This window comes from Thermobia domestica, chromosome 8 (genome assembly GCF_964235325.1).
Source record: "Thermobia domestica chromosome 8, izTheDome1.hap1.1, whole genome shotgun sequence".
Taxonomy (NCBI): Eukaryota; Metazoa; Arthropoda; class Insecta; order Zygentoma; family Lepismatidae; genus Thermobia; species Thermobia domestica.
The window spans coordinates 63,359,463-63,571,228 of record NC_137461.1 but is presented as its reverse complement, the minus strand read 5'-3'; the positions used below and the strand labels follow the sequence as shown (position 1 = coordinate 63,571,228).

The 211,766-nt window shown below is 36.5% G+C and overlaps 1 protein-coding gene across 2 annotated transcripts; it reads right to left on the bottom strand.

Annotated features, from left to right (window-relative positions):
- Positions 1-32,883: 32,883 nt before the first annotated feature.
- Positions 32,884-201,244, bottom strand: LOC145692961 (calpain-5-like). 2 transcript variants are annotated; one of them, XM_081768555.1, is made up of 16 exons: positions 201,115-201,244; positions 168,425-168,520; positions 161,321-161,470; positions 134,190-134,318; positions 131,982-132,211; positions 125,242-125,416; positions 121,512-121,610; positions 98,191-98,285; positions 92,067-92,141; positions 86,941-87,060; positions 75,630-75,825; positions 68,992-69,111; positions 63,231-63,439; positions 48,010-48,170; positions 36,332-36,468; positions 32,884-33,133 (listed from the first exon to the last, which is right to left on the bottom strand). In XM_081768555.1, the coding sequence occupies exons 2-16, from the start codon at positions 168,428-168,430 to the stop codon at positions 32,975-32,977; spliced, it is 2,061 nt and encodes a 686-aa protein (XP_081624681.1). In that variant the 5' UTR covers positions 168,431-168,520; positions 201,115-201,244; the 3' UTR covers positions 32,884-32,974. The 2 variants fall into 2 exon arrangements, with proteins under 2 accessions (XP_081624681.1, XP_081624682.1); XM_081768556.1 differs by lacking the exon at positions 134,190-134,318.
- Positions 201,245-211,766: the final 10,522 nt, after the last annotated feature.

Genomic DNA, 211,766 nt, shown 5'->3' with positions numbered 1-211,766 from the left:
TTGAGTCTCTTTTAATAAAAGTAAATATATTTGTAACGTCTACAATTCTGCCACCCAGGTAAACACATTTACAATAATTATGCATTGAGATAATATAAATTACCTTTATACTATCCCAATATAATTATGGTAGCGATGTGTGTAGTGTAGTAAGTAGTGTCTTGGTCGATCCTAACCCTCGTGAACAAGTGAATATACATGTAACATCTTGTCACGGCTGCGCCCATAGCTTTTCGGATTCTGTTTCAACCCACTTTCTTATTCTTTTAATTCAGCAAATCATTCATCATCATCACTTATGTTTGTCAATCTCTCTATGAGCCTAAAATCTAAAGTTGCGAGACGTTTAAACTAAATCTTCAATTCATTTCACTTTCAATTCTAAACTCATTTACTTCTTATTCTTTTAACTCCTCCCTTGATTCAAAATTTTATGTAACTATTATATAGACGTTCAGAGCACAAGAAAATTAAGTACAATTACCAAAATTGTTAGGAAAAGAGACGTAAAGTTTATACGGTCAGCTTAAGTACATGGGATAAGTTAAGTTCCTGTACGGTACGCTATAGTACGTGGAAAAGTACGTTTCATACCGCACACTTAAGTAGTGTACATGGATTTTTTTTTTTACATTAAAAGAGCTAATTACAGTATCTAAACATAACCTTTTAATTTCTGAAAGGAGCTTCAGATAGAGATCTTAAAGATGAAATATATTTTAATTAACCAAAAGTGGTTTAATAATTACCTTGTGCACTGAACGCGTCTTATCTCTTCTTTTCTCTTTTTTTCTTTTCTTCAGTGTTCTGTGCAAAGTTGCAGGTAAATGCTTCTCCTTCTGTTTTCTTCCTTACAATATTGGAGATGGATAATAATCGATCCAGGATGACCTTCAAATATTACGACACGTAACATAAAAAGAAGTGTATTGCAATGTATGGGATGCTTCTGAACGCTCTTACAAACACGTTATACGTTCTTCTCAGTTCCTTGAATAGACACGTAATTTATTCACGCAAACATAAAGAGACGAGAAATATAGAAATGAAATCGACGTTTTTCTGTCTCATTACCACGGAAAAAACTGTTTAACATGAATTTTAAAACATAATTAGTACCTTCATCAAACTGAAGTTTTGTCATGTTACGTTGAATAAAAGTGTGTCCTAAAGTGGGAGAGGGAGTTAAAAATCTCATAAGCACCTCAACTTGGGATGATGAAATGACATATAAAACTACTCATAAAAAAATAAGCGGACACGTGCCTCAACGTTTTCCTAAATTAAACTTTTATAGGGAAAGAGCAATTTCAATCATCTTTTCTCCACATTCAAATAGACGTTGTCTGTCTTATGTCTTATCATTACGGGAAAGTGAATGAACCGTTTGAAGTGATTTAAAAAAAAAAAAAAAAAAAATAGTTGGCACTGCTCTCGAGCCAGGATTTTAACATGTCGGTTTCATTAAAATATAAACTCTAAGAGAATAGGAGGGGGTTCAAAACACATGCCAATAATATAGTGTTTCAGGAGCCTCTTATGGTAGGTAGATGAAACTCGGTATATACCTGCATAAACTCATTATTTAAAATAACTGATCATGTTGTCCAGTGTTTTCCAAAAATTCCACTTCTAATGGGGTTTAAGAGGCAATCTAGAAAAATATTTCAATTTCTTGATTTTTTTCATTAAATGGCCGAAGTAAGGAGAGAGAGAGAGAGAGAGAGAGAGAGAGAGAGAGACAGACAGACAGACAGACAGACAGAGAGTTTGCATTTGGGTCGACTTGGGTTTTTGTAATTTCACTTTGATTGTCTGATAGAATTTCGGGCTACATCAAGATGTAATTATCCAACAATATAGGGTATAATAAACATGCCCGGACAAACTTCAGGAATGGATTCCGTATAGTGGGACAAGAAAAGAAGTTCATATAACCATATGTCCGGAAATGCATGGTTACGGAGCTTCAACCATTACTCACCTGACACTGGAAGGGGTATTTGCGAATCTGGCAGTCACATTCTCTCCACTACTATTCTCTAGTGATACTCAGAAAACAACGAGTGGTACATTAGTGGAAAGAATATAGACCATAGATTCCAACTAAGTCACATTTGTACCCATTACGCTGAGCTGTAAAACAAGCAGAAAAAAATCAAAATCATGAACAAAGATATATACTTTTATTTCTTTATCGTGACCATTATATCAATGGTACAGCGAAAAAAGCAAATTCATGAATTTGTATTAGAACTTATTTATGGTCTTTAAGCACCTACGGCTCAGGCTGAGATAAATGAAGACCAAGGATGTGGAGCGGGAGCTTATGTAAAGTACCATTCACATGGTTGGACTAAGGAAAACGAGTGGAAAACTTGGTCAGAATGGAGCAGGGTTTGTGCCCCAGCTTGACTTATTAATGCCGCTTAGCAGGTACCGGTACATACATTAAACATACCACAATCGGCTGGGCATAGCAAACTCATGGATGCAATGACACTGTCAAGCATAACCAGAAATCATTTTGGAAAGGAAATAGGGAAATTTTGAACGCAAGATGTTCTGCTGTAATGTATGAAAAACAACATGACTGCTACAAAAGTACTAGTTGAAAATTCACAGCGCACTGTGCTTAAGTTAAATACAACTTAAAACATGGCATCTGTCAAACGACATGAGAACTGTAGACGCGATATCCGGACTAAGAAACTGTTGGGACAGAAAACTCTCTTAGCTATTAGGGCCGCAAAATTGCTGTAATCACATCGACATCGCAAAGGGAGGCGATACTTTTTTTTAGATTTGTTTTGAGGCGCCACATACTATATGGGGATGAGTGTTGTTAAATACTTCTATTTCCTCTTCCTGAGCTTCTTTCTCGAGAACCATCTGTCAGACTTATCAAGCCAAGGGCAGTCAATTCTACGAATCGAGTCTGGGGAGTTGCTTCCCTAGGATATTTATTTGAACGAGTTTTCCTACTTATACATCAAGTAATTTCATGATTATTATATCCGTATTTCTTGAATGCAATCACGAATTTGTACGACCTCTGCGATGACGATAGACCATCTGTGGAACGTCGTCATGGAGGTTTACCACTAGTTCTCGCCGGCACTTATGCTCATTCCATGAAGGTGCAGAAGCGCAAGGACTATGCTGAGAGACAACGAAGAGCTTCAGAACGCTTGACAACTTCCACTACGTCAGCTACTTCTAATAGGCCTCGGTCAAGATCTACACAGAGAGCCAAAATAGTTACTCCGATAGGGTCAAAAACTCGCCTCCTGCTAAGAAACATGATATCGATAACGTTTCAGATTCATCCGACATCGAAGCCGATGTTTCACCAATTTCACGCCGATCATCAACATATATCATCCTGTTTTCTCATCAATTCTTTTTTTTTTTTTTTTTTTTTTTGCTTCAGAATGTTGATGCTAAGTTCATCAACGAAACATTCATCATTCTTCAACTTCGTAAGTAACTGTGAAGCACCCCATTCACCGAAATTGTCAAAACACGCAATAGTTTCATCTTCAAATCAACTGATGTTGACTTCTTAACTACTGTTTGTAATAAAACCTCATTTGAGATATTTGGCAAAATTCCACACTTACCTCCTTAAACACAACTCGCCGTAAACAATGCCTTTACCCAAATGCTCTCCGAAGTTATATGTAGTCACCCAAGGAGTCGATCCAAAGTATTCTGATGTAGAAATGTTCGAGGAATTGCAAGATTAGGGGCATATTATTGGCAAAGTTATTCGCATCCGTAATAAAACTGGTCCTATTTACATGGCGTGAACACATCTCAAAATAAGATCTACCTTCTACTTATTCATGACATATTTATTTACAAGGGCCCGGCCACGTAAGTTTCTAGTGGACAACATCGTGCTCGTGAGTTTTCTCGGGGTACTCCCGTTTCCTCCCACTTTCTCATTCCACCAATTCTTCCATCATCATTCAGTTGCTTTAATCATCGTTTCCCTTAGCATAACAGGCATAATCGTGGGACGTTAAATTCAAATACGTATTTCATTTTTTTCATTTACAAGCGCAAACATCACGTTGAACCTTCTTGTTCATCTACAGCATTGCAATTGCGATGCGACAAATGCCAGGCATATAACAGTCACGCGACAACACATGGGTATTGCTCTGGACCCCATTTAACTGGTCTTTATCCTAATATTATACTCCCACCTCAATGTTCCATGTGCACAGAGCGGAACCCTGTCTAAATTATAAGTGTAAACGCAAACCATCACCTGACAAAGCACATCCAGAATTAGTAGTTCCATTACGGACTCAGTCTGCCTCTACCAATACAGAGACTTCCAGTGACCCAGTTACCGCCAATAAGTTGTTAGCATTTATCGCACTAACACTACAGAGCATTTATTCGTTTCATCGTACACATATCCTTCTTCAACTCACTCTCGTCGCTAAAACCACTAAAGTGACTTTTAATGTACCTCTCTACGCCACGTATTCAAACAATTACGTTCATTTTCATACTATTTCACTCGAAACTGTCTGACTCTTGCTCATCATGGATTTGGGTTTTTGTTTCTGAATATCCGTTCACTTCACAAGAATAAAGTTCTATTTCAAGCACTATTAGAAGAACATAACATATCACTGCATTTTTTCTGAAGAAAACTTTTCTCACTAAGTCCATACAGTGCAGAATTCTAAATTATACGCTGCTTCGACATAATAACCTGTTACCTATGTCACGACTGAACGGCGGGGTGTAAGGAGCATCCCTTGTGACTACTCAAATGCCAACCTCACTTCCTCGCAGTGCACCCTGGAAACTGCTTTCATTGCAATGCAGGCTAAAGGGGTCTGGCGACTGGTGATACCAGGATAAGCATGTCATAATGGCGGCGTTCTGTAAGTGGCGCTCCCATCGCCCAGTTCTTCGGAACTGCAGTCAGCCACTGGTCCTCCAGGCTGGGGGTTGAGTAGGGCTGATCACTCTGCCTGTAAAACTCATAAATCACTAGTAGCAACGTAAGCCTCGGATGAAGCCGGCTGTATTTTTGGATTGCATAGCACTGCTCTGTCCTGATATGACTCTGGATTGTCTGGATGATGCTCGGATCTGGGATCATGCGACGGCGGAGTGAAACGTGTGCGCACCCAGCGGGACCGGATGGAGTGATGCGCTGAAAGGGAACGCTGGGAGTCTGCAACACAGGGATCTCCAATGGAACATAAATCTTTCCCCTAACACGGTGGAACGTGGGTCTTCTCAAGAGTACCTATTAGTCGGCGGTGCAAGTGGCTCTGGCCCCTTGTCAAGCCTGACTTGGGGTGACGACTTAGCTTGCTGACAAGGGTCATGCAGATAGGACCTTCCAGCCTCTCGTTGGCCGCTATGGAACTCAGACGTAGAAGTGGAGAAGATTTTGGGCTTAATTTGATTATGGCTTTGCATCACCCTGCTTCGACTGCAGCTCCTGACCAAACCAAAATAGGTGAGAATAAACCATCCCTCGTTATCTGATCATTAAAGATAAAAGTGCATAGATAGCTGGTTCTTTAGTAAAGCTCTCGCTGTTTGTTTTGTATCGCCAACTCTGTCACATCGCCACGGGCTCCTTCCCGGATGGCCATATTAAAAAATTAGGTAATGGTACTTTACTTGTCCATACCGTCAGTGACAAAGAGTCGCGGCTGCTGCTGAAATGTGAGTCCATAGGCACTGTTCCTGTCCTGGTTGAAACCCATAATCAGCTCAATTCTAGCAAGGTTGTGATTACCTGCCGCTACTTGCAGGATGTGCCAGTTAATGAAATCTGTGCAGAGCTTCGCGATTCCTATGTTACAGGTATTAAACTGATTCACGTGAAGAATGAGCAATAAGAGGTGACACATTCATATATCGTAACGTTCGACCTGCCCACCTTACCTACTGCTTTGAAGGTTGGCTACCTCCAGTTGAAAGTCAGACCGTACATTCCTTTGCCGCTCCGCTGCTTTAACTGTCAACGCTTTCGCCATTCTGTGTCTTCTTGTAATGGGACAGCCACTTGTGGGAACTGTGGTTGCCCTCCTCATGGTCCTGCTCCATGCACGATGGATCCGAAATGTGTCAACTGTATTGTTGTCCATCCTGCTTGGTCTAAAGATTTCCCCAAATTCAGGGAGGAGAAAGTGACCAAAGAAATTATCGTGACCGAGATCTTTGCAGCGCAGGCCCGCCGTAGAGCTGCGCTGAAGTCATCTTTTAGTACCAGTTTCTCTTCCTTGGTGAAATCTATGACCTCTGTGGGAACTCAGACAACAGATGCATCCACGCAGACCGGCTCTGATCCGGCTTTGCTGGCTGTTGCACTTGTGATGCCATCTCAACCTCTCGTGCGGGTCCATCGACTGCTGCTGCCTCTACTGTTTCTGCACCTCGGTCGCCCGCCAGGGCTACAGCCTCGCAGTCCTCTAGTAAAGCTACTTCTGTTCGCTCTCTCCGCGATCAGTTTCTTAAGTTCTCTACTCCTGGCACACCTAGCAAGCCTCCGAAGAAAGAGCGAAAGAAAAAGATGGTGACCCCAGCTTCTCAGTCAGCATCCTCTGACCACACTGGCAAGTTTAAGTCATACCGTAAGCCCTCTTCGAGCCCTCCCGATGCAAAGATTAAGCAGAAACCACACAGTCCCTCTGCAAGTGGTGTCTCGTCTATGGGGAAGATGGAGGATGACGACTTAGATGCATTTCAGCTTGTGCCTGGTCGTAAAGGGAAGCAAGGATCGAAATTGTTTGTTGTCGATTCTGCTTAACTTATGGGCTTATTCCAGTGGAATCTCAAAGGATATTCCTCTCACCATGCGAAACTTCGTCAGCTCCTGTCAATGTTGGATCCCGTGATCTTCTGTCTCCAAGAGACTCACTTCACGCCTACCACCACCTGTTTAGTCTCCAGATATACGCTGTATCGTAACGACAAGATCACGGCTATTGGAGTGTCTGACTGCTACCATTCTTCTATGCTGCATGTTACGAGTCCTCTTCAGATCGTTGCTGTCCGTATCTTTCTGCACCAGCCTATCACCATCTGCTGCGCGTACATCCTCCGCACCGATGCCTTTACTGCAGCCAATCTGGAACACGTCTTTCACCAGCTTCCTGCCCCTATTGTCTTCGTGGGTGACTCCAACTCTTACATACCGTCTGGGGATCTTGTCGGACTGAACCTCGTGGTCGCGAGATTGTTGCTTTTCTTGCCCAGACGAACATGATTTTGTTGAACGATGGTAGTCCTACGCACTTCACTACTGCTACTGGGACCTTTTCTCATCTGGATTTGTTCTTCTGCAGCCCAGCCCTTGGAGCTCAACTTCAATGGCATGTCCATCCAGATCTCTGTAGCAGGGATCATTTTCCACTGGTACTTACTGGGCTTCAGCTCCTTCCAGCTGCACCGTCGACAAGATTCAATCTGCGCCTAGTTGACTAGGCACGGTTCTCTGCCAGCTTTGACTTCACCCCAGACCTCATCAGTCTGTCGAGGAACAGTGTGCGGCTTTTCAGCGGAGTATCTTGTTGGCAGGCCATACGGCCATTCCCGTCCACCATGACCTTCGTCGCAAGCGCGTCGTTTCTTGGTGGTCTGCAGAGATTGACCAGGCTATCCGTGCAAGTCGACGAGCCTTGCGTGCTTTTCGTAGTGCTCCTAGTGATGCTAAGTTGGAGTAGTTTCGCCGCCTCCGTGCCCGACCTAAGTATGTCGTCAAACAGGTCAAACGACGCAGCTGGCGCGTGTATGTCTTCACTTTCTGCCCAGAGTTCAGTCTCCGAAGTATGGTCTAAGGTTCGTCGTCTACAAGGGCATTCTCCTTCTAGTAGGATTCCTGCTTTGGTTATCAATGGACACCTGTTCACCGACCAAGATCTTATAGTGTCTGAATTGGGTCAACATTTTGCTGATGTTTCCAGCTCTGTGCCTTATTCAGCTTCCTTCTTGCCCATCAAGCATCGTGACGAGCGTACGCCTGCTCTGCTCTGCTAACATCGAGAGCTATAATACCCTGTTTACTGCTGCGGAGTTATTTACTGTTTTACGCTCCATGGAGGACCCTGCACCAGGTCCGGATCATATACCTCATGCCATGCTTCGACATTTCCCGCCTAAAGGTAACCGCCATCTTCTAGATCTCTTCAACCAACTCTGGCTGCGGGACAGTTTTCCTGCTACTTGGCGTGAGGCTTACATTATCCCGATTCTAAAACCTGGCAAGCTTGCTACGTCTTCAGCAGACTACCGACCCATTGCCCTTACTAGCTGTCTCTGCAAAGTTCTGGAGAACATGATCAACAACCGTCTCGTTTGGTTCCTTGAGCATAATGGTTTTCTTTCCAACTTCCAGTGTGGCTTCCGGCGTTATCGCTCCACGACAGATCACCTTGTTCATCTGGAGACTGCAATCCAGGACGCCTTTTGCCACCGTGATCATCTTGAGGCCATCTTCTTTGATGTGGAGAAGGCTTATGGCACTACTTGGCGCCATGGGATCCTGCGCCAACTGCATACTTGGGACCTCCGTGGCTATTTGGCTACTTTTCTCCAGAACTTTTTTCGCGACCGTTACTTCCGAGTGAAGATTGGATCTACCCTTTCTGCGCCGTTTCTACAGGAGAATGGAGTTCCGGAAGGCAGTGTGCTCAGTGTAACGTTGTTTGCTGTGGCTGTGAACAATGTACTACACGAACTTACACCCTTTGTTCGTGGTTTGCTCTACGTGGATGACTTCACGATATAGTGTCGGTCCCATGATCTTCGCACCATTGCACGCCAGTTACAACTGACGCTCAACCACCTACATCAGTGGTCCCATCGCTCTGGCCTCAAGTTCTCCTCTGCCAAGACCAACTGTGTGCACTTCTGTCGTCTCCGAAACTGTGCTTTTGATCCAGATCTTTCCTTGGGACCTGATCGCCTCCAGTATGTTGAGTGTATTCGTTTCCTAGGCCTCCAATTTGATCGCCGTCTTACTTGGAATCAGCATGTTCGCGCCTTGAAGTACAGCTGTCTTTGCTCCATGAACATATTGCGTCTACTTTCTCATACCACCTGGAGTGCTGACCGTGTCGTGTTACTTCGTCGTTAAAGAAGTCTAATTCGATCGAAGATTGACTACGGCTGTGTGGCTTATAGTTCTGCTCGTCGCAACGTACTACGCCACCTGGACATCGTCCATCATCTGGGTCTGCGAATTGCCACTGGGGCATTTCGTACGAGCCCAATCCTTATCCTGTATGTCGAAGCTCACGAGCCGTCTCTGTTGCAAGTCCTGCAGCTATGTCCTTCATCTGAAGGCCAGTCCTGATCATCCCTCTGGTTTTACGTTGGAAACTGGTCTTCGCCTTCAATGTTATCAGGCACAGCCTACAGTCACCAGGCCTTTTGGAATCCGTGCCTTGGAACTTCTGGCAGATCTTGCTGTCGAGCTACCTCCACTTGCTGTTTGGGTTTCCTGCCACTTCCACCCTTGCAACTCCTTCAACCGGCGATCAACTTCTCTTTGGCGCAGTTCAAGAAGGCAACTACCAGTGACCAGGAATTTCTCTCTCTCATGGCCTCCTATCCGGGCTTCCGCTTCATCTTCACCGATGGCTCCAAGCAGGATGACTCTATTGGCTGTGCTTTTGTTCTGGAAGATCACCGTTCCCGAGTTAAGCTTCATCCCTTCTGCACCGTCTACACCGTAGAATTGGTAGCCATTTTGGAAGCTCTTCAGCATGTTCCTCGCCGCCAGCTTCGCGCTATTGTGATCTGCTCCGATTCCAGCAATCCTTCATAGCGTTGCCGATGACACGTCTCCGCATCCACTTGTCCAGCAAGTACTACTTCATTGCCATGGACTTGTTACTGAGAGCTATGATCTTCGGTTTTGTTGAGTGCCAGGTCATGTTTTCATCCCTGGAAATGAGCTTGCCGACACTGCTGCAAAGGAGGCTGCTCCTCATGGTCGACGTTGCCGCCTTCCTGTCCCCAGCACTGATGTTCGTCTCGTCTTTTCTCGTCTTCTGCATCAACGCTGGCAGTCATCATGGGATCAGCAGATGCTGTGCTGTGAAGCCCCGTCTTGGAGTCTGGTCGTCGAGCTCCCATTCTTCCCGATTGGAAGAGAGGACTTTGGCTCCTCTTCGAATTGGTCATAGTCATTTGACACACGGACACCTTCTGCAGAGAAATCCTGCTCCTGACTGTCGCCTCTGTGGTCAACGTTTGACTATTCGTAATCTTCTTGTGGACTGCGTGCCTCGTGCGCCTGTGCGTGTTCAGTTTGGCCTGCCCTCTGACCTCCGATCTCTGCTCAGGGATTATTCTGGCATTGTCTTGAAGGTGTTCCGCTTTCTGCGACATCAGCAAGTTTTATCAGCCATTTGACTTTTCTGTGTGTTTCCGTAACTGTGCAGTGTTTTGTTCTGTCACCGTTTTTATCATTTCTTGCATTATTTATTATTTTATCTTGTGCTTTTCTTTTTTTGCACTCAGCCTGGTGCCCTGAGTGACTGTTTTAGTGTTTTCCTTATGACCTTCAATCCTACGGACAGTCTGGTTTTTAGCTGTGTGTGTTTGCGTTTCTTCGCGTTTACTGCGTGTCCTCTCACCTAGTGATAGGTGCTAAAAGACCTCCGTCGTCGGTGCACCCACTCCACCCTTTTCAATTCAATTCAATTCAATTACGACTGAACGGGCAGAGATGCCACAGATTTTCATCATAATCTAATATTCAGATAACATGCCTGCCCTGCACTGCACCGTAAAAAAATAAAACACCATTGAAACACTTCTAGTACAGATGTTGAGGGGAAAATTGATGAAATAGTGTTTATAAACTGTGTTCGTGTGTCCAAACGCGTTCATTCTCCTAAAACGGGAGCTCCTCCGTGGCTAAGCGGTTAGCGTACGCGCCTTTGGCGTGGGAGACCCGGGTTCGATTCCTGGCGGGAGCTCATGTGGTTCGGATTCCACGTTAATCAGTAGGTCCACGTCTCATATAGCCTCGCTGCTGAAAGGGACGCTAAACTAAAATTAACTCAACTCTCCTAAAACGGTATCTAGTATGACATATTTAAAACACTTCTCGTAAAACAGTTCGAAAATAAAGTGATGACATGCATTTTGCACAGTTTGTATATACATCTGGGACATACTTGGACAACACAGTATCTACGAGGGCTGAATATGAGTCATCTAGAGGTGTTCAAAGAGTGTAGGTAATTTGTGCAGTGTTTTATGTGTGTAAAAGTAGTTTCTGTATTTTTTGCAGTGTGCCCAGTAGAATACGCCATCGATACTTTATATTTAAATCTATTGCTATTACTCTCACTACCATCTACTGTCAGACCCGCACTTACATACTATTCAATTTTTTCCTCTCATATCTTCAATACTTTTAACTATTTTATCATCCTTGTCGACATTAATGTTTATAATCGGCATCAACACACTCAATACTTAATACTGAAGCGTAAATTGAGAATCAATATCTTGATCGTAGGTTCTCAGTCTATCTAAATCTTCAGCTGATTTTTCACAGAATATTGCGAGGGATAGAGAGAAACGTGAATTAAAGAGAATATGAAACTGACAATTGAATGATAAAAAGGTTTTAATTTCATTAGTTGCTCTTATATCGTGTATAAAGTCTATGCTTGAGATAGGAAGCAAGGAACCTAAAACTATCAGAAAACGTTAATATGAAAAGGCACTTACATTGTGATTCTTGTGGTAGCTGAAGTAAAACCTTGTAGGCTCCGCCTCCTCTGTAGCTTATGTAACTTTTAGGCGAATGGCAAGTCTAGAACTGAAGTATAGACTTGAAGTGTTTGTTGAGTGAACGCAGGTGGTCCTTTTATATAAAACTGCGGAATGCAATCCTCATGGCTTTCATATTTCCTGGTCTGGAAGTTAAATGCGTACGTCTGATAGAATAAAATAAGTTTTGGGCTTATTTCAATAAAGCGGACTAGATCCTGGAAACAACCCTGAATTAATCCATTCAATTCAGACACAGGCACGTAGCCAAGGGGGGTCCGGGGGTCCGGACTCCCCCCTTGGAGACCAGAAATGAAAAAAATAGGGAATGATGAAACAAAATGAAATGAGAAAAAGAAGGATCAGCGTTAAAAATAAACTACAGGAAGCTCTTGGTTACTCTTTCTTATCAGGAAATTTGTATTACTTGCAATACATGGTTGCGAGGTGAGCGATATATCCTGGAAGAGTCAGGGAATTTGAAATTTATAGAAAAGTTGTGGAATTCTCAGAATTTCTGCTACTAGTCAGGGAGATTTCAAGCTTCCGAAAGCATAGTGCCGTTGTGTAACAGCGTGGACGTTTTTTATCATAATTTTTCGTCATCGCATCCTTGCAGTATCAAACATGTTATTTCAAAAACAATTTTCTACTGCTCCTTTAACCTGTCATTTGAAACAGACAATAGTTGGCGGAATAATATAAACAAAAATTTATGTGGAAAGAAAGTTCTATTAACATTTGGTTCAACAGAAAAAGGAACGCAGACATTGCAGAATATTTTACAAGACATTATTGAGTATGTACTTTTTATAATAGTGAATATGTACTTTTTATAATAGTTCGGGTCATAATGTAAAGAAAATTGTTATATTTGAATAAACAGAGGAAGGATGTAAATATTGTATAATCTTTTTCAATACTTTTTTTAAAATTATTTTACTCGAGATTTCTTCATAGTTTATTAAAGTATTTACCAACTTATCCTCAAAAACCAATATAAGTTGATAGTAAAGTAGTTTAGATTGATCGAGCTCCTGGGCCTTCAGAATTTCATGTAATCCCCCCTTCCGTTACGAAAACCTGGCTAAACGAACCAATATATGTTCCAGTAAAATTGTTTAGAATGATCGATCCCCTGATGTGATGATCACAGTATTTCATATCACGGACCCCCTCCTTCACGAAATCCTGGCTACGTGCCTGTCAGACAGTTAATATTTTGTACTCAAGCCAACCCTGAATTGTTTACATAGATTTTTACCAGGGGCGACTTTAGGATTTTAATTTTGGATAGGTCCGCTCCCTCGCTTATGGATACATATACACATTTGATTGTTTAATGACAAAAGGAAATTGCTTTTACAGTAGTGGTTGATGCTACTTGTTAAATAATTATCTACCATTAATATAAATAGTGGAAAATATATTTACTCTTTATTCTATCTTTTAGCATTTATATATTTTTCAAAATTTTTGGGTAGCCCGTGCCTACCAGGGCTACCCACTAAAGCCGCCACTGATTTTTACAAAAGTTTAAATATTTACAATAATTTCGGGGTTTAAAAATTTGGTATACTACAATATATTTCTGAAAGTTTGTAGTAAACTCATGATACACCGATTACACAGGGCCGCATGGGTTCTGTTGTTTTTATAATTTTGGTTGTTTTATATGTATTTGAACATGTTGAAACCGAAACTGGCACCAGTTTTCTCATATCACGTAAGAATTTCTTACAATTCACGATTTATATATGTTGATTGCGGTATGCATGTTTAAGCGTAATTCAACTGATTGACGCTAGATGTCACTAGTACGTGATGAAATTATCCAGGCGGTAATGAAAATGAATTTGTTTTAAATGTAAGGAAGTTTAACTTAATGAAATTAAGTAAAATTTTTCTGCTTGAATTTTTAAAATATTTCTATATCAAATCTTGTTATCTCATTTCAAATAAATTTCATATTTAATTATCGCAAATCTTAGATGTGCTTCAATAGTATGAAATGTTAATATCTTACGCTAGTCCTCTTTTGTAGTTCGTTGAATACTGTGTTGGCATGGCATCTCGTGGTTGTAAGAATAGACCAGATTTATTTTGTTACATCTGTGGTGAATTTTTTTACACACAAACAGAAACAGAAAATTACAGATTTTGTAAGAAGGGCATATTTCACATACTTCCGTATGGAACTTGGAGATCAAGATAAATCATGGACTCTACACAATCTGTGTAGATCTTGTGTGGAATCGTTACGAATGTGGAGCACTGGAAAGCGGTCATTTATGCCATTCGCAGTACCGGTACCAATGTTGTGGAGAGAACCCAAAAACCACAGCGATGAGTGCTACTTCTGTTCCTGTAAAATTGTAGGACACAATACTCGAAATAAGACAAAGATAGTGTATCCCAATATTCCTTCTGCAATGAGACCTGTGCTGCACGGCCTAGACTTGCCTCTTCCGACACTTCCATCAAGTTTTGAGTCCGTAAGTGATCCTAGTTCGTACAGTGATTCAGTGGAAAATAGTGAAATATAAGATGAAGTTTACAACCTCCCTAGCGGATCTCGTGGCCCTATACCACTCACTTAACGCCAGCTCAATGATCTAGTTAGAGACATAAATCTGTCTAAAGAATCTGCTGAACTTCTTGGTTCGAGACTTAATGAAAATAACTTGCTGGCCTGTGGAACATTTTCCTGGTACAGATATCGGGAAAAAGAATTTGTGCAGTATTTCTCAAAAGAAGGTTCTGTCGTGTTTTATTTGTGATGTGTCAGGTTTGTTGATCAAGTTAAATTTCCCTTGCCTTTCTAGTGATTGGAGATTATTCATTGACTCGGATAAAACAAGTTTAAAATTTGTTCTGTTATATAATGGAAATAAGTTCCCCTCAGTTCCTATTGCTCATTCTGTGTCACTGAAAGAAACATACGACAATGTGCAATTTATTCTTAATAAAATTAAATACGAGGTACATGGTTGGGTGGTGTGTGGAGATTTGAAGATTTTGAGCACTGTACTTGGGCAACAAGGTGGGTATACAAAAATACCATGTTACATCTGCGAGTGGAATAGTAGGGCACGAAATGACCACTGGGGAAGGAAACAGTGGCCATTATGGAAAACACTGAATGCGGGATCAAAAAACATCATTCAACAAAATTTAGTCAGTCCTGAGAAAGTTATACTTCCTCTCCTTCACATAAAATTAGGATTGATGAAACAATTTGTTAAGGCACTCGACAAGGAAGGCGAATATTTCAAGTTCATATGCAACAAATTTCCTTCACTTTCATGTGCTAAAGTGAAAGAAGGCGTCTTCGTTGGCCCAAACAATAGGAAGTTAATGAAGGATAAAAACTTCGAGGCAACAATGACTAATGCTGAAGGGATGATTGGATAGCATTTAAAAGCGTGGTGGTGAACTTCCTGGGGAACCACAAAAGTGCTGATTACGGAGAAGTTGTTGAGAATATGTTAGTTAAATTTCAAGAAGTGGGTTGCAACATGAATCTCAAGTTGAATCTCTTCTTGATTACTTTCCACCAAATCTCGGAGAATAAGTGAGTAACAAGGCGAACGGTTCCAACAAGACATGAGGGATATGGAGAAAAGGTATCACGCACTTTGGAGTGTTAGCATGATGGCTGACTTCTGTCGCACATTGCACACAGAAACTTCAGAAGAAAATCACAAGAAAATTAGGAAACCTTATAAGAGAAAGCGTGCTGAAAGATGTGAAAAATAAGTATGTTATTTGACTGTGTTGATTTCCATTTTACAACGTAGACCTATATATGTATGTATATATTTCCACATTATATGTATATATGTAGTACTCTGAATATGTAGAGAATCTTATATTCTTTTCTTTGTCTGTCTGCATTCACATTAAAGAAAACATGTTCAGTTATTTAGCATAATAAGCTCTTTAGTCTGATAGAAGATAAGAAATAAGGTATAATAAAGCAGTATTGAATACAGAAGAAGGCCCAAATTTTGACATTGATTTGTAAGAAAACCTTAGGTGACAGGGAAAAACGATTTCATTATTCGTAATCAGCTAGGAACAAAGAATTAAGTTCACCTATTAATCAAAAAACAACACGAACTTTTTTTCAATTTGCAGCCCTGTGTTATTGTCTGCGTTCTGGCTCTCTCCCCAGTTTTCACCTTCTAGATCAGCCACTGTCAAATTCAGTGAATTTGAAATTAGATCGTTATTTTATGATAATATTATTTGCGCTAGTTTCTTACATGTATAGATATAACAAATTTCTTGTACTGTAACTTAGTTACATTGGCAGGTGTAATAAACATCCTCAATAAAATTTAGAATGGGATTATTGTATATTTACTACCGTACTGAGTATTGTAATGCATATTTACATCTTTACTGCATATTTGAATGCATATTTTTGCGATTGCAATTTTTAGTTCATGTGCATATCGATCCGAGGTCTAATATAAGTACCAGTCACAGATACACAAGATTTATAGCACTGAAAAGTGTAGGATTGTTGAAAGACAAAATGAAGAAAGAAAAGGAAGAAAGACTATTCATTTTTATTTTGTTGTGTAATAACTTAACGCGTGTTGCATAAGTAAAGTAAACAGATAAATAATTTGGAGCTGTTTAACCTATTTCTTTTGTCCTGTACGATATACTTAAGTTCTATATAGACGAAAAAAAGAAAAATGTTATTCGCTTCACAAAGTACGGTAGCTAAGTGAGGAAATACAAATTTCATTTCAAGGTTATATTTACCGGTGACAGTTTAATCAATAGTGGCAGCACCTAAATGTGAGAAGAAAAATTTAATGGTTTTTGAGACTCAACCTTTTCGTTGTTAGGTGCTGCCATTTCAAACACTTGACCTTGACAGCTTGCATACACGAAAGGTTATGTATCTGTCAAGTTTCCAAGAAACAGATTAATCTCTTCGCTTTTCGATTAATTGTCAAATATCGCTAGAAAATGTCAAATATCAAATTTGGCAATGTACAAACAGCACACATGTTAAATTCTTGACATTTTCTTAGTCTTGTGATTAATTGTAGCTAGATGAAACTGTCTGGCTGCAATATTTTACCATATTTTCCTATATTTTCTTCAATATTAATGGGAATTCTGTCAGTGGGTTAAGACTATTCTGGAGGGTCATCTATAAAATAAAGACCGTTTAGCTATACAAAATGAAAAACACAATATTTATTGAAAAAAATCAAATCTGTAACATACCTGAAACTTCCTTCACTTCTCTACATAATCATCACCTTCATTTAAATATTTGTCGTATTTGTTCAAGAACTTAAAAATTTCATGTTATACTCTTCTATAACCATTCCATTAAGCCAGGTGATCACTACATTCTCCAACTGTTCAACACTCCCAAAACGTTTATCGCCCAGAAACTCTTTCAGCTTAGGGAAAAGGTGGAAATCGCTAGGAGCAACGTCCGGACTATGGAGTGGATGTTCAAAAAATTCCCATCTGAATTGATCCAGCAATTCTTGAGTTGCAGCAGCAGTGTGAGGGCGAGTATTGTCGTGAAGAAGGACAATTCCTTCAGAAAGCATTCCTCGCTTCTTGTTTTGGTTGGCTCCCCTTAGTTTTCTTAGAGTCTCACAATAACGATTTGAATTGATCGTAATGTCTTTTAACCAGATTAACCAAAAGCTGAAATTTCCTTTCCTTTCACATTGCCTTTTCAGTGTTTTTTTGTTTTGTTTTCAGCAATTGCATGTGATACTAACAAAATACACATGCTGCGCTGAAATACCAGTTGTGTTGCCAATACACAACAATGTCAATTTCATTAGTTCGCCGTTAAAGAAGCGTTTAGTGGTTGGCTATCCGTAAAGGTATGAACAATTCTTTCTCCAGCAATATTGATGCCGAGCTACTCCCCTAACAGCACAATTACATAGCAGGCATGTGCCTATCATGTTCCCTCAGGTACGTGGGAATGTGTCCAGTATGTGCCTTATGTACCACTGAGAGAGAAATCACATGGATGGCAAGTGATAGTCACAGTCTATGTCCGCCCCTAGGCATATGCCTGACATGTACCTGGAGAACGTGCCTAGCATGTTCTAGATATGTTCCCCATGCCGTAAGCGTCAATGAATCACAAAATTACTCCCCAAAAATATATTATATTGCCTATATGCGTAACGTGTTTACATTAAGATAAGTCTAAAAAGCACTTTAAAGGAGTAAAAAAAATGTACCCCAGGGTGGGCGCCAACTGCCAACCTTTGGATTAATAACCGCGTGCTCTACTGACTTGGCCACGGAGGCGATGAAGAGAACGTTGCTTGTAAAGGGATAAATATTTGAGGTCTTTTGAATTTAGCTAATCAGAGTGCTCCTTACCCGCGTATATTCTACGATAGCCGTTTGGGATAAGATAAAATCTGCTCGCCATGTAATTTTATAACAAAATGACGAGTGTCTATTTACTTTATTTTATGGTTCTTCCATATTCACTTTCAAATGATCGGCGACAGTTGTCATCTAATAAAGTTGATGCGTTTGTTGCTTCTAATCTACAATCGCTTAGAAAAAGAAGCAAAAAATGCATCAAATGTGTGAGATGAATTTAGAATACCTAAATGGCGCACGCCTAGCACATCTTGCGCTGTTTGGGTATCTGAAATACTATGTACACTCATGTCCAAAATGATTGTCGTATATCCATAACTGTCTTCTTGTATGAATATAATTTGATAAATATTTTGCAGGGTACTTTTAATACTGATGCTATGTGTATAATCGGAAAATGTATATTTGTTGTAAATTTTAAAGGACAAGAATTATAAATACGAAAATGAGAAAGAGTAAAAGAAAATGCTGCTAAATGGATAAGAAAGTTTTATTTTCGTTTTATTGTTCTTATTTACTGCTGTTTTGACATGAAATTTGCCACATACATGTTTTTGCCGATTATACACATACTAACATTATAAGAAATACCAGGCGGATTCGTTATCAAATTATATTCCTACAACAACATATTTATAGACATGCGACAATAATTTTGGACATGAGTGTACTTCAAGGATGTACCTAGAACATGACAGATATATGTCTCAAGTAGCAATATAAAAACAAATTACTCTTAGAGTGTGAAACTGAGCCAGGTATATAAATGCTATATTTGTGGTACATAGTTGCAAATATCAATTAGATGTAACAAGTTTCTAAAACTGTAGGTAACTGAAGTACACCCATGTCCAAAGGTTACGGGTTGGGTCGCGTCGGGTCAACTCGGGTCGAGTTGTCGGGTCAGGCTACTCGGGTCGGGTCATTCGGGTCAGCTCGGGTCGGGTCCGTCGGGTCGGGTCACTCGGGTCTGTTCACTTTGATCAACTGAGTTTAGGTTGAGCTTAAACTCGGCTGGAGTCGAAAGCTGATGTTTTTCACTAGCTGCCTAATTAAAAAAAAGCAATTTTCAATTGATTTTATAGAAACCATAAATCTATTTTGAACACTTGCAGCTAGTGTTTTTATGGTAAATGCTTATTTTTCTACTTGTGTGTACTTTAATTTTTAAATGTGGAAGATTGATTTTACCAATCGACTGTAATATTAATATCTACTCCAATATGGAGTCTTGATTTAGAACAAAACTAGAAATTGTTTAAGCAAGGCCAAAAGAAAGATTGGATATGGACGACCAAGCCAAACAGAGCCGCGGTGGCTCAGTGGTAGAGAATTCATCTCTGGTGCATGGTGTCCATGGTTCGATCCCAGCTTGTGCTAAGTGGGCTTTGTGGTGGAGAAACGCTGTGTAGTGGGTTTTCTCGGGGTTCTCCTGTTTTCTCCCAATTTCTTCATTCCACCATTTCATTAATTTCTCATGGTCACCATATCTCTTAGTCTCGATGCAGAATCGAGGGACCTTAAACTGAATATTTAATTTCATTTCACCAAGCCCAAGAATATCGATACAAGAACAAGATACAGATTGGATATGCAAGTCGAAGTGCATAGTAATCTTGCTCTTGAAATTGTTTTGGTGATCACCAAGTAGCGATTAGCATATTTTCTTGCTTTCCGTATAGTATGAAAGACCATAATCAAAATCACACTTGGTCTTCATTTCTACCGATGAGGCGAGCATTTTTGGTTCTTGTATAGCATGAAAGACCACAAAGACTACGAAATGCAGGACCAAGACTTGTCTGTGCAAGACAAAGAATAAGACGTAGTATTGATGTCCAAGTCCCAGGGTGCGAATTGTTTGAATTTCATTTGTTGGGCTGAAAGTGATGAAATAAAATTAGTACTTTGTAATTAATTATCATACTGTATTTTTAAATTTTAAATTACAAAATTCGTATTATGTATCTTCTTACTTGCAACTATATATACTGTAAAATACGTTTTAATTACCGAGAAAGAAAAATCAAAGTGGCGCGGGTCCCGGAATCATAAGAACCTATTTTGGAATGAAAGTTGAAGGGTTGGAAAAAAATCACAGGTGTTCTCCCGTTTCTTCAACCCTTATCATTGTAGTTAAACGATTTTCTTCTGCTTCCGCGAAGAGACTCTTGCTACTGCCTTCCGAGAAGACCCCCTGTCTTCCGAGCAGGTGAGAACACTGACCTTGAAGAAAAGACTTTGGTACACGTGGTCCGGGTTTAATTCCCAATGGGTGTGCATTTTGGCGTTCATCCAGTGTCGTGACCATAGTGCTCTCAAACAGGTCGAGTCGGGACAACTCGGGTCGGGTCAATCGGGTCAACTCGGGGTCGGGTTATTCGGGTCGGGTTGTCGGGTCGGTCAATCGGGTCGGATCACGGGTCGAGTCTTCGGGTCGGGTCGGGTCGGTCTTCAATCCGACCTGACCCGTTGAGAGCACTAATCCAGAGAGAAAGTATTTACAAAATTTCTAAAATTAAAAGAAGGAAAAGGGAAGAAAGAAAAATGAGATTTTACAAGTATTATGTATTAAAAGAAATAATTACAGTATATTTGTATATTTTTTATATTTATTCTTAATACCTATAGTTTTGATTATCAAATAGAGTCAAATACGAGTAAAATTAAGTTACTGTTTGTGTAAAGTACAGTGGCCTAGGATCAATATTTCTTTCGTTAGCAGTACACATGTCATGTAAGCTAAGCAAGAGCCGCTTCTTTTTGGCTCCCAGCGTAAGCATACAGGAGCTTATAATTTCACGCTAGCTCAGTGATCGCCAAACCGTCAATCGCGGGATGTTAGTAGCTTGCGGGGACAATTTCGGTGGATCGCGTTAACGCTCCGGTTGCCTAACTTTGATTCCTCCACTGAGTTGACGCTAACGACAGGGGACTGACGACAACAACTGTTTGTCTCTCCCGCGCAACACCTATTATCAGCCTCATCTCACAGTTGATTGTATACCTAGGTACGCGTGGGGTTGTACTCGTACACATTCCACCTTATGCAGAGTCGTTTTGACGTATAATTAGCATCATACTAAAAGTCTGATTACTGGAGGAAACAAATGTTAGTCGAACTCTTTAGTATGGTACTAATCACGCGTCAGGACGACTGTGCATAAGGCCCATTATGTTTTTCGTCTGTATATTAGACATTTGCTAACTGAGATAGTTCGATTTCTTATTTACTAGAAATGTAAGTTTATACGCAATAAACAAAAGGATTTTTTTTTTTTAAGTTAATACTTGTTTTGGTTCGTAGCTCACAGTAGGATTTCAAAACGGTGCGGTAGCTTACAAGCTTAATAAATTTGGCGACCTTCGGCTGTATCTTTGTTTGTAATGTGATAGTTTACTTTTCGGGAACTACTGTTTCGATCTAAACCAAATTTGGTAAGCAAGTAGCCCATCATCTAAGGAATAAAAGTCGCTATATTTGGTGGCCACGATCGTATAAGAACAGACTTGGCTCGGCTCGAGTTGTATGTGGTAAATTATATCTCGGTATCTACTTGCCAGATCTGAATTAAATTTGCTGGGCAAGAAGCCTGTCGTCTGAGGTATTAGATCGCTATATATATGGTGACTGAACTCGACTAGATAAAGTGTGTTCTTGACTTGTATGTGGTACTTTAACCATCGGTAACTACTGGTCGGATCTGAACGAAATCGTCTAAGCAATAAAAATGACTATTTTACGACTGAACTAAGTCAGAAACAGGCTCAGTTCAGCTCGGCTCGAGTTGTATACGGTCTTTATTTCTTGGTAACTACTAGCCGAATCTAAACCAAATTTGCTGAGCAAGCAACATATTATGTAAAGGATAAAGATCACCATTTGGTGGCTTAGCTCGGTCAGGAATAGACTCTGCTTGGCTCGGCTCGACCACAGGTTGAGAATTTACAAAATATATTTTACTATTTTTTGATAAAAGTTCTTGTTTAGGTATAGGTAGTAATCAACTAATAAAATAAAAAGTTTTCTTTTGTTAATATGCACAATCCCACTGACATTTGGATAATTTGTTTTATATAAATTTATTGGTAGACTACATTTCGTACAACATCCTATGTAGTATCAGAGCTCCATCGTGGCTAAGCGGTTAGCGTACGCGCCTTTGGCACGGGAGACCCGGGTTCCATTCCCGGCGGGAGCTCAAGTGGTTCGGAGTCCACGTTAATCAGTAAGTCAACGTCTCATATAGTCTCGCTGCTGAACGGGACGTTAAACTCAAAATCAACTCAACAACTATGTAGTATCATCTAATGTGCCTGTAGGGGATAGAATAAATAGATAAAAAGAGTATATCAGTGTGGCAAACTGTAAATAAGAATATAAAATAGATTTTTAAGAATGACGATTTTATTATCGTGAGAGCAATAGATAAAAAGTTACAAAATGATGTTACTTAAGCAGTTCAAACAAGATGAATGGTAAGAAATAGATATCTCTCCTTTTTTTAAAAAAAAAAAAAATCTCGTAAAAGAAGAAAAATATTACATAATGTAAAGGTTTAATTTAAAAGCCTAATAGCACAAAAACAAACATCCACACGAAACGGCTAGAGATACAAACATAGAATAAGAATAAGAGACACCAGTAGTATACCATACTTGCGGGCCTCCCATTCCAGTCCATTGTTCCTTCGGGGCAAGATTACACTTCGAAATCGTAGTTCATGATAATATCATTTATGTACTATGAAAATATGAATGTATGGTGTACTGAAGCTAACTCCCTCTAGAAATATGTATTTATTGCGACAAATTTAATTTTATTTCATTTTATATTGATTTTTCCGACTGGAGAATAAATAAGTAAATATGCAAGTTTGAAAATCACGTAATGAGATATGTCATAGTCGGAGAATAGAAGAGAGTTAAATGCTGGTAAAGGTCCAAACAGGGCTTGCTATCAAGAAAGAATAAAACAAATTTTATGAGCGGTGAGAGATAATAAAATTGCACAATAAAACATATGAAGATTTGAGAACTAAAGCGGACCATCTCCATTGTTATTAGAACAGAAAATAAAAAGGAAAAATTCCGCTTCACATAGAGATTATATAATCTCGGGATTTTATAGGTATGTAGAGATTATATTTGATTGGATTGAAGTTTAGTATCCCGATTCAGCGCCGAGTGTATAAAAGGCGTGAGTTTACAGCATAATGTGGATCCGAATCACAAAGCTCCCATCGCGATTCAAACCCGTATTTCTCGCATCAAAGTCGCATATGTCCACGCATATAGCAACGAGGGGGCTCAATAGAGATAATATATTGATCAGAAATTTTGCTAGAAACATAAAGTTCTACAGGTGATAGATATAACACACCAGCAAAATATTATCTCCTCAACTTTGGCCGCGGTTGAACATGACCCAATATAGCTCCCAAGCCGTCATTTCAATAAATATACAAACCTTCTTTACTATCTTCTTCCTAGTAAGTAAGACATTACACGCAGCTATAAAATATTCATTTCCGAGCTCTCCTACTTCAAGAGCAGTGGGTTCTCCGTCACTTGGAGAAAAAATCCCGGAAAGTCATATATTACATTACAATTTGAAGTAACTTAACAAAAATATTATTTTCTGCTTTATCAACATCGTCGATACAAAATTTTGAGTATCTTTATTTGATTTGATTTTTATTTGCTCATGTTAATTTTGAATTAGGAAAATAATTTCCATATTGAAATATAGAATTCTCAGTACATATTCATTTAGAAATTTGTGGCTCAGTGGTAGAACGTTCACCTCTGGTGCTTGGGGTCCCGGGTTCGATCCCAGCCCCCGCCAAGTGCACTTTGTGGTGGTGCCCCCGCCGTGTGCGTGTGTTTTCTCGGGGTTCTCCCGTTTCCTCCCACTTTCTTCATTCCACCATTTCATTCATTACTCATCATCACCGTCTCCTTTAGCCTAACCGGTATGTTATTGGTAAGATACATAGTGTTTCCACTACAGTACTAGGGATATTTACTGGTTGTCTTCATAGTCATCCTTGAAGAACTTTGAATTCATCATCTTTCTTGCAACTTGATGTTCAAATTTTTGACGAACTCGTGCAATGGCGTTAGATTGTACTTGGTAGAGCTTTTGTATAGAATTTCCTTCTCTGTTGGTTAGCTTAAGCCAAAACGTTCATATTTTGTAACTGCTGTGTGCTGGTTTTTGAAGAGTGGTGACCCGTAGACCATGTTGACTCTTATGATGGTTTTATATATTTTTGTTCTAATGTTCGTTTCTGTGTTTGAGTTTTTAGGTATCAATTTGAAATAGTTTATATTATTTTGATTGTCTTTTTCTTGGGGGTTTTTAATGTGCTCTTTTAAGTTGAGTCTGTAATCGAGTGTGACTTTTTGATTTGATGAATGTGTTGTCTATCTTGACAGTCCTGTGTAGGCTGCTACGTGGCATTTTAGCAGTAGGATATATTAGTAAAAATTGTGTCTTATTGGTAGGGCCTATTCATTTTCAGTTGCCATGCTTTGCACCAGTCTGCGAATTCTCTAGCCTGGTTTTCAAGTTGCTTTATTATGTCGTTGATGATGCGTGATGATATCCAATACGCAGTGTCGTCTGCGTATAGAGCAAGTTTAGTTTGTTTAGTCTGTGGAATATCATTCACGTATATAAGATACAGTAGTGGGGCTAGTATGGATCCTTTGGTACCCCTCGTAGGATACGTATTGGGTTGGAGAGCGAATCATTGAATTTGATCCTCGTTTCTCTCTCTTCTAGAAAGAAATATATCCATCTGATGTATGTGGTGGGCAGGTTCATGCTGGTGAGTTAGTATATGATACCGTCGTGCCAAATGGTGTCAAAAGCGCTGGATAAGTCAAACAAATAGTTCATCTAGTCTTTTGCGTTTTTTAATTTCTATTTGGGCATCATTAACGATTCTTATAAGTTGTTGCACAGTATTGAATCTGGCTTGATGCCTGTTAAGTTGATTACTATCTATCATGTAGTTTTGAATTCTGTTACTTACGATTTTTTTCATTAGCTTGGACAGTGTTACTCTTAGCTTAATCTGTCTGTAATTTTTGGATAGGTTGTTTGGTTTCCCCGCTTTTGGGATGAGAATGGTGTGTGCCTGTTTCCATTGTTTTGGTATGTATTCCGTTTTGAGACTTGCATTGAATAGTTCTATTATTTTCTGTAAAAGGAGATATGAGGCTCTTTTAATGTGTATTGCTGTTATGGTGTCTGGGCCGGGGACTAAGCATCTTTTATTTTTGATGGTTGTTTCTGAATCTTCCAGTGTTATTTCTTTGAGTAAGATATCGTGGTTGCCTGGGTGAATATCTTTCCTGTCTGTTCCAATGAGATTTTGGTGGTGGTGGATTATATTTTTCACCTTTCTTGTGTATTCTTCTATTTTCCTTTGCAAACTTTTTGGTCATTATATTTTCAAATAGTTGTAATTTGTCTGCCTCCGTTGGTGCCTCTAGGTTATTAATTTTATGCGGTAATATTTGTTGAGGTTTAGCCAGGGGTAAAAGTGGATCTGAAACGGTAGAAAGACATATGGCATCACACCTATCTTTGCCCGTTATATATTTTTAAGAAGTGGAGGGCCGCCATAGATATTTTCTGGAAACGGGGAAACGGCGTATTCTCACTTTTACCCCTGGGTTTACCTTGATTTTTTTTTTTTTTTTTTTTTTAAGTTTTTCTAGAATTTGTCTGGGTTTCTTTGATTGTACAATTTTGCGCTTATAGAGTATTCAGTTTGTGTTCCCTCTGTCGGATTATTTAATCTTTTATTTCATTCTTTAGATTGTTAATTGAGTATTTAGTGTATTGCTCATTGAGTGTGTAGTGCTGATTGCTCTATAGCTATCCTATGTAGCTCTCTTTATTCCTTTTATTTTTGAATGATACTGGTAGGTAGTCTATCTTCGTTTGTGTTAATTTCAGTTGTAGGTATGTGCAGTCTTGCTGCACTTTGGATGGCTTCAGTCATTTTCTGGTTAGCGTCCTCTTTGTTTCCGGTTCATTTGTTATGGTGATATAACTTATCATGTCGTCTATGGTGGCTCTGTATGCTTCCCAGTTAGTTTTGTGAAGCTGGTGGACTACCTTGCTGTTGTGTTCTTCGTAATGGTTTTTCTGCAATTGTGAAGGGTATAATTGCATGGTCGGATTCTAGGGCGAAGTCTGGTTTCTCGCATTTGATCTTTGTGTTCATTGTAGATGAGGCTAGAATTTTGCCCGGCTTTGTGTCTTTCTGTCCGGAGTTCCTACCCTTCCTGGTCGATCCCTCTATTTTGGTTGGGAGCCAGGGGCTTATGGGGAGATATTCAATGAGTTTTTTTTCGTTGGTACTTATTATGGGTTTTCCCATGATGTGGTGCTGATTATTGATGTCAAATGCTACAATAATACTTTAAAATTTTAATGAGAAGTATGGGAAAGGCGTTTTAGACGTTAAGCTGAGGGAAGGGGGGTCATAGAGAGTTGCATGGTAGAAAAGGTTTCAGTGTGAATGTATACGGCGATAGCGTTGGTCATCCTTCATTTCTTCAGGTAGGGGGTATATGGTAAACTTTATATTCTTCTTCACTAGTATTGCTGTTCCTCCACCTGCTTTCTTGTCTTTCTTCCTGTCCCTTCTGATTCCGGTATGTTTTGTGCATTTCTTTTGTTTAGCATTGTTTCGTTTAAAATTATGATTTGAATATTGTCGTCGTTTATGCATATTTTGAGCTCTTCGACTTTCTGTCTGATTCCCTCTATGTTTATATTAATATAAGGCGCAATTTGTTTGTTTCCTTCCCACTTCTATTATTGTTCTTTGTCGTCTGAATTGTTTCCATTACATGCTCCTTTGATGTTCGGGTGTTGTGATCTCGTCTTCCTTGTTTTCTCATATTTGTTTTTTTCCTATGTAAAGAATTCCCTCGTTTGATTTCATGACATTGATTTTTTCTTTAAAAATTTCCTCCGTTGTAATGCGTAATGTTCCTATGAGGTTTCTGGAATTTTCTTTGTGTAGTAGTGTCAATGTGCTATTGACCTATGTGAGAATGTCATCTTTCACACAGTTCAGTGTGAAATTTTGCTCCAAGCTGATTTACTGCTTTTGATTCTGTAAGGGGGGGGGGGTATTTTGGTGTGTGCTCTTGCTCCTCGTCTATGTTTCTTTGTCCAGATGGCTATTCCAGAATAACCTAAACAGTCAGTTAAATATTGTCCTAAATTGGTTAAACAGAACTACAGAACTATTTAAAACATAATTCACACAGTAAATATCCAAATGATGACAAAGTGAGTAAAATAGCTTTTAAAGTCATGTATTTTTCAGAAATTTGTCTTTTACAGATTCCATATGTCACTATACTTTTACGCCTGAACTCGTTGTATATGTATATCTCTACAAATTACTCATAACAGTCTTATCTCCATAGCAACTATAAAGGACAAAATACACTCGTTGTCAACGCAGGCTAGTCTGAAACGCAGGCTATAATTTCGCTAGTTTTATAATTCATTTGATCTTTTAGCATTTATTAATCAATTGTTATTAATTACATACTTCAACTTCAGCCAAACAGGAGTCGAGAGAGGGCATTGAAATATAGCTTAATTACACTAGTTAACAAAGGTTTTGTTACATAAAAGGAAATACCTGTTCTTAAAGGAACTTTTTGCGCTGAATTCGAATATGCACTCGGTTTTTCTCCATCACGTACGATTTTCCCGTAACATAGGGATTTTTGGGAAATTCCCTCAAAAATTTCCCTTTTCGTTTATTTTACACCCCAAGATCTTGTCCCCTTGCATATACTAACATAGAAATTATACCTAAGTATACTTTGATTCATATTTAACAAACCCTCCAAGTTTCGTAATAATCGCTTTATTCTTTCTAGAGAAATAAATATGTTTGTATGTATACTGTGTGTACTGTTTATTGCACCTTATAGTAATGCTTTCAGATCTCTTAAGTTGAGGTAAAACGTTTTGCTTTATTACCACAAACACATATATAAAATATAATACTATATAATTTACAAGTGTGACAATTTACAATAAACAATAATACAAATGTACCAAAAGGTCATGAAAAGACAATCAAAACTATCACAATATATGAAATTTCCATTGGGTTACAAAAACGTACACTACTTCCTTCTTTTGTAAGAAATGTTGCATTCTCTAACAAGACCCCAACAATAGTCCCCCATCATTGAAGGATCCCATCGTCCCTGGTACCTTTTCTCCATTGCCATTATATCTCGGTGGAATTTTTCCCCCTGTTCGTCGCTGAGAGCACCTAGGTTAGCAGGAAAGAAGCTGAGGTGTGAGTGCAAAAAGTGGATTTTTAAAGACATCCTACAACCCAACTCTTTGTATTTCTGTATCAAGTCCTGTACGATTTCTGTGTAACTCTCAGCTTTGTTATTGCCCAGAAAGTTGCGCACAACACACTTAAATGCTGTCCAGGCAGCTAGCTCAGCACTGTTTAACTTGCTGTCAAAGCTATCATCAAGCATTAATTTCCTAATTTGGGGACCAATAAACACTCCCGCTGAAATCTTAGCATCACTCAGGTTAGGGAACTTATCTCGCAAATACTTGAAACCTTCACCAGATGTGTCCATGGCTTTGACAAAGTTTTTCATAAGTCCTAACTTGATATGAAGTGGCGGTAGTAATATCTTATTAGGATCTACCAAAGTATCTAGCGTATTTGACGTTGCATTCTCCAGGTACGTAATTCACTCTAGGTTCCCATTCCTTCACTTCATAATGTTTGTCATCAGCTCGGCTATCCCATAAACATAAAAAACATTGGTACTTCGTGTAACCGCTCTGCAGTCCTAATAAAATACCAACTACCTTGAGATCACAACATATTTGCCAACAATGGTCCTTGTAATTTATAAGATTTAGCAAAGTTGACATGGTGTCATAGGATTCCTTAATCTTCACTGAGTGCGCAAGTGGTATAGAAGGTTTTTTTATTTCCATTATGTAAAAGGACAGCTTTAAGGCTGACCTTTGACGCGTCGATAAATAACCTCCATTCTTCTGGAACGTAAGGAATTCCTAGCTCCGCCATCAACCCATTTATATCCGTACATACGCACACATTATCTTGCATTGAGAAATAACTTGAAAATTGAACATGCCTTTTCCTGTACACTGATATGTTCGTTTCTGCATCCAATAAGTTCCACTGCTGGAGCCTTGTATATATATGGAGAATTGTATATATATGGAGAACTTGGAGAATTGTATATATATGTATTAAGATATACATATACTGTACGTTTAAAAAAAATATACATTGGAAGTACATTCTATTTTTATACACGTTTCTAATTTACAAAGAGCAATACAAGTGTGTTGTTGACTATTGTAAATATTCATTTTTATGTCTGTCTTTGTAGTAATAAAGCAAATCGTTTTTACCCCAACTCAGGAGATCTGAAAGCATCACTATCAGGTGCAATAAACAGTGCACACAGTATACATACAAATATATTTATTTCTCTAGAAAGAACAAAGCGATTTTTACGAAACTTTTAGGGTTTATTAAATATAAATCAAGGTATACTTAGGTATAATTTCTATGTTACTATATGTAAGGGGACAGGAGCTAGGGGAATAAAATATCTGAAAAAGGGAAATTTTTGAGGGAATTTCCCGAAAATCCCTCTGTTACGGGAAAACTGTACGTGATGGAGAGAAACCGAGTGCATATTCGAATTCAGCGCAAAAAGTTCCTTTAAGATCAGGTGATTTTTCTCATGTAACAAACAAAAAGTTTAAATTTGTTAACTAGTGTTATAGGATTTTAAATTGGAAATCAGAAATGCAATATTTACTTACTTTTGTCCTGTTGCGCTTTCCTAATCGGGATAGAGAAGGCAACTTAATAAATTTGTGAAGGAAGTAGAAGAACTGGAGAAGGGCATAGAACTCGAATTGGAAATAGAAGAGGAAGGGGTGCGAGATATAAAAATAAGCAGGCTTGGAGACGAGTTGATCACAGAATAGTTCCAGAAGTGTGCATCAGGGAATTTGTGACATAGAAGGAACCATGTTGATCGATCAACATAGAGAAACTTCATAGAAAATATTGAGAAGAGGAACATGTGTATTAGTAGTGACAGAAGGAAGGCAGGAAAAGATATTGAAGAATTTTACAAGCAATTGAAGACCTACAGATATAGCAGTGTTTCCCAACCGGTGTGCCGCGGCACACTAGTGTGCCGTGAATGGGTCGCTGGTGTGCCGCGAGGAATCGAAACAAAATTATTAATTTTATAGCAATCAAAATACAAAACGTAGGGAAAAATGTATATTTGTATTTCACATTACTATGAACCTCTACTATGAATCTCCAATTTTAAGTTTCATACCAGGTTACTGTTCTGTACATTTATAATGTTGAAAAAAAATGGTTATCATTGTTATGACCATTATTGCTTCTTTATTATTGCAGACTATTTCGTAACTTGAAAATTTAAAATATCATTCAATCCTTTCGACAAATTACCTTCATTTGTGTTTTAAATGTAAAAGAGATTTGTTTGTTCGTTCGTTATTTAGTGATCTTCCTTCTTAGTAAAAAGTTGGATACAGTTTTTAAAAAGAAAGCGTATTTTTAAAAACCTGAGTTCAATATTTCATTGCAATTCTTTTCTATTTTTAAATTGGAATGAAAAATAAGCATAATAATTTACCACGGGGAAAAACCAGTGATTGAGCTTTCTTCTCTGTAAGAAGGAGATCAATTATCACGGAAAAATACCACTGTGTTTTATATTTACAAATAATAATATCTATAAGTGTGCCGCGAGAATCCAAGTAACACCTGTAGTGTGCCGCGAGAATCCAAGTAACACCTGTAGTGTGCCGCAAGTTGAAAAAGGTTGGGAAACGCTGAGATATAGGGAAGCTGAGGATGGAAAAGATAAGAAGAAAGGACCAGAATAGTAAGAAGAAGAAGGGGGATAAGAAAGAAGATGGAGGGGAAGAAAAGAAACCATGGTGGAGAATAGAAAGTATGGGGAAAACTCTGAGATAATTAAGAGAGCACTAAAGAAAACAGAGAACATTTGAACGTACAGGAAAGGAAGTAAAAGACTACTGAATGTGTTACGCATGAGGAAGAAGAAGAAAGAAGGGAAGAAGGAAAGACGAGAGGAGCTGATGGAAAGAAGAGGAGTGGTTTACAAGATAAGGTATAGTGAATGTAATAGTTGTTATGTTGGTGAAACGGGAAAAAAACTAAAAGAACGGTTAAAACATCACAAAGATGGCGTAAGATTAGAAAGAGAAAGAAATGCCATTTTTAAGCACGTGAAGAACACGGGACATAATATTAATTGATGCGAGATTGAAATGTTAGGACGGGAGCAAAGGACGTTAATAAAGCAAAAAGAGGTCAGATTTATTGTAAAAGAGCAGGACTACGTTATGAAGTAGAATGCAGGCAAGTTATTGGCAAAAAATTGTAGCTTAGTTTTCTAATGGACCTGGGAGGGAAAGGAATTTGTGGTGTTTAGTTTCATTTTTGTCAACTTTTGTTATGATTGGCTGAATCCGTTTTGATCAGTCAATCAGCGTTCATATTCATTTTCCGTGATCTTGTTCTATTTAGATGCAACTCTTTCTTCTGTTTTTACAGTATCTGATAAAGCCAACATGTTCAATTAGTTGGCGAAACTGTTGCATAGCTATTATTTTTTTTAAAAGAAACGTTGCTCTACTTAGTTATTTGTATTTCTAGTTTACGCGAACTGAAGTTTGAAAGTGCTGCTGCTACACATGCTGTGGAACAATGGCTGACCAACTTCCACTTCTTTTCTTACAAAATGCAGTTCTGTAATGGGCGACTTTATGGAAAAATAAATTTCCTTCTATATAAGGGACAATAATTGTTGAACAACTTTCGAGTATATAATACCAGCAAATGCATTTATACGAACATATTCTTAATATAAAGTTTGGACCATAAGTCGATTGACACATTTAATTATAAACGTAACGAAATTTAAATCCTTTATAAAAATAACTTATTACAACGTATTGTTCATAAACCACGTATCGTTACGGACAATAGTATACCATAACACAGGGGCGCATGGTGGCTCAGTGGTAGAGTACTTACCTCTTGTGCGTGGGATCCCTGGTTCGATACCCGCCCAAGTAAGTATGTGCTGGATAACATCGTGTCCGTGGGTTTTCTCGTGGTGCTCTCGTTTTCTCCCTAATTCTCATTCCACCAAATTCTTCCGTCATCATTCACTTGCCTTAATCATCTGCATCCTTTAACCTAAAGGGCATAATCGTTGGACGCTAAGCTAAAATATCTCATTTACGAACCCAGGGGTGCCCACAAGGGGGGGCTATGACGCAAACTGCGTCATTGAAATATTTGGGGGGGGGGTTAAAAATCTATATAAATATGTTTGAGGAGGTGTAAAAATTAATCGAAAATATTTTTTTTTCATGGAAGAACACCTACGGATGGACAATTGAGGGGAGGTGCGTCATGGACATGAGGGGGGGTGGGCACCACAACATAACATATTGTTTACGTTAATCTGCTAGTGCATAGACAAATGAGAATTAAATAACTGCATAGTCAACCAACTTATGGCCTATTATCAAGAGAAAAAAAATCAACATAAAATTTGGAAGATTTTATTTGACAAATTAACAGATTTGACACGTGTTATCGAACATATGCAGCTTCAAGTATTTACTCACAATGGAATGTCACACAGCTAAGAGATCATTATCAGAATAAAAATCTAGTTCCAATGTGCCCATTTCTTTTCCTAGATCAATCATACACGTTTCTATTTGCTTGTTTACAAGTGCAAGAAGAGTTCCACTACCCATAGTTTCAGTGTAATTATGTGACTTCGCCTGTACCTGATATATGGAAAAGAAATATTTATAAAAATATTGAAATAAAAACAAAATAGACAAGATCTTTTACAAGTATCGTGTTTAAAGAAGAAAATATATTTATTTCTATATTTCTTTTTCTAATACATACGTAGTTCAGATTATCAAAAAGAATCCAATGAAGTTCATCTAACACTTGTTCTTTTTCTTTCTTTTTTTCTTTTATTAGAAGGGATGAATTTCATTCGGTCATAACGTCTGTAAAAATTGTCCAATTTTAATGCGGTTTGTTGTAAAGAAGGATGTTATAAAATAGAGAATCTGCCCATACAACAAAATCGTGAAGCCATACGCCACAGGTTCGCCACACCTATTCTGTCCACTCCGCGCTACTAAGATCGCAATGTTTCGGACCAACCATCATGGTGGACACGAGAGTAGCCAATCAGACGTGTCAGCTCAGACGATGCTCGGTTGTCTTTGGCTACATTGATTTCAGATGATGAAGATACGCATGAGCAGATCCTCTATTTTATAACATCCTTGGTTAGGAAGGATGAAAATTTTATGTATATACAAATATACGGAATTCGTATGTTTACTACGAAAATCTGTACGGAGCATACATTATCCATATGCTACATACGTATTGCCCTTTGCCCGCTTAGATGTTACACCATGCCGCTGTAGGATGTCTGACATCTAACAGTTTTCCGTATGTTACATACGTATATGTATGCTACTCATATCAGCTATAGTCTATGTTATATAAACTGTATGTGAGGTCCTTACCGCATATATACATTTCTTTGTTTCGTAAGGAAACTAAGTATAGATGGAACACTTGTACGGAAAGTGTTATAAAACATGTTTCAGTTATACTTTTGCTGAAGGATGTTACATAGTCGTACGTTAAGGGAAAAAACTACAAGATGTAAGCATGTAACCTACGTTTTTACGTACACCATTACTTTTTTCTCTCTCTGTACAGACGGAATAGCATTCACGGATTTCGCCGGAGGCTGCAGGAATGTATGGATGCCCAGCTGGAGATGTGGCGATGATGGCGGCGATGTATGTATGGATGATGGTACAAAATGTTAAGTCTCAATAGAGAACTTAACATTTATTTCACCGCAATTTATAACAGCCCTGTACTGAACTTCTGTAGAGTGAAAACAAATCTCAGATATCTATTTTAGTTTATGAGTTATTTTGCCTTGGATCTGAAGCAATCGTCCGGAGAAGGAAAATTAATGATACTAAGGTCTTTTTATCCATTAAAAAAAGCAACAAATATAATGAGGAAGTAAAAATGATATTCATGTTCATATTAGGATTAGTAGTATTCATGTGTAGACAGTGCAGGTTTAGCTAGTAAACCATTAATCGATTGCAGGGAACTGTTTTTCTCCATTTATTATTATTATTATTATTATTATTATTATTATTATTATTATTATTATTATTATTATTATTATTATTATTTCTTTTTTTTACTCTATAGCCTGCAACGTTAAAACCGGAAGTGGTTGATTTATCCTACTTCTGCTTTTGATAAAAAGGTTAGAGGGGAAATGGAATATGTTTTTGAGATGCTAAATCGATTGCAGAAAACAGCTTGTCGCTATTTGTCATCATTTTTACTCTATAATGATCAAAGTTAAAACCGGAAATGGTTGATTTCTGCTACTTCTGATTTCAGTAGAGAGATTAGAGTGAAGATGAAGTGCACTCTCAGGACGCTTAATTGATTACAGAAAACTACTACTAACTATTTATTATGGTTTTTATTCAATAGCGATCTACGTTGAAACCGGAAGTGGTTGATTTTTGACTCCTCCGGTTTGAATAAATGGTTAAGACAGAAGACAGTACCCATTCTTAGAATGCTAAATCGTTTTCAAAAATTAGTTTCTCGGTATTATTGTTTTTGCTGTATGTAAATCGATATTGAAACTACAAGTTCTAATGGATTTCTACACTTCTGGTTTTAGTAGAGGCTTAAGGATGGGTAGGTAGCGTAATGTAGGAACGTTTACTCGATTCTAGAAAACGACATTTCTCTATCAATTACCATCTTTGCTCTATAGCGATCAACGTTAAAACCAGAAATGTTTAATTTCTATCACTTCCGGTTTGAACACTGACTCGAAAAACGAACTTGGTTCCTACGTTTCAACGCTTTACAGTTTGACGTAATTTGGTGATGATCAGGAGAGCCCGAAGAAAATTTTCTAGAACGGGTCGTCTCCATGGTTCCTGTATTACGTCTGGTATTTAATATAACTAGTTTGCTATGTTAAGTAGTATACATTTTCGTGAGTCAGGAGGACGGGCCCCACCCAGTCCCCACCTTCGGGCGCCCATGTTGATGATTGATTTGTTCTTGAGATGTTTTGACTCTCAGTCGGACGAACAGGGTAAATATATGAGGAACTTTAGGTATACCGAAGTCTTTAAAAACATGTATATTACGATAAAAGGTTGATAAACTGTGTCCAAGGTACGCAATAGCATTTTGTCTGTTGTTCAACGTAATTATGAAATGTCTGTGATATGGTAAGTACACATTAACAGGGCAACCTTTCAGTACGTAAAATTAGTTTTCCACCCTTACCACACTTCCCAGGCTAACTTCCGCTTCTCGAACTACAAGGCTACAAACAAGAAATCTTCTCGTTGCTGTGATTGCTACAGCAAATATACAAATTTGGCAATGACGCAATAAGACGTTCTGCGCAAGTTTCTTGTCAAAATCTATTTCCTTAAATATAGATGAAGATTTAAGTAAAATATGAAACATAACATGAAAAACGGCCAAATAATGTCCCTATTTCATAATGAAATCGTTACTTTAAAACATTTCACACATACAAATAAACATTTTACAAAACTGAGGACAGATCTAGTAAGTTCTAACAGCAAGTGTCTAATTGCTGAGCTTATTGTAAAATTAATAGTTTCTTCTTCTTCTTCTTTTTTAAAAACCTTTTTCGATCCTAGACTACTTAACCAAAGAATTAGTATCTTGTGCTATAGCTGAAACATAATTCTATTTTATGGTGCAATATTTATAACATGTAACGTTTCATTATGCAGTAGTTAAGAGAATAAATTAAAATTTGTACTGACTTCCAGGTGGTGATCCACTTTAAATAGTGAATTTTCCCTTCAATAGAAGCACATTAAAATCAATGATATTGTTACAAGCTGACGTACCTTAATTTTGATTTTGTTATCCTCTTTGTTTCTAAAGAAAATAAATGGTTCATTCCAAACTGGATCCGATGATGGTAAAGCAGGTGTAGTTAGTACTGTTTGACCATCACAATTTATCACTACATATATATCATAATCTAGAAAAAGAAATTGAGAGAAGAAACTTTAAGATAAGCACATTAAAAAAAAAAGAAATGGAGAAAGAAAGAAGTACACTAGACTCTCGCTAATCCGGCCATTCCTGGCACATATTAGCGGAAATGCCGGATTATTGAGTGTCTGATATATTTTTGATTTATTTATTTATCTTGTTTTTTATTTATTTTGAAAACGTAGGGGATATAGTGTACTGTACTTTATTAAATCGAAGGATATAACTTTAAAAATAGAGGATATACTTTATTAAATCCAAATATACATTAATTTTCACAGAAAACTTTCTCCTTAAGTAGTATCTATGAAACATGTCCCTAATTTTTAACTGTCGCAATAATGATACGCGACGGTGGCATGCTTTATCACTGGAACCGAACTGTAAAGAATGCTACATCCATCCATGTATGTGACAGTTTCGATACTGGAGTACCGGGTTTCCGAGGAAACCCCTGCCTCGCATGTGAAGTAAAAAGCATATGACGTGGTAGGCATATGATGTTGAAAACAGAGAGGCAACTGTCGCAGCCTCGAACAGTATATGTGATAGACAGTTAGTCATATCTGTTATTTGCAAGAAGGAGGAACGAGATTGGCTGGTTTAAGTTCTCTGAGGTTTATGATTGGCTGTCACCTCGTCCTATCGGTGGTGTCCAGAGTGGGCCTCGTAAGGGTGTGGTCCTGTATAGTGGGTTTCCTGCGGTTAGTCCTGAAGATCGTCTAGTATTTCGCAGAATATTATAAGTTAACTGAATATATCAGGAGCTGTCTTCAATTTCGAATACGTACAGTATATAAAGCATTGTTTAACTAAGCATTGTTGCGCATGCGCACGATAATTCATTGTGCGCGTCTTTTTGGTTGGATGTGCGCCGGATTACTAAGAGGCCGGACTACTGACGGTCGGATTAGCGAGAGTCTAGCATATGCATTGTATTTCAATTAGTCAAAAATTTACATTGCATAGTAGTGCATTGCACAAGTGTATACTGCAAGATCTAACTGTAAGCTCCAACTTTTTTTTAAAAGCAAATGCGGAACAGAATACATTTTAGTAATATTACAAAAATTAAGTAAAACGTATTATGAAAGGATTGAGTTTTTTTATAGTAAGACTAATAATTGCTCTAAACTTGATATACTACAATACATCTGAGCCCAAAATAAATTGCATATGTACTGCAGTTCAATATTTTCGTATTTATATACTTGGCTTCCTTCTTTACTTAAAAGTTGAGTGATTGTAAGTGGAGATGATAGGAAGGATTAGTAACTGGATGGAACAGGTGACGAATTTTTTGAACTGTGACTGGGAAGCAGTCAGACCCAGTGGCCTGGGCAGATTCATGACCCGAAGTGACTTGGAGACGACAAAATATCGTCGTACACATTGGACTGTGTGTGAGGCTGCTAATGTAGTTATAGCAAATATAATTCTCTTTTCTCTTTGTCTTCACAATGAATTTATAATTTCCTTTCCCGCTTGTTATGCGTGTCCTTGTGTGTCAAAGCATTGCACTGAAAGATAACTACAAGGTTTAACAGAGTATAAACGCGTCAGTATCACAGAAAAGATAAGCTACACGTTCTTTTTTTATCTAAGCCAATCAGTGTTTTGTTCAATCGTTTTATATTTTCTATGTTCAAAACCACTGTATTAGTTTTCAGTAAGGAATCTGAAATTATATTTGAAATATTCAAGAAATGGTACTTTGGCTAAGACATATTGCACCAGAAATCGAACAAATGAGTGATCAAGCCCAAGTAGTGGACATTATTAATCGACTATGACATTTTGCAGTAATGCTTCAGAATAGATATTTTGGTTGCTTTCGGATCTTTAAATCCACAGATATATCTGGTTCTCCGGATCTGTCCGGATCGGACTAGGTGTGGGAAGTGATACCCAGACTCGGATGACTCGAGAATAAGTCGTAAGCCAAGTGACGCAAGTTACTGGTGACTCGTGACCCGTTCCATCACTGATAGAAAGCATTCTCCGTATAAAAACGTTCCTGTAAAACATTACGAAATAGCATGTCGAGGAACAAATGAACAAGGCAGAATGCTATATACGCATCACCTAGATAGTGGCCGTTACAAATTTGTTGTGACAATGGACGAAGCATTAATGTACTTAAGTGACTGGTGAAAAGTTCGAGCCATCGCCTATAGAAATGTAAATGTAAAATAAGATATATCAGGGCTGTCCAAATGGCGGCCCGCCAAACCATTTTCTGCGGCCCACAAAGCTTTCATGATTTACGATTGTTATAACTGATAATATTTTAATTTATATTCATTCATTCTTTTAATGTTTCCACTCTTCTTTCGGAATAAGGCATCCATTTAGCGCTTCTATACAACAAAAAGGCTCGGGCATCCACGGCAACACTGGAGTCGGTAGTGTAATCGTTGCTGAAAGGTACGATTACTTCAATGAACAAATATATATTTGATCTAGCTTTTTAAATCAGACCCTTTCTTCCTCGAACTTTGCCTAGAAGCCATAGCGAGTTAGAAATATACGACTTCTTGTGATAAACTCAATTTAGCATACTTTGCAAGTTTCAATCGTCTGACGTTAGATTTTGAAAAGGAAGCATTTAATTTTTCTGAGTTCTGTAGAGACATCGAGAGTATCACGAATGGATTTAATGCGAGATTCTCAGATTTTGACAAACTAAAAAACGACATTGCATTATTTATTAATCCATTGACAATAGGCATCGAAGAACATCCTCCAAACTTACAGCTCGAACTTCGTGACCTACAGGCTGACCTATTTTTTCTGACAAGAACAAAGAAAGGAGTAGATTTTTCAGACTACTTTCTAACAAACGTTTCCCTAACTTTTGTGAGTTGTGTCGGAAAATAGTGTCAATGTTTGGTAATACTTATCTGTGTGAAAGTGCATTTTCCACCATGAAAATTGTAAAGAATCGCTCCAGAAGTTGCCTTGGAGATTCTTCTCTTTTACATCTTCTGCGGGTTACATCTTATACAACAAGAGGAATGGATGTATATACCCCAGCCCTTGTAAACGCTGCTAGTCACCCTCATTAGTCACATTGAATAGGTATGTAATATTTCAAATATATATTTTTTAAATATTTTTCTTCTGTAGTGTAATAATACATAATAATAATAACTTTATTTTAAGCAAAAATACAGCACTATGTTAAAATCATTATATAATCATTTTAAACAGACCAGAAATTATATAACGTAAAATGACTATTAGAGCAGGTTAAAGCCTTTGTCAGAAGATTAATATATTAAAATTATAAGGTTCAAACTGATATATAAAACAAAAAATAAAAGAAAGCTGTCAGTCTCAAAATATACGATTGAAAGAACTATGCAAATTAAAGTCTCATTTAACTACCATTTAAAATAATGAAACAACTTTACTTAAAATTTGACCTTGACATGCAAAAATCTCTTTCACTTATTGTCATATTTTAACGTAAAAGACTGGTTCTTTGAATAAAAGATTATAACATAAATATACACTGATATACACAATAACAATAAAATAAAGATAAGCAGCTAGAACCCTTGTCATAAAGTTAAAACAGTTTAATTTTGTAAGAAATGCTCTGATATTTATCCTAACATTTGTTCATTTTAAGTTGTAAGATATTGTCATCCTTCTTAGTATTTCACGTTTTAAGTTTAATGCAACCAATGTCGATTGATTCCTAACACTATAAGTCAGCACTCTTATTCCTATATTTTCTAAGCAATATTCGCTACTATATTTATTTTCCAACACCATTTGAATAAATAATTTATCAGTAACTTTCCTTCTTTCCGATAGTTCTTGAAGCTCCCAAAATGTTAACTAATATCCATATTCATGTGCATAGTAATATTTTTTTCATTTTATAACACAGTAGCCTTACGAAACATTTCTGTACAGCTTCGATTTTGTTAACAAGTATGTTGGATAGACTATTCCAGACAACTGAACCAAATTCCAATTTAGATCTAACAAGTGTCTCATACAAGTATACATACGAACTACCATTTATAAAATCAGGCCATTGATAAAATATAAAACCTACAGTATTTTTTTTCTTGCTGATTGCACAACGTCATTTATGTGATTGGCAAATTTAATTGTCTGTCATACAAAATACCCAGATCTTTAATTTGCTTAACTTTGTCTATTGTTACTCCATTGATTTTATACTTGCTAACAAAATATTGAGTTTCATTAGTGAATATCATATGTTTAGTTTTCTCAGAGTTGATCATTAATAAATTATTTTCACACGAATGATTTACTGTATCTAAATCTTTCTGCAGCAGATAATTATCATACTCGTTATTAACTACTCTAAAAAGCTTTATGTCATCTGCGTATAAAAGTATTTTTGAGTATTCGACTTTTGCTGGTAAATCATTGATAAATAGAGAAGAAAAGAAGTGGCCCCAGGGGAGATCCCTGAGGTATCCCCTTCCCTATTTGACTTTGACTAGATTTTACACTCCCTATCTTTACTTTAAAAGTTCTATTTGATAAGTAACTTTCAAACCAAATAATATATGTCAATGATAGGCCAATGTTTGATAACTTACTTAGAAGTAATTTGTGATCAATGGAATCAAAAGCCTTTGACATATCGATATATATATACGAGGGCTATCCAGAAAGTAGATTACATTTCCGTCTGTGTCCGCTAGGGGCGGGGCTAGCGCGGCCATCTTGGGGTCAGAGCGTTGCGCAGCTCAGTCGGCATCTAGCCGTGCTAGTGAGAGGTTCGTGCTGTGCTCCGTTAAGATACTGTGACGGTTTGAAATGTCTGCGTTAATTGAAAATTCCGCGAGCTGCGAGGTGCGTGCAGTAATAAGGTTTCTGACAGCAAAAAACTGTAAACCGATAGAAATCTATCGGCAGCTGTGTGAAGTGTATGGGGACAACATTATCACTGAAGGTGGAGTGCGACAGTGGGTCATAAGATTTAAAAATGGCCGAACCAATGTTCACGACGAAGATCGAAGTGGGAGACCCAGCAAAGTGACTGCCGAACTTGTCGAAAAAGTCGATGTTAAAGTCCGTGAAAATCGAAAGTTCACAATAACGGAACTTTCTTTGAGTTTTCCACAAATTTCGCGAAGTTTGTTGCACGAAATCATCAGCGAAAAGCTTGGTTACCACAAGTTTTGTGCAAGATGGATTCCAAAAATCTTGACAGAGGACCACAAAAATCAGCGAATGGCTGCAGCGTTGCACTTTTTGGACGCCTACAATAAGGATGGTGACTCTTTACTCGATCGCATCGTTACTGGTGACGAAACATGGGTGAAACACGTGAACTGTGAAACGAAATTGCAATCAATGCAGTGGGGCCACACAGGTTCTCCCCAAAAACCCAAGAAATGCATGCAAACAATGTCGGCAAGGAAGATGATGGCGACTGTTTTTTGGGACAGAAAAGGTGTGATTTTGGTGGACTTCCTGGAAAGAGGCACTACAATAAACGCTCAAAGGTATTGCCAAACTCTGCAAAACCTCAGAAGAGCAATTCAAAACAAGCGCAGAGGAATGTTGAGCTCTAAGATCTTGTTGATTCACGACAACGCCCGGCCCCACACGGCAAATGTCACGCGTGAAGTTCTTGAATCTTTTCAGTGGGAGTTGTTTCCTCATCCGCCGTACAGTCCCGACCTGGCACCGAGCGACTTCTACCTATTCCCAGCAATGAAGAAGTGGCTGGCTATGCAGCGTTTTGATGACGACGAACAGCTGCAAGAAGAGGTAACGAAGTGGTTGAAGTCGCAGGCGGCCGAATTTTTCGACGAAGGAATTTCCAAGCTCGTACATCGCTACGATAAATGCCTTAATTTGAATGGTGACTATGTCGAAAAGTAGTATTTGTGTGTGGCTTTCATCTGTATATAATAAAATTTGTTTCCTATACTTTGTTGATTTTTTATTCCAAAACGTAATCTACTTTCTGGATAGCCCTCGTATAACATCTACCTGTAGATTACTTTTTAGTGCAAAGTATGTATAATCAGTAAAATGGATAAGATTTGTTGCAATTGATCTACCTTTATAGAAACCATGTTGCATATCACTTAATATATTCTTTACATTAAAATATAAATGTTTGTGCACAATTATTTCAAAAAATCTTAGAGAAAACACTTACTAAACTTATAGGCCTATAATTTTTAAAGTCATTTTGATCACCATGTTTGTATATTGGCACTACGTATGACTGCTTCCATTTTGAAGGAAATATTCCAGTCTTTAACGACGCGTTATATATGTTTACTAAATTTGACGCTACTTCATTGCTACAGCCTTTAATTACATAACATGGAACGTTATCAGGTCCAGGTGTAGTACTCCCTTTAATTTTACTAATTGTTTCAATTACATCTTTTTGCGTAATGGATGGAATACAAATCGACATATAATTTTCATTATTTTCTGTCAGTTTCGTAACCTTACATTTTTTACTTTGGTTGGAGTCAAAATTAAAAGAATTATAAAATACGAATTTAAAACATTCTGCTATGTCAGTAATAATAATAATAATAATAATAATAATAATAATAATAATAATAATAATAATAATAATAATAATAATAATAATAATAATAATAATAATAATAACTATTATATTATTATTATTATTATTATTATTATTATTATTATTATTATTATTATTATTATTATTATTATCTGCGGCCCTCCACCTTACTAGCAAAGACGGTTATGGCCCTCAGACTCATTATAATTGGACACCACTGATATATCTGGTGTGTCAATGCAAAGAAAGCTTCGCTCTGCCCGATGGTCTAGTGGCTAGTTTGTGCACTTTTAGTGCACGAAATTCCGGGTTCAATTTCCGGTAGGAGAGCCCTGAAGTTTGCACGTATTAAAATGATTCCGATTCCACTTTAAAATATAGATCCACTTCTCATATAGCCTCGGTCCTGAAAAGAGACGCTAAACTCTAATTCAAGTAAAAGACGTTTCTTAAAAGGTTTCATAGCTATTACTGGCTTTGCTACAGAGAAAACTCAAGATTCGTAAAACGAATAAAAGTCATATGAATGCTGCTTATTACCAAGAATGCCTTATTGTTATATCTTATTAGCGTATACCCAGTTTACACAGACCAAATACACCAATGTATGAAAACTCATCCTGTGGAATTGTACCAGAACAACGCTTCGAGTCACAGCCTTAAAGATGTTGAACTTCTACCAACGCTTAGCAACTGCAACTGCTATCGAAATTATTTAGCCCAAGAATATTCCCGTTAAAAGTCCAGATGCTAATCCCAGGGATTACTGTGCTTTTGGATTTCTCAAACCGCACGGTAAATGACCTCTGAATAACTTACACGTCATCTTCTTGTTCACCTCAACCATAGGTTGGTGGGCAACATGGAAATTTTAAAATTTCTCTCTCGCTTGGGAGAGCTGTTTTATACTTTGATAAGGTCTCCTCTTCGTAACTGCATCTAGATATTCGATCCTTGGTCTTCCTTTTCCTGGTTTTCCTTCTGTCTTTCCCTCTATCAACACGGTGATCCAATTGGAGTGCCGAATAAGATGGCCAATTATGCTGTTTCTTCTTTTTCCTATTATCTTCATGATCTGTCGTCCTTCCTTAGCTTCCTTTAGTACGTCTTCATTCCTTTTCCTTTCGGTCCATGCCATGCGCAGCATTCTGCGCCAACACCACATTTCAAATGCTTCCAGCTTGGATATTTCAGCTTTTCTCAATGTCCACGTCTCTGATCCATAAAGCGCCACGCTCCATACCAGGGTCTTAATAAATCGTTTACGAACGTCCAACGACACATTTCTTGATGTTAGTAGTCCTCATTTTCTATTGAATGCTTGTTTTGCCTGCGCTATTCTGGGACATATCTTTTTCACTTCTTCCGTCCGAGGAGCATACAGTACACGATTCAAACCAGTTAAAACCAAAATATGAGACCACAAACAATAATATAATCACTGAAGCACGAAAATAAGGGACAAAGCACAGTGTCGAAGCAGGTTCGCCCAACTGAAAAATCATAACACAGCACCAAAACTGAAATGATGCATGCTCTTGGGTTGACAATTGATTTAGCAGGCTCACGTTTCTGATGCACATAATATTATTTCATCTCACACATTATTGATAGTCAATTTTTCAGTGTTGCGGTTGATAAGGCGCTCCACAGGACGTTGGTAATGTATGTACTATTCTACATACGAGATTCATGTAGGAATTCATATAGGTCTATCTTCAAATGTTGGCAACACTGTACATAATGACTTCACAGGTATGGTTCTAATCATAATTAGATTTTCTACATGTTATAATTTGTGTTCCGTGCCATTTAACAAAACTTCATTTTGTACTCCGTTAGCAACACTGCATTACATATGATGTTATTGAGTATGTCTGTGGGTACAATGTTTGCTTACTATACTGTTGTGTAAATGTCATTTTGATTACTTTAATCATTTTGAAGTTCTTTCTGTGTCAGTGTATTTTTTTCAATGCTATCTTCATATGATTGTAGATCGTTCTTTCCTCTGTATCTCCTGTGTTTCTGGGTGTCGGCCCGTAAAACTTCGGATTTCTCACTTTTCTTCACTCCTCTATCGATTGCACATTGTTTGATTGGGCGATGCTACTATCAATATAAGATGTTCCCTTGTTAGTATTGGTTCCCTTGTTCCCCTTTTTCTCCTGAATCCAAACTGGTCTTCCGATAGCCGTTTTTCGATATTCTCTTCTATTCGTTGTGCGATAATTTTGCACCGTATTTTTGATACATGGGAAAGCAAACTTATCGTTCTGTGTTCTTCGCATATCCGTGCGCCTTTTCTTTTCGGGATAGAGAGTAATATGCTTTTCTCGGAGACTCTTGGTATTTTTCCCGAGCTGTACATTTCATTAATAAGATTAAATAGTTTCTTCTTTGTTGCAATTCCGAGGTTCTTAATCACTTCCGTTGATATTTGGTTTATTCCTGGAGCTTTACCGTGTTGCATTTTCTCCAAAGCATTGACAAATTCGCACTGTAAAATTTATGGTCCTAATTCATTTTATTCGACGTCTTCTTCCTTCTCTATCGCTTCTTCGTTCACTCTGTCTCCATTGTATAGAGTTCTTCTATGTATTCCTTCCATCTTCTTGTTATCTGCTCCTCTTCTATTAGCGTTGTTCCGTCCTTGTCTATGATAATGTCTGTGCATTTCTTTCTCTCACCGAACTGTTTTCTAACCTTACTATATACCGTTTCTATATTGCCTTTGACTACATTTTCCTCAATTTCTTTGCACAAGTTGTTTATCCAGTTTTCTCTGGCCTTCTTTACTTCTCTGTTGATGTGATTCCTGCACCTTCTGTATTCCTCTAATTTGTCTGTTATCTTGAACTGTCTTCTTTTCTGCATCATTTCCAATATTTGTGCTGTTATCTAGGGTTTATATGAGGTTCTCAATTCTCTTCCTATGTGCTCGTCAGCTGCTTTTGTAATTCATGCTTTCATGGCTTCCCATTTTGAAATGATGTCATCATCCGCTAAAGCTAATTTAGATGTCTCTTTGTCTGTCGCATTTGCGAATTCCCTTTTCGTGTTTTCGTCTCTTCTGAGCTTGATTGTGTTCCATCTTTTGTTTGGTGCTACCACTCTTTTCTTCTTTAGTCGAAGTTCGCTCTTCATCAAAACTAAATTGTGGTCTGAGTCAACGTCTGCATCTGGGTAACTCTTACTGTTTTTCATTTGATTTCTAAATGCTTGTCGGACCAGTATATAGTCTATTTGGTATCTTTCTTTGTCTACTGGTCTTGTCCATGTGTGTCTTCTTAGTAGTTGTTCAAAGAGCGTATTTAAAATGGGTTAATGAGCGTATTCGAAATGGGAAACTTGCACGTAGGAATGGATTAATATACCCCTTGTACTGCTATAGCTGTGAAAATTGTGTAGCAATGAAATCTACTGCAATAAAAGTTGTGAGTGGAGCAGTGATCTATACACCAAGTGTTATACATCAAGCCTGATCGATGGTGGCAGGAAAGTATGAGGGGCATAATGAAACTCGTGAGCAAGATGTTTTCACAATCGTAATCTTTAGTTGAAGTGAAACCAAGTATGTCATCTCAATCTACAGACCTTTCTTTCTTTCTTTCCAGACGTTGACGCTGTTTGTTGCTAGCACGTGACCACAGGCAGGATTTCCAAACTGGCAGGCAGCGATGTTGCGTTTCGACAGCGTATTGTGGTTGAATTCCTTGTTAAAGAGGACCAATCTTCTTCTGAAATTCACCACAGACTGCAGCATGCCTATGGAGATGTGTGCATGGGTGTCAGCAGTGTTAAGAGGTGGGCGAAACATTTTAAGGATGGAAAGACGAGTATCGAAGATGAGTCTCGCAGCGGGCGCCCTCGAACTGCCTCCGCGGAATGCAACAAGGTAAGGGTTGATGAGCTGATTAGGGGGGGATAGGCGTGTCACTGTGAATGAAATCGCTGCAAAACTTGGTGTTGGACATAGTGTGGTGCAAGAAATGATTCACAGCTTAGGTTATCGGAAGGTTTGGGCCGTTGGGTCCCACGTTTATTAACCGAGGACCACAAAGTCAGAGACTAACCATTGCCCAAACTTTATCAGAGATTCCGACATGAAAGTGATGACTTTTCACGAGTATTGTGACTAGAGATGGAAGCTGGTTCCATCATTATGAACCTGAAACAAAACGACGGAGTATGGGATGGCACCACATGAATTCACCACCGAAGAGAAAGCGAAGAAAGTGCAATCGGTAGGGAAACTTAAGGGGAGCGTCTTCTGGGATGCAAAGGTTGCATTCTGGTTGACTTTCTTGAACCTGGACAAACCATAAATTCTGCTCGCTACACTCAAACACTTTGTAGCTCCGTCGTGTCTTGCGTGATAAACGTCCTGAAAAGTAGATCATCCTTCAACGGGATAATGCGCGTTCGCATACTACACGTGCCACTATGGAGCAGATCAAGAGATCTGGGTGGGAAACACTTCCACATCTTTCCTACAGCCCGACATGGCACCCTCCGACTACCATCTTTTCTGTTTTGTGAAGGAACAGATACGAGGTCATCGCTACGAGACATTGGATGATATTCAGCAAGCAGTGCGTCAGTGTCTACGGGTAACTGGAAAGGAATTCTATCGCAAGGGAACTTGCAGAACGATGGAAAAATACGTGCAAAAAACGTAGACTATGCGGAAAAGTGAAAGAAAGGTCTGTAGATTGATATGATATATTTGGTTTCACTTACAAATAAAGATTACGGTTGTGAAAAATGTTGCTCACGACTTTCAGTATGCCCCTCGTATATCTTAGGTAAGCAGCAACCTCAATTTACTCTTATAGAAACGATCCTCCTTTATATAGCGATTTGCTCCCATTGCGCATTTTATAGTTACAGGAAAAACAGGATGCTTGTTAATGCATAAAATATACTTTTAGTTTATTGAACGTATTATATTTCGTTACAGTTAGAGCTTACCGTTTGACTCTGGTTTGCCTTTCACCTTTGCTCTTGCATTTTTAAGGGTTTGTAGCTGCTCACCCTTCTTGATTATAAGCAAAGTAACTACTTTCTTATTCTGCTCGCAACAAAATAGTTGTCTGGAGAAAGGTATAACTGGGTACTCAGTATTAAGCTCCCTGTAAATAAGTGCAAACAAATTATATACATATAAATGTTTGGAAAAACTCATTAAAAAAATAGCGGTAGGAACACTAGAAATCCACAAATTTAGTCCAAAAATTGTGCAAAAAACGTTGTGAATGTAGATGTGTTTTCAATATGGCATTCGCAAGACATACCAAACACGTTAAAAAGTATGTTTTAAAAAAGCACTTAAGAATAATGTTACCACTCGAAGCGCCATATGAGAGCCACTTCTGATAAATTGTTGGTCGTACAGATATTGAATGTTTGCTTGAAGTATGGGTTACACGCTTGCTACATATGATGGAACTAGGGAATGGTCATTAGCCGTTGTACTATATCCCACACGTGTTCGATTACATCTAGAGATTTAGAAAGATAGGGTGAAGGCATACACCCAATAGAACAAGTTCGGTTGCACTTGTGGTATGGTACATGCATACATCATCCTGCTGAAAGATGGTCTCTCGCAGAACATGTACATAATGTCGTAGTATAGGATTCACGGTGCCACAAATGTATGACATATTAGTGAACATAACAGAGAGGAATGAAATATGTAGTTTATTGGTTCCTTACCGACATTGGTTCTATATGGCATTTGTGAGTATACACTGGATTTTTATAGCTCACCTGCAAGTCAAATACCGGTCAATGTGTCCGATAGAGAAGCAGTTAATACCATTGGATTCTATGCTGTCTATCCCTACATTCATGCGATGAGTAGGTGTCAAGGGTAATGGTAGAAGAGGAAAGCAGGATTGTACACCTACATCTAACAATAGATTGTTTACTACTCGTTGTTCTCATATGATGGCTCTGCTGCTACTAGAAGTTGTTCTATCAGTGAGGGTGGTCCGAACAATCTCATTTCCAAATGCTCCTCGATTCATCGTGGGACCACTAGAGAGAACGTTTACTGTGGAAACTCTTTGCTTTCGATGGTTTACTAACGTTTCACGAATCACGCGAATGGCAATTCTACAGAGCAACCACTCGACCTCACTTCGAACCACACTCGAGCTCACTTAATTTCACAAAATGTGTTCGCTAGTATATACAGACTGTAATCCACACAACAGTTTCGCACAAACAATCAAACTGTCGCGTTGTCCGACAACCTTTAAACTATTAGCAACATCCGTTCTACACGGTACAGATATGATCAACCTGCCGTCTCTAGAGTGCAGACATATATATTCTGTTGTGCGATTTTTCTCTTATCAAACTATGTACCAAGGTATATTTGGCGTTCCTACAGTAAATATTATTCTACATGGTTTAAGGTTACTGAAGTTGGATCAACTGTACCATATGCAAAAAGCACATTAACTAGATATATCTGACATTTCACAAATTCGAGATATTCTGCAGGTCGTCACATTTTTCACAAGTTTATTTTTAATTACTCATGTATTTTTAGGAATCAATTTTTGTTGTGCTTAGCATAGATGAACATTGCATTAACACTTTATCACCGTAGGCTTGCATCCCTTGCAGTTTGGCTTCTTGCAACGCTGTCTTGTCTTCATAACAAGAAGCCAGCTGCTCATCACACCTTTCTACATGATTTCTCAGTTTACCTCATGTTTCTTGTGGTCACTGAAATTAGTGGTACTACTATCGGGAATCGAGCCGGGACCAAGCAGACACGACCCAAACACCTAATCACTAAACTACGGAGACCCCGAATGAATTTACCTCTTCACATATTATTTAAAAAACAAATGAACAGTCCACCCTTGGCAATCAGTGTACGAAATAGATTTTATTGCAGTGGGAGGCAAGTGAAGTGAACCAATGTACACATGTACCCCAAAGTAGTGACTACTAGGTATTTATTAGAAAAAAATATGGAATGTAAGGAATGATCCTGTCCCCAGGGCTTCTCCTCCTGTCCTGCACCTTCCAGCATTTAAAGTTATTATATATATATATTTTCGCTATTGCCAAACAGAGTAAACAATTTGTGAGTGCATTATCGTTATTTTATAAAAATCATCAGTAACATTTATCATTATCAACACCATCTAAAAATATTATTTATTACTGCACTACTGATGAATGTCGCAGAAAAGCAACATACCATATTATCGTACTATCTCGAGAAACGTTTCACCCAAAATGGGTACCATTGCTACCACATAATTTTACATCACTCATAAGTGTAAAATATTTTGTATATTATAAGCACTTATATATACAACAAAAGATTCTACTGAGCAGCAGGAACATGTTGTTTTGTTGCCGCAAAACACTCATGTTAACAGAATTAGACAAAATAGTGAAAAGATGGCAAACTATGCAAAGATGAAGTGAGTATTACGTCGAAAATTCGTTCAAATTGGCATCTGCGGCCACCGCCACACACTGACTCGAAGCATGTACTAGTAGTATGTCGGAAATTTGTGGCAGTCTGTTCCCAAGCCTTGGGCCTGTTACACAGTATAGGTTAAAATCGTGCATCATCAAAAGCTCTCATAGTTTACATTATTTTTTATTTACGTATTTATATTCTCTTAATTAATTAATTAACTTTTGATTGGAGTTTAGCATCCTTTTGAGCAGTGAGTTTGTATGAGATATAGACCTTTAACTCTTCTGATTTCTGAAAAGGCCAAATTGTTGGCACTCGGTTATGTGGTGTGAGGGTGGCGGAAGTGGTAAGTGTGTTGGGCACGTCGTGAGGGACAGTGACGAAGGTGATGACGGAGACGGACTCCAAAACTCATGGTGAAACCACATCGACAAAGAGGAACAGTGGTCGGAAGAAAACAGTCACAAATCCCGCTGAATATTAAAACGAATTGTCCTTCAAAACCGTTGTGCGACTGCGGTGCATGTAACGGAGGGACTCAAGTAGCCCGTCCCACAGCCTGCGTTGACAATCACAGTCCGCTGTGAGTTACATGACGTGGACATACTGGGTGGGATTTCACAGGCGAAACTACTGACAAGGAACGATAACGTCTTAACACAACACCATTGCTGCTCGAATTTGCAACATAAGCCGGTAATGACTCGAAAAGTGCGATATGATGGCATGACTTATCGTTTATCTTATTTCAAAATGACGGACTGGGTGTGTGTGGTACACCCAAAGAAGCTTATGATCTGTATTGTCTCCGTTAACATTTAATTTAATTAGTGCTAAGTTCATGTAGTGCCAAAGCAAGGAACATTTGCAGAAACATAGATTTGAAGAAGAAATAAATAAAATTACAATAAAATTCCAGTTCATTTCAAAGAGAAGAGAAAAATAATTACTCATAAATTAACAGGTCAAAATATAAAGATAATGTAGGCTTTCAAAGAGAAACTTGACGCTTTCAATAGTACGTTTCCCCCAAAGCAATGTGGAGAAACTTAGCGAGAAGAAAACTCTAAACCTGAAGACACCACAAATAGAGATGCTGGTCTTTTTCAGAACTGCAATGGAGAATAACCAGAAGACACAGAAAGCTTTATAGAACTAAAGTCAAGGAGAACAAAGAAGAGAGAAGCAAACCAAAATGAGGGTCAAGCACTGCCAGAGAGAAGTGCTAAGAAGCAGAGCGAAGAGGGACAGAAGCCACAGGAGAACTGGCCCTTATGAGACCCAGACCCGGAAGAAAGACGAAGAGATGGTACTAACAGCAAACAGAAGCCAAAATCCCTAACATTTATCTGTATAATAAAAGGGGTACCACTTGGAAAAGAATTAGAACCAATCAAGACTGACTTCTGCAAATAGAACATTGTATTCTCGAACATCATAAGAATACGTATAATCAGAAGCTTCATTACTCCTACTACTACGGCTCTTCAGGACAAACCAAGAGAAATCCCATTTTCTCATAACATACGGAATACGTATCAGGGTTGTGCATGATAGTGTCGAAGAATTAAAAGTGCAGACAGGGCCAGATCTATGTTGGAATTGCTACCAATATGGGTACCGGAGCATTTTTCCAATGTCCCTTTCAAATCAAAAAAAATGAGCTTTAGGTCGGTGATACTACTAATATTGCAACTTGTTTCTGGCCTGCCCACTTGGAAGCTGAGCTTTTTCTTTCTTACAAAGTTGTAGATCACTTGATACCTACTACTGTTTTTCAGGGTTACTAATAATTCCGGCCAAAGCACGATTCTGGTTAAAAAGGGTGAGACATTGCCTCTGGAAGGCCACTTTTAATTTTTACTTTTGCCTACTGAGCTCTAAGGAAGGATTGGTGTTTATTGCCGTTGCCGGGTATCATTTTATACATCAACCTCCCGTTTGCTGAGCTATTTGTTATAGTGGCCTGTTATACCAAGGAAGCAAGCTGTTATGGTGCTTGCTACTACCTTAGGCTAGTTACAATTATATTCACTATAGTACCCTCCTTAAATAACTAACTTGAAGAGAAGACTTTACTGCCAAGCTGCACATATTCAACTTGGACCAATTGAAATTATATATACACATCTTGCCTTAAGTTTGACATATCGTTCGGTTGTTGTATATTTGAGCCTATTTGAATATTTATATTATTTCACAGCTGGCTGCATTCATCCTGTGCGTAATTGGAATTTTATCTACAGTACTTGCCTTGTGAAGAGGAAGCTTGCCTTGGGTTTTATATAGTCATTCGACTGAGACCTACTTCACAACTTGCCTTAAGTTTGACATAGTCGTTCGGTTGTTGTATATTGGAGCCTATTTAAATATTTATATTATTTCACAGGTTGCTTTTGTTTGACGTTATTACTCGGCTGGATAATGCATAGTTTGGAGATCTCTTTACAGGCTTTCAATATGACCCCCTCCTTGGCAATGACGGAATTCCAAATTTCGGGTAGCTTCTGTATTCCATCAAGAACGTTATCTTTGTGAAGCTGTCGAATGGTTCGAGTAACGGTTGCAAACAGCTCTTCCAGACATGGAAACTGACGTCCACGTATATATTGTTTCAACTTTGAGAACCGATCGTAGTCTGGTGGACTCATATCCGAACTGTAGGGAGCATGAGATAACATCTCCCAACCGTATTTGCAAAGCTTTTGACGCATATCATTAGCGGTGTGAGGGGCAGCGTTGTCGCGGAGAATCAATGGACTCGCCCTGAGCAACTACGATCAGATTTTGTGCATTTTCTTCAGTTTCAGCAGGAGCTCATAATAGTGCGTTTCTGTGACATTTCTTCTACATGGAACTCTGTCCGTTATGATACTGACTTGGTGACCGTAAGCAAAAATCATCATTTGCTTAATCTTTGATTGAGATCGGCGACACCTTTTTTTGGTCTCGGAGAAGATGGAGCTCTCCACTTCTTGAATTGTGATTTTAGCTCCGGCTCAAAGTCTCTGATCGACGTTTCATCAATAGCAATAATGCGACGCAGAAAGTCCTCACCTTTAATGTTAAATCTTTGTTTCAGCAACGTAGCATTGTCCAGACGTGTCTGCTTCAGTCAAGAAGTGACGGACCCATGGGACAAATTTTTCTCTTTTGTATACTTGTCAGAATTCGGTATACTGACGAATATGGAATCCGTATGAAGTTAGACAGTTCCTCACATGTCACACAGCGATCTTGTTGAAGTCAATCTGCCACAAGTTGCACACTTTTTTCATCGGTTGATAATTTCAGCCATCCTGGTCTTGCATGATCCTTATGCTCACATAACCACTATGGAAGCGAATAGCCCAACGAGAAACTGTACCATCGTCCACTGTTGTCTCACCACAAACTTCACGTAAGGCACTGTAAATTTCTATGGGGTTTCCGCCATGTAAAGTGTCAGTTTTTATGTACGATCTCTGTTCTTCAATAGACACGTTACCCAAGATACCTGCCGCCTTTATTTCCAACACCTGTCATTACCGCACTGTGTTTACTAGAGAGTGCAGAAGCACAAGTCCTCCTGCCTCAAGACCTCAGCTTCAATTGACGAAATGTTTACCTTGATTTCATCATCTACACCCCAGTGTTGCCATAGTGTGCATTATTTATGAAATGACCATCGTAAATGTTGAATAATTAACATTAATTAAAAATATACATATCGCCCAAGTTTCTTAACTAATCTTTATATTGAAACCAAGTTTGTAGCTAGGATTGGCCACGGGATTAAGCTCCACTTCATCACCTTCAGCCCGCCTGAAAATTTCACTTCTTTGTTGATATATATATATATACGATATGTTTGCTTCAATGGCATTTTCGGTAATAAATGTAGATAGAAGCACAAAAGTTAATTACATAAGAAATATGTTAGAAAGAATTATCAAAATTTGTAACCAAAATGTAGAAGAGAATGTTGAAATCTTTAAAGAACAGCTGTATGAGAATGGTTATAGTAAAAGGGATATCGTTAAAGCATCTGTGGTCTCTGGGAAAGGTAAAAGTGGGGAGGACAATGAAGGGGTATGGAAAGGTATTGTAGAGTTAGGAGAAGATACTGAGATTTTAAAAAAGATGTTAAGAAAGCAAGAAGTCAAGGTGTATAGAAAAGGAAGCAGAACTTTGTTGGACATGGTCAAAAGCAAAAGGAGGAAAAGGGAAAAGGAGAGCAGAAAGGTGTCATTTATTGTATAAATTGTAAGGATTGTGATATGAAATAGATTGGGGAGACGGGTAAATTATTGAAAGAAAAAATTAAACAACTTAAAAATGATGTCAAATATGGCAGAGAAACTAACGCAATCTTTAAACACGCAAAAGAAAAAGGACATGATGTGAACTGTGAAGAAGTTATTGTGCTGGAACGGAAAAAAAGGTTATGGCCGAGAAAGTGGAAAGAGGCCTGGTGGATAGAAAAGGAAGGGCATGTAAACTTAATGAATTGGACGAAAGGTATCAGCATTAATAAAGAATGGAGGAATATTATTGATAAATACAGAAAAATGTATGTGAATTGATGTATTCAAGGAGGGAGAAGGGGTTGTTTGCTCCTTGTAGTTTCTATCTGGTAGAATGTTATGTTTTCCCATTGGTCAGTTCAGATAGATTTCCACGCTTCTGATTGGCTGTTTGAGCGGGCCAATGAGAGAGCAGATAGGGTTATAAATTGTGTATATATGCTGGAGTAGGTTTTTGTATCACTCACAACATACTGACTCTAACGTTCGTGCGCACTCCACGGATAAAACGTTGTAAGCTGATCTACGCGTAATAATACATTAGCACACTAACTAAACGTGTCATTGGAAGGACTGTGGTAGGATAAGCATCGTTTGCATCACCAGGTTCCAAATAACATAAGACGTTCCCGGTCTTTTGAAAAGACCCGACACAGAACAAGACTTAGCGGCAGTTCTGTTCTTTTCAGAACTTAACTGTCAGTATTTTTGGCCCTTCTAAGAGCCACTTGACCTGAAAACCCGGTGTCAGCACCTTTAGCTGCCACCTCCTCTGGCCCTTCTAAGAGCCACAAGGTTAAATTACCCTCCTCGACACTGTTGACAGTTGACGCACCTAAAGAAATGGCTATAACTATTTGCTTGTCAGGTCCTCTTGAGTCTCCGAGCTCTGAGTAGGAACTCTCGTATGTACGGGCTTCACCGACAGCCGGGAAGCAAGTAGGGATAGCCAGTCCCAAAGAGACTGCTCCTTAGTTAGGCCTCCTTACAAACACACGCATTCACAGCCAACATATAATCCAGGCTCTGTCCATAAGAGCTGTAGAAAAGTCGGGGATAACAGCAAATCTCTTCAGAACCTGTTAGAGAGTGATCAATTAATGAAAAAATCGAAGGTAACACTTCCGCAACCGGGGCCTTCATTGTGAAATTGAATATTCAAAATGGCGCCCCCGCGCAAGTAACAAATTATATTTGAACTGAAATATCTTCTCACAGAAATAAGTTAGATACTTCGTTTTTGTGCCAAATTAAAGATAATTGATAGTTGAAGTAAGAAAACTGGATATATTGTTTACATGTTGCCGCCATATTAAAAAATAAAGTAATTGGGGCAAAAATTAGTTTTTCTCGTTTCTCTTTTTTCATTTCATGACAAATAACTATGAAGTTATTAAAAATATGAAAACGCAGTCCAAACTAATGAAAGGAGTATAATCTTAGAGCTTTCTATCGTTACCAATATCTTTAGTAGATCTTAAAAAATGACGGAGCTATTTAAATTTAAGTGGCGCAGGTTGTAGTGTTTCTGGACTGTCTAATAAATTACCGGAAAAACATTCACTACGCGCAAAACTTTCAAAGCTATTACTTTTCAACAAATTAAAATAGTCCATTCATTTTATCGATAAATTAAAGGTAATAGGTTGCTGTGTAGTAGGAAATGAAATAGTAATGTTACTGTATTTGTCAAATATTATTATTAACATGTTTGTTCATATAATATGTAGCTAATGTAATTATTATATTGTTTTATTTTGCAGACTTTGATGTCATGAGAATTTACTTTAATTTGATGGTAATATCATGTGTGCTTGTGAGAGCTCACTCAGCATTAATTCACTCAGCAGTAATTTTCAAGCAGTAATTCAGTCAGATACATTTCAAAGACGATAAGCTTTGCTTTTGTGCAAAGGTAGTCTTTTAAGACATATTGAATTTCAATTTTGTTTTCCAAAAAAGCCCAAAATCTCTCCATTTGCACCGGTAGGAATGTGTACATGACAGATTAGTTAGTAGTATAGGTGAGGCGGTTACCCTTTGCTGTCTTTCCACACTTTTGACCTATGTGATTAGATAGTCACATAAAATCCCTGCGGGTGCGTGTTTGAACATTGCTGAAGCTCCTGAAGAATACATCAAACAGATCAGCAAATCAACTAAACCTTTCACTTGAGTTTTACGAAGTTGAATCATAACATCAGTAATAATTGCAGTATTCATTGATGAATATCCTTCGAAAACGTACTCAGACGGTCCCAACAACTTTTGCAAGGTAAACAAAGTAGACGACTTTATTTGCTTGACGAAACAGTGGAAGTTTTCGTCTGTGAATGGTCTTCGACAACGGAGTTGTTTTGTACAAAAATCGTTCGTTTCGGAATGCCACATAAGCTTCATGGCTACGTGTCACGTAGTTCAAGATTTCTTCTGCATTAGAATCTGGTACAACTTCATGCGACGTGAAATGGTACAACTTCCCAGGACTGTGAACTTTGTACGGGATTTCCCTGCGCTCCATAAAATTCTACCATTCTGTTAACAGAGTTACGAATTTCATCAAGTACATTACCGAGAAACTCATGGTATGTTTGTGATATACCAAGAATCTGACTGAAGATTTGGCATGTCGAAAGAACTTCGTGGTACTACAGTTCCCACTCCGCAATATAATTCTTTCTGCGCGTCTGGCCCATAATTCCTTCCGATGATTTCTTCGATCTATTTATAATCTGTTCAAGTATCATATCAGCACCAACTGTGCTAAATTCATTGTTCGTTCTTTTGACTACGAAGTGGCCATTCATGAACTGAGCTTTTATTTCCGGGTGTTGAGTCTCCAAATTTCTAATTTGTTCAAGATAGAGGGACGCGCACCACACGAAATTGATTCGATTGAATGCCATGAATATCGGAAGCAACTGCTGTACAATATACAGATGCAGCGGCCAGTATCCTTCTTGGTCAGCTCTTATAAGGCTTTTCAACAGAAATAAAAGATGTAAAAACTGTTCAAGGCAGCGGCCCTGCTCTGAGATTGAGCTGAGTTTCTCTGAAAAGTTCTGCAAAGCTTCGATATTTCATCTGAATTTATGACCAACTGCATGAACTGGTAAGAGCACGCTAAGCTTGTCTTTCTTTCATAATAGTCATAGTGTCAACGAACTGCTGGATAACAGACGTATAATATTCACTTTCTTCTTCCAGGAAAGCCTTCCCTTTAGCATAAATACATCTGCAATCATAAACATACCTTTCACTGCCCTAACGTAGATAGTTCCTTTTAGAATACTCAAGGTTACTTTGCACCCAAAAGAATTTTATGAAAAGAGACTCCAAACCACTACCAGAAATGCACTTTCCTGTGCAGACAAGAAGGTCATGTGGAATGATCCTAGCATGAGGACCATGTTTGAAAATTCATTGCTTCTAAGTTGAATTTCGGCAGCAATACTACAGGCATTGAAGATTGGTTTAAGTGTATAATTAGGCTCTGGAAGTTTTTTCATTGCTGTGTATACACTATTATATTCCGTTACTGGACACGGCAGTACTGGAAGAAAGCCAACTTGTTTCTTGGAAACATCTGAATCCGTTATTATCGCATTCACAGTACTTCGCGTTAGAGTGGATTCTTTAATTTCTAGCTCGTATGCAGCATGCATTATGTCTTGAGTAAACTCTTTCTGACGCAGATTATCGATGTCCAAATCATACAGTTCAGGAGAAATTGTCAGCGTGTTTTGAATCGATATAGGTTTACCTTCCTTTATTATTTCTTCAATTGCTGAGATGGAAGCAAGAATCGAAGATCTTGGACTGGAGGTCTTGCTAATACCGACTTCGACAATTTTGGTTTCGATGGGAATTTTGTTGGCACTTCCCGGAAAAGCACCATGACTGTATCGTGGCTATCACGGATTCCTGACAGAGTAGCGTCTTCACGGTCGAAATTGTCCATAGTTCCTACCGTGAAACTATCACCCTGAGAGTGGCTTGAAAAAGACAAGGTGGAGGAACAGGTCTTTAGTGTATATTGTGCAAGGTTGCTTCGTGCTTGCATCTTTATAGCCAACTGACACACTTAATTTATTCATAGTTGAGATCAGTTGTCTGATTTTGTATTTCTCATAAATTGAATGTCACCATCAAATGCATGAGGGTTGCTTTCCTACTACAATATATATTATAGAATAAAATCTGGAAGATTGACTTCAATAATTCTGAAAATTTAGATTTTGTTGGTCGGAAAATTCTTCAAGATCATTTTCACTGTCTTCGTCAGTGATATGTAGATCTTCGCTTGTGCCCCAGATATGATGTTCAGCTTGACAACTCGTAGTACTTCTGCTAGGAAATCCAAAAGAGGTTGAGGAATTCTAGTTGTTGGCCAGGACTTATGAAGTTGCTGACTGTCCCCAAATTCTCCTTCAATACCGAAATTTGTGTGAAGGAGAGCCGTTCGTACTTCTTTCGCTGCACTCGTAAGTATGTTAATCGATCTCAGTTTGTCAGCTACATCTTCGGAACTAAATAGTGAGTTGAAACCTAGAATCGGTTTATTTCTTTTCGAAGGCTTCGAAAACCTTACTTTTTTTTCCAAAGTTTAACTTCGTTGTTATTAAAAGTCAGTTCACTGTTTCCATTAATGAAGTCTCGAATTTCCGACATTGGATACATGATTATTCAATGGATACATAATTTTATTTCTGACAGAACCACAAGGATTAAACTCAGCGATCAATACTCCAACAATCTCTCCATCCAACGAGGCGTTCCACAAGCATCAACAATAGCACCTCTAATTTACCTCTTATATGTCAATGGCACCCCCATCAATCCGAAGTTTAAAACACATCTTGGGCTCTTCGCAGACGACACCGCCTATTGGACCTCCACGTTACTTACGCGCAATGTACTTATCCGATTACGGAAACAAATAGCTGAATTTGCAAAATGCTGTCTTAAATGGAAATTGGAACTCAATCCACGGAAAACACAACTCATTCTGTTTATTCCACCTCGAAGACGTCTACATTCCGTTAAGGACACTCGCAATAAAATCAAAATCCAAAATCAAGGGATTCCAATCACGACAACAGCAAGATATCTTGGAGTGCTTCTTGATAAACGATTCACTCTTAACGCCCACATACAAGATGTTAGAAAAGAGGTATTCACACCATTCTAGCCCTCGTTGAATAGGTATAAATCCCTCGTTGAACCTTAAAAACAAGATATATCTCTACAAAATGATCATTCGCCCCACGCACCTTCATGGCCATCCTCTATATTCTAGACATAACATAGCTGATGTGTCGAGAGCGGAGCGCTTCTGGATTAGGAAAATCACCAACAATTTTCAAGATAATGTAAAGCCATACCACGAACAATTTCGACTACTACCAATTAAAGATGTAATCATCCAACTCAACAGAAGATACAGAGACAGAAGTTTGCAAAAACAGTTCTTCAACGACAACTTCACCAACCAAGAAAGAACTCCAACGAATCCACCCAAACCACCCTACAATCTATCCTAACAATGTAAAAAAAGCCATAAAATCATAACCCTCCAATCTACCAAGGCATGTTCTCCCACCATCCTTACATAACTAAATTAACCCACAATTAACCTATTTCACACATATCATCACTGTGCACCAACATGATAACATCCATATCAGACTCTTTCATTTCAGTATAGGACGACAAGTACAGATCCACTTCACAAGACCAGGTTCGGCTACGCACACCATCGGTAACACACACAATTACTAAAACACAGGTCTAGCGATTTGTTCATTTCTCTTCCGCTACACAAAACGTTTCTTACACTGAATAACATAGCACCATATGCTAGATGCCCATCTCTGCCTGTTGGCAGAGTAAAGTTATTATTCTTGTCTTGTCTTGTCTTGTATCACTCAGTGTACGTCTGATGAGAATCTTGGCTAGAAGATCGAAACGTCACGTGTAAATGTGTTTTTATTATATAAGTGCAGTCTTATTCAGCAGTGTATTTATTTTTCTGGTAATAAATCATAAAGAATAAAATATATTGTATTGCAAGTGGTAACACAATAAAACAAAACTGCCACGTATTACTTTAGCTGTATATGAATTCCTCTACAAGAGCGAGCGTTATCAAATATATCACAAAATAAAAACCTTCAATAAAATATATCAATATATTAATTAACGCAAAAATAGATTGAACAATTGTGTACATAGGGAAATGTATGAAAAAGGGAATTTTTAAATAGGGTATTGTGTAAAAACATGCGATTATCTGTTCGCTCATTCTAAATACAAACATTTTGAGCAAAAAATCTTAATTGGGCAATAATCGGCCACAAGTTTTATAAGATACATGATCTACAAAGAAAATATTAAAAAAATATGGAGTACTTTACTTACTTACTTTGGAAAGTGCTACTCCTGATCTAAGTCAGAATCGTTTGTTTACGAATCTGTTATTTTCACCAAAACTCTCTTTGAGTTACTCAAAACAGACTGAAGATCTCTGTAACTGTCTTCAATATCCTCCATATGTCTTATCTTTTTTCTTCAATTTTCAACACTAATTTTGCTAAATGCACCACTTCATAGAGATACCATTTTTTGGTTGGGGTTTGCTTTCCAAATTTTGGGATGCTATTGTCCGTTTCAATTGTGACCACAACATTTTGATTTGGTTAAGTATGCAACTATATGAAGGTAATCTTAATACAACATATCCATATGATGCCGCAAGTTCGTCTATTACATACCGTTTTCTTCTTTCGTTTGCACTCAATTGTTCATTAATAATTTGGAAAAGTACAGATATTATCGCGACTGGACTAGGTATGGTGATATTGTGGATTCACATATAATTGAGAATAGTTTCTTTTCTTCACGAAGAATTAGGCTTCGGATTAATTATACGACTATGGCAGGGGTGCCCACAAGGGGGGGGCTATGACGCAAACTGCGTCATTGAAATATTTGGGGTTAAAAATCTATATAAATATGTTTGAGGAGGTGTAAAAATTAATCGAAAATATTTATTTTTCATGGAAGAACACCTACGGATAGACAATTGAGTTGGGTGCGTCATGGATATGAGGGGGGTGGGCACCACTGAGTATGCTAAGGGGCATTATCCAAAACTATAACTGATGTCTTCTCTAAGCGTTTTAGCATGGAGTTTTCAAACTAATACTCGAAAATTTCAGTGTTTATTGTCTTATGATAGTCGGCACGAGCATTAGACATCTTCGTGTTATTTATAAATAAAGCATCATCCACAAACCAAATCGGCCACCACAGTACATAATAACGATCCTTTCCTCTTTTTCGTCTGAAGTTATAACTGTGGAATTGTGAGAGTCGTCGGACCAATTTTTCATTTCGCATCTGTTGCAATCATACCACGTTTCCTTTAGGTACATGTCGTAGTATTCTCCGGAAGAGTAAGTTTTAATTTTTTATGTCACAATATTCCGCGGAACGGTGAGCTTTAATTTCTTACAGATAATGGGTATCTCCAAGCAATAACTTCATTGGACTCACATTTCGTGCTTTTGCTAGACATTGATTTATACGTGATACACGATGTAACGTTATGATGGAATAAGAAAATTCATAGTTAGTTCTAGATGTCTTCTCACACATAATTTGAGACAGCGTTCTTGTAGTAGGTGATACTCCTTTCTTAAGCACTCATATCACGTACGTCGCAGGAAATCACGAGTAAAATAACCTATTTTGTCAAACGGCAACTGCTTTCTGCTCATTTGTCGTTTTGTTAAAGTTCAATAAACACGAGGATCTAGAATTTTAACATATCGTATTTTTATTACAGTGTGTCCAATCTGTAGCGTCTGGTGTTAGTTTGATAATATTTCTGCTGGGAAAAATTTCACAGTTTCGAACAACTTCAGCAAAAACTTTTATACAGTCCTGGTCATAGAAAGATGAACCTAGATCCTTATGAATTCCCTTTATGTCTGGTTAATTTTCCCTGGATTGTTGTAGACAGGGGTGGAAATTGAAAACAATATCACTGAAGTCATAATGTAATCTTTTCCTCTACGTGTAAATCAAATATATCTGCCATAGAGGAAAATACTGCAGTTAAGTCGCAAATTTAATATATGATTTATCTAGAACTATTAAAACAACCGACATAGAAGTAGAGGCAACATCATAAGTACAAATAGACTACAATGATAAACATTCTGTTTCACGTGATTTGTTTCTTGTTTCACTGCAATGGTTTATACGTTGCAAGAGAGAATAGCCAATTAGCTTTTGAATAATGAAAGGATATAAATAGATATGCTTATTGCCATTTACAAGTAAAAGGGAACAGAGAGGAAGTAATTATGAAAACACATTAAGGTTCTACAATTTATAGGTCTATAAATACATTAAATATCCTATATGAAAAAGTAATACTATACCTCAGATTGTTGTAAGAAAATTTTGTAATAACTCTTAAGTAAAAATTCCCCAAATGTCTTGGATCACGTAATGTGGGAATTATTAAGTAAGTCCCTCTCTTCAAAATACCTTCGTGATAAATGTGTCTCTTAGCACGGTATTCCGATGTGGTTACTAGTGGCATTTCTTCCCAAAGGTGGTGAAGACGATGCTCTATGTTTGATGCTACCTGTTGGGACATAATAGTATAAGCATTAAATACTAGTCACATCATACAGTTATATCTTTACTATTTGCATTATTTCTCAGAAGGGGTTAAGACGATATTCTCATTGTTTTCTGTTAAACATTACGTAAGTGTAAACATTAAACACTAAACATGTCAGAAGTTTATAATAGAGTAAATAAAGAATGACAGAAATATTTTCTTAGTAATTAAAAAATAGGCTGATATTCTTAATTGTTCTTTATATTTTTTAGGTAAAGATATAAGATAGCTATAAGATCTAGAAACTGAATTTCCTTTAATTTCCACAATTTAGGTACACTAGCATTGAATAACTTCGAAAAATTTAAAAATACATGTTTTATTCCTCACTTGTTATTGTATTAATGTATTTTGTTAGCCCACAATTTTCCAGCTAAATACATATTTCTTGAGATTCTGAGAGACAAGTTTGAGATTTCGATATATTATTGTGCTCTGGTTTTAACCTGACTGAAACTGTCTTAAAACGTCTGTTTAAAATGTTTTGCTTTAATCAATGCAGGCCCATGGCTACAAATTTTAACAATTTCGTTTCTGGCCTTACGCAAAATCCGACTTGTTTTCAGTTAAATGTATTTTTAAAACATGTATAGCAGGTAGCTAAAACATAGGCATGTGAAATACATGGCAAATATATTTTCAAACATTTTGTTTAAGGTGAATACAATATATATTGGCATTATTGAGTAGGATTGCTACAATATTACTTCAAATAAGTGGCATTTTATTTTTATTAAAAAAACATAAAAACATAATGTGGGAAAGGAGCAAAACTTGTTTATTATTGTTGTCATTGATGACGCTGCTACAGAGTTTGCTATTTGTCGTTAATTCATGATATTCCTTCATGTGTTACCGTAAGAAACGACCTTAGAGTCCGCACCAATGCTCCACAAACCGATAAATACATTAAATCCAAAACAAAATATATTGCATACTCTAACCGGTGCCCATGTACGTTATTGTAAAATATCTACGATGTTCACACAGATCCCGCCGAAACTACTTCAAAGTAAGTGGCACCAATATTTAAGTATTTCCTGTCAACATTTTTGTCCCTTTACTTAATGAATTTTACACCCTCGAAGTAATATAGAAATGGATTAAAGAAGAAATGTTTGATTTAAAAGAATCACACAAAACATTTTTTCTATTCTCATTGGGCGCGTTTTTTCTTTAGGCAGATTTCCACGTCTTCTTTTTCTTATTGCCATTGCTTAATAATTGTTGTAACCAACCAGGTATCGGGTCGCTGTTCGGGTTGTCATTTATTTGTAATCGCCCAGTGTCGCTGTTTGTGGTTCCTTGTCCTACCAATAAGTATTCTCCTGAGACCTGGACTTACCTGGGTAGGACGTTGACGGACCTCTCCAAGACGGGGTTACAAAATTGTTTCCAAATCGCTCGTCGGTTTCAATGATGAGAACAACATTGAGCGCCGAGAGATTCGGATGTCTCGTCATGAAAACCTCACGGACGATCAGACGGTTATCCTGACCATAACGCACACAAACATCATTCGCACACACAACGAAAACACAGTAGGTTAAATAACACTATACTTATTTATTAGAATACTATTAAAAAGAAGAACGAAGAGAAATGATCACAACATTTAACACTATATATATATCGCACTTTACTTTTCATTATATTGTAGCCCTTTATCACTTTCATATATATATAGAAAATTATAATTGAGATTTCACTATAAATGCTTTTCTTACACCATTGACGCACTTGGGGGATTAGCACTAGGGGAAAAGTTGCCGGGATAATACCACAACTAGTAATCTAGTTGCTGCTCCAAACAGTCTTGAAGAGTTGAGATGAGTCTTCAGCAAAATAACACAGTCTCCAAAGTGGAATGCTAATGTTGGAGGGCGCGTTCGTAACTTATACGCACAAGGTATGTGAACCTGGGACTTCACTAGTTGGGGCTAGCAGTAAGAAAACGTCCTTCACCGGCTAATAGCTTGTGCCCCTTAACAGAAAGTCATACTTGATTCCCGATGCGACGTGCGTGGTTACGGCGTTCAAACCTAGAGTCAAACTCTTCGAGCGCAAAGGTTCGAGATACGAGCTGCAATGGTTCACTGAAGAATGTTGGCAGTTCATTCTAAAAACCACTCAGTTAAATCACCTATATGCACATGCAAACAGAATACGAAAAAGAATTTATGTTAATTTTAGTCCACTGGCCACGACGCACCAGACATTGCGATAACTCAGGCGTGAGAAAGAACAGATAACAAACCGGAAAAGCGATGTAGCTCGTGCCATTCGGTCGCTTGGACACCTGTTCTACTCTGATCTGCTCTAATCTACTGCAATATTTCCATAAACGATTAAAGAAAGCACTTAATTCAGTTTCAAATAACAGTAGAATATAGACTGTACATATTAATAAGTCAAGGAGAAAAACTGAAAAGGTTCGTCGCTCACTGAAACGTTCTCACCAGAAAGCAGTTTTAAAAATATATATGAAAAAACGATAAAAGACTTCTTTGTCCAGTTGCGTGGGAAGGAAGCAATTCCCACCGAAGAAAGAACTTATTATGTCGCAGAATAAAGTATAAATCGAAAAAATAATCACTGTCTTTACGAAATATACAGAGCGTCCACAAAAAATAATTCTTTAACTTGGTGGCGGTTATAATGTATGAGTTGTTTAATTTCTTTCTGCTCCTTAATTATCTTCCGCAATATTCTTCTCATCTTTATCCGCAAATTGGACACACATTTTTCTCGTCGCCCTGTTCCTCTTGCTAGGTATCTTTCGGCTAGTTAAATCGTTTTGAAGTGGAAGTTGGTCCATTAGGTAGAATCATTGATATAATTTCCTGAACTTCTTGACTGATGATTGTGCAGTTGGACCCTTATAGAGTTGGAATATCAACGGAATTCGTCGAAGACTGTGAGGGTTGAAATTTGTCTGAATCCACTTTGGAGAGTATATAGTTCGGAAGTTCTGACAAATCCAATAATCTAAAATTGTAGTCTTTCGGGTTCTCGTCAAAGTTTTCCTGTGCGAACTCAATTAAACTGTCAAGTTGAAATAAATCAGCAATGGTTTTATGAATCAAGGCGAATGATAGGTATTGTCTGAATCCTGGCTATTATTAAAGGCTTCTTCAATGTTCTGCATTGACTTCTTTTGTGAGTGTTTTAGAAGATGTCACTGACTGTGAGGGTACCTTTGGAGATGTCGCTGACAATAAAGGACACGCCACAGCAAAATGTTGTAGCTTACTACGTCGAAAGCAAGTCTTGTTCCAGATCGGACATATTTCTCGGACATGCTTCAAGTTATATTTCAAACATGAGATCAGTTATTTACTAGGCCTACTTTTTTTAAGAATTGTTATCACCAGAGATTGGACACCTCGCAAAGTAAAATTTCTTCGTTTGCTTTTATCACCATTCATGTCCCAGAATAACATTAGTCTGGGACACTTAGAGTTACTGGTTGGAAGATTCCATAGCTGTTGCTATCTAAATAACTTTCTGAAGAGTCAGATCCTTAGTTGTCAAAAGCGTACGTTTGGTGACTTCATGTGTGATTCTGATAATTGTTTGTTCTCTGATATTGTTCTCCAAATAGTACGAATGTGCAGAGTAGAAAGCCTGTTTCCGCAATTCCAACACAAAACTATTCATCGATTGATGTTCTTTTTGTTTCCATATATGTGAAATTGACATCGCTGGGTGATATACATAATTTGTAGTTGCTGCGTAATGTTCCTCCATAAGTAGTACCTGTTGCTTATACGTTTTGGATTAAGGAAATTCCGGTCAACACATATCAAGCATCTGTTCCTACGCTTCTTCATCAACTATACCAACAATTATTGATACCTCCATGGTTGCTGGCATTTGTGATGCCATTAGAAGGTGTTCAAAACTCACAATGTAAGATTGGATGCGGACTTAAATTACATTAAACGGTTGAAAAACATTGAGATGTGTCATGCTGAGAACGTAACACTCTTGCTAATCTGCGTCAGTTGATATTATTTTAAAAAGAATGACAGATTATAAAAAAACAAAATAGAGTACTTCAAGATTCACTCTACAATGTTATTAACATTATAGATGAATGAAAAAAGAGACAAAGGTGTGTAGGCTATATTATCCGAACAGATATCTGTTAATTACTGTTACTAATAGTACACGACATACTGATATTATCTAATAAAAGCATTGTCCACACCATCGCTCAACAAACCGATGAATACATTAAATCTTGACAAAAATATATTTCATACTCTAACCGGTTACATATATGATATTGTAAAATCTCTACAATGTTTGCACAGACTACTCGTCGTCCGAATTCCTGCGATTGCATTAACAAAGTACTCCGAATCCTACTTACAAGCAAAGGGTACGATATCAGAACTCGAGTTGCACAATAAGAGTTATATATCCTTAAAGAGCATCAAATAGTTAGTTAATTGCTAAATTATTAGCTGCAGTCTTCCAATAGCGAAAAAGTAATGGAACTTCAAAGGAACATTGGGGCCAATGACAAACACAAGAAAGCGATTCTCCCGTCTCTCGTATGTATTTGGGGATTTGAGATAGCGATTCGAATGACATCTTCAAGTCACACACTTGATATGGAGAGTAGAAAAGATCGAAAGATCCAAACAAAAGCAGTTTCTACAATGTGCTCATCTTACAAGGGCCACTGACTCGCTGTGATAATACAATTCAGTGGTAAGGGAGTCGAAGCAGTACTGAATGGGTGTCTGGAATGCTTCCGGTTCGTTATGCAGGTATCCTGCAATCTACCATGTTGCGGAACAGGGGAGCACAGAACTGAAACAGCGTAAACGAGTGGAGACTCAAGAACTTTTTACTGTGCCAAATGTTCGTATCCTGGGGTTGTGTCAGTGACGAATTTCACAAAGTTCTTGGAAGGATGGGAAAGGTACATCTCCAGGGTTGCACTAGTCCTGTGCATCCAGCCGGGATCAGTTTCTTCGTAAATGTGACATTGGCAGGAACAAGTTTGTCGGAAAGCTCGTTGCCTTTGTTAGTTGTTGTAAGATGTGCACATTGTGCGAACTGTTTTTGTTTGGATCATTCGATCTTTCCTATTTTCCACATCAACTGTGTGGCTTGAACATGTCATTCGAATCGCTATCTCACTTTCCCACATATTGAATACATAAAAAAACGGAAGAAACGCTTTCTTTCTTGTGTTTGCCACAGGCCCCTGTTATCTTTGATGTCCCATCACTTTTCCCTATTGGTGGATTGCAGCTAATAACTTGGTAATTAACTAACTACTTGGCGCTCTTTAAGGATATATAACTCTTATTACCCAACTCGAGCTCTGATATCGTACCCTTTGCTTGTTAGGATTGTAAATGGTAATATGTGACCAAACAACAAAATATGAATATAAGAAAAAGAAAATTGTTCTTACAAAAAAGAAATAAGTTTAATATTATTTTAAAATATTTCTTGTGTGGCACTATACATTATTACTTGTGTATCCATACCTTCAATATGGAGAATCCAACTGGATTATTATGCACACCAAGAAAATGATTATCAAACTCGTTCCATTGAATTAACTGGATCACGAACTTGTCGTATTCCTCGTCAATATTAAATATAAACTGAAAGGGAAGAATCATTTTTATATTAGCATTTTACAGAATATGCAACACTAACAGAAAGGAATACAGTCGAAACCGTTCATAGCGGCTTCGCTTTTAACAACATATTAGATATAACGACAAAATCTAAAAGTCCCGTCTAAATCCTAAATAAATATTTTATTTGAAAAGTCGCTGAATGCGACATCGCTTGTTACAACGTATCGTATAAACCGACTTATTTTTTTTTTTAATCTCATATTCGGATAAATGTATCGGCTATAACATCCAAAGTTGATTTATGTTTGTTTACATTATTGCTTATTCTTTCCTCACTTATTATACGTTTTTAATTTTGCTGTCATGTTAGACTATTGCTGTACATACTGTATAAACATTAGAAGAAAATATCTCCTTCAGATCCACTCCACAAATACCGTATTCAGTGGCGTATTTAAGGGGTGCTTCCGGGCTTAAGCTCACTCCCCCCGAAATTTTATTTACTATTTTAAAGTAAATGATATATCTTGCAGAATTTTCACAGTTCCAGGAATAAAGTTAGCAAAGTCCCTCCCGAATCAAAATCGTAAATGCGCCACTGACTGTATTGTAAATATTTACTGTATTTCAGTTAAATTTCTTAAACTTTCCACTTTATTCTGTTCATTAACCACCTTATTCTGTTGTAAGTGTGCAGCCTAAAAGTTACAGATAAGATTTTTTTAAAGCAAAAGAACAAAACCCCAGTTTGTGTCACTATTGGCTATAACGACTGTAAATTAGCTGTTCCTTCGGAGTCGTTATAACCAGTTTTGACTACTTCAACAGTCTGTCATCCTTATCTAACTAATTATTGACTTTTCTTAGAATCAGATCTGGACTGTCCATAACTGTTGTATCGAAAGAGAAAAATAATCTGAAAGTTTAATGACTATTAAGCGTCATACAAAAGAAAGTAATAAAAGTTAAAACAAGAAAGTTTCGCTTTACAATGTAAAATTATGATAGCCTTTCAAATGATCAATCTTGAAACAGGAAGTGATAGAGGTGAAACGGTAAAGACGTAACTTACTGTTGGAACACCTAATTCTACCTCTCCGTCCATCCGGTGGTTTTTCTATTGACAGCGGTCAATGCAGGACCGGTAAGCCTTCATACACTCTATAAGGGCGTTTCATGTGAAAGCGGAACATTGTGGGTAATGGGAGCAGCTTCCGAATTGATTGGGGATGCTAGGAATTTTCTCTCTGACGAAAGTGTGTCCCTTTGAAGAAGAAACTTTTAATCTTTTTTTGTTTTGTTTTTCGCATGTTTATGAAGGTAGAAACAGCGAACAACTTTTATTTTGTGTAGTCAAACTAAACAGCATTTTAATTTGATGTAAAATAGTTTACCAAACAACTCGCTTCTCAACCTTCTTGTAGTCGTTAGAAACGCACAGTTTTATTTCTTGAAATATCTTACTATTCATGTAGAAACGAAATTATTTTTGCCATGGCAGGAGCAGCAGTCGCGGACAGACGACTAGGAGTGGTCCTCCAGCTTGGGGGTTTGGGTAAGGCTAACAACCTCATCCTGTAAAAAAGGCACTTGTTCAGAAATATTCACAGAAGCCTCGGACAAGGACTGATAACTTGGCACGACCTCAACAAAAGAAAATAGACATGAAATTTGGAACATGGAATATTAGAAGTCTTTATAGGGCAGGCGCGTTAAAATCCGTAACGAGTGAGTTAGAGAAATACAGGATGGACCTAGTAGGAGTTCAGGAAGTTAGGTAGGAAGGAAATGGATCTGTGAATTCCGGAAATTTTACGTTCTTTTACGGGGAAGGAAATAAAAATCACCAGTTAGGAACAGGAATTTTCGTTCACAAACGAGTATTACCAGCAATTAAACGGGTTGAATTTGTTACTGACAGACTTTCTTTTATTACTCTTAAGGGACGGTGATATGATATTATTGTTTTGAATGTACATGCCCCAACTGAAGATAAGGATGACGATATAAAAGACAGCTTTTACGAAGAAGTGGAACGGATATTTGACAAACTCCCGCGATACCATATGAAAATTCTATTAGGGGATTTCAATGCTAAGGTAGGACGAAAGGATATTTTCAAACCGATTATAGGGAACGAAAGTCTGCATAAGGAAAGGAATGACAACGGTGTTAGACTCGTGAACTTTGCAACATCCAAAAACCTAATCCTGAAGAGTACAAAATGCTCACATCGCGACGTTCATAAATACACTTGGACATCACCAGACGGAAAACACATAATCAAATTGATCACGTTTTAGTAGATAGAAGAAGGGAATCTAGCATAATTGATGTCCGGTCGTTTAGAGGGGCTGATTGTGACACTGATCACTACCTGGTAACAACGATAATACGAGAGAGATTATCGTTGAATAAAGGTAATATTCTATATCCGAAAACAGAGAGATTTAATTTAAAGAAATAAGAAGAGAGCCAGGTAAAAGAGGAATAACAGATTGAAGTTTCGAATAGATTCTCAGTTTTAGAAGATTCGGAGTGCATTAGTGTTCAGCATACTTGGATTGAAATTAGAGATAGCATTAAAATTTCAGCAAAAGAAAAATTGGGACATCCGGAAATACGTAGGATACATGGTTCGATCAGGAATGCATTAAACTAGCAGAGAAGAGAAAACAGGCAAAATTATGCTGGCTACAAAATCCGAATGAATAACTACACAAAATTTCGCAGATATAAGGCGTACGACTCGGTTAGGAGAGAAATATTATACATCGTTCTTACAGAACTTGGAATACCGAGAAAGCTAATTAGATTAATTAAGATATGTTTAAATGAATCCCAAAGTAAAGTCCGGGTAGGAAAATTTTTGTCCACTAGCTTTCACGTCGAAAATGGCCTAAAACAAGGAGATGCTTGTCGCCATTATTATTTAACTTTGTTCTGGAATACGCTATAAGGGAAATCAAAGATAGCAACCAGGGCCTAGAGTTGAACGGTATTCACCAGGTTATGGCATATGCTGATGATGTAAATTTAATAGGGGATGATAGGAGAACAATAGAAAGAAATGCAGAGATCTTACTAAACGCTTGCAGGGACATGGGTTTAGAAGTAAATGCAGAGAAAACTAAATACATGGAAGTGCGTCGGGACCGTAATACGGCAAATTGTGGATGCGTTAAAATATTAAATAATACTTTTGATGAAGTGGATAATTTGAAATATCTAGGATCAATATTAAGAGACGAAAATTATATTCACGAAGAAATTAAATGTCGACTAAAAGCAGGGAATTCGTGTTACTATTCGGTTCAAAATCTCTTGTCGTCGCGAATTCTGTCGAGAAATTTGAAACTTAAAATATACAAAATGATAATCATGCCTGTTGTTCTGTATGGTTGCGAAACATGGTCGCTTACTCTGAGGGAAGAACATAGACTGAAAGTATTTGAGAACAAGATCCTTAGACGAATATTCGGACCCAAGAGGAACGAGAATGGGGAATGGCGGAAACTTCATAACGAGGAACTACATAATTTATACGGTTTACCCAACATTGTTAGGGTCGTCAAGTCTAGGAGGCTAAGGTGGGCAGGTCATGTAGCTAGAATGGAAGAAAGTAGAAACGCTTTCAAAGTCTTGACTGGAGGACCAATCGGAAAACGACTATTAAGAAGACCTAGGCGCAGATGGGAGGACACTATTAAGATGGATCTCGCAATCTCGCAGAGATAGGAATACAAAGTAGAAACTGGATCCAATTGGCTAAGGATAGAAGTCAGTGGAGAGCTTTTGTGAATGCGCCATTGAACCTCCGGGTTCCATAGGCCATAGAGTTAGTTAGTTAGTTAGTTAGTTAGGAGCAATCTAAAGAGGTTAGAAAGTATGTAAAGTTCACCCAGGGGCGGATCCAGGATCAACTTCTGGGGGAAGCGGTGGGTTGTTATAATGCTACTTGTAAGGGCTTCAAACTCTGGGATGGATTTTATTTATATATATAAAACAAGAAAGTTTCCTCCTCTGGGGTGGGGGCGATTGCCCCCTTGGATCCGCCCCTGAGTTCACCAAATGTTTAGGTCTACAATTCCTGGAAAAGCATGCTTGTATGCGGTGTCAATGTTGCAATATTCATTCAAATAGGTGATGGACTAGTTTAACCTATATCTATTTGTAAACGAAGAGAATAATAATAATTGCTCGTATTACAACATGCAGGGTGGAACATTTATCTTAATACACTCCTGCAACTTAAACTAGTAGACAAAAAAGGTAAATTTTATTTATATTATGCTAATGTCAGCAAGGGAACATTATTTGTCATATTCAGCAACACCGCAAGGTTAACAGTGTTGCCAACTCAATAAAGTTGTATTTTTTTTCAAATGGCACATCAGGTTATTACCCAATCCAATTCTACATATGAGGCGTTGGATGGCAAAGTGCCGTAAGTCATTTTTGAGATATTTTGAGATATTGAGACTTACGCCACTTTGCCGTGCAGGGTCACCGTGAATTCCAATTTACGACATTCTTTATGCTTCCATCTCTTGGCCTATTTTTAACTCTAAGATATGCAACTTTGCCATCCAACAGGTTATGGTTTCAAGGGGACCATACATGGAAACTGCTTAATGTCATTTTTGAAAAAAGAATGAGTTTCGCCACTTTGCCATCCAACGCCTCATACAGAACAAAACTTACAATACTACACTTGTCGTGCAGTGATGCAAACGAAGGACGGTACAGTACCACAAACATCGATAAGCAGCCAAATTTTCGAGGGTTCTGCAACAGTAATAACGCAAGTGATGCCGACGGGGTACTGCACATTGAAAGTATCTTAATGTCGAATATTACGTCATCGCCATATAGTCGCCATCGCCAACAGTGATATTACGTCATATAGTACGCCATATGACGTACTTTAAACAGAAATAAAGTTACAAGGAATTGAAAATTAGATTTTCGGAAAAATGTTTATGTCAGAATAGGCTTTCTAAAGGCAAGTGGTGGCAAAGATTTTTTGAATATATAAATTTATATAAATGTACATAAATGTATTAAGTACATCTCTTAATAATAAAATCTAATGAATGACCTGAAATTTGGTCCTTATGAAGACTCATGATGAGATCTTTGTGCTTATCACAAAATTATTCAGCAGCCAAATTTCCATATTCAACTTAATGCCCTACATCATGTTGCTGGAAATAAATACGTTGTGTTTCATACTTTTTTTTAACAGTATGTGTTCTAGGATGTATGTCGACGAAAGACGCGTGCTGTACCAAAGAGATCCAGTTAAGAATTGCCATAGCCAAAGAAGCATTCAAAAGAAAAGGTCACTCTTAACTAGCAGCCTTAAGTCTCTTCATCCCGGCGAAATTAAAATACCGCTAATTTTACAGTAATTATGTGGTATCTTCAAATAGATAAAAGATAATTGAAATATGGAACAAGAGCGCCCTAGACAATATTATTTTGCATGAGGTACCGTTACCACAAGTCACCTAGTGGTTTTCCGTTTTCAGCCGTTTAGAAACGCGAAAATAAATGCCGATTTTCAAAATGGCTCGAACTCGAAAGCAGATAAGTGAGTCGTGATAACGGTTTCTCATGTAAAATAATATTGTCTAGTGCGCTCTTGTTCCATATTTCGGTTATCTTTTATCTATTTGAAGATATCACATAATTACCGTAAAATTAGCGGTATTTTAATTTCGTCGGGATGAAGACTCTTAATATTGGACTAAGGAAGAAATTGATCAAGTGCTATATCTATATGGAGTATTGGACTTCATGGTTCAGAGACTTGGACATTAAGGAAGTTAGAGGAAAAATATTCAGAAAGCTTCGAAATGTGGTGTTGGAAGAAGATGAAGAAGAAGATAAAATGGACAGAAAGGGTAACAAATGAAGATGTTCTAAAACGGATAGGAGAGAAGAGGACGCTTCTAGCCACCATCCTTCCGAAGAAATTGTCTTATTCATACCGCCATAGAAGAAAAGAAGAAAGAAAAGCGAGGAATAGGGAGAACACAAGTGATCGATTATTTCTTAAATAGAAGAAAATAGTAGGAGTTAAAAGAGGAAGCTGAAAATCGAGAAGCATGGAAGAAACATTTCCAGGCCCAAACTGAAAATTTAGAAGAAAAAAAGAAAACCCTCATTAGTTCCAGGACCTGCTAAAAGGCAGAATACTTATTATTATTATTATTATTATTATTATTATTATTATTATTATTATTATTATTATTATTATTAATAATAATAATAATAATAATAATAATAATAATAATAATATTATTATTATTATTAATAATAATAATAATAATAATAATAATAATAATAATAATAATAATAATAATAATAATAATAATAATGTTGCCACCAGTAGAAATCAAGAAGTTTAAAAATGACACTAATTATTGTTATTTTCTAATAAATGAATTAATCACTAATATGGTTTTTGTATGTTAGATATTTTGTTATTAATATTTTTTTATTATAAATTCTCTGATGTTTAAAATCCAAACCTGAGGATTCCTGAAAAATGAATCTTGATGAGTATGATCACCACCAGCTCTGTCTTCAGGAGTGTATGGTTCTTCTGCTAATGTCCACTTCCCTTCAGCTTTATTTTCATGCCACTTTCTGATAAAGATCCCCGAAGGGAACACGCGGCATATAATTAACTGTTTAAAGTGAGCGAGGAAATCTTCAACATGTAACCTAAAATTATATAATAATATTAATGAAATGTTTATTGTATATATATATATATAGGGGAGACCGGGGTATTCACGAACACTTAAGCTTTGATTATAAATAACTCTTTTTGTTTTTAGTGATAAAATTAAGATTTCTTGTGTATAGAAAGCTTGGAGTTTTTCCTGTTTACTGAAATGCAGAGGAAAGTCAAAAGTAACATTTTGCAACAAACAGTGAGATGTTTTAAATCATTTCTTGATGAAAAAAACGGAATGCATTAAAATACATTAAAAAGTATACCGTAATCTAGTATTTAAATCTTTAACAAGAATTTTAATTACAATCATAACTCTAATTACAAACATAATTCAAGTTAATGAGAAACATGACTAGACTTCATCGTTTTTAAACTATTACAAATGAAAGCTAATAAGTAATAGGCTAAACAAAATGTACTTTTACGAAACCAAATTTAGAAATAACGGTGCATTACATAAAATATTCATTAAAATGAAAACATTAATTAGTATCGTAGAAATCACAGATATACCCATTAATATTTCCCAAGGACAGTATTCTTTATTAGTCCAATGTTCAAATGCAGTTAATAGGCTGAACAAAATTGGCTGACTGCTAATGGACGCTACTAGGCTAAATAAATTTGTAAAACACTCTGTGAATCACACGGAGAAAAAAATTGCAGCCTGTGAAGAAGAATCACATACCTATAGGGTATACTGAAATATCGACATTTTTGGGGGTCGCTGAGATGAACGGTGACACTTCCGATGCCATGGGCCACAACATGGGGAGGGATATATATATATATATATATATATATATATATATATATATATATATATATTGTGGGCCACGACATAGGAAGTGTCACCGTTCATTTTACAAACCCCAAAAAATGTGGATTCGGCACTAATACGGGTAATTTTCGATCATTTTTAAATATCTCTTCCTCTCCTCTCCCAAGTTGGGGGTTGAATTTGAATTTAAACGGGATCGAAAGTATCACTGTTCATCTAAGCGACCCAGAACTATAAATTCGACAGTGATATTGTCCATTTTCGATCATTTTTATATCTTTTTCTCCCCTTCCCCAAGTGGCGGGGCTGATTTTGGATTTAAACCGGATCGGAAATGTTATTGTTCATCTGAATGATCCCGTAAACTATGGATTAGACACTAATATTGGGCATTTTCTATCATTATTATATACAGCTCCTTCTCCCTTCCTCCGTGCTTTGGCACACGGCATCAGAATTGTCACTGTTAATCTCAACTACTCCTAAAACTATGGATTCGACACTAACATTAGTCATTTTCGATCATTTTTAAATGTTTATTTCCCTCCCCTACGACGTATCCTTCCTCTCCCAACTATCAGGGCTGAACTTGTATTGAAACAGCATCAGAAGTGTCACTGTTTCCACGTCGACCCCGGAAACTATGGATTCAACACTAATATCGGTCATTTTTATTTTAAAATTTCTCTCCTCCTCACCCTCCCTATGTTTCATAGTAAATTGAAAAATGTTTCACTAATGTAATCCCTGCCCCTAAACTCATGTATGTTGAAAAATTTGATTGAGATCGGTCGGGTGGTTCAAGAGTGATGAAGTCACAAAGGCAGTCATTTTTTTACATATATATCTCCCCCTCCCCCTCCCCTAGATTAGCTCGTCAAGGTGAAACAATAAAAAAACACCCAAGGTCCGACCCTCATATATGTTGAAAATTTGATCGAGATTGGTTGGGTGGTTCAAAAGTTATTGGGTTTTATTATTTTTATTTATACGTCCTCCTCCCCTAGGATCTACCATTAAAGCAAAATTACAAAAATGTTTCCAGATCCGAACTTTATGTATCTTGAAAATTTGCTTGAGATCGGTCAAATATTTCAAGAGTTATTAAGTTACAAAAATAGTAACTTCCAGTCTTATATAAATTAATTTTTATACAGGGTGTTTCAAAACAACAACGACAACGTTTGGGAAGTGATTCCTAACAACAAGATATGACGAAAAGTATAGACCAACCTGGGTCCACAAATGCTTTCTTTCGGAGTTATAGGCTGCCGAAAACATGAAAAAAAAATGAAGTTTAAAGGTCCATAGCTCCTAAACTATGGGATCTACCTTAGTCGGGTCAAGACTTCACTTAAGAACTAGTATGTGTCCTATCCAAATATCCATGTTTCAGAATCCTGCTATACTTCCGCAAAAAATTTTGTAGAGGTACTTCAAATTATATGTCTGTAGCCTAACTGCCTCCATAAAAATTGTTGCGTGAGGACCGTAGATTCCGAAACATGTATTTTGGATAGTGCACATACTAGTTCCTAAGTGAAGTCTTGGCCCGACAACGGTAGGTCCCATAGTAATGGAGCTATGGACCTTTAAACTTCATTTTTTCATGTTTTCGGAAGGCTATAACTCCGGAAGGAAGCATTTGTGCACCCAAGTTGGTCTATACTTTTCGTCTTATCTTTGTATTAGGAATCACCTGCCAAACGTTGTCGTTGTTGTTTTGAAACACCCTGTATATCTCCTCCTCCCCTACGTTGCTCTGCTAAATTTAAATCATAAAAACGATCCCGGGCCTGAAGCTCATCTACGTTTGATCAAGATCGGTCAAGTGGTTCAGGAGTTATTAAGTTTTATTTATTTTTATACTACCTTCCCTTCCCCCAGTCCTCATTTCTACCATCAAAGTGAATAGCCTAAAACCAGCCCAGTCTCGAACCTCATCCATGTTACAAATGTGATCTACATCGGTCGGGCGATTCAGGAGATTTAGAGTCACAAACATAGTGATTTTCAATTTTATATAGGGTCTATATAGATTAGCATTGAAAGATGCCCTCTAAAACTAAACTCCCGAGGCGAGCCTTCACACCTTTCCAACAATGTGTGCAATCTCCAGCAATAATAGCTTCGCTCCCTGAGCAGCATAGCCCGTAAACCTGTCTAACGAGCTGTGAGGCTCAGATGGAAGGGACTCCGAGTGTTTTCAACTTATTATTTTGTTACCGAAAAAACCGAAATGTTGAAGTATTGACTTCATTTTATGAGAAACCAAAGATAAAGAAAAATATATGATAGAAAATAGGATAGACCCGGCCTCAGAGCCTCATAGTACGCTTCGCCACTGTGAATGTGTGATTACTACATAGCAAACCAATCAGTATTATTGCTGTTTTCACACTGAAGTCCGCTATTTTTTCAAAGGAAACTCAAAAATTATCCGCACATTCGTCATAACTCTCTTTATATTGTATGCATAAACCTTCTACTCTTGTGTGTAGAATCAGGCCCGTATCCACGGGGGACCGTCCCTTAAATTTTTACTGGCCACTTTAAAATTTTCACGGTAGGGTTGCAAATGAACTATAATATGGTTAGATCGGCCCCTCTACATTTTTGTTCTGGCTACGGGCCTGGGGGGAAGGACATAACCACTCCGCTCGCAGTGTGCACCAAGAAAAAACAGGGCAGCGCTCCAATTTCTGTGGTCTGAAGTTTTAGGGGCTTAAATTCATCGGAAGCTATCAAAACTGGTGGATAATTCGATCGACAGAATCATGACTAACCTACAGAGTATACGCTATCTCATCGATGGTTGCTCGCTGGTTTGACATTACTACCTCTCGCTCAGGCTTGCTGAATCAGTTCGTCGGTGGTGTAGGTTGACTGATACTTTGCGTCCACGCTTGCCCGACCATTTTTTACATTTCTCTATTCACTCGTACACTTTTTTTTATACAGAAGAGAGCTGTCACTGAATTGTGTTGAATATTACTGTCCCGCAATGTAACGTAGGATAAAAGATACGAGGCCAGAGGGCAGTGTGCAACATATAAACAGTGATGGTGGAAGTACAGATAATTTTTCACCTGACCTAGTATATTTTAGGTAACTTCCCGTTGTCCCTATGACACTGGGTGGAAGCCCCAATGAAAAAGCATTTTAAAAAAAATCTTTTTTGTTTATATTGAGGTGTGGTGTACAAAATCGAATAGGATTAACAAGTTCGTAATCACTGTTCTCACAGAATATCGAAAGAAAATTCTAGATAGCCTATCATCAGTTAATTACAAGACGGGTAATAAAACCTATTGAGTTTTTATATCCAAGAAGTTAACCGAACCGCGGAATTCTCTGCTTTGTTTGACGATTAAGATTAGAGAAAAGTAAAGTTCCTCGACTAGGGCCCCCAGATTTTCAGACTAAAAATCGGAACACCCTGTAAAATTTATGGATGTCCCTCGTGGCTATATGGTTAGCGTACACGTCTTTTACACCAGAAGCTCATGGGGTTTGGATACACGTTCAGCTATAGATCCACGTTATCATTATAACCTCGGCGGAAACGCTAAATTCAACTCAACAACAATCTATAAAATTTACAGTAATAGTATCAGAATTAATTCAAGATCAACACTCACAAAACGTGATTGTCAGAGAGTAGATTATAATTACTAGTTGAATATAGGTGACTAAAACCTAGACATTTTGAGCTTTGAACAATTGAGGGATGTAAACCCGGAACATCTGGGAGGGATGTAAAGCCAGGACGCCCATGATACTTCCTTACAATACTCTTTATATGGATTATTATCTATACACTAGCAGCCGAAAACACAGAAAAAACACTTATTGTATCGGGAATGAAATTTCCGGCGTACACATTATCCAAATGGCTACTAATTCACATTAATGTATTTTATATACAACTAAACATTAAAAGTACATGCTAGAGTACACAAAATATAAATAAGTCTTTTAAAACAGCATTTAGAATAAGAAAGTATCAATGATTCTTTTTATACGAGGAGCGGTCAAAAAGTTCCCCGTATGCTATTGTAGGTTTGGCATTTGTGATGCAATCTTATGCAGTCCAGTCCTTAGACCGTCTAATAATGAATTTGACAAGAGTGAACAGTCCATAACAGTCAGTGTACGAGTGTTGTAACTGAACGGAGAAGTGTGTGTGGTGATAAGTTGACACAACTTCACAGATCGAGCAACGCCCAAACATCAAGTACAAGCGTAAATGGGGGAAAAGTTGTTTCAGAGACTTTGCACTTTAACCGAAACATGGGTCTCTGAGACCCAGTGGTAAATTTTAAAACATAGTGGTGGCAACCATGGTTGCTCGTGAAGGTTTAAATTTATTTGGCTCTTCTATTAAAAAGACCTTAAATACATTTCAAAGTAAATATAATACGAAATTGACTTATGGGTCTCTGAGACCTTGTGTTTCTCTTAACGTTTCTGAAACTCATGTTTCGGTTCGCACCATTGGATGTTTGGCTTTTCCCAAAACTAACAATAAAACTTTTCCGTTTCGCCACCGTAGAAGAGACCAAAACGAACGCGATGCCTGAACTTCTGAAGATACCAAGAGAAGACTTTCGTCGTTTCCATCAATCACAGGATTGATAAAACAAGTGTGTGTGTGTTCCGAATGCGCCTCCTATGGTAGTGAAGGGCTATAACAAAAGTTCGGGAATTTTTTGACTTCCCGTCGTATGTTGGAATGTATTGATTGTTGTAACGTATATCGGGCTGCAATTTGTTGGAATGTATTTTGGGTGATTATTGATGTTAACAAAATTAGACTGCTGATGCATATAAATCGACGAATCACGTATAGAATCAGAAAACTATTTCAATCTTGTATACTTCATTCTTTTCTATTTTCATATACAGTAAAATACTATAGTAAAATTTTGTTATGCTGAAATAAGTCAATTCTCAGGGACTCGTTTGCTGTAATAGTCGCTGCGTGTTCTACTTGACTCCAACATGAATTTACAGACAAAAAAGTATGAAATGTATAATTAGTCAACGAAAGCATTTAAGTATAGCAAAATGAAATGTATAGTCTCTCAATATTTTATTCATTTACTCATTATCAACTATTTATTCTAAATAAAGGCGTTTTAAAACATTCGTAAAGCAAAATGTTACGTTAAAATTAGTATACACATAATTAAAATAAATCATTAATAATTTCAGTTAATTTTTAATATTTTGAGAGAATCTATTTGGCTACGACTTAGTTCATATCTGTATTTCTTGCATCGGAAAATGTATGAAACTTATGTAATGACATAACGTTAGTTGGTTACTTTCAAATCACTATCCTGCTCGACTTTTCATGTATGAAAAATGACCTGCAGGGAAGCAAACTGAACCACGACTGATTTTGATATACAGTAGAGCGTCGATTATCCGAACGTCGGTCAACCGAACGACCGCTTAACCGAACTGTGTACTCGCTCGCACCTGTTACTCTCCCACCCTACCGTCCATCATCCCCCTCATTCCCAAACCAAGTTTCCCACAGTAGTCGCCGCACTGAGCCACCGCTGGCGGAACATTGCTTCTAATGGGGCCTTCATAAGGCGCTGCTGACCGGCTAAGCCGCCAGTCGCTGTGTTTCAACAATCAGCACACTTCTATCGGTTTGGCACTGGCTGTAGAAGTACAGTCCAGTACAGTGCAGTACAGTACAGTACAGTACAGTTCGATTATCCGAACAAACCAGTTTTCCGAACACCCATGTCCCCCAATTACTTCGGATAATCGACGCTCTATTGTATTTTATTTTATTAGACCTCGAGGAACATAAATCTAAAGGACTTTCGTTCTCGAAACTCGAGATACCAGAACATAAATGTGACCAGAGAAATTATCTGGACAACACCTGATTTTGATTAGCTCCTTCGTGGCTAAGTGGTTAGCGTACGCGCCTTTGGCGTGGGAGACCCGGGTTCGATTCCCGGCGGGAGCTCATGTGGTTCGGATTCCACGTTAATTAGTAGGTCCACGTTTCATATTTCTCGCTGCTGAACGGGACGTTAAACTCAAAATCAACTCAACTCAACCTGATTTTGATATATTTTGTAAATTGGAAATCGAGAACAAATCTGAAGGAGTTTTGACGATCCGACTTTCGAAATTCGAGATAACCGAACATAAAAGTGACGTCAAAATTCCTTTAAATTCATGTTCTTCGAGGTTTAATTTACAAAATACATCGAAATCTGGTGTGATCCAATTTGCTTTCCTGCAGCAAAAAGGTATCTACCAAATTATTTGGATAACAAAATACTTTAATAAAAATATGTTTGTGTTATAAAACAGATTAATTTTAAACACAGGGTATTTCAAAACAACACCGACAACGTTTGGGAGGTAAATCTTGACACCAAAATAAGATAAAAAGTATAGACCAACCTGGTTGCACAAATGCTTCCTTTCGGAGTTATAGGCTGCCGAAAACATGAAAGAATGGACTTTAAAGGTCCATAGTTCCAAAACTATGGGACCTACCGTAGTCGGGTCATGACTTCACTTAGGAACTAGTATGTGCCCTATCCAAATATCCAAGTTTCAGAATCCTGCAGTACTTCGGCAACAATTTTTAAAGAGGTAGTTGGTGAGTACTTCAAGTTATATGCCCATAGCCAAACTCCCTCTATAAATATTGCTCCTTGAGTACCTTAGTACTTTAATATCTTAGTACTAACTTTTTAAATATAATTTTGCAGAAACTCTTTGCATCAAATAACAATTAATGCACAAGTTTGGCTATGTAAACAATCAAACAGTTCTGTATTTTCTTATTTGGTTATTTAGATAAAGTATCAAATTTCTTTTATTTCTTTTCCTTCTTTCAACCTAATGTTCAGTAAGGTAACCCAGTTATTATTTTTTTAAATCTTTAAGGCCTCTTGTACTTTGTTAATTGTTGGGATTTTCCTACGGTCTCAGAGCTACAGAGATTGATTTACTTCTTTATATTGTGTCCCTTCACTGGTTTCTTCCCAATGACTATAGTTACCATAACGCATGTGTTGCTGTGTGTTAAGGGACTTCAAAACTCAAATTAAAGTACCACTAATTTTATCACTTTTCTGTAATCAAACTGAAAAATATTCGAAAAATTGCTTTGCAGGAACAGTAGTGTGCATGAGAGAGTTATCTAACTGCTTTCGTTAAGCAGAAATTTGTGGAATTCGCATTAACGAAAGCAGTCAGCCGACTCGTGATAACTGCCTCATGCACACTGCTGTTCCTACAAAGCAATTTTTCGAGTTCTTTTTCAGTTTGATTACGGAAAAACGGCAATATTTAACGGTACTTTAATTTGGTTCCTCCGAAACCTGGTCCTTAAGAGTCAGGCATTGATTCATCTGGCTTCCTGCGTACGGATTTGTGGTCGTAAAAAACACAAATCGCTGACCAACCTGCGTGCGACATTTTGGCTGCAGCAGACACGTTACCACTAAGCGTGCCGACGGAGGAAAAAGTGTAAAGTCGTTTGCGGGCCGCTGTCGACACTGGCGCGAGGCCCGCTGTTTGGGCACTCTTGGCTGTTGTAGGCCCGCTCTCTGCCCGCCAGCGGATTATCAATGGAGAACTCTGGTAGCGTGCTGACTACAAAGATTTTTTTGACAGGCAATTAGTGGAACAGTAAATCTGATAAATTAAACCATGATTATTCTTTTGTTTACAGTCACCGAATTTTGGCCATGCTCGCCAATACAAACTGAAATTGACGTTTAAAATCCTTTCTCAAATAGTTGATGGGAAAACGACAGTCTGAAAAGCCCGTATTCCGACGGATTGCTGCTGCTTTTTTTCTCTCCGAAGAAAGCGTTTGCAACGAGCAAATTTTGAATGCATAGAATAGTGTTGTTCCTAGTGGTCCTGATTGTGGAAAATGTGCTTTCAGGGGGAAAATGTACTGACTGTTACAAGTTTTTCACATTAGGCCCACAGACGTGTTAATTGAATTATTCTTAACGGACATTATTAGCTGCTTACTTGTTATTTTTAGGTCGCTTTCAAGCATTTGTAAGTCATTTCCAGACACTTTCCCTCTATATGGCTCTTAAATCGTACTGAGAATTGTAGAAATGTACTGCGCATGTACCGAGTGCAACATTACTGGTGGGAATCCGCCATGATTTTCACTGCATTGCTACACACCTTTTCTGCTGTTTGCCGACTGTTCGAAAAGGCTACTTACCAGCGGCGGCACCGGCGCATTTTATACGCCTTTCTGGCTGTTTGCCGACTGCTCGAAAGAACATCTTTTCGATGTCGGCTTCCCGATTCTCCCACAAGCGGCATCCGACCTCTTGCCGCTGTCGATAAGTGGCCCTTTGCTGACTGGAAATCAACCCCTCAGGAAGGCAAAATTTTCACCACCTTTTACAGTAGCTTTGCCTAAGTCTGCTTCCATGCTATGATTTCTTGGCAAGGGCACAATTGCTACTTCTGAAAGTATATAATACCGGTACTTGCATGTCCCATTCAATTTCTTCTTTTTTGGCTTAGAGTGCTGCAAAAAAGCAAAAAGGAAGACATTTTATACTGGGACACAAAAATGCAAGTATTATACTTCAAGAACTTGCAAGGGTGCTCCTTGTCGAGAAATCATAGCATGGGGGAAGACTTAGGCAAGACTAGTGTAAAAGGTGATGAAAATTTTGCCTTCCTGAAGGGTTGATTTCCAGTCGGCAAAGGGCCACTTTTAGACGGCGGTAAGAGGTCGGGTGCTGCCTGTGGGAGAATCGGAAAGCCGACAAGGAAAAGAGGTCATTTCGAACAGTCGGCAAACAGTCGGAAATATATAAAATGCGCCAGCGCCGCAGCTGGAAAGTAGCCTTTCCGAGCAGTCGGCAAACAGCAGAAAAGGTGCATAAAATGCGCGGCGCTGCCGTAGAATAGTTGCCTTGCCGAACAGTCGGCAAACAGTCGTAAAGGCGCAGTAAATGTGGGTGCCGCCGTCGAAAAGAGGCCTTGCCGAACAGTCGGCAAACAGCCGTAAAGGCCCAGTAAATGCGCCGGCGCCGCCGTCGAAAAGAGGCCAGCATAAGGGGTCGGCAGAGAGTCGGAAAGAGACCTTTCCGACTGTTTTGCTGACTCTGACGGTCGGCAACAGTCGGCAAAGGGCATTTTTTTCTTTTACGATTTTCGACCGCAACTTTGAACAAGTAGATCGTCGTGCCGCCGCGGACGGGTGCCGGCTGCCTACCGGCGGCCTGCCACCGTCGACGGGGGCAATCTTTCTTGCCGACCGCGACTTCCTGATGGGGTTGTAAGTACCACACGCTTTTGTGTACAAACAATGTCATATTCTGCTGTTTGTAAACATCAGCACATGTATTAAGTCGAAGTACTACACACCACGTGGGATTACTACAAGGACCAGATGACTGATATGACCACCAGCACCTCCTGCAAGTCACATGGCAAAAGCAACTTCACCGCCGCCAGGACGCCTACATGTTGGATAGCAACCAGCGAACAGGTACCTGTCTTCTGGTCTCACTCCTCTTACTTGTCTGGAGCACGAGGAGAACGAATCATCAAAGCCACTAGTCTGCTGCGGGATTCTTGGCTATTCCTTTCCTCTTGGCTTAGCCGGCTTCGGGGCTCTGTGACTGTTGTCTCCTCACTGCTTGCTGCGGAGCATTGGGGATTTTTACGCCGTTCTGCTTAGCTTGCTTCGGGGCTCTGTAGACAACAGCACGGTCTTGGGCTACCTAATTTCTATCTCACAACAGAGAAAAGTGTACTAAAGTATTTCTGTAAATTCTGTTGTTATTGGAGGATTTTTATAAATAAACCGGTAGTGAGAGTCGATTTCGGACTCTGATTTCATCAACCGAGCTCTACCTACTCCTGCACTAGCAGAAATGTTACAATATATATTCCGTTTTTTTTTTCCTCTCATTAATTCTTTGTTCTTATACTTTTATTTTCCAAGTTTCTTACACTACGAAAAAGAAAGGGGAAAATGTTTGAATATATGAAAGACTCTTATGTCGGCCACTTAAGTATTTAGTCGCCACATAAGAGGATAGTGGAGTCGTCACAATTTTTCTTTAATAGAATAAATTCTGTCAGTATTATAAATTTTATTTGGAAAGGAATTTCTTTTTATAACTTCGGCGCACTAAATTATCATCAGTGTTCGCAAATTAATAATACCACTCACCTAGTAAGTTTAAATATTAATACGCGAACGAACGTTGTTATTAACTTATAGAAAATTATTTAACTTGATACCTTAAACAAAATAATGTGTGGAATAACTCACCAAAATTCACCCCTGTCTTGTATTAAATATCCAAACTGTGTTTTTGATGAAATTGACAAGCGTCCCCAATCTGGGAATCTCCCTGAGTCTCGTATTAATTTGTCAATGTCACTGATTGTACTGCAAATATAAAATATTTAAAATAATACAATTATTATTATTATTAATAAAGAAATCATCATCAGGTGTTTGTTATTGTTTTGACTACTTGGCATATTACTTTACCTGTTGCTTTCTAAATTTAAAACTTCCTTCCAAAGTCTAGAGATGCCAGTTTTTGTAAAGAAAAAAATAGCTGACGTTCGCTGCGCTCATTCGTTTACTTCAAATGTATATTTGTTAATACTTTCTAAGGAAACAAAAAAAATGTTAATAGACGCTACGGAGAAGAGTTTGTAGTTATATTTGTTACAGATTCAGTGTTCCTGTTGGAAGACCAGTGAAACAATGTATTTTTGGCCGAGAATCAGAAACACGCTCCCTTCCCCCTCAACATCACATTTGTTATGCCATGGATCCTTTTCTACCAGTGTTCAAGAAAAATGACTGTTTCCAATGTATTTATGCATAAATATCACACAACTACAAGAAATAAGTTATTAGCAACCCTAAAATATGCTACATTCAAGTACGAATATATTCGTAAATTCGTATTTTTTTACTTGCCCTTTTATGCGGATATATCCGTATCTGAAAGACAAGAGGATAATTTGTTATGGTCATAGTTTGTTTTATACGATCCATATCCAGTGATTGTTGCTGAAAATTACCTGCTGTTCTGAATCAGGTGATTTATCACAAACTCTCCTCTGCTGCATTTAAAAATGTTATTTTTATAATGTTCTTAGAGACAAAACCAAAAGGAATCTTTTTCAGTATTCAGTACAGCTATAAACACATTGCATAAAAATTGTAAACATTAGCACAGAAATTGGCGTCTCTTAGGCTAGTTTTAGACGGAAGCATTTATGGTAGCATTTCTCGTAGCAAAAATCGTATCATCGATATCCTACGGTGTAAAGTTGCAAATGCCATAGCATTTTACCATGCCATGGCATATCCTATGGCATTTCTTGTCGATAGAACCTGCTCTATTTCGTAGCATTTTCCCCAGCATTTCTGGTCCGATTGCAGCGCCGTGGTAAAGAAGCGAAAGATTTTGTGCCAAATATCCATGCTCTCTGTTTTGTGTGGGAAATTGAATTGTAGTAAAGAAAAATGAGTTGGAATAGGGATGCTATTATAATGCTGATTAAAAAATATAAGGAGCATCCTTGTTTGTACAAAGTTAAAAGTCTTTTGTATCATAATAAGCATATGCGACAAAGGACTTTAGAAGTAATAGCGGCTGAAATCTCTGTTTTTAGTTTCGGAGTCATAATTGCGCTCTTATCGAATGATTTGTTTGCTACGTCACGACAAGATGCTACCGTATAAAAGCACCATATACTTTTGATGCCATAGAATATTATACGAGATTTTTGGCAGCACATCTGCTACGATAAATTCTCCCGTCTAAAACTAGCCTTAAGTGAATACGTGAAAATAGGCATTCTAATTTTCTTCATGAGAGAAATCCTTGTTTGTACATGTGTAAATTTTATGTTACTATCCATACATTTGAGACAAATGTTGTACTCTTACTATAGCCTAGTTTTTGATTAATTCGAATTATATTCGTAACCTGTTCGAGGATACATTTGAATACAAGTGTGCTCGGAAGCAATAAGGAAGTAACTATGTATTAAGTTTAAGCGCCACGGGAAAGAAGTTGAGTAACAACTTTATTTCTTGTACAGTACAAGGAAATTTAAATTTCTAACAAGTGAATATAACAATAGCAGATCCAGTAGGGTATGCTGATTTTCTTTTTGAAGGAACAGAGCGTTCAAGCTCCAAAGTTCATATCGTTTGGGGTATTTGTACGTATATTTTTAGATGAAAGTGGTCTACTGCCACATTTCATCCGTCACTTGTGACGAGCTGCGGTCGTTTGGCCCAAGTTTTGGACCGGCATCGTTAGATGTGTCCTGCCCGTACTTTTTCAATGGTGGACAATTATTACTCGTGCACGTGGTGCACCGTCAAGGTGTGTCCCTCAATCTTGATTCGCAAATGCGATGTAACCCTTATTCTCTAAAGGAGTGAGATACGCCCACTTCGCGGAAAGGCCGAAGTCCTGAGTGCCTTCTGGAGGTGACCTTGCTAGCGAAGGCCTTCCATGCTCTGCAGGCATAGTGCCCGAGCGTTGTAAGGCAAGCTCACCTCCCGCCCATACTCGCCGCGCCGTTTCCCAGATTTCTGGAATAAGCTCACACAGACTATTGAATCCCACTGTATGACCACTGCCCGGCAGTCCTAATCAGTTTCGGTGCCCAGGCATGTGCGAGAGGCTTGTTCATTCCCGGCTTTGTCTACTTCTATCGTTCAATAGTCACTGTCTTCCGTGTAGAGGTACTGCAATTGATACTACTTGTCCTTTCTGACAGCTCGTTGCGCGCACGTGGTGCTCAATGCTGTGTTGCTAGCTTTGCGTCGGGTATTGAAACACGAAGTTATTCACTGCAAGTAAACTCAGTTTTATAAAATTAAATGACATAAAAAAGAACTAAAGAGAATGTTCTCATTAACAGCAGGTCCACTACTCAAGTTGATATACGACTAAAAAATGTCCATTTGTTTATATTCAAACTGGCAAAGTGTGGAGAAGGTGGAATGTTTACCATTGCAGAGTGGGAGAAATGAGCCACTATAATTAGCTGAACATGTCGTTGCCATAGAAAAAGTTCTTCTTGCCTGATTGTTATGTCCACGTGCCTGAAAAAAGAAAAAGCATCTGTCACAATGAACAAGTTGTATCACATGGGCTGTACCCCGTACACATCGAGATACTCGCACATCTCATCCGAATTCACTCGTACGTGTAAAGTTACCATTAGAGTTTGATGCCAGTCCCTTATCTTGAAGAGTTTCCACGGTTCTACTGGGATCGAAAACCTTTACCCAGATACTTGGCTTCGGCACCTTTTCCTAGTCACCGTTCAGTCCCTCTCCAAACAATAAACTGGCATTCCCCTCCCGGTAGGATCGTCCTAGCAATACGGGACTTCCTGTTATTATGGTATAGGTATACCGTATAGTCAATGACTGATGTAGATTCTCTATCTTTCAAGACAGTACCCCTGGTAGGCTTGTCCAACCAATACGAAACTTCGTCTCTTTTACGTGTTGAGGTATCACGAACACGTTGAGATACTCAGTATCTCCTCCCGGACCCAATAGTCACCGTTAGAAGTAAGACAATGGCCACGGCTGTCCCACAGTAGAGCATAAACCCAGTATTTATATTAATATGGTAAATGTTTATTTTTTTCATTATATTTTATTCAAGGGGAGTTGGTTAAAATCCGGAAGCCCTCTCTCTGCATTCTCCATTGAGTAGTCTTCCTATTTTAATCACCCTAACATTTTAAAAAGAGATCCACACGAATTCTCCACTTATGAGCGCACACAAATATGTATCACAAAGTAAATCTGACACAAAAATGTATGCTAAAAACTATCATGCGGTTCAGTGTTTTCTAGAAACATTATATCTTGATGCCTTATTTTATAACCAGTTACCGAGTAGCTTGTAGCATTTAGTATTTAATTCTGTTTGCACAACAGGTGAAAGTTTCTCCAAATTGTTGCATCTACGGTGTAGAACAGGTTATAAAATTCGCTTAAAATTTTCTGTGGTTAAAGTACACTGAGAAAAAATCGTATGTGGCGTGAGTAAAAACGTATGTTACATGTGTAAATCCTGTAGTTCTTAGAATTAACCTACAGCAAACGTATAACTGAAAACGCATGTTTTATAATACTTTCCGTATAGGTGTTCCATTTATATTATACATACTTTCCATATGAAACAATATAGGCGGTCAGGATCTCACATACAAATGGTCGTATATAACATATAGCTGAGGAATGTAACATATGTATATGCATGCGATATATGGGAAACTGTTAGATTATTGATTGATTGAATTTTTGAGTTTAACGTCCATTTCAGCAGCGAGGCTATATGAGACGGGACCTACTGATTAACGTGGAATCCGAACCACATGAGCCTCCACCAGGAATCGAGCCCGGGTCTCCCACGCCAAAGACGCGTACGCTAACCGCTTAGCCACGGAGGAGCTCAAACTGTTAGATGTCAGACATCCTGCAACCGCATGATGTAACATCTAAGGTCCAGTGCGTATGTAGCATATGGATAACGTATGCTCCACACTGATTTGTGTAGTCAGCAAGAGGATTCTGTATATGTGTACAATATACCGCTGTCCGGATAACTGATTTTTCTCAGTGTACACAGATATTTATTTCCTTCATTTAATTCTGCAAAATCTCAAGTTGTGATACAAAAATAACTAGGAACATATCACAAGGTGAAAAATATGCTGCTCATTGCTAAGACTATCGTCGATTTTTGTTTCTAGCTAAGCACACTAGGTAACACTTCCAATATTTTGTTTGCCTAATGCTGAATAGTAGCTACTCAATGGCGTATGCAAGAGGGTGTTTTGGGGTTCTAACCTTCCCCGTTTAGCAAGACATTATGGAAAAACTGGATATTTACTACAATATTTGTAAAAAAAAAATTGTTCTAAAAGGATATGAGATTGAGTGTGCTTCAACCTTCCTCACTCCGCCTTGGAAATTCTCCGTACACCACAGTATTCACTATTTTATTGTATTTTGACAAATACAAACCTTATATGGTTAGTGAATATAATTAACCTAGTTAATACAAAAGAGTAGAAGGGTAATGTTTTGCACAACAGGCTATGAAGCAATAATGAGTTAGGAGTGGAATATCTACCAAAGTTGGGAATAGTTTAATTTGAATTTGTAATGGCCATGGATTTTCTCAGAGTATTCTATTTCTCTTACTATTACTACATTCCACAAATTCTTTCACAGTTTGGATTTGTTATCCGCATTCTTTAGCCCGTACGGCAGAATAGTGCACGTGAATAGGTAGATTTAATTTCATTTTGCATATTCAGTATGTACCATTACCTTTTAAGAGCCAAAGTTTTTTTTTTTTTTTTGTAATAAATTAAAATGCAATGTACCTTACATCGTCCCCTTCAGAATGTGACACCTCTACAAAAGGATCTCGCATCTTCAACATATGCAAATTGGGCCTGCTACAAAATTAAGGCGAAAAAAATTAATTTCATAAATTCACAATTACTTAAAATTAACTAGCTTTGTAAAATTCATTAATATTTCAAAAACAAAGGAAATTATTACTGTATTCCCTGAAAAATTAAAATGTATCATACTCGACATTTTCGCCTTAGCAACGAACTAAAGTGATTCAGTGGAACAAGAATAACAGATTGCTTGATAATAACCTGATAGGTATTTAATGGTCGTTCTCTTGATAAGCTATTTGTAATATATTCTAGAACATTTTTTAAATTTAACAGGTAATATTGTTATTATTTAACTAGTGACACAGCATATTATTATTATTATAGACTTCCGGTGTGAATTTTTACTACCTATGAACATGGACACTTCTTTGATTATAGCATAAAGGTAACAAAAAAGTTCTGTCGCTTTTTCACCTACAGCCTTCGAACATTGATACCTGGAAGATCAAGAATAGTATCCATCAGCATCGACGACCTTCTGCCAACATTTTGGAAGGTCATGGATTCCATCGCGGTAGAACTTGATGGACATTGAAGCGAATAAAATATCAAGTGCATTTTGCACCTCTACTAGGGATTTGAATTGGCGTCCTCTAAGGTAATTGTCCAAGGAATGGAACAGCTGATAATCGGACGGTGCAATGTCCGGGGGTATGATGAATGCAATAGTGTTTCTCATCCAAGGCGTAGAACGGTCGCACTACCCACGTGGGACTTAGCATTGTCCTGTAACAGGAAGACCCCTTTTCGATTCAGAGGTGTTGGCTTGAGAGTTTTGAGTTTTTCTTGAACACGGCTCAACTGCTGACAGTACACAGTTGCATTGATGCTGTGACCAGCTGGTAGCAGTTCCCGATGAAGAATGCCGCGAGTAGTCAACCAAACACACAGAACTTTCTTCTAGTGCAGTGCTGGTTTCGGCTGGTTTGGAACATGTTCGTGGGATGCTAATCAGTGCTAACGGCGCCGTGGTGCTTCGTACAGGACCCACTTCTCATCACATGTCAACACCCTGTCCAGAAATGGATCCTTCCTCAGACGAGACAGCAAAGAAGCTAAGTGTCTGCCCGAGTTGCCTTCTGGTCCGGAGTCAAATTATGTGGGACCCATCGACACAACTTGTAGTGCTTCCCAAATTGATGGATGTGCTGCCGAATGGTTTCTCCACTCACACTTAATTGTACTTATAGTTCCTCACATGTCTGGACACTATTCACCTCAATTGCTGCCTGAAAATCTTCATTTTGGATATGTGTTGGTCTTGCGGCACATGGTACGTCTTCGAGTGTTTCGTTACCGTCCTTAAACTTGTTAAACCACCGTTGCACTGCCCGCGTAGTCACGACAACCTCACCAAAGGCCTGGCATATCTTCCGCCCTGCTGCTGCGGCGTTTGATCAAAGTTTGAACTCGTACAGTATATGACGCTCTGTGGAGGTCCCATGTTCACTCTGTTCTTACTCAAGTTCACGGTGTAACTGAACTGCCACAACCTGGTAGTATATTTGATATACCCACATTAATACTGGTCTTATCTCCATTCGCATTCAACGCATGGTGTGAGGGCCTATTGAACACAGATCTCCATAAAAGAGCGACAGAACTTTCTTGGTTACCTTTACAGTAATAACTTGGGCATACATGTTTTACATTTAATTTACTCCCAATAATTTCGTTAGAGATGCCGATAATTATTGAAACGATGAATGGAAAATATTAATAAAATATGAAACAAAGAAAGGTAGAAGACACGTTTGATAGCTAATTGGAAATATGATTTTAATAAAATTCTTTGCATCGGTTTGTTTGTCCTCCCCTTAATAACATAGATTATAGTTGAAATATGTGTTGTCCACATTCAGCACCTGTACAGACAGATACAGGACCTTGTTTGTTATTGCAATGAGATTGCCCAGTTTCAGAACGCCGTTTTAGAAAGGGAGAATGAGTTTAACTGGGATGATATATGTAAATGCATTGGAAAAGGAGAAGGGGGAGAGATTTTCTTAACCTTTTCTTGCTTTCTTTTCTTTTTTTATGTGATCTCCTTTTCTAGTTTGGACGTTATATGGGATAACAAACAAAATTTAAAAACACAAAACTATACAAAAAAATTATAACATGAAAACAATCAACAAACTATATCAAAATTAGGCAAAATTGTAAAATATTCTGAAGTATTTTCGGCAAAGGCAAATAATGTTTACTCTCGTCAGAAAACAGATGTAACAGACTCAAATAGAAGGCAACAATTCCATTCATGCATTGTTACTATTTATCGTAACGTAAAACAAAACTTGTGGTGCTTCCAATAATCCTAAAATGACAAGAAATTTCCGGAATAGAACTCATTATTTCGGTTTTCCGCACAAGTTTTAAATAACGTAATTTAATAATAATAATAATAATAATAATAATAATAATAATAATAATAATAATAATAATAATAATAATAATAATAATAATAATAATAATAGTTGTCCTGAGATATTAATAAAATTGTATAGCGTTCTTAGAGAATTCGAGGGAGTGAAAATTTACTCCCTGGGAAATTATTACTCCCTCACTAATAATTCGCGGGTAGTGTTGCCACGAGACGAGACTTCAGGCTGTCTCGTCTCGTCTCGTGAAAAGCATATCTCGTCTCGTGTCTCGTCTCGAAAAAATGTGCTCGTCCCGTCTCGTGTCTCGTCTCGAGAGGTTCTGTCCCGTCCCGTCTCGTCTCGTTTGTCTCGTTCCGTAAAAATTATAGCAGCATACCATGGGAACGAAAGTAAAATGTAGCAGGCTGCACCATGCTAATCAAGATACAACTAAGTTACAAGTATTACCCAGAACACACAAGACAAGAAATGTCACGGTAGCTACACCGTGAAGCCTTCACTTCCAGTGTATGTGGTAGTTGGTTCGATCTCGGTTAGTGACATGTGAGCTTTGTGATGGACAAACATTGAATGTGTGTGGGGACCGCTGTGGTTTAGTGGTAGAGCCAGCGTTCACCTCTTGTGCTTGGGGTCTCGGGTTCGATCCCAGCCCCGTCAAGTGAACTTTGTATGAGGACAAACACCGTGTGCGTGGGTTTTCTCGGGGTTCTCCCGTTTCCTCCCACTTTCTACATTCCACCATTTCGTTCATTACTCATCATCATTGTCTCCTTTAGCCTAACTGGCATAACCGTGGGACGTAAAACTCAAAGATTTCATTTCATTTCATTTTTCGAATGTGTGTGTTTCCTCGAAGTTGTCTAGTATCCTACCACTTTCTTCATTCCACTAATTTTCCCATCATCATCCATCGCCAAAGTTGCCTAAAGGTCTTAAAAATCAATTCAAATAAGCTCACAAGGCAAGGACAAATAGCTTACAAGATAATATCTCTGCTGTTAGTTGTCTGAGGCTTCTCGACCCTGGCTTTTTTTTCTACATTCAGAAACATTGAAATTTGTTTCATCAGTTTCAATACACGAATATACAGCAAATTGCTCATAGGTACGTCGAAGATGAAGACACTAATGTCAAATAATGTTTACACGACAAGCAAAGTTCGATGTAAAGGTGTCACCATCCCCGATACTATCGTATACTATCAGCCCACTTGCTTTATAGTGTCTGTATATATATATATATACAGAGAGAGAGAGATGGAAAGATATATAGATAAATAGAGAGATAGATATGTGTGTACACTTTGATTTCATATATTCCAGCCTTTAGGTTTCACAGTGTTAACCCATAACAATCCAAAAACTACTTTCCATTTTAGCATGTTTAGATTTGTTGCAATTATTTTTTTTAAAAAAAGCTCGGAACAAAAATAATTTTATTGAGTAATGGAAAGTATTTGATTGAAATTTTATATGTTACTGCACAGTAAGCTCTACTTAAAGTGCCATAGTAATGGGAGCTGAACGACTCATCGGACGAAAGAATGCTTGGGGCCAGTCTTCACCTTTATGGTTCAAATCTGTTCCCATAACCGCGGGGTGTGTGCTACTATGTGGTGGCTGCCCCGTTTGTGTAACAAACTCATGACAGTACACCCAGATTAGCCAGTGGCTAAAAAAAGTTGATTTTTGGTTGGCCATTTTGGATTAAAGTTTCTTATATTGTCGTGACCTATTCGCAATCATACAACGTACATCTTCATACCAAGCCGAGCGGTCTGCGGCGATAGACCATGGCTTGAAGGCCCCGGGTTGAGTCCTGGAATGGTCATGTGTATGGATTTTAACAGCATTTGTTTTTTCGTATTGTGTCAGGGGGCGAAATCGTACGGGATAAAAGGATTTCAGTCTGAAAAAATTGGAGAGAAAATCCTCCCCAGGATACTTTCATGGGAGTAAAGAATTAGTAAAAATATAGGATATACATTGTATAGCAGGTTTAAAAATATGATTTGGGTATCCTATTTCTTTTCTGTTAATTATGTTCTCCAATGTTCGAATTTTGATCATTCTCATTATATTTTCTGCTTTCAACGGAGTTCCATGAATATTATACCAAATGTTCTTTAAACTTATCAAGTTCGAGAGGTTTTATATGCCTGTAAGAAACAATTTCTGAAGATAATTCAGGTCCTAATGAATATTATTCACTAGGGAAGGGAAGTATTCCCCTCCTCTCAACATGAAAGCAGAGGGCAATTTCGCACTCTGGTCAGATCAAACATTTCCGCGTAACAAAACGAAGGTCCCCCTGTAAAACCTCTTCACCTAAAGTGTTATTGTTAGTATCATAAATTTGCTGAAAGCAAACAATTTGAAGGGTTCGTCGATAATATCTTTGTTTTCTTTGTCCTTCGCCCGCCTTCCAAACGAAGAGGTGAATTTTACAACATGACTGCTGTATAATAAGCGAGCGATTGGTAAAATGGTAAAAGTATGTTTTTATGTGTATGTGTGTGTGTGTGTGTGTGTGTGTGTGTGTGAGAGAGAGAGAGAGAGAGAAGACAAAATTTTAGTTCCAAGATGACATACTTCAATTGCCGTTTTCGGTTCATATAGCAAAAAGAATACCGCCACCAGAGAATAAAGACAAGTGTAGTCTGTTCTGTTCTCTTTCGCCATCTCAGCCAGAACTTTTAACTACAGCCTGTAATGAGTGTAGTCCTTACCCAGTTTTCAAATTGAATAGATGGTGATGGTAGTTCGGTTTCTTGACCTTGTGAAAATCTTCCCTGTCTTTGATTTTGTTTGTCATCATTCCAGCCAGAAATAAAAAAATGAGAATTCCTCAGTTTACAGCAAGGGGAATTGGGGACAAGGCATTAAGGATGATATTCCTGGAAGCTCATATATCACGATTGTTTCATTCAATAGACAGAGGACACTTTTGTATGAAGGCTTTTCAACATGTTTTCTCACAACGGGGATTTTCCTTTTGCAATCTATATGACCACTGGCAATTTCAATCTTGGGCATTCCCGCCAGCGTTTTCATTTTCGAGACACGAGACGAGACGAGACATTTCACGAGACGTCCCGTCTCGTCTCGTGTCTCGTCTAAAAGGGTTCTGTCCCGTCTCGTGTCTCGTCTCGTTTACGAGACGAGACGAGACACGAGAAATGTCTCGTCTCGTGGCAACACTATTCGCGGGGATAAAAGATTCCTTGTTACACCTGTTAACCCGGGACAGTTCGCGAATCACATCTGTCCTCCCCCAAGAAATTTGATATTTAAAACATTACCGACTTGATTAGTCAGTGTTCGTGAATCTTAACTTCTTATTTATTTAATTATAATTTCTGTTATAAGCAAATGCATAACTATGACTATAATGCAATTTTTCAAGAGTGACCCGCTTTTTGATCTGAAAAATTAAATGCCGTATTCATTCAAGAAGAATAAAATTTAGGTAAGAGATAAAAGAGAAATTAATAAAGAACAGCAAAACATTACGAAATAAAAAAAATGTTCACAAGTTAATCTCATTTGAGCCATTTGTGAGAGCCACTAAAAGATGGAAATTCTTGTCTAATCTGAACTCAATTGCCCTCAAATCACTTACAAAATGTAGAAGCTTAAACATTTATACCTTACCTATACCTTTCTTCACCTTTACTCCCTGCCACAGCAATAATGGTATATACTTTGTCTTTAACAACTGCTAGATCAGATTGTCTTGAAAGAACGCTCTGAAAATATATAAAACAATGATATTTAAATTTGAAACACGAATACTGTCCCACATTCAATAAATGTAAAGAAAACATTTCAACTGCATTGATTTAACATTATATATATATATATATATATATATATATATATATATATATATATAGTGTTAATGAACTATACCGACAAACTATAAGAGGTGATTCCTCAAATCAAAATAAGGGAAAAGTTCATATGGACCATTGGCAAAAAGTGCATAGTTTCAGAGCTAGGGCTGCACACAAAATAGCGAAAAAGACAAATTTCAACAGTCCCTATTTCGAATTCCCGAAACTGTGGATGATGGTCCTTATCAACGTAAAGGAAGTCACGCATATGCAATCTAAAAATGCATATTTCATTATTGTCAATTGGTGTAAAGCGGGCCACAGAAATTCTTGAGGTACAAAGTCCGTGAGTTAGGCAACCCAACTTGGGCCCGCTATAAGATTAATTACGTCTGTTAGAGTAGCTAGGACAGCAGCATGAAGTTGCCCCACCTGTTAAAAAGAACAAATCGTAAAGTGTGTTTTTGTGCAGGAGTGAGGAGAAATGCTGGGTAACGAAATAACAAAAAGGAGTCATTGCATACTTGCACTCACAGTACACAGCACAGTACCAGAAACAAATATACGGACACCAGAGGCGCCGATGAGAAGATAACAGTCGGGGAACTTAAATAATGTTATAATTAACTCAAATGAGGGATATATAAACAAGTTAAATTACTTCAAATGACTATACATATATGCGTATATGGATACATTATGCGGTATATGTATTAGATTACTTTTTGTAAAATAAACACAAAGCCTTGAGCTGAGTTTTAAAGCTATTAACAGTAGTCCTACCTGCAACTCAATTAAAGTATGGATTGATCACTCAGGGGAAGAGCCCAGCACCTAATGAAAATTTTGGGGGTCTAACAGGGCCTGAGCTCCTAGGCTCCGCCGCCACTGATTGATATGTAATGTTACTTCGAAAGAAGAACTTATCTGATTTCATTCTTCGCTAAATAATGTTTGAAAATGCTAAATATTGTTATGCAGTAATTAATTTGTAAATATTACAAATACAAAATTCCATAACACTTAACGAGTTGGAGAACTTACCCGTATTAAACGTATTTCTCCCTAGGTTTCAAATGTAACTGAGGGTTCGTGATTTGTTTAATATTTGTGCAAATTTACACATTGAGACACAAGGAGAAAAGAGGAAAATATAGTGTCAATAAACAATAGTTTAAAAATGCACGAAATTAACGGTTAATATCAAATATAAAAACATTAACAGAATTAATTCTGTAACTCCTTTTCTCTATTCCTTTTCCTTCCTTTATTTTCAGGATTACATCATCACTGAATTTCTTCAGTGGAGATTATCTTTCATATAGCACCATCTAACTGGAGCTCAGCCTTGTAAATGAAATATTTTAAAAAGGATAAACGGCGAAAGTGGGAATCGAACCCGGGCCGCCAGGTTAGAAAACAACAACTCTAACCACTCATCTAAAGCGTTACTTCTTCCGGTCCTTCTAAATAAAGAGCCTTTTCTGTTCGATCAAAACAGTAGCTTGTTAATAGTCAGATTGATTGGCAAAACACAGGAATATGCAATTGACGAGGAGGGCGTTATATCACTGTATTCACTAAATTATCAACATTACAGATTTTTTTAAAAACAAAATACAAAACTCCTTTATTTTGAATCAAATACGGCGCGTGCATTATATTAAACAAACTAAAGACAAATCAATTGCTGCGTAGTAATCGTGGAAGTGGTCAAGGCGCGCGACCAGTAATCTGAAGGTAGGCGAATCGAATCGGATCCACGAAAGACCAGTACATTTTTTTACTTTAGAATTTTTGATAGTGATTGATCGGCGATGACACACGTTTTATTTTCTTCTGATATTTGAATACTCGGATGTTTCAATACCTCAACTATCAAATCTTCAGGAATAATAATAGTAATAATAATAATAAACTAATAATATTTATTATTATCTCATAGAAGATTAAAAGTTGGGAGTTTATTATCGCTCTATCCATAACAGAAATGTAACATTTGGCAAGAATATTTCGGTTTTGTTTAGTGTTGCTCACAAGAAGAGGAATTCTAATTTCGTTTCTGAAACAAAATAAACAAAATTGAGGCGAGAGTTAACATTTTACATTCAAGATGAGACAAGGCTAACTCAAATTATCGTTTCGCTTTGGAGATGTAAATCGAGACGAGATGAAAAGTATCGTAAACATTTCTTGTTTTATCTCGAAACTCGAAATGGTGTATGTCCATTCTTTAAGTAACAATTGCTTTGTATACTGAATCTTATACGCTATTTTGTTACTTTGTATTTTGGAGCTCATTGAATTTATTATGGTCTGTGTAGGTATTTTTGTAGCTAAGCTTTTATAATTACTTCTGCATATCCTAAAAGTTAGTTCGAGTTGAATTTGAGTTTAACGTCCCGTTCAGCAGCAAGGCTATATGAGACGTGGACCTACTAATTAACGTGTAATCCGAACCACATGAGCTCCCGCCGGGAATCGAACCTGGGACTCCCACGCCAAAGGCGCGTACGCTAACCGCTTAGCCAAGGAGGAGCTCTAAGTTTATTGTATGCCTTACTGTTCAGTGATATTCAGTTATTTTTATTACAGTTATTTTCCCTAAAACGTACAGTAGAATACATTATGCATGAAACTTCTTTGGAACGCTTTGGTTTAAAATTTTGATAGTTGAAGAGGTGTCTTGGAGCTCCAGACACCCTCCCGAAATGCCGGCTTATCTGTAAGTTTTGCCTAATTTTAGGGAAACTTTTAAAAGTTTAATACCATTATTATTATTATTATTATTATTATTATTATTATTATTATTATTATTATTATTATTATTATTATTATTATTATTATTATTATTACTGAAAATTTAAGACCTCAATAATACGTCTTATTGCAATGTAAATGAGCGTACTGAAGTTATTACAAAAAGAAAAAGTAAGGATAAGAGATAGTGATAGAGAAAGGATAAGAGCGATTAGTGTCCGAAAGGAAATGAGAGGGAGAAAGAAGATGTCAGCTCCTGGACAACATTAATATCGAAACTTCGAATGCCTAAACAGAAATTAATTAGGATTTGTCTTCATCACGATACATAGTAACACGCTTTCTTTGGCTAAAAGACTTTGGATTATGTATGCATGATATTGATATTTTGACAAAATATACATACCAATATATAAAAGAATAGTTCGTATTTACAAATTTTATTTTAACGGATATATGGATCGTGTAGGAAATCGCGAATGGAATATTATTATTTCTAGCAATAGGAGTAATAGTGAAAGACGTTCGGAATAATTGCTCGGAAACAATATTGTTTCAGACACATTTATGGCTCATAGTAGGCCCTAAGCCTGACCCTTAGGGATCGTATTCATGAATTGTTAGCTAAACACGTTAAGTTTTCCACCACAGTATGAATCAAGGTTGTAGACAGACATGTGACGTCATTTTGCTAGTATTTCCCCTGTGAAGAAAGTAGTCTCCACTCTAACTTGAAAGACCGAAAGAGATTGAGTTTTTTTCTTTTTATTATACATCAGAAATATGAATATTGTATTTCATAAAAACAACTTACCGCAGCGAGAATCAAAACGAGGACCCCTGAATCACGAAACGAATGCTCACGCCATTACGCTAAGACTGCTCTGTTAAGTAAGAGTGAGAAAAACACTCGTTTATGAAGCAAATTGCACACGTTTACGATAACGACGAAACACACTGATTTCTGTCATGATAAAGTACTATAGTCGAAAGACTTCAAATTTAAATTAAAAAACAAAAATATACATATAGTGCCTCAGCCACTTTCTCTTCTGATTCACCGAAAGTATCTCCGTAACGTGTCTTTATTATACTTAGTAATACTCGTTTTTTAAGCTATTTCCAGGAACTTTGAACGACAGGGACACGAACACAGATACATCGAAAACACATACAATTTCAAAGGATCTCCCTCCGGGAATTGAACACGGGACCACGAGCACTGAACTATCTGAGGTAGTGATGGCGTGGGTCAATGAAAACCTGACCCACCACCCACCATGAACCACCATGACCTTTCACCAACCTTGACCCACTCTGACCCACCACCTACCATGACACACTCGGACCCACCACTCACCACGATCCACTCGTACCAACTACTCACAATGACCCACTCTGACCCACAATCCACCGACCCGCTCCGACCCACCACCTACCAAAACACATCGTTATCAACTCTGACATATGATACACAGCCTCTTCTCTACTGACTAAAGAGTTTATACTTGTAATAGTAAAACCAGGTTGTGAAATTCTAACTAATCGAAGTTTAAATTTTTACGGTCACTCGCTCAAGCACCCGTCTATTTCAATAACGGGGATCTGACCTTTACTGTATATATAAAACGGTGAAGTGTTTATCATAGGACAAATTTCGATGAATTTCAATTTAATTATCATGGTACAATTTATTTTCTTGTTGAATTATTGATACTTTTCAGTGGAAAAATGCATGAAATTTGAAAGTCCCAAATCAAGGTAAGTAGACAAACGTACAGTCCAAACTTAAAATTACCGTGTGATTAAGAGTACATTACAAATTTTATGTCTATTTTGTCACAACTTTATTGCTTGTTTGTTCTGTGCCCTAATAGCTCCATATAATAAACATGAGCTTAAGCAATTATTATAGTAGAAAGCGAATGGTTTTTGTTTCTCAATTTGTGAATTTGTTTCTCATCTAACATCGATCATTTTCAATTATTTTTATAAATCAACCCACTACCAATTTTGCATATATAGAAAGTGCCGCCTCCTGCTCATAAAGAAGAATTTTAGAAAATGCTATGAGACGTTGTGTTCATTTTCAATAGAGAGTTAATATACTGAATTTGAGCTCCATAAGTTTAACGGCTTGCGAGATACTCATTTTTTTAACAGAAATTCGAATCCCCACTACCTCCTTAAGATATTATTATAATGTAAAAAGTGATAACATCCTAGTTTGGATTACGGTCTAACTATATACCAAAAGTCATTTAATTTGACTTTGTAATTTGGCCGTGATGATCAGGCACAAATAGTTACATAAATTTTTATATAATAATTTATATAGTGTAATGGTTTAAAAATATATTGTTTCCAGTAGTTAGCTCCTCTAAAAACTCACAGGCTGTATGTCTTGAAAGCCAAGTAGTAGTATAAGTCCTATTGTTATTATTGCAATTACAAATATCAATGTTCAAAAATGCTGAAGTTCCTTTTTCACTTAGAAGGAGAAGGCAGACTTTGATAAGTGAACTTCGGGACCATTTTTTGCGAGTTGGTAGTGCACATTTAAAGTATTAATATTGCAAATTGGGAGAGCGTAATGGCCAAAAATAACGGAGAAAAACCGTCTTAAAGTTTTCTACTCGCTGTATATATTGTACGACGCACAAAATTACCAAGTGGCGGCTTGGCAAAGTAAGGAGAATCTTTGACTCATCATTAAAGGGTTCCAGATTCAATTCCTGTTCGAGTCAAACTTCTTCCTTTTGCTTCAACCAATAAAGTAGCCATTTGTATATTAATTCACAAGTAAGTAAAATATTATACTAACTATAAGTAAAATATTAATTCACTATATGTTTACAATGAATAAAACAATAGAAATTTTCAAATTACTTGTAAAATCTTTTAATGTTCCATGTTAACTACGGTAGGAACAAAGTTTAATCTATTCCGTAAATATTATTGTTACCGTAGTTGTTATGTAAAAAATGTTCTTGACGCTTCATATCTACATATGTAAACAGTGTGCGAATTACAAGGGGAATAAGGAGGAAATCTTTGGTTATAGCAACATCCAGTATTAGCAAACGGAATATCCCCCTCAACTGCTTTGTAATTCGCAAACTGTCAACAGATGTAGACACGAGGCGTCAAGAACATTTATTACACAACGACTGTCGTAACCAGTGGTATATTTAAGGGCGGTGCTTCCGGGCTTAAGCCCCTCCGAAATGTTATTTACCATATTAAAGTAAATGAAATATCTTGGAGAATTTTCATATTTCCATGACTAAGACGCCACTGGTAGTAACCATAATATAACTCGTGATATCAGTATATTTACGGAATAGATTAAATTTTGTTTGCCAGTTAACATGTAACATTCAAAGATTTTAAAAGTGATTTGAAAATTTCTATTGTTTTATTCATTATAAACATTCGGTGAGTTAATATTTTACTTAGAGTTACAACTTCCTCCTTAATTGGTTGAAGCAAAAAAAAGATGTATGACTCGAACAGGAATCGAACCGGGACACTTTACCTATAAGTTACAGATTTTACTCACTCTACCACACCGTCACTTGGTAAATTCGAGCGTCGTACGATATATGCATCGAGTAGAAAACTTTAAGACGGTTTTTCTCTGTTATTTTTGGCCATAGCGCTCTCCCAGTTTGTAATATTACTCTTTAAATGTGCACTACCACCTCGCAAAAAGGCCCCGAAGTTCGTTTACCAAACTCTGCCTTCTCCTTGTTAGAGATACTCATCTCAGATAAGTAAACAGAAACAAATGAAAAAGGAAGGGTAATGGAGGCCTTGAAAGTAAAACGTAGATAAATTCACAAGTGTTCAGAAGCTTATTTTTAATGACGTTCGACCCTAGCAATATGAGCTAAATACGCGGTTCTGATTAGTTGAAGTTAACTTTTTCTCGCCACTTACCAAAAATATAGCAGAAATGAACTACAAACTATTGTAGGTCTTCGTGGCCGAGACTGCTAGCACAACTGGTTAGTAATTATAATTACTTTTGGTGTGGGTTCAAACACACCTCAGAGAAGCCTTTTTAATTCTTATATTTCATTTTTATTACGTTTCGATTTCTATTAAAATGTGATAAATAATACTCAGAAAAGTGATTTAGTTACGTAACGCGCGCAGTTTTCCTACACGAATCCATAGTAAAGGTAGTAATAGCAGTAGTAGTAACAGCGGGTCAGAAGCCCCGCAGGGCTCGTTTTGTTCCAGCTTGACTGCCATGATATTAATTTAACCCCAGATGGTTTACCCAACATTGTTAGGGTCGTCAAGTCTAGGAGGCTTACGTGGGGAGGTCATGTAGCTAGAATGGAAGAAAGTAGAAACGCTTTCAGTCTTGACTGGAAGACCAATCGGAAAACGACCATTAGGAAGACCTAGGCGCAGATGGGAGGACAATATTAAGATGGATCTCGCAGAAATTGGAATACAAAGTAGAAACTGGATGCAGTTAGCTAAGGATAGAAGTCAGTGGAGAGCTTTTGTAAACGCGGCATTGAACCTCCGGGTTCCATAGGCCATAGAGTTGGTTGGTTAGTTTATATATATATATATATATATATATATATATATATATATATATATATATATATATATATATATATATATATATCACCTCCCCATGTTGCGGGCCATGGAATCGGAAGTATCATCATCATCTCAGCCACCCCCAAAAATGTGGATTCAGCACTAATATCGGCCATTTTCGATCATTTTATATATCTCTTTCTTCCCCTCCCCCAAGTGCCGGGGCTGATTTTGGATTTAAAAAGGATGGGAAATGTCACTGTTAATCTGAATGATTAACAGTGACCCGAAAACTATGGATTAGACATAATATTGATAATTTCGATCATTTTTAAATGTCTATAGTAGTAGAAAATGGATCGGTCTGGGCCATATTTGGCCATACTTGCTCAACTCAGGAGCCCCTGAGAAATTGAACACCTTACATCGTGAACCCACGGTCTTTTACGACCTCCATTTTAGGGGTGAATTTATTCCCTTTTATGAGCATATTTTTCAACCCCTATTTTAACATAGCAGATAACATATAAGATTAAGAACACATAGAAGAGCATAAGACTACGTAACATAGCAAGGGTGAACTCGTTCCCTTTTATGAGCATATTTTCCAACCCCTATTTTAACATAGCAGATAACACATAAGATTACGAACACATATAAGACCATAAGACTATGTAACATAGCAGAGCTAATACAAGAGTATGGCTCATTTTCCAATCCCTATTTTAACATTGCAGAAATTACACTGATACTACGAACACATAGTACATTACGAACACATAGCAGATGCATAAGACTCGTTCCACAACTATTTGAACATAGCACAGCTAATAAAAGAGTATGGCTCATTTTTCAACCCTTATTTTACCATAACAGTAATCACACAGAGACTACGAAACAAAGCGAAGATTAAAAATAGTCCATTTTAGGGGGTGTACTTGTTCTCTTTTATGAGTACATTTTAGAGGGTGAACTCGTTCCCTTTAATGATCACTTTTTCAACCCTTATTTTAACATAGTAGATAATACATAAGACTACGTACTTTTTCCACCCTTTATTTTACCATAACAGAGAATACATGGAGACAACGAACACATAGTAGAGCAGATAATCTTTTGTGATCACTTTTCCACCCCTATTTTTACCATGGCAGGTAATACATAAGACTACGTAACGTAGCAGGGGTGAACTTGTTCCAACCCCTATTTTAACATAGACAGTGAGCACATTATAGTAAAGATTACTGAACCGTCCACCCACGGTTTACAAGGGGTGTATTCATTCTCTTTGATGATCACTTTTCCAACCCTAATTGAACATAGCAGAGATGTATTCGTTTAGGGTGTATTCATTCTCTTTTATGAGCATCGTTTCCAATCCTTATACGAACACAGCAACAAACTAGACAATAATGGGGATGTACTTGTTCCCTTTTTAAACCCTATTTCCCACAGAGATTACGGACATAGGAGATTACATAGCAAAGATTTTTTTATAGTTTATGTGGGATACGCCCTTTTTATGACAATTTTTTACCGATTTGGATGAAACTCGGCATATGGAGGTTTTCGACCATGCTGATTACGAATATCATATTTATTTCTACCCGGGTCTTATTGTTTATATGAGATACGCCCTTTGTATGACACTTAGAACCTAATAACTCGAAAACGGAGCCAAATATTGAGGTGCTGACCAAAAAGTACTGACCGTAGAGGTCAAAGGTCAAAACTCGAAAATGGATCTACATATTGAGGTGCTGTTTACAAATCTAGTAATAGGTCATCAACTAGTACAAGTTAAAAAAGTACTGACTATCGAGGTCAAAGGTCAAAATACTTAAACCTTAATAACTTGTAAACAGCGTGTCGGATAAATTTGTGTGACCTATTCAGTTTTGTACCAAGCAGAAAAAGTGAAGAATGAATAAATTTGTGTGGCTCACTTCGAGAAAGAAACCAGATATAAAATACTCAGCTAGTTAAAATGCCACATAACCTTGTACGATTTAAATAAAAAAGAGATAAATTTGAGTGACCTATTCAAAATTGTACCAACGAGGAATGCCATTTTGTACTACTCAAATAAACGAAGGATTAAATTTGTAGAACTTAAGAAAAGCGAAAAAGGCCCATTTTAATTAAACGAATCAATAAATTTATACTAACCAGAAAAAAGCGAAGAAGGACCATTTTAACTAACTCAGACTTTTATACAATTTTGTACTACTCCAATAAACGAAGAAGTATTCAGTTTTGTACCAACTAGAAAAAAAGACGAAGGAGGACCATGTTAACTATTTAAATAAACATAGGAAGAAATTTGTACAGCGAGGAAAAGCAAAGAAATAGCATTTTAATGCCATTTAAATGAACGAAGGAATACATTTGGATAGAGTATTTAGTTTTGTACCAACGAGAAAAAAGAAGTGAAGAATGAATAAAATTTGGGAGGTCTATTCTCTTTTGTACCAACTGGAAAAGTGAAGAAGAGCCACTTCAACTATCTTAAAATTTTATATCATTATGTACTGTTTAAAAAAAACACAAAAATGACACTTTTAACTAGCTCAGATTTATGTAACTTTTGAACTACTGAAATGTTCTGTTTTTGTATCAAACCAGAAAAAATCCTATGAAGGATTATAATTTCTGCAACGAAAGAATAATTTTGATGTTCTACTTTTTATACCAACGAGAAAAATAAATTTGAATACGAAAGAATAAATTTGAGTGACCTATTCAATTTTGTACCCATGAGAAATTGCATTTTAACTGGCTCAGAATTAGAGTGGTCTAAAAAAGGCGAAGAAGGTCTATTTTATATAATTTTACTACTCAAATAAACAATGAAGTATTTAGTTTTGTACCACCGAGAAAAACAAAGAAATTGTACCATTTTGGAGTATTCAAATAAACAAAGGACTTATAATTTGTGTCAACTCTAAAAAGGGTCATTTTAAATAGAGTATTTTACACCATTTTGTATTATTTCAACAAACAAAAGGAAAAAGCAAAAAAGGATCATTTAACTAGTCTAATAAACGAAGGCATAAATATGAGTGAGCTATTTAATTTTGTAGGAACCAGAGGATCATTTTATACCATTTTGTACTACTCAAATAAACGAAAGAATAAAATTGTACTAACCAGGAAAAGCGAAGAAGGCCCATTTTAACTAACTGAGAATTTCTGTACCTTTTTGTACTATTTAAACAAACGATGGAATAAATTTTAGTGGCCTGCTTTTTGTACTAACCAGAAAAATCGAAGAAGGTCCAATTTAGCTATATCAGAATTTATATACCTTTGTCCTAGTCCAATGAACGAAAGAACAAATTTGGGTGTTTTACTTTTTATACCAAACAAAGAACCATTTTAGCTAGCTGAGTATTTTATATCATTTTGTACTACTCAAATAAACGAAAGAAAAAGCGAAAAAAGACCATTTTAACTAGATCAAACACAATTTTAACTAGCGCAGAATGTCTGTACCGCAAAAATTAATTTGGATTGACTAACAAGAAAGAAAGCAAAGATATGCCATATTAACTATTTAAATATTTAATAAACAAAGAGATAAATTTATGTGATCTATTCCATTTTGTACCCAAGGAGAAATGCTCTTTTAACTAGCTAAGAATTTATAAAAAAGCGAAGAAGGTCCATTTTAACTATTTAAATAAACGAAGGAATATATTTGAGTGGTCTATTCAATTTTATACCAACGAAAAATGCCATTTTTGTCTATCTCAGGATTTCTACTGCATGTTGCATTATTTAAACAAACGAATGGCTAAATTTGAGAAAGCGAACATGGACCATTTTAACTAACTCAGAATTTTATATCATTTTGTAATACTTAAATTTGGAAGAATTATTTAGTTTTGGTACCAAGCAGAAAAAGAAAACAAAGGTATAAATTTGTACTGACCAGAAAAGCGAAGACATTTTTTAAAAAAATAATAAATTTATTGAAGTGTCCTATTTCCATTTGTACCAACGAGAACCATTTTTAACTGGCTTAGAATTTTATGCATTTTGTAAAATTTGTACCAAACCGAAAAAAGCAAGGAAATACCATTTTAAATAGCTCAGCATGTTATAACTTTTGGTCTACCCAATTTCTTGACCATGTACTATTTAAACAAACAAAGGAATAAATTTCTGTGTGACCTATTCACTTTTGTAACACGCAGAAAAAGGAAAGAACTAACATTTTGTACTAATCAAATTTGGGTGGTCTATTTAGTTTTGTCCATTCATTAACTAACTCAAACAAACGAAAGAATAAATTTGAGTGGCTTCAGCAAAGAAGGTCACAATCTATACCTTTTTGTGCTATTAAATTTGAGTGACCTATTCAATTTTGTACCAAGTAGAAAAAAATAAAGAATGAATAAATTTTGTTTGCAATTAAAAAACCGGAGAAGGTCTATTTTTATGTACATTTTGTACTACTCAAATTCTACTTTCTGTACCAACCAGAAGAAAATCAAAGAAGGGTCATTTTAACTAGCTCAGAATTTCTATACCCTTTTGTGCTATTCAAATAAACGAAAAAAACGAAGAATAATCTTATATCCTTTCGTACTAATTAAATTTGTGACCTATTCACTTTTATAGCACGCAGAAAAAGCTCCTCTTAGTTTTGTACCAACCACGAAAAAAGTGAAGAAGGTTCGTTTTGTATTACTCTAATAAATTTGGGTGGTCTATTACATTTTTGTAACAATCAAAAGAAAACCTCAGAATGTTATACCTTTGTGGTGCTACATTTTGTATATTTTTGTGCCATCCAGATCACTTTATTTATTTCTTTTAAAGAAAACAATACACTACTTTCACTGACAATTCAGTTGCCAGAGTCCAATTTTTGTAATCTATTAAATTCTGAATATTACAATACTACAAATTGATCCATTTATAAAATAATATAGTTAACAGTTAAATTCTCTGTAACCCTTTGTAATTTTAGCCCTAATATGTTCGTCTATTCATACACAATCAAATGCATATGCTACAGTGGGCTCAGTGTTCATTTACAGAATTAAATAATTGTTTATCTTTCTCTAAAAACATTTCTACTATTTCTTTGATATAATAATCACACTCTGTAATGTATTCATACACCAGATTAAATTTTTTCTCCAAAGTGTAAGTGTTCTTAATATTACAACCTTTAAAATGCTTCTTTAAATAAAGTTTATAGATTTTCTCTCTCATTTCACGTTTAATTAAGATCGTCCACACCTTTTGTAATAATTCATAATCCTACCGCAGGAAATAGTTGTGATCTTTTTCATTTTCATTATGTTCAGAACATGCTTCACATAATAATACTGAATTTGGAGTGTACTCATTAAATAATTGTATAACACATGTATCACTAATACGTTCACTAGTACACTCGCACTCATTAGCTTCCACTTCAAAACAGTTAATATTTGAAACACTGTCATCATCACATTCAGGGAGTATTTCATCATTATATCTATTATATCGTCTAAAATAATGCACTTCTTGTATTTCTTGTGATGAATATATGATTATCACTTTATCACGTAATTCATTGAGCAAATCGGGATCAGACGGATGAATTAACAGTATAGGTTTTTCGTTTTCACGCTGAATTTCTTTTTCTCTAGGTGAAACATAAACAATCTCCGTGCTAGTCATTTTTTCTGCTCTTCAGCAAAAACAAATCAAATAATTTTTTCAATTGTGATACATCTATTTATATATCTACAATAAAAACATTCTATGCATTCTCCGTGTTTAATAATATGTTTCAAGCAATACAAAGAAACAATTCGTTAATATAACATCATGATGTATGTTCCATTATTTTCTAAATATAATATTTTCCAATACATAAATGCAAAAATATATATTTGTCTTTTTGGACTTAGACGAGGAAGGAAAGTTTAAAAAAATAATTGAATCGTTGAGCAATAGGCAGTACCTTAGGACTCTCACTATACTAGCAATACAAATGATAGGTAGCGCATTCGTAACGTTGCTTAAATATCTGCAGCACTCTATAGATGGTGTTCAACATGGATCTTTAAAAAAACTTTCCTTCTCCTTGATGAGCTGATTCTTCTGAAATGTCCAAGCATGCTGTTTCTTCTTTTTTCTTTAGTACGCCAATTGCTATGAAGTATGTTCTACTGAATTAAGTTATAATTGAATTATGACGCAACTCTGGTTTGTTAAATCTCACGTTCAAATATTTTATGAGCCTTACTTAGAGACGGGAGTCAATTTAAATTGTTCTCTGGATGACACAAAAATATACAAAATGTAACACCGCAACTAAATGAACCAATCGTTTATTTTAATCCTTCACAAAGGTATAAAATGTATCATCTTCACTTTTCTTCTGATTGTTACAAAAATGAATAGACCATCCAAATTTATTAGAATAATACAAAATGGTATAAAAATACCGAGCTTGTTATAATGGACCTTCGTGGTTGGTATAAAACTAAAAGGGGCTTTTTCTGCTTGCTAGAAAAGTGAATAGGTCACACAAATGTATTTCTTCGTTTATTTGAATAGCATAAAAAGGTATAGAAATTTCTTCGTTTGTTTGAGTAGCAGAATATGGTTTTTCTTTGTTCTTCTCTGGTTGGTACAGAAAGTACATAAATACTGAACTATTTAAAATAGACCTTCTCCGCGTTTTTAATTGCTAATACAAAAGTAAAGAACCAAACAATTTATTCATTCTTCAATAGGTCACTCAAATTTAACCCTTCATTTATTTTAATAGCACAAACAGGCTAGTTACCATTGACCTTCTTTGCTTAAGGCACTCAAATTTATTCTTTCGTTAGTTTGAGTTAGTACAAAATGTTAGTTCTTTCATTTTTCTGCTTGTTACAAAAGTGAATAGATCACACAAATTTATTCCTTTGTTTGTTTAAATAGTACATGGTTAAGAAATCGGGTAGACCAAAAGCACAAAAAGTTATAACATGCTGAGCTATTTAAAATGGTCTTTCTTCCCTTTTTGGTTAGCACAAAAATGGTATTTCCTAGCTTTTTTCGGTTTGGTACAAATTTTACAAAAAGATATAAAATTCTAAGCCAGTTAAAAATGGTTCTCGTTGGTACAAAAGGAAATAAAACACCCCCAATAAATTTATTATTTTTTTAAATGTCTTCGCTTTTCTCATCAGTATATTTTTATTCCTTTTTCTGCTTGGAACAAAACTAAATAATCCATCCAAATTTGAGTATTACAAAATGATATAAAATTCTGAGTCCATGTTCGCTTCTTCAAAATTTAGTCCTTCATTTGTTTAAATAGCAAAACATGGCCTGGAAATGAGATTTCTCGTTGGTATAAAATTCAATAGGCCACTCAAATGGTCTTTCTTCGCTTTTTGTGGTTATTACAAATTTATTCCTTTGTTTATTTGTGTAGCTTTTTTTCTGTTTGGTACAAATATTACAAAAAGGCATAAAAATCTAAGCCTATTATGAATGGTTAGAACACCCATTTTTAAATGGCAACATTAGGTATGAAAAAGCTGAGCTAGTTAAAATGTATCATCTTTACTTTTCTTCGAATGAGTACAAAAACTTAGACTACTCAAGTTATCCTCAGTTTTTTAATGGTACAAAAAAGTATAAAATGGCCCTTCTTTCGTTTATTTGAGTAGTACAAAATTGTACAGAAATATTGAACTAGTTACAATGGGCCTTCTTCGGTTTTCTCTCTGGTCTCACTCATATTTATGCCTTCGTTTATTAGACTAGTTTAAAATGGTTCTTTTTTGCTTTTTCCTTTTGTTTGTTGAAATAATACAGAATGGCCCTTTTTAGAGTTAACACAAATTATAAATCCTTTCTTTGTTTTTCTCGGTAGTATAAAACTAAATACTCCATTGTTTATTTGAGTAGTAAAATTCTGAGTCAGTTAAAATGGCATTTCTCATTGGTACAAAATTGAATAGGTCACTTTAATTTGTTCTTTCGTTACAGAAATTATGAACTTGTTAAAATGATCCTTCTTTGGTTTTTTCTGATTGACACAAAAATAGAACATTCAAATTTCTTCTCTTGTTACATAAATTCTGAGCTAGTTAAAATGGTCAACTTTCGTTTGTTTAAACATTACATAATGATATAAAATTCTAAGCTAGTTAAAGTAGCTCTTCTTCTCTTTTCCAGTTGGTAAAAAAGAAAATAATCCACCTAAATTTTATTCATTCTTCACTTCTTTTTTTCTGGTTGGTATAAAACTAAATACTGTATTCCTTCGTTTATTGGAGTAGTACAAAACGGTATAAAAGTCTGAGTTAGTTAAAATGATCCTCCTTCGGTTTTATTTATCTGAGTAGTACAAAATGATATAAAATTCTGAGCTAGATAAAATGACATTTCTCGTTGGTACAAAGTTGAATAGGTCATTCAAATTTATCTTTTCGTTTGTTTAAATAGTTAAAATGGAATATCTTTGCTTTCTTCTGATTGGTACAAAAATAAAATAGACCACTGAAATTTGTTCCCTCTATTATTTGAATAGCACAAAAAGGTAAAAAATTCTGAGCTAGTTAAAATGACCCTTCTTTGATTTTGTTCTGATTGGTACAAAAATAAAATTTGGGTAGTACAAAATTGTACAGAAATATTGAACTAGTTAAAATGGACCTTCTTCACTTTTTTCCTGTATCATACAAAGCTAAATACTCCATCCAAATTTGAGTAAAATGGTCCATGTTCGCTTTCTCAAATTTAGCCCTTCGTTTTGTTTAAATAATACAAGATGACATATAATTCTCAGCTAGTTAATATGGTATATCTTTGCTTTCTTTCTTGTTAGTCCATCCAAATTAATTTTTGTGTTACAGAAATTCTGCGCTAGTTAAAATTGTGTTTATTTGATTTCTTTCTCATTAATACAAAAGTAAATAAGCCACTCACTTTTTTCTGCTTGGTACAAAATTGAATAGATCACACAAATGTATTAAATGAGGAAACGTAATCTCAATATGTGACTTCGTTTACGAGATTGACCTTTGACCTCGATGGTCGTTATTTTTGAAACTTGTAGTAGTTGATGACCTCTTATTATATTTGGAAACAGCACCTGAATATGTTGATCCGTTTAAGAGTTATTCGGCTTTAAATATTTGATCTTTGACCTCGATGGTCAGTACTTTTTTAGCATGTACTAGTTGATGACCTATTACTAGATTTGGAAACAACACCTCAATACGTTGCTTCGTTTCCGAGTTATTAGGTTTTAAGTATTTTGACCTTTGACCTCGATGGTCATTACTCTTTTAACATGTACTAGTTGATGACCTATTGCTAGATTTGGAAACAGCACCTCAGTATGTCGACCTATTTTCGAGTTATTTGGTTTTAAGTATTTTGACCTTTGACCTCGATGGCCACTATTTTTGGAACTTGTAGTAGTTGATGACCAATTAATAAATGTGGAAACACCACCTCAATATGTGACTCCGTTTTCGAATTATTGGGTTTTAAGTATTTTGACCTTTGACCTCAATGGTCAACACTTTTGGGACATATGGTCTTTGATGACCAATTACTAAAAGTGGAAACACCATCTCAATATGTGGATCCGTTTCCGAGTTATTAGGTTTTAAGTATTTTGACCTTTGACCTTGATGGCCACTAATTTTGAGACATGTAGTACCTGATGGCCTCTTGTTAAATGTGGAAACAGCACCTCAATACGTTGCTTCGTTTCCGAGTTTTGACCTTTGACTTCGATGGTCATTACTTTTTTAACATGTACTAGTTGATGACCTATTGCTAGATTTGGAAACAGCACCTCAGTATGTCGACCTATTTTCGAGTTATTTGGTTTTAAGTATTTTGACCTTTGACCTCGATGGCCACTATTTTTGGAACTTGTAGTAGTTGATGACCAATCACTAAATGTGGAAACACCACCTCAATATGTGACTCCGTTTTCGAATTATTGGGTTTTAAGTATTTTGACCTTTGACCTCAATGGTCAACACTTTTGGGACATGTGGTCTTTGATGACCAATTACTAAAAGTGGAAACACCATCTCAATATGTGGCTCCGTTTTCGAGTTATTAGGTTTTAAGTATTTTGACCTTTGGCCTCGATGGTCATTATTTTTGGAACTTGTAGTAGTTGATGACCTATTACTAAATGTAGCTCCGTTTCCGAGTTTGACCTTTGTTCACGAAAGTCAGTAGTTTGAGGACATGCTTGTGTCATTTCTGCTATGTTAAATTAGGGGTTGGGAATGAAATCAGTGCTACGTTAAAATAGAGGTGGAGAATGCGTTCATAAATTTCTGCTATGTTAAAATGTTCAAATAGGGGTTGAAAAAGTAATCATAAAAGAGAACAAATACACCCCTTATAAAGTGCTCATAAAAGGGAACAAATACATCCCTGCTATGTTACGTAGTCTTATGTATTATCTGCTCTGCTATGTAATTTCAATTAGGTGTGAAAAATGGTCATCAAAGAGAATGAATACACCCTCTAAAATGACTATCTGTAGACCGTGAGTGTTCGATTGTAATCTTTGCTCATTGTCTATGTTACATAGTCTTGTGTAATTTCTGCTCTTATGTGTTAAAATAAGGGTTGGAGGAGTTTTGGGTTGGAAAAGAGAACGAGTAAAAATAGGGGTGGAAAAATAGGCCAACTGCTATGTTAGAATAAGGGTTGAAACGTAGTCTTATGTAATCTATGCTGTGTTCAATTAAGGGTGGAAAATATGCTCATAAAAGGGAACAAATAATACATCCCTGCTACGTTACGTAGTCTTATGCTCTGTTATGTGTTCGTAGTCTCCATGTATTCTCTGCTATGGTAACATAGGTATTGAAAAAGTGATCATAAAAGAGAACGAATATTATGTATTCTCTGCAATGTTAAAATAGGGGTTGGAAAATAAGCCATACTCTTGTATTAGCTCTGCTATGTTACATAGTCTTATGCTCTTATATGTGTTCGTAATCTTATGTGTTATCTGCTATGTTAAAATAGGGGTTGGAAAATATGCTCATAAAAGGGAACGAGCTCACCCTTGCTATGTTACGTAGTCTTATGCTCTTCTATGTGTTCTTAATCTTATGTGTTATCTGCTATGTTAAAATAGGGGTTGAAAAATATGCTCATAAAAGGGAATAAATTCACCCCTAAAATGGAGGTCGTAAAAGACCGTGGGTTCACGGTGTAAGGTGCTCAATTTCCCAGGGGCTCCTGAGTTGAGCAAGTATGGCCAAATATGGCCCAGATCGATCCATTTTCTACTACTGTCTATCCCCCTCCCCTACGTTCACCCTCTCCCTCCCCAACTATCAGAGCTGAACTTGAATATCGGTAAGTTTTATCATTTAAATTTCTCTCCCCCTCCCCTACGTTTCATCGTCAAAGTGAATAGCCTAAAGCAATCCCTGCCCCTAAAGTCATGTATGTTGAAACTTTGATTGAGATCGGTCGGGTGGTTCAAGAGTGATAAGTTCACAAAGGCAGTCATTTTAATTTAATTTTTTTTTTACATATATCTCCTCCTCCCCCTCCCCTATATTGCTCGTCAAAGTGAAACGACAGAAAACATCCAAGGTCCGACCCTCATTAATGTTGAAAATTTGATCGAGATTGGTTGGGTGGTTCAAAAGTTATTAGGTTTTATTACTTTTTATTTATACGTCCCCCTCCTTTCCCTATCCCCTAGGATCTACCGTTAAAGTGAAGTTACAAAATTGTTTCCAGATCCGAACCTCATGTATTTTGAAAATTTGATTGAGATCGGTCGGATAGTTCAAGAGTTATTAAGTTACGAAAAAATAGTCACTTTCAGTCTTATATAAATTGATTTTTATATATCTCCCCCTCTTTATTCTCCCCTACGTTGCTCCGTCAAATTTAAATTATAAAAACGATCCCAGGTCTGAACCTCATCTATGTAGAAAATTTAATCAAGATAGGTCGAGTGGTTCAGGAGTTATTAAGTTTTATTTATTTTCATACCCCCCTGCCCCCACCCCTTAGTTCTACCATCAAAGTGAATAGCCTAAAACCAGCCCAGCCTCGAACCTCATCCATGTTACAAATTTGATCGAGATCAGTCGGGCGGTTTAGGAGATTTAGTCACAAACATAGTGATTCTCAATTTTATATATATATAGATAATTGAAAAGTTCAGTACTATTGTACATTTAGGAATAACTGTGACATCATGGAATGGAAACATGCCTCTGAGGAAATTTTGAAGAAAACTTTCAATTTGGCACTTTCAATTCCAAAAATCTCGCATAATTGTGCTTAAAAAACAATAGCTGTACAACAGTTCTGGTTCAAGGAGAATCATTTTTCAATTTCCAAACAGGCACCCTGAAGACAATTAGTAAGCGAGGAAAGAATATAAGAAATATCTCAACCGAAACGGTTCCGAGGGCACATTGTCTCAAAGAACAGAAACTGCATGACATTAAGCGGCTTTTGTTACATTTTGGTGAAAATTGAGAAAACAACCAAAAGTTAACGTTTTACAAAGAGGTGACTGCAGAAATACGAAACCGAGGAAATGATGCTGCATCAGAGGACAACGAAGATATGAATTTCCATTTGGTAAAGGATGACGAAGAGGAGCTTATATAACTTATTTTTTTCTACTTTAGATAAGATTTTTTCAGTTCAGAACAAAATTAATGTAGCATTTGTGTGTCAATATTCATTTTTGCCAATCTGTATAATGTATAATAATTGATAATACATTTTTTTCAATATTTTAGTAGGCGTAATACTGATTTCTGACCTTACTTTTAACATGCTTTTTATCCTGAACATCAACAAAAATGGCCGCTCATTCAGATGCAAAAGCTGTTATTTCCATTTACATACGCAAAACCTGTTAGATCCAAACTATTTTCTTCAATAACTCAATTCAGAAACTAGTGTGATTATACAGCTTTTGACATACCAACATTCACGTTGTTCTTTCTTTTTTAAAAGAGTTTATAATGTTATTTTACAATTATGACGTGTTTAAACAGTTTTTCTCGACTTACCACAAATTTGAGAATGTGGATATAACGGGTTTTGCTATTGGCCTACTCATATGAGTTGAAACAAGAGCTAATAGATGAATTTCGATATTTTAACTTTGTTTTAGACATAAAAGAAAGAATCAGAGATAGGTTACAGAAAGTGGGTGAACCTACTGTAAAAAAAAATCTTACAACATGCTAGCGTTAACAGAGAAATTTGATAAGGACATGACAGACGGTAAATAGTTAGGATTAATTGGATCAGGTCTTTTGCCATCCTGCATAGATAAGTTGGAGACAAAATCCTATAATAATATAGACGCATCCATAGGAGATTTATTAAAGATTAAGAAGAAGAATAAGTGCAAAATTGAACGGAGGCAATAACGTGCTAATAATAGAAAAAATTTAAGATTAGTTTCAGTACAGGAATTGATAAGCATAATTAGAAAACCAGTGAAAATAAGCAACATGTCAGAAAGTGATTCGGACGATGACTTTGTGGTAGGAAAGAAACTAAGAGAAAACCAGAAACGAGAAGAAAAAGAAATTAAAATAGAGCCATCGACTAGTACACAGATGGCTAGAATAGAGAAAACTCTTGAAGAGCTAAAACTATCTACAAGTTACTTCACGCAGGCCATTAGTACTAGTTTTACAATACTAATAGTCAAGAAAAACAACAACAACATCAAAATTGTGCTCGCTGGGTAAGCAAAAGATCTTCCGAAATCAAAATGATATGAATAAACAATATTGGAATAACGGTAGAAATGCAAATAACAAACTGCAAAATGGTGAAAACAGAGAAAATTGTACCGGTATTCCGAACAGAGGTAGGGGTAGAAAGTACTGTAATAATAACGGAAGACAAAGTTGGAATATTTGGAATTCACACGCATTTTTAATGTACTATTAACAGAATCAACTGCCTCAATCTGAACCGGATTTAAACTACAATGCAGCGCTTTTTCTTCCATAATTCCAGGCATTTCTACATGTCGAAATTGTCAAAATTGTCAAGGATCAGATCAACCCCAAAATTTAAACCAGGAACGCTAGTAAATGAACGGAGTACATTCACAACATAGGGGGCACTGAAACAAGCAAATATTAACCTCAATTCAATGTGAAAATGACATGATATTTTTAACTGTGCATAAAGAAAATAAATAAGTTGTTAATTATTAATAAGAATTTAATTCCTCCAGGAGCTATAACCAGAAATATAGAGACGAGAATTTAAGGAATAACTCAGAATTCCATTTCAGTAAATAAAATAGTTGTAATTAGATTTTCTATAGCAGGGAAAACTTTCAATCATACCTTTAGAATTATTGAGAACTTTTCATTCTCTTCATTGATTCTCAATGACTTTCTCTTTCCACACGGAGTAAAATTAGATTATGGAGGTAAAACAATAGTTTTACACAGATTTGGAAAACCAGCATCTAAATTATCACAACTAGATAATGTCACAGTATCTGTATCAGAAAAAGTGCATAATATATCTATTAAAAGCTACCTAAGTTTATAGTTAGCAAAACTATCTATCTTCCACCTAGGACAAAATTATATGTACCAGTAAAATTACTCATCGAGGTAGAAGTTGTAAGAATTACATTGAAAGGACTACAATCTGTTACAGATTATATTCCTGATTGTATAACTTGTGCAAAAAGCGAAGCAAACATTCTCCAGGGCGTTTATTAAGCATTATTTCTGTTAATCGTCCGAGGATACGGTAATTATTAATTTTTCGAGCCTCTTCTCACATGAGAAACGAAGAAACGGTTCAGCTTACTCATCATAGACTTGTCTACAAGGTACTGCGCCATTCGCCTTGAAAAGTTCAACAGCCAACTCATTCACTAAGTACATCGCAGCCAACTCATCCACTAAGTACCTCGAACAATGTGATTTCAAGATTATGCGATTCCCTAGGATAATCATCGCACAAAATTCCCATTGTCTCAGTCGAAATAGTTGTAAGTTTATAGCAAGGTGACCAGACTTCCCGTTTTAGCCGGGACAGTCCCTTTTTTCCAACCGTTGGCCCGTTTGTTTCTGATTCTCGCCTAAATGTCCCGTTTTTAAGTAAAAATGACCTAGGTGTCCCGTAATTATTATTCAAAATATAAAGCTTCAATAGAAATTCTACTCTCTTCCGTATCAACACTCGTTGGCAAGGTTCAGCCGTGTCTAGAACTTCTGAATTTTCAAATGGGAATTGAGTGGGAATTCTGAGTGTTCAACTAGTTAAAAGAATTGTTGGGTACAACTTGCAATCAGGAACCATTATTTGTTGTGTGGTACACGTAAAGTTAGAAACGGTGTGTTATCACACTTACTTGTGTATTTTGTAAATTGAGAACACTGCTGAGTCCCAAAATACAATCTGGAAGTCAGATACCCTTCCCCCCCGTAGCCGATTCGTATGCGTCCCGTTTTCGCAAGTGAAAATTCTGATCACCTTGGTTTAAACGAGCAATCTTCGGCTAAAAGGAAATCCGCAAGCGTAATACAAACTGGGATAAGTCAGAAGAACACAAAAGGTTATCTCAGTTCGGTTATATTCTCGTTGTAAGACAAAGAATAAGTAGCTTAATCCAGAAGCAGATTTTTAGAAATTCAACTTGTTTAGAGGGCCTTATTTATGCACCAATTGAGTTGTACAATTACGGGATCCACTCAATGATAACATAAAATTGATTTCTATGGATAGAGTTTGTATTTTTCATTAACGCCTAAAACTCATCCTGGATCCTATTTTCCTTAAAACACTTACCGCACGATCTTTTCCACTACTTGAAAAGATTCCCAAATACTCATAAAAGGATTTTGCCATTGCTCCCATCTGAAGTAGTTGTTTCCATTCCAAATGATCCTGAAAAAAAAATCCAGTTAGTCAAACGAAACTGTGTCAAAGCCACCCAAATTCTTAATCTGATTTTTTTTATATATAAAGTTAGATTTTCTTATGTGTATCATTGTAGAGTTCAGCGTTTTGGTCACAAGGACTCGTCAAGGTTATCATCTCAAATTTCTTTAGTGGCTTCCAATTTTGATTGGCGGCAGGAAAAGGAAGGAGTAAAGAAAAAACATTTTAAAATAAAAATTATTAAAGTCAAGGAAATTACATGATTGATGAAATTACAAATAATGGACAAACCGAGGAAATTTATAAGGATTTTTTTTTTTTTCATTTTGAAATAGCCTGAAAGAGAAAGTTATTTAAATATATGTACAATGATATAAACAAATTTAGGTGAATAAATCAATGTCTTTTATGAAATGTATACAGGTGAAGAAGAAATAGTTTGCGTATAAATACAAAATTCCTCATTATCCTCTACGTGAAAACTGTTCCATAACCAGGGCCGTACTGGCCAGGCGGGAAACTGGGAAATTTTCCGGTGGCCCCTGGCTGATGAATTGTTTAGTGGGCTCTCCGCCTCGTTTCGCAAGTAGCGTTAGATGTATAAAAAGACATACGTCACGCACTCCTCGCATGAACGGTGGACGATAACACGTCGGGTACCAGCAATACAGTCAGCTAATCCCAGACCAGCATTGTCAGCCCATAATGTTATGAAAACAACCTTTCACATTTTTCGTAATTCAACCCTTGAAAGGTTCCTGATTTCCTACTCTGCTTTGTAATTTTGCTAATGTTGAAATATTCAGCTAAATTGAAATCTCAAATAATGTCATAACTTGAAACTAAATAATAATTTACATTTTACAGCACCGTTGTTTTCCGTATAGAAAATATACAGGGCCGGATTAAGACCACTGGAAGCCCTGAAGCGGGAAAATGCAAGGGCGGTCATCAAAATTTTTATGATGGGCCCTCACTCAACAAGTTCAAAAGGGTCCATGAATTATATAGGAGTGATTCACGTCATATTTTTTAAACATTTATTGTTAAAATTTGTTGGGGCCCCCTTGGTCACAGAGTCCTGGAGCAGAAAATGAAAACTTAACTAGAGTTTTCTTTTAATAAAGGAAAATATTTATATATTTATAGGAAGATCACAGGAGCAATCAGTATGTTGCAGGTAAGTAGCTTTTTAAACGATGTATTTTAAAACGTATGTTAAGGGCATCATAAAGGGCCTTGTGCAGATGCAAATTTAAATCAACTTTCTTTCCATTCCGCCAAAAATGCTTAAAGGATATAAATAAAATTCATTCATTCATTCCTTACTTTAAAATGATCTATCTACGTATGGGTTTTCCTAAGGACTTTGTGGTTCAGTGTGAAATAAGTCCTCTGTGGCTCCATGGTGTTGGGTTGTGCGAAATTTAGTACAATATATTATACATTTACTTTGAGTTGTGCGTACTGCCAGTATCAGAATTTTGTGGGTCCTTTTTTTATACCTGTGTTAAATGGGCCTCCCCTACGTGGAATAGGAAAATTCTAAGGTTATGAGCAGTGGCGGATCTAGAAAGGAAAAAACTGGGTGGGCGGCTAGAACGCAGACTATCATGGTATATCATTATTTTAATATAAACTTTCAAAAATATATAAATAATAGCTTCAAATATTTGTGTCACTCAAAAAACTGGGGGCTAGTCCTGGGCTAAATCTGATACTGGTTGTGAGTTAAAACATTGCAACAAGATGAGGTACGATTCTCAGTCATTCAATGATTCTATGACAAAATTTTCCAGAATGTATTCCTGTCAGATTCGTACAAAGGATGCATTTGTGGAAAGAAGCTTTGAAACTGGATAACAAAGGTTCAGCAAAGTTATGACGTCTGCAGAAAATTTTTTTAGACGAGATGATGGTCAGCAGAGGTTGTAATGAAGAGAGTATTTAGCAGCTATGATTACCCAGCATCCGAATGCTTCTTTGTTCTTCTCAGGATGCTTTTGACTACAAAATTAATCAAAGTCAGATTCCAAAATCACAGCATCAGCAAGCTCTCTCTTAACAGCGTGGTGTGAGTTTGAAACTATTTTGACGGGATTTTTAATAATAAAAGTTTATTCAGTCTTGAGTGAAACATATCGTTATCTGTAGACTTGTAGCCTGGAATACCTAACAGTATGGCACATGGTTGAAAATGCTGATAAAGAATTGCAGAACTTATTTTTCCAAGACATTCTTCAGGAAACATCTATGTTCATTGAAGAAATAAATGCTTACATTGCCTATATCTGGGAAGATAGTGAGACAATGAGTGATGCAAGTTTTGCATGCAAGTTTCAAGAGAAGAGAGTAGCATGCAAGAAGCGAATACCAGAAGAAAAACAGCAAGATGAAGATCCAAACAATCCAGAAGTTAGATATTGTGTAGACGTAGTTCTAGGTGTTATTGACCAGATCACCCAAAGTATAATCAATAGGTTTGGGAAAAATGAAGCTCCAATTCGTGATACCAATTGCCTAGATCCTACAAGATTTCATGAAATTATGAGTGATGGAATATTAGATGGAGTATCTCATAATGTGACAATATTAGTAGGAGCTGAGGAAGGAGTTCAGAGAAAAGAATTGAAGTCGTTTGCTGCCAACTTCAGTGACTTAGCAAAAAGTCTCAGTGAAGAATTTACAAGTGAATTGATTAGGTGGTCTGTTGATTATTGAAGTCCATCAGATATGTACCTCAGAAGACATGGAATCAAGTGAAAATAAAGAAATCAGCATCTCGGAAAGTGATGCCAATTCCTCTGAACAGTGTTCCAGTACTATTAATAATTTCAGTGACCTTCCGTTTCAGAAGTGTTCCGTAAGTAATCGGTGCAAAAAGTGCTTGCTGTGCTGTTATCATATTTTGCTTAGTAATAAACTTCACTGCTCTGCTTACACAAATCTACTTATTGTTTATAAATATCCGTTAATATTGTCATTCACACAATCATCTTGTGAATGCTCTTTCAGTAAGCTTAAGTCCATTAAAACAAGATCAGATTTTCAATAGGACCAGAACGGCTAGAAGCAATGACACTTATGTCTCTTGAAACTGATTTTCTTGATCGTATTAACCCCGATGATGTAATTTCTTATCTCGCAAGTAATGAGAATAGTGAATGTAAGAGACTGTTTTGTTTCTGATAACAATGGTCTGAGAACATTGCAATTTTCCGGCGAACATTATACATCATTTTTTATCTGTGATTACCATGATATCATATGGACAGAGCGCAAACGATTCACAGATAGAATTGTATATACATATTGATGTTGCATTGCCGTAAAGAAAGGTCACATTAATATCGCTCCTATATATGAACCAGAAAACATCATCCCAAGTTTTCACATTTTGTCTTGCTAAAGCTAACAGCAAAAAATCATTGTTTTAGAAAAAAACATTGTAGAAAAATCTTTGTAGTTTAATATAATAATGTAATTGAGTATTAGAACTAGTATGTGTACCTCTACAGTGCATATAATTATGAATTTACCATAATTATAACAAAGCAGGCTTTTAAGATAATAACCATTGTCTTAATAGACCAGTTCTCGTACCTGTTCGCAAAACGATAAACAATAAAGTACTTACTTTTACGACTCCACATACAAGAGATTTATGTGAAAAACATTCATCAATTAAATTGAAAACTTCTCTTGGGTCTTCTTCCGAGTGAAGATTTCGCAGCAACAATACTCCTCCTGTGAAATCGACTAATGTTGTTTCGAGAGATCCTTCATCTAAAATACCATAAGAGCCATTAAGCCTTGATAAAAAGAAAATAAAAAAAAAGAAAAAGGAAAACGAAATTAACAAAACATTTAAAATTTGTTGTATTGTGCAGTGACGTAACTAAGAGGGACAAACGGAGCTTGTGCTCCGGGCGCAGGATTGGAGGGGACGCAAAACTGAGCAAATACTGATTTTCACTATAAGGTAAGGAAAAGAGTTTTAACAAACTAAAGATCATAAAAAGAAAATTACCTCAGAAACTTAACAGGACAACAACGACTCACCAACCTTTGGATCATATCCGTAGAGCGTGAGTTGGTCTCAAAGCTATCTTTTGACGACATTGTCAAAACCTCTGCAGTCAAAAGAGCCCCCAAAGTTAGTTCCATTTAACTTGTATCAGTTTAAGAGATTTGCAAAATTTCCGAGTATAAAACTCGAGACAACAACTTGACTGTTTGTCATAATTAAATATTCTATTCTAAATCAACAGACTATTGATTCATTCTACACATATGCACATCCCAATATAATTCTAAAAACTGTGATTTGCAGTTAATACGATAAGACTATAAGAATATGTCAAGCAGATACTCTCAGATTATTTAGTAATCAGATACTAATTAGTTTGGTGTTTTATCTTGTACTAAATATTAAATTATGTACTGCAATTTTGAAACCAAGCTTTACCGCTTGAAGAGAAAATGGAATAGGAGAATTATTGTGTGATGCCAATATTAGGTGTAGTCAGGGAGCGTTTTGGTTTGGTTGGTCGAAGGGTGGGATGCTAAAGCGAGTTCTTGCCCCGGGCGACAACTAGCCTAGTTGCGTCGCTGGTATAGACTGAAATAGTGATGTCGTCATTTCCTCTTCGTTACCATGGTGATCGCCATGTTTTTTTCTACACAAATGCGTGAAGCGAAATGAATACTGTGAAATATACTGTTAATAAGACAACTGTAGTAAAATTTTGAAGACAAAGTAGGGAAAAGATACATATTAAGAATACGGGGTCAGTATTTAGGAAATTTAGAGTGAAATCTAATATTTCATGAAGTAACATCTAACGAATCTTTTTCTACAGAGCCCACATCTCTAGGTAAACTGATAAGGTAGAAACTGGATAAGTAATGCCAGCGCCATTACCACGTAATGCATGAACAAAAGCAATTATACACAGTGTCAAAAACCTAAGGTGCAGATTGCGAGCTGTTGGCACAATGCAAATAGAATAAATATACGATTTGTCTACAAGGAAAGATCATTGTCTACTTTGAGAATAATGTTAACTATATTGGCGCATTTAGATTTCTTACGCCCCCCTGAGTCCATACAGTAGCAACAAAATAAAGAAAAACACATTCAAAACAAAAACGAACACTAAAGTTGTAACCATATGTGTGCTCAGAATTTTCAATCTGGGCCAATTTTTGATCGGTTAACATGCATCGGATCTTTCTTATATTTCCTATTCACTTGAAAAATATACGCAGACAGTACAAAAAAAATGCAATTATGAGTGGCTCAGCATAAGTTTTAAATAGTAATTTTGTAGGCCTACACATTAGCAATGTAATGTGTGATACTGCTAGAACTAACTAAATAAAATTTTTCCAGAAGTGTTTAAACTTAAGATCCGATAATAAATAAGTTAAGTATATTTTGACACTTAATGTAACCTCCAAATTTATAAATACATAAAATGTGCGAAATCGGAGGAAACATTTCACTTTCAATGCTTGTCATATTTTAACACATTACTTACCTAATTCCTTGCTTTTTCTATCTTTTCGTAGTTTCATTAATTGGAAATATTTTTTTTTTTTTTACATACACAAGTGCTTCTTTTACTCTAATGTTTGCAATCAATAAGTTCATACGTCACTGCTTTCGATTTGTAATTAGGTACTTAGGCCATGTTGTTTAGAAAATAAAATTACGATTACCATGGCAACGAGAAGGATGTGACGTCACACTATTTCAGTCCATTGCGTAAGGATTTACCTTACAAGTTCTCTTCTACATTGCTTTCGAACCTATTCGAAGATCTACAAACAGGAACAAGCTTAGTGGTTGCATAGAAATAAAGAACATTGAAACGAAGGATTTCACGATAGTATTCGCTTATTTGAAACTGACTGTCTAATCCTTGTAAATCATATAAATATACAGAGTGTCCATAAAAATACTATCATACTTTAAAGAGGTATTATGTCGCTTTGGATAATCGTATTTAAATAAAATTGCTCACATTTGAAAGAAAACTCAAATATTTTTGTGTATGTCAACAGTGGACAACAATGTCAATAATGGACGGGATCAAACACAGAAAGTCAAATCTATGGCCCATTTTTCTTTTGAGAGACTACTGTCACAGGTCTAACTTATCTTGACATGTTCACTAATTGGTTATCCACAATTGGAAGAAGAAAAAGAAGGCAATGACTATTTTCCAACAAGATGGAGCACCTCCTCGCTGGCATTTACATGTTCGGGAACTTCAGAATGAGCGGCTTCCAGGAAGATGGATTGCACGTGCCGGAAATGATGATCATGTCTTCTACAAGTGGTGGCTGAGGTCACCTGACTTGACGGTCTGTGACTTCTTTTTATGGGATTACGTAAAGGATTGTGTCTATGTACCCCCATTGCCTCAAACCCTGCAAGAAATGCAAGTTCGTATCAGTGCTGCCATCCAGTCCATTTCATCAGATATGTTGGAGTGTGTGTTGCGTGAATGAGAATATTGTCTTGATGTCTGCACCGCCACTCGTGGGGCCCACATTCAATGTCTATGAGGTATAATAAAAGATATTTCAGTTTTTCTTTTAAATGTGACTAACTTCATTTAAATACGGTTATCCAAAGCGACGTAATGCCACTTTAAAGTATAATACGTCACTGCGCCTCGAAGAACCGCTATGTGACATTTTTGTCGAAAATGAATTATGTGGTGCAAATGAACCTGAAAGCTGTCAGGTAGCGTCCCATATAATGTGAGAAGTGATTATTCAATTGTTTCGCCACAACAATGAAAAAACAATAGATTGAAATTAAAGGTTTTACGTCATCATCATGTACTTATTGATTAATGTATACAAATCCTCTATGTGTTTATAAAGGCGCAATAGATACGAAAATAGTAATACAGTATAATATTGTTGAAGCAATAGCAAGGTACAACAATGTCCAGTGCATAATATACGCAGAACCAATTTTATTATATTTTTCAAGTGTTACCGTGTATCTGGCAAAATTTTAAGAGTTTGGAATGTTCTTTGCTTCTCCTGAAAAGTTGTGGTTTTACACATAACGATTCTTCGAGGCGCAGCGACGAATAGTATTTTTATGGACATGCTGTATTTATGTCAAAGCTAGCTTACTAATGCACGCTATAAAATACATACCTATAATTAAAAAACAGGCATTTACTTTATGACTAGATTCGAGGTGTACGCGACTGGGACGTGTTTCTCGGGCAAGATTCGACTGTATTTTCATGACACAGATCCTTGACAGTGTCCTAATAATGCGCTCGCCTAATGACACTGTTTGTGAGCATAATGACATAAAAATGGGACACGAACTTGAGTAAACCAGAAAAAATCTTCTGAACAATTAGGCAACAGAATCAAAATTTATGATGTAAGAACCTGCATGAAAAGTTATTTTCCATTGAAGAGCTTCTGTTTGATAAAAACTATGTTATTCAATGTGAACTAATGCTATAAGCCGATATAGTGGGAAACCTTTTACTGATATTATTTCGTAAGCTAACAAAGCACGACATTCAGGAATATCTTTAACCATGACTGCATTTTTGTATAAAGTCGGTTTTTGAAATATTATTTTACAGAACGAGATTAAAACCACCACAGTCGGGATTGTAACTTTGTAAAAGTTTGTTTCGGTTATTGAAAATAAGTTTAAACACGCATACATTGCACTATTATCATTCGATAACAATTCTTCAGGAAATTGCAGAAATCATTCGCGGTCTTTTTCCTTGTAGAATGATCTTGACTTCTCTTGAATCAATACAGCTCATTGTCTTTTGTCGCAGGTGACTAAGCACCAATGATCTTTTGATTGGAGAGTTCGAATTAGAAATACTCTCTCCCCCATCAGTTGACGTGGAACTAGTGTCGTGTTTGAGCTTCTATTATGCTTTCAATCAGAAGATTCACTTTCTGATACTTCGAGTCTGGATACAGAACCGCTCAAGTCACCAACAGTATTTGTGAATGTGTTGTAGAGCATCTTGCGACGTCTGAACATTTTTTAGTGACTGAATGAAATCCTATCGTAAAGGAACATTGATTGGAATAAGATCTCTTCAAGCCTTCGAACTCGGGACAAAGCACCATGTGATATTCCGAGAGGTATTTCTTTGTCACCACTGGCGACTGTAGGAGGATTTATGTTGGTACAGCCCTACCCTCAGTTATTTCATGGACGCCGAGCAAAAGTAGAACATAACCTGCTTTTATTATTTCTGCAGATGTGACGTTGTACTAAACAATTATGGGTATAATGGATAAAAGACGTAGGTATTGGAAGGTGTACCATGTGGGTGATGGGTCGATCAAGGATGGTTGAGTCATAAGCATGCTCTAGATAGTTTAACACTAAGTAAGTATCGTCGAGTTTGAAAGGTGTTCCAGTTATCAAGAAGAAGAGCAACAACCAAGTCAAGAGATGAAACACTTTCCCGGTAGCGAGTTGATGTGGATGGAAATGAGGTGTAATATTCCAGTTCCAAATTGCCAGTTGAACTTAGGATGATCTCGAAAATTCTTACTAGACAAGAAATAGAATAATTCGTCGATAGCTCTGAGCCATCCCAACTGGATTATATGGTAAGGTATAGGCACCCCCACTAGTTCTTTGCACGAATGTTCTGTACTCCACATGTGAGAATAGATTTTAAGAAGTACTGTACTGCCATAAGAGGATAGATTGTGGAGGTTTTGATATCGAATCTGATCCCTACTGTGAGTTGTGGATTTCTGAGAGTGTGACATAAGATCAAGTTCTTGGATGGTAAAAGTCTTATAAGTGGAGGAAGCACACTTCGTATCTAAGAAATCTTGTATGATCCATCGGTCACTTAAAGGAAAAGAAAGCGTAAGAAAGTCGTCAACTTAGGACGGGTGGCCATTTATGGGCAAAGTTTGTGGAGGAGATCCTTTAATTTGGGTATTTATAAATGTCCAAATGAAGAATGAGTAGACTATGGGTATAGCATAGCACAAATTGTTGCTAATGGTGTTTAAAGCACTACTGAACATAACACTTATACATAGAAAGGGACTGGCAATAGGCCACATAAATTTGCTGGTCTCCCTCCTTGAAGAATGCCTCTTGCATCTGTTTACTGTCATTGAAAAGTTGCTGTTGCACCAAGGAAAATGTATTAGTGATATTCTAGAGCAAAGTTCATGGTGCTGACAAAGTAGGTCACGGTGCTGTACTGTCACAAGTTCCACAAGGTGCTAATGATAATGCAAACAACGCTGAGAGTGGCGAATAACCTTCGCGTAACGCGTAATATTTACGATGCCTCGTATCCGTATCCGAAATACAATTGAAAGACAGATTATAAATCTGATTCTTTTAGAGTTCAATTAAATCAAAATTTTATATAAACCTTCAGACTAGCTGGCAAAACTCATGTTAATATCACGTTTTGCGGGAAGAGTTAACTTGATGATGTTTTGAAAAGCTTCAAGATAAGGCCCAGCGGAAAGGCGTGTGATTGAACTCATATACTGTTTTAATAAAGTGATTTTATTATGACGTACCTGCTCTCTCAGAAAACCATAAAATCGCATTTATTCAAAAATATTTATGATTTTCTTTTATTTGGATTGTGTAGTCCAACTCTCTATAGTCAATTTGGAAGACATTCTCTCTTCTCTCTGCTCGTTGGGAGTCAAGTAATGGGGGGTCAAGGTGGAACAAAATGAGCCATGCGGGGATTCTAACCCGTTCCTACCCTACTACTACTTATCTGCACAAAAGTAAATCACTTTTTTGAGTATTAATTTAATCTTATTTTAATAAAAAGTGTTATGAAAATTTAAAGAAAAATAAAAAACTTTCCTTCGGCCGGGTTTGAACTTACGCCAAAAAATACTTTCGTTCCTAGCTCGTAGCGCTAACACATTCGGCCACGAGGACCGACAACAGTAAGCCTTTGATTTCTGCTATACGACTGCTACGTGGCAAGAAACGGATAACACCAACAAATCAGAACCGTGAATTTAGTTCCTACTTCCGGGAGTATTATTCTCCCGAGCTACTTCTGAACGCTGAGTCCATATATAAAACGTTTCTTGCTATCCCACACCACTTTTGCTCTTATATCTGTCGACAGGTAAATGGATGACCATAACCTTTCTATAAGTCTTCCAATAAATACTCGTATGCATAGCATTGTTGAGAAGTTTAATAATTTATAGCATTCTATTAATACTTAGGAGATGAGATAAAAAGAACCTTTATTCCCTCGTGAACGTATTCCCTCGTACTAACTTATAAATTTCAATTCGTGGATACGTTTAATCTAATTGGCTACTATTTTAGTAAGTACTTACTTCGCATAAGCTTTCTCCAGGAGGGCCACCCAAAAGGAGCTAGGATCAGTACATCGTGCAAACAGTAGTTTTCCTTCTGATGTTGGTAAGTAATCGTCTATTACAACATCTACCCATTCACCAAATCTCCAAAAGCAAAAATGGAATATTCCTATTTCATGTCTTCTTCTATACTTCTTGTCAGCCTCTGTTACGTAATACCAGTCTTGTGCTTTACGGTTTGGAATCACCTGTGATATAAATATATAATGGCATCTAAATATATATGAACTAAAGGATTTAAACAAATCATAATTAAAGACCACGCATGGAAAAAAAATTAATATCCAAAACTAAATAACAGCGATTAGTCCGGTAGTATAGTTTGATACTTTGTTATTGATGAGAACTGTACAAATCTTACGAAATAAGCGGATACAAGTTTACCATACATAGGAAAGACATTACAAATATTTTTAAACATAAATGTGTTTTTTCCAACATTCGTTTTCGTGATAAGTTTTTCTTTCCCCACCTCCTGTGATTTCTAATTTAGTTAAAACTAAATTTGATTGGACAAGAGACTTATCTAAGTACCTTTGTATTACAGAAGAAATAGAACAACTACTTAAAATTATTTATCTATCTAAATGCATCTACATTTAATAAATATTATATTATTTATTCTTACATCATCAGGACAAAAATTTCACTTCCGTGCAAACAAAATTGTTTTAAAGCATTTTCTGAGTATCTACGTAAATATTCAACATATACAAGAATACCAAATATACAAGAAACTGTTGGTCAGATATATTAAATAACTACAACATACTTGCACAATGCCAATCAAGTACATTACAATATTAAATAGAATGTATAGTTATTCTGTCACAATGAATTGTTTAAAGTTTAGGAACACATTTTAAAATCAGAAGGTAAAAAAAATTACAATGGTTATCATTCTAGTCATTGGTGAAGCTCGTTTCACGGTAGTAGTTCTCACACTTCCTCATATCCTTCCATTCTTTGTTCATTTCTTTATTCTCTTTTTTCTCTGTATAGTTTTTGTTATACAGAATGAGTTATAAGTTATTTGATATTAGCAGTTATTCAGTTCTCAACCAACCAGAGTAGCAGTAGCTGATTGACTTAAACAATACGTTATGGTGTAGTTCTTGAATAATAGATACTTTGTGAAAAATACGTTGTAAGAAGAAATTTTCAATAAGCTTTAAATCTTGTCACTTCTGAAATTAGGTAAGTTTACGATTAATAGAAAATTATCAAAGGATGAACGAGGTACAATTGAGTGGCCAATATGTTCACTGGATTTCTACTCACTGGACTTCTCTGTCTGAATAATGATAAAAGACTTATTTTATTTTCTAAAACAATTATGGATATATATAGGACTCGAAACAACGTGTTACTCCAGTTTGATAAATTATCCTCCAAGAACATTAGTGATGTAATATGCGCTTCTCTGCTTAAAAGACACAATTTGTTCATCGAAAATGATGCAGTGAATATTTGATTTAAGTAACCTAACTTAATGTTACGACGAAACTTGTAAGAATCTTATAGTTTCGTAAATGTTAAATAATTATTTTCTAATGCATTTTTATCAAGTTACTTATGGTCCACCTTATATACTAACATTTTTCCTGTAATAAACCGACTATCTAGAAATATGTAGTCACTGAAGTAGATTTTTAGATCTAATTTGGTCATTAATTGTTTTGGAGTATAGAATAAATAAGTAAGTATAGTTTTGAGAATAACCTAATGTGATCAGTCGAAGAATAGAAGAGAGTCATATATTGTTAAAGGTCCAAAAAGGGCTTGCTATCCAAAAAAAAAAGAAAGAAAGAAAAGAAAAGAAAAAAGAAAAAATGAAAGAAAAAGAATGAAACCAATTTTACAGAAGATGGGAGATGGTACAATTAACTCAGAAACATATGGAAGGTTGAGAACTAAAGCGGGCCACCGTGATTTTAATTAGATTAGAAGTACAAAGGATTTGATGTTCGCCTCCATACAGAGGTTATAATGTTCAGGGATTTTAAAGACGTATGGATAATACTTCGACAAACAAAATGTTGCTAGAAATAAAAATTTATAGGTGAGAAGTATGATACACCATAAGATATTATCTATTCTATTTTGGTTGCAGGTAAACATAATCCAATCTGATTCCCAAGCCGTTACTTCAATAAATATACGAACCTTTTTCAAAATGACTTTCCTAGATATTAAGGCATTACATGCTGCTATAAAATACTCATTTCCGAGCTCTCCTACATCAAGACCAGCGGAATAGTCTCTTGGGAAAAGTCTTGGATGCTCGCATAACTCCTGGAAAGTCATACATTAAATTACAATTTAAACTAACTTCTACAATATTCTTGTGAAAACTATATTTTCTGATGTATTAACGACTTCAAATTGGAGTGTTTTTATTTAATTTGATTTTTATTTAATTATTTTTTTAAAATTAATATTTATTTACCTTAATTTGGGAGATTAATTTCTATATTGAAATGATGGATTGTCACTACGTTTTACTATAAATAGATATTTTCAATACATAAACATGCAAATTAATGATATAAATGTTATGAAACAAATGATTGACATAGATAAATACAAATACAGGTGAAACATAGGAAAAGAACACACACATATATATATAACGTGTTACATTATACCTAAGTATAATGTATCATGGTCCGTGATTTTCTGAACCACCTGTATATTTACGTTCATACTTAGTTTCAGAAAGACAATTGAAAATCATTTTAAATTATTATATTTTAGGGTTTACGTTTAATATAATATTATTATTAAGTTATGTGGATTCAAAGATGTATATCTTGTAGTTTCTTAAAGGTTTTGTACTATTTTAAAGGAATTTAGATGTAGGGAATCTTCGCAAGAAAACTCTAAAAATTAAATTCTATAATTTCTTCAAAAATTTCATTTTGAAAATTCGGCCATGATGTCTTTCTGGCACATCCCTTTGTTTAAATAAAAATTATTTCTCATTGGAGCAGAGAAATATCAGTTTGGTTTGAGGCTCATTCCAAATTTTATCATTGGTTCGGCTTCTTTTGATGTCGAGATTTTAGGTATTATCCTTTTGTTGCGTCACCAAAGAGCCAATTAGCTATATTCCTCTTGTTATTCTTTGTCTTTTACCTAAAGCCGTGTTGGAGATCGGACATACATTCTAGTTCCCCGTCCATAAATTGTGCAGAAATTAAGAAAATATCTGGATTTAATGTGAACTGTGTTTTAGTGGTCGACTAAATTGGACTAAGTGGTTGGATTTGGTGTTGAAACGCTTAATGGATGGTGGAGCAGAGTACCGAAGCAAAATTTCCTTGGGGAAGCCGATTGACGGTGGCAGCCATGACGAGCTGATATGCCGGTAATTATAGCTTGGTGTTAGGTATTTATTTTGAAAGCACTACTGATATTTTCAGGAAGAAAATCGGTGCAAACTGCAAAGCAAGTAAGTAATAATATTTATTACTATTCAGTGAGACTGAAAGATGCAACGAAAATCTGTGATTTAGTGTGCTTAACCTCAAAATTTTCTTTGGGCAAAAGTGATGGTTTGTATGTGCATAGTGTTCGTGTATGATATTACCATGCAGTTCTAAAACGAAAATTCTGTTTCCCTAGAGACTACGATCACATCCATCTGTCATGTGAACATGGGTCCTACGCGGATAAGCCGGGGGAAGGGGTTTTAAAATGTTTAATTTGGTTGTCGCAATAGACAGGCTAGTGCTTCTCATGAGTGCAAGTCTCCTCCCAGTATTATTTTGTAACATTCTGACAATGTAATTCAAGAGAAAAATACTTCACTAGAAACTACAGATTATTTTGCTTTAACAAAGATACTGCTCCTAACGTACAAATATATATATATATATATATATATATATATATATATATATATATATATATATATATATATATATATATATATAACCTCTTTTGACTTAGCAGTAAATCCGAATGAAAATATTTAAAATTCCCAATTACGTATCATATTTACTTTGAAAACCTGGTGCAGGTATACTTGTGGGTGCATCATGGTATCTTCTGGTAACAGAATTTCTTTTCAATAGCTCGTGGACGTTATCCAACCTTGTTTAAAGAGAATATAACTAAAATATTTAATACTGTATTTATTAATTTCGTCTGGAAAAATATATATTTATATATTTTTATTTTATTTCTTCGGTCTGATCCGTAATGTTGACATTACTACGTCTTTGTAACTCAGGTGTGATGTGGGGGCTAGGAATGTTAAATGTGTGATAAATTTTCTATTGTAGTAGGTTAAGTTAGTTTAGATTAGATTAGATTAGGTTAAGTGTAGGTTAAGTTTTACTACATATTACTTTCACTGTGTCAAACTGTCTGTGATGAAAATATAAAATAAAAGACATAAAAAGGGGAAGATGCTCCGTGCATAGAGTGCAGGTAGAGAAAATGTGCGTAAATCCTGTCGCCGGAGTCACTGTGCAAAGACACAAAGGTAAAATAAAGTACAGTAAACTTGAAAAGTTCTAGCCCACCAATCACCTGCTAAGTAGTTGTATAAAGAAAATAATTACGTAGACTGATGTCGGTTTAATGTCAGTTTGTCATTAGTGATATTGATTTTCGAATGTCAACATGTTTTTATTTATTTTTTATTATTTTTATTCCTCGAAAATGTTTTGATTAAAAAAAATTTGGTTACATTAGAAGAATGGAAACATTAAATACATGTTGGCAGATTTTTCTGTTAAATCTGAAATCAAATATCAACTTGTAGAACCATCAATATGATTTTTTTTTTTTAATTTTCCCTTTAATACTGTTCAAGATGTAACTATAGCATTTGTATAAACCCACAAAATGTTTCTTCAATAAAATGTAGAAGTTACAATCTGACACATTTTCTTTCAAAGTAGAATTGGGAATTTAAAATGTGTATTAAGCTAGAATAACATATACAGTAAAATCTTGATATGTAGTCAAGGTGCAAAATGGATGAGCAGTATCAGAGGTATTTTAACTTTCAGTGGAAAGTGAGATTTCACAAGTTTCAAGTAAAAAGTTTTCTTGGTGCAACCGACGTAAAAGACGATCGAATACTATGAAGTTTTTTTTTTTTTTTCAGTTTGAGTTTTCTCAAAATTTTCAGTTTGGATTTTTTTTTTAAATTTTCCGTTGCGCTAAAATTCTGTTTTGGAAGTTATTGTGTTTTTTTTCTTTCTTGTGAAAGGGCCATTACACACACAAAATTTCAGTTTCAGTAGTCGTCATTACCAACTCAGCTGGGAGGTTGCCATCCTGTGTTAATAGTCTGTGGTTCGCAACCTTTCTCACGACGGGTTGCGGCTAGCAGACTGCAGGCCTGGATGCCGGACTTCGAGTTGCGATGGAAGATACTCTGGGACCATCTTCTTCGGGCTAAATTTGAGTTCCATTTTCAGCGGACGATTGGTCTGGTGAATGAATTAGTGATTGTTGGTAGCATACCTGCACGAGGCCCAGTAGGTTCGCGACCACCAGTCAATGATACATTTACAAAGTCCATAGTCCTAAGAAAAGTGAACATCATCACACAACAATTCATCACACATTATTTATTTCATTCCATCATTAATTTTATTTTTTTTATTTAGTAAAAAATGGTATCTGTGTTCTTTATGGATACGGATATACACTTTATCCGTATCCATATAAACCATATCCGTATATATATACCAAGGGTGTTCATTTATTATTATCTAGCCAAAATCCACTGGTGAAATCCTCTCCACTAAACAAATAAAAAAGCCTATATGGACATAGGGCAAAAAGCGCGTTGTTTCGAAGTTACGCGATTCCGAAAACGAGGAAAGTGTAAATTTGAGGCTGCCTGGTTCGAAAACTGTAAGACATATTAAAGGCAGTTAGAGAAATATCACAAGAACAACTGCACTCTCTATCTAAATATCCATGTTTTAGAGTTAGGTTGTGCCGGCACAATGAATTTTATAGAAGGAACTGAGGTATCGAAACCGGAACCCTGATTTAAGCACGGATAGGAAAAGAGAAGATATGTTTTGATAGAAAATGCCCAATTATCGGTTTATTAAGCTGTTATATCGTGTACAGCGGGCCACAGAAATTCTTGAGGTACAAAGTCCGTGAGTTAGGCACCCCAACTTCGCCCGCTACAAAATTAAGTACGTCTGATAGAGTAGCTAGAACAGCAGCATGAAGTTGCCCCACCTGTTAAAAGAACAAATCGTAAAGTGTGCTTTTGTGCAGGAGTGAGTAGAAACGCTGGCTGACGAAATGACAAAAGGGAGTCTTTGCATACTTGTACACACAGTACACAGCACAGTACCAGAAACAAATATACGGACAACAGAGGCGCCGATGAAAAGATAACAGTCGGGGAACTTAAATAATCTTCTAATTAACTCAAATGAGGGATTATATAAACAAGTTAACTTACTTCAAATGACTATACATACATTATGCGGTACATGTATTAGTTTATTTTTTAAAAATAAACACAAAGCCTTGCGCTGAGTTTTAAAACTATTAACAGTAGTCCTACTTTCAAATCAATTAAAGTATGGATTGAACATTCAGGAGAAGAACCCAGCCCCTAATGACAATTTTGGGGTCTAACAGGGCCTGAGCTTTCTAGGTTCCGCCGCAACTGACTGATACGTAATGTTACTTCCAAAGAAGAACTTGTCTGATTTCATTATTCGTTAAATAATTTTTTGAAAAGGCTAAATATTGTTATGCAGTAATTTATTTGTAAATATTAAAAATGCAAAATTCGATAACACTTAAAGGAGTTGGAGAACTTACCCGTACTAAGCATATTATTTCTCCTTAGGTTGCAAATATAATTGAGGTTTCGTGATTTGTTTAATATTTGCGCAAATTTACACTTTGAGACACAAGGAGAAAAGAGGAAAATTTAGTGTCAATAAACGACAATTTAAAAATGCACGAAATTAACGGTTAATATCAAATATAGAACCATTAACAGAATTAACTCTGTAACTCGTTTTCTCAATTCATTTTCCTTCCTTTATTTTCAGGATTACATCATCACTGAATTTCTTCACTGGAGATTATCTTTCATTTAGCAGCATCCAACTGGAGCTTAGCCTTGTAAATGAAATATTTTAAAAAGGATAAATGGTGAAGGTGGGAATCGAAACCGGGCCGCCAGGTTACAAAACTACAACTCTAACCACTCATCTAAAGCGTTACTTCTGCCGACTCACCTAAATAAAGAGCCTTTTCTCAAAACAATAGCTTGTTAATCAGTAACGTAGCGTGAAGTTTTGAAATGGGTAGGCTGAAATTAGATTCGTAGCTAGAGGGTGGCTAGGAGGAACCCAATTCCCTGAAACTTGCGATTGTTGTTGTATGTGTATATGAGTGTAAAGTAAATTTAAGTACCCCCCCCCCCAAAAAAAATTCCGCCCTTACTTAAACGATTACGTCTTAGTGTTCTGACTACGGACTGGCTGTAATTCTTGATAGAAAAATGTTAATGCATGCAATATATTTTTCATACAATGTAAGAGTGGTTTTGCTTCTTATTTCCCTTAAACATACGGTTTCCTTACATATGCGATACTCGCATATCATACACATTGCATTACTATTTAAAGAAACAAATAAAACGGCTATAGGGCTATCTTAATTTTAAATTCCTCAAATCATAGACACAAACTTTAGCACTTCACCCACAACAACACATGTCAGCATACTAATGGATAACAGTAGTGCAGCAGCTCACACTCGATGCTTTTTACAGAAAAAAAAAACTATTTTTTAGGGATGCATTCGAGTCGAGTCGAGTCGAGATTTAAGCCTGTCTCGACTCGTCTCGAGAAAATGTTGTCTCGACTCGTGTCTCGACTCGAAAATATGTTTCTGTCTCGACTCGACAGTCTCTGTCTCGACTCGACTCGAATTCGAGTCGAGACGTCTCGAAATTCGAGTCGAGACAAAATGTACGAGTTAAAATATACGCACACATCAGCCAGACCATCATGACTACCTACCTAATTGTCAGTATGTCGACTTTTGGCATGGATAAAAACGGCGACACGTCTTGGCATACACGCAATGATCCTTGATAGGTCGCTGGAGAGAGTGGGCACCACATGTGCCCACTCAGGTCACCTAATTCGCGTAAATTCCGGGAAGGGGGGCGATGTGTTCTGACGTCACGTTCAATCACATCCCACAAGGGACACCACTCAAATGTCCGGCTCCAATTTCAATAAAACTTTTTTTGCTGATAGAAGACATGTATGCATCATTACTTGTGATGACAAATTTTTGCCATGGTGCATGTTTTCTATTTTTTTAAAAAATAACTTTTAAGAATTGTGATGTGGTTATTAGAGATTACTACAGAAGTCCCTTACTACCCTTTGTAAACGGAGCGTTAATGAAGAAAAGTGAAGAAAAACCATGTGGAGACATATAAGTCCTGGGGGGAAGTCGTATGGTAGATATGACCTTGATGACAGCCATCTTGAAATCCGCCATTTTGAATTAAGGTCAAGTTTTCAAAACGGGAATAGGGTAATATGATACATAATTTCGGGCTAGAATTTAATTAGAAAAATAATGGTGAGGTTAGTTTTAAGATACACCCATTTGGGGGAAAGTTACAGGCATATTAATCGTTTTTACTTACTGTGTGCGTAAGTCCCTTCTTACTTTCGTCTCAAGACCTGTAAATCGATCGCAACGGCAGAGCCCGGTTTCGCACTAGTGTTTAGAAATCTTTAAACTCACTTGAGGCAATATTTGTGGATTATTGTATTGTATTTTGCCTTTAATTAAATTTGAACCCACTTCATGATCTTGTGTAAAGTATCACTAAAAGAGAATTTCTGTTTTTATGGAGAACGTAAGCATGGCAATTATAAAAGGTGAGTAAGGTGCGTATGTATTTATAAGAAAGTTTATTTTACGAGTCTTTTGTGGTTCCGCCAACCTATTCTTTAGTTGTTTTTTTTTTCAAAATACTCATCTCATAAATAAAAGAGCTATTATAAAATCTCTTACCACTATTCTTTAATACTTATAAAATTTTATTTATTGTAAAAGCACTGGCGAGATATTTCTTATCGCCCACTAAAATTATGGTGGAGCTCCTTCGTGGCTAACGGTTAGCATACTTGCCTTTGGCGTGGGAAACCTGGGCTTGATTCCCGGTGGGAGTTCATGTGGTTCGGATTCCACGTTAATCAGTAGGTCCACGTCTCACATAGCCTCGCTGCTGAACGGGACGTTAAACTCAGAATCAATTCAACTCAAAATTATGGTTTTGACTTTATTATGATGTCATTAGTTTAAACGCCCAACTGCCCAGTAATTATAAACATTGACTACATTATAAAATTGTAATTTGTGACGACTAAAATATCAGAAATTAAAGATTATTCTTTGGGTTTTGGAACATTTTGAAAAACGTGAAAAACTGGTACTGCACCGATACAACACACCTGTTGGATTTGTCATAACCTGTCTTACATAGCTTTGGTTCGATTCTCAACACGGACTGCAACTACCCGTTAAATTGTGCATCCGAAAGGCACTCTTTGTTAAACCTCGCTTATCACCGCTCATCTTAATAATATATATAACTTCACCGCGAAGCAAATGTTGCATATCTCTCTTTCATCCTAACACAAAACAAAACTAACCACAGCTGTGACACGAAGGAGCTATTTCGAAAAGAAACAAGCTGTGCTTCATAGAGATGTGTACCAAATGATAGAAGTATAAAGCATTGTTTTCTTTCCTGTTTATTGATATCAGTTGGTGTTCTTAATGAGTTTACTCATTAGTTTAGAAAGAGTATGGAATTTGGACATATGTTGTACGTATTATCCTGAGAAATTGATGAGACCAGAAAAGTTATAAGGACAGATGGAATAGGTTTAAGCGCATCTACGTGACTTTACCAACTATTTATTCTCCATAATGGTACCACGCGGAAAACTTGGTATAGGCCTACTTTTATCTTTGCCTCCCTCTGTTAGCTGTTTCGTATCATATATATCGGATGGTTTTGATATTTCTTCTGATCATTAAAACAACAATGGTACCTGTGTGCGTCCAGAAATGCAAAAGCACAAGGTAACTTCCTATTTGTTTTGGAAACAACAAACCCCTTTCACGTGTGCGAGAGAAATTAAGCACAGCGAGATCGGGTGTTTACTCACGGTCAGTTCGCAGCAGGAGTCCATGGTAAAAGATTTGGGTATCTCGAAAACACTCGCAAAACCTTACAAATACAAAAGACTGCGCTTCAAAGAAAGTTTAGACACAGATGTTTCAATTTTCTTTTAGCATCTTTCTTCAGCAAAATAGTCGGTTCATTGTATTCGAAAAAGGGAAGGGAGAAAGGGTGAATTTATATTTTATGTGGGGGGTAACGTTGTAAGTAGTATAAACAATACATACCGCTTCCGACTCTTTACTGAAGCACTTCCTTTAGCGGTATATCACTAGATCTATCCTGACCCTCATCCCACCTCAAGTTGTAAAGTAGAAAGGGACAGAAGTATTCAACATGACTGCGCACTTGAGTTTCAGTTCACAATACGAAAACCAGTGAGCAAGTAAACAGTCTTTTGTAGGATCGTGTTTTACTTCTTAAATTTATTTTTGAACATTTCTGTGAATTCAACAACAGAACGCAGTAGAAATACGGACTAGTTTTTACTCCAACCATTACTTTCGCTCCAACCCAGGGATGCCACATTTATGATTTCGTACTAGATTTAGTGATTTTGCTATTGAACTAGTGATCTAGTACGTACTTTGGGTAAATAGGCACATTCTAGTGATTTCTTTGCATTTTTTTCTGATGCAGACAAATGAGAAGGAAATGGTTCTTAAAATAAAAGGAAGAAGTATATTGCAGTTCAAAACAAATGTAGAACCCTTAAATTATTTTTTCTTTTCCCTCTGACTGAATGAAACCCCTGCTGTGTAACGACCTTAGGTAAACAACGGCTATCTTTGGTCCGCTACATCCTTTTGTTAGCCGACATGAGATGGGTTACTTTTTTTCTGGAAGAAAGTGAAGAAATAATTATCCAGTACATTTACGTTTTGTCAGGCACACAGGCGCAGTCTGTACTTGTTTCCTAACAAATTTTAGCAACATAACATAAATGAAACATATGTACCAGAAAATAGAGGCAGTACAAACGGAAATTTTCATCTGTGACACATTTGATGAGAAATATAGTTAGATGTCACGTGCAAGCACTCTAAACATGTCCTATCCTGTAATTCTATTCGTATGTTTATGTACGTGAGACTGAGAAATCAAGAAACAATAATAACTGGTTTTCTTCCAGGGGAAAAATCTAAATGTGAAGGGGTGTTACACTGGGACTTTAATTGCGTCCTTTGTACAAGATTAACAAGTACAGTGAAACCTGTCAACTTGGCAACCTCTCTAAGTTGGCCACCTGCTTATCTTGGCCTAGTTCGTCTTGAACGTGCATTTTTCCATAAGGCATTCGTTACTTACTACTCTATAAGTTGACCACCTGTCTATCTTGGAAGTTGGCCACACTGAAGCAATGTATACCCTATGATGATAATGATAAATTTACCTGCGTATCTTGTCCACGAAAAATACAGTTTTGTTATTTTTCTAAACTCTTTCGAATTCCCATATGAGAGGCAGATGTTCTGCATTTGTGATTGGACACAGAGAAGCATAGATTCGCACGATTTGTTCTTGGAGGTCAATGGCCAGAACACTGCCCTCATAAAAGGGTGGTGAAGGAAGATGTGAATAAGAAAAAGCACGTACAGGAATTCAGGAAATGGTTGTATGTATTTGTTTACCCTGTCTGTTTTGGTAAAACCATTAGCTATATTGGCTCCTTTCATCAGTGGGAAGCTTTAGTAATTCCGGAAAATTCTCAAGGTTAAAGCTCAATTGTCATTTATTGGCACCTGACTGCATGTTAAAAGGTAGCGGAGGTTTTGATATATGAATTCCCTCAAGATTTTCTCAAAACATCTTTTGCTCCGAGGGAAACACTTCTAGCTCATTAACAAGAGGTAGGTAACTACAATATTAGAATGTGCATATCTGCCAAAAAGAATAAAGCAAATATGTCTAGAATGAACCACCATTCAGTAACAACTGAAAAAAGTCATATAAATTGCATATGAATTTCTCAATTTATAACTTAGCTTTTCTTGTTTTCAATCTGGGTAACTCAGTGTGCTATAATATCAATTTCAATAAACTGCATGTGCATACATACACTTCCATTTCATGGTTGTTTGTGTTATTGTGTTTTCAGTCCGAATAATCCAATGTACCAGACTAGTTTTCAGGAAGAGAAAGGTATGCAAATATATTAAACATACTAGCAAGAGCGCCGATCCTGGGGGGACCGAGGAGGACCGGGGCCCCAAAAGCTCATATGGCCCCTATTTTATTTATGAATATACAATATTTGGTATAATTTGAGTGCAATTTGTTTTAAAATCTTCATATATATACTGCATCTGAATGCCCCCCCCCCAAATTTACAGATAAATTGGCGCTCTTGCATACTATAGTAATATTTTCTAGTACCGTATATTTTTATGATTACTCTATACACATAATTTATAAATAGCTGTCGTGCCACTGCTTATTAAAATTTTACAATCAAGTAATACTAGAAATCCTGTTCTAAAAATACACAAATCACACTTAGTTTATGTAAGTTGGCCACCTGTCTAAGTTGACCACTTTTCGATGGAACCGATGGTGGCCAACATAGACAGGTTTCACTGTAATAGCAAATTTTTAATTTATTTTAGTTCTTGGGGAGAGGAAGATGGAAGCGAACCCTCGTAAGGACCTCTGCAAGGAAACATGAATACTATCCGCCACTGTTTGTTACATTACACAAAATAGTTTTATATATATATATATTGAGTTTTAGTCAGGGTTTTCATTCTGCAGGAGAGGGGGGGGATAGTAATACCTGACGAACATTTTCTATTCTCAGAGTGTTGCAATGACAGCTTTTTCTCCATTATAACTTGACCAAGCTAGTTGCATTATATGAAAGATTAAGTTAGCCTAAAAAGCTTAAATTTTATGGCTGTTTTACTCTGTACCCATGTTTCTCATTTTCGGTCTACGGGACTCTGTGTCCGGAAATTTTCGATGGGTTCCAAGTCGGAAAATAAGTGTCTCAAAGGCATATATATTATATCTATGGTTATATGAGGCATGGATCTACAGTTTAAAGTGGGATACCGGTAACAACTTCATGAGCTTCCACCGTAAATCGAACCAGAGTCTCCCGCGATCAAGGCGTATGTGTTAACCATACAGCCACGAGGAAATTCACATAAGCACACACACATATATATTGTTGAGTTGATTTTGACTTTACCGTCTGTTTCAGCAGCGAGGATATATGAAATGTAGACCGACTGATTAACGTGGAATCCGAACTACATGAGCTCGCGCCGGGAATTGAACCCGAGTCTTCCATGGCAAAGACGCGTACACTAGCCACGGAGTTCACACACACACACACAGAATCAGAGTCCTCACACACCAAGGGTGAGAGCTGTGCCACTGAGTCACAGCGGCCACGGGGCTAGGTCGAGTCCATTTTACGTTCATAGTTTCTTAGTACATAAATGTTACGATTATGAAATAGATTTTCCTTAATGAGCTGCATAAAAACAAAAGCTTCCGAAATGCATTAAACAATTAGCTCGATTTGAGTGTGAACTTAAAGTTATATCAGAGTGTAAATACGGATACGCACCAAAGCTCGAAAACTTAATACACTATTTCTCCTATATAGTCAGCATGTATCAAGCAATCGTTCAGCTTTCATTTGAGAGGATGGAAATCGAAGGCCCCTGAACAACTATGTTACTAATGTGCGGAATGTATTTATCTTACAGTGAACTGCTTTGATGCCAAGTGGACTAACTCCAAAATTGAAATTTTCCAGGAGTGAAAGTTGAAGTTCAATATCTCATGAACAATCCATATTTCTTTTATGTTGGGAACCAAAACCATAACTACTGTATGTAGTTCATTGTTTTATAACTTAGTGTTTACAAAAATCCTTTAAAAAAATACCTATTCATAGAAGTGAATGGTACTTATCTGTACTAGTTCTTGGCATCCAAGCAGTCCATTTATTGTAATACTAGCTTAATATACCCATTCTTCGCATGGGGGCTGTATTTGGAAATCAACACCTGTGGAAGTATCACCATTCATTTCAGTGACCGCGAAAACTATGGATTCGACACTAGTATCAATCAATATGGGCTATTTATACATGTCTCGGTATTCCTCACCCGCTGACACCCGGTCCGCATACAGTAGTAGCTGAATTTGCAAGTCATCGCTGATGGAAGTGTCACCATTGATCTCAGCGACCGTGAAAACTATGGATTTGACACTAATATCGATCAATTTGGATTACTTTTACTATATGTCTCGCTAAACGCCCCCCTGAGACCCCCTGGTTCCAATTTTGACAAAAACGCTTCGTCTTGATCTAGGACCTGGACCAAGGTATTCGTGACCAAAATTTGGTAACTCTCGGTCAACTTGTCTGGTCCCCAGGTCGGTCCCAGTAAACGTCCCCCCCCCCCGAGACCCCCTGGTTCGAAATTTAAAAAAAAACGCTTCGTCTTGATCTGGGGCCTGGACTAAGGTACCCGTGACCAAATTTTGGGAACTCTCGGTCCACTCGTCTGGTCCCCAGGTTGCACACAGACAGACAGACAAACACACAAACAAACTCTTTATTTTATTTATATTAGATAAGATATACTATGTAAAATAGTCTCGTATCATAATATGTGATGTACAACAAATGTTACATTATATATTATCCGTAGCTCGTGATATGCTGCAACATATTAAAGCCTCAGAATAGTTGGGCAAGCGAATAATCCAGAAGTTACGTAACCCTATTGCGTTCATGGGAACGAAAACACAATAATTATAACTATGCTAAATTACTATAGACTACCAGCTGCTCATTCAGAGAATTTATGAAGTTCACTTTATCGCAATAGTTTTATACAAACTAGATTTAGACTACGGATAATAGTTTTATACAAACTAGATAATCAATTATTATTATTATTATCATTATATTTGCAGTACAACCAAATACAACGACATTAACTATTAGTTCTAATTAACTGAATTGAGCTGAAAATTAAATCTTGATCTTTAAAGATTAACTATTAATTTTATGCGTTCTGTACCTTTCTGAAGGAATAAAAGCTGGAATTGGTTTCAAGGCTGTTTCTGAGTGAATACTTTCTTCAAAATAATATTAAAAATTATAGAAAGATTTTCGAGACATTCGAGTCGAGTCGAGATTTTTAAGAGCCGTCTCGACTCGACTCGTGTCTCGACTCGAAAATTCGAGTCGAGAAATACGTTTGTCTCGACTCGTCTCGAATTTTACAAAGTGTGTCTCGACTCGAATCTCGACTCGAATTCGAGTCGAGTCGAGTCGAGATTCGAGACATGTCTCGACTCGAGCGCATCCCTACTATTTTTAGATTGAAAGTAGAAAAAAATAAACTATACCTCATCTGAGGCCTTATTTAGTATCGATCTTCGCAAAACATATGGGTCGCAACGCAAAAAATACAACAAGCAATTATAACTGCTATGTCAATTATCGCCAACTAAAATGCATATTTTTTGCTCCGATAACGCAAACCGTTACGCAATTAGATCCCTGATGTATTGGTATTAATCATAATGAAACTTTTATTCTCCGTCTTTTTTTTTTCTTTGTTAGAACTTATTACTGAACGGGAGCTCCTAAATTTTTCATAGTTTCTCTCTTTATGCTTTCTTACAAGATCGCGTCCTGTCGCTTTTCTTTTTCCAAACGCCCGAAAAGCTAGCCTTTCGTCCACATTCGTCTACTTTCGTTGCATCGTTTAAATTTGTGTATTGCTGATGGCTTTCGTCTGCTGAGGGTGATGGAAAAGCGATTGTCACCGCCTCATTCTCAAGATTACATGAGAAAGGCGGAATGCTAGCTGCCTATAGCCTACAATGCGTTCTTGCAGAACTTTCAATCTATTCTGGCGTGATGTTTAACCAGTGCACCATAAAATAAATCCATTTTCATAAAATTAATTGTAACAATGTCCAAAAGCAACATTTCAGGCTGATGTATAAATAAATGGATAGGATAAGCCTTATAGCCTTAATGAACACTATGTCCCTGTTGTTAATAGTCAGATTGATTGGCAAAACACAGCAATATGTAATTGACACGGGGGGTATTATATCACTGTATTCACTAAATTATCAACATTACAGATTTTTTAAAAACAAAATACAAAACTCCTTTATTTTGAATCAAATATGGCGCCTGTATAATACTCGTAAACAAACTAAAGAAAAATGAATTGCTGCGTAGTAATCGTGGTTAAGTGGTCAAGACGAACTACCAGTAATCTGAAGGTAATCGAATCGGATCCACGAACGACCAGTTTTTTTTTTTTTACTTTACTTTACTTTACTTTACTTTACTTTACTTTACTTTACTTTAGAATTTTTGGTGCCGATTGATCGGCGATGACACACGTTTTATTTTCTTCTGATATTTGAATACTCAGATGTTTCAATACTTGAACTATCAAATCTTCAGGTATAATAATAATAATAATAATAATAATAATAATAATAATAATAATAATAATAATAATAATAATAATAATAATAATAATTATTATTATTATTATTATTATTATTATTATTATTATTATTATTATTATTATTATTATCTCATAGAAGATTAAAAGAAGCTTATTATCGCTCAGGGCATAACATTACAACCAGAAGTGTAACATTTGGCAAGAATATTTCGGTTTTGTTTAGTGTTGCTCACGAAAAGAGGAATTTCTCATCTCGTTTCCGAAACAAAATATACAAAATTGAAACGAGAGTTAACATTTTACATTTAAGACGGGACAAGGCTAACTCAAATTATCGTCTAGCTTTGGAGATGGAAATCGAGACGAGACGAAAAGTATCGTAAACATTTCTCGTTTTATCTCGATTCTCGAAATAGTGTATGTCCATTCTCTAAGTAACAATTGCTTTGTATACTGAATCTTATACACTATTTTGTTACTTTGTATTTCGGAGCTCATTGGATTTATTATGGTGTGTGTAGGTATTTTTGTAGTTAAGCTTTTATAATTATTTGTACATATCCTAAAAGTTAGTTTATTATATGCCTTACTGTTCAGTGACATTCAGTTATTTTCATTACAATTATTTTCCTCAGAACGTACAGTAGAATACTTTCTACATGAAACTTCAGTGGTTTAAAATTTTGGTAGTTGCAGAGGTGTGCCCTAGAGGTCCAGACACCCTCCCGAAATCCCGACTTGTCTGTAAGTTTTGTCTAATTTTAAGGCAACTTTAAAAAGCTTAATACCATTATTATTATTATTATTATTATTATTATTATTATTATTATTATTATTATTATTATTATTATTATTATTATTATTATTATTATTATTATTATTATTACTGAAAATTTAAGACCTCAATATTACGTCCTATTGCAAAGTAAATAAGCGTACTGAAGTTGATAGGAAAAGAAAAAGAAAGAATAAGAGATAGTGATAGAGAAAGGATAAGAGCGATTAGCGTCCGAAAGGAAATGAGAGGGAAGAAAGAAGGTGTCAGCTTCTGGACAATAATATCGAAACTTCGAATGCCTAAATTTAGTAGGATTTGTCTTCACCACGATACATACAGGGTGGCGCGTATTGTATCTACCAACTTCAAATGAAAATACAAAGGTGTGTTATGCAAGTTTTAATGCAAAACTGTTATGGAATATAAGTATATGGACTGGCAATTTGTACACTGTACAACACTTGTCGAAGGAGCTCACTAAACTTTAAAAATAACGTCCTGTAAATGTCCGCCTTTTTCCTGGATGCACTGCTGCAGGCGACGTGGGAAGGCATTCATCACACGCATTAACGTATACTGTGGAATGGAACTTATCACATGACGAATGGCAGTCTTCAGTTCGTCAATTGTCTTCACGCGATTGGCAAAGACCCTTTCCTTAACATATCCCCAGAGGAAGTAATCAGGAGCTGTTAAATCTGGGGAACGGGATGGCCATGAGACATCGCCAAATCGGGATATCACGCGGTTTGGAAATGTTTCTCTGAGTATAGACATACTTTGGCGTGCCGTGTGTGCCGTAGCACCGTCTTGCTGGAAATAAACGTTATTGATCACACCCCTTTCCTGCAATTCCGGAATGAGAAACGTCTGTAACATATGGCAGTAGCGGTCGGAATTTACAGTTGTTGCATGTCCGGCGTCATCCTCAAAAAAATAGGGACCAATAATGCCACACATTCCAACTGCACACCATACCACAACTTTTGGGCTACCTTGAGGCTTTTCATGTAATGAACGAGGATTCTCCTGAGACCAATACCGGAAGTTTTGCTTATTAACATACCCAGTCAGGTGGAAGATTGCTTCATCGGACATCAAAAGTTGTTGGAGGAACAGTGGATCTCGGTTAATCAACTCAAGAATGTTCTGGCAGTTATTGAGTCTGTTTTCCTTATCAATGGCTCTCAACTCTTGTACCACCTGCAGTTTATACGGATGGAACTTCAAATCACCCAGCAAACGACCCAATGAACGTCGTGTCAAATGTAATGTTCGTGCATGTCGCCGTGCTGAACGTTTGGGACTGCGTTCCATCGCTACGCGCACTCGTTCCAAGTTTACATTTGTTCGAACACTTCGTCCACGACCTGGTGATTTCCGGTTCACAACACTACCTGTGGCCCGCCACTGTCTCACCCATCTCAGAATACTGTGTCTCTCGGGTATAGCAACATGGCGATCATCACTGTTTCGTCGCAGTGCCCGCTGAGCCTCACTGACAGAACCGGTTCGGATAAAGGCTTCCACCGCCGCAATTCGCGTCTGCACAGACCACCGCTCCATGGTAAACTAATTGCCAGAGGCCCTGCTATTCAGTGCCGTAAGCATGCGCAGCATTCGTACGCGCATTTGATCAGGGTTGCCAACTGCAACTGGTAGATACAATACGCGCCACCCTGTAGTAACACGCTTTCTTGGCTAAAAGACTTTGGATTATGTATGCGTTATATTGATATTTTAACAAAATATACATACCAATATAAAAAAGAATAGTTCCTATTTACAAATTTTGGTTGAACGGATATATGGAACGTGTTCTAAATGGGGAACGAAAATATTATTTCTAGCAGTAGGAGTAACAGTGAAAGACGTTCGGAATAATTGCTCGGAAACAATATCATTTCAGGAACATTTATCACTCTTACTAGGCCCTAAGCATGACCCTTATGGGTCGTATTCATGAATTGTTAGCTAAACACGTTATGTTTTCCACCACTGTGCGAATCAAGGTTGTAGACAGACATGTGATGTCAGTTTGCTAGTACTTCCCTTGCGAAGAAAGCCGTCTCCACACTAACTTGTAAGACCGAAAGATATTGAGCATTTTTAATTTTATTGCACATCAGAAGTATGAATATTGTAGTTCATAAAAGCAACTTACCGCAGCGAGAATCGAACCCGGGACACCTGAATCATTAAAGAAATGCTCACACCACTACGCTAAGACTTCTCTGTTAAGTAAGAGTCAAAAAACACTCGTTTAGAAGCAAATTGCACACGTTTACTATAACGACGTAACACACTGATTTCTGTCATGATAAAATACTATAGTCGAGAGACTTCAAAATTAAATTAAAAAACAAAAATATGCATATAGTGCCTCAGACCACTCAGACCACGGAGAGTATCTACGTAACTTGTCTTTGTTATACTTAGTAATACTCGTTTTAACCTATTTCCAGTAACTTTGAACGATAGGGATACGAACACAGATACATGGAGGACATACAGTTTCAAAGGATCTCCCACCGGGAATTAAACACGGAACCGCGAGCACTGAACTATCTGAGGCAGTGATGGCGTGGGTTAATGAAAACTTTACCCAGCACCCACCATGACCCTCCACCAACCGTGACCCACTCTGACACACCACCCACAATGACCCACTCTGGCCCACCTACCAAAACACATCTGACACATGATAGACAGACAACCTTTCCTCTACTAACTAAAGAGTTTATACGTGTAATAATAAAACCAGGTTGTGAAATTCTAACTAATCGGAGTTTCAATTTTTAAGGTCACTCGCTCAAGCAATAACGGTGGGTCTGACCTTTACAATATAAAATGGTAAAGTGTTTGTCATGGGCCAAATTTCGATGAATTTCAATTTAATTATCATGGTATAATTATTTCCTTGTTCAATTATAACACTTTTCAGTTTAAAAACGCATGAAATCTGAAAGTCCCAAATCAAGGTAAGTAGACCAACGTACAGTCCCAACTTAAAATATCTATGAAATTAAGCATACATTACAAATATTATGTCTATTTTTCTCACAACTTTATTGCTTGATTGCCCTCTGCCCTAAGCGCTCCATATAATAAACATAAGCTTCAGCAATTATTATAGTAGAAAGCGCATGGTTTCTGTTTCTCAATTTGTTTGTGAATTTGTTTCTCGATCATTTTCAATTACTTTTACAAACCAACCCACTACCAATTTGTTTGTGATTTTGTTTCTCGGTCATTTTCAAATATTTTTACAAACCAACCCACTACCAATATTGCATATATAGAAAGTACCGCTCCCCCCCCCCCCACGCTCATAAAGAAGAATTTTAAAAAATGCTATGAGACGTTGTGTACATTTTCAATAGAGAGTTAATATACTGAATTTCAGCTCCCTAAATTTAGCGGTTTATGAGATACTCATTTTTTCCCGCAGAAATTCGGATCCCCACTACACCCTTATGATATTATTATAATGAAAGTGATATGATAACATTCCAGTTTGTATTAAGGCCTAACTATTCCAAAAGTCATTTTAATTGACTTTCAATTTGGACGTGATGATCAGGCACACACAGTTACATCCATTTCTTATATAATAATTTATATATTACATTGATTCAAAAATGTATTGTTTCCAGTTTAGTTCCTCTAAAAATTCACAGGCTGTGTGTCTTGAAAGTCAAGTAGTAGTATAAGTCCTATTGCTATTATTGCAATTATAAATATCGATGTCCAAGAATGCTTGAACTTCTTTGTTTCACTTACAAGAAGAAGGTAGACTTTGGTAAGTGAACTTCGGGGCCATTTTTTGGGAGTTGGTAGTGCATATTTAAAGAATTAATATTGCAAACTGGGAGAGCGCAATGGCCAAAAATAACGGAGAAGAACCGTCTTAAAGTATTATACTGGCTGCATATATTGTACGACGCACAAATTTACCAAGCATGGCAAAGTGAGAAAAATCTTTTACTCATGAGGGTTCAATTCCTGTTCGAGTCAAAGTTCTTCTTTCTGCTTCAACCAATAAAGTAGTCATTTGTAACTATAAGTAAAATATTAATTCACTATATGTTTATAATGAATAAAACAATAGAAATTTTCAAATCACTTGTAAAATCTTTTAATGTTCCATGTTAACTACGGTAGGAACAAAATTTAATCTATTCCGTAAATATTATTGTTACCGCAGTCGTTGTGTAAAAAATGTTCTTGACGCCTCGTGTCTACATGTGTAGACGGTGTGCAAATTACAAGAGGAATGAGGAGGAAATCTCCTTTGGTTATAGCAACATCCAGTATTAGCAAAGGGGATTTCCCCCTCAACTGCTTTGTAATTCGCAAAATGTCAACAGATGTAGACACGAAGCGTCAAGAACATTTATTACAGAACGACTGTCATAACTAGTGGCGTATTTAAGGGGGGGCGATTCCGGGCTTAAGCCTCCCGAAATGTTATTTACATTATTAAAGCAAATCAAATATCTTGGAGAATTTTCACATTTCCAGGACTAAAGTTGGCAAAGCCGCCCCTCCGAAATAAAATCGTAAATACGCCACTGGTCGTAACCACAATATGACTCATGATATCAGTATGTTTACGTAATAGATTAAATTTTGTTTGCTAGTTAACATGGAACATTGAAAGATTTTACAAGTGATTTGAAAATTTCTATTGTTTTATTCATTATAAACATACGGTGAATTAATATTTTACTTATAGTTACAAATGCCTACTTTATTGATTGAAGCAAAAAAATGTATGACTCGAACAGGGATTGAACCCGGGACACTTTTCACATAAGTTACAGATTTTACTCACTCTTCCACACCGTGACTTGCTAAATTCGCGCGTCGTACGATATATGCGGCGCATAGAAAACTTTAAGACGGTTTTTCTCCGTTATTTTTGGCCATTGTGCTCTCCCAGTTTGTAATCTATTTCGTAAATATATTGATATCACGAGTTATAGTTACCACAGTCGTTGTGTAAAAAAATATTATTGACGCTTCGTGCCTACATATGTTGACAGTGTGAAAATTACAAGGGGGATGAGAAGGAAATCCTCTTTGGTAATACTGGATGTTACTATAACCAAAGGAGATCATCCCTTATTCCCCTTCTATTAAGCTGCAAAAATTTATCTTCAATATACGGGGAGGACGGGTAAGACCGTTCCCATATTTTTTTAAAACGATGTTCAAATTATTTATGATGTTAAAAAAATACTATGGAGGATCAGGGGAGCAGAGTTGTCTTCAACATTGTGAGGGCTTATTCTGGGGGAATATCAATGTCATCTCATTTTCGTTTGTGGCAATGGGACACAATTCATCACATTTCTCCCCAAAATAAACGCATTTCAAATCGGATTATTAGAGGCACAATCCCTCAGTTCCAAGATTGGAGGGAACATGTCCCCCTCATCCCCCCGTGCCATTTCTGCCAGTGCTTGTAATACACATACTGTCAACAAATGTAGACACGAAGCATAAGAAAATTTTTGCACAACGACTGTGGTAACAATAATATAACTAGTGATATCAATAAATTTATGAAATAGATTATATTTTATGGCCAGTTACCACGAAATATTGAAATATTTTACAACTGATTTTAATATTTCTATTGTTTTAATTCATTAAACACATATGGAGAATTAACATTTTACTTATAGCTGCAAGTGGCTACTTTATTGGTTGAAGCAAAAAACAAAAAGATAGTTGATACCAGCAAGAATCGAACCCTTAATCCTTGCAACGTGAGTCACAAATGCTTCTGACTCTGCCCTGACGACACTTAATAAATTTCGCAACTTACGACATACGCGGCGGGTCGAAAACTTTAAGACGCTTTGCTATGCTATATTAGACCATTGCGCTCTCCCAGTTTGTAATATCAACACTTTAAATATTCACAATCACCTTGCAAAAAATGACCCCGATGTTAATTTACCAGTCTTCTTTCTCCTTGTAAGTGAAAAAAGAATTTCAAGCATCTTTTGATATTGATATTTGTAATTGCAATAATAGTAAGATACGGAGATACTTTCGGTGAATCAGAAAAGAAAGCGGTCTGTGGCACTATATGTATATTCTTGTTTTTTAATTTAAATTTGAAGTCTGTCGACTATAGTATTTTATCATGACAGAAATCAGTGTGTTTCGTTGTTATCGTAAACGTGTGCAATTTGCTTCTAAACGAGTGTTCTTTTACTCTTACTTAACAGAGAAGTCTTAGCGTAGTGGTGTGAGCATTTCTTTAGTGATTCAGGGGTCCCGGGTTCGATTCTCGCTGCGGTAAGTTGCTTTTATGAACTACAATATTCATACTTCTGATGTGCAATAAAATTAAAAATGCTCAATAACTTTCGGTCTTACAAGTTAGTGTGGAGACGGCTTTCTTCGCAAGGGAAGTACTAGCAAACTGACATCACATGTCTGTCTACAACCTTGATTCGTACAGTGGTGGAAAACATAACGTGTTTAGCAAACAATTCATGAATACGACCCATAAGGGTTATGCTTAGGGCCTAGTAAGAGTGATAAATGTTTCTGAAACGATATTGTTTCCGAGCAATTATTCCGAACGTCTTTCACTGTTACTCCTACTGCTAGAAATAATATTTTCGTTCCCCATTTAGAACACGTTCCATACATCCGTTCAACCAAAATTTGTAAATAGGAACTATTCTTTTTTATATTGGTATGTATATTTTGTTAAAATATCAATATAACGCATACATAATCCAAAGTCTTTTAGCCAAGAAAGCGTGTTACTATGTATCGTGGTGAAGACAAATTCTACTAAATTTAGGCATTCGAAGTTTCGATATTATTGTCCAGAAGCTGACACCTTCTTTCTCCCCTCTCATTTCCTTTCGGACGCTAATCGCTCTTATCCTTTCTCTATCACTATCTCTTATTCTTTCTTTTTCTTTTCCTATCAACTTCAGTACGCTTATTTACTTTGCAACAGGACGTAATATTGAGGTCTTAAATTTTCAGTAATAATAATAATAATAATAATAATAATGGTATTAAGATTTTTAAAGTTGCCTTAAAATTAGACAAAACTTACAGACAAGTCGGGATTTCGGGAGGGTGTCTGGAGAATCGAGGCGACTGGGTTTATTATAATGTATTTCGTTTCAGCACGTTCAATGAACACCACCGAATTTGCTACCGAAACACGTGAAACAAATCACGTGTGTTAAACTACTGACATTATTCTATATGTGTTTCAGAGTTCTACAATTTCACAGGAAATTGATTATTTAATTTGACCTCCAAGTTTGGTATTCATTTTGAAAGTGACTTAACCCTTATCCGGGCAAACTATTTTTGTAACGTAGACTGCAACTGGGGCCTTACCAACTCTATTAGCCTTACCAACTCGATATGCTCATAACTTTAACTTCGACTAAAGATAGAAAAATTCAGAATTTTATGTCATCGAAATATTTATGGTCATTGAGAAATTCGAAGAAAAATATGAAGCTACTGGGCCTGGGAGGCCTCGGTTGCCCGGATAAGGGTTAATGATTGTTTCCTGTATCTTCTATGTATTCGAATAGTCCTGAAGAAATATATAATCCAAACTTACTTCTATATTCCTGTTGGATTTCTGGAAACGGAACTTTACAATGTTTGGTTCTTTTTTTAATACTTTTAAATTCCTTATTTTTATCTGTGTTCAGTTTTCTTCTTCTTCTTCTTCTCTCCCCTTTCCTATCTCTATCTCACTTCTGTATGTCTGTCTAGCAGGCATACATCGCTTTCAACTGTTCATTCTGTGTGTGTTTAAGTCTCTCCCTACAATATCTTATGAATCTTGTTTCGTCTCGGTTTGATTGTTTCATTTTGTGTATACTAATACAGTGAAACCTGTCAACTTGGCCACTTCTGCAAGTTGGCCACCTGCTTATCTTGGCCTAGTTCGTCTTGAACCTGCATTTTCCCATAAGACATTCGTTACTTACTACTCTGTAAGTTGGCCACCTGTCTATCTTGGAAGTTGGCCACACTGAAGCAATGTTTACCCTATGATGATAATGATAAATTTACCTGCGTATCTTGGCCACGAAAAATACAATTTTATTTTTCTTAACTCTTTCGAATTCCCATATGAGAGGCAGATGTTCTGTATTTGTGACTGGACACAAAGAAGTATAGATTCGCACGACTTGCTCTTAGAGGCCAATGGCCAGAACACTACCCTCATAAAAGGGTGGTGAAGGAAGATGTGAATAAGAAAAAGCACGTACAGGAATTCAGGAAATGGTTGTACGTATTTGTTTACCCTGTCTGTTTTGGTAAAACCATTAGCTATATCGGCTCCTTTCATCAGTGGGAAGCTTTAGTAATTCCGGAAAATTCTCAAGGTTAAAGCTCAATTGTCATTTATTGGCACCTGACTGCATGTCAAAAGGTAGCGGAGGTTTTGAGATATGAATTCCCTCAAGATTTTCTCAAAACATCTTTTGCTCCGAGGAAAACACTTCTAGCTCATTAAAAAGAGGTAGTTACCTACAATAGTATAATGTGCATATCTGCCAAAAAGAATAAAGCAAATATGTCTAGAATGAACCACCATTCAGTAATAACTGAAAAGAAGACATATAAATTGCATATGAATTTCTCAATTTATAACTTAGCTTTTCTTGTTTTCAATCTGAATAACTCAGTGTGCTATAATATCAATTTTAATAAACTGCGTACATACACTTCTATTGCATGGTTGTTTGTGTTATTGTGTTTTCAATCCGAATAATCCAACCAGACTAGTTTTCAGGAAGAGAATGGTATGCATATATATTAAACATACTATCAAGAGCGCCGATCCTGGGGGGACCGAGGGGGTCCGGACCCCCCAAAGCTAATGTAGCCCCTATTTTATTTATAAGTATACAATATTTGGTATAATTTGAGTGCAATTTGTCTTCATATATATACCTTCTGCATCTGAATCCCCCCCCCAAATTTACAGAGAAATCGGCGCTCTTGCGTACTATAGCTAGTAATATTTTCTAGTACTGTATATTTTTATGATTACTCTATATACATTATTTATAAGTAGCTGTCGTGCCACTCCTTATTAAAATTTTACAATCAAGTAATACTAGAAATCCTATTCTAAAAATACACAAATCACACTTATTTTCTGTAAGTTGGCCACCTGTCTAAGTTGGCCACTTTTGATGGAACCAATGGTGGCCAACATACACAGGTTTCACTGTATATGTGTATTTTGAAATAAGAATTGCACTCATCTTTTTTGCTGATTTTAGTATGGAAGGGAGAAAAGGAGGAGAGAGAGGGGATGTTTTTACCAGACACGATTATGGGATAAGAAGGTGTATATTTGGTGGCCTAGCTGCACGGCGTTAGCTGTCGCAATTTTTTTGATGCGGGGTGTACAACGTTCTTACAGAATTTGGAATAACGAAAAAGCTAATTAGATCAATTAAGGCATGTTTAAATGAATTCCAAAGTAAAGTCCGGGTAGAAAAATTTTTGGCCACTAGCTTTCATATTGAGAATGGCCTGAAACAAGGAGATGCGTTGTCGCCATTATTATTCAACTTTGTCCTGAAATGCACCATAAGGAAAGTCAAAGATAGCAACCAGGGCCTAGAGCTGAACGGTATTCACCAGGTTATGCCTACGCTGATGATGTAAATTTAATAGGGGATGATAGGAGAACAATAGAAAGAAATGCAGAGGTCTTTGCAGGAGCATGGGTTTAGAAGTAAATGCAGAGAAAACTAAATGCATGGAAGTACGTCGGGATCGTAATACGGCAAATTATGAATGCGTTAAAATATTAAATAATACTTTTGATAAAGTGGATACTTTCAAATAACTAGGATCAATATTAGCAGACAAAAATCTTATTCACGAAGAAGTTAAATGTCGACTAAGAACAGGGAATTCGTGTTATTATTCAGTTCAAAATCTCTTGTCGTCGCGAATTCTTTCGAGGAATTTGAAGCTTAAAATATATAAAACGATAATCATAACTGTTGTTCTGTATGGTTTCGAAACATGGTCGCTTACTCTGAGGGAAGAACATAGACTGAAAGTATTTGAGAACAAGATGCTCAAACGAATATTCGGACCCAAGAGGAAAGGGAATGGGGAATGGCGGAAACTTCATAACGAGAAACTACATAAATCATACAGCTTACCAAACATTGTTAGGGACTTCAAGTCTAGGAGGCTTAGGTGGGCAGGACATATAGCCAGGATGGAAGAAAGTAGGAACGTTTTCAAAGTGTTAGCGGTAAGACCAATGGGAAAACAACCATTAGGAAGACCTAGCCGCAGATGTGAAGACAATATTAAGATGGATCTCGCAAAAATAGGAATACAAAGTAGAAACTGGATCCAGTTGGCTAAGGATAGAAGTCAGTGGAGAGCTTTTGTGAACGCGGCATTGAACCTCCGGGTTCCATAGGTTATAGAGTTAGTTAGCTTACGAAGCATGAGTAGATGCCTAGGCTGATACTACAAATAGATTAAATGCGCGTTTACTGAAAAGATGGGTTCTACTGACATTGAATAGTCTATATACTCTTCGTGTGCTAGGGCCTAGAGGAGAGGAGGAGATAAGATTTCATATCAGTTACGTCACGCACAGTCGCACGCCTTCATTTTCATTAAAAATGGAAAAGCCAAGAGAAACAAATTTCATCTCACTTTCCTTTGTGGCAGTCGGACACAAATCATCACACTTATCTGCAAAAAGCACTTTTCAAATCGGATTATTGGGAGTCTCCAGTTCCAATGTTGAGGGGGACATGTCTCCCCATTTCCCCGGGATTTGTGCCCGTACCTACAGCTGAGACAACTTTCCAGCATGAGGAGAGGGGCATATCCTCCTCTAGCATTTATTTCAATTTGTGCCCAAGTAGTGGAAGTGGAATTAATACATATTGATGAGACTACTAAACGCACTACAGCACGAAGTTCAGTTTGAAATACTACAGAATACGATTCTTTTTAAAAAATGGAAAAGCCAAGAGAAATCAATTTCATCTTACATTCCTTTGTGGCAGTCGGACACAAATCATCACACTTATCCCAAAAAGCACTTTATAAGTGAGATTATTGGGGGGACAGTCCCCCCAGGTCCAAGATTGAGGGGACATGTCAGCCTCGTCCCGCCGGGATTTGCGCCAGTGACATTCACGTTCAGACATTACATTAAAGACGTTCAGAAAGGTTAGGTATGGTGTGTGCATGTCAAACAATATATACGTACATAGTTATTGTCTAGATTTATTGAATTAATAAATCTTTTATTTATTACAGATGTCATATTTATATGTATGTGTGTGGGGGGATAAGGCATTATTGTCTCATTTTGAATTATTGCATTTCAAACTTTACATCCTATTGGCCTAATTTTATCCCCCCCAGTATAGATTATATAATTCGCACACTGTATATATATAAAATGAGAGAGAGAGATTTTTAAATTCTTTAAAATTGTTTTACATAAATACCTTGAACCCATGCACAATTAAATAATGTTGTTATTATTTTCCTCCTGAAGACAAATGAGAGTTCGATTTCCTTAGCTATCCAGCTGCTTAATTCATTTTATCCATTTAATTTCTGATGTCACTGTAGTAGCCAATGTGATAAAAACTGGTATCATGGACATTGTTGTTCTCATTTCCCTTATGCACTTACTCTGTGTAAAAGTAACTACAGTTCTTCACATCAATGTTCCATTTCGTATGCTGTGTGGTGACATAAGTTATTATTATCACCAATTTTGCATGAAAAAAAAACATTTACTTACCGCTGGTTTCCTCCAAACGATATCATAATCAAGTGGCCTTCTCAGTCCAAGAGACGTTTCATCAGGAGGGAATTCAGGATCAATGAACGGTTTCTTTCCTCTCTTGTGTTGCTCCACTAATTTACAATAATCTTGCTTACGGAATTTTATCTGTAATATACAAGAGAACGTTTAAAATAATAATATACAGTAATGTAAAATGATCTTCTCTCAGTTTTTTTTTTTTTTTTCATAGACTCAAAAAGATATTCTTTCGCTAAATGCATCATCAGATAGCGAGGGAAAAAGTAGGAAACAAAGAGAAGCAGATTGAAGAACAGAAAACGAGCTGTAAAGCTTCCAAGTGCCAACTTCACAGGCAAATTTCTGATCTTCAGCTTTTCTTGCTTGTCATCCTATTACTGTGCTTCTCTTCTAATAAAATTCTTTGGATTTAGGGTTTAGATTTTTGAGCTTTCGGCGGCTATATAGCCCGTCACGTATGAGGGATGACGTCTCTCGGCGAGCACACTGTCCGGGGAAAGGGAAGGAAAGTAGATAGGATTGGGAAAGGAACAAAGAGGTCTGGGATCTATAAGTTAGGTACCACCATGGCATTTTCCTGGTGTGAATGAGAAAAACCCAGGAAAACCTCATTCAGGATGGCTCGCCTGAAAAAGCTTCTTACGCTTTTTCGACCGAGTGTCCCCACGAGGAATCGAATCCGAGACCGCTCGCACCGAAGGCGAAAGCGTTAGAGATAACAAAATTCTTTTATGGTGTGTGCGTGTGCCTTTTCGTTTCTAATAAATAATTTACTTTCCATTTTCAGTTCGAAAGTAAATTACTTACTTCTAAGCCACTTTTTTGTACATATATACAGGGTGATATTTTTAACTTGAGGCTGCAAAATATCTGGAGAAATAAGCATCGAATGAAAACATGTTTCTATTCTGAAGGCGAAAATTCATCTGTGATCAAATTAGCCTGCCCGCAACTTAAATTAAGACCCTTCTTTTTTTATTGCAGATTCGCATTCTACGGGGAAAAATAAGTGAATTTTATTCGAAACATGTTTTTCGATTCGTGATAAATGGTGCTAAAATCAGTGAATACTAATTTCACTAAGGTTTCTTCAATTGGTTCAAGGTTTCTTCACGTTGAATTCCAGAATAAATCTTGTGATTTTTTTTTTTTTTTTTTTTTTTTTTGTCTGAAACGTTTTCTTGACTCTTAGTTATGTGGAAGATTGCTCTACATTCGAAGTGCATTCAAATAATTAAAATGTGGCAGTCCAATTAGGTGCAGCGTGCGGTGGTAATCGTAATCGGTTACCTAGTATTTTATTGGCTACACCGCTCTGTAGTTATAAAACTAACGAAAACTAGTACAAAAACAGCAAATGAATATAGTTGAAAACAAATGAAGCAACTAAACGAGTGTAGAAAAAAATATATCTAATTAAATGTGGTGTCAGTACACCTAAAACGTGAAATTAATTAAACTTCAAAAATCATCTATATATAAAAGTGAAAGTGACTATGTTCGTGACTTCGTACCTCTTGAACCACCCGACCGATTTCGATCAAATTTTCAACATAGATAAGGTTGGAGCCTCGGATGGCTTTTATCATTTCACTTTCATGGTGCAACGAAGGGGAGGGTGGAGAAGAAGGAGATACATAAAAATAAATAAAACTTAATAACTCTTGAACCACACGACTGACCTCGATCAAATTTGCCACACAGATGAGGTTCGGGCCTGGAATGGTTTTAATCATTTCACTTTCACGGTGCAACTTAGTTTAGGGGAGGGGGATATATATATATATATATAAATGGTAGTGACTACGTTTGTGCCTTAATAACTCTTGAACCACATGACCGATCTCGACCAAATTTTCAACATAGATGAGGTTCCGGCCTAGGATGGATTTTATCATTTCAATTTGACGATACAACTAAGGGGAAGGGGAGATATTTAAAAAATGATCGAAAATGAGAGATATTAGTGTCGAATCCATAATTTTCGGGGTCGCTGAGATAAACAGTGACACTTCCGATGCCGTTTAAATCCAAAGTCTGCCCTTTATGTCCAAATTGAAACGTATTCTCCTCATGAGAAGAACAGGTATTCTGCTAGTACAATATAAACGAAGGAAGCGACTAATAAACGAACTTCTTGATTAACAATTAAATTAATATTTTTCTCAATTAATGAAGCTTGTATCAAATATAAAAGATATCGGATTGCCTCTAAGGTACCGTAGGCGTGGATAACTCAGATGTAGCCAATAAAATGCTTAGTAAACTACGTGGATGACCACCGCACGATGCATCTAATTGCACTGCCATATTTGGATTATCTAAATTTACGCCGAATGCAGAGCAATCTTCTACGCTACTATCACGAGTTGTATTATTAAAAAATTGATATTATTTGTCTCAAATTTGTTCTGGAATGAAACGTGCCGATTCCCAATAGAAGAAATGTTAGTGAAACTAGTTTTCACTGATTTTAGCACCATCTATCACGAGCCGAAAAAATGTCTCGAATTTATTTTTTCCGTAGAATCGATGTCTGTAATTAAAAATGGGGGGTCTCCATTTAAGTTTTCAACTTATCCCTCACCCTACTCCAAGGAAGGACTAATTTCATCAAGCTGAATTTTGCCCTCCAAGATGTTAACATTTTATTTCTAACATTTCTTTTCGAACGATGCTTATTTCTCGAGATATTTTCCAGTATCAAGTTTTTTTAAAAACACTAACCCTGTCAATATATATATATATATATATATATATATATATATATATATATATATATATATATATATATATATATATATATATATATATATATATATATATATATATATATATATATATATATAGTTTGTATCATACTTGGAGAGAACGATCCACTAATGTTTTGCTGTATTTTCTACAAATACATTGCTCTGTCTTAGCCATGTCACATTGTCTGGATTCCGCATTCTTCGTTGTACTGCCGGGTTCGATGGCAGAAAACTGCTGAATTGAATCTAAGAAGTCACTCCTGAATAAAATCCAGAACTTCAACACACGGAGTTTATTGTTGATCGAATCTTTGCCCAATACTTGTCGTCCGTGGAAAGGGCTTCTTTTTTTTTTTTTTTTTTTTTTTTTTTTTTGTGAGCAACAGAAGAAACAGAGGGTCAGAAATGAACAAAATGTGAAGACGTATTAGAAATCTCTGTTAGTTTGATATAATTTTACCAAAGGCCAAAAGGGGAAATAAATCCGTATTTCGCTCTAATGGCATTGTGAAAAATCACTTTAGCAGTATAAATATGAATACATTTAGATTCCTTGTTTCATTGGCATTGTAAAGATTATCGCTCTATATAGCTTATTCTCTTTTTGTCTATTTTAGGTTTTGTCGAATTAGCATCAGCTCTTTATAATACTCGCTGCGTTGTTTCCTTGTAAAATTTATTGTCTTTTACCCTTTCTTTCTGCATATGTAGTAATTAATTCTTTTCTTGTTTGGTGGTAAAGATTTCGGAAGCAAAGGCTCTTATGGTTACATGCTGAGTTAGGAACTTCCTGCTGTAATCTGTATGAATTAGCAAATAATATAATTTCAATAACCACGGAGGTGTTCAGTGGCATACGTACGAGGGGCAACTTTATCGGCAGTTGAAATTACAACGAAGCAATATAACTAACGAAAATTGGAATAATTTTATGGAGTGTGTAGGTAAATTGATGAAAATTCCTTTTTATAAACATTATAAGCCTTATAGGGTAGATTTATTTTTCAAACAGTTAGAAGAATCAGGAAGATATTATAAGTGGAAGTATGACAAGCTCAAAGAGATTTTACTAACATGTTTGAGGGACAGAGTTTTCAATTGGTCCCTAAATTGTAAGAAAGAAAGTACATATGTCAGAAAGTCTTGTGAAAAAATATATGATTTTAATCTTTAGAAGTATATCTTAGTCTTTAACAGTAAAAGACACATTGCGTAGAGCTAAACACTCTATTAGTAAGGCTCCATAAATGTATGCTATTAGGAAAGCTAGATTAGTAGCATTATATTTGCTTAATCCTACTGTCCAACAGATAATAATATATATAGTTAATCTTAGGTTAAAGTACATGAATATAGTTGCTGACAAGCAATTCGCCTCAGTACATGAATTGAAGGGGTCAATGGAAGAAGGGCCTATCCCGCAATTTTGTGATTTGGAGATAAATGCAGTTTTAATGTACTAGAAAAAATATAAGTAACGTAGGTATTTTAATTTGTAGAAGTATATACAGAACACTATTGCACATCCCACAATGCATTTAGTCCAATGAGTAACAGTAGGTGACACTAGTTTACACTTCAGCCACAAAACTCATGTTTCATGAAGAAATGGGATTGGCCCTTCAATTGATTTCACATTTGAATATTGAAGATCGAAAAGAAACTACGTTAAATGAACAGATTAGGAAAGAACAGCAGGAAATGAATGCTTATGTACAGTCCGCAGCAAAAAACCTGCAACATGAGCATGTAAGTTTATTGTGAAACTACGCCTAACGGCCCAGGGAATCAACATAACGTCTATGCGCCACGGAACACGCCAGCAGAAACCTCGGTGTTCTCCCCTGCACACTTATTTTGGAACAAAAGACTACATCGTTTCACAATAAACTTCTGGTCATGTTGTAGGTTTTTCTTGTTGCGGACTGAAGAAAATCCTTTTATTTCGCAAGAAAGACCTAAAAGTTTTATTAACAGTTCTTGGATATCTGTTCCGACACAATTGTTGCCTAATATTCAGGAGAATCTCATTCTTTTCCGCAAACGCAATATGGCTCATCACATCTCTCTTCGTATCATTTACCACCCATTTATTAGCCTGCAACACAAACGCAGAATTCCTTTAACAACGATGAAATGAAGAGATTATCTTTAAAAATTAAGGAAGTTAAGCAAATTTCTGCAAAAACCCATAATGAAGCGAGTAAGGGGGATGTTTCTAACTCTGATTCTCAAATGGATATTGACAAAATGTGTGAAAATATGCAAAACATTGTGTTAGCTCTTGAAACATCTATGAGGGGTAAGAAAAGGCACAAAAATGGTCACGAGAAGAAACAAAACACAGAACACAAAACACACAAAACAGAAACAAATTATTTTAACCGGAAGAACGAAGTACAAGGTATTTTGGACAGTAATCAGAACTCAGGTCAAAATAATTCTGGTTGGCACAAATCGATAATAATATGTAGGACTTGCAAAGGGCCTAATCATATTGCAAGATTTTGTCGAGCTCCTAAACAAAATTTAAACTAAAATTATCTATGGTTTATAGGGGAGATGTGGTAGATAATCAAATGCAACAAATGCCCACCAAAGTAGAATCAAAGTTATGTCTTATCACGCCTAAAACTAACGAAATCCAACAAGACTTAATAATTTACACTGTGGCTATGATATTTGGTGGGCCTGAGCTGTTGGTTCCCAATAACGTGAAACCTGTAAAAATTACTAATGATATTATACGGGTATCTGGTGCTAAAATTATTGGAAGGGAAGTAATATTTTTGAAATTTTTCTTAAGAAGTAAGTCTTCACTGCTTTAGAATTATACCCTTGCATTCTAAACCATTATCGGGTATTGATATATTAAGTCATCAAAATGCTTCCATGGCGGATTTGGCATTAACATTGCATAGATATGGTAAAGCTCCCAAAGAAAAATACACTTATTGATTGGGCATCGCAGTGTAACGTTGTATGTAAGATTCTTGATGAAGAAGAGAAAGGTGAAGGGACGTTGAATTGAGACAGTTCCTGAAGAGCAACTGAAGGAGTTACGCGAGACAGAGAAAGAAGAGCCTAGGGAGTGTATAGAAAAACACTAGAAGCGTTAATGTTGAATGTAAATCCAGCTATGTCTTAGTATCAAAAGGTATTCTGAACTTAAAAATTAACAATAGTGACTGATTTTCTAGATATAATATTTGTACTGGTATTACCAATCTTATTAAGTGTGATATTCCCACTGACAGCACAATTGTCAAGCAGTACCCGTTCTATTGCATTTGGTATATCAATGAAAAAAACTTTAAGAAATTAGGATCTTAGCGAATAATGCGAAACTCTAAGTATTCAGGTTTTAATAACCCAGTTCTTCTTGGGTGATAATCACCAAAAGACCTCAAGGTGATTATCGATTTATATCTAATTTTTGATTTATGAGCCATGTTGTGCAAAAGAATGAGAATTTTGTTATGCCATCCATGGAGCAAATATTTATAAACTTAGCAGGTTGCAAGTGGTTCACCGTTCTTGAGTTGAATTCAGGACTTGTTAATATTAAATTCACTAAGAGTTCTAAATATAAAAGACCTTTTAGTATTCCCAATATTGATTCTTCTGAATATAACTGATTCTTCTTGACAAATATCGGAAATATCTGTTTTTGAGAATGATTCGCACTTTTTTGTGTTGAAATGGAATGTTGGTTCAATCAGTATTAATCTTATAGGAATCCAGGTTCGATTTCTGGCGGGAGTTCGTGTGGTTCGGATTCCACGTTAAACTGTAGGTCCACGCCTCATATAGTCTCGCTACTCAAAGGGATGCTAAACTGAAAACCAGATCAAATCAAATATTATGTGAAGAGTAAATATTACGAAAATGTCCCGTGTGATGTAGCCGAGAGTTCTGTGGCAGAAATAGAATCGTATGATGTTTGTTGTTTTTAACGACGATAGACGTATAATAAACCCTTGAGCTAGTATAGTGTGGCCAAGAAATTCCATCTACTACTTAGGTTTTTATTCTTCTTTCAACGTGAAAGCAATAACTTAGTTTTAAAAACCAGAACTCCTGTGCGCGTGGTCAGGTCGGTTCACTCTAAAAGTATGTGGTTCAGATTGCATGCTAAGATACAGATCTCATACAGTTATTTACTTAACATTTTTTCTATTACGGAACAGCTCTGTTCCTAAAACATGGACAATATAAGCTACAATCTATATAGAATTAACAACAAAACATATAACGAGCGTAAACTAACATTGTATAAAGAATTTTTAATAATGAATATGTCATTAGAATCAAGTATAGTACTCACCACCATGATGAATTTCAGCAAACCATGACCTACAAATGTTTTGATATGTGAAGTACCCTCAAACTAATGTTTTATTTAAAAGTCAGCAGTGTGTGTCTGTAATGAAAAATAAAGTTTTTTTCATGTTAACCAACTTTATATCATCCTAAATTAATTACCTCTATCTCTAAGAGATCTAGAGAAGAATCAACGCTGTAAAAAACAAATATGGACGAATGGGCTCTATGCTATAGATCAAATTAAAGTTACCATCGGTATATTATTATTAAGATAACTTTATGATATCCTTTCATCTTGATTTTCCCAAAATTATATTTCTTTTAAAATATCCCAACGGGAACTCAGTTAATCAAACATCAGCTACATTATGTTGTTTTTTAAAGCTTTATCAGCATACAACTATTATATACTCGTAGTAACATTTAACAGAAAAACGTATGTATGTACGAACTAATTAAAATCCATTTAAATCAATTACATCATCTAACTCAAAAAAAGAAAACAAAAGAACATTTCCTCGATCGAATTCCTATCTACGTATCTCTATTAGAACGTAACGAACTTGAGACATTTGTGAAGCGTGACCACGAGCAATGAAAATAAAACATAGACTATAACAACAAAGTTAGAAATATTTCATGAATTATATTAACTTATATGTTATTAAAAAAATTGGACATTTGAAGTCTTGAACAATTTTTCGGGGACAGAATATATAAATTCGGAAACCCTAATAAATTAATTACTAATTGTATTAGACATATAAAACATAACACATATCGCACAATCAATAACAAAAGGCTAATGTTGCGAAATTAGGCAAACGTATTGCAAATTAAGGGAAAAATACTTCCGAAATAAAAACCATTCGTAATTTGAACTTAGTTACGCGAAGTACCTTAGAAAAAATTACTGAATTTCTAAAAGCAAACAAAAGAGCATATTTGTTTACAGATATGTATCTGTTTATGTTACGATAGGCCTATCAAATAATCTGATATGTTATTGTTTACTATTTTTCTAATATTGATAATATGTGTCAAAACAAAATATATCGTCAAATTGGGAATAATTACCATACGTAGATGGCCTTAATCAAACGGTGTCAGAGAAACGTAAATATTAAAAATTTCCAATTACAATCATAGATCATCGGGTCATTTGACTCTTGAACAGTGGAGATGCATCTTTGATAATCTTGATTTTGTTTACGTTCTAATAATAGCCACTGCAAACTCAGAAAAGAAGTTATTGGAGCTTAAATTACAATGTGATCAAAGAGCTCTACAGGAAGGTGGTAAAAATGTCATGTTTGTTAGTCATTCACAAATTGAAAGTATGAACTTACGGTGAAGATTCTCGGAATATACACTAATATAAGTTCTCAGAATACTAAGGTTTATGTCTTCGATCCATTATGAAGTAAGAAATATTTGGTGCCTTATAAGATGCCATTACCCTGAGAATATCCCGCTGTCATTGCTTCCGAGACAAGGAAAAATTCATTGAATTTATAGTCGTTTCTTAACAAGCTCTCTATTGAATTGAAATAAATCACATGCAGTTTCGCAGTTTCTTTTTACCGCATTCCTGCAACTGTCTGTTCCTCAAGCACGTTATAGTCAACGTTATTGATCTTCTGGGTGGACGAAAACCACAAGACATGATGACTCGGAGAGGATTCGGTCCTAGGTGAAATGTGTGTGTGTGTGTGTGTGTGTGCTAGATCGAGAGCCCGATAGGGAGACAAGAGGCCTGAAGCAGAGATACCAAGGTAGACAACCGTAAATTCATAGTTGCAGAATAGAATCCGAAATGTGGGAGTGGAGAAGATTCATGTAGTCTAGAGCTTGTCAGCCATCCATAGCCTCGTTTGTCTCACCCCTTGCAGTAGCTAGTCAGTAGCGTAGCTAGAATTTCTTTCAGGGGGGCAATGAAGGGCCCAAGAAAATTTTGTACCGCAATGGCCAAGGCTCAACGGTAGAGCATCAACTTAAGATTCGGTAGATGGTGTGATCGATCCCTCGTAGATGAATGTTTCGACTGAGGAGATTACCAAGATTTTTCCTCGGTGGCACTAGGGGAATTTTTATGCCCCTATTGACTCATTTCCCTTATTTATATTATCTGAGTCTCAGATGTTTCAAAGCCATAAAATAAATTCAAATGTAGCTGAAATAACTTAAGGCTAGTATCCTGTAGTAGATGCTAAATTAATATTGTTAGTTTTGAGATTAGATTTGAAGGAGAGGCATTAATTAGCCTAGTATATCCTGTTGAAAATTCATGTCACCACTGATTTACTGTTTGCACAATTCCTACAATGTAATTTTCTCAGAAATGCATATTTTGACGGAGAACAAATATAAATCTGTGATAAAAAATGGGTATTCACTGACTGAACTTACTAAATGGAATATCTGTGGACCAGTCCGACAAACTCCTGATGTATATCTCTGATTAATAAACATCAAATAACGGGATGATACAACCTGGTCACGGGAGTAACTACCACTTTTACACAAAATAGTATTACTGCCGCGACCAAGTTGTATCATCTCGGTATCTTGCCTGATGGTTAGTAATCAGGAGATGTAGCACTGGCTGTAGTAGCAGTTTTGAGATTAAGCTAAGGTTAAAATCGTTTAAAAGAAAATACATCTGAACGATTTATTTATAAAGAATCACTGATTTTTGTTAGCCTCATTTCTCCAGATTAGTAGTATAGATCCACCAAGCGCTGACTCCGTTTTCCTTGGAATTCGCTAATATCACTAGTTAACATCGCAGCAGAAGGTTTCTATTGGGTAGCCAACGGCCAAAAGCGTGAGGAAACTACACGTTCTAGAGACAAGATCAGAAGGTAATCGAGAAGGAGAACCAGTATCAGTAGCAAATAGTAGGTGTTGGTAGTATTCAGTATCTTAATTTTCTCGAACGATTGGGATACGAACAACGGAGAAAATGACGGAAATAATAAAAACTTTTGCTCTCTTCTTTTGCTGTATATTAAAAAGACGGCATGATGTTAATTGATAATAATAATAATAATAATAATAATAATAATAATAATAATAATAATAATAATAATAATAATAATAATAATAATAATAATAATACCAAATTATTTAATGAACTCTATGCATTTGTTCTATGTCAATATAATCAATGGAAATTAATTAGGCTTACTTAGTGTACGGAAATTCTTTCGTCTAACACAATGTAATGTTTTACTGCAGTACATGGTTTTTGTAAGTAAGCATCTCTTATTTTAGTGTGACTTTCAACATCGAAGCGAATGAGAATGCGACTGATTTTGCTTTTGGGGCGGGGTCTTTATCGAAAACAAAGAAGATAACCAGATAGGAGACATAGGTTAAAAGGAACGTTCAGTTGTTGAGGTCAATGCATACATCTTATAGATTTTGGTGAATTAGATCTTGCTGCACTACAAAGACGAGCCGAGGTTTTTACTCGGAACGCAGACTATTGCAACATATGGTATTCTGCAGTTGGTAACTCTGTTGTCGAGAGATGTTTCGGTGGTAGTTTCACTTGTGGCTACCAGGGGTGCCCACAAGGGGGGGCTATGACGCAAACTGCGTCATTGAAATATTGTGGGGGGTTAAAAATCCATATAAATATGTTTGATGGGGGAGGGGGTAAAATTAATCGAAAAGAAGATTTTTATCATGGAAGAACACCTACGGATAGACAATTGGGGGGGTGCGTCATGGACATAAGGGGGGGGGCACCACTGGTGGCTACTATCAACTAGCCGTTTGTCGACATATAGCAGTATCACTCTGTATGGGGGGGCACTAGGGGGGCCAAGAATTTCAGCAAGGGGGCCTGCCCTCCCTTGGCTCCACCACTGTAACTAGTGCATGTAGATTCTGAATATGAAAGAAAATCCATGAAAAGACTTCTAAGAAATTGACCAAGCTGTCTGCCAAGCCAGAGACCAGCAAGTATAAAGCCAGCTCAGAAACTGAAAATAAGATGCTGAGAAAAATACAGAAGACATCCTTTTTCATTAAAATACTGTGTTTGAGGTTCTTCCTTTAAAATCTCCTTTTCTCTATCCAATCCTTTTTTAACTTTTGCCATCATTGTCTGTTTCCTATTATTTTTGAAGACTTATTTTCATTCCGCAACCTTGGCAAGGATTCCAGTCATAATTGTAAGTCCTATGGAGGGTTCTTAGCTGAAATCTAGAAATATCCTCTTCGCAGTAAATTTAGATGAGCTGCAATGGTGACAACCTCATAACTGCACACTATTATCAATTGCAGTATAACTATTCCATTATTACTATTACAATAAGAATTAGAAAATCACACCATAAAGTCATAAACCAGAAGAAATTCGTGATTACTTCTGGCTACTATGATAAAAGAAACATTTTGACAAAATAACGCATCTCTTAATAATTTAATTAATTACTATTATACGCTTACAGAGCTTGATCCAATAATTAGATATTGCACTAACAAACAGTTAAAACGGAAATTCGACAAAAATGGTGCTTCTGACTCTCTCTCAGAAAACATTTCAATTGATTCCAAAACTTCTATTAGATGGCATTATAAAGAGTGGGCCATATTCACGAAGGGGTTGCAGCACGTAATATTTTCCATGAAAATAAGTTTAATGTGAATGTTTCTTGTGATAGAATAAATATGGAGAAAATGTTCTAGTCACCGTTTTCCTCTTACTTTTCAGATTACATGAAGTAGACGTTCAGGAAATGTCAGTTGAGAAAAATCACAATTGCACAGATAACGAAAATTATTGAAGAATTATTGAATTGTGTGTATTTTGAAAACCGGAGGTCAATTGTCTTAATACGAAGGGTGTATCGCCGCAAGTTTCGTGTCAGGAATACACCTTCTGAATCACTGATTCGTCGTTTGCTAGGACATTTCAGAGAGAATGGTCCGGTAGCTGACTTACCACGATCGGGGAGACCACGCTCTGCAATAACACATGCAGCAATTGAACGGGTTCGGAGAAATGTCGAAGAAGCACCGGAGGTTTCCAGAAGAAGACGGACTATTCATATGATATTCAATCGAACGACACTGCGCTGCATATTTAAACATGATTTGCACCTGTATCCCTACAAAGTGCAACTGTTGTAGCAACTGCAATAAGAGGATTATGGGCAACACAGCAGATTTGCAACGTGTATTCAGGATTGGTTTGTGAAAACGCAGATTCTTTTGACAATTTGATAATAAATGACGATGATACACTTCCAACTTCATGGGTACGTAAACAAACAAAATTGCAGGTTTTGGGATCCTGAGAATCCACACGTCATCCACCAACGTATACCACCTCCTGTGAAATGTACAGTATGGTGTGGTGTTATGTTCCAGAGAATCATGGGGCCTCACTTCTTCGAAGGTGCCAATGGTAATGCAGTGACCATCACGGTGCTCGATACCAGGCGATGATTCAGAACCCTGCAGTGGAGAACATGCCAGACGTTTGGTTGCAGCAAGTGGCACCACAGCGCACACATCTAAGGATACAATTACATTTCTGCAAACCACTTTGGGTATCGAATCATTTTACTAAATGCAGACATTCCTTAACCCCCATGATCGCCTGATTTGAGCAACAGACTTTTACTTTCGGGGCTACTCAAAGAACGGGTATAAACCAATAAACCTCAAACTTTACAGCAGTTCAATAACATCCGCGCGGAAATCTAAGCAATAATCCAGCAATTAGAAGTGTAATATCAAATGTTATGGCAAGAGTTTACGCGTGCGAACTACATCATGATAGACATTTACTTAAAATTATTTTTCACACGTAGATGATAGAAACATTCCATATATAATGTATGTTATACCAGCATTTCAATACATATTGCTAACTTGCACGAGAAGTCATGTTGCTTTGAAACCCCTTCGTGACCTATGGCCCACCCTATAATACACAAGATTTCAATATACATATTTATAAACTGCAGTATTTTCTAACAGCATTGAACACGGACATTAAGACATTAAGACACATCCGTGAACTATTAATATCAATGTTGCTGACATTTCTTATATTTTTTTCGTTCTTCCAAAATTTTAGAATAATTAGTGGCAAGAATCGCTCTTCAGGTAAATCGCTCTGATTGGCTGTTGGGAGGTACATTACTCAGTTATTGACCCTGGTTACCTGAAATTTGACTGTCATATAGGTTATTGACCTCTTGATCTTGGGAGGGGTACGCATCCTCATCCCAAAATTTGGGAGGAGCGCAAACCGGCCCTTAAATTTGGAAATTCCCAGGAACAAAAATTTGAGAGTTGTTTACAGGCTGTAGGTACCTCTGAAACTTTGGAATTGTATTTCGTTGCCTTGGATGGGTAAAAAATTGATAGAATTAAAATTTTCAAGACATTTGTGGTTATTTACCCTCTAAAATGGACGTTTATGGGCTTATGGAGGAGTATCCTACTCTCTTCCATGGGTATTTATGACCAGGTACGTAATCTTGTAACTTTCTTGGAAGTGTAGGGTGGACCAACATCTTAGCTTATGGGCCCTATATTTACGGATTGGTATTTGGTCCTATGCATGGGCACCTTACTCTCTTCCATAGGTATGTAAGACCAGTTACGTATCATTATGGTTCCTTTCAATGGGAATAAGCCGTTCCCTTGAATGGGTAAATATTGCTAAAAATTGAAATTTTCAAAGCTATTGTGGTTATTCTCTATGAGATTAATTTTATGGTCTTATGGAAAGGTATCTTACTGTATCTGAGTATGTAATATGTATAGTAATATGTATCTGAGTGTCTAGAATTAGATATGTATTCCTTTGGTTCCTTGGGATGGGTAGGGTGGGTCAACCCTATACACTGTATCTTCTAAAATGAGTAGTGATTATAGCTCTATTATGGATGAACATCTTTCTCTCTTTTATGAGCTTTCAAGACCAAGGTAGACTATGTATCTCTGTGTTCCATCATTGTTCCCTTGCATGGGTGGGAAAGCGTTATAATATGAGAACTAGAGAATATCAAGCGATGCTATACTTCTGTGGTTTAATCATAAGACTTATTATTGCTGAATAAGTCTTGTATTATGGTTGAAATAGAAGAAACGGAAGTTAAACTTCGGGTTTAAAAGAAGTTGGGTTCTTTTCTATAATCAATATATGTTAAAGATATGCCACATTGACTTGATCCCTAGTCTTCCGTTGCAAGCGCTGCTATCGGCTGAAGGAATTCCACTGGCTTTCTCTCGCTTAGCAACAGCTGAACTCTTATTGGCTCAACGCATGGGTGTGTGAGGGTGTGAGCTTTAGTTCGCATTTTTGCCACGGCTCAAGACATTTTGGCAGCATAATAACTAAAAATTCGAATTAAATATTAATTTATTTCTCTTAATACGAACTTCAAAACAGAAGGGAACGCGGTGGCTCAATGGCACCAATCTGGCACTTGGAGTTCCTAGTTCGGCCCCAGCTACCTTGAAGTGGGTTTTGTGGTGAGCAAACACCTTATGCGTGGGTTTTCTCGGTGTTCTCTCGTTTCCTCCCATTTTCATCGTTCCACCAATATCATCATCTCATTGTCACGTCTCCCTTGGCTTCGGTGCATAAACGTGGGACATTAAACTTCAAAGGAAAACAAAGCAGAAATCCAACATAAGTCTATTCGTTGACACCATTACAAAAAATCCTTGATTTGGATATCCTATTTCACGAATAAATCTGCTCTTATCTCTATGTTAGGTATTTTGATCATATCAAAAGTTATTTTCTGGTAAATTAATGTAATATCCTCCAAAAAACATCACAGAAAAATAATTAAGAAGCAACCTTAAGTTAACACGATTAGTTACGAGTTTTCATAGGAACAGGTACACCAGTAAAAATCACTATTTAACACCACTAAAAAACTAATATTTTTTTTAATGTCTACACATTTTAGGAGTAAGCGAACTGATAAATGAATAATAAATGTACCAAATTTCACAAAATTAAATCCCCACGTTAAGCGGGTTTGCATATCCAGGCTCCTAACTATGAAAACATTTACGCTCACTCCAACCTCAATCATTTCACGAATTCAACCTGTTTTACGTATGTTATTAGGACATAATATCGATTGTGATTTATTCTAAAAACACTTTTATACATTGCAAGAGCTGTAACGTCCAAATATTTACTGAGAACTCATAGTCGTATCGGAATAAACAAAAGCGAGTATGGAACAGTAAACTGCTTTCACAAAAGGCAAAAGAAGATGTTCAAAGGCATACAAAACGGTCGAGTGGTTTGGGTCGATACACTATCAATCACATGTTTGTGTGTTCAAACCCGGTAGTAAGTTGTTTATTTTTTAAGTGTCTTCCTATTTTCATCCGGAGGCTGAAAATATTTCTTTGAGTAACTCATTGAAAACTTCTTTTGTTTCAAATTCGATTAGAACGGAACATTGTATGAATTGCGAATCTTAAATCCATAGCAAAAAAAAAAAAAAAAAAAAAGGAAAAAGTATACTCACTACTCCATTATCCTCTGATTTGTAACGAAAAACTATTTATAAACAGTGGTGACTTCAGAAAATTATCCTCGGGGGCAATTTCAATATGCGGGTGGAGGGCAAACATTGGTAGTCCACATTGAGCACGATCGAATATATGGTCCTGAAGGCAAAAATTTCTTAGCTCGAAAGGGGTCTCAAATCACGTCTTGAAAGTATCATTGCTTAAAAGCTTTTCGTAGCAAATATAATATTACACTTGTTTCTCGTTCTACATTTAGAATTGGTAAAATCATAACTTACAGAGGATTATAATAAAAGCATAAAAATTACAATACCAATCATGTATAAATTATCCTGTAAGTTACCAACTTTGGGTCAGATTAAAACTCAAATATTTGTTTTCGGATTGCACTTAGAAGTAGAGATGCAAGGGCTCGGAAAAAAACCGGCTTTTTTGGAAAAAAACTCGGTTTTTTCTGCTTTGCTTTTTTGCTTGGGAAATTTTGGTCTTTTTTCAAAATTCTGCTTTAAATCGATAAAGCAGACTTTGTTTCGCTTCTCTATAACACAGAAAGTCATTTAATTAGTGGTTGATGCCGATAATAATATAAAACCTCGAAAGTAAACCATGAATTTCGAAAAGATATTTTAAACAATTTAACTTCAACATTTTTACATTATGAATTCCAAAGGATTAACCAATGTATATAATAAACACATTTTAACCTCCTATATACAAAAGTAAGCAGAGCTGGCAAGAACCATGGTTGTTTCTGAAAATGACAAAAACCCGTTTTGGGGGGGCAGTTTAAACCAGGCTTTTTTGGGGTTTAAACCAGGTTTTTTGATTTAGATATTTTGCTTTATGTATTTACATTCATATTCACAGAAATAAGTTTGTTTCGCCTTGGTGTTATTATTCAACAACGGGGTTATGCTGGAAGAGGTCCCATAAGCTTAAAGAAGTCCGGTCAGTAAATTTCTTAAATTGAGAAACTCCCGCCCCAGCCATCGGGAAAATTCCGTCATTCTTTTAAATGTAAAACAATAACGGGAAAATTCTGTAAAATTTAATTTGCATGTAAAATTTAAAGGTTAACGTATTATAATCAGTACGCTAAAACTGAGTGACACACAATCATAGTCAACGTCTTACTAATAAAATCAGAAAAATAAACACACTGCTGAACAAGACTGCACTTATTTAATATAAAAACATATTTACACGTGACGTTTCGATCTTCTATCCAAGATCCTCATCAGATGAGAGTGTACGTCTGATGAGGATCTTGGATAGAAGATCAAAACGTCACGTGTAAATGTGTTTTTATATTAAATAAGTGCAGTCTTGTTCAGCAGTGTGTTTATTTTTCTAAAACTGAGGTATTAAATTACAAATTTAGTATGTAGGTATCATTGAAAGTCCAATCCAAGCTAATGTTGGAAGCTAAGTAGGCAATCGATAAATTTTACCAATTTTAATCAATATATTTAAGCAACCTTCGCTTCTTTATAAAACAACAGGTATGCAGAAATATATAATTTGGTTTCGTTTTGTATGTTTAGGCTTAACATCCTTACGTAATGCCGAGGTTATCAAGGAGAAGACTTTCGCTTAAAGTGACATCCGAAAGAGTACTTGTTCTACACATGAAAGAAGGGTTGTGGTTCGACCGAGAATTGAACATGGGACACCTTGATTAAAAGGTGAAAAGGAAATAAGACTAATGCAGATGGTTTGACATGTGAAACGTCACCATGAAGTTCACACGATTCGCATTTTTGTTCTTTTAATTTTTTTAGTTTAAACCAGTTATTTAAAAAAAACAGCTGGTGTAAACGAGCCAACCCTAAGAGTAAAAACTTCTTTCAAAAAATACACAAATAACTAGCAAAATTTTATGTAGTATTTTTGCTTCAAAATATTCCATACCCTCTTTTTGAAACAAAATAAAATTAAAATAAAACATAAGAGAAATACTTAGATTTGTATGATACAATTAAAGGCTGCACATGGTTCTGTATATTCTTGAAATTCTACAGTCAAGTTTTTTATAACCACCATCAAGGGCGCCCATCAGGGGGGTTAAGGGGCGCTTGCCCCCCCTAGAGGAAAATGTACTTCAGAATATTGAAAATCCAATAGGATTTTTACATTAGTTACAGCAAAATTTGAAACTATTTTTGAAACGTCGCTTATACTTGCCCCTCCTTGGAAACCACAACATGGGCGCCCTTGACCACCATCACGGTTTACCCAGTCCTCATGTTTTCTGAATTTCTAACAAGAGGGATTCAACATATCATTACGGAACAAAAAAAAAAAAAGACTACGGAATATATTTAAGTTAAGCTAAATACAACTGCACAACAAACGTGACTGAGTGGTTGGCTTTTGCGCTTCTATCGGGAAGTCCGGGATTCAACCCAGCATTCGACCATTCTGACAAAGCCTTCCTTCATTCCATCTGAGAATGTAGAAATAGTGCGTGTACTGGCCGACTAGGAGTGTAGGAGTTGGCCGACTTCCTTTCTTATTGTTTTTAAATCGTTATTATTACTAATTACCAGCAGTGACGGTTTTGCGAAGGTTAGAGGATCGGTCTTTCGGACTGAAGCCTGTTCTCCAAAGTTGTGGAATGTCTAAAACGAACGAAATATCTATTAGTTATGTCTTTACTCATAAACTTTAAGCTCCCGTCAAATAAAAATTACGAATGTTTAGAAAAACTAAACATTAGTAGTAAGAAAACCCCTCCCAAAACACTTTTTTTAAATTCGCCACTGATTCTCAGTATAAAATGATCTTCAAGGTTGTATCCGGAAGATTATTGCTAAACATATAAACGAAACGAAATATTAGTTATGCCTGTACTCATAAACTTCAAGCTGCTCCCAAATAAAATTAGGACTTTTTAGAAAACGAAACAATCAGAGAAACCCCTCCCAAAGTACTTTTCTAAATCCGCTATTGATTATTTGTATAAATTGGTATTCAAGGTTGTGTCTGGAAAATTATTGCTAAATCATTCCACAACTACAGTATAACAGAAATGTGGAAATACGGTTTGACGGACATATTGAAAAACGTATGCTTTGACGGATATATAGAAAAACGTAAGTTTAACTTTCGTGCTAGAAGCTGGAGTACTAAGCTCTTAGAAATGAAACACGGATGACAAACTAAAATGATCTAGAGAAGGAAAAAAATGTCGATAACTCAAAAGTTAAAATAAAGTTAAATAACCTGTAAAATTGCCCTCAAATACTACATTCTTCATGTTAGCTTTAATTCGTAAAATATGTGCTCCATCCATCTTGATGGTGAATTACAGAGCTAAATATGGCATTCAGGTCGTGGAAATCTTATCTAACTATAGAATATACTATAAGAAAGCTATTTGGATAGAAAAATCATGAAAATGAAAAAAGCCAAAATTTCCAAAATTCTCGGTTTTTTTCCAAAAAAGCCGGCTTTTTATGTGAAAAAAACTATCGATTCAAAAAAGCCGGCTTTTTTGCATCTCTACTTAGAAGTAAGTCCTCTCTATATAATCCTGATTGGAAAGCCATGTATAACTCTAATTAATTAATCAATATTTATACAAATATTTTTTATTTTACTATTTTTACTATTCAATATTATATACACTTCATTTCCAAAATCAAAATCTCGAAAACGTATATTGTACGAGTGCAGTTTCGGAAATAAATGATTATTTATCATATATATTGGTCTCTATTCGAAATTCTATTTAATGGAATCCGACAAGAACACAGACAGAAACATTGAGAACATGTGAAAAAAAGAGAGAAAAAGGTGCTGTACCCGGCGGAGATTCGAACGGTGCTTTATAAGCCGAACGCCTTAGACCACTCGGCTATTTTTTTTTTTTTTTATTATTATTTTCATTTGATTACATTACAGGAACTTATAACATCTCAGTGCATATATTCATTATACAAGATTCGTAAGTAGTGAGCAAAAAATTTGTTTTCGCACTGTACAGAAAATCTTTTACAAGCATTTTTCAGAAAAATAATGTAATCAGACATATTGCCACACGGATACGTATCCATGATATAGAAAAGTGATTGTCCAATTAGCCAGGTGACAGTATTGTGTTTGGTGATCGGAAAGAAACGATAGTCGGGAAACAGTATATACTGAGGTTCAAACACAGTTGCATGTAAACGGCAAATGACACTTAACATTCTTGTTAACGTTCTCCAGATATCAGGTGATTGAGCACAGAATTGCAGTCTGTGTTCAATCGTATCAGGTTGATCACACCGTTGACACATATCCGTTTGTAGTACTCCAATACGTTTTAATTTAACATTAGTAGGAACAAGCTCATTCACAATCATATACCAGGTACTCCTTACCTGCGTTGACAGAGTGACATTGTGCACATTATGCCATATCATTTTCCAGTTTTTTGTGGGAAACTTTTGCTGAACGTGCGGAACCATTTCGTTGTACAGAGGTGCAAGTAAGTACTGACCCATAATTTTTACATTGAAATAATTGGTGGGATCCAAGAGAGGTAGATACGACCAACCTTGCACGCATTCTTTAATATACACAGGGGCGTCTTTGAGGGATTCCATATTAGGGGGGTTGGGTGCTGGAAATGAGACCATCCAGCACGAAAGCCACTGATGTGTAATACTGTCAGGAAATTGATATTGCTTATAGTTGTTGGTTAAGAAAAACGCCTTACATTTCTCACGTATCGAAATGAGCTGTAAGCCCCCTTGTTTCCAAGGTAGAATAAGGGTATTACGTGTGACACGAAAATAAAGTCCTGCCCAAATAAACCAACCAATAACAGAATGAAGTTTTCGAAGATAGAGGTCCGATATCGGATATATGTGAGCGTAATACCATAATTTTGCACACAAATAACTATTTACATACCAAATACGTTGGATAAGGTCTAATTTGCGTAATTTTTGTTGGAGACACAGCCCGCGCACAGTATTCAGTAATGGATCCCAAATTCGTTCATAATGGATACTGTCACTATTCGAAAATATAACACCCAATATTTTAACTTGATCTACCACTTCAACAGTTGAGAAGGGCTCTGGAATGCCATCCATTTTCCAGTTATGAAATGCCAACACTTTTGTTTTAGAGAAATTGAGACGTTCACCACTAATATCACTGAATTGTCGTAATTGGGCAATAATATAGTGAAACTGTTGTAATGTCGTGCAACTAATATTCACATCATCAGCATAGGCCGTGACGGAGAGATTTTGCAGGTCGTGAAGCGGAGGTTGGATATACGCAGCCAACTTATATAAGAGAGGTTCAAGAGCAAGCCCAAAAGGAAACATGGACATTGGACAACCCTGGCGGACTCCGCTGTTCAGTGAAATGGACTGAGTGAGAAAACCATTTATCTGTAGTCGAGCAGTCGCCGTGCTATACAGTTGCTGGATAATATTAAGGAAGCTAAGCGGAAATTTATATGCGCTGAGCACTGCAAAAAGATAATCATGTGATAAACGATCAAAGGCATTTTGAAAGTCCAATGACAGAAGACAGGCCGGTTTTCTGGCAAAAAGAAAGTATCCTACTACATCGCGAATCTTCGTAAGTGCATAATACACATTCTTTTCTTTATTGAGCGCTGCTTGAAAAGGACTAATTTTATCAGCAAAGAGATTGCGCATGCGCTGCACTAAAAGTTTGGTGAACAATTTTAAGTCGGTATTTAACAAGGTTATGGGCCTATAGTGTGTTTCATCTGTGGCGTCTGTAGATTTTGGAAGAAATATCACGTGACCCTCATTTTGTAGAAAGTTAGGAGATCGTAATAGTTCATTATAGAGGGCAACCATGTCCTTCCCGACTATATCCCAATACTTTTGATAGAATGCATACGATAATCCATCTGCCCCAGGACTGGAATCACTATTACACTGAGCCAGCGTCCTACTTATTTCCTCTTCTGTGATGGGCGACATCAAGCACTGTCGCTCCCTGTCCGACAGGACGGGAAGGGGGAGATTCAGGTATTGCTGGTATCCATCTTGAGGTGCCTCTTGTTTAGCGTACAAGTTTCTGTAGTGATCGAAGAATACCTGCTGTATCTCGGGGAGGGACGTGATCGTTCGATTATCATGCTTAATTACGTCAATAACCTTAGCAACGCGACGTTTATGTTGAGCCATGTAATGATACAGGGTAATATGTTCATCGGGAAGACAACCACCGGGAGGCAGGCGATGGGCATATTGTCTGACCGAAGTAGCTTGGATTTGTTTGATCCAAGCCTTCGTTTTGTTAATGGCTATCATATTTTGCTGTGAACTGGGGAGGAACCACAACTCCTGGAGAGCTCGATACAGATATGCGAGACTTTCTCGTTTTTCTCTTTGTACTTCAGCACCTTGCCATTTAAAAAAAACTCTGTATTTTCGGCTTAACGTATTTAACCCACCATTCATTTAAAGTTGGATAGTAATGACGTTGTCGGAGTCAGTACTCCCATTTCAGACGAAAGATACATTTCGTTTCAGCATGATTAAGTAATTGATTGTTTAATTTCCACTCAGTCTTTCCGTAAGTAACCGAAACACCGAGATTGTACTTGCATGTCCAGAGTATTGCTGCGTGATCACTGAATGGTATAATCCGTAAATGAATATCGGTGACAGAAGCTATTAAGTCAGGTGTTGTATGACATCGATCAATGCGACTAGACATATTTTGAGTCTTATATGTAAACTGAAGATCCTGGCGGTGTTGTACCCAAGCATCCTTGAGTTTGAGGGAGGAAATTAATTGTTGGAGAGCAGGGGAAGGAATGAACTTCGAGGTAGTGTCTATCCCACGATTCACAACATTAAAGTCCCCAGCCAATATTATTTTTGTGGGAATAGTGGGAAATAGGGGTAAAATGTCTTCGTTGTAAAACTGTTCTCTTGCATTCCTATTATTTGAACCACTCGGGGCATAAATGTTAATCAGAGTTAGATCATCACAAGTTATTGCTATACCCCTGCCAGATGGAAGATACACAACATTCCTAACCTCGACACCTCTTTTACACAAGATGGCAGTACCTCGGTGCTGAGGGCCCACGTTCACATAGGCTCTATACATAGGGAGGAAGTCAAAATTCTGAAACGCTACTTCTTGCAGTAATATGAAGTCCGCCGATGTTTGCATGATAAAACGACGTAATAGAGTACGATTACTATCACTAGAAATCCCTCGAATATTTAACGAGATATAGGATCGTGACGTGGAATTAGGAATTGCTTGCATATACAATGTATAAACAATTAAAATAAGTAAATAAACAATACAGGGCAAACACTTCCCTGTGAAACCTTGGACTTCCCGACACATTAGTAAACACTATGGTTATGTTCATAGAATGTAAACACCAGCGATAAAGACGTATTGTGGATCGAAGGACAATAGGAGATTCCCACCTCTAAAGTATAAACAAGTAACACTCCTGCCCTTGAAGAGGAAGGAAGCCTTGACATGGAACACTTGCTTTGACCGTCGCGTGAGACATTTGTGTTAATCTACAGGTATACACGGAGCAAACGTGTTATTCATAGTAGTAATTGCGTTACTTTGCCTAACTTTTTGGCCCCTGGGTCCCTGCCTCAGGACCCATGGTCCCTGGCCGGGGTCAATGACCTAGGGGTACCTAGGACCACCCCCTCTAAATTTTGGCAGGGGTACCTTGGCCCACCCCCTAAATTTGGCAGGGGTACATAGGACCACCCCCCTTAAATTTTGGAAATTGCCAAATCTAAAAATTTGGTATGGTAGCCTAGGACCATAGTATGTACCTCTATCAGTATTGGGTGTCTATGTCGTTCCCTTTCATGGGTAAAAAATTGCCAAAAATTCAAATTTCGGGGGTTTTTGACCTAATTTATCCCCTTGGATGAGGTATTATTACCCTATATGGTTGTATGGGCGTATACAGGGGTCCATTACCTTTCATAAGACATGGTTATATTAATGCACCCCTTGAAAAATTTGGGAGGGGTACCTTGGCCCACCCCTTAAATTTTGGAAATTGCCCAATTTCAACATTGGGTATTATAGTACAGGACCCTAATATGTATTATGATAAATTTGGGTGGTCCACCTCATTCCCTTTTAGGGGTACATAGGACCACCCCCCCTTAAATTTTGGAAATTGCCAAATCTAAAAATTTGGTGTGGTAGCCTAGGACCATAGTATGTATCTCTATCAGTATTGGGTGTCTATGTCGTTCCCTTTCATGGATAAAAAATTGCCAAAAATTTAAATTTCGGGGGTTTTTGACCTAATTTATCTCCTTGGATGAGGTATTATTACCTTATATGATTATATGGTCATGTATAGGGGTCCATTACCTATCATAAGACATAGGTACATTTGTGCACCCCTTTAAATTTTTGGGAGGGGTACCTGGTCCACCCCTTAAATTTTGGAAATTGACCAATTTAAACATTGGGTATTATGGTACAGGACCCTAATATGTATCATGATAAATTTGGGCGGTCCACCTCGTTCCCTTCCAGGGGCACAAAATTGCCAAAATATAAACGTAAGCAATACGTTATACCACGTGTTTGGTTTTTGGTCGATTTTATCCCCTTTGATGAGATGTTATTATCTTATATGGTTATATGGTCATGTATAGGGGTCCATTACCTTTCATAAGATATCGGTATATTTGTACAATCCTTTAAAAATTTGGGAGGGGTACTTTGGCCCACCCCCTTAAATTTTGGAAATTGCCCAATTTAAACATTTGGTATTATAGTACCGGACCTTAACATGTATTATGATAAATTTGGGTGGTCCACCTCGTTCCATTTTAGGGGTACAAAATTGTCAAAATATAAACGTAAGCAATACGTTGTACCACGTGTTTGGTCTTTTGGCCCAATTTATCCTCTTGGATGAGGTTCTATTACCTTATATGGTTATATGGTTATGTATAGGGGTCTATTCCCTATCATAAGACATAGGTACATTTGTGCACTCCTTTAAAAATTTGGGAGGGGTACTTTGGCCCACCCCTTAAATTTTGGAAATTGCTCATTTTATATATTTGGTATTATAGTACTGGACCCTAACATGTATTATTATGATAAATTTGAGTGGTTCACCTCGTTCCCTTTTAGGGGTACGAAATTGCCAAATTTTAGTACAACCACGTGTTTGGTCTTTTGGCCCAATTTATCCTCTTGGATGAGGTCCTATTACCTTATATGGTTATATGGTCATGTATAGGGGTCCATTACCTATCATAAGACATAGGTACATTTGTGCACTCTTTAAATTTTTGGGAGGGGTACTTTGGCCCACCCCTTTAATTTTGGAAATTGCTCATTTTATATATTTGGTATTATAGTACTGGACCCTAACATGTATTTGATAAATTTGGGTAGTTCACCTTGTTCCCTTTCATGAGTAAAAAAAAAAAATGCCAAATTTTACTACAACCACGTGTTTGGTATTTTGGTTCAATTTATCCCCTTGGATGAGGTCCTATTACCTTATATGATTATATGGTTATGTATATTGGTCCATTCCCTATTATAAGACATGGGTATATTGATGCACCCTTTAAAAAATTTGGGAGGGGTATCTTGACTCATCCACTCAGTTTTAGAAATTGATTAATATAAGCATTTGGTATCTTCGTACAGGTCTTCAATATGTACCACTATAAAATTGGATGGTCCACATCGTTCCCTTTCATGGGTAAAGGACTACCAAAAATCAAATTTCGGAGGTTATTGACCCTATTTAATACGTTATATGGTTTATTACCTCTATATGTTTATGTTTTCTTTTAAATTTGGGAATTATCAAATAACAAAATTCGGTAAACGTTTTCTAGGACCCATTGGTATTCCTCTTATGGCCAAATATTCAAAATTTAAAGGTTATTGACCGGGTTTATTATTGACTAAGTACAGGATTTATTACTTTTTCATAAGACACAGGTGTATTTGTGTACCAATCTTAAATTTTGGGAGGGGTACATTTCTTCTTGTCATATCAATAATTGGTAATTGTTCTTTGGGTAAATCATTGTCAAATATGAGTATGATCACGTGATCAGTTATTAACCTATGATGGGATTAGGAGTCCAGGACATTGGTACATTGAAACTTTGTAGGATAATTTGAGAATGCGTCATTGGTTTTGATTATTCCCGCCAAATATAAACGTAAGCAAGACGTTGTACCACGTGATTGTCCTTGATGAGGTAGTGTACCACTATAAAATTGGATGGTCCACATCGTTCCCTTTCATGGGTAAAGAACTACCAAAAATCAATTTTCGGAGGTTATTGACCCTATTTAATACGTTATATGGTTTATTACCTCTATATGTTTATGTTTTCTTTTAAATTTGGGAATTATCAAATAACAAAATTCGGTAAACGTTTTCTAGGACCCATTGGTATTCCTCTTATGGCCAAATATTCAAAATTTAAAGGTTATTGACCGGCTTTATTATTGAATAAGTACAGGATTTATTACTTTTTCATAAGACACAGGTGTATTTGTGTACCAATCTTAAATTTTGGGAGGGGTACATTTCTTCTTGTCATATCAATAATTGGTAATTGTTCTTTGGGTAAATCATTATGATCACGTGATCAGTTATTAACCTATGATGGGATTAGGAGTCCAGGACATTGGTACATTGAAACTTTGTAGGATAATTTGAGAATGCGTCATTGGTTTTGATTATTCCCGCCAAATATAAACGTAAGCAAGACGTTGTACCACGTGATTGTCCTTGATGAGGTAGTGTACATAGATTCATTTCCTTTGTTGTGGTACTTCTTAAGTTTGAGTACACACACACTTCTAGAAAACAGTTGGTTCTACTCAGGTAAACAATTGACGGACATTATTGACCTTATTGAACATATAATGATATGATTAACTCTAAGACTTAGGTATATCAAGAGAAGTATTCTTTAAATTTGGGAATGGTGATAAACAGAATTTTAACATAAGGTGCGAAATTTGAAACAATACATTGAACTTTAGTCACAGCTCATAGTCTAAGATCATTGGTGGTGATTGATTTGAAATCTGATAGCTAACCTTATTGAATTTTATGACTCATAGACGAAAGGCAATACATGCTACAACAGTTTGAAATTTAATCATAAGGTGATGTAATCTGACACTAGCAAAGTTATTGTTAATGCAATTTGATTGGATCATCACTATCTTTCCTGCAATCTGATTGGTTGATCACTATCTTTCGTGCAATCTGATAGGTTGATGAGTTTTAAATCTTTTTCTGCATTCAGTTTTGTTTTAACATTTAAAATGTTTTTGAATTTTTTTGTTTGAAACTTTGGTTTGAAATTTTTCGTTTTAAAATATTTTGTTTGAAAATTTTCAAAATTTTGTTTGGGATTTTTTCGTTTGAAATTTTTGTTTGAAAATTTTTTTCGTTTGAAATGTTTTGTTTGAAAATTTGTTCGAAAATTTTGTTTAACATTTTTTTGTTTGAATTTTTTTCGTTTCCAAATTTTTTGTTTGAAATTCTTTGTTTCAAAATTTTGTTTGAAAATTTTTTTGCTTCAAAATTTTGTTTGAATTTTTTTTTCGTTTGAAATTTTTTGTTTGAATTTTTTTTAGTTTCAAAATTTTGTTTCAAAGATTTTTGTTCTAAATTTTTGTTTCAAAGTTTGGTTTGACATTTTTAAAAGTTTGTGCACCTATTAGTAAAGAACCGGAACTGTTTAGAGCAAAAACCTTTGACAACATTGTGGTGCAATAGTACACGTCACAACATGATAATGCAACGTCATCAGTTTTTCATCATATATAAGTATCGTTCGAGTTAGTATTCATGATAACATCATCATGGCTACTTGTCTGCAGTTTCTAAACACGCGTGATGTGATGAAATCATTTACCAAGATTACTGATTTACAACAGAATGTACCTTATAGAATCTTAGCTAGCCAAATGATCCCTACAAAGTTTGGATTAAGAATCGTAGTGAAGCTTGAAAATGATAAGAATATAATTTTACCAGCAAGATATTTACCCATGGAAGCATCAAAACAAGAAGAACTGCTGCGTTTCTTAAATTCTGGATCTGTATCTTTATGTTACAAAGGATTCTTGGGTCGAAGTCATCAACTTGAATTTAGTACACAGCCAGATTCGTCAGCAATTGTGATGAAATCATGAATTCAAACGTCAGCACATTTCTTTCCAATGACGTCAGCCGTAGTTGTATGAATTTGGTTGGTCGGCATGACGTCAGCAACTGTGCTCATTCATGAATTCAAACGTCAGCACATTCCTTACCAATGACGTCAGCAATAACTATAAACCAGCAAATACAGTGTCATCCCACGAAATCATTTGAGCAAGTGCTTTTCAGGAGGAAAGATGTGTACTTCTAACGATAAAGAGTTCATCTTCGCAAGCTATTATCCAATAAATATATTTCAAACAAAACATGTGATGATTGGTATCAGTGCTAGAACATTTGAACCAGTAATTCGATTGAGCAAAGCAGAACAATTTGGTGTACAACTGACCTGTGAAGAATGGCAAATATTATGCTCACGAATCGACCAAATGAACGATTATTTTCATGATGAGCTAAATGTGACCATAGTCAAATCATTAGGCTCAAATCATGAAGTGGTGATGCGTACAGTCCTCGAAGAGAAGATGGTGCTGTTACGTAAAAAGAGTACATTCCATGTCCATCGCAACATGGTGTATCTAACACAAACGGAATGGAACAAATTCATCAGCGTATTTCAGTGTGTTAAACATGCAGTGGAAGTGTGTAACAAAACAAGTATATTCCTGAAAAAGTACTATTTTGAAAAATGTGTTATGCATATTGTACAACATGTATCTAGATATTGTGATGGTTGTCAACATCGTTCGTGGGTGCATACCTGTATTGATAAACAGTTTATTTGTGATCAAATGGACATTGAGTTTCCACCAATTGATATTGCATTAGACCTTAAAAGACTTCAATTGGAATTAAAATCACACGCTAAAGACAAACTAGTGCAAGAAGTTCAAAATACATTGTATCGACAATATCCAGAACCACTACCTGGTATGGATGTATGTGGAGTGTAATAAAATGATCCATTTCAATGAATTGTGTTGTTTTCATTTCAAGTACAACCCTATGTTCTGACGTGTACTATTGCACCACAATGTTGCCAGAGGTTTTTGTTCTAACAGTTCCGGTTCTTTACTAATGAGTGCACAAACTTAAAAATTTGGAAACGAAAAATCCAAACAAAAATTTTGAAACGAAACAAATTTTCAAACAAAATTTTGAAAAAAAAATCGAAACAAAAAATTTGGAAACGAAAAATTTGAAAACAAAAATTTCGAACAAAAAATTTTAAACAAAAAATTTTCAAACAAAATTTTGCAACAAAAAAATTTCAAACAAAAAAATTTTCAAACAAAAAATTTTGAAACATAAATTTCAAACAAAATTCTGAAACAAAAAATTCAAACACAAATTTGAAACAAGAGTTTTCAAACAAAAACTTTCAAACAAAAAAAATTTCAAACTAAAAAATTTTACGTTTCACGGTTAACCGTCAAACTTTATCCGGTTTTTAACTATTCGATTAAGAAATAAACGGTTTTGATCATATTTATCAGTGAGTGCAAAATGTTGAACGAAACCAAGATTTTAAATGTTAAACAAAACTTAAAACTGAATGCAGCAAAGATTTGAAAATCAGCAACCAATCAGATTGCACAAAGATAGTGATCAGCCAATCAAATTGCATCAACAATAACTTTGCCAATGTTGTAGCATATATTCCCTTAAGACTATGAGTCATAAGATTCAATAAGGTTAGCTATGTATCCCTGTACATTACCTCATCAAGGTCAATCACGTGGTACATCGTATTGCTTACGTTTATATTTGGCTGTAATAATCAATACCAATGACGCATTCTCAAATTATCCTACAAAGTTTCAATGTACCAATGTCCTGGACTCCTAATCCCATCATAGGTCAATAACTGATCACGTGATCACAATGATTTACCCAAAGAACAATTACCAATTATTGATATGACAATAAGAAATGTACCCCTCCCAAAATTTAAGATTGGTACACAAATACACCTGTGTCTTATGAAAAAGTAATAAATCCTGTACTTATTCAATAATAAAGCCGGTCAATAACCTTTAAATTTTGAATATTTGGCCATAAGAGGAATACCAATGGGTCCTAGAAAACGTTTACCGAATTTTGTTATTTGATAATTCCCAAATTTAAAAGAAAACATAAACATATAGAGGTAATAAACCATATAACGTATTAAATAGGGTCAATAACCTCCGAAAATTGATTTTTGGTAGTTCTTTACCCATGAAAGGGAACGATGTGGACCATCCAATTTTATAGTGGTACACTACCTCATCAAGGACAATCACGTGGTACAACGTCTTGCTTACGTTTATATTTGGCGGGAATAATCAAAACCAATGACGCATTCTCAAATTATCCTACAAAGTTTCAATGTACCAATGTCCTGGACTCCTAATCCCATCATAGGTTAATAACTGATCACGTGATCATACTCATATTTGACAATGATTTACCCAAAGAACAATTACCAATTATTGATATGACAAGAAGAAATGTACCCCTCCCAAAATTTAAGATTGGTACACAAATACACCTGTGTCTTATAAAAAAGTAATAAATCCTGTACTTAGTCAATAATAAAGCCGGTCAATAACCTTTAAATTTTGAATATTTGGCCATAAGAGGAATACCAATGGGTCCTAGAAAACGTTTACCGAATTTTGTTATTTGATAATTCCCAAATTTAAAAGAAAACATAAACATATAGAGGTAATAAACCATATAACGTATTAAATAGGGTCAATAACCTCCGAAATTTGATTTTTGGTAGTCCTTTACCCATGAAAGGGAACGATGTGGACCATCCAATTTTATAGTGGTACATATTGAAGACCTGTACGAAGATACCAAATGCTTATATTAATCAATTTCTAAAACTGAGTGGATGAGTCAAGATACCCCTCCCAAATTTTTTAAAGGGTGCATCAATATACCCATGTCTTATAATAGGGAATGGACCAATATACATAACCATATAATCATATAAGGTAATAGGACCTCATCCAAGGGGATAAATTGAACCAAAATACCAAACACGTGGTTGTAGTAAAATTTGGCATTTTTTTTTTTTTTTTACTCATGAATGGGAACAAGGTGAACTACCCAAATTTATCATAATACATGTTAGGGTCCAGTACTATAATACCAAATATATAAAATGAGCAATTTCCAAAATTAAAGGGGTGGGCCAAAGTACCCCTCCCAAAAATTTAAAGAGTGCACAAATGTACCTATGTCTTATGATAGGTAATGGACCCCTATACATGACCATATAACCATATAAGGTAATAGGACCTCATCCAAGAGGATAAATTGGGCCAAAAGACCAAACACGTGGTTGTACTAAAATTTGGCAATTTCGTACCCCTAAAAGGGAACGAGGTGAACCACTCAAATTTATCATAATAATACATGTTAGGGTCCAGTACTATAATACCAAATATATAAAATGAGCAATTTCCAAAATTTAAGGGGTGGGCCAAAGTACCCCTCCCAAAATTTAAGATTGGTACACAAATACACCTGTGTCTTATGATAGGGAATAGACCCCTATACATAACCATATAACCATATAAGGTAATAGAACCTCATCCAAGAGGATAAATTGGGCCAAAAGACCAAACACGTGGTACAACGTATTGCTTACGTTTATATTTTGACAATTTTGTACCCCTAAAATGGAACGAGGTGGACCACCCAAATTTATCATAATACATGTTAAGGTCCGGTACTATAATACCAAATGTTTAAATTGGGCAATTTCCAAAATTTAAGGGGGTGGGCCAAAGTACCCCTCCCAAATTTTTAAAGGATTGTACAAATATACCGATATCTTATGAAAGGTAATGGACCCCTATACATGACCATATAACCATATAAGGTAATAACATCTCATCAAAGGGGATAAAATCGACCAAAAACCAAACACGTGGTATAACGTATTGCTTACGTTTATATTTTGGCAATTTTGTGCCCCTGGAAGGGAACGAGGTGGACCGCCCAAATTTATCATGATACATATTAGGGTCCTGTACCATAATACCCAATGTTTAAATTGGTCAATTTCCAAAATTTAAGGGGTGGGCCAGGTACCCCTCCCAAAAATTTAAAGGGGTGCACAAATGTACCTATGTCTTATGATAGGTAATGGACCCCTATACATGACCATATAATCATATAAGGTAATAATACCTCATCCAAGGAGATAAATTAGGTCAAAAACCCCCGAAATTTAAATTTTTGGCAATTTTTTATCCATGAAAGGGAACGACATAGACACCCAATACTGATAGAGGTACATACTATGGTCCTAGGCTACCACACCAAATTTTTAGATTTGGCAATTTCCAAAATTTAAGGGGTGGTGGTCCTATGTACCCCTAAAAGGGAATGAGGTGGACCACCCAAATTTATCATAATACATATTAGGGTCCTGTACTATAATACCCAATGTTGAAATTGGGCAATTTCCAAAATTTAAGGGGTGGGCCAAGGTACCCCTCCCAAATTTTTCAAGGGGTGCATTAATATAACCATGTCTTATGAAAGGTAATGGACCCCTGTATACGCCCATACAACCATATAGGGTAATAATACCTCATCCAAGGGGATAAATTAGGTCAAAAACCCCCGAAATTTGAATTTTTGGCAATTTTTTACCCATGAAAGGGAACGACATAGACACCCAATACTGATAGAGGTACATACTATGGTCCTAGGCTACCATACCAAATTTTTAGATTTGGCAATTTCCAAAATTTAAGGGGGTGGTCCTATGTACCCCTGCCAAATTTAGGGGGTGGGCCAAGGTACCCCTGCCAAAATTTAGAGGGGGTGGTCCTAGGTACCCCTAGGTCATTGACCCCGGCCAGGGACCATGGGTCCTGAGGCAGGGACCCAGGGGCCAAAAAGTTAGGCAAAGTAACGCAATTACTACTTTCATTGACTATTGCTATGTTGTCACGTGCCACTGGTGCTGGCAGCGATACAGTCGGAGAATTCCACACAGACAACTCACTTGTTTTCGATGCATTGTCTTGCAACCTTTTTGTTTTCCTTTTTTTGAAAACTGGGTCACTCACTACAGCCACTGAAGGGGAAGAAGGAACTACCACAGTGGAGGGGGAAGGGGAAGGAGAGCTAACAGACTCTTCTTGTTTTTGTGTGCACTCAGACGAAGAAACATTATGCACAGCGTGTTGTGGCTCTCGTAGTTGTATAGGGTGCTCACAGGTGACACTACTATCTTGTTTCCGTTCCTCTGGTTCTGTTGTGGCAAGTGATTCAGAATGACTTGAAAGAGGGGGGAAGTCCTTATCAGCATGGAGATTAACATCCTCGGCAACTGAAGTGTTTTCCAAGTCCATATTGTGGGCATTAGGCTCATTAGTCATGGTTTTTGCACTAAAAGATGGATAAAAGTTCGGAGTGGGGGGCATTTTTCCAGTAGAAAGTTCGGTCATCTTAAATCCAGTAACGGGAACTGAAGGCATCTGAGCTTTTGTTTTGCGAGGGCAAGAACTTGCGACGTGGTTAAGAGCCAGACAAATGAAGCACGTGGGTGTTTGACCTTGATACATCACAGTAGCACGACAACCCCGTACCACAATTTTTGAGGGAATATGTTTTCCTAAACACATTTGCACAATACGATTGCCATTGTAAATGGGAAAAGGGAGGGTATTCGACCACATTTCTTCATTTATGGACATGATCTTTCCAAAGGGGCAAAGCACAGCACTAAGTTCATCGTTACTAATTTCCATCGGGAGATCCAAAATGCGTACACGAGTGTACTGGATACTAGCATTTGAAAGTTTGACCTGACTTACTGTTCCATTTTCATGTCGAAAATCCAGTGATTCCGGGTGTCGTCGTAAAATGTGTCAACATTCTCTTGCGATTTAAATTTCAAATACAAGCTATAATCATCATTGTGAATTTGAATAGCTTCAAGATCGTGTATTGATAACTGTAACTCATTAATTAACCAAGTCTGGATGAGCGCAACCGAAGGCCGGATATTTCGTGTCGTCTTGTCAAATGCAAGCCGCACAGTATTTTTCCGAAGGTTATTCATGGCAAGAAAAAACAAAACGGAGTACTATGTTCAATAAACTGCTTGTCACTGGTATGAACTGTTAGTTTTCACTGGTACACTGTATTTCCTACTACTGAGAACACACGACTGAGTACAGTAAACGAAACACTCAAACAATTTCAACGAACGTAAGAATCTCGTTGAGATCGGAGGCACACCACAGCGATGTTCACTACACCGCTGCTCACGGCAAAACTCCAAGGCTATGGTAACAACTAGTGATTGTAGCAAAGGCTTCGAGTAGTAGTTCCTATTACAGAATAACGTTTTCTATTGCCTAAAATTTAAACCTAATTTACTTTGATATAATATATCTATTAATTTATTTCATGAACACGTTTTCGTTACTTTGATGAATGATGTATGTTGTTACACCTATATAGATTCTATTACACGTTCTTTCGTAAATATTATAGAAAGTATCAGGGTTATTTATGATCTTTCATGGAAATTGACTGGCGCATGCGCAGTACACAGACAGTTCAATTGGAAGGCGAGGAAGGAAACGCTAACACACTGTTAGAATGTTTCCCTCACAAGCAGTAGTTCCCAACCGAGGGACGGCGGGACGCACTTCCTCTTCCTGGGGTGGCGTGAAGGGTTTACGAAGTCCCTTCGTTGTGTTATATTTCTTGAATGATTATGCACAATATACAATCACATCTTCGACACCTTTGGAAGTGATAAATCGTAGTATAAATAAATCGTCCTCCACACACAGTGATTGTTGCTTTTCCAAGATTATAAACTGGAACACTTTTTATTTCAATAGAATATAAAAGTTTCCATGGGAGGGGTTTTAACCCCCTGGGTCTTTGATATGTCACCGCCTAAACTGTAACTTTCAAGTTAGAATCGAAAAATGGAGACATGTGACCTACTAAATATATTTTTAGTTCATTATACATTTTCATAAATAAAATATCCACAATTACAATGACAGTAAATGCTAAGTAATTATTGTAAATCTTTGTACATTTTCCCTCTTTCTTCTCAATTGAGCTTGAAAAATGTAAAAATGGGAGGTTAAGAATTTCAAATATTACGTATATTTTAGCGTATTACGAAATTATAATTAATAGAATCCGGCAGGACCACAAACAGAAACGTCAAGAAGAGGTAAAACTAAATTGTACTGTGGTGGGATTCGAACTACTCTTGAATGGTGTCTCAGAATTTCTAGCCGAATGCCTTAGTCCACTCGGCTAATGTCACAAGTTGAAAGTATAGTAAGCGTGTTTCGTGTTCAATCTTTTGTTACAGTATGAAATTTATTTTGTATTCTCTGAAGTTTAAGCCTATTTTGGCCTGATGTAATAGTCTGTTGAAATTGTTTTATGTTTACGGTATTCTTTACTTTGACGAATGATGTTGAGAATATAGGTTCTATTACGTATTCGTTCATAAATATTACAACAATTGTCAGGATTATTTATGATCTTTCATGAAAACTGACTGGTGCATGCGCAGTAGAAACAGAAAGATGCACTTAACCGACATTTGTCATACACGCCAGAACGCAAATTTCTAACAGGTTCTGAAAATGCCTCGTTCTAAAGGTTGTGGAGAACTGTCTGTTGCTCTGAGAGGAGAAATCATAGGCCGAGCAAAAATAGAACAAACTGTGCCTCAGATTGCTAGAGATCTGGGATGTGACAAGAAAACGGTCAAGAAATGGGTTCAGCGACATGAAGAAGGTGGTGAATGGTTCAGGTCTCGGTCAAGAAGTGGAAGGCCAAAAGTGACAACTGCAGCTCAAGATCAAGCTTTAGTTACAGAAGTAATGAACAGACCTCTACGCCACACGTCAATCCTCTTGGACAAAGCCAGAGAATATAATTGTTCTCACGAAACAATAAGAAGAAGATTATTGGGGGCTGGTCTACACTGTTCAAGACCCGCTAGGAAGACTCTACTGACTGAAACTCACAAGGCCAGACGAATGGAATGAGCACAGAATAACATAACCCAACCTCAGTCATATTGGGACTTAGTCATCTGGACCGACGAGAAGGTTTTCAAGTCTAACCAACAAGGCAGAGTTATATTGTATAGACCGCTCGGAACCAGGTATGCTGAACAAAATATTATCAGAACTTCTTGTTCAGGACGAATATCAGCACACTTTTGGGGATACATGACGGCTGCTGGTCCTGGAGATTTGGTTGCAGTGCCTGAGAGAATGAACAGCAGTGTTTACATTAATATCCTCGAAAATACGTTGTTACCGTCCTTAGAAAGAAACTTCCCCGAACAGGAAGAATATATATTTATGCATGACAACAGTGCTGTTCACACTTCCCGGCAAACACGAGAGTGGCTAAGTGAACATCCAGAGTTAATTTGTATTGAGTGGCCCCCTCTATCCCCAGATTTGAACCCAATTGAACATCTCTGGGCCTACATGGTGCAAGAATGGGAAGAGAGACGTGAAGACAGAAACCAAACGTTTCTTCAAAATCATGTTATGGAACTGTGGCAACATTTTCGTGACACACCGTCGTATTGCTCGAGACTTGTATCTAGTATCCCCTCCAGACTTCAAGAAGTTATTGACTCTGGAGGTGATTACACGAAGTACTAGTGTGTTATTTTTTGTGTAAACATTTATTTAAGTTTCATTTATTTATTATATTATTTCAAGAGCAATACTTTCGTTCTTCATTCTTTTCCTTTGCTTGTTTACTTATTAGCTCGTTAAAACGTAAAGGAAGAGTAGTATATCTTCAAAAAGTATTTGTGAATTTACTTTGAACGTTTCTAAGAATACATTTACTTTTTTTTTCTTACTCTATATCATGCCCAATATTACTTTCATATCAGTTAATTAATAACTTTATTTTACATCTCGGATAAAAGTATTATTGCCTTTTTAGCGATGTTTATCCTTTTGATTGGGTAATTTCTAGTTTCATTGAATTATCTCAATTCGAATGAATAAATCACATTTTGTTTATTGTCCCTTCCTTAGCTAGGTTCGAATTCGAGAACAATGTGGTGTAATTTACGTTCTTTATTCTTCATATTGTGCAGTAATGACAATATTAATTATTTTTCATGAGTCCAGTTGATCAGTAAAAACTTGGACAAACATTAACCTGCTGATTCTTTACGTGACATACATTTTAGCTGTTCTTTATACTTCACAGCGATGAAACATTCTAACAGTGTGTTAGCGTTTCATTCCTCGCCTTCCAATTGAACTGTCTGTGTACTGCGCATGCGCCAGTCAATTTCCATGAAAGATCATAAATAACCCTGATACTTTCTATAATATTTACGAAAGAACGTATAATATAATCTATATCAACAACATACACCATTCATCAAAGTAAGGAAAACGCGTTCATGAAACAAATTAATAGATATATTATATCAAAGTAAATTAGGTTTAAATTTTAGGCAATAGAAAATGTTATTCTGTAATAAGAACTACTACTCGAAGCCTATGCCACAATTACTAGTTGTTACAATAGCAGAGTGGTCTAAGGCGTTCGGCTTATAAAGCACCATTCGAACTAAGTTCGAGTCCCCGCCGGGAACAGCACTTTTTTCTCTCTTTTTTTTCACCTGTTCTCGATGTTTCTGTCTGTGTTCTTGTCGGCTTCGATTAAATAGAATTTCGAATGGAGACCAATATATATGATAAATAAGCATTTATTTGCGAATCTGCACTCGTACAATATACATTTTCGAGATTTTGATTTTGGAAATGAAGTGTATATAATATTGAATAGTAAAAATAGTAAAATAAAAAATATTTGTATAAATATTGATTAATTAATTAGAGTTATACATGCTTTCCAATCAGTATTATATAGAGAGGACTTACTTCTAAGTGCAATCCGAAAACAAATATTTGAGTTTTAATCTGACCCAAAGTTGGTAACTTACAGGATAATTTATACATAATTGGTATTGTAATTTTTATGCTTTTATTATAATCCTCTATAAGTTATGATTTTACCAATTCAAAATGTAGAACGAGAAACAAGTGTAATATTATATTTGTTACGAAAAGCTTTTAAGCAATGATGCTTTCAGGACGTGATCTGAGGGAGAATTTGAGACCTCTCTCGAGCTAAGAAATTTCCGCCTTCAGGACGATATATTCGATCATGCTCAATGTGGACTACCAATGTTTGCCCTCTATCCGCATATTGAAATTCCCCCCGAGGATAATTTTCTGAAGTCACCACTGTTTATAAATAGTTTTTCGTTACAAATCAGAGGATAATGGAGTAGTGAGTATACTTGATTTTTTTTTTTTTTTTTTTTTTTGCTATGGATTTAAGATTCGCAATTCATATAATGTTCGGTTCTAATCGAATTTGAAACAAAAGAAGTTTTCAATGAGTTACTCAAAGAAATATTTTCAGCCTCCGGATGAAAATAGGAAGACACTTAAAAAAAAGAAACAACTTGCTACCGGGTTTGAACACACAAACATGTGATTGGTAGTGTACCGACCCAAACCACTCGACCGTTTTGCATGCCTTTGCACATCTTCTTTTGCCTTTTGTGAAAGCAGTTCACTGTTCCATACTCGCTTTTGTTTATTCCGATACGACTATGAGTTCTCAGTAAATATTTGGACGTTACAGTTCTTGCATTGTATAAAAGTGTTTTTAGAATAAATCACAATCGATATTATGTCCTAATAACATACGTAAAACAGGTTGAATTCGTGAAATGTTTGAGGATGGATTGAGCGTAAATGTTTTCATAGTTAGGAGCCTGGATATGCAAACCCGCTTAACGTGGGGATTTAATTTTGTGAAATTTGGTACCTATGCAATAACTAGAATCGGATTGTTTGAATTCAGAAAGAACTGTGCAAGAACTATAAATCAAATTAATAGAATCATGTATGCCTTAAATGCTAATGAAATAAACTCACATGGTCTGGAATCGGGGTATGTTTAGTACAAGGGGTCCAGAAGCACGTAAAAAACGCAAAATTTACAGGAGAAATGAATGATGCAAGTACTTAGACGTAACATAACGTACGGTAACCAAATCTAACCTAACCTAACATAAACTAACGTAAGCTAACCTGAACTAACCTAAACTAACGTAATATTAGTAGAAATAAGCGGAAGTCTATCATTTTTTGGAAAATTATGCGGGACTCCTACACTAATATAACATAAACTAAACTAAACTAACGTAACCTAAACTAGCCTAACTTAAACTAACCAACCCTACCCTAAACTAACCGAATGTGAACAGAAATTACCAAAATTGTAACATTTTTTAGAGAAAAGAGCTGGATCCCTTCTGCTAAACATAGGCCCTGGAATCAAGCCACGACCTGTCTCATATAGCCTCGCTGCTGAAAGGGACGTTAAACTCAAAATCAATCAACTCAACTCTCGCACCAGTGGTGAGCGCTGTATTACTGAGCCGTTTGTCCTACCATTTATAGATACAATTAGATACAACGTTCAGTTGTAATTACCGTGTTACACAGTACACAGGTTAGTGTGTATGTTAACCATAGAAAAAGTTTTTTTTTCTTTTTAGTTGCTTTTAATCGAATTTGACAGAGACCTGTATTATAGAAGTAACAGTATGTCCTCTTAAAGTAAACCTACGCAATCAAGTGCAATGTCACCTATAATAAATTATTGAAGGTACTAAGAATTAATTTGTCAAAATAATAATAATAAAGCATGATGCATATACTATAATGAATTTCTAGAGAGATCCCTGTTGTAAACCTGCATCTAATTTCGGATTATGAAGTTATTTTACAATTATTTTACATATTTATTTCTTAAACCCATTCAACTTGTTTGTGTAAATTTATTCCATAAACAGTTGGTTGTGGAATAAATTTATCTTCCGTGACTCGAAATCAATTAATTTGCCTGAGTTATATTTGTAATCTTACCTCTGATTAAACCAAGTAAAAAATACCGTATTTTCTTCTACCAAAAGATGCTTCCTCAATACAAAACAGTAAACTTCCCTTACTTTTTCTTTCTCTTTGTGCCTGTTCAAAAACTATTTTCATCCATGTCGCAGTTTTAAAAAATGATTGTATGGTTATTTCAATATTCCATTATGCAATCGATTGTGTTAAATTGCAAGCAATTGTAAATATTTGTAATATAATTACAAGAAATGTATTGAAAAAAATGCAGGGCTCATATTAAGAATGTATGGGCCTCCTTTACAAAAATACGTAAGTGAAGCCTGTTAATTCACAAATGAAGTTAATAGTGTAAGGAACTTATTTGTGCAAACGACCAACATCTAAATCATATATCAACACAGATACTGTGCTGAAAACTTTGCTTGATAATCATATTGTACGTATGTACGAAAAATGCACTAAATGTACGCATTTAGTAATATAAAGAAGAGAAATCTATATTTCTACATTAATTATTATGTGCAGTCCCAGTTTAGGCAACATTCTTATATTCGGGAGCGTCATTCTGGGAGGACAGGGGGCAGTGTGGTAATTGAAGCACTTCGAGGTGGGAGGGAAGTTAGTGTGTGCCTAAAATATACTTGTACTAAGAGAGTACACTTGCAGCAGTGGCGTATACTGGTTTGATGGCTTGGGCTACCACTAACCTTTTTAACAACCGTACATTATTATTATTATTATTATTATTATTATTATTATTATTATTATTATTATTATTATTATTATTATTATTATTATTATTATTATTATTATTATTATTATTATAGTTTAGTTTTCACGTTATTATACGGTCTTCAAAATAAGAAAAAAAAACTTGCACCACCCTTTTATCAAGTAAATAAATATTTTCTCTTCACTAGCAAGACCTTATTAGTATTACAGAGACCTTATTAGTATTAGGATTACCTTATTAGTATTACAGAGAAACGATCGTACATTTCTACCTTTATTTATTGCATGAAGTACCGCTACATTTCGCATTGGATAGGAGGTAGAAAGAATAAATGGAAGATGCCCGAGTAATAATGAACGCTGAAATAGGCGATTAGCAAAGAACTAGTCTCAGTCTTAAAGAGCTTCGCAAACTGCTGTAAAACAAAATTTTATTTGCGTTAACACAAATCGCTATGGAACAAGACTCATGACGTCTAAAACAATTTACAGAGAACCCCAAAATGCACTGTCATTACTTGTATAATTTCCCTTTACTCTTCGCTCACGCCCAAGAAACTGATTTCTCTAGAGGCAACTACTGTTACCTGGCAGCCCGGTCGTACGCTGTGGGCAGAGGTGAAGCGAAGGAGAGTGCTGTGATACGATTCTTGCTGTAGTAACTAGAGTGGTTTCTGCTGTGGTGTCATATCGAAGACCTTTTAAGTTCGCGAGGCAGGCTGCGTGCAAAGAAGTTAGTGGATCTTTCTAAATAATACAGTTCTCAGAAACTTGTAACATTGAAAGACGATACTAAAGTATAAAATTATTAATATAATTTAGTTTATATTATAATAACTTTATTTTGTAATATTCTAGGACTACCACCGGTAGGCACGTTAGTCCACAAAATACACCACTGTCTTGCAGAGTAAGTGTTAATTTCTCAACGCATTCCAAAAGGAACTTTACTCGCAGGAAAATACCCCTATACAATAGAAAATACTGCTGTGGAAAAGGTTATGGTTTCTCAGTTCATAGAAGTTCCCTCACAAAATACTTAAAAAATCCGTTTTTCTAATATAGGGGAGACCGGGGCTGGTTGAAACACCGTCTTGGTTGAAACAGTAGCCAAAAATTATGAAGAAATGGGCCTAGCAACTCTGTCTTCCTAGTGCAGCAGCATTAGTCAACTGTCTTCATTGTGTACAAGTTTCATGGAGGTTGCAGTGCTCGTTCACAGTTTATCTAGAAAAATCTGTCTTCAAGAAATTTTGTTTTTGTTTTATTATTTCTGAACAACAATGTTATGGAAGTATAAGTAGTATCCAGGAAGTGATTTGAAGTTTTGTGTACAATTTACATTGCTTACATTTTGATTTAACGAATTGTGTGTGTCACTGTTTTCATTCTTATCGTGGCAGACAGCAGGAGGTTGGTTGAAACACAAATTTTCTAGTGTTTCAACCAATCTCGCTTTTATTTCCATATAGCCAGGGCTTATGTAAACGATGAATTTATTTAAAAAAAAAAATTATTTGAGTTCTTATGATTGAAATAATTTAGTCATTTTAGAAACTACAAACATGAAGAAGCACAAGCTTAGTAGTACTACCGAAAAAGAAACTGTTTACTAAATCAAAGAAACTACCTCCAAACAAGAAATCAAAGAAAGAGAAAAAAATATGACCCTAGTTCCAGTTCAGAAGATGAATACTTTTGTATTTTTTGTTGGAACACATATTCTAACAGCAAACCTCGTGAAAAGTATGTTAAATATACATCATGCCACTTTTGGGCTCATTAAATGTGCACTGATGGAACAGTACTTTTCATATGCCAGAACTGCAATTCCGACTATGATTAAGGATGCAGTTTTTGCGAAGTTACATAATAAATAATGCAGTACTGCAGTGCTTTGTTCTATCATTGTCACAAGCATATTTTCTGCATGGCTTTGAAACTAATTTTGATCTGTTTCACAATTTGTATAGAATACACATTATATGATAGCTAATTACATTTTATAAAGGCTAAAATAAAACAGAATAATATATTCCCATTGTTTCAATCAACCCCACAGTGTGTTTCAACTTGGCCCATGAACGGTGTTGCTTGTAACACTTGTAGACTTGAAGAAAATCGTGTTTTACTCCGTATTGTGGACCAATAAGAGGATAAAACTGTACATAGTACAAGGTGAGATTTCAAACTTTGTTTCATTTTTGGTGATTTTCAAATACATATTACAAAAGTTATGTGGGCAAATGTAAAAAATGTTTCAACCAGCCCCGGTGTCCCCTACATAGCTTATAAAGGTGCTTGGGTATCTTCTGTGAGAGCGCTCCATAAAGTGTGATCATAATTGTAATTTGTGTAATCACTAGAACACCACGTTAAATTTACGTTAAATTTAAGATACAATGTGCATAACTGCAATTATGATAATTATTTATTCAAAGTAATTAACCTTCTAGTTTAAAAGAGGTGTATTATACAAAAAAAAGGTAGAACAGATATTTGTAAAAAAAAAAAAAAAAAAAAAAACTATCGTATATCCATTGTTCACAGTAAAATAATTTTTAACGAACAGAGACCTAAACCTGAGGTACTGCAACACATCTCAACCTGTTCATTGTTCAGGAGATGTTACTTCTCAGCGTTTCGGATAACTCACTGTACTAAAACTTGATACTCTGTCTTCTTGGAGTAAAATCCATTTTGATACAGAGTCCTTAGTAGTAAGTTGAAAAACTGATGATTTGATTTCTTATTTGCTTATAAATTTAATTTTTGTAATTACACATGAAGGTTTCATATCATTACCAAGTTCCCCCTTCCCCTAGAAAGCACAAAGGGAAAGAGGTTCTGAGGAAGTATTCAGAGGTGCCTAGGAATTTCCCCCCTTTCCCCCTTCAATTACCACACTGGCAGGGGGAAATTGACCCTGAATTTCAAAAACTTTTTTTTTTAAAATAAATTGAATGCTAATATACTACTGGAAAACGTGAAATTCTTATGTCGGCGGACAGTCTTGCTCCCTCCCCCTGGCAAAATCTGAAATGACGTTACTGTTTACCTTCATGATATATTCATTTCTTTCATCAGGAATTTCACTCTTATTATCTTAGATGGTATTTCTTAAGGAAGGAGTTGTAGTATTGGGTGCAGAATCATTTTAGGAGGGCTTATCCGTTATATGTATACAGCGTGTGAATACATGCCATAAAAATGATAGTGGCGTAACTACTAAAAACCAACTTTATGACTAACTCGTCACTGATTGGCTGAGAGACGTCACATGACCTGATCATGTAATATGATATCAAAGGGCTTAATGTCCTCTTGAATTTGACGTGGCTACCTTCAGCTATTCCCTAAATTTTGGGAGGGATACATAAGATTTTACCTTTTAAATTCTCAAAATTGTCAAATTTTAAAATATGGTATCGTAGTATAAGACCGGAGCATGTACCTCTGTAAGTTTTGGTGGTCTATCTCATTCTATTTTATATGTAAAAATTGCCAAAATTCAAATTTTGGAAGATGTTGACCTATTTTATCCGCCTTGAGGAACTTCTATTACCTCACCTAGTTATATGGCAAAGTATATGAGCCCATTCTCTTTCATAGGAAATCGACACATTGGTGCTGCCATCTTAAATTTTGGGAGGGGCACAGAAACTCCAAGAATATACATCACCACGTGGTTAGTTATTGACCTAATTTATCATCTTTGATGGGGCTTTATTACAACATACGGTTACGTAGTTGAGTACAAGAATCCATTATCTTTCATAAGGCATGAGTACTTTGAAACACCACTTTTAATCTTCGGAAGGGGCACAAAGGGCCATCCCTTAGCATTGGAAATTGTCAAAAAGTAAAACTACTAAATATTCTTAGGTTAGGCTAGGATTTAGATTTCTGGGCCCTCGGCATCTAAGGCCATTTAGCCCTTCACGTTTCGAGGGATGACGTCCCTCGGCGAGCACACTATCCGGGGAAAGAGAAGGAACAAAAGATGGGGGAAGGAAGGAAGCGGTCTGGGACTTATAAGTTAGGTACCACCCCGACATTTGCCTGGTGTGAATGAGAAAAACCCAGGGAAACCTCGTTCAGGGTGGCTGGCCTGAAAAAGCGTTTTACACTTTTTCGGCCGAGTGACTCCACCGGGAATCGAACCCAAGACCGCTCACACCGAAGGCGAGTGCGTTAGCGACTACGCTACGCGGGGCCAGTACTAAATATTCTTTAGAACGCAAATACGTATCTTTGTAAATTCGGGTCGAGAAATTTAAATTTTGGCGGAAATTTTGAATTACCACGTACTCTGAATTATTGCCCTAAAGTTCACTAAAGTCCAACTTTATTACGTCATATTATTATGCAATTGAATACAGAGGTCGTAATACATTGATGCTCTCATCTTAAATTTTGGAAGAGAGACATTGACCCACAACTTAAACTTGGTAAATTGTTTATTAAGAAACAAAATTTTGTAAATGTTCTCTAGGATTCGAATGTATACCTTTATACGATTTATTGGTCCTGCTTGTCCCCGACTATGGGTAAAAATTATCAAAATATCAAAAGTTTGATGTTTTTTGACCTACTATATCCTCTTTGATCATGCTTTACCATGTTATATGTTTAAATGGCTTAGTAGAGGGACTCATTCTGTTTCATAGAACATGAATACATACATACATTCTCTTAAATTTTGGGAGGTTACATTAGATTCCCTTGAATTTGGGAAGTTTTGCTAAAGAATGTAATCGAGCTTTCAAACTAAAAGTTTTTATAGTATCTGATAGATAATTATTAAAATCGATTAACATGAAACAAAAAGCAATTTCACACTTCTAATTTCACTAACAACTCATAGTTTACGGTCATTAGTGATAAATTATTGTAAGTGCAATCTGATTGTCAGATTAGTATTATATAAATCTGCGTTTATTTTTTTAAAATTTTGTTTAAAATTTTTGTTCACAGTTTGGACATATTTGTTTTTAAACTTTTAGTTTGAAAATGTTAGTATTAGGGGATAGGGGAGACATTGGTACCATTTTTACTTACCCGAGATTTTAGAACATATTGTCAGCTTGAGAAACATGATCCCCCCCTACTTAAACTGTGATTCTTTAGCTACATTTACAATGTACAATATTGTTTCTTCTAATGTCCTACCTGGAGTAAATTACATTTTACGAAAAGGTCTGCAATCTGTACCAATCTTCCCTATGTGGGGGCAGATTGGTAATGGCTTGGGGCAGATTGGTACGAGGAAAGTGAAATATCACACAGACTTTCTGATAATAAAGATAACGTTTTATTATTATTATTATTATTATTATTATTCCATGAAATATTTTGAAATATAATATTCTATTAAACTTCCACAAACTCAAGTATTTTAACAATAGGTTTAAGGACCTACAGCAGCAAAAATGTAAAATAAAAAGATGTTTCATAAAAAGAATGTGAAGATTTGTCAGAACCTTTAGTAATTCAATAGATTTAGTTCAACCTGTTATATAAAAATAAAAAAAATAAAATAAAAAGCCCAGTGCTTGCTTGTGTTCTCATCAAAATTTAAAAGTTCCGCAAGCTATTTACAAAGATTAAAACGTACTATAAATAAGGTTCTGTCTCTATAAGGAAAAATAGAAGTAAACAATCCAAGGGCTACCTACAGTTTACAAAATTTTGAAATCTTTCATACCTCAACTACTAACTGGAAAAGATGTTATAATTTTGGTTCGAGCGTCCCCTTATCCCCAAAGGAGGCGGAGCTTTGTTATTATAAAGGTAAACAAGAAAGTTTTGTCGCTTTTTCATCCACAACCTTCGAACATCGATATGTCACCTAAAACGTACCTGCAAGATCAAAAATAGTCCCATCAGCATCGACGACCTTCTGCCAACGCTCTGGAAGGCTATGGATTCCATTGCGGTAGAACAGGTGGTAATCGGATGGCGCAATGTCCGGGAAGTATGGCGGGTGCAGTAGTGTTTCCCATAAAAGGCATAGAATGGTGTCCCGGGTCATCCTAGCCACGAGGGGCTTAGCGTTATCCTGTAACAAGAGAACCCCTTAGCAATTCAGATGTGCAGGCTCTAGAGTTCTGAATTGTTCTTGAATACAAACCAACTGCTCACAGTACACAGTTGCATTGATGCTCTGACAAACTGGTAGCAGTTCCCGATGCACGATGTCACGAGCATTCCACCAAACACACAGAAGGACCTTCTTTTGGTGCAGTGCTGGTTTTGGCTGTTTTTGAACCGGTTCATGGGATGTTAACCACCAATTATGACGGCGCCGTGGAGCTTCGTACAGGACCCACTTCTCATCATATGTCAATACCCTTCCAGAAATTTCTCCTTCCTCAAACAAGACAGCAAAGAAACACAGGCATCTGCTCGCGTTGCATTCTGGCTCGGATCCAATAATGTGGGAACCCATCGACCCAACTTGTAGTGCTTCCCAAATTGGAGGACTACCGAACGGTTTCTTCACTCACACTGAATTGTAGTCCCAGTTCCTCACATATCTGGCCACTGTTCGCCTTGATTGCTGCCTAAAGATCTTCATTTTGTACATGTGTTGATCTTCTGGCACGTGGTGCGTCTTCCAGTGTTTCGTCACCGTTTTTAAACTTGTTAAACCGCCGTTGCATGTCCGCGTAGTCACGACACTCTCACTCTCACATATTTTCTCCCTTGCTACAGCGGCGTTTTACTCCAGTTTGAACTTGTACACCATACTCGCCTTTAGGGCTTAAGGCTCTATGTGGAGGTCCCATATTTACGCTGTCCTTACGCAAGTTCACTGCGTAACTGAACTGCCACAATCAGGTAGTATGTTGGGTATATCCACACCAACAACTGGCCTTCGCTTTATCTCAATTCGCATTCAACTCACGGTGTGAGGGCCAATTGAACACAGACCTCCACAAAAAGCGACAGAACTTCTTGGTTACCTTTATAATATTAAAGTTTCAAGAACTTCGCCAAATAACTTTCAAATAGGTTGCTGAAAGTCGAATAAATATGACGCTTACTACAAGCTGGCTTTTAGCGTCCATGTACAAATATATATGTGCCTATTAAAATCACTCGCATGTTATGACCTGGGGGAAAGAATCTTCACATTTTTGCTATCATGGCTCCTAAATGGTTAAACAATTTTCCATTCGAAAGTTTGTATACCTATCGGCTGTACCTATAGTTCCGGAATGTCGGAAAATAATAATAGAAAAGTTTTCCATGTTATTTTGGTTAACTTATTTTTATACTTTGATTACGGAAATCAAGCGATCACACATGAGATAGCCTATATTATTAGTAACTTTTTCTACTTGATGTTAATCACAACGAAAACGATTTCTGTGATACATAGGAAATGCACAAAGAGTAGTCTACCCTTATAATTACAAGTGGAATGGGCAGATTGGTACAGAGCAGTGGGGGCACATTAGTCCGTACCAATCCACCCCAAATGACACGGATGGTAAATTTAACTGTTTTCTAGATACATTTCTCTTTCACTTCAATATTGCGTTTCCCAGAAAAAACTACAGTAAGGTTAGGATGGGGAAACCATGGGTCACTATAGGAATTAGAACTTCTAAACTCAAACTACTTGAGTTATCAAAAAAAAAAAACTAAAAACGTGTAAAGATGTAACACCTCAATTTATTGAATATGTAAAATACTATAGAAAAACGTATAAAAGAGTCATAAAAATGGCAAAGCTTTTATACAGTACAAATTACATCTTAGCAGCGAGAAATAAAAGTAAAGCTTTGTGGAAGTTTATCAATGGTAAGATGAATAAGGTAAAAACAACAGGAATTGATGCAATAAAAATAAACTCTCAAGTAGTATGTAACCCAGATAAGATTGCAAATCATTTTAATAAATATTTCTTAACTTTAGAAATATTTAACCCAATCAAAATAGCTCATCAAGAAAATAGCTGGAAGCTACAGAGCGGAATACCTAAGTCGCTTTATCTGAAACCAGCTACACCAGAGGAAATCTTACAAATAATACAAAGCTTAAAAAGTTCCAGCTCTCCAGGTTGGAATGAAGTGCCATCCATGGTTGTAAAGAAAAGTTCTCTTCTTATTGCACATTAACTCTGTCATATAATAAATCATTCATTTTTGAGAGGAATTTTTCCTATGCGGCTTAAGTTAGCAAGAGTTACACCTGTGTATAAAAAGGGAAGTAAATTGGAGTTAAATAATTATCGTCCTATTTCAGTTTTGTAGTGCTTTTCTAAAATATTTGAGTTAACAATGAGAGCGCGACTAAATAACTTTGACTAAATAACTTTTCCCTTATCATATCCACAAGTCAACACGGGTTTCAAAGCCAAAAGTCAATTAACACTGCAAATCTTTAATTTCATCTCTGATGTAGCAATGGATATAAATAAAGGAAAGCATATAATTGGTATTTTTGTTGATTTATCTAAGGCGTTCGATTCTATAGACCATGGTATTTTGCTAGAAAAATTGTATTCTTATGGCATCAGAGGGGTGGCAAACAATTGGATAAAATCGTATTTATCTGAACGTAGTCAAACTGTTGGCATCTGTAGAAAGGTAAATGGCAGAAGAAGAATGTTTAAATCATCTATAATGAAAGTAACAAAAGGAGTGCCACAAGGATCAATATTGGGTCCTCTTTTGTTTGTTGTATATATTAATGATTTGGTTAACAGTCTAGGTTGTGTGAAGTCAACATTGTATGCTGATGACATAAATGTTCTTGTCAGTGGAGACTCAGAAATGAAGCAGAAAGGCTCACTACAAAGACGCTAACAAAAGTTATTAGTTTGTTAAACATAAATAAATTAACTATGAATTTAGGAAAAACTAACATTGTCAAATTTCGATTCCCGGACCAAAGAAATGAACTTGTACCAATGACTGTAGACACTGTAGAATTATGTCAAACAACATCTATTAAATTTCTAGGAGTATTTGTTAATGAAGATTCAACATGGAATACTCATCTAGAATACATTAATACTAAACTCAGTTCACTGTGCAGGGAAGCTGTCATGTCCTTATATTATAGCAAGGTTTTTTCAATAATAAACTATGGTGTTATATTTTGGAGGAATTCGAGAATAAGTGCTAGTACATTCCGAATACAGAAAAAAAAATATTAGAATAATGTTTAGTATGCCTGAACGATTCTCATGTAAAAATGTTTTTAAAAAATATAAATTATTGACATTACCTAGTTTATATATATATCGCACAATTATGTATGTAATCGAACACAAGGATCTATTTACATTAGCTAATACGATTCACTCATACAATACTAGGCAGAATTGTAATATGTATATTATCCATCAGAACTATGCAAATTTTAGCAAAACTGTATATATGAATTGTATAAAATTATATAACAAATTACCAACAAAGTATAAAGACATTAACGAAAAACGGATATTCTGAAATACTCTGTTAGAATTATTGTTAGAAAAAAGCTATTACTCTGTGGAAACATATCTTACTGATAACATATAGAGAATGTAAACCATATCTGACAACTGCAATGCTTAATTGGGGATTGTCCTCATATTGTAAGCTATGAACAGGCAAATAAATATGAATATGAATATGAACATGTGTACTAATGTGCCCCAACCGAACTTCAGGATCGTTAATTCCTATAACTGAAAAATTACTCCACGCAGGGCAATTGAACATAAATGAAATTATTTGTAAAGAATTACACTTTCATGCAGCATACATAAGTTTTCAAAAATCCAGTGCTTATTACAAATATGAGCTTACAAAGACATAAGTGAAAACTTACGTTTACTCTAAGAAATCAGTTTTTTTTTCTGCACATAGAAAAGAACGTTGCGTCCATTCATCAACTGTGCCTCACGATGTTCGTTTGTCACCAATGTTGCCACC

What these genes read in the sequence shown, in the direction of transcription:
- LOC145692961 (XM_081768555.1), bottom strand. An exon ending in GTAGTGGAAAAGATCGTGCG is followed by an intron (nt 98,286 to 121,511) that starts GTAAGTGTTTTA and finishes ATATATTTTCAG; the next exon opens with AGCGTTCTTTCAAGACAATC. An exon ending in ATAACAAAATCAAAATTAAG is followed by an intron (nt 33,134 to 36,331) that starts GTACGTCAGCTT and finishes TCCATATATCAG; the next exon opens with GTACAGGCGAAGTCACATAA.